Source organism: Grus americana, chromosome 2 (genome assembly GCF_028858705.1).
Source record: "Grus americana isolate bGruAme1 chromosome 2, bGruAme1.mat, whole genome shotgun sequence".
NCBI classification, from domain to species: domain Eukaryota; kingdom Metazoa; phylum Chordata; class Aves; order Gruiformes; family Gruidae; genus Grus; species Grus americana.
In genome coordinates this window covers 36,889,161-37,177,518 of record NC_072853.1, presented here as the reverse complement: position 1 = coordinate 37,177,518, position 288,358 = coordinate 36,889,161, and the positions used below count along the sequence as shown (strand labels likewise).

The 288,358-nt window shown below is 41.0% G+C and overlaps 2 protein-coding genes across 8 annotated transcripts; one reads left to right on the top strand and one right to left on the bottom strand.

Moving 5' to 3' along the window:
- Positions 1-62,530: 62,530 nt before the first annotated feature.
- On the top strand, positions 62,531-190,821 carry SULF1 (sulfatase 1). Of its 5 annotated transcripts, XM_054818108.1 has the most exons (24): positions 62,537-62,841; positions 64,060-64,152; positions 84,491-84,556; positions 86,834-86,931; positions 121,913-121,972; positions 122,293-122,527; positions 128,260-128,499; positions 140,325-140,476; positions 142,518-142,687; positions 153,374-153,524; positions 154,502-154,677; positions 155,241-155,369; positions 155,632-155,688; positions 156,691-156,820; positions 170,673-170,889; positions 173,770-174,016; positions 175,775-175,871; positions 175,966-176,060; positions 176,483-176,548; positions 177,033-177,205; positions 181,880-182,022; positions 182,126-182,249; positions 183,143-183,176; positions 188,430-188,600. In XM_054818108.1, the coding sequence occupies exons 6-24, from the start codon at positions 122,356-122,358 to the stop codon at positions 188,458-188,460; spliced, it is 2,604 nt and encodes an 867-aa protein (XP_054674083.1). In that variant the 5' UTR covers positions 62,537-62,841; positions 64,060-64,152; positions 84,491-84,556; positions 86,834-86,931; positions 121,913-121,972; positions 122,293-122,355; the 3' UTR covers positions 188,461-188,600. The 5 variants fall into 5 exon arrangements, with proteins under 5 accessions (XP_054674084.1, XP_054674080.1, XP_054674083.1 ...); XM_054818109.1 differs by lacking the exon at positions 183,143-183,176 and having other exon boundaries at positions 62,531-62,841; positions 188,430-190,821; XM_054818105.1 differs by lacking the exon at positions 188,430-188,600 and having other exon boundaries at positions 62,531-62,841; positions 183,143-183,478.
- A 4,439-nt stretch (positions 190,822-195,260) lies between these two features.
- On the bottom strand, positions 195,261-281,788 carry SLCO5A1 (solute carrier organic anion transporter family member 5A1). Of its 3 annotated transcripts, none has more exons than XM_054818112.1 (10): positions 281,697-281,788; positions 279,217-280,606; positions 244,195-244,327; positions 237,087-237,313; positions 228,895-229,059; positions 223,863-224,061; positions 210,829-210,988; positions 206,974-207,215; positions 203,995-204,059; positions 195,261-202,723 (listed from the first exon to the last, which is right to left on the bottom strand). In XM_054818112.1, exons 2-10 carry the CDS (start codon positions 280,175-280,177, stop codon positions 202,278-202,280), a joined length of 2,598 nt encoding a protein of 865 aa, XP_054674087.1. In that variant the 5' UTR covers positions 280,178-280,606; positions 281,697-281,788; the 3' UTR covers positions 195,261-202,277. The 3 variants fall into 3 exon arrangements, with proteins under 3 accessions (XP_054674087.1, XP_054674085.1, XP_054674086.1); XM_054818110.1 differs by lacking the exon at positions 281,697-281,788 and adding an exon at positions 281,370-281,678; XM_054818111.1 differs by lacking the exon at positions 281,697-281,788 and adding an exon at positions 281,132-281,291.
- Between the last annotated feature and the right edge of the window lie 6,570 nt (positions 281,789-288,358).

Genomic DNA, 288,358 nt, shown 5'->3' with positions numbered 1-288,358 from the left:
ACCAAAAAAACTCCCAAACCCAAAAAAGCAATTATGTTAGCTTGTCGTTATTAATTGCCCAACTGAAAATGAGCTTAAAATAACACATTATGGGGACAAGAGAGGGGATGGGAAGGAGAGGGAGCACTGAGGGAGTTTTAAAGAATTGGAGGAATTCATCTTCATTGCGGAGGAAATAAAATGTTTCTGGTTTTGTTGTTGTTGTTGTTTGTTCTTTTTCCAGTAAGTCACCAGCAGATATGTTATGAAGTTAGCCACAGCTCAACACTCTGTTGGAAAATATTTTTGTTTCAGAGTGGATAAAACATTAGGAGTGTAAACATTTTAAACTTAGAACTGCAACAGATACAGTAAATCACATGTTCTTTGCGTGTCAGAGCAGGAATCTCTGGAGCTGCAGGAAGTTCAATCCCCATAGCAAGTTCACCTTGGGACAGTTCCCCAGAGCATCTTCAGCTTTTGCAAGGCACCTTTCATGGTTCACCTTGATTCATTGTATTTTCCCAATGACACATAGATTGCAGTACTGGCTAACAGGTAAAGCTGGCCAGATTTTAGGCACCTGACTTGTGCCAAATGCAGGAGATGAGTAAAAGTAATGTGCCTGGCTGGGTTCCTCAATGGTTGATGGAAACAACAGACAAATCCAAGTGCGACTCTTTCCCTCCAGATCTAGTCCTGGAGGTGGCTCGCTCTCTCTGATGGTTATAGAAGGAACCTGCACCCTAACACAGGCACTGCAGTTTGATATCCTCACTCAGGTGACATCTAGCCCAGCTTTTGTGACTCAGTGTCCTTGTCTTCTGGGGACAGTGGTCATTGCTGGCGCACTGAGTACTTCCCAGTCTGACAGCTGTCAGCCAGAGGACACCAGTCAGCTGGAGAGAGCTGTAGCTGTCTCATTTCTAGATGGTAAATAGAACTAAAAGAAGTTCAAAACTCCCGTTCTGACTGTTTATGGTTTGGTTTGGGGTTTTTGCTATTTCTCAGCTGAGTTCATAAACTCAGTTACTGTAGCTATTACAGAAATATTAGCTGGTTACTGGTGGGATGGGAGGTGGCCCGCAGTCTGTATGGGAGGGATGTGGTCTCCTTTAAGATGTGGTTCACAAAATGGAAAAGTTTGTGTAAAGGGAGTTGTCTCTGTTCTGTTCATTTTTGAACAGGTGCCCACATTACAAACACCACCACAATTGGCAGTATTAGCAGAGAGGTTAACAAATTGGCTGATCCCAGCTATTCTTCCAAATATCCTTGTGCTCTGAAATGTAACAGTCCTGCTCAGTGAGAGCAGCTCAGTAAGACAGTGGCCTGCCTGCCCTGTCACCTCTTCTGTGTGTAAAAGAGTTTTGCTATTTGCTTCATTTTCGATATTAGAAGCCTTTATGCCGGTTAAACGATTTCTTCTTCCTTAAACTCCTTTCATATCTTTTTGTATTTTGGCTCATAATAATTAAGACATAGAGAGGCATCTCATCACCAAGTATTAAAGGACCTTTCCAAGTCTGTCCGTAAACTAAGGTTGTGTCACACCAAGGGGTAGGGGGAAGAGGGAACAGTTCTGTGACAAAGCCAATTTAATACAGCCATATCTGTGTAAAGCAGAGACTGGCAGCAGTAAGCGCCTTGGAGTCTAAGCTTGTTAATTAATTAAGTTATTAGCAAACTTTTAAAGTAAGCTGTACACTCAGGAAATGAAATGGCTGTAAAAGAATAGCAGAAAAGTGATCTTGTTTCTTTCCACAATTCGAAGAAATTACAGGCTCCTTTCACTGATGTTCACACAGTTTCTTCACAGTTTGCTTTCAGGGTGGGTTTTTTCTGCATTAATTCTAACCTAGAATTGCTGTCTTCATTAATTTAAGGATAATATTTGTATGGTTTCTTTTGAAATTAGCTACTATTTAAATGTGTATAAACATACTGGTTTAAGGGTGCTGTTCAGTAGATCCCTGAGTAGATTCCAGGCTGGAAAAGAAGTCTTATCTGATCACAAATATCATAGTATTTTCTGTTCATTCTGAATGCATCCACTGCTAGTGGAACATCTTTATACATGCTAATAGCTAGTGTTAATGACATATGTATCTAATGTAGTATTGCTTTTCTTGCTTGCTTGCCAGACAGACATGTCGGAACCATGAAGGCCATTTATCTTCACATTTTCCTTACTCCAACTAAATTCTGCTCCATTCGTTCTAATTCCACACCTGTTGGTATACACATTGCTGAGACACATGGGATTCAGTGATGCTTTGGGGTTGTGAGGTCCTCCTTTATTTTTCAACAAACACAGCCAGTGGTGTCAAACAGATGACACTGCAGCTAGCAAGAGATAAGCACGGGGAATGGAAAAGCTGCAAGCTCAAAGCTACTGGTATAATATTATCTAAAGAGGAATGAACTGTCAGGAATTTGCCAGGTGCTGGTTCTAGCTCCCATTGTACGTATCAGCTTTCCTGCTTTTAAGGTGGTGTCCAGATTCATGTTGGACTTTCAGTAATAATAGTAACAATGATAAATGTCTCTCCTGTTCTCCTAAAGGCCAGGCACCACTGCCATTTTCTAGATGGAGATGTACTTCTGTTCAGGTTGAATTATTGCAGCTCATTCTGTCACAGTTATGGAAGGTAGAGCCAAAACAACTAATTATGGAAGATAGAGCTAGCACAAATGAGCTTAGGGTGAACACTCCCAGGGCAGTACTTTGAAGGTTGTCCTTTCCCTTGCTTCCTTAAGCAATACTTCTATTGCTTGCATTGCATGGGGAAATATCTCACTGGATTTACTGCATTTTATTTTGCAATTTTTAGGACAATTCAAATAAAATATGTATCCACTCATTTAAAATAAACCCCACATTTAAGAAAATTTTATCTTTGATTTTCTTAGTATAGAGCACAACATATACATTTCATAAATGTCACCAAGTGTACATGATATTACAGCTCTGTGGTAAATGGAGACAGGATATTAGACATAAACACGGAGGTCACACAGCACCGGAAAGAACTGCCAGACACGGCTCTAGCCAGAGGAAGGAACCAGCTGATACTGAAAACAACTGCTGAAATCAGTATCTATCTATATACATTTCAGGCATGAGCAGCATTCAGAGTCATGTGAAAGCAGATGATGTGATATTTTGGAGAAAAGGGCATCAAGGACAAATTAAGGACATTTCAGAGAATTTACTGTAACTTTTTTTTCTTTTTTAATAAAAAGATTTGTCAGTTAAACTTAGATCACAATAAATCCAAAAATGTCTTTGATGGAGTCAGAAGAGAGTGGATGAGCTGTACTTCCAAAATACAGGTCTGGAGGCCAGTAGGTACCAAGCAGGGAAACAAGAAAACATAAAATTATATGACTGCAGCAAAGGTGCCAACACACCTAGGGAGGTCATAATTTAGCTGTCTGGTTTCCAAGAATACACCTTTGAGTAGCACACGGTTTCTTGTTTCAGGACAGGCATCAAAGTAGCAGTTCTGATCCATTAGCAGACATGCAGACTGAGGATGTCAATAAATGCAACAGCCTTTCATAAGATGCATTTCTCAAATACCGCATGTTGATTAATATGCTAATTAAAAGTGAATGTACGGAGCAACATTGATCGTGGTCTTGTCTACCCCACAGCTCCACCATCGCTGTAGCTGGCAGAGCACCCCGCAGTACATACTGTTCAAACTGACAGAAGGAGTTTTTCTGGCATAGTTACACCACCTCCCTAAGTGATGCAAGTTGAGCCAATATAAGCTCTCCCCGTCTGGCAAAGCTGTGGCTGCACCAGGAGCTCTGCAAACATAGCAATATCTGCTGGGGACGTGAATTTTTCACACCGGGAACTAACATAGCTATGTTGGCAAAACATTCTAATTTAGAACAGGCCTGGAAAAAAACACATTTATCACCCCATCCTCAGCCATTTGTAAAGCATGAGAGAGTCCTAAATCCTTAACTTTCTGATAACGGTTATACTTTACAGGCAGAAATTTTGATTTCAGTGAAAGGGATAGTGTGTTGCATTCATTAAAAATGCACTGCTTCCAAATTCTTAGCGTTTTCTGTCACTAAGGTGTCTAGTAGCTTTGCTGATAGCATCTAGAGTGCTTATAAAAGGTGTAAATAACCGAATATAGTTTGACTTCTCTACAGAAGCATAACACTTCAAGTGACTGACTGCCTCATCTGTTGGGCTGGAATCCAGTCCTCGCATCCTCAACTGGGCTAGGTTGGAAGGACGGCAGGTACAGCCACAGTTCCTGGGACCGCACAACCTAACTGTACCTGTGTCCTCCTTTTCAGAGTTACAGTCAGCGCCTGGCTGTAGTGAACCAAAAATGGGATTTTTTTCAAAAGGCAGCATTTTCACTTCAAGTAATCTCACCAAAGTAAGGGATGTAGCAGATCGGTTTTGCAACACAACCATGGTGACGTTTGTGCAAAGCTCAGGTAGGCCTGGTTTAATTGGGCACCTTCAGTCTGGAGAAAAGGTCAGCCTGTCTCCTTGCAATCTCTAGGTGTCTCTTATCACTGGTTGTTGCCAGAACTTCAGGAGCAGGCAGGCAAACATGAATGTTTGCATTTGCATTTCCCCGCCTGTTGCAGCTTGCTGGGGGTTACCCTCTGTCCCGTCAGCTTGACGAGATGTGGCTGGGAGGGTTGGCTAGCCCAGGTCAGCCAGAAAGAGATGGGTAAGCAATAATTCACTCTTTAAACAGCCTTTAACTAAGCTGGCTCATTTTAAGCAACAATTCTAGCAATAGCTCAGCCAGAAAATCAGGAGTGGGAGGGTGTGCATAACCTCTAGGAAGAGGGTGGTGACAAGTAGCTGGCTGAGGGCTACATATGGAAACCACTTCTAGTGGCACAGCAGCGGCCAGAGAAGAAAGTATGACTATACTGACAGCTAATACTGCTGGCGGCTTGCTACCGGCTTTATCTGCATGGAAATCCTCTAGATCCCTCACTTGAAAACTGCCTGCAAGCGTAACAACAGGGCAGGGCGTGGAATTTCTAGTATTTGTGGGGTGTCTCACAGATTTCACATGAAAAAGAGGAGACAAGAAACTTTCTTGATCAAAAGGAATAAAGTAAGGGCAAATGTAGGCAGGGCATCAGAAAGCATCTCTGCCAGTGAAATCCATTAGCCTTGAAGTAATCCCCTAAGGGAACTGAAGACATTCACATCACTCGGGATATTTAAAACTAGGTTAGACAAAACACTAGGAAGTGTACAATGTGGGACAACCCAGAATCAGCAGGGAGAAGGATTAAATAGTCTTAATAAGCCTTTAACATAGATTCTGTGATTTCAGTGCCAAGAATTCACATGTCCCCCTGCTCTCTCTCCTCCCTGCAGCTGGCATAATGGGAGATTATGAAATCACTGTAAATGTGGGCAATTAACTATTCTAATAGAATTTGATAATGTAATGGTGGTACATTATTCTTCCTCTTAGCCTCAACTAAGATTCCTCTACAGTGGATATATGTTCACTTTTAGCAGAACTATTACAGTCTTGCAGTACAGAGACTTAGTAAGATTACTTTGTGTTTTGAATAATTGGCTTGGGTTTCAGACAGTGATTTTGTTTTCAGCATAACCTATCTTTTTCCCCCCCTAAATTTCAAAATTCCTAAGTTGTTTATCTAAAACTTCTGACTTTTACTTCTGTGTTTAATCACTCATTATTATCCCATATCCTTCTAAATCTGTATTCTTTTGAGAGCATAGAAGAACAAAGGGGTTCATTTCAGTAAGATCAATAGGTAAAAGATGTACTTTGTGGTATGGAGATGAGTTAGTATTTATATCTATTCTATAAATGTTAGGTCACTGCTGAAGTATTCAGATCAACAATGTCTTGGCTATAAACATTGCCTAAGAAGAATTTATTGTTTCACAAATACCGCTGTTTGCTGTGGTCTCTGATAATTTCTCACATTTTCCTGGTGTGTCGATTTGACAGTATGTCCGTAGGTCCAGACGACCATTTAAATCATGTTCACACTGGAACAGAGGGTACTTTAGTTTCACTGGGGGAAAAGCCAGTGCGCTGTGGTTGAGAGAGGTCCTACCAGTGGAGATAGCTCAGTGCAACTGTGCTTCATGGTGGAAGTAAAAATGACTTACAAGGACTTGCAATTGACTCAACCTTTGAAATCCTTTCAATTTATGCTCTGATGGAATTCCTATGAATTGCTTTCTATATGCACCTCCAAAAAGCCAAAGTCACATTACAAAAGAAAGAGGTTTCAATAACATGCTTCATTCTGTGTTTTCTTTGTGTAATTTTGTGTGATAAATATTGTGCCTCTAAATCACTGTTAGTCAGTTTGGGTCTTTTGAATATTTAACAAACTCTTTAAGTCACACGTGACATTCAACTTGGTGTAAAACTGTCTTCAGATAGCTGGTAATTCATAGCTAAAGTAAGAATCTTATACAGAAAAATGTCATTGAAGTCAGGAAAACGACATTTTATAAATGGCTTTCTAACAGAGAGGTTTTTACCATTCTGTGCAGTTACAGCTGCTAATGTGAATGATAGATGTAGCAGTGGGGAAGAAATATAATGATTGAAAAGTGAAGTGGACTCCATTTTCTTTTTCACACCCAAAGGGTGCTTATAGAGACAGATTCTTTTCTGTACCATCATTTTCAGTGGGACTGAGCAGATGGTTACCTGCAAAACCTTTAAATGGTACACACATAAATCTAGAAGGAGCCCTCACCATAATTCCATGATCCAGATTGAATTTTCAGTATGTAACGTCGTTAGAAAGAAAGCTCTATGCTTGGTAATTGATTTTTTTAATGTCTTGAGAATTAATTTTCACCAGGAAAGTTTATGGTAGCATTTTTACAAATGAAGTAAACAAGTATATTATACTGTGGGAGCTGGATCCTGACATACCTATCCATCTTAAGAGGACTCATTCTTCCCAAACCTCTTTAATTTTAACCTAACTTTTTGGATGACAAAGCATTGCTGAAAGGTTGTGAGAAACTTAGATTACTTGCCAATATTTTATTATTATTGATCTGACATACAAATAAAGGTCAGTGAATTTAGAACGAGGATGAATTTAACCTTTAAACTGCATCTATAACAATATGATTACCAGCCTATTTTTCTCTTGCACCTTAAAAAGCAGTATAAGTTGATATATTGGCATGTATAGTTGTTTTTAACTTTCTACATCTTATTCTCTTGCAAAAGAGAAAAGAGAACACATGGCCTACAGTTATGCTAGTAAGTTTACAAGTGCCAAAGAGTGCTCTCTGGCACTGAGAAGGCTGGCACAGAGCATCCCACATCTACCCAATTACATTGTTTTCTGAACAGTGACCACCTGCAAACTGCCTGTCTCTGCACTGTGCCAGCTCCCAGACTCTGCCCGATAACTGCTGGGAGAATTCAAGCTGGCTCAGGCTGAAAGCACTGCAGGGACTGTTCTTACAATTTAACGGTATAAGTTTGTGCATACGGCTGTATGCCGGTTTTTTCCATGTTCAAAATGAGTTATGAGGTAGCACCATGTCTTTAGGATTTGCTTTGACACATTGGATGGGAGATCACAGATACATCTAAAGTTCTTTTCTTTGTTCTCTTGGTATTTCAAAAAAACTACTAAAGATAAAAAATTAAGCCAAAACACACAGGTGTTTCTTGGTAACGCGCTCGATGTATGAAAACAATTACACAGAGGCATGCAGTGATAACCCCTACCTTACTCCTGTTCAGGTAAGTGACAATACTGCAAATGAGTTGATAGAATGATAGTAATTTTTTAATGTAAATAGGCTATTCTGTTTCTCTTTAGGTTCTCAGCCATGGAGGCAGAGGATTTTCTACTTGTCTTAGTTAAATGGAAGCTGTCTTTCCCTTAATAAAGTAATTGCTAGAGATTATACATCAATGCTCAACACCAATTGGAGTTAGTTACCCAAATTCTCTCCTCTGAATTCAGTGAACTGAAAAAGATTGACACTTGAGAAATATTTTATGTCTCAGTGGTATTTGTTTGTCCTAAGACCCACTGTCACCCTTGGCATCACTGCAGTGATTCAAGGACTACAGGAAGATTTTGCGGTATCTAGGAATCCCTCCTCGCTGAGAGAGACGCTCCTGCCCGTAGCCCTTTCCCACACCCACAGCACACAGCTCTGGAAACAGCCCTCATGACTATTGCTGTTACTGTCATGACATTGCGATGGTGTAGTAATCTACTTAGAAGACAGATACTTTTGGGATGCAAATCGGAATCAGGCCTTTAGAAAACACCTCTTCGTGTCTAAAAATGTAGTGAAATGAACTTTAAGGGGTTTCCAAATAGCTTGCTGATTCCTTTTTAGAGTGAAATATAGTTTAGCATTTAGCTATTTGATACCGTTACTGTAGATGTGATAATAAAGTGTTTCTAGCTTAAAATGGTGCTGTCTACGCTAGAATTTTCCCTGAGTTTTAATATAAAAAAATAAGACAAGAGCAGACACAACTTGCGCGTCTTGTGGAGAAGAGCCCTAGTGTCGGCATAGTTGTGTGAATCCTTGGGAATTGCCATGAGTTCAGGTGGCCCCAGGGTACGATGAAGAACCTGTCCAGGCACACATTTATTTCAGTTGGATGGTTTTGCTTACAAAGCTGGGATCCCAAAATATCCATCTGGAAAGCACACTGAAAGCTTAAGGAAGCATAAACAGTGTTCCTGATGATTCTGGGAGAAACTGTCTAAGGAAATTTGGTAAGATTCCAACTCATGCTTGTATTTGTTTAACCCCTTTTGTTTAAAATGCTGGCTGGTTGACGAAGCCAGAGAAAAATCATCTGGGGTATCCTAAGAAATTTCCTAGATATTTAATCTGAGTCACTGACTCATATAGCAAACCAATGAACTCAGTCAAGGAAATGAGATAAAAGTGGGTTAAATAACAAAATGAAGAAATTGGGTTTTAATCATAAAAAGTTCACTGTAAACTTATGAAGCATGTGGACAGTAACTGGTGGATCATGTGCTATATTTGCACATGAAAAATCTTCTAACTGTATGTGCAGTTAGAAGTGAGGTGATATTATAGCGAGGTGATCAAAAATCACCCTCCACTGCAGGTAATCTTCACCTTGAAAAAGTCGTCTGCGGTGCCCAAGTGAGTAAGGCTGCTTTGGGTGTCAGGTCTTTCCTGTTAATATGACAGCCAGCGGCTCGTGTGTGGGGATTTTAGTATGATGGGACAGATTAGGTCTGCCTTGATAGGACTATGCAAAGAACCGACCCAGTCTGGGTTCGCTAGGCTGCTCCTATGCTTCTGTCCCTGACTGACCTCTGGTGCATGGCTGCTCCATTTAAACACAAAGGATATTTTGTCCTAGCAGTCCTGCAAGCCTTGCCTGGGACCTAAGAATCAACCCACCGCATCTCAAGGACTGTATTCTTATGAGTGACATTCTGCAGCCCACACTATAATCATACTTAATTTTCAGATCATTATGCTCTGCCACACTTGCACAACACGGTTATCCTCAATAGGATTTATACAGATGTCTGTAAAAAATGTGGCCTTCGGGTAGAGTCTTCTTCCAATGTCAGAGATGTGAGAAGATGCTAAACCTATTGTTTTATCTCAGCTGTGCTGACTCTAGAATATGTAACTGAAGTATTAAAAATGTTTTTTCCTCCTATTAAAAATATACAAATTTGAATACCTTAACAGAATGATAATGGAAAAAGCGTTATTTTTACATAATCCATTCTTGGACTAAGAGACCTTCAGGTAAGCTGATTATCAGTTTTGGTAAAAATTATATGCATACAAGATAGTTGAAGATGTAATATTATGCTTTTTATAGCTTTAACACAATCAGACATGGTAAAAAATTAATAGAAAAATAGTCTGATTATATCATCCATTTACTGAAATAATACAGGTGATGAAAATATTTCTTTCACTGAAATCAGTGGGGAAATTTCTATGACTTTTAAACTGAGCTGTGGCTTAGATACTTTTCCTTCTTTGAATGTTTTTCATATTGCAATACTAGGATTTACATTTAAGAAGGCCACTAATGTTTTACAGTTGAGCATATATATATATTTATACATGTGTGTGTGTCTGTACAGAAACAGGCCTGAAGAGAGTTATATCTGTTTGCATTTATGGAGAGAGCCATCAACATGTCAGTGTTTGCCAGTGTATGCCACAGAGTTACCTCTGATTTCAGCGACTGGAGACAGCTGCAGCATCATAACACCACTACCTGAGTAACTCCTGGCAAACAAATGCCAGGTTGATAAGGAATGCTCCCAGCTTAGGTACCATGCTATATTGCTAAATTATCTAACAATCCGTTTGTGCCACATGGAGAAAAGGCTTCAGGGTGAGGTTTTTGATAGCATCACACTGGTCTGCCTCCATGCCCACTGAAGCTGAGGACAGCATTACCCCTGACTTTGGAAGAGCAGCGCTCAGCAGTGCTGCTCACAGAAGTCACATCCCACGGTTCGCTCCTTCTAATTATTCCAAAAGGAAAAAGAAAAAAATGCCTTGACCTAAGCGTAACTTTCTTGTGCTTAATTTGCCAGCTGGTGAGTGTCACATGTTTAATTCGGGCAATGTAAATAAAAATCTCTTTAATAGTTAACATTTTCACCGCCAACACGGTCGCTGAGCTTAGACAGCTGACGGCTGCTGCTGTAAAGCTAAGTCCTTAAATATTATCAAACTAATACTCTTGTATGGTCACACTGGATACAGATTAGTGAAAGCCATAATCCTATTTAATTTAACACAGTCCTAGGGATTTTCCTCTACAAAGAATTTGGTCACATGCATACTGCATAATATTTTGCATAGTTCTTAAATATATGGCCCCTCTCTAGGAGCAGGGCTGTCTGCCAGTTTTAATGGTACTTATTAAATCCCATTGTACTCCGCACCACAGTCCAGATGCAGGTATCTGCTAGAAAAAGCTCCCTGGTTAGTAAGAATTTGTTGTGGCTCCGAGCTATGCCACAGCTCATTTTCTCAAGTCGTCTGTTTCACCCGAGGAGGAGGAGGTTATCCCTCAGCAAAGTTAAGATGACGCGGAACTACAATTAATTTTACCCACAGCGCAGCCCAGCCAAGTCCCTGTTGTCTAAGAACTCAGACGTATAAAAACTGACTGTGCTTGAACTGTCACGGATTCTGGGGTCTGTGGTTAAGGCAACTCACTTCTGAGTCATAGGAAAGGCCTGATTTTTATGTGCTGAGCACAGTTAAGCCCATTTGCCTTCAACACTATGTGATATCTTTGACACAGCAGCAGATTAGGGCTACCCCATGTCCAACCTTTTATTTTTTTTTCTTTTTCCCACATGTAGAAATATTGACTGAATGGAAAAAGGAGACTTTGGCCCCTCTGTCAAGGTCTTTTAGCTAACACCGTTGCTTATCACGGACCAGCTGTAGATTGCAAGGACCACATGCCTGGCATGTCTCAGGTACATTGCAGACCTTGCAGGGCAGGTGTGGGAACAGCTCTGTTGGGTGACCCTGGGCAGAGGTACAGGGGTCTAGAGGACAGCAGGCCTATCGAAAGCAGTAAGCTGTGTGGTCAGCTGTGCATTCAGACAACAAATACCAAATCCCAACAGGCTGAAACCACAGGATGTTCTGTCACCTACTCAGAAACTGGTTTTCCAAGCATAGGGTCAGTCCAGTTAATCTTTCAGGGCTCCCAGTTCAAGTTTATTCCTGTTACACAATGCTTGGAGCATTTTATAGGCTTTCAGTATTTATTGCAGAGAAATGATGACATTTAAACCAACAGATTGCTGGGTAGTGAAGCAGCTCCAGACAAGGAGCAATGTTCTACTTTCATTTTCCTGACAATTTCCAGGCATGTTGGGGCAAATACATGGCCTGGGTGATTTCCACATGAGAGTGGCCCTGCTCTCCTCAAGACAGCTTGGTAGATAAAAGCAGCTCAGGCCCAGAGACTTCTCTACCTTCTCTAGCACCATGCTGGCGGTAGGAGCCTTCCCCCACAGGAAGCAGAGAGAGTGGTTTGAGTTGATTAGGTTTCCAGGTTATTTTCAATAACTTAGGCACCACCTGAATGGCTGTTGGCTTAATGCACAGAGTAATTATTAGTATTATTACTACTATTACTATTAATAACAAAACAGTGCTTCTTCCAAAAGCGCCTAAGGAGCAAGCTAACGTAAGCTTCATCTTGCTAGGTGCTCTGCAACTTTGGGCTGTCATTCAAGAACACAATAAATCCTGCTTCAGGGCTCCCACTACTGGATCAAAAGCACCAAAGTCACATGAGCCAAAATGCTGACGCTGTATGAAATAATTCTGCAAATTCAACTGCATTTTAAAATGTTGGTAATTTAGCTTTATATTGGTTGGCTTTATGCCAGCTTTGGTATCATCTTCCCCCCAGCCATCCAACGTTGTACCAAACCAACTGCAGCCTGTTTTCTCAGCACTGGCGCAGAGTCAGCATAAACTGATCAGGTGCTCCTGAAGCACAGTTGTGTGACCTCTTCTGGGTCAAAGCTTTATTGCTTATAGACCTGGTGTCAGTTTTCATGGCAACACGGTCTCAGAAGATCTGGTGGTTTTCTCCTGAAGAGCTTGCTAACTACACAGGCAAGAGAGCTATCAGAGAAGAGGTTTAATGGAGAAGTGAAGGGGACAGAAAGATGACAGCAAAACTCATTGCTCATTTTTGGAGGGGCAGTGAAGAAGGAGTGAAAGATTGTAAGGAGAATACACACATGGAAAGGTGAGGGAGGGTGGAGGGCACAGAAAGGCAAGGAGAAATAAGAAAAGAGAGGTGGATGGGGAAGCTGTTAAAAGATTTGGCTGAGAAAGAAGAGAAGGAAGAAAGAGACAATCAGAAGGGAACTGGAAAGCTTGGTCATAACTGTGGAAAATTGCTGTATATCCCCTGCTTGGGCTGCTTTTGCTTCTCTCTGCATTTGGCTGCAGCTTTTTGGCTTCTCCTCTCTGGGTTTCCCCTGATACCTTCCTGGAAGAGGACCCAGGAGGCACTCCTCTTGCTCACGGGTAGCAGAAGTACCTCGCTGAGCCTCAGGAACCAGCCTCTGCCACATCCAGAGCTGTAGTCCCTCATTTGATTGACTCTTCTTGCTGGTCTTTGCTGGTTCTTACAAACTCTCCTCTAGTCTGGTGGAGATGAGGAAGGCGCAAAGGACAGCAGCTGCCTGAAGAGTTTGCTCCTCACAAAAGGATGAGCTACTTTGCCATCTAAAACTGACACCTTAACAGAAACGCAGAACTTGATGACATTTAGCTCTCGTTACCAATCTTTACACGTGCCGTTAAGACGTGTCAAATTTACTGAACTCAGTCATGCATAGCAGAGTTTGGCTTATTTACAGTATGTTTTCACATGTCATACATCTTTAATCAGACTGGAGTATGGGCTGGTTTAATTTTTTTTCCATTGATGGTTTCTGCATGTAGATTAGAAGAATTGTTAGTGCTTTGACTTATCTAGTGTCACACCATGAAGAAATTATTGGCAGTAATAATTATTATTATGCCCTCCAGCTCCTTCAATCTGATTATAAAAGTTTGGATTAGTGACATGTGTTTTGGCTGCTGTGTCAAGATCCAGCATGAGTCTTTTTTTTTTTCAGTATTTCATGTGAAAACTAGAAGGCGGTGATGTGTATACGTCTGTATACTGAAACCTATTATAATAAGTAAGGTCATATCACTATGTTGTCTGCAATACCCAGCTTCTGCCCTTTTCTGGGCTTCTCTTCCCTCACCTTCTTCCTCCACTTTCTGCCCCTGATGGGGGGGTCACGCTGCCCCCACAGCTGCAGCTCTCCCAAAGGAGTGGAGAGCAAGTCTGGAAACGGACCACGCTCTTCCCACAGCCTTCTCCTGGGTGCACTGTGGCAAACGAGAGCAGCCACAAATGCGAGGCGTGTGGGTTGCAGAAGCAATGTTTGAAGATCGCACTAACACCTTGTTTTCTTTAAAGGAAACCCCTTGTGCTGTTCCTTACAGGTGTTGTGATAGTACTCTCAATATCTGTGCTGGAAAAGATTCAAATATTACAGTCTGTATCTACTAGAGGCCACATTTTCCTGCCTACGTTTTTCCTCCTGCTGACCTGCTGATTTTTGTATAACTTGTAATGAGTTTAGGCCTGTTATTCCTGTTTCACAAAAAAAGCCTTCCAGTGGTGGCTCAGTATTTTTGCTTGGCATTTTTTAGTTTGCAAAATGTGTAGAACAACAAAATGCCGAGGTGATACACATTGCACAAGGAAAATGTGGCTCCTGAATTGTCCTGGCAAGCAAACTGAGGAATTGGCTTGTGGGGAAAGGGAAGGCAGGGAGACTGGATCTGGCAAATAAATCACTGTATGTCTACCCCAGTTGAAATAGCTCTGACTTACTAAAAAGAAGAGAAAGGTAGCAATCTCATTTAGAAAAGCTTCAAAATCTTTTTGAGTAATTCTAAAAATCTGAGGTAAGTAGATCCAAAAAGAAAAATCTTTTAATAGGTAAATAAGTGATTTATTATGTATGTTACAAAACACTGAATATTACACTGCAAATAGTATCTTCTGAGTCTGTGAACTAGTAGTAAGATCACTAGTCATATTCTTTGTTTCTTTTCTGCTTTTTGAAAATGCCTCATTACATAAATGTTTCTCTACATTATCAAAGGGATCTGTTTTACTGAAAGTAGTAATGAAGTATTAGTTGCTACTGGTGTGAGCTGAATGCTCCGTAATTTTATTTTTTCTGTAGACTGGAGTAAATTATAAAATTATATTCCTTGAAACATATGTGGAGTATTTTGCATTAGCTAAACATTAATTTTACAACCCTGCTTCGATCAGAAATGAAACAAAACTGCAAAAGGTTAACACCAAAGGGGATCTGCAAGCTAAGAATGAGCTCAGAAGAAACTACTGTGATCAGGTTATCTGTCATTGTGACATGTGTAGATATATACGTATATATATTCCTGTCCTCAAGATTTGCATGGCTTTAGGGAAATTCTTAGCCCTTGCTTCTTCTGGTTTTTGAGGAACTTGTTTTATGTGACAGCCCTTTACCTTCCGTGAGCTCCCATCAGAGTTTTCAGAGTGGTGCACCAGAATTTGTAATTCTGTGGGCTACCTCCCCTCACCTCCCTCCTTCCCCCCTGGGACTTTCATATTTTCTTCTAGAAAGCCTATTTTATTAAATAAATCAAGCTTAGATTCAAGCATGTATCAAAACGTGTTTGCAAAGCTGGGAGTGCTAATAAAGGAGCCTGCGGGTGCACGGGGCAGCGACGGTGCTCGCCGGGGGGAGGACAGGTAACCGGTCAGACTCACGTACTGCTGTGATGCTGAGGAAGAGCAGGGGGGGAGGAAGGTAAAGGGCTCCCTTCAACCTCTCCAGCTCGTGCTACAAATCCTGTAAAAACATCTGGTCTTTGCAAATTTGAAAAGAAAACCTTTTCTTTTACATAAGAATACAAATTGGGAAACATATTTCTTTACAAGCCCTTGAGAATGAGTGTCACCCACCACATATTTTATGTCCCTGAACTGAGCTAAATTAAAGCCAGACATATATTTCTCTTTGATGACTCCATCAATGTATGTTTTAAGTCCTCTCCCCAGTCCTTTAGCCTCTCAAAAGATACATGTGTAGATAAGGGAGCAGCCTCAAACCCAGGCAAAGTAACAGCAGCCAAACAAGTGGCTTTAAAAAGAAAAATCCAGCTTTGCAGCTGTCTCTTCCTGCAAACAGTTTCCTTTTCCAGTTATAAATTTCATCTCCTAAAAAAAAATTCCCTGGAAGAGGCAGAGAGAAAGGGAGATGAACAGAGTTTGGGTAACCCTAGGTATTGTGAAAATGGAGGAATTTAACTCAAATTTTCCAGGCATCTTTCAGGTGTACAGGTGATCATGTGAAGCATCTATAAGTTGCCTGCTTGCATGTCTGAGTTAGTAACTCAGACAGTTTTGGCATCTGCACGTTTGTCAGACATCCAGTGGTGTTCAACAGGCTCGCTCTGCAGAGAGTTTGAGTACTGTTCAATTGTTTGATAGCATGCTTAGTGTTAATGAGATATACTGTTACTTGAGAAATGCTTCTTATTTTCTTTTACCTCTTATTGAGTGTCAAATCCAGCCTACTAGCTTATCTATATTCGGCAAATACTGTCAGGTCTAAGAACCAAAACCAAATGCTGGACCTGGTGAAAATATACCAGATACGCTCATCTGAGGTCAAACTTAACCTTGCTTTTGCAATTGCTCCCAAAGATGTCACCATTTCTTCAGAGAGAGATAAATGGCTATAATGGCCCCTTATAAGATCAGGAAGACTGGATGAATCGGGAGAAAATGCACTTCCTCGCCAATTCCCATCTCCATAGAAACTCCGCGACTCTGCTCGTCTTCTGCCTATACAGATTAGGCAGCCCGGTTTTCCAATAACAGACAGCGAAGTCTGACGCCTGCATTGTCTTGCAGAGGGGTATCTTGAAGAGCAGAATTTAAGGATAAAAAGAGAACTTTGCCAAGTGCTTAGCATTGCCTCCCCCAACTTTCAAATTCTTCCTGTTGCTTTTCAGGTTCCTAAGAAAATTTCTCATGAGAATCATCGGTATTTGCTGCCAGGGTACCCACAAGTCTGATGATGCTTTTGTCAACTATTTTTGCTTCAAAGGATGCAGTGTCATTGAAAGACTAATGCACACTACCCAGTATCACAATTCATGTCACTTATGGGGAAGACAGGGAATCATCAGGAGCAGACTATGGGATGCTAATTTAAACATAAAGCTTTATTTTCAAATTCATTGAATAGTTTATGCATGAATGGATATGCTTTTTCAGCAGTTCAGATAAGCAGATAAAGATAGTATTTTTTTAATGAAGTGAAATATATGAAAGAACACATTCATTGATTATTGTTAGGGAAAGAAGATATTAAAGTGCAGTAGATAAACATCAGCATGCAAAGTTCTTTTGTTAATGAGAACAAATTGATAGATTTATAGACTTTAAGTTCTGGTGAGATCAGTTGATTGTTTCACCAGACCTGTAAATCAAAGCCATTAAATCTCACAGTATTACCTCTGAGCTGAATAGAGCTAGACAAAACATGTTGGTAAAGCAGTACATGAAACAAAAGATGCAATTCAGCTTGACAGAAGCTTTATAGCTTTGGGTCAAATCTACCTTCCTTAGGTTTTAAAAATAGAAAGAACAACTGAAATTGAAGTGCCATTTCCCCCAGGTTTTCAGCCTCGGCTAAGTGGACTGTATTTTGGTTTATCTGTGAAAATGACATGTCTGCTTTCTTTGTTCTAGATTTAGTCCATAACACACACACGGCAAAATCATATGTCTCAGAAAAATACCCAGTTTTGACATGAGGATTTCAAACAACAAAAGTTTCTAAAACTTCTCTTGTTTCAGAGGCTGATCACCCATTCTGTATGAAAACCCAAAGTGCATGATTTCTCATATAAATATGTCCAGCTTCATCATTCAAACTTTATCATACCTTCTTGACTGTTAAAGGGCCTCTATTTACTTCTCATAAATGTGCTTATGCACTATAGTCAAGTGACTCTCAATTTTCTTTTTAATGGACTAAATCTGTTGAAGTATTTAAGTCTTTCCTAGTGGAGTATTTTCTATGGCTCTTGAACAAGTCTGTGACTCTCTTTTTAAGAGCTCCAATTTTTCCAATATATCTACCTTTCTAATGAATTCATCTTTTCTATAGAGAAAAATGAAGTTGTCACCCATTTTCCTACATTTAAACATCCATGGATTATATTAGCCCTTTGGCCACAGCATCGTTGTGGAAACTTATGTTCCATTGCTTGCCTGATTTGACCCTAAATCATTTCAGAAAACTTGCTTTTCAAGATACTACTCTAAATATATTTCAAAATGCTATTCTAACCTATGCCCGAGGTTTATGAGTCTGCAACAGCCAAAACTCAGATCAATTTTGGCTTTTGAACAGATTGTTCCATACGGTGGTTGAGATCACTTTTTACATGTGCTTTGCCTTCATTAATATATGCTAACATTGGTGTTATGTGCAAGTTTTATCTGCAATACTTTGTATTTGCAAATTATTAATTGAAATAGAATTTGGATTTAGGCTCCATGCTAACGTGACCAGAAACATGCCCATTCAGTGAAGATTTTTTATCAGTAAGCATTTGACATTTCCACTTTAGGAACAAGAAAGTTACATACTTTTATTTCTTTACACAGGTATATTTAGTCCCAACACAACTTCTGCGGCTTCTGCATCCTTTTTCCCAACCCTTATTGTCCCTCCATGAGATGTGTCCTGTCCCATGCTCCCTGATTCATTGCTCATGTTATCCTCAAGTTCTTGTCTCCTCCACAAACTCTTCATCTCTGCTCCATTTTCAACACAAATTCTCTTACTTTTTTCTCTTGATGGTTTTTGAGATACCTTCCCTGACCTATAGCTGAAAGTACAATATATGAATAGTATTGCTGGGATGAAAGATTAAAAGTTGTGCACTGATCTCATGCTTCACCTATAAAGACTTTCCCCTCAGCCCAGAGCCCCGGTGTTGGGCAATTTATGCTGTATTGATTCCAAGAAGGAAGAATTACTGGCTGACAGCTATACCACATCCTTTATTAGCATCCAAAGTAGAGTTGGGATTTAGCTAATGAGGCTTAACTATCTCCTTTTGCAGCTGCTGGAAGAAGTAGTCGCTTTGGAGGTGCAATTAATAGCAGGGCTATGTCCTCTTGTCACACTTAAATACCTGAAGCACATTGTCCTCAGAGAATCCGGGCCTGTGCGTGAACACCACGTGGACACATTTGTAATGATTTCTCTGTCTCTGCTCTGTGATTATTTCAGCATAATAAAAATGTGGAGAGAGATGGGATTTTTACAGTTGAGAAGAAATTAATTGTTCTTTTTGTCTTTGCGTACGGGATATTTTTCCTACACTTTCTGTAATACTGAAATAACTAGGTAGCTATGCAGCGTTACACGTATTAAGGCACAAACTAAAGGATCCTGAGACATCCTGACCCTGACTTTTGATATGTCCAGTATCCCCAAACCAGAAGGCGTATGTAGGTAGTGGTTTCCAGCAGCAGCCATTGGGCTATCCTCTGTGCTCACACATCTGATAAGAGTTTCTCTCCAGTGATCACATACTACAGGACAATGCAACAAACTATTCCTTTGTGATTTATGAACAGCACATAATAGAAAGTATTACAAGGCTAATATGAATTATTATAATAGTCTGCTTGGCTCCCTTCTCCCTCCTCTTGACTACTTGGCCTTAGACCATTACAAAATGGCTCTGGCACGAGCTGTTGGAAAGTAGTGCACCACAGTCACTACTGCACGTGAGGCTGTCCGCACACAGTAATAAGGAATTTGCCACTACTGTTAGAAATCCTTGTTCTCATTCTTTTTTTTTTTTTTTTTTCCTGCTTAGGGTGCTCTGGGGTCACTAGATGTTATCATTTAAACCCACTCGTTCCTTGCACCATCCCTCTGCACGCTCAGGGAATTCATGTGAACACCAGCTTTGTTATTTCTCTTGCACAGCCGTGGGTCAGCTGTGCCACTCCTTGCAACCAGGAGCAAACATGGGACTCATCATGTCTACATAAAAATACTGAGCTACATACATAATTGTGAGCCTGCATTAGAAAGCAGTATTTTCTGAATCAGTCTCATCATAAACTGCAGCTTGGTACTTGCTCTTCTATTGCACTTTCTCTCTTCATTCCCTGTTTTGCTCCATCATGAAATATTGAGATTTATTTTTTTAAGTAGTGCTCACAGTAATTATGGTTCCTTTATCCCTACCATGCCCCTACATAGATATCATGTCAGATTATCCCTTAAATCACTGTTTTTTAAACAGCAGGGGACAAAACAAAGTCCAAAAGGGAGTTGGAAGGAGCCGTACTACTCACAGAGCTGGAACATACTCCTTCCTGGGGGAGGGGGGAGGAAATGGGAGGATATGGGAGGAGGATCTGGGAGTAAGGGGCAACCCTTCTGGCTCAGAGTAGTTGGGCAAAATGAACATGTAACCTGAAGTAGCTGTTCAAGTGTTAGTTTTATGGGTCTTTTTTTTTCCCTTGGTTCTCTTTTTCTCCCATTACCTAACAGCAAATAAATGCCAATCTTTCTTTCCTAGGACCACTTTCCCTTTACAAAAAGGGTAAGCCATGGAGGTGACATCACTGCTCGATTTTTCAATAAATGCAGCCAGATTTTCGATGGGAAGTTTTGAACTGCTGAGCCCAGACTTCTGTGGGAATGTATGTAATCATTGCCACAGGGATGGGCTGGGACAGAGGGAAGAGCTGGTGATATTCTTATCCAGGCCAAAGCACATACAAGTGCCTGGTATGAATCCAAGCTAGATTTAGGGAAGGTATTAGGAGCTTCCATTGGCAATCGAAAGTGATAGCTTACATCATTTCCACCCAAAATATCCTGATTTGAAGGGATCTTATTGTGAACTGCAGTGCAGCTGTATAAAAATTGCACTCCTGTCTTTTTTTTTTTCCAGCAACTTGTTCTTTTTTTCCACTTTACTACTGAAAATTCAAACTGTCTTGCGTTCCAATTTAAGATGCCTTCAAATGGTTTCTAGCCTCTAGAGAAGGCTCCAACAGCAACCGTATATTGGTCTTTCCTCGACCGATGCCTATCACTGCCCTTTCCTCATACTGCTAGTCCTGCGCTCGCCAGGCCAGCTTTTTTATTCGTACCTAGAGCAGGCAGTTACCAGGAGAGTTTCTCTAGGGGAACCTCATCTACAGTAGTTCAGCTACTTTGCTAAGAAAGCTTCTCTCAGGTACAATTTCACGATACTTAGAAGAAAAAATTGGTTTGAAATTGCATTTTCCATAATTTTTTTCTGTTTCTTTCAACTCCTGCTTTAGAGAAAATAGTCATTAAGAGGTCACAGATACATATATGATTATTTTTCCCAGAAAACATTTAGCACTGAGTCAGTTATGTCTTTTGAAGTATTTATCTTGAAAATGGTTGCAATGCACCACCAGAACTTGCTCTGAATATGTTACAAAAAGAGTTTCTTTTCTTTCCATGGACAATTGAAATGGAAATCCTCCTATTGACTGGTCAGGCATTTATACAATTTGTTAATGATTTTCTTAAGGGACACGTTGGTAGTATTGATTTACAGCTGAGGAGAGGAAAAGGTTCGTTACTCTGTTTGAATGTGAGTGCCAAAAAGATGACTGTTAAAGGTACTGAAGGTTGGCTAAACACAGCCTCTTCATGACAGGGTTTCTTGTATGTTACTTCTCCCAGAAAGCCAAACTAAATGCTATATGCCCAATTTCCCATGTGTTTTCATTCACCATGACAACTAGCTAAATGTGACCTTGACTTGTAAAACCATGTGTTGCCATCTGCAGTAAAAGAGAGCTTAAGATGAAAAACTCCTTAGCATTTTTTCTCCCAAAGGAAAGGTAGGGGTATTATGTGATTTCCTCTACCTTTGGACAATGTGGCAGGAAAAGTCTTTTTAATTAAAAATAAGACAGAAGAGTTTGTGTTTAAGGCATGAAAAGTCAAAGTCAATGTAAGGCATATTTTACTAGAGTAGTTATTAAGATTGTTCAAACACTTTCCACTGATAGTTTTTCCACGGAAAACAGGTTTTAACATATTATTTGTGCCTGAAGTATTGGCTTTTTATAAAATTCTCTCCACCCTTCTTTTTTTAAGGTTCTCAAGTATTGAGTTAGAACCCATTTTCCAAATCAGGGTCACTGGAACTGCTGTTCAAGTCTCTTGTGCCCCATATGAACCAGGTTTGCAGCCAGATGTCACCTCCTGTGAGCAATCATAGGGACCCTCAAGATTCAAATTGCCTGGGAAGAGGGGGAAAAAAGGAAAACCCTTTGGGTTTGGACTGAAGCTAACCCCAAAATACCCTTTTTTCTTTTTCCTTTTTTTTTTTTTCTAAGTATTTAATTGAGGAAAACTTGCGAGAACATGAAAGTCAACGAAGGAAGATTTTAAGAAAGTTGTAGGTTGGTAAATTCCCATTTTTTGCTGGAGACCCTACCAGCTAGGTCTTTCTTCCAGAACCAGAAAGCTGGAATCAATTTTCTGATCCTCCAGAGGATTTTAACATATATGTCCCATTTTCTAGAGCAATGTCCCAGCCATCTAACGTTAAAGATGGGATGTTCTTTAGCTGAAATTTCTATACCTTGCTAAAACAATTATATTTCTCATAGAGAGTATGCTGAGGTAAACACCCTTCAGTTGTCCTTATGAAACGATCCCATCCTGTATAATACCAAACCCGCACATTTCTGACACAAGGTGAGAGTGACTCAGGCTAGCCTTGTGTCAGCAAAGGTCTCTGCTATTCCATTACCCAAATCTGGCCAATTTTTAAGCCTTTTTAAATTGTAGTTTGAACACTCTCTGTTGAAACTTTGTAAGCTTTTGGCAACTCTGTTTCCAAAGATTATTTTTACATTTCAGTTGGATGTGTAATTGAAATAGACTGGTTTGGTCTGTTCGGGCTGTCATATCCATTTAACCATGTCCTTAAGGATTTCCTGCCAGGTTCTGGCAACATGAAAAAAGAAAGTGGTGTATTTGAATGAAAAAGAAACAAGACTTGTACAGCTGAGCAGCAATGGGAAAACTAGAAAGAGATGGCAATAGGAATTAAAGAGGGAAAGAGATTGGTTGGAAAATAATACTGCAAGATGCGTTGGACTGGGAGGGGGATTTGGACTTAAGGTAACTGGGCCTGACTGGGATGCAGGGTAGATAAGACGGTGGGGACTAGAGGTCTGTGCATGCCCCAGCACACCTTTCTCTAGAGTATGAGGTCTCAGTGCTTCTGAGTCTCACTTGTCTGCAGGCAGGGCACAGCTCTTCCACCCCGCAGCACGGCTGCCCGCACTGGATGTGCTCCAGCTTGTGCAGATCCCACGGCAGCAAGCAGTTTTCCACACACACAAGTATCAGAAGTTATTGCGATGGCACTAAACCTTCCAGCCCTGGGGATGTCCCTCACAGGTTTTGATATGAGAACAGACGGGAAGACTTATTTTCAATCAAGAGTTTTGTGAGTAAATTCCCGTGATATTTTCTTTTTTAAATAGCAGCTTGGAAGAATACAATGTTGCAAAGCTAAGCAAAGAAAGATGAAAAATGCCAGAAAGTAGTTTGCCTGTAAAACTTCTTTCTCTCATGCACCATACCCTGGCACTTTGCCTCTACAACCCCATCGTCCTCCAATTCGATGGGCTCATAGGGGCGTTCAGGGGGATCACACTGACTGACACTAGCCATCCACCCCACGGAGGTGTTCGGAATTGCTCTTTGGAGGCACTGACCTCTCTTCCTTGACTCTGCAGGAGTTGAGTACTACTGCCCAACTGTAAGGCAGATGCTAAAGTGTGAAGGCATTCAGATGATCTTGACTATGCTGTTATCCCAGAGGACATCACTTTCACCATACAGAAAAGCTAGACATTTTCTGAGAAATAATCAAAGCTATCTAACAAAGACACTGGTGACTGTGGGGCTCCTCTGTTTGCTAAGGGCAAATTGGGTAGGAATGGCAAGAAGGGAAAAATGAACTTTGTTGTTAAATTTTGGGTTGCTCTCTGATTTGTGGCCAGTCAATGAAGCCAAAATTTTTCAGATGGTCACTCATTTTTGGCATGTCTTTCTGGAGGGTTGTGGGCAGATTTGTAGAGAAAAAAAATATTCACTCTTGGAGCTGAAATAAACAAAGTTATTCATCTGTCAAATAGATGAAACTCTTAATATGAAGTAGTCTCAAAATATCAGGTTCTGGTTCTTTAAATTACATGCCCAAAATAATTTTGGTCTTTTTTACCTTAAGTTCGCCCTCTATCAAATGATGGTAATACTTGCCTCTTGCAATGTGTCCCTGTCCTCAGAAACATGCTGTAAAAATAAATTAATTTTGTCCACAAAGCCCTTAGATACAATATTGTGAGTAGAGCCATGAAAAAGTTCATGGGGAATTTAATAACTCTCTCTTCAGAGCAGGATATGAATTGTGTATAGTAAATAAGGCCTGCAGGCACAAATATTGCATAGCTGCTCATTATTTGAACTCTGCCCATCCTGTGCATTGAAGAAGAGAGGAATGGAGAAAAAAAGCTGATTTTACCTTTTATATTTGCTTTTACTTAGACGATTTTACTTTTGATACTTCTCAGCTTCTGAAAGCTCACCTTGCCAGCTCTCATGGACTTTTAAGATATATTTAACATGCAATTAAAAGAGTGTTCTTCAAATCAGCAGGAGGTTTGCTTTGCATGTGGCTCCCAAATTGCTCCTGGCTACATCCATGTTTTGATTCAGATCAGATTCTAGGCAGCTGAAAAGGGTCCATAAATATATCTGTTCCTCAGAGTGGGCCTTTTCACTGCTCCCCCGTCTTGATGTCAGGGAATCTCAGCTGCTGTCAGTAAGAAAAGCTGTGCTGATAAGAAAACCTTATTGTATTTTTTGGCACTGAAAGTAGATGCAATTCCTCATAGAACTGACTGCTTAAATTAACATAAAATAGATTTTTGAAGAACACTTTTTTGTTCCCCAGCATTTTTTATTTCAGTATTTAAAATTATTTTATTCGCTCCAAAGTTTAACTTAAAGGTTTTTGCTTGGAGCGTCCTCTTGCTTCTGAGTTATAGTGACCATTGTTCTGAAAACAGGACGCAGTATATCCTCTGATATGAAATAGAGGACTTATCATTCCTAAAACAGCAAAGAAATGAAACAAATACGCAGAATGAATTTTTCAAAAACATAATTATTACAAGGTAGATGTTATCTCATGTCATTCTTTTCTATGTTCTACTTAGATAGAAATCTTTGCATTCTCCGTATAGCTATAAAATAGATGATACTGATAAATGAGCTTGAGTATAGTTTGCTTTCACTGGCCTTGCTTATTTTCCATCTATTTTTAAGTAAGAGTCAGAGATATACTTCTCTTTGCTCCCTGAAAAGGCAGGGAGAAGCCCTCAGGAGAAATAACTAGCCGATGCGGTGAGGTGAATTGCCTGCCTGCCTGCCTGCCACAAGGGTAGCCAGAACGACGGGGGGAGAGCCCCGCCTGGGCTGGTGCAGAACCAGGAAAAAGTCAGTCAGGTTTTACCTGTTCAAATTTGGAAAGATAGCCTCCAGTACAAGTTCTTATCTGGGGTATTCAAGCCAATGATTGCAGCCCAGTTTTCTTGAAACAGCTGCATCATGTCATGCACCATCACACATGCACCTCTCTACTGAAGGCGGGGGAATTTCTGTTAAAACTAAACCCCCGCTTATTATATAGCAAGCCTACTAAAGCCAAAGAATATCTTCCTCCTGAAATCCCTTTTTCCCAGTTAGCCATTTCAGACATCTTCAGAAATAACCATCTGTAGTACAGATGCTACAAGTTAAAGATCAAGTGGTAGACTTAATGCTGAATTTCACTTTTATGTTTAGACTTGTATGACCAGGTCTCATTCTCTAGTGGATTTATATGATTCTATTTTCCTCTTAAAAATATACGAGAGAAATGCTCACAGACCCTTAAATGTAGCAGTATGAGTACACCGCTATAATTAATGCCCTGGTCTACTCCCTCTTTTTTTTTATTTTCAGTGTACAAGTCCCGTGGAGTTTGCAGATTGATTCAATTGCAAAGTTAGATTCCCACTGCGATGGCAGTTTTCAAACCACTGGGCCTTTCTGCCTGTCCTGCCAGCCAAGGAACAATGGGTGCTAATTAAAACCCTGCTTAAAAGGTTGCCCTTTACTTCAGCATTTGAGGCTTTGAGGGGGCAGACAGGGGAAGGATGCCTTGTTCTGTTTATGCATATGCAAGCACTTAGTGAGCCGGGCGGCTGACTGCGGGTCGAGAAAACACTACAAAAGCCTGGTGCTTATAGGAAAGGGCTGGATTTCAACCTGATGAGGTTAGTTAACAGACCAGACTGAAGAGGGCCCAGCTGTATTTTCTTTCCAAAATTTGAGGCACATTTCAAAATAGGACTTGCTTTTTTTATCACTTGCTTCTGCTGAAATGTTCAGGTCTCTCTCTTCTTGTATTAAAGCGAGCCATTTCCTTAAAGTGCAAGGATAAGAAGTAATAGAATTTCCTTCATTTTTACTAATAAGATTAGTATTTTAAACAACCACCTTTGTTAATCAACTGGGTTGCCTATGCCAAAATGTATATATGGAATAAAATTACTTTTCTACTTCAAGGGTGTTTCTTGACCCACTATCTTTTTTTTTTCTTTAATGGAAAAGATCACATCAGACATTTCTGTTGCCCAGTGGTATGACTGAATTCTACGAAGTACGCAGACTTCTGCTGGTTTTGAGGAGGAAAAATGAGAAATGAACTATACCTTAGTGCTTTACTTGTAAATGTATATAAAATTGCTCAGTGCCAGAATATAGCAGATAAAGAATCAGCTTCATTATGTCAAGCAAGTTCAATTTGGTTTGGTTTTCAGCAAGAGCAGAGAACAGAAAATGCAGCACTGCAAATAAACTCATCAATAAGCCGCACAGGTTTTTGTTTGATGTCATTTGTAACTGACAACTTGATCAATCTTACATTGAATAGTCCCTTAGAAATACGAGAGTAATAGGAGCAGAATCTGTCTCATGTCTTTTGTTGAATAGCTGTTCGCTTGGTGGCATTCACAAACCTGTCCTCGCCTTCTTCAGCTGTTTCTCTTGTATAAAACTATCTCACCCATAGAGATAGCAGAAAATATTTCATGGGACAAATTGCATGTCATTGATAGTGAGTGGTCAAAATGAACAATTCACAGATAACCTCATAGTTTGACAGGTATTATTCTAAACTTTTTTTTTCAGTCTCTATGAAGAATGAGTACTTGTGCAGAAATCAGGAATGCCTTGCAAATAACTCACCCACCAAAAAAGACTAATAATTTATCTTTTTTTTCCTGTCTACAAACATTGCCTAAGAGGTTAGCTGTATAGCTATTTTAATTAAAGGAACAGTTAAAAGTTTTTTTCACATTTTTAATTTTACAGCCATATGCTGTAAAAATTAATAATGCTTAATAGAGCTACTTGCATGCTGAAGACTGCTTAAAAGACTAAAGATGTCTAGGATCAAGGCATATGGCCTTTGTTGTGAGCCACATGCACCGAGGAATAAAGGCAGCTAAGCCCAACCTCCTACTCTTACTCTGTCACTCAGTGGCTGTTCACACTGTGAATCCTGCTGTGGGGAGAAGACAACTGCTTTTTTCTTCTTTTTTTTTTTTCCTCTTTTTTTTTAAATCATTTTAGTTCTTTGTACAAATGGGAAGAAGAGTGAGAACGTTTAGGAGAAACCTGCCTCTGCCCCTGCATTTTCGTTCCCCATTTACCCCGCTGGGCAGGCAGAAAGGGAAAGTTCCTACAGCAAAGGGGACAGGGCCTGATCCACCGTGCTCCCCCCAGCCACCCTTCTCGTGGGCACAGCTAAATGCTTATATGAACGCAAAAGCGAGGTGCTTCTGACAAAACAGCGATCCCAAGCCCAGACGCACACATCAGCTCATGGACTGGCAGGAGCTTTGCTGGTGCAACACGGCTATTCAGCTCGGAAGGGGTACGGCTGTCGTGCAGCTTCCAAGGTCCCGTTCCCGCACATACCGCTCTGCCTTGCCAGGACGATGAGGCAGGAACTGCCGGAGGAACCTTTCTCTTTAACAAACACCTACAACGGGTGCTAAGGTCCAGTTCTGCAGAGGTCTTTGAAGACCTCTTGAACAGGTGCTTCAGGGCGTGAAGATGATTATGGGAACACCACAACCAGGCCGGTACTTCCTTATTCACTGGAGCTTTTTCAGGAAGGACGGATTGCTCAACAATAGGAACTGAAATAATCGAATCATAAAGGCAGTTGCCAGACCTCTGTTAACAATGAGTGAACAGCATTTTGCCTGGTCACAGGAGAAAGCAGTGATTTCTCAGTTGCTGTGGCTACAGGCAAGAATCCAAAAAAGATTAACAAAACCCTGTTAGTGGATAATCCCTGGAAAGGTACTCTAACAGAAGACTTCTCCCTCTTCTATCAGCGTCACCCTGTCTTACCTAGCTTCCTGCTTTACAGCTAAACCTCGAGAAGGTGCTAATTTCAGCTTGACAGCTGGCCAGCATCATAGAAGCTTGCTGTAAAGATGTGCATCTCAGCACCAGGTGCCTTCTGATCTCATTGTCTCACCTGCTCATCCTCACATCTGCTGCCGCCGCTGCCACCTCAGGAAAAGGCGATGCCAGCTCAGAGCTTCATTTCTCATCAGATAAATAGATCTGAATGGTCTAATTTGCCTCAGCCCATCTATCTTCATTTTCCTAAAGGATTATACCATCTGTTCCTCAGCTTGATGCTAGCTAGCCAGCAACAGATAAGAAGATTTTCTCTGGAACATGCTACTGATTGATCCTGGGAAACTAACTCAGGGATTCCTGGGAGACTTCGACAAACTATGCTCCACTGCAGTGAAGTAAAACTAGATACTGCATCTCGTCTGTCCTGGGATCTTCGCAAGGATACCCTGTGAGATGGTAGCAAGAGAAGGATTTTCACCATTTTCACTGTTATTTCACACACAACAGTTGGGCTGTCTTACCTGGTGGGTCCCAATCGCCAGCGGCATGACTTTATGTGGTCTAAAGCTGAACTAACTCTGTGACATTATGCTCCTTCACTGCTTTCTGTGATGTATGGACGGGCCTGGAGTAAACCTGAGCCATCAGCTTCTGGAACAAACTTTCAGTTGGAGTAAGGTGGGGAGAGAGGGGTGGAGAGGAAAAATATTTCTGATTTTAGGGACAGTGTGTACATGAAGGAATTTCATGATCTGTGAGCAGATGACTAAGGGGATGACCCAGGAAGTTGCTTCCAGACAGCTGTAGTGCATAAATTTGTTTGGTGAAGGAAAATGAACCGTTAGCCTTGGGTAAATCCAGTCTGATCTAAAGAGGATGCTTGCACTTAGCTGTATGATTGGCAGTATATTTTATTAAGATGCTGCACATGGGCTTTAAAATATTGAATTCTCACCTTTTTATGACATTCTCCAACAAAAGATAGGGTGTCTCTGACAATAGATTCAATGTTGGTCACCAAACTCTTTTAAAACACCTAATTTATACTGCTGCTGAGCTTCAATCTTGAATGAAGTGCACGGGTGCCACAATTACCATAATGATATGCCAATCAATTTCTTCTTATCCTCTGTTCTACCCATTATGACTAAACTTTAATATCACCTGTGAGACTGGCAGGGAGGTGATGTCCACTTTTGCACAGGAGAACTTGTGCTGTGCAGAACTGAGCCGGTCAGGGATCCTGCGGGATCTTTCTCTCATCCCAATTACCTCTGGCTCTGCAAATCGGTGTGACTGCTTAGATTGCTTGAAGACAGAAAGGTCAAGAATGTATGGAGCCTTCTGGGAGTTAAGGCAGCCCTGCAACGTTTCCTAGCCCGGCTCTGACAATGCACGCGCTTTACTGCGTGCTCATGCATAAGCCTTGCCCTAAACTCTAATGAACTAGAAGCTTGTGATTACTGTAGTGCATGTTTTAACCTAGATCTGTCTAATACAAGCAGGTGGTTAGATAACCTACCATTTAACCCAGCCTTTGCCCTCTGATGGAGTCTAGCCAGGAGCTAGATACACTGGATGTTATTTGAAGCTGGCTTTGAAATGTCCTGAGTTAAATCAAGGGCAACTTCATCAGCCTTATTCTGGTAAGCGTAGTCCACAAGAGAGACAAGCTTCCCCTGGAGTTTCCGTCCTCTCTGTTCTCAGGGAAGGATCTGAAAAAAATTCCTAAGGGTCTATATACCAATGGGAAAGTATTTATCGCCACTTCACTCTCTGTTATTGATTTTTACCTGTTGCCATGGAAGTATTCATAAATCTCAGCAACCAATGTTTTGGTGGGTGATGGTGATGTGCTGTGAAGTGTGTTTATGTTTCTGATAGCCTATGGAAGCCTATGCCTGAGCATTTTTAAGAACCCAAGAGCAATTTTTATTTATTCTACAATTTGCTACAGTAGCGCAGAAGAGAAGAGCTTTTGCACTGGAGCAAAACATGACACCATTTTGTGGCTTTAAATGAGTATACGTGGATGAAACTTCCAGCAAAGAGTGACAGCATGTGGGTGGATGTTGATCAAATAGGTGAATAATTGTAATAAATTTACACTTACCACATTAATTATAAGCATCCTTTCAGTATGTTGTGAAGAAACATTTTCAGAAACTGTGCCACTTAAATTAAATGTGATTTGAATACAGTTAAGTAGATTCTACTGGTTTTGGTAATAAAATGCAGGTGATATGCACAAAAAAGATGTAGTGAAATTGTACAGCTTGCTGACAGTGGAGATTTCACATACATATGCCTTATCCTGAATTTTATTGTTTCCTGCTCTGGGAAGCCTCAGAAAATATATCAGAGACTATTTTGATAATCCCAGTGCATTTATACATAATGATGAGACAAATGCCCATACCTAAAATGTCTGTAGAGCTTTCCACAGTGGAAGTTTGTTCAAAACTGACATCAGCATAAGTTTTTACTAAAATATCAAAACCTGCTGTCTAAGACTGGTAGCAAGTGCTCAGTCTGGAAAAAGAAAAATCTAACCAAAAAATAACAAAAAGCTGCTTTCTGTTCCCTGTTAGTGCTGAGCACCTTAGCACTGCACACATAGGATATAAATAAACCACTGTGATCAACACCTGAGAGCTTATAAATGTCTGAAATGTATGGTGACAATTTGCAGAACTTCTACATTGCTCCCTCATGCCCACTTACAAACTATTTGGATAATCTGGAACCTGTTAGGCAATACCGTATACCATTATTTGCTGGTCTCCTCTAGGCTTGCACAGCGCGATAATAAACACTGCAAGGAATGCTTCAGTTTATATAGGGGAGCGGCAGAGACATGCAGCTCTCCTTCGCTTTTTGTGATGCAAGCGTGCCTGATAAAACAAGTCGCAACTGAACTGCCTTAGCCACCTGGTAAAACCGTGCCTGCTCTCAGCTACCAGTCTTACATCTTAGGAATTCACTGTTTTCACCCAGGTTTGCAGTACCCTTCATTCTGTGTGTCTGGGTGTTTGTATTACTGTAGTTTTATCACTCGGGGTCTGTTTGCTGCGGGAAACTAGGTCTAGAAAGCTGTATACATTGGGCTCAGTTCACCTCGACTATAACACTATGGATTCAAGAGTATTTGGCGGCCAAATTCCCCTGAAGCTGTTTGCGGCGAGCAGATGGAAATTCCGCAGAGGTCTCTGGACCTCGTTCAGAACTGACCTGAATGATTGTTACTCATCAGGTGTAACCGATCATTAAAAGGCTTTTAAGTGTTTCCAAGCTGTTCCCCAATTTATCGCACAGTTTGGATTTAAAAAAAAAAAAAATTCAATTTCTTCAGTTGAAGAAAAGGAACAGTAAAAAGAACAGAGAAGGTTCTGTTCACCTTTTATGCTCTTCTCTTCTTGCTTCTTTCCTGCTCTTTTCCCCTTCTCTGCTGTTCCCCATCCACACTCCATTCACATATCCCTCCCATCACTAATTCCTACACCGTCTAAAATGCTTTCGAGTCCTATTTCAGTTCTGATGTTCAATAGACGTGAGTCCCATTGATTTATGCCAGGGCTGAATTTTGTCCCCATAGCATACCAAATTGCTTCTGCACACACATGGAATGCCAAATCAGCGTGCAGGCGTACTACTTTGTAGCTACTTTATTACTCATTTACACTTGGCATGAAATTTATACCCTTGTTTATGTCACTGCTAAGTCTGGACTGTTATACAAATTTGATCCTGTACGAAGCTGGCTGGTTTAGAGGACCGGCAGTGGATACAGCACCTATCCCTTGTAAATTATCAGCTCAAATGCTAATCAAGTCATTAAACCAAACAACCCAAAACTTCCTTCTGTGCGATGCTCTTGTAAAAATGAGGCTGGTCTCCTCCCAGTTCCCAGTACATGTGTGTCAACACCACAGTTGACTTTAATTAGCACGCTTGCTGGCTACGAAAGCTCCGGAGCCAAGGATTTAAGCAGGCAGGGAGACTGAACTCTTTGTCTTGGCCTCAGGTCACAGCAGGTTGGTGAACAAGCAAGTCCTACTTCTGCCTCAGCTGCAGCTACCTTCTGCTTTCTGGGACTAGCAGCCCGGCACCATCCCCAAGCATGTTGTTTTCATAAACAACATTTAACTCTAGCCTCATTGTATAATTAGATAGTTTCTCTCTTTTTTAGGGAAGCTTTAGAGTTAACAGGACTTCGGTCTGAGTAGGCATTACAGGATTTTGACCCCTCTGGGATCTTTGTCCTAGATTTCAGCCTTGGCAGGTGGAGAGTTCTGTAACCAGTTGACATTTTAGTGGCTAGTTTGAGTCAAATATCTTGTTTTATGTTTTCCTTTTTGGTTTGGATGAGTTTATATGGGTTTCTGAAGTATTTGGGAAAGTTGCATGAGCTTTGTGGTGCCACTGCACCTTCCTTGAGCCAGAGAAGTTGCTTTCCTCATTGAGAAATCTCACTTCAAAAGAAGTTGTGATGTTTTTTAAATTACTGTTTCAGATGGCTTTTTTTCCAAATGTCTGCATCACTCAGAAAATCTGAGTTTATCCTGGTTTGTGGTACTTCTGATTTATTTTTCCTATTTAAAGGGCTCTTTTTTTCCTACATGTGTCCACTTTCTTCACACACAGACACACATACACACACAGAGACACACACAAAAAAAAAAAAAAAAGAAAAAAAAGAAAGAAAGGAGTAACCTCTGGTCTTCTAGTCTTATTTCAGTTTGAGGAAAGAAAATAAGAATGTAAAACGTTTCTGGATCTCAGCCATTACAATGAAAAACATCTGTTGAAGCCTTTGCAAGCATAAATTTATCTTACCATGGGCATGATTACTAATTAAAATTCAGATTCTTTTTTCTAATAAGTTACTTCAGCTTCATAATCTGAAAAAGGAAAAGTAGAAACCTGTTGCACTTTGGTGCTTCTGTAAAGCAGAGATGAACAAATTTTATTCCAGGCGCTACCCGATGGTGGTCCAGAGAGCCGGATGATCACATAATGCTGGCTCCTTTGCTCTCTTTCTCACTGCTGAATTACATAAAATCGTTTCCTACTGTTGTGTTTCCATGCAAGCAACCAAACAAAGTACTATTGTGGAGTCCCAAATCAGAGGAGTGGCTTCTATGACTGTGAATGTGAAAGGCAGTTTGAGGCAAATCTGTAAAACTACTAGACGTATTTCAACAAACCTATCATATCTGAGGAATGCAATGTCTCTGGAGCTGCAAGGACACCGAATTCCTATGGCCAAGGTTAGTTTTGGCAGTCTGGCTACGAATGCGCATTACACAGTCTTGCTGGGATACCAATCTGTTTCGGGATCTGTGTCGGAGTCGGGACTTGCCCTTGCCTGAGTCATAGCAGCGGATCTGAAGAGACAGCAGCGGCCAGAGCTGGAAGGGTGTCAGCCCCGCGCCTGGGCTGGGCAGGCAGCCCTCGGGAGAGCCTTGCCGCAGAGGTCTCCGTGCTTTTTCCCCCCGGAGAAATTTTGGTGAAGAAACCAGAAAACACTCTTTCCCACAATAGATCCCATCTTTCACACAGCTTTCTTCAACGTGGAATTTTAATATAATTGCACTGATGAAACTCCTCCCCGTGATTTATTTTCTGGGACTTCTGCAGGTTTAACAAAGAAAGTGAACTGTAGTGAATGAGTGCTCTGTACAGTTCTGTTCAAACTAAAAATATATCTTCTACAGAAAATCCCCTCTTCATGCCCCCATGTTGGTTTTTTTTTTTTTTAATCCTCCAAACCCACATCTAACCGAAAGGCATAAATCACTTTCCGAGATACAGTAAATTCAATGGGTGTGTTATGCTGCCTCAAACGGTTAGCTAACGAATCTGGTCATGGACTTACTTAGCAATGTTTGATAGAAATTGTAAATGATGCCTGTTTTTATTGGAGTGAAGTAACATTTAAGCATAGGTAATACAGATGACAAACTTGCAACACTAGCAAACTGAAAAACACATGGGACCCGTATGTGTGCCAATTCAAATACAGCTTTATGAAATGCACCTGATTTTAAGCTACCTTTTAGTATTCCATTTAGCAGTTTAATGAGAACCAGTTATAACATAGTTGAGGTTTTTTCTGAATTCAGCAAGCTACCCAGCTGACATGCATATCCATTTAGGCAGACGGCATCAGAAAAATCCAATGAAGGCCTTTACTGTAAGTAAATATAGGACATCTACGTGACCTTCTAAACCTACACATCATTTGCACAGTCTGCTGAGAACATCTGAAGCAGAAGCTATCAGTGTTTCCTTGAGACCTTTCAGCATAAAGGCCGTATCATGAATTAAAGAACTCGAACCGTCGACTACGAGGGCTGCGGCATTGCGACTAGAGAATGGTACCTAGCAGCGTCCATTCTTACATTAACATCTGCAGCCATTGAAATGGCCCCGTGCTCCCGAACGCAGGGGAGCAGCCTATTATGGACATGGTACAGAGTCCTCTTTCAGCTGCTGTTTCGCTGAAGTGCCAGGTGCAAAAGATGTGCTCAAAAAGAGACTATAGAAGAGGGTAATGGTCACATCGATTACAAACTGATAATTGCTCACTCACTATTTCCTCGGTATTCAGCTGACTAGCTGTTTCAGCAATTATTTTCCTGTTCTTTATTTCTATTAATGGTGCGCCCGATATTGGGGACCGTTTCCCTCTTTTATAGCTCTAACCCGCTATTGAAATCCTGGAAGTGTAATGTATAGCATTAGCTCAAGAGTGTATGATTAATGTAATCACAAGCTTAGCTCTGGAAGGAATCCACCCTGTAGTTTACATTAGCTGTTAGATGACCTAAAATTCTCCCCTCTTCCCCATCCCTGTGCAAAGAACTGGTTACATGTTTTTACTTTTCATTTATTCTTATGATTTTGCTAAGTCTGGTGAAAGAGCTGACTGCCTGCCATTTTCCACATTCTCAGTAACCTTATAGTTCTGAGTTCTGTTTGCAGATGCACAGGGATGATGAGGGTCACGGAGCACCATACGTCTTTGTTAGCTTAGCTACTGCATCTGTGGCTGCTGATTTATATAGGTTAGAATACAACCGTTCAGAAAGATATTCACAAAAGCCTGCAAGTATCTCTTTTTCTTTTTTTTTATTGACAATTCTTCTTTTTTTTTTTTTCCAGCTGAGATATTATGAGGAGTGACACCCTTTGTGTCAAGTAATCAAATCATTGCTTTTTAAAGATAGGCAAATTACGACCATTCAATTTCTTTAGTTATCATTTCTTTTCTCAAGTAAGAAATCTTGGCTTACATAAGGATTTCAAGATGAAATGCAAGTTGACTATATTTTATTTAGGCTCCAGAAATGTAGATTCTGCTTAAAAAAAAAAAAAAAAGTTACAGAGAATTAAATTCCATGGCAGCATATACCAGTTAGTAAAAAAGGCTAAAAGAAACAAAACCTGCAATTTCCCTTTCTCTGAGAAGAAGAAAGTGAACTATTTGAAGAGGCCAATTATGGAAGCTGAGATCAATATAGCATTAAAAATCAGTTAGGATGAAATGCCAGACGATGACAGATTATCATATGAATTAGATCTTTGCTGGAAGGAACAATTATCACAGCACCTGTTAGAAGCTTTCAGTTGTTATTTCAGTACACCAAATCTCCTCTTATCAATGAACAAAACCCTCAATAATATTGACTAAAAAAAAATGCTGGCAGATTCCCTACTGTGGTAAAGAAGTCGGGGAGTAGTGTAACAGATAAAGTGCCCACTAAAATGTGGCAGGTTGCAGGTGGGGAGCTGGAGATGAAAGTGACCAAATTATTTTTAACAGATTTCTCTAGAATATGAGGCTCCTCAGAGTTATCCACAAAGCTGATGATATTCATAAGCCCAGAGCACTTTTCCTGATAGCTGCAAGAAGGCTTTGAGTGGCAGTAGCTCCATACTACCATGCAAAGTTTTGAGAGAAGGATTAGATTCAGCCAGTGAATTAAGATATACAAAACCCCAAGAGCAACTGAATCAAAAATTATTCCCTCCCATGCAGATTAAGCAGAAATAAAAGACAGAGGTCTCTGGGGTTATTGTTTGTGCTGTTGGAAGTGGGAATGTTGAAACTCAGGAATACATGGAATCTGTGCTCTGGCCTCCTTCGCTGCCGATGTATGCTAATTGTTTTATTTCTAACCTCAGAAACACAACGCTAGCAAATCTGGGGCAAGCTAATTGCCTAAACCTATGTTTCAATGTCATTCGGCCACGAACAAAATTTGCTCCATGAATCAGTTGTCATTTTTGATGAGCGTTATTAAATCTACTCTGACCATATGAGAATAAAGGATGAGTCAACCCCAAACAAAGTAAAAGCGGATCCCTTTTCCACTACAGGCTGTCCCAGATCCCTGCTGGCTCTGCAGGCAGGCATCTCCCTGCCTCCCTGGGGCGGTCTGCTTGCTGTTGGCTGATGGGGTGTTACTTGCCCCTTCCATTTTGAAGTGCCGCTTTCTGATGGCAGCTCACAAGCCTGGGAGAAACCAGCAGTCCTTCCTCATCCTTTCAATACGGTGCTGTACGGAAATCCCGATCTGCACTTCCCTGTGACAAGGAGAGTGTATACAGAAAATAAATGTAAAATTTCTCATGGTTCTTGCACCCAAATACGGGGCAGGGAGCACAGTCCTTACCTTGGAGATGCCGTGCCGGCAGAGCGGGGCTGCGGGAGGGAGCCTGCGCCACGGAGCTGGGCTGCAGGGCAATGCCACGGCCTGGCCGCTGCATTGTGCGAGTGCCCTAATTGGGGATGCCAGGTCTCATCCATCCAGCAAAGCGTGCTGAAAGCACAGTCGCCTGCCCGGGCTCGGGACTGTCCTACCCCGCTCCTGGCTAAGAAATGAACTGTAATCACAGTCAGACGGTATAGGGGACTACTTGCGGTGAGTACTATATATGGCAAAATGTGGGAAGGATTTAAAGCCCCTTGTCGCAGTTACAGAGAGTGCATAGGATGTTTTTCTGTATTCTCTCTCTTTCCTGAACTTTTAACCTCATCCTACCTCTAGCCATGCTCAAAATGACAGCCACCAAAAAGGGGGGGTGGGGGAATGCTTTCCATTCCTTTCTCTGTCTAAATATGCAAATATACAAATATGCCGTAGGCTTTGGTACCGCTTTCTCTCCCCCTGAGTGACTCCATCCTCCCAGCCAATATGGTGGTCCCCAGGAGTAAAAGGGAGATGATTTTGAGGTAAGGTACTTTATTGTAGGACAGATGCCAAAAGAAAGCAAGAAAGCACTTAGGCAGTTTTAATAGATGATGGTTTTATCGATGCTCTCAACTTTGAGCTAACATATGGGGTACTGTGAGCTAAGTCGTCCAATTGTATATACTCACATTTCCAAAAAAGAAAACATTTTAAGGAGTATAGCCTCTTAATGTTACTGGAGAAGGCTATTCACTTTCCAGTTCACTTCTTGCCGATTTGTGGATATTAAAAATGAAAAGCCAAAAATAGTTCCTAACTTTGCCAGCTAGATCCACATCAACGCATATCTGTCAGTGCTACCCACTTAGCCTGTGGTTCCTCTGCGTAACTAGACAGAGGGTCAGAGCCGTTCTGACAGCTCCACAATGGGAGTAAGATGTGGTGACAGGCAGTGCTGAAGAGCTGGAGATGTCGACAGGATCTCCAAATATCCAATGGCCTTGGAAACCAGAACTCTGAGTTGCAGAAAGACAGTAAGTTTGTCTAAGGTAGGAAAGGCAATCTTGCATGAAATGGGTCCTTCATACAGAATCAGAACATACCTGGAGATACTGGGGTGCCTGAGCATTTATGCATCTTATTTATGAACTGCCAGGCTGCCCAAAAAGTACTGAAGTCACTTGGCAGCTGACTATCAAACTGATCATATTTTTACAACTAAGAGTTGTTAAGTAGCAATCTTTTTACACTCCTCTATCAAATCCCATTAGAAAAGATTTCTAAATTAATTTTTCTCTGTTTGGGATTTTCTCCTAGTAAGTATCTATGGCACTATATGGTGCATTTTAAGTGGAATAAAATTATTTCATTTAGTTCACTACTTTCCCAAAGTATCTCGTAGCTTGCAAGGAAGATAACAAAAAGGATAATCATTCTTGTTATAATTTGCAAGAGCAGGGATAACTATGTCTTAGGGTTAGGTTTGGAATTTATTAATATATGCCTTGTAGTCTGGTATCTACAATTCTGCTGTCTGCACTTGTGCGGTTAAATATATAATTAGAATTTTAGATGACCAAGGTTTAGATTCCCTGCTTTACCACAGACTTGGTTAACCACGTAAGTTAACTGTGCACTGGTTTCTCAAATCTTGTTCATCAATGATGGGGGTTATTTTGAATTTCCAGAGTTAAGAATGGGAGATAATGGTAAGTTCATCGCATGCCATGTGATGCCTATGATTCTGTTAGCTGCCTGTGATACTGGCAGCTAACAGAAATGCAAGTAGAAAGGCTTGGCATGTTGAGGAAACCTAGAAGAGAAGGTTGACATAATTGGTCTCAGGTCTCATCTATGATGTTTTGTCTAGATACTATTATTACTCCACTGAGCCACTGTGAAATACCTAATAACTCTAGAGGGAACACTGGAAAAAAGAGATGTTGTTGCTTCCTGGGCACTCAGAGAGTAGCTTTAGTTAGCAGCTCCTTGTTGAAACTGAGCTCTTGTCTTGGTTAATGAATTGGAGCATAAGGTATGTAAAATCCAGCAGGGACATGATTCCGTCGTGGTTGCTGCACCTGATGGAGACAAACCTGAAGGCATGGAGTTAGGTGCAACATTTCTCACCACTACCAAGGGGGAAGGTCCTCCTCCCCCTTCACAAATCTCCCTCCTTGCTCACTCCCCACCACGTTCTCCCACTGCTTCATTGTGGCACCACCCTCCATCAGCCGTCTCAACTCCCCAAGCTGACAGGAAAGGCAGTGAAAACGTGGGCAATTCTCTTCTGGTTTTGGTGAGTTAAATCTCTCAGCTAATGGGCTCTGCCACAAGGCAAGTGTGGGAGGAAGGCAAGAGATGAAGAAGGAAAGAGGCAGAGGGCCAGACAGTGGAAGGAGTGGGGTAAAGGAGAGCAAGCAGGAGGTGATGCCAGCTTAGCACGCGAAACCACAGCGGGAATGTGTGCTGGAGGCAGAGAAGTACCACCACACAATGCTCTGCCCAGCTTCGTTGACCTGAAAAAAGAGCCTCTTAGAAAACCTGCCACTTTGTTGGGAACGCTTATACTTTAATAATAGCATCTCTTTTTTCAAAAAGATGAGTAATTTGGATCTGGGACAAAGAAAAAGGAAATTTTGGTTCGTCCTGCAGACAGGATGTGGGCGTTTATTTGAATGAGGGATATTTCTGGTTTTACAGAATTGTATGATATGCTTCTTTTTGCTATGCTATGGACTAAGGCAGCCATTCCTAACTCTTTTTGAAGCTACCGTACTCTCCTTTTCACTTTCTGATTTAAAGATGGTCCCTGGAAGAGGTTGCAAGGGAAAACTTATGAACTGCATACAGAAAAGCGTAAGTGTCCAGCTGACACTCCACAAGTGTGATGCAGATGTTTCAAATCATATTTACATTCCATGAATGTGTATTGGACATGCAGCAACTGAAGTAGAAAGTCACAGATAGAGGGATTATATTGACATCCTTATGGCCTAGTTACCAAATCTTAAAAATACATATTGGTGTTTCAGTTGCTATTAAAAATGCTTTTCTTATGTTCTTATACCATCAGTTATGCACAAAGTAATTGTGTGGTGGTTCTTACCAGGCCCTGATTTTTAGCTATTAGCGACACTTACATGCAGAGGTAAAATACTGTGAGATATTAAGGGTTAAATTTGATAGTTTCAGGTAAATTAGGCTAAATATCTTTCTTCATAGATCTAGCGCTTGGAAAATCTGACTAGCTTTTACCATAATCTCCACAGAAAACTCATTGGTTCCCTTTTCCTACGGAGATGTTCAGAGAGTAGTAGACTAGGGCAAAACCACTCTCAGGTCCTGCCATTCACTTACTTTCCTCGCTGCAATCAGAGGTATGTACATATTTAGCTAGAGTTAATGTCAGGTCCTGATAACAGTGGAGCACTGCTGGCAGCAGCCAAATAGCCAAAGCCCTGGTGTCTCATTGCTGCGGTAAGCACCATCCCCCTCTCACCAGCGACTTTAAACTTATTTGGTATTCCGCAGTCTAACCTCCAGCTGTAGTGCAGATGTAGCCTCCGATGGGCCTGTTTAAAGTCCTCCTCCCACCGTCCTAGTAGCTTTTCCTCAGTGTAGTTTGCACTGCAGTGGTATCTTAAGGAAAAAATCATCCTCAGCGTTTGCCTGGATGCCTTTCAGATGGCATACCGTTGGGAAACCTGGGTGACACTTCAGAGTCTCTCTAAGAACTCTAAAAATGGGTGAAGAGCAGGTGCAGAGGCAGCCGTGAGAAGCCATGTGCCGCTCTCTGCAGAGGGAAGCAGGAAGGATACCCTGCGCCTTTTCCCATTCCCCTGAATTTGCCTTTGGTTTAGCCAAAGAAAACCTAGAGACAGAAGGAAAGAGGAAACTGAGTAGTTGTTACTGAGGCCATGGTGGCTAGCTGTTTTAATGAAGAAAAGAACAAGGTACATTTATTTAAATGCACAGTAGTAAAACACCATTATGGGACTCTTATGTAAGTTGTATCATCAATACGTCAAAAAAACACACAGCTGAGATGCAGCTTTTTGGGTTCGGAGCCAAAAGAAGCTTCTGCAACAGTGCTCCAGTATGGTTAGGGTGTCATGGTGGGAGGTGGTCCTAGCCATGCTTTCCTCATTATTCAACAGCCTCACCCAGACAGCTGCCACCCCTTTGGAGGGGGTGGGTGAATGGGGTGGGTTGCCCTCCTCATTCCACTCATGGACCTGTAAAGCAGAAGCTGGTTTATGGAGGTTTCCGGAGTCATAAATTTTGTGCGTTAGGGTAAACATAACTAAGTCCCTGGTACAACTTAAGAAATCTATACATTGCAAGTTGGGTACTTGCCAAGGCAGGAAAATTCAGCTTCAGGAAAGGGTTAAACTGCAGATCATCACAGACATCTATAGCTCCAGGCTTCATTTAGAAGTGTGCAGGGCTTCAGTGCTCTGTTCAAGCACATGTCCATCAGACAAACTACCAGAGGAGGGGAAACCAGCATTTGTAAAAAATATGACTGCCTGATTTTTCTGGGACATAGGATTCAGATGCTCCTCTGTGAGTTTTAAATTAGTTGGAATGTCCAACTGCTTCCTTTCATGAGAAATGTTTTCTGACAAGAGCTTTGCTGACCCATCCGTCTGCAGCTAGGAAAGCTTTGACTGGATACTGTTATGATGTACGGAATAGCTAATGACTCTTCTGCATGCAGTGGTCTTTTAATGAGCACTACGATCCTTGGAAGAATAAAATAGTTCCTCCAAAACAAGAACTTAACTCACTTTGAAATGAAATCAAAAATCTCAGATGAATGTACTGACTAATTGGTATGAATGATCTGCCTAGGATGGATGACCAGTTGGTCTAAGCATACTTCATTAAATGTATGACAGCAAAACCTACTATAGCTGGAGTACTTAAAATTTAAAGGGTCCAATATTTCCCAGACATTTTATTTTTTTCCCTGAGCCTAGGTCCTTACTAATTAAGGAAGTCCAGCTTTATAGGTGGAGCAATACCAAAAAAGTACCAATAAAATTTTTAAAGCTCTCTAAAATATTTTAAAACCTTATTTCATGTGGCATATACAGAGTTATGATGGTTTGTAAGGTATAAAGTTTTTTATTAGCACCCCATTGGGAAGACGGCATAACTCGATCATTGCTTTGCAACTCATTTAATGCATATCACCACAGCGTTTGACTAGCATACTTATCACAAATTGAAGTCAGTAAAATATTTGACTCAGCAGCCCATTACACACTTACACAAAGAGAGTTAACTACAAACTAATTTAGGGAATTAGTGGTCAGTTACAAAACACAGCATAAACACACGAACTTTTCTCCAGATTATGCTATATTATTCCCAAAAGCTTCTAGGTCTTGTAGTGTTTTCCCCAAAGAATGTGGGTACAAAAACTGTAAAATCAAGTGACTTGTGCTTTAACATCTTTTTATGAAACAAATGGCAAAACTGATATGGGAGGTATAACATTTTTTTCCTCCCTCTCCCTTCACCTCCTTCCTCCCTTCCCCAACATGCAGAGAGTTTCACTTCAAATAAGTTAAGCAGGACTAGAAGGTTCCCCTTGCAAATACCTGCTTCTTTCTGTGCTTGATGTCATCTGACAAACCCAGCAGTTGCAAGAGCTCAGTCAACCTTTCCCCCAAGTGCATGGTGATGGTGACACCATATATAGTGCAGTTATTTCTCAGGGGATCATTGCTCTTGATTTCCCTCTTACACAGGAGGCTAAATGCAGAGGGAAAAATGGGGCAACTAGCGGAGCATCCCAGATGGCATCTATATGTGTCCAAAGGAGAAGAGAGGCTGGTCATCCTCTGTTATTCTATATGTCATCAGCAGAGCATCAGGAGATTAATCATGTTTTCAGCTGAGAATTTCCTTTGAATTACAAAAGTCTTGGTTAAAAACCTCCTCCTGCTTATCATGGAAGAAACACAGATGGCTGTAGTATAGTGTTTTGTTGTCTTATGTTATAGCATACTGATCTTCTATAATGAATTTGAAGCTTGATGTGTGCAGCAGTGGAAAAAAGAAAAAAAAAAAAAAAAGAAATGCTTAATAGGAGCAGATTAAAGCCCCAGATACACAAGTGTTTGTGAAACAAGGATTTTAATTTAGATCTTCAGACATTTAAGGAGCAAAGACTGTTTGTTTCTTCTAGTAAGATGATAACAATTATTTCAAACTATTCCTACTAATATTAGTCTGTACCAGTGGTATTTATAGAAGGCACACTTTTCAAGGCTACATGTGGCCAAGAAATGAAAATTTGCTTGACATTAGAACAAACAAATGATCTCCTGGAATTGTTTTCATGGAAATGTGAGAAAAGCCTGCTGGTTACATCATTTACCTGAAATCTAGAACACCAGATTAAAAATTGCTCTGCTGTCCAATTTGAAACAGGGTATGAACCATAGACCAGAGAAATGCGATAACCATTGGGGCTATAAAACCAGTCTTGCTTTGGCTTGGATGTTTAATTATTTATACAAAATAGAATATTCCCAATAAGAGACTGAAAACTTGGCAATGGAGAATAAAAATGTATTATTCCTTGACATCCTTTTGAAAATCTATCTACAACTGGCTGAAGTATATATATTTGAAAATTGCAGAGTTGCAAAAAATTCCAGTGCACTGAATATGCTCCATCCTCATATAGCTCTGATATGTCAGCTGGGTCGATCGTGCACCTTCCCAGAGCTGCAAGAGAGGTACAGGCCTCCCCTGATATTACTTGATATTTACTAGACTGGAAAAAAGATTGTGTATGAATTTAACATATTGTTTGCCATAAAATGGGAGAAGGAGGATGAAACAGCCTAACTAATATAGAAAGCTGCAGATTTTGAAAGAGGCAGGAATAAACATGCAAAACAGGCATGTAGAGGATTGAGATTCATAGGAGTCGAAGGACACTGGGGTAGCTTAGAAATAGAAGAGTGATTTTTAAAATGAAATAGCTATGAACATTCCACCCCTGACTAGGAAATAAATAACCATCAAAGTATATTTCTCTTCTCCATCCCCTAGTAGCTGGTCTACAAAGGGCATGATATCCTACTTCATTTTATTTAGAAGTTGGGAACTCAAATCTGGTATAAACTTCTGCTGGGGAACATCAAGGCATTGTCACTTTCTCAATTTTCCTTTTTTTTTTTCAAAAAATGGGAAAAAACACAGGTAGATGTTACAAAACAGTTGAAACCACATAAAATCTCAGGCCAATGGCTTCAGCCAGAATGATGATAATCTGAGAAACTTCAGGATTCTCTTCTATATCCCAAACTATAGTTTTAAACTTGTATGTGACCCATGTCTTATTAAATGACACCTTAATTGGAGAACTTCTAAGTGCTTTGAATACTTGATCATTGAGCCTAAATGTTCTTTTAACTTCTTTTAACTTCCTTCTTAAAAAAACATCAAAGTACAAAACATATTTCAAAGAGCCAGTCCTTTATCAGCAGTTAATAGCTCAGTTCTGCTGTGCATACGCAGGCAAAATCTTCGTTGAAGTCAGTGTCTAAGTTCAGAGAGTTCCTTTTCACTGGATCACTTTAAAGAAGCATGGAATTGCTGCCTCAGAAAGTATATGGCTTAAATTAAATTGCTACAGCAGTTAGATTCAGGGGCTACAGCCCAGGGACTGGTGGGATTTATGGCTGGGTGGGTCCATCAAAGCCATATGGTCTGGGAAGCTTAAGAAAGCCAGGGTAGATGAGGAAAAAAACTGGCAGCAAGGGAGGAAACTTGGGTGACATTGTGGTGATTTAGAAGCAAAGCAAAGATGGTGCTGGCCTTAGACCTCCAGAAAACTTCACATTGTGCAGAAGCAACTACACGTAGTATATACTCTGTGTTGGGCTGAAGCATCACAGAAACGCTCAGTGAAAGGTTACTGCAACTCCAGCAAGGCAAAGAAAAGCTGAGCAAAGAACAATAAGGGACCTCATCCTCTGGCCAGCTTTTGGCCCTGAAGACTGACAGGTTGTCATCCCTCTAACTAAGGGTACCAAGAGGTGCCTGGAAAAGGGAGATGTGCATTGTGTTCTTCCCAACTGCACTCCACCATCATGAACGTCTTGCAGGGAAGCTGGATATAGCTAAAATTTGTAATGCCTTCAGCAGGGAGGATTTAGCTGCAGCATGCTAGGATGCTACCCTAGGACTGCCTGTAGCTACCTGCTCTCCATGTAGGCTGGAAGCGGCCTCTTCCCACATTTGCTATTTAGATATAACATTGTTGGAATAATGAACAGGGAATTAGTCCTAATCCAGCATATTATGCCAAGCACATGATGAAAGTGATTCGACATATTAGCCCAAGGTCATGACGAAAGTGAGTTTTCCCTCCTTCAGGGGACTGTGAGCTGGGCAGGCAAAGTGTGGACCCACTGTAGTTTCTCCCTGCAGGCTGCTGCCCAAGGCAGCTGCCTGTGCTGCCTGTTCTCTGCCTTCACCCTGGAAATTCCTGGATGGAGGAGGCAGTTTCATCTCTCCTTCAGGGCAGTAACTCCTAGACTGTTTCCTTTGCAGATCTTTGCTTAGACAGTAACTCTGGGTTTCAAGTGCATTTCACCCAGTAAATTATATTTAACACCATAACATGAACGCCGTGCTTACAACATGAGCACAGATACTCACCTCCATGGTAAGCAATGGCTCTTTGCTGTTTTACACCATGGAGAGCAATTTATAAAGAGAATCGATTCAATTAACAGATAAATAAAACCGGTGATATATGCAATCATCTAAACATTATAATCGTTATTAACCTCGTCTTCCTTCTGTAAATTGTGAAATTTTTTCTTAAAATAAATTTGCATGCAATCTTTTGTATTTACTAGAATGTGAGACTAATGCAAATATACATGTTATTTTTCATATATCATATATAATACATGTCTTTATTTTTGAAAACTTGTGCTTTTTGTATAACTCTTCCCAAATGCCTCCATTTGGAAGCTTTCATAAAGACCACATCTCAGTTTAGGTTCTTCTTTAATGCTCAAGTTAAAGGACTACTTGCAGAAGACAGTAAACACTTGCAGTCAGATGGATTAACAGGGATCTTAACTGTAAATCACCTTTGGAGCTGGCAACATCTTGTGCTCTACAGCAGAAAACTAAGGAAGCTTTTCCACAGTAGCAACAATATCAGCTGTGAATTAGTACAACAGGTACTTCCCAAGTCATATGATTATTTTGTGATATGTTCATCTTTTGGGCTAATGTTTTTTGTTTGTTTGCTTGAACTGACCATGGCAATGCTGTTGTTAAAATGAACTGTGGACTGAGGCTTGTGCTGCGCAACAGAGAACTGCTCCACTTTTTCCCTCTGAGAAAACGTATGACTCCCATCCCACTTCATGCATGGGTTCCTGAGTTTGAGCACGTGTTTTCAGGCCTTAGCAAGACATTGACGTGAACACCCCTGGAGGAGCAAGGAAAAGTTTAAACATAGAAATGAGGCTTGGGGCTGAAAGATCTTGTCTCATTCATTTATTTGCTGGTGGTGTGTGCGTGTGTGTGTGGTACAAGGGAGATTTAATGCATACTGCAAGTCAGAGACAGTATATTAATCTAGGTATTCACATACAGATAAATATTTATATAATTTTAGTATGAGTTTACTGTTGAATCAGAAGTTAGAGATGAACATTATTCATTGGTAGCAAAAGCTATTTACCTCTATTTAAGAAAACATAGGTATCTACTTATCTTGTTTGAAAGCTTGAAGAACTGAATTCTCTGTGTAGATACCAGGTCACCTTTGTGCCTGCTATGTTACTTCTGTATGTCCTCACATACCCTACCACAGGCCCTGTTCCGTCCTGAACCCTCACTGCTCACATTGCCATAAAACTGTTAAAGGAAAACTCTTCTTCACATTCCAATGACCTCTGGTTTTTTTAAAAAAAAAAAAAGAAAAAGAAAAAATTTCCCATGGTCTATCTAGATTCATACAATTCAAAGTGAACTACCATTCCTGTGTATCACATTGTTCCCAGCTTCGTCTGATCTGAATGCAGTAAAAAGCACAGAATAAAGCAGAATCGAAGACTGGCTAAAGCAAGTCTCCTAAAAGGGGCCACTCGTGTTCTTCATGACATGAGGAGATGGCATTTCCTTGGTAGTGAGTTCCAGTGGACTGTTACTTCAGCTCACAAAACACATATGTAGCACCTTGCCATTTCGCATCCAGCGTCAGTCTCCAGCACTGCTCCCAATTCTGCCAGGGAACTGAGGAGCTTTCTTCCTGGGGGACTCCTGGCGCAAAATTGGCCGGTTCCCTCTCAGTCTTCTCTTGTAATGAGCTAAGCAGACAGAGTTCTTTAAGTTTCTGCCTGCAAGCCATTTTCTCTGACCCTTGATATACTTGCTTAAATTTTTCTGTATGGAGATGTCCTTTCTAAAAAGGTCACCTTCCAGACACTTACCTGAATTTTACTATAATTAGTAATAATTGTGGGTGACTGTTTTAAACTCAGTGGGTTTGAGTGTTTCAGGCTCTGGGTGCTCAACTTGAGAGGCTAGAAGAGGCCTGCAGCTTATGGAAACATATGCTTCTCCTTTTGAAAGGTCTAAAACTTATTTACATACAGCATCACCGAAACACAGTTACCTCTGGTACTGACAACAGCCAACAAGAAGTTACATAAACAATGAAAGACTGGGGAAGAAGCCAAAGTTTTGGAGATATATATATATATATATATATATATGAGGGCAGGGAATAGCTCCTATTAAAAAGATCCCATGGTACTTTTCATATTCACTAAGACCTTATTTTTTTAAGTCTGAATCTGAATGACCCAAACACAGTAATCATGGATGCGTGTAATTTTTTTCCCCTCCTCCTGCTTGATCCCAAATTTAAATCATAATGCTGAACTCGTGACATCACTCTCAATCATTTCCACATGGCTTCACTTGTAGGATCAAAAAGAAGGTGAAGCTCTCTGGTGTCAGCAGAAAGCTGATTTGGGGGATGGCAAGATAATTCAATGAAATTTCTAGTAACGACAAGAAGACTTCAAAGAAGCCTGCAGGTAAAGTACTATTATTTTTCAGTAAATATTTGTTCTGCCTCAAATTTACCCCATTGGCAGAGGTTGAGTTTTAAAGGGGGCTGTGCTGATAAGGAGATCCCAACTCTTCAGATGCTTCGATTCCTTTAGAAAATCTTTCCTGAATTTAAAATCCACAGGTGAATTCTGGAAAATAAACCTCAGTGACAGACAGGCTAAGATAACAGTACACTGGGCTGCTCAGCTTCATATTTCCATTTTCTCTGGTACGTTAGTTTTCTAAAGGTGGCATTTTGGCTCCGACCGAATGGAAGGGCAAAGGTTACCGAATGTGAGGCTGTGGCTGTTGGAAAAGAGAACAACCACTACAATGGTGGGGAAAGGCAGGCCACCAGCGCTAAGCACGGAGAGATGTGGGAAATTGGCAAATAGGAAGAGGATGTCATTTTCTGAGAAACCAGGAAATGAGCTCCGCGTTCAAGCATTTCTATTTATGGTATAAGAATTGCAAATATCACAGGAGATATTTGATACCGAGATGAGGAAATATGTGACAGGCCCTTTAGTTTTAAGCCTTTGTCTTTGCATGGGCTGCTTTTGTTCAAGGAAGCAACAATGGAAAAGAAGGGATTTGGGAAAAAAAAAAAAAAAAGGCTTCTGCTACAGCATTTCCCAAACTAATTTTCCCGTGCCCCTCTCCCAAGTGAACTCTACCATTCGTGACCCTTCTCTCCCCCTTTCCTCCCCAACTCATCCAGCATCCAGCATTCAGGATTACAGCCACTCATCTCAGCTTGCAGCCCTGCCAGTATCTCTCGTACCCCCCTTCTTTCCCAGAGGGTGAGTCCTAGTTTGGGAACTGCTGTTTCCACTGGATTTCAGTTCCTGGCAACCTATCTGTAAAATACTTTGACCAGAAGGGAGCTGTTCCCCAGAGACTGTGATGCTAATTCTGCTGTGCGGCACTGGTGTGAATTCAGACGAAATCTCCTGGCCACACACCAGCGTTGTCCTGCTGGGCTTGTCCCTAAATGTGTAAAATGAGAAAACCTCTACAATGCATTTTTTAAGTGCAGCACCTTACTCTTCTGCCCCTGAGGTCAGCTGTACCGTTTGGTTAGCAAAATGTCTCTGTGCTCATTTCTATTCTGTTGCAGCCCCAAAATGTTCTCCCTTTTCTGCCAATAGCCTTTATTAATTCAGATGCTTTTCCTTCAAGTTGCATTAGTTCTATGTTTTAAAGAAGAAATCAAGCACTGGGGGGGGAACACAGTTTTCACTGCTCTTTCTGGAAATGTGCAGGCAAAAACTGCGTAACTCTTCTATACCGGGGTCTTTCCCAGAGCTAGTTCTCATCCCTGCTTTTCTTTTACACTGGTGGCTCACCAGAGCCGCTGACTCACTTGCCTGAGTGAGTGGCTGCACATCTCCTGGAAACCATTTGCTCATCCATTACAAGGTGGAGGCAACAGCAATGCTCCGCGCTATTTCTTTATCTATCCAGATATAGATTTTGAAGGTTCACTATAGTCATTTGACTTCGAAACATCTTGGCCCCGTAATATGAGGTAATTAAAACAAATAGATGATTTCATGGAATTTCTGCTCTTTTGCTCAAAGGTTTCTGAGTTATTCAGTCATCTCTCTAAACCAGCGTATCCTTCTCCCGGTGTCTATTACTTCGAGGCTAAAGCTTATGCATCTAAACCAAGGAAAACAGTAGTGAGGTGCTTTGGGGAGAGTATGGAAGTGAAGGGAAATGATTAGAAGTTGTGATCTTGGTGGTAACGCTAGACATAAGGCGCTTTCCTGGCCCACACTTATTGACCCTGATGGGGGAACACCAGCGTGACAGGCACCCCATTCCTCACACCACCCTACAACCAAGACTCATTTAGCTTCCCTGCCATTCACCAAAGTTAGGAGAACTTGCTAGGTGTCATCATGGCCCTTGTCATCTAGGGCACCTTGTGTGCTTCCCCTTTGTGACGGTAGGTGAATTAGGATTATACAGGGAGATTTTTTTTTTTACCTGAAACCCGAGAGCTGCTGCTAGTGGCCAGGGATAAGTCTATCATGAACAAAACATGTCATAGTTCCAACCCTATGCACGAGAGGTTTTTCTGCCTGTCTCTCCTGCAGTAACGCTTGGTGTGAGAGGTGGCTGAGCCCCCCGCACACACCGCGCTGGCTGTGCACGGGCTGCCGCCATGTGCCGGAGCCGCCGGCTCTGCCCGGCAGAGGATGTGAAGTGGCTCCACAGGGACCACGGAGAGGACGTCCATCAGAGATCCTGTCAGGCCAGCACTTGAGCTTGCATGAAATGTAGTTGATTGCTAAATTTGTTTCCACGACTGCTTGCAATATAAAAAAAGACAGTGACAGAACTGCACAGAAATATGATCTGATGTAAAACCACAGTGGCTTTCTACTTTTTAGAAAGGTTTTGTAATGTGTTTGAATTGACCACCTGGCTATCTTTGGCTGCGATTGCTAATCCTTCAATGTCCTTAACTGGTGTCCTTGATACTCTAAATTAGCTAATATTTTTAGAAGATTTTAATTTTTATTTTCGATTATGCAATGGCTGTATCACCGGATATTTTTCATGTCAGTATGATTAAAATGCTTAATCCCCTCAGAGAAATTTGCAATGATTTAAACCACTGTTAGAAATCAGCTTTAAGATTTAGGAGAGTAAAAAGTCAAATAAATTTAGAAGGCAGCAATTCTTCCAAAAGGTTTTTTCACTCTCCTAAAACACTGGGACAGATTCTTTGCAGAAGCAAACTCAATGCAAGTACTATATGGATACGGGGGGGGGATATCTTCTGCATTCATAAAATTGGGGTGCCCCAGGAGTGGGGTCCCAGGTCAGCAGAGAGTTTCTAAGCAGCTGAAGGAACTATGACAGCAAAGCAGTGGTGTGCCCTGAACTGGTGCTGGGGCAATTGAGAGACCACATGGATGTGTTTAGGAAGAGTCAAAGTGGTCCAGATCTCACCCTGTGGACAAGACTTGAGGCTTAATTCAGGACGGGAAGCAGTCTCAGCAGTGACTGCTGCTTTGGCAAAATGATCAGAATTAAACTCCAATTAAATAATCATTATGTTCATAAAGGAATTCTTTCTATCAGTCATTATATCAACTTTCTCCACATTTTTCAATATATTCCTGACTTTTCACCAGTCAATATGTAGCAGAACTTATATATGTTCATATCTTGATCTAATAACTATTGAGCTGTATTAATTAAACATTTTTAATTTGCCTAGATGAGATTCAGATTTAGGCCTATGCTTCTCAAAAATATTATTGATATCACTTGGTTTTAATATGTACTGTGTTGTACAATCTGTGTCAGAACACTTTCCAGGGAATTTCTATGGTCTAAACAGAGGTCTTTGTGATTATTAATATTCAAAATATAAAAAGATGCTCCATTCTTTTTGCATTTTTTTTTGTATTCTCTTGAGAGAGATATTGAAATTTCAGAGTCACAAATGGCTTTCAAGTATATGGGAGTCAGATTTCTCCTTGGAAATGTACAGGTAATTATTTTCAAATCCAAGGGGTCTGTGAAGAGTGTCTGGGTTGCTAGAATGAATTGCTAAGTTATACGGACAGGTGCTAAGAGTTATTACGTCAAAGTGTAAGTGCAGGAAATGAGATCACCCAAAGCTACCACAGGCACTGCAATATTAAAAACTGGGTACTGCAACCGTATTTATCTCCCGGTTTCAATTCTCCCCCTGTTAAAACCACTCATTAACTATTCTCTTGAATGCTGTGAAGGAGACCAGGCCGGGGTGGGGGGATACAATGAATTCGGACTGAGTTTTCAATTAAAATCCACATTCTGTTCTGTTTCTGATAATCTCTAAATTCTTTTGAAGGAACGATCATTATAACTGTGTTTAATCTGTTTTCAAAACAGACTGTGAAATAGCCATTGTGTACGCACCTTCTGTTTTTATAACTTCTGTGCTTTGATATTGTAATTGATGCAAGTGGGTGCAATTAAATCTTTATTTGGAAACTTGCACCAAAGCAAGTCATTCAGAAAAAAAGCCACCAATGTGCTTTGACTCTAGATTCTCACACATATTTGCACTTACAATCAAAGCTTTTGTTCTGTTAAACTTACAAGGGCTGTTTAGCATAAGAAAGAGTTAACACAAGCTGCCTTAGGTTGTGCTAATTTCAGGAATAACACTGGAATGGGAAAAAATCTGCAGGAAACGACACTGTCTCAATAAAAATGACCAATTTTTATTTTAATAAGTAACTCACTGCAAGTGGAAAGGTTTATTGTTAAAAATGACCAGTGATATGCCAATGATTACTGTCATTCAGTGATCATATACCCCTCTCTTGATTTTCTTAAGTGAAAGGAAGATCACAAGAGAGCAGATCAGATCTCTAGCTCACGCTACTTCTAAAATAATCAACAAACTCCACTGTTTTCACTTCTTGGGCTTTTACATCAGCGCATGAGACAGGCAGGGCTCAAGATCTGCAATTAGCTCTAACGCGTGGTTTGTTAGCATGTCTTTCTTATTAGTGCTGTGACACAGCTATTGATCAGCTGTCACTGATTCAGGTGATTCAGGTACTGCTGTCTTAAAATTTAGCTGTGGATTCATTTGCGTGAAAAGATATTCTGTAGCAGGGTAAGTGCGATTCGTTTCAGTGAAATGATCTGTCTGCTTGGTCCCACTGCAGGGCCAGGCTGTAAAAGCACAGAGCTTAGTTCAGGCTGTCAGCTGCTTCTGGAAAGACCACAGGTCAAAAGCTTTTTTCTTTTGCTGAGAGACTCTAAACTAAAAAGGAAAATCTTAAATGTAATAAAAGGTGGTGCATATATGTGTGTGTGTATATATATATATATAAATATAAAATATAACTTCTTTTTCTTCTCAGAAAGTTCAGGTAGATCATTTTACCACCTATGAAGCAAAGTCATGATAGCACATAGTGGGCGTAGTCAGGTTTAAAACCCCTTACAGTGGGTTTAAAAACCTCTATATTCATTTATCTGGAAAATACCATCTTGGCCATCTTGAGACCCAAAGAAGAAGACTTCAAAAGGGAACTCTTTGGCACAATAAATATCCAGCACAAGCCAAGGCTATTTATGGAGTTCCCATGCCAGGAACAGCCTCCGCGTGTCTCTCAAAGACTAAACTCAGACTGAGTCTATCACTATGGGGAAATCAAACTCGACTCCACTGAAAACTTCTTTATTGTCGATGAGGCTGGTTTAAATAGCACCTGGGCTAGTGTCTAAAAAAAGTGCTTGTTTTCTGATGATTACGTCCTGAGGTAACTCAGCATCTCAGGGACAGGTCTCATCTCCTGTAGTAGGACAATTGCCCGTTAGTAGAGCACTTTCTGTCCTTCGTGCCATCCTTCACCAGATGATGCTTGTGAAGCTTCTCCAGTCTGACCTGCCTGGAATTTGTGCGAGTTCCAAAATTTGTTTTTAAGATCAGCTTAAGCCCATTTAAGATGAAACTGTCTCTGAAGAGAGATGTATTTTCTTCCTTCACTCCCTTGGCTGCATGTTTCTGTGCCTTTTCTTGTGTCAGCACTTGCATTTTCATGGCTTTATGGTCTGAGTAAACCTGACTGAAATTTAGCCATTGGAAAGAAAAAAAAAAAAAAAAAGTGGTCAGCTAATGTTTATGTAAAGGAATCAGCAGGAACAAGAACCGGGAGGAGCAGAGCAAGGGAAAAGGATGGATTGTCGTTTCCGGTGTTTTTTGCTGGATGTGAACCTGCCCTCTGAAGCTGCATCGTCTGCAGTTGGAGTGCAGCTCCTAGCTGCCTCTGTGGAGCCAGGTGTTGGACTGCATGTCAGACCACAGTCTTTTGCAAATTCTAAATTTTCAGTGTAAAAGTGACTCTCTGATAGCATTCAGTTTGAAGAAAATGTTAGAAAGGCCTTGGATTTATTAAAGTGTGGAATGAAAACAAATTTCAAAACTAGTTGCAAAATGGCATTTCTGTCCTTTTTTTAGAACCATGTGTACAGACTTGGGAGGAGAATGACCCAACTATAAAAAATATTCTGAATTCCATAGGACCGTACAGAAGTAAGAATGGCTCTGCCTTCTATATTCGCCTAACTTACCAGGTTCCACCTTCCCACTGATTGATACCAGAATGAAGGAAGAGGAAAAATATTTTCCCTCCCTTCAACCAAATGTGGAATTCAAATAAAAACAAAATAAACCAGCCAAGCAAATATTACAACTTCCTGCTCCAGTCCTTTTAAAATTCAACTTCACTGACACAAGCTTGGAAAAGATTCAGTGCCCTAAATTACCACTGAGAGTAAATAATAATTATATTTGCCATAAGAGGAGGTTTTGGGTAAGTGTCAGCCTAAGGACAGCAGATGCGACTATCTGTTGGGAGTTTCCCTTTGCTGCCATAGTAGGTTTTGCTTGGACGAGGAGAGAAGGAGAGGAGAGAGGAGAGGGAGAGGAGGCTACTCAGGCCCACGGCAGCATCAGGAGCAGCAAACGCTTTTCCAACCATTTTGCCCCTTTCAGTCCTGCTCCTTTCCTCTCTCTGTGTCCCTTCCCCTTTAGCAGTCACAGTCTGGGAAGTGCCAAGGGATTGCCTAAGTGGAGACAGGGAGCGCGAGTGCTGTGTAAAGGGCAGTGGGGGAGAGCTGTGGGTACCAAGAGAGAAAGGGGGAAGCCGTGAGGATGAGGAACAAGATCCTCCTGTGCCACAAGAGTTGAAGAGAAAGTGCAGGGAGGGGCAGACTGTCAGAAGGGTCAGGAATCTCTTTTCTTATCCACAGCCTTTCAGAAATACCACAGCCAGCAGGCTCTGCAGCCCAATGTCTTTTTTCAGATTCTGCCCTTTGGGAAAACCTCCCAGAAAAGCATCAAACCTTGTTAAGCATCCCTTTCCTGCAACTATTGCCCTAAAACCTTTCATAGCCCCTCCAAAACCTTTCCCACTCTTTGAAGACCTTCCAACTCCTTGCTGCCCCGTTTGAATGCCCTCAACCTCTTCTGCTTTCCTGAAATTCAACTAATACCTTCTTGTTCTTCAAAGTACCATGACTTTTTCCATCCTTTCTCCCCCAAATCTTTCTGCCACTACTACAACACTGAATTTTGCCTATCTTTTCTCCATCCTTGGGACAACATAATTACATCTAGTCAATACAGCTGAACAATCTGCTGCTCAGTAGGCCCCTCAGATGGCATCACTCATGCCTGCCCAAACTAGCTCTGTTTGGAAAGAAATTACATCTCTTCTTTATCACTGAAGACCTCCATCAACATCGATACAGGACCCGCACCTGTTCTTGGGACTTTTTATACATCCAGAGGAGTTGTTCTGACCTGCAAAGTAATCATGATGTCTTCCAGCAACTCTCCACCCCACGTTAACAGTTCCCTCTTGGCCTTTTTCAATATTACATTTCAGTTTTTGCTCTGTCCTCACTTTTTCAGTTTTCTCTACAATGAGTTTTTTATACTGACACAAGATGCAAGCCATAGATATTTTCAGGAGGTGAACTAGAGGTTTTGGCTGTAGAATGAGGACATTCTGGGCTTTTGGCAGCTAGAAAGGGAATGACAAGTGGTTTGGGTCAGTGGGATAAGCATATTAGCTTTCCTTTTTCTTTTTTTTTCTTTCTCTTAAAGTAGCTGGCTACATTTGAGTTGTTATCTAAAGGTCATATTTATAAACATACTGGTTTATGGTGCTTGTATTTGTTTTCAATCTATGATATCGTTAATTTAGTCCCAGAAACAATAATTTAGATGTAGAATTATATACATATAATCCTATACATACATATATTTCATATATGCATATATCTCTTTAATTCTATATATCAATATTATTCATAGATGTCTACACATACTTTTTTAGGGATGGATATTGACATTTAAGTCATTCCCATGTGTAGGAGAAGGTACTAGTGCCACCCAAGCCAACACTAGGAAAACTTGGCTCCAGCAAATGCATTCTCCCATGCAATGAATACCGCCTTATCAATCTTTTGGTAACTTGGGCTTGTATTATGTCTTTAGCATGTGCTTACCTTAGGTGTCATGACCACATCAAGATTTATGGTCAAGAGGGCCGTGAGTGAGTCTACTAGCTATTACAGCTGTATTAGCCTACCTGTTTACTTGTAGGTGCTTATGTTAGGTGCCAATTTCCTTGAGGTTAATTGTCTTAGCAGGTGCAACTCTGGAGTTAATTATACATAAAAGGCAACCTAAGTATATTGGCCAGCTTTCTCAATGAGAACAGAAGTGAGACCAAAAAGTCCCTGCTACCATATAAAAATTGCTATATGGAGGTATAGCTGGTCCTGCAATGCTTCTGGTCTTTCTGCTCCCAGATATTCTCGGCATTATGTCTGAGATGAGATCACAAAGGGGTTAAATGAAATATTTTCCTAAAGTGTTATGGGATTTGCTGATGCTTTGTTGTTATAAAAATAAAAGTGCTACAGAGGCTGTTGCTTCCTTGACTCGCTAGGAAAAAATGAATCTGTATGTTAAACTATGTGTATTCCCACGCTCTGTCCAGAACGACATCATGAACATAGTTGTTTTTTTAGGCAAGTGGTACCTTGACTATGTGCAACATTAAAGGCAGACTCAAAGAGGGAAGTGGTTAGACTGAACCTTCATAATTAAATTTTTACTGATTTTGGTGACTTTAACCTAGGTGTCAGTCAAGTCCTTCATTCTTTGTCATTACAATTTTTTCAGGGTGGAAGTTCTGAGTAAGGACAAAGATGAGAACTGTGTAAGAAGGAGGGACTTGGAGATGACCGTTGGTCATCAGTTTACTAATAATTAACATTAAAAGCTATGAGACATTCTGGCTTCTAAATTGTTGGCATTTTTTCAATTTTCGTTAAGTATCGGATGGTTTACCTCGAATTTTTTCAGTAATGAAATTGAACTCTGTCCAAAAATGTGAAGTCAGCACAAGTTCTGAGAGCACATTGCTTGCTGAGTTCTCACACTTTAAAGCCTTATAGACTCCATATATACCCTCCCCTTAGCACTTTCGCTACTGCTGAACATGGGATCACCTACCTTGTGCTGACTGGTTAAGTCTGTTGATTTTTCCTGCCTTTATTTGCCTCTATTTTCCAACTGTCTGGTGTTTTGAGCTCTTCCCAGACTCACTGATCACTTGTTTACTGTGCTGAAGTTGGAATTCTTGGCCAACTGGCAGCTGAGAAGGGAAGAACCACAGCTTCTCAGTGCATTAAATCGTCATATTAGGCTCTAGCTTGGAAAAACTTTTGCTGGCTTTGTTTTCTTTTTCCCTAAGCATGACATGACAAATATGTGAGGTTTTCATTTGTTGGGTTTTTTTCTTCTTTTTTATTTTGGGATATTTTAAAAAAAAAAAAAAGTTTAGCTATGACAAATCTAACCAGCTCTCCTGCTAGGGTAAGAAACGTCTTTTTTTCATTACTGCAGTGGCCTTGCTTGGTACTGAATTACTATGCAACCACTAATAAGGGAGCTACCTTAGAAGAAACATTAACTGAGGAGAATGAGTATTTTGGGAGACGATGTAAATGACGTAACACAAATTTGGGACTGATGATCATTGCAATCATTAATCTTCTTCTGGGGGCAAGTGATAGTGATGACAACGATCTGACAAATTGTAAAGCCCTGTGATGAAATCAGTCTATTATGAACTTTTGTTTGTCTCACCTGCACTCTATCCTCTGTTCTAGTTAACCCTCAGGGGAACTATTTTTAGCATTGCAGACCTGAGATAAACTGTAGTTGGGTATAACTTCCATACCATCCAATTCCATTGCAGGCAAGTTGGAGGAGGGCAGGAGAGCTTCCTTTAAAAAACTGAAGAAGGCTAGACACTTCCATCCCACAACAGCTATGCGCAGGCAGGTAATCGTGAGTCTGGAACTGCACCCTTAATGCATTTCTAAAGCTGTCCTTTTGTACCTAGCATATGTATGGATTCATACTGAGAGAGTACATGTATATGCCTGTATACATTACCACAGAAACTATGGAAATTGTTCTGGGACACCTGAAATAGCATCCGTACTCCTAGGATAGAGAATCCTGCCTTTTCCTGTACTTGCACTGTATGTAATTCACTGAATCTTTCAGTATTTTATGCACATTAAACTTATTGTATTTTTACACAGAATAATCATTGCTGGAATATTATGTTCAAATGACTGGGTTTGAACAGGCATAGTGAGAAGAAAGCTACCCCAGTGGGTATTTGGTTGCATGTCCTGCAAGTTACCTATTTCTTCTTCCTCTGGCCAGGTTTTAGAAGAAAGAGTTGATGTTTAACTATGCCACTCAAAGCTCTCCAAGTTTGGTAGGTGCACTCTGAGACCCCACTGAAGCAATTCAGAGGACTAAAGTGAGGGAATGTCTGACTCCTGAATCTTGCTTGGCCTTGGGCATGGGCTTTCAGCATGGGGGGAATGCACAGAGGTGCCAGGGGAATGCTTTTAAAAGACCATGTGTCTATGGAATTTAGGTGACTGCAGGTTAGGAAACAGCTGAGCAGAGTTTTGCACAGAATATAGTTTGGGATTTAGCACCTAAAGTTTACATGAGCCCATGTCTGACTTTGGAATGCCTATACATGGAGAAAAATAAAATTAACTGCTGACTTCAGTAGCAGCTACTGTGTACTCAATACTTTTGATTAGACCATTTTTACTTAGGTTCCTGAATATGGATTTATGAGCTAACCATTAACAATCTTGGCTGAAGTTCTTAAAAGGAATTCATCTCTTTTATACTACTTATGATGAGGCCCAAAACCTACCAGTGGCTAAATTCTTTATGAAAGAAAGAAAGCTGTTCTTTACCACACTAAATCGTGGGTATACTAGGCTTGGCAGCCTCCAATAGTAGAAAATAGTAGATGCTTGGGGTAAAGAGTAAAAATAGGACAAGGAGAGAAGTATACTTGTCCAGGATCCTCTCCAGGCAGTTCAGGGATTCCCTGTACCAGAAGTTCTGTATTTGTATTTAATTGCTGTGAGTAGATTTATTTTTTCCCATGAACTTGCCTAAACAGTGGAATACATGTAATTATTTTTCCTCCACCACATCCTACAGCAAGTAGTTCCAAGTCTTCACGGTGCTCTATATGAAGAAGGGTACCTTTCTGTACTTCTTTGAACCTGCTATTTGCCAGGATCTTTTGAGAGAATCATTTGTTGGTAATTCCTTATTTACCTTTCCTTTGCCACTCAGGATTTTAAAGGCCTTTTTATTATCTCATCACCATATCACCCAAGCTCAACATGAGCCTCTGCATGTGTACATTTTAGGCTAGAATTTGACTGTGGACTGGTCTGTGGATTTATAGTCATGTTCTAGAACCTCTCCTGTTCCTATGTAAACTCTTCAAAACTAATTTAATCCAGGGCAGACTTATAATGATTCAAGGAAATAAAAAAGCAGATTCTATTCATATTGGCAGTGGAGATAGACTGAGGCTGCTGCAGGAACCACGAAAAATCCCCTTTAATTACTTTTGAGAGCTGAAAATGACAGAGTTGAGAATTACGTGAGGTTCTTGAGTAGAAGTGTGCGTGTGTGAATGTGTACGTATGTCCGCACAGACACACAAAACTGCCAAGACCATTTGTGCTGGAGGCAAGGTGGTGAGTTTAGTCTAGGCGCTCAGTGCCCTGGCTTAAAGATGCTGCTGGCTACCATGGAAACTAATTGTATCACAATTACCTACAATTAATCTTGCATATTAGGATTGTCTTGAGTTACTTGTGTAAAACATTCACCTTGTTACAAGTCTTATCTGAATGGGGTCCGTCTGAACTTAACAGGTCACAGGTTGAAGTCAACTTGAGAAACTGTTTTATGATGCATTATTTTAACAGTATTTCAGGTACAGCTCTTCCAGTGCAGCTTTCATTTCAGCCTTTAAAACATAAACTCTTTGCAGATGGCAGTCTGGATAGAGGAGAAGCGGCGGAAAAGTCTGTTATAAACTGTCACAGCAAACTAAATCTGGCTGCAGTCACAAGAGTAGTGGTTAAATTATTCTGGAACATCAGCAGTAGCTTTTATGTGAAAACATGATCGTGTGCAATGTTTGAGGGCTATTGCTAACATTGGTTTTGGAGATGAAAGCTTGTATTTCAAGTTGTTGAAGAGTCTTTGAAGATAAGTGTGTGCATGCATGTGTCTCTGTGCACAAAACACGCAATTAGGAGTCCTTTTAACCATGTCAGTTTTACACTATTGTGACTTGATAGGCATCAGCAGAGGCAACCCTGACTTACGCAGGCATAAAAAGTAACAGAACTGGGCCTGTACATCATATGAATGCTCAGTATCTTGTTTATGTATATTTATACACAGATAGAATACACAATATTGTGTAAGCATACACACAACACAAAATAATGCACTGAACATAACTGTTGTTCATGTTGGTTAGAAGTATCTAGAGGTTAAACCCTGTTGAGTTTTCATCTCATCTCACCAGTTTGAACTAGAACAGTCATGAGCTGAGCTGCGTTTTAGACAATGAGTCAGTACACAGGATGATACAGCACAATTTTGGGGGCTTTTTGATATTCCACATCTCTGATCACCATACATTTTTAATGCAGAGTTACTAATACAATACTGATAAGAAGTACAGCTAAAGAGTTTAATAATGTCTTCAGGGCTTTCCGAGTGTGTAAGGTTATTCAGCCTGTTTACAGACCACAGTCTGCTAGAATAAAACAAAATCAAACCAAACCCTTGCCCTGAAGACATAATTGGCAATGTTAAGAGTCTTACAATACCCCAGGGACAGTAGTTGCATCCCTACTTCACCACGTATTGTTGTCGAAAATATTGTTTAGTTGTTTATTTATCTGGAATTAGCAGATTAGGGAGTAGTGTTTTAGGGAATACCAACATCTGTGAAAGCAGTTTCAGTCTAATAGGCTGAAAGAGACACTGTATAATCACTTTTGGGAAGAATTTGAGCAAATGCAATTGTGACTACAGTTTCTTCTTTTTTTTCCTTTCTACTCCAGGTCAGCTCTGATAACAGCTAACTGGGCACAAACCATAGCCCTTTAATCTCACTTTTTATTAAGTATTCATTTTGCCACTAGTGATTCAGAACTAGCCTTGTGTAAGGTATTAAAGATCAAGTAAGCCAAGTCAACATTTCAAGACTCTCATATGGCTTTCATATAGCTGGGTAGAATGTGTCTTTTCACTATTGCAAACCTTTCTTCAAGTTGGATGTTAACACTTTCAGAGTAACTTTTAATGCCAAAACGACGTTCCTCCCTTTCAGTTCAAAGAAAACACAACATCTGTCATAATGTGAAATGTAGATTTAATGCAAGTGTCAAGTCAGGCACTTGGTAATGAGGTAAAAACCCTTGAGATTTTAAGTCTGTCTTCCACGCTATCCTATTACAGGGAGGGGAAAGGAAAGAACTGTTTCTTTGGCACTTAGCAGCTTTTCTGTGTCCCTTATCTATCCTTCCCGGACATCTTCTGTAAATTAGTGTATTTTTCCTGGCAGTGTCCCTGAGATGGGAGGAAGGTGTAATAATGCGTGCTTTGTGGCCGAGGGAAGCCGAGGTACAGACCAGACACAGTCCAGACCTGCCGAGGCACCGCCCGGAGCCCCCAGCCCCGGCTTGGGGTGGCGGTGGATGCCGGGTCCCGAGTGGAAGGGCATCGAGACTTAAACTCGCGGTCCGCATCCCTCAAGAAAGTCCGAGTGGGCGCGGCGATGGCGGAAGCGGCGGGGGGAAAGCAACAGGCTGGTGGCACCGTTCCCCGGTGCCGAGCCCGGAGCTGAGCCCGGCGCGGGGCCGGGGCGCGGCGCGGCGGCCGGAGCTGTCACAGCAACGCTGCGGGCGCGGAGCGGCTGGAGCAGCCCCGGCGCGGGCGGCGGGTGTGCAGCTTGGCACGCCGGGGAGCCCCGGCGTTTACAGCGGGTCCGGGGAAGCGCGGGCTCGTGGGAAGGGCTTGCGGATATCTGCGGAGAAGTAGAAATATTTGCTCCTTGGATGTCCCCGCCTCGCCGCCCGGTTTTGGTTTTTTGGGGTTTTTTTTTTTCTGCCTCTCTCCGCCGTTCCCCCCAGGAAGGCTCGAGGCAGCCACGGGGTGATCACGGCACGGTAAGGAGTTGGGATTTCGGGATGCAAATGTCACACGGCAGTGCAAACGACTCCCACATTAGCACTTTATCAGGATCTCAAACTGCATCTTTTATCTCTTTTAGAAAAGCGTCTCTCAGAGGAGATTGCCCTCAATAGACCCGCCATAAAAAGATTTTAGTGTTGCTCTTGTGCTTCTGTGCATCCCACTGTGAGGGGGTCCCAGTGGTCCCTTGGGAATACAAGGAGTTGTGAGAAGTAACACAACTGGCCACCAGACTAATCCACTCCCTCTACCTTCCCGCTAGTACCTCCCCCTTCTGCTCTTTTTTTCAATAGCAGCCCTTTCTCAAAATCTCAGGTTACTTTGCTAAAGAGTGCTCAGCCCTATAGTTTCTGCCCTTGTCTCTGCCTCCAGCTCCTTAAGAGCCACCCAGCCCCAGCGATTGGATTGGGCAGTCCGTCTTGACACACCACTGTGCCGAGTGCTTGAGGACGTGTTTCAACAGATGGTTGGGGTTAGTGTGTGTCATCACACTCGAGTGGGGATTAGGGGAGAGAGGCAGCCTTGCTGGAGCTGTGTGGTCTTCCCCAAGTGTGAGCTGCAAGCAGAAGAAGAACTACCTAGCTTTGGGGGAGAAGAGGGAGGAATCGTTTCCAGCAGCTCAGAGGGAAAAATAAAACCCCACACTTTGTTCAGGTAAAGTAAAAGGCACCTCATGCCTCTCTCTTTTTTTTTTTTTTCCTTCCTTTTTCCTTCACGGTTTTCAGAGGAATGCTAGCACAGCACACTTGTCAAAGCCAGTTGCTGCTGCCTTATCAATGCTGCTATTGTACGGCTGACAGATAACAGCGAGCACAGCCTGATGCTCGGCTGTCTTCATAGAGCTAACACTCTTAACGCAGCTCAGGTCACGCTTTTGAAGGTGTAGATTAGAAAATCTCTTCTGGAGCGGTGTATCTTACCAGGGCGGGTGTCTCCTCTCCCCCTCTCCCGCAGGCTCTGCTCTCCTCTCCCGCACACACGTGTTGTGCCGAGACCTCCAGCACAGGGGAAGCGGCAGCCGGATAATTGTTCGTGGCTGTTTCTGCGGGTATAAATGCCTCCGTGTTTCGCTAGATCCGTGGAAACTGCGTGGTCGGGCGGGGGAAGGAATCGCGGCAGAGTATTTCCTAGGTTTTGAGGAGGATGCTTGAGCAGTGTGTAGCCTGTCTGGGGCTCAGCTGGGAGGCAAACCAGAGTGTTTTGAAAGTGCATTTGAGATGTCTGTAAAGTTTGAAGACTCCTTTATAGAGACCTGGCTGGGCTTCTGATGATCGGTATCGACATGGTTTGGTTTACACATGGGCTTAAAGTTAAGAGAAAATCAGGAAAGAAGGGAAAGGCAGGGTACAATGTAATGCTGCTCTTGCAGCTGCAGCAGAGCAGATGGATGTAATTCATTTGCAGATCTGTTTGTGAAAGTTTTACAAGTCATTGAAAACTAAGTAGCATCACTATAATGGATCATTAAAGTCTCGCTATATTTATAGATTCTAAACTAGCGATCTGAAGTGTTAATTAAAAGTAAGCAAAAATGCATGTTTAGGAAGGAAGAGAGGCAGAGATGTAATTAGAAATTAGTTATGGAAGTACTCTGCTATCATTTCCATTTAATTCCGCTATTAAGTTCATTGATGTCTGGAGCGTGGGAAGCCCAGCAAATTAACTAAGGAGTCAGAAATGTTATCACTAATTACAGTATGTTAGCTTATCAGAGAATTAAGATGTTCTCATTGTTTTACTCTAAATGATCTAGATGGAGAAACTAGAGGATGGGTTATTTTACTTTTTTTTTTAATAAAGGATTTACTGTATATATATACTGTCTTCCTGTGCAGAGTAACAAAATTATTTGTTTCTTTCGCACTATAACAGATCTTCACACTAACTCTCACATACCTGTGGTGCTTACGAATTATTGGCCTCCTACTTGTGAAAGAAATCTAACACTGTCCTCACCATTTACAGGTGAGATATTCTATAAATAATTCTGTATATAATGTGTTCTGAAATAAGACCTGTTTAGTAGGCTGAGCAAGGGGATTTATAGCTGGTGCTTTGTGATCTTGGCATTCAACTGTGTAACGATGCCCATAAACCCATGTTTCAGGTTGCACATATATTTTTGCCTCAAACCAACCTTTTTTGTTAACTTTTTTTTTTTTTTTTGAGCAGGCTATTTGGCCCCTTTACAGGTTGTTCTCAGCTTGTATTTTCAAACACACTCTTCAGAAATAATGTGTCCTCAGAAGTGACCCAGAGAAATTTGAAACAGAGAATTAGTTAAATCCCTAATATGACTGCATGACCAGACCAGGACATGTGTGAATAAATTTGACTGGTTTGATTTTTCTCACAGTCCACTCTTTCTGATTGTAAAAAGTGATGGAAACTTTTACGAGCTTAAAAAATAAAAATAAAACCAAAGGAAACCTCCACTATGACTCTATGTTGAAGCCTTACATATTGGATTTCTCCTTTTGCCTCTTCCCAGTGTGTCCTGTGAGAAGCTTCGGTGCACAGAGGTTTAGTCTTCCAGCAAAGTTAAGGTGCAGCACTGATTTGCACAGCCTGCTGCTGTCACAGCCTAACTGAAGCACATCCCTCTCTGTGGGTAGCATCAGATCACAGATCGGATGATCTATAAGAAAACATATTTTGCAAGAAGGTGCATAGCTAACTATACATGCCCAGCTTGTTATTGTTTTACTAGGAAAAAAAAAACAAACCAAAAACCTAGTTTCTCTAGCACTGCCAGAAAATCTTGCTGAGAAACTAGGAACAGCAAATCATGTTTTTCCTTCCTTTATAATGATGGGGCTGTTTAAAAGACAATGCCCACGGGGCAGTCCAGCTTCTTGTCAAAATGTAATCTACTGTTCCAGATGGTAAACATTCAAAGACATATTTATGGTGACTTCTACATACCTTCCTTTGACATTGGCTTTTTTTTCTCTGAGAGCACTTGTACTGGGTACACACATGAAGTTCCCATTAGCATCCTAGCAGCTGTAAAAGTGTTCAGAACTCACAAAGATGTTCCTCACAGTGAGATAAAAATAATCTGAGGAAAAGATCTGAGACCAGTACAACCTCAGTAGATCCACGATACGCTCAAGGTAAAAAATTCCAAAGGTACAAAAAGATCCATAAACTGCTGCATGAAAGCTGTAACACATTTTTGTTGCGGCTAATTCATCTTTGCTTGATATGGAATGCTGAACATACCAGGCATGTCTGTACTATCAACTGTGTTTGTGATGTGAGGGAATCTGCACTGCACAAAAGCTGGTGGGTTTCTTTTTCCCCCAGCTAGTGAAGAGTAGGTGGGATACTGATTTTCTTCACAGAGTTGTTTTCAAAGTGTCACTTTTTTTTTTTTTTCTCGCTGCTCCCAGCAGTGAGGCAGAGCTTAAGAAAATGTTTTCCAGCCAGAATGTGTTCTGCCCTGAATTGTCTTAATTATGTGTCAGTTTATTGCTTGTCAGGGGCTTCCTCTTCTTAGCACTTTATAATCGAGGTGGGTGAGCTTGTTCCATCATAATATGCAACTTCAGTTTCTGCTGGTTGGCATGTCTCCTTGGCCTTTCATTGATTTTTGTCTCTGTTACAGAGGGGAAAAAAAATTAATTATGATTGGTGTAATTTCACATTGAAAAAAACCCCTTGGTGAATTTCCAAATGGCGTGTAAATACATCTTCAAAAAGTAGGCTAAATGAGAGGTCATTAGGGGAAAAAAATGCATGTAGGAATCCAGAAGTATCCTAGAGATGGCAAGTATCAGTGTGAAAATTATTGTAACAGCTCTCATTCCAGTCAGGAACTGATAAAACCAGTTTATTAAAAATGTTGTGATCCTGGGGACAGTGTTTCCAAATGTGGAAGCCATTATAAAACCCACACTCAGTGGAAGTCAGACAGCTATGGAAAAAATATTTTGAAAGACTGGCAAATTCTGTTCTGACTCGATCACTTTATTGCAGACTATTTTGACAGTTTGCAGTTTATTATCTAGCTTTGTTTAACTTACATACTGCACTTGATGCTATACGTTTGTTCATGCAGGATCAGGAGTTCGAGCCTCGTGTAATGGCAGGACTCGTTCTTACCCAGGTGAGGCTGGACACTTGTCGCAGATGTCATGAGAGTCATGGGTTCCATGATTTCCTTAGCTTTAGAAAAGGCTTTGGGGGATTTGTGTTTGAGTGGGAAGGCAGACTGATGTGATAACAATTGAGAAAGCTCCTTTCTGAGTGCCCTGAGAGCTGCAGTGTTCAACAGAGAACGAGGGTCCCGTGACAACTCGGCAGTGACACAGAAAGAATCCAATTAGTGGCCACTCCTGCTGTTGATACTAGATCTCTCCTAAAAAATTTCCACCATTACCACGCTCATTGTAATCCCATCCACGACACTGATAATGGGATCAAGAGTGTGGTTTCAGAATGCCTGTTTAAATTTTAACTGCTGTCTTAGGAGATTTTAAGGATATTAAATTAGAAGGCACTGAGTAGCACAGCTCACAAGAGAGCCACGTGACACGTCACCCAGTAGTTGTCTTTCTCATACTGGATTTACCTAACACCTCCATCACAGGTAGAGCTGCTGTAAGGCAGCTACAGATGGAGTAAGGGGGCTGTATGTACATAGTGAATAATCCATTTAATTGTGGCTGCCCCTGCACTGCAATTACCTATAGACCTTCTCCCTGTGCACTTACACGTGTGGAAAGCAGCGGGAGAAGGGAGTGGAGGTGATACAATCCCCTTTGCTGTGCCCTGGTAGTGACGGCAAGTCAGTCTGCTTCTCCCTTTAACAAGTCCTAAATCTGCCTTCCCAGCTGGACCAGCAACATAATATTCCCCCTCGCCCCCCTCTTTTTTTTTTGTCTTTCACTTTTCTTGCTCCAACACTAATTCGCCATTTCCATATGATCAGCGTGCAGTAACTCTACTGTTGTTCTTACCAAGTAGGGCACATTCAACACTGTCACGTGCTTGTAGAGGACACTCTAAAGCGGAAAAACTCAAGGCCTTCACCAGTGTCCCCTCAGAACACAACACGGTAATAGATGAATTGCCAAACCAGACAATTTTTAGCAGAATTACTTTAGCATATTTCAGTTATGTCAGTAGACTCCTGAGAGCCCCTGCAAGATCTTTGCTTTAGTATTGCTTGTTCATGCTCAAAAGTTATTGTTAACTGATGAGGGTAATTCCTTTTCAATTTTTGGTGTCTTAAGACTTTTATTTTCTGAGAAAACAAATACTTGCTTCATTTTCTGGTATATACATTGCACAGAGCAGATTTGGTATCAATGATTTCCCAGAACTTTAATTCCCACTTTCAGAATCTGCTTAAAAGGTTTGGTAAGCCTTTGTTACTGTGGGTACTCTGTTAATCCTGGAGCTCTGAGCCTTCCCAGCCTTAACCATCACCGGTGATTTGGTTACAGTGAAACATTTGTGTAATAGTTGACCTTTTCACCCAAGAGTTTATCATGGCTTTCTTAAAATTTTGTTTCGATTTATTTTATAGCAAAAATTAATTTACAATTGACTATAATTCTACATTGTCATTTTTACAGCTCCCTGCGAAGTTGATAATATTGCTGGAACTCCAAACAAAAAAATACTCCTTTTCACCAATTTTATCACAGGCTAGTGCGACGACACCATTGTTATATTCTGGAAGATTTCTAAATGCGGTACGATGGAAATCCACACTGTTTTGTAGATCAGTGCTAGATTATCCACAGAATATTTCATGGAGTTTCTAAATTGAAGCAAACCACTGAAAGTCAATAATTTTGTGTTCTAAAAAAAAAAAAATCTCTCCTAATGCTGTCTGAGTATAATTATGGCACTGTGTGTTGCCATTTCTCTATGATGTGACTCTAACCCATCTTAGCAAGGAGAGGAGCTGCTCCACAGCAGCTGTATTTTTGTGGTGCTTCACAGGAGGTGAACTCTGTTTGGAAAGCCCACAGAGAAGATGGGGAAGCCTTTGGCAGTGGAGTTCTGGAGAATAAATGTAACAGGGAGCTGAACATAGGGATTGTTTTTCTCAAAAGCATCCATAAAACCAGAATAGTGGTCTGTTCCAGTATTGTAATTGCAATGTGCCAAGATGTTCATTATTCTAGCATGTGCACTGTTTTGTCTGTTTTCACTTAAAAACAGAAAAATGTGTTACCAAGCCCATAAATGTCTGCAGAAGTGCCAACTCTCCTGACTTTTATCAGTGGTCTTATGATATTTAGCCTTCTTTGCAAAGCTTCAAGTGTTAGAGGCAAGATAAACCGTGAGCAGTTCAGATCTCTCCTTTCTGGTTTTTTTTAAACCTAATCCTCTTGGTTGCTGAGGAAGCTGGCTTGCATGCAGCTCCAGAAACATGAAAGAAATTAATGGAAATCCCAAATCCCACTATGTAAATGCACGCACTTTGCAAACAAGGTGGGTTTGTGTATGTTACGCCTGGCAATTAAAAAGAAAAACAAAACTTTCTTTCCTGAGGTTTACCGTAACCAGCTCCCCCCACAATTTCTGATCATTTGTCCGATAACTCCCATTTTGTTACAGAGGTTTTATTGCAAGGGTGAGGCTCCTTGAGTCCACCCAGCCAGTGGAATAGCTTGCTGCCCTGGAAAAACCCATCCTTGGTCCTCCTATCCTCTGCCTCCAGCTGTGCGTTCCCATCTCCTCCCTCGTGCCAGTTTTGGCTCTTCGCGCACCTCCTGGCATGCTGAATGAGCTCACCAGAGCAGCGGGAAGCTGCGTTGGCTGCCCGCCTAGTGAGTTGGTTCAGCTCAGCATGTGGGCAGAAACTCCACATGGTGCAAGGGAAGTGGTCAGAGCTGGTGGCTTGGGGTGAGGGGGGAAAATGTGGCCACCCCTTTAGGGGGTTGTGAGCTGTGAGATCACTCAGCTACCTGGTGACATCTCAGCCTGTGAACCAGGGTGTTGTGTGTGTCTACAGGAGAAGGTGTGATAATAGACTTGTGCGACTCTGCCAGTGCTGCCATGAGCAGAAGGCTGAATGTACGCACTTTTAACGAAAGTGTATCCGTTTTTATTGGGAGGATTGCTGCAGTGTCACTCAGAATACAGAAAGGCCCCACTTACTGTTTCTGACTTTTTAAATCAACAAATAAGCTTTGAGAGAAGCTAATGAGAAATGTGGGTAGAAAAGAGGAAAGAAACGCAGGTGTCTGCTGTGCTGCTGCTTTACAAAGGAGAATGAGATTCTGAGGGTGGGATCCAGTCTGCATAGCCAAGCCACTTGAGGTGCCCCTGAGTCTTAAATACTTATACAGCAGCTACCTAAAGGCATGTTCTCTCTCCGACCAATGAAAAGAGTCCCTCTGAAGGCCTCCACGCATTGCGGTTAGGCAGGCAGGATTTCCTCTTGGAAACCTGCAAAGGTACCTGCCTCTTTCAGTTGCACGCGTAGGGATGGAGCTTACCCACTTGCTTTACAAGGATTGCTACGGAGCTTAAGCTGGAGGGACTTGATATCACCTTGAGTTTCTTGGTTGGCCCACAGACAAGCAATGCCATGGATAAACACTGTCTGTATTTGAACAGCTGTGATGTAATTCCTACACAGCTCTTTAAGGTGTCTCCTGTACTTTCCACAGAAGAAAGCATGAAGCAGTTCTTTTATTTGAACAGCAGGAGCTGTGATTCACTTGAAGCGACTAGGATGCTCATTTTAGACTAAATGTAATTGAGGTACTGACTGTAAAAATGGAACACTGTACTCATCCAAAGTGTCATCTGTTTCAGTGCTGACAAGAGAAATGCATGGCCTTTTCTTTCTAAATTATATCAGTTACAGGAAAATGTTTTTAAAATCACCCACTGTTGCTACTTGAAGAAATGTCTCGAAGGCCTGTGAGGCAGATATAGCTTAGGGGGATCAGAGATGTTGTTGGTGCCTGCAAGCACTAAAGGTGTAGCGAGGAATAATGGATGATCTTACAGGGTTATGATGTTGGACAAAGAATGAAAGAAAGACAGAATTGTAAAAGATTCAGTACTCACGTTTCTGGATTTAGCTATGCTAAATCTTTTGAGGATTATCCCCTACTGACTTGGCTGCCTCAGGGCATGCCCATCATAAATTAGGGAGCATCAGTGTAATAATAAACAGAACGTGCTGTAAATAATCAGCACAGGATACCTTTTAACTATCACTTTTTCCAAGGACTGCAAAGATGCTAAAAATAGTAGATTTTAGAATATTTGGGGTTTGGTAACTTGTTAGCAATAAAGAAGTATGCATTAAGCCAAACTCTGTAGTAATTTTTAGCAAAGATTCCCTTGGTGTCATTTTATTGAAGAGAATAGCTGTAATACCTGAATTCCTGAATGTGTCCCTAGTAAAGCACATGTGAATTTATCTTGTTGTAATCTATTTTACATCTAGAGCCAATTTATGAACTGAGACTGTAACACTATCTGCTTGGCCACCATTGTGTAGGATTTAGGGAGACCATTACCATAGTTAGACCAATTAAAATGTTCTGAAGTTAACCCACGTTTATCTGCCAGGCATTCCAATAGTTTCTTTTATCTCTATATCAGTAAAGGGTTGGCATTTATTATCCCACTGGAAACTTCAGTCCGTTGCTGGTATATAGGCTCACAGAGGAAGGCTTCCTGTGCTCCACTGCTCTGCAACTCAGCTCCTAAATGCAAACGGCCCCTGAGTTAGTTTTTTTGGTTTCCTTCTGCTTGGTATGGATAATTCCTCTAAAGCATGGATCCTCTGAAGTGAGGAATGGTAAAATGAAGAGCCTTTGAGGGATGCATGGTCAGGGATCACCAGGCTTCTAAAAAAATAACAAATAGTTCAAGTAGAAAGATGAGCAGCCACGAAGATGTGTTGAAACAGGTATGTCCCTCTTTTAGGGCTTTTCCATCTTATTCAGCTCACATCCAACTTTCCCTTTCACTGAATTGCTCTGCAAACTTTTCGTCTCCACAAGTTTTGCACCTTTTTGCACCTCAGTAACTTGTGAAAGGTTTAAGATGCAGTATAACCATATCTCAAGACATAGGTCTCTTTTACAGCTACTTGTTTTGATCTTGAGTACCGTGGGTACCTTTATCATAAAAAAGTCTATCAAATCCTGTGAATCCTTTAGAGTGGAGAATAGTTGCCAGCATGGCCTGGAAAAGCCAAGTAGAAGAAGGGCATGGCTAGCTAGGACTGAGGTCCATGCTGTCTTAGACAAGTGACATTGTGCAAACGTATCCTGACTTTGTTCATTTTAAGGAATCCTGTCTACCTTGTATGTAAGCCTGGAGAATTCACTGCTCCTTCTGGCAACTGGACAGCATGAGCAGTATGAGAAGACTATGCATGCTTTGTTTATTGATCCTTTTGTGTGCTGTGTAAAAATCCTTGATCGTTGTCAGAAACCTGTGAGGTCATTGGAGAGAATCAGGTGCTGAGGAGCTTTAATGCATCCCTGTGTGGTGAGCGAGCTCTGTGGTCACGCTCAGGAGTATACCTACCACACTGCTGACCTTCTGTTCTCCCTTTGGGTACTGGTTCAAAGTTGTTTTGAATAAATCTGTTTGTTACATATTGTGCACTGTTTATTGAGGTCATTGACTTGAGCATCAGCAGCTCCAGTTGGGATGAGTGATGCTACTGCCGTGACCTGTCTGCTTCACTCCTCTTCTGTAGATTGTTAATGGAGTGCATGCACACACCTCAGGAGCTCCAGTACAAAATCCAATACAGTGCAACTTTTTAATTTGACATAAGAATATTTGCCCTTCAGTCAGAGACCGTTCAGGTAATGAGCAACAGTGATCCAGCCATTCTACATTTGCTGCACTAATACAGCTGTATACTGAACTGTGACAGCCATGTTACCAGGACAGTGGAAAAGGGACACAGACATGTGGAGCATCAGTATATTGAATCTGGTAGCTATTTGAACTATTCACTCTTTTTTTAGTATCCAAATACCTATAGCTGCCAGAACTTCCACTTTTCCCCTGCCTACAATAGAAGAGTATGCTGGGCTTTTCAGTTTGGAATTGATTTCAGTAATGCATGTATTTATGGGTTTTTTTTGAAGTCTTACCTTACTGTCAAACAACTCATCTTTAGAAAAAGTGTTGCAGGTGCTTTGGATGAGAGCCTAACACAGGGCAGAGCAGGTCTCCAAGAATGCTTCACCCCTCTCTTCCAGACACCTTGCTGAGTCACATCTGGTATGAAATGAGGAGTCCATGTCTCAGCCCTTATCTTCAAAGCTCTGCGTGGGCCACTCTCATTGTTTGAAGAAGTTCTTTGCCCTGTTCCATCATGAATCATCGACATCTACACTTAATAGGAACAATGTAACTGAGCAATGGAGGATGAAAATTTAGGTGGGCAATGAACTGCCATTCTGAACAGTATAGATACAGCCATCACCAATGAGTCTGAGGGAACAGGCAACTTCTAAAACAGACAGAGTAGGAGTCTGAATCATGGCTGGTAGATCTCCCAAAGGAATGTAGACCAGATTTGACGAGTGGAAGATGGAAAGAAAATACATTCTCTCCCTCTCTCAGTGGCATTTCAGGGTCCTTCTTGCACATATCTATTGATCCATCCACATATCAGTCTGCTCAAAGGTATGCTTATATTTTCTTACAGCAGAAATCCTGAGCGCGGTATTGCACAATCAAGCATTTCTAGGGCATTTACCACATATCATGTTCTGTTGTCCAATACCTACAGTTGCTGTAATGGACATGGCGAGGTGGTGGTGTCAAAGAGGAGCTAATCTGTTTTCTCAGCAGTTTGGAAATGACAGACCCGGAGACCTTATTTTCAGTCTTACTCCTTTGTAGTGCTGAAAGAAAATTCTTTCTTCCTTAGAAGCCTCATGTAAAACAAAAATCTTCTACTTTGGTAAAGACACATACGCCCAGGGAACTGTTCAGCTTAAAGTGCAGGTACATGGAAGTACACAGGATGGAAGATTGCCTTGAGCACCATGTATATAATTTGCAAAGGCTAAAGGTATTATTCGTCTTTTGCTGTTTCTTATGTGTCCTTCATATTTTTCCGCATTTTGTATACAGTACATGAACTGTTTTCCATTTATGCTTTTATCTTTTGATTTTCCTCCTTTAAGATCTTGTATTCAATGCTGTCAGGAAATTGCTTTAAATGAAAGTGTAAGTGATGTGGAATAGTTTTAATGAAAGCCAAAAGAATGTGAACTTAATCTTTTTCATAGGAAGTTTTACTCTGGTCTATCCTGTACCCTGCTTAAACACATTGGCCTTTTTTGACCTTTTTCTTGATGAAGGTTAAGTGAGAAATATCTTGGCTGCAGCCTTTCCAGCTTAACCAGAAAGACTTTCCGTAGTTCATGTTTACTTTTCCTGCTATGGACATTCGCTTTTCCCTAATCAAAATTGTTGAACTGGATTTTCAGAGAGAAATTAATAGCTTGTGGCAATGATGAAGTCTCAAGCCTTCATCTCTCATGTCTCCAGCTCTATTTTGCCAGTGATGATTTTGCCAGTCCTCTTGCTAAAGATTAACCAATCTCAGGAGCAAATCTCAGTTTGGTTAACGGGTTCCTCCCAAACATCCTTATTGGCATTAAGAACAAATGTAAAGAATTCCTATATTTGCAATTTATGAACATTGATTGCATTGCTTCTGCAAAAACCTAGAAATGTTGTCCTGTTTTCCATCTCTGGGGATCTTTTGCACCTACTGTAACACAGACAGAGTGAGACAGAATGCTCTCAGCTAGTAAGGGGGCTATTGCCTGTCCTTGGTGTCCTGGCTTCAAAATACTTTGACAGTTTCCCTGTAAAAATTTTCGAAGAGAGCAGGATCTATGTCCTCAGGACACTGCTGCTTTTAATGGAAAGGCTGTCATGTTCTTCAGTTGTCATACTCTTGAGAGAAGAGCTAGGTCTGAACCTCACTCTTGCCTTCAGTCACAGCAGTACCCATTGCAGAATTTTGCAGGCTGGTATGTCTCCATTTGTTATGCCACAGCAAATTGTGCTCCATGGAGCTTTGTCGTGATACCACGATGTGCAGAGGCAGCGTGAGAGCTGATTGTGTAGCGCAGGGAAAGAACCAGCCACTCTTTAACCTCAAATTTTATTTTGGTTTAGTTCTCAATTTAATCAAGCCACTTCTTCCCCCACAAAATGCAATCACACGATTAGCATGATGTTCTTCCATAAATAATCTGAATAGGGATGTTCAAGTCAATTCTTTATCCTTCTGTCAAGGATAAGGAAAGTTACCTTTTTCTGTGAAGAGAAGACACTCTCAACCAGGCTCCTCACAAACATATTAAACATTTCTCATAGAATGATCACAGGAAAATTCATGTTGGAAGGGACCTCAGGAGGTCTCAGGTCCTGCTCAAACTAGGCTCAGCTATGAGATTAGATCCAGTTGCTCAGGGCTTTATCCAGTTGGGTCTTGAAAACTGCAGAAGATGGAGAGTGCACAATGTATTGGGCAACTTGTTCTGCTGCTTGACTTTGTCACAGGAAAGAAACTTGCTTTTATCTATATGCAGTTTAACTCGTTTGTTCGGTTTATGCCCATTATCTCTTGCACTCCTGCCATGTACTGCTGTCTCCTGACAGCCTGGACCTTTATAAACTCTTTACAGATACTGGACAGTTGCCGTAAACTGCCCCCAAAGCCAGCTCATCTCCAGACTGAACAAGCCCAATTACCACAGGTTTCTGCTGCAGGGCAAGTGCTCCACTCCTTGACTGTCTTGATGGTCCTCCACTGAACTTGTTCCAGTTTATCATTGCTGTTCTTGTACTGTGGGCCCCCAAAGTGGGCACAGTACTCTAGGTGCTATCTAATGAGCTCTGAGCAAAGGGAGATGATCAGTTCTCTCAATCTACTTGCTATGGGGCTGTTAATACAGCCCAGGGTGCTGATGTCCTTCTGTGCTCCCTGGGCACACTGGTTCAGCTTGCTGTCTAATGTGATCCCTAGGTCTTTGTCAGCAGAACTGCTTCCCAGCCAATCCATCCCCAGCCGGTGTCATTGCAAGGGGCTCTTCCTTCCCAGGTGCAGGAATTAGCATCAGTCCTTGCTGAATTCCATAAGGTGGCCCATTGCTCCAGCCCACCTAGGTCCCTCTGAATGGTAGCCCTGTCTCAAGGAGATCCACTTGTCCTCCCAATTTGTTGTCATTTTCAAGTTTGATGACAGTTTCTTATTTTGTTCAAAATGCCCTCAAGCTGTTGTTTTCATTATTTTACTTTAAATTACATTTTATTTTTGATTTTTGTCCTGAGTTCTCAGTGGCTCTGAGTAAACTGGATATTTATAAAAAGCAGTATACTAAAGCAACCTTCTGTTGCAGCTTGTAATTTTTCCTGATACATGCAATTGTTCTTAACTCACCTTTAAACAGCTCTTCCAGTCACAGGGAGCTGCAGGACAAATAGTTCTCCAAAATATATTCACATGGGATGGTCCTCTTCCAGATTTTGGCCAGGTCTGTCACAACAGACATCTTTAAGAAGATCTCCTTCACAGAATCTATTTCAAATTCAATGGGTTCTGTGCAGCCCAACTAATCAGAGCACTGAAGACTACTATTTAAAACATATAAGCTAAAACTGTGCAAGAATTTATTTCAAGTGTAGGCTTTATTTTCAGTTACAGAGTTTTATTACCTGTTTCAGAAGTTTGAGGGGACTTTAACTGAACTTTGTGAGTCCTGAAATACATCCATTTCAAACAACTGCAGCCCACAGTCTGGAGACCTGAAAACAACTTTTAAAATTTTGCATCTCTTATCATCAGTGATATTATTTCTAGTTCCTTACTGCTCTTTAGCAGCGCTGGCAATGCTGCCTTCCCGCATCATCATGTCGCATGAAGTTCCTCCTATAATTTCATTGTCAATTCTCAGTAGTGGTGTTTCTTATATGTCTCTGAAACTTTAGAACTGCTAATTAAAACAATCTAATTTTAGTCCAACATGCATATCTTACTGATGTGTGTATTGTCCTTATAAAATTATTTTGAAATTCTATTTGTTGCCAGATAAGGAGTTAACCAACAGAGCTGAAATTTATGAACTTAAAACATACAAAGTCCAAAGCCACCCTAGTTTAGTGATTATTCTGGGTAATTTCATTTCCCAGTCACCCTGTATGATTTCTACCTGAGTTTGCTCATACCCGCCCTCTTAAAAAGCTCCCGGCTGTCTGAGCTTAAGAACTTTGTGAATGGCACTGAACATTCAATTCATTCAATGCCCAGCACTTAATCAGGAACACATCACTTCTACCGACCTCTGGCAGTATTCTAGGAAGCATAATTTTAATTTCTCCCGTCATAGTTTTGGGGCAAAATATCTGAATCACTTTTTTAGTGAGAAGGTGGTTTGGCATGTAGGAGAGGAGATCAACTGCTGACTCATACATTATGCAAGTGATGTGACCACCTGCACCATTCAGCCAATCCTTGAATATTTAGAGTGGAATACATATTTCCAGCTCAGTCCACATCTGAGCTATCTTTGTCAAGAGTTTCACAGTGTGAGGAAATAAAGAGAAAGGAAATTTCATGGATTTTTGTAGGGTTGCAGTACAGGGGAAAACTTGTTTCTGATACTTGTTTATAAGGTTTAGCATTGAAAATCCTCAAAATAACCTAAACTTCAGTAACATTTACTTCTTAAAACCTGGTTACTATACTGCTATTTTTGACCTTTTCACTGAATTGAGTTGCTAGCAGCCATGGTCTGATTCAGTTTTTATCCATCCGTCATCTTGCAGCTTCTCATAGGTAACCAATATGCGATAGCAGTCGTCACCACAAGCCCGTAAATGTCTCTGAAACTAATGGCTTATCTACAGTGGCATTTATTGACTTTTTAAATCAGTGCAAACTCGCTTGTATAGATACATTGAAACTGACTCAGCATTCCTCAAACAAATGTAACATGGGACCCACACCAGCTTTGCAGGTACTCCTGTAGAATAGACATGTGTGTGACCACTCTCATCTGGAGCATGTTTCTAATTTCTTTGGCAGTGCTCTTTCAACCATAAGAGCTTTGACCATATAATGGTTGAGCAACTCCTAAAACTTCCTCAAGAGAATGAGTTGTCTATTCCTGAGCAGGATAATTTAGGCACCCAAGCTCTGAGAAGGCAGAGGTTTCCTTCTTGCTAGCTAGTTAGGTCTGCTCTTGCAGGGCAATATGGATCTGAAACGCAGTTTTAGACTTTTCACTTGCAGCTTGGAGCCTCAACAACAATCTTTATTCTGCACTGATCCGTGATCTCTGATGCCTCGGAGCAATTTCAGAATCACTCCTCCCAGCTGTTGCTCCATTAATCTCCTGAAGATTAGAGGTCCCATTGCAAATAAAGCTGAATGTGCTCCGTAGCATCTCCTCAACTACTCCAATCCATAGCTCTGCATGTTGATGTAAACCAAAGTTACCATTTTTAAACGGTAGTTAATACGCCGGGCTATAAACAAGAAGCACCAGGGAGCTCTCCCATCGGGACAGACCTCCCATTCTGCTGTGTCTCTTAGAAGGTCAGTTACCTTGGGCAGAGTTGTGGGTATAGAAAATGGAACAGCTGGAAGAACTAACTTCTTAATTTAACTGAATGCAAATATCCAAAATCATGCATCGGGGCCTTGAGTTTTACTGCTGTCTTGATACTGTGCTACTTTGTATACTGTGATATTAAGGGAAGATTGCTGATACCAATTTTACGGCTTTTACACTTCAGGAAAAGTTAACAATGTACAATACAAAAGCTGAATGAAAGAAAGTAGACCCAAGTTTTTTAAGATCTAAAATAGCTTTTGTAACTTAGAGCTTTCACAGTCCTTCATATTGCTGGAGAAACTCAAAAGATACATGTTTTAAAAAAATCTCGTTGGAAGACGAGACTTAATGTAGCTGAAGCATGACTCTAATCTAATTTAGATTTTGTGAGTAGGACATGGAAAAAAATTGTGTTAGCAAGAACTAGTTCCACCATCATGTTTTAATAAAGGAAGTGAATGTTTGTTCTGTGTGTGTGTGTGTGCGCGTGGGAGGTAGAACAACAGAAGTAAATCCCTGTATCCTTAGCATCAGAATTTTTAATTTAGTTTTCACTCTTTTGGATATGTTTTACTTCAGGAATTTCCCATTTTTCTGTTCATGGTAAGGACTTCCATTAGTATAACAAGTTACACAGCTATGAGAGAAGCAGTGCAAATTATGGCTCCCAGCCAATCCACGAGTTCTTTTGCCTCCATCTTTAATCTAGCTAATGGTAAGGTAAGATTTCATTAAAAGAGGATTTTTTTTTTTTCCTGAGAAACAAAATTTACTAGAATTCTGTATTCTCTAATATACTGAGGATGCAAAATGTCTCTGGTTAGACTGACAAGTCACCTTTTTGACTGATAAAAATATATTCCAACTGATTACTAAAGCAGTGTTGCTTAAGGATAATGGTGTAATAGATACAAATTCATCCCATAATTCCTTTAACCTCAGTAAATATATTGCAAATGTTTAGTGTCTATTGTGGTAACATAAAGCAGAAGTCTTAATTAGTCTAAACAAAACAAATACATAGGAGAGTTTTTAAGTGTGTTTCCAATTTCAGAAAAAATTCTCATAGATTTGCCTTATTTTTATTTTTTTTTCACATCTTGAATCAGACATGAGCAAATGTGTTTGTATGTGTGTGTTTTCCCCAAAGCACTGAGAAGAATGTCGTGTGAGAATTATCTTTTCCATTCACAGTCATGCTGTTATTTGGTCACATTTCAATCCACTGGAAAGAAAAAAGAAGGTAGGGGGAATTGAAAGCACAACAGAACTGCTTAAATGAGTTCAAACTTCAATGGTGCTGCAACTCTTAACAGAAGGCAGAGCTCTGTTGTGTCTATGGAATGGTTCCACATTTCTAAAAAAAAAAAAAAAAAAAATTAAAAAAATTTAAAAAGCAATGACATTACCAAGATAACACAAAAGATGTATTATGTATAATTTTTTTTCTGTGTTTTTCAAGTTAACTTGTGCATTCTCCAAATCAGAGAGGCAAAGTTTCCAGCAAGTAGTCTTCCTTCCCTCCTTCCTTGCCTTCACATGTTTCACTTTCCTAAATTGCTCCTTAAATATTTAAATTAAGGTCATTTTGCTTTTTGATTCATTCATTGTAGTGACATTGTTCTTTATGTTCAGAAGGCAATAAGGAGTAGTCGGGTTTCAAGTCAGAGTGACTTTGCTATTTTAAGTGCTGAAATATAGGAAAAGCCTGCTTTATCAAACTCCTGAGTTGTTTTTCTGTCTGAAGCAACCTTGTCTGTAGTTTGTGTTTCTCACTAAACAAAAGGCTGTATTTGGCTGCTGAAAAAACAAATCTGCCAGAACAGTAAGGCAAAGGGAGATGCTGATATTTTATCAACTAAGAAAGTACACACATAACTGGGGGCTCATTAACCCTCATCAAGTCACATCTAAGAAATTTCCTGCTCCACCTCCCCCTTCAAGTATTTTGAGTATCAGTTAACATTTTAAGTCTATTTTGGGGCTGCTAGAGTCTCCCAAATACCCAAACTGAGATAGACATCCTTTTAAATGCAAATTATTTGTTTTCTTCTCCCACAATTGCATAGCAGAAACACAGGAATACCTTACACCCTGAGGAGTTATAACAGTTTGCATGTAAGTAATTTTTGAGGAATAGGTGCCTGTCAGGTTCAGTCTATTTCAAGAAGACTCTGCCACCTTTTTGCTGTTTCTAAGATCAGTCATATTTGCTTCCACTTTCCTCAGTGATTAATTCTGCTGGAATAATGATAATGGGACTATTCCCCAAGCCTATACATCTATTCAGTATTGGTGCACTGGCCAAATCAAACCTTTTGGTTACATAAAAGTAGGAGTAATTGCAAGCTAAATGTAAAGTGACTTGCTATGTCAGAGCTGAATTGAATCTTTTCTCTCATTTTAGAATATTTATTATATTTTTATTGCTTACTACTTTGGCTTTATTGTATTTTTACCTCACTTCACTTCACTTACTGGTCAAATTTTTAGTTTGGCTTTCTACTTGTAATTTAGAAAGCAGAATTCGCCCTTTGCTCTTTTGAAGTGTAAGAGTTGTGTCCAGTTTTGTCATTAGCTAGCTAACTGAGCACTTGGAAGCAGAGTTGAATCCTATAGCCAGAGCATTTTTACAATGTAGCAAAATAGATTAATGAGTCAGGCTAACACATTTTTCCAAATGGAAGATCAAACACTATGACAATTTTTTGGTCATATCCACCAAAATCATGATGAATAATTAAATGAGCAGAGTCCGTTGTCTCAGGAGAAAAAGATGTACAGAGATTAGTTTTATTTAAAGTAAGAGGTTTGCTCATGACTGTTAAAGCAGTATTCCACACTTTGAAAAGGTGACACCAAGAAGTTTTCTCCTGCACTGTTTCACCCAGAATTGGGAGGCAGGGGCCATTTTATGCCTGGTGCTGAATTGCCCCTTGCATGTCCAGTAAATGGATGATGGAAGTTCTTTCAGCAAGGAATCTTTAGCAGTAAGTGATAGAAGCCCTTCAGAAATTAGACTACTGAGATAATCCCATTGAGTTATGAATATCTAGAAGCGTATGAGATCAGTTTTAGCTGTTACTGTTTTGCAAATAGAAATAGATGTTGTATTGATCTGCTTAGGCTGATCCATTGTTTTTTTAAACAATAGATGTTTCCATTGTTATGGCAATACTGCTGCAAGAGTGGTGAAGTCAGTAATGTTCAGATGTTGCTGGCATTTGGTGCCTTTTCACTACTCTGTCTTCTGCATCTATTATGAGCAAGGCTAGGCGGCAAGAGAACAGTGCCAGGCAGTGGGAGAGCTCTGTGTATGCTGGAGCTCTGAGAAATACTAGGGTATATCCTTATTCAGAAATACTTCTTACAGTGCCTACTGAAGGCAATGAGAAACACAAGGCCAGGGGAGAATCGAACACTTACATAAATTGTGGTTGCCCAGACTGCTCTGCAATCATTCCTATAGATGGTCCAGCAAAAAGTATCGGATAACTGGAACTGGATTCTCTTGTCCATTTATTGGCATTTGTAAAGTCAGCCACCAAAATGTTTTCCGGGTCATTCTGTTTTCAGTGAGTTACAGCTCACCTTGCACTTGTAACTTGTGTATAGAATATTTAAACCCTGGAAATGCAAAAACATTTTACGCACACAGAAATCACCGAGTTCACTGGAATAAAGTTGTTTCTGGGTGAAATGGGAAGCTGCTGTATAAGGACATTCTTTATACGGCGTTGCTCTGAGGAAGTAATGAACATGTCTCTGGCTGAGTCTGTAGAAAGATGTGGGTCCAGTATTTTCCTGTTTTCTGAAACACTTCCTTGCTGGCATGAAACTGAGTACATAAATTCAGGACTGACTCAGAGATGGAGTGAATCACACACAACACTCCCTGTAGTCCCTCCAGTCTTTAGAGGCTTTGTGACTGTTTCTTTTGTGAGCTTAAATAAGATCATTGCAGCCCCAGGACATGGTAGCAGTCATTTATTACCACTTCTGAAATGATTTGGGAAACTCTTTATCACCAGAATGTCCCAGGTATGGAAAAAGTCCTGCACATAGTAAACCCTCGCATGTTTTATTGGTTGTCTGTGTTATACAGGAAGGATTTCTCTCACTGTCACACGTACACCTACACTCCCCCAAATTCACAAACAATATGCTGTGCAACAGTATCTAAACACCTGCTGTTCAAAGGCAGAGCAGTAACTACTAATCTTGCATTACAGCATGCTGTAAGCCTTTCTCATCGTGGGACGCTGTTAAGTCTCCATCTGTACCACAGGTTGGAAATGTGTTGTGGCTAGGTTCCCGACTAAGGCTGTATTCAGAATTTAGATAGTAAATGGTGCACGGAAACCTGAGGAAGACAAATGAAAGAAAGAAGAAAAATTAAAGTGCTCCTCCAATTTCTTTAAACGCAGCAGCATTTAAAGAAAACAATGGGTCCTTTTTCCATAAAATAAAATTATGGTGTAACATCCTCTCCGATGTTGTCATAATTAACACATTTGTGCACCTACTAGAAAGTATTGTATTTTCACATGCTCATGAATGTGGAAAACAGGGATCTGGAAACTTTGACGGTGGTAGCTACCATCTCCATGTGTCTTTTTCTGCTCTGTAATGGACTAGTTCAATGCCCACTAAAGTGAATGGAATGATTCCTGTTGATTCCAGCGCTATTGGATTCATTCCTCCAACAGCTTATTTCATTGTCACTCTGCTTCATCACCTGATATTTTTACCCTTTTGTATGTATAGATAAAGAGGTTCCTAAAGCCAATGTTTCACTTCAGTTGGTGTCATTTAGGTAATTCTTGATTTCACCTTATCACATGTACTTGAAACTAGTGTCTTAAGTGCAGTGGTGAGCAAGAAAGAAGAGGTAAAAAAATCATAGATCTCTCACAATGAAAGAAGGAGATATTTTAAACAGGGAAAAAAAGAGGTTTTATTGTACACATGAAGCCAGCTTATTGACTGTGAACAGGGATGATTTGAGGATTGTTTTTTAAGCATCTTCCCTCTGTTTGATTTGTTGTTCTAACCATTGTTTTCATTAGATTATTTTCATCTTGATAATGTGTTTTCTTTATTTGCTTTACTATTATTACATTCTTGGCCATTAGAAAACACTTTCCTTCCAAAAGTTCTTTGCCCAATTTGTTTCCCATAACGACAACAATAATAGGAAAAAATTACTCTTTTTTATAGCAAGTTAAGGGCCAGAATCCATCCTTTGGTACTTACATGCAGTCACCCTTTCAGCAGGATTTGCACCCTGTAACTGAGGCTAAAAAAGTCAGCCTCTGCATCACAGCCCACCCCTCCACACAACTACAAGTAACTGTAACAAAACGTAGTAAGACTTCATTTACATTTCTAAATTGAGGGAATAATTTGATTAATCATGTTCTAGTGTTTGCATACCTATCCCGTCTTCGCATCCTCTCATACTGTATCTGATAGCTAATCTTTCGTTGCATCATGTGCTTGAAACTTGGTCTAGTTAATACAGTAAGTGGAAAAAACGTGTTAGTTGTGGCTTCTTGGCCTTTCATTATATCACAGATTTTGCTGGGGGAAAAAAAGTGCTGTAACACTACAGTGCATTCAGTCAGCTCCTGCGGGAAGGGGCCTAGTGCCCTCAGCCATCCCTAGAGCTGGTCGCCTAGGAGTTATTGCACTCAGAAGGTCAGCAGGACGTTACTGGCTCCTACGATGTGGTCAAAGGAGGGTTACGTGGCCGTTGGGACAGATAAGTTGCGTTGAGTGTGATTGACTGTGAGAGTGCTTTTTTTCATTCCTAGCCTCTTGGCCCAAGCCATATACATGCCCAAGAGTGCTGAGGGTATCCAGAGAGAAAGGCAAGTCTTCATTAGTTGCCCATAACTTTATGTGACATTAATGGTGAGCAAAAAGGTTCGATGGTAGCTAGTGAGAATCACAAAGAAACCCTTCAGTCTGATTATCCTAGCTATTACAGCATTGCTAAAAAATTGGAATCTGATCAACAAAAAATAAATAATTAAAAGCTGGAGAGACCAATCTCTCAAAGAAAGAGAGCCAAAAATGCATATTAGGTAATACAATAGCAACAACGTTATTTTTCACATCTCCAATTATTTCATATCTATGTATTTTTGTTGTACACTAAGCGTGTTCAATCTAGATTTTGGGCTTAAATTTTCAAGGTGAAATCCCAGAAGACCTATTGGTTTTCACAGCCACTACCAACTTGAAAATCTTAACAGCACATTGGTTTGGTTTTTTTGATTTATTAGGAAGCAGGCTTAACTGAACTTACTGGCTGGAATCTAAGTAAGTCTTGACAGATTTCTGCTTTGCACCTGCAGAAGTAGCTCTAGAGAGCTACTGCCCTCTGTAGATACTGTACCCTAGTGGTATAACCATCTCAAGAAAAGAATTAAAGAAAGACAATTGCTGATAAATGAAGAAAACTGCAGCAGCAAGGTACTTTGCTGTAACCCTTTCTCGCTGAAACTAGAGACAGTGGTCTCAGTGAGGCTTATGGGACCGATCAAAAAAACGTCACTCTATGCAATGATTTTCTTCTGGTGCTGGGATATATTCCTAGAGACAATGCATAGATAAATGCAAGTCATTTTTTTTCTTTAAAAATATTATTAAATTTATTTCTTAGAAATTGTTATAACTTTCTATTGGTTTATTTATTACAGAAAAAAAAGTGAACTGAGGAAGAGTGGAAAAATAATGACAATATTTCTTTCTTGCATAAGAAAAAGGTAAGATTCAGAGGACTGTAATATTGCAAGAACTTATTTATAGCATAATAATAATAATTATGAGGTAATTTGTTAAGTTCCCAAATAGTGGCAGCTTCTTATTTAAAATTATCTAGACTTTTACAGTCTTGGCCACCTAAAAGCTGGTGATTTAAAATTCACAATCCTTTCTGATTAACTGAGACGACGAGTCCACTGTCAGGCACTGTATATGCCACTATATTGACATGTTCCACCTTAGAAAAGCAAAGGTTACATTTCATTCTGTAGCAGAATATTAGGGGTGTATGTATATCAGGTCCCTTGATCTACACTGTCTCCATTTTGGGTTTGTTGAAGGGAGGGTTCATTCTTTCTTTCTTTCTTTTTTTTTTTTTTTTTTTTTCCCCTTCCACTCCATTCCCTGGAAGCTATAAATGCCCCAATTTTTCCTGGGATTTCTTTTTTTTTTATTTTTGGTCCCAGGTGCCCAGCTGTGCATGAAATAATGCTCCCCATATGTGTTCATTGTTCCCGTTGCTGATGTCTGTGCAAGTCACCAGAGTTTTCCTAATAAGGTTGGGTTTGACCTTTCAGAAGTTTTCAAATGAAGAACCTAACAGCATTCATTATCCTCAGAACAGATAGACTTCCTTGCCACTGCCCTTATAAAACAGCTGTAAGAAACAGTAAAGCATGCGTGTTCCAAAACCGAAGTCAAACCCCAGAGCTGTTCAAGAGTGCGTAAGCATTAGGCAGCCAGGCTTTGGCTGGCCCTTCCAGAAGGGTGGTGCACCAGATGCAGAGAGATCCCGAAGAAAGGGAGCAGGCAGACTGACAGAGAAAGAGACTTCACAACAGAGCAAACTAAAGCCTGGAGAGGCTTTTTCGACTGACAGGCTGGCTTAGGCAGGAAAAACCTTTCTGGTGGTTTTAGCATCCCCATATCCAGGGTGAGGGTGTACGTGCTGACTGCTGGGGTGGCGGCCCCCAGTTCTGCTCCTTTCTTGTGACAGCGCTGGCAGTGGTGTGACAACATAGGGAGCCAGATGACAGAGCCGACCCATCTGAAAACTAACCTGCTTGCTGGTATGCTTTTGACTGGCAGGGCTAATACTTGGTCAGATTAGTTCCTTCACCTGTCTCCCCTCAACCCCAGGAGCGTGCCTGCTGGAACACGCTGGAGAGACACGTCGCCAGGATGGGAGGGGAAGATGATGTCTCTTCAGTCGGAAGCTTGTGACTAGTTGAGGTTAAGGGAATGCGAAACTACAGCTCATGCCAACAAAATATTTCCTGTGTTCATGAAAATAAATGAAACAGAGCTGCTCTTCTGTCAGTGAAACTTTCTCCTGACTGGAGTCACCTACGAGATCTTGCTGCTTAATAGTAGCTCAGGTCAGAAGAGGAGAAAGTAGTTATGAAACAATTGGTTCTTATCAAAGGAGGAAGATGAGTGAGGAATTTAGATTAATATAGTAGATACTGGTAGTTACATTTCAGTTGCCTAAAGACAAAATAGACTCATTTATGCTAATTTATACTTGATTTTAATATTACCTCATTTTAGAAAAGAACAAATAAATGAAAGAACAATTATGAAAGCCAAGACAAGTATCTCCAAAACTGAAAATTCTATTAAAATATTACAAATATTCTCAGAAAATACCCTGAAAAGTTACAGGTCTTAGTGATGGACATCTAGCTATTTGAACCATCCATTAGAATCTGAGGCTGGAGATATAAAAATTTTGTTAGTCAAACAGTAAGACTACGCTTAACTTGAAGATATAAATTTATGTTAAATTTGATAAAGCTTTCCCACAGAGAATACAAAGCAAAGCACTTTCATTTGGTTTTGACAGCTAAATAAAATATAACATCATTTCTGTACAGTTATTTTACAATAGTATAAATTCTTCTTTGTTGTTGTTGTTGTTGTTGTTGCTCATGTAGAAGAACATCTGCCATAAGTTTTCTTGTCTGTATTATGGCACTAAAAAAGCAGGTACACATTGATCAGTATGAATAAAACACAAGGAAGTCAGGATCTTTAAAAATTAATGTATGCTCTCTAATGTTTCAATTATTTTAACTATGGCAGCTTGCTGATTTGTAAGCAAGGTAATTAGACATGGATAAACTTGGATCTGCAGGGTGATTCAGCAAAGTAAATAGGAATGAATAAGTCTAGTTTTGCAAACAAATTCTAAATCCAGTATGAACAGAGCTTGTGTTATAACTAAAATGTGTGATTCCTAGCAGCTATAAGTATTAATGTGTTTTCCTCTTTTGCAGGTTTTGCCTGTAATAAATCCACTGAGCAAGACATACAGACTTCTGTCCAGTGCTATGAAAATTAACCAAGGCACATTAACTGCAGGAAATCTTCAAAGGTACAAAAATAAAATGCTTATTCAGTAATTAATTAAACCAAACAAGCCATCAGCATGTGCTACATAACCTAAGTATTATGTCAGGTCAATAATTAAGCTGTAGTAAATCTTCTGGGGGTTCTACCCTGCCAAACTTTAAAGGCTCAAGACTAACCCAAGGACCCTTAACATTTTAGTGAGCCAGTAAATGATTACACAGATAGCTTCTCAATCCAAAGTTTGCTACTATTAACTTTCCATTTTTTAAGACATCCAGAAATTGTATGTTTTGTGGTTGTTGAATAATATCCTGTGAAAAAAATGTATGCCTTTCTTGAGCCTAGGAGAAGGAATATTTTTTAGGCTTGAGCTATGTCAAGATAAAAGTGTACTTTTCCCGCAAGGAAAGATATACATTAAGCAAAAAGTAATGGTTTGGAATTTTCCCTTGTTTATGTGAACATGATGATTATGAAAACTTGAAGCTAATCGCACTGTATGCAGCTGGTCATGGTAAAGAAAAGCACTATGCAAGCTGTCTTATGTGACTCTGCCAAAGCAATTCCAAAAGTTCTACACTAGTTAAGTGCTTTCAAGGCCTGGCTGACTTTTAGGTGGAATTAGGAGGTCACAGTAAGTTGTGTGGTGACCTTATGACGTGGGAATTATGGCACTAGGCTGAGTATCAAATCATATGTGTCAACTTAACAAATAAAAATATAAAGCCACATGACAGAGCACAGAGCAGGAAGCTTGAAATGCTCTGAGACTCATTTTTTCCCTTACCTATATAATATTCTGTCACCTCATTTACATAAAATATTTCTGGTTAAACAATTTGCAAATGCATGTGATTTAATAGCAGATATATATATATGGCAGAGGTAAATTTGGATTTAAAATTAAGACATTACTAGCAACGAAAGACAGCTGGTATACATCAAGTTTATTTCATGTGCGAGTCTTTGTGTGGAATTTTGTTTGGAACCAGTTACTATTTATTTGCCATGTTTATTTTAATTACAGAATATTTAAATTATGAGATCTTCAGATAACCTTTTGTAACAATTAGAATGAATATAAGATTATTCAATTTGTTTTATTTTCTGTCCAGATGTGTGGCTGTATATTGGTCCCATATAAAGCACATATTGTTTGTTTGCATACAGCATATCAGGATATCCAGGCTGTCCTATACCATCAATCTAGTCATTATCTCCAGTTCCAGATTAATGTTCTCCCCCAAGTTTATCTAAATTTTTCTTAGGTTTATCTATATTTTTCCTAGGTTGCTCTTAAAGAGGTTAACTAGAGCAGGGCCAAGAAAATGCATGCTTTAGATTTCCACAGAAGTGGAAGTTAGGAAACAACATGATTTAGAAGGGTGATCTTGCTTTTGTTGAAGAGAATGAATTGGATTATTATTTGCAGTGCCTTCCAGTTTTATTCAATGAAATAACAAGTGATCATTTTGGTGATGTTCCCAGTCTACCAAAGGCAGGAAGCAAAAATAATCTTATGAAAAACTTTATATTGGAAGATTTCCAAGCAATTTTCGCACATCTAAAGGTTAAGTAATTAATTAATTAATTTTTAGAAAAAGCTTGGACATTTTTTATCTAACCTGAAACTTTAGAGATTCACTGTTCATCGACTACATCATGTGCCATTGTAGAGACATTTCTCAAGAAAAATTCATAAACATATTTTCTCTCTATAGATTTAGAGTCATGGTATCTCATACAATGAAACTGTAACTGTGACATATGCATAAATATAATTCATATTTGTCAGTATTAGGAATGCCTTCAGAATATTTATTGTGAAATAAAGTCTTATCACTTGCACAATGGATAAAATAGTTGGAAAGTTCCAAGAAAAATGAAAAGGCGTCTTTTTGACCTGAAGCTTAAAAATCATGTCTCTTATGTATATAATCAATTAATGACACTCGCAGTGCAAAGCCTTTCCTGGCACATTATCCGCTGGCATTCCAAAAGCCAACTTCAGTTAATTAAGTTGAATACAACTTAACCCTTGGGGTTAGGTGTTTTAGAAACGTAGTTTGATTAATGCACACGCTCGTATCCCAGTCCCAGTTCCAAACAGGCTTTTGGATCCCAGTTTATTTCTGGGAAGTGTAAGAGCTTGAAAAACCCATTTCATTTCATCTGAAATGAGCATAATCTTGAAACAAGAACCAGAAAGGCATTTCACTACAGGTTACAGGGCTTAGGAGAGAGGGGTTGATAGTCAAGAGTACTGGGCTGACCAGTGATGTCTCCAAGCAAGAAGCCCGGATAGATGATCAGATGGGTCTCACAGAATAACTCGGAAAAATCCCAACAGGCAGTAGATTGTTAGGAGAGGCTGGGAAGCTGAGGAACAGAGACACAGAGCAAGTGTAAGTAACATTTTTTTACAGTTCACTACATCACCCTCCATTTTACTGAGGGAACAATCACTGCTCTATCAGCAGAAGGTATTGCTGAGCATCTTTCGAGAAGGCGTGCAGCAGAACTATGATCTTTTGGTAGGGTTCCTTTTTCTGTGCTGTGGTATTTCATTGTTATCATTTGTCTACACAGGATGCAGCTACATTATGCTGAATCTGTAATCAGGCAGCCTTTCTCTAGCTGGGATCTTGTCAAGCGTTTTCATCTCCTTGTCTAGAGGCTTTTTCTTTCTCTCCTGCTAAAAGGTCACAAGGAAATACCTATCAAAATAGGCAAGTCCCATGGGAAAAAATCCTCTTAACACAGAGGTGCATCTCTGTGTTGCATACATATACACGTTCAGACATGCACCTACACAATAATTATCTGCAAAGAAGCATGTGCTGAACTATTTGCTTCTGCATCCCTCCCAAGTGATCTCTGTCATCAGTGACCTTAGTTCCATCTCATTAGTATATTCCACTTTTGGAAGCAAAACTGATTCATTCTCAGCTCTTTATTTCCTCTCATGCTGTCAAGTTTATCGGTTTGGAAAAGAGGATTACGTAGAAGGGGATTATTAGCTGAAAGATAAGGGGTTTTCCCCAAAAATGCATTAGGGTAAATGGCTTTTAACTACAATAGATATAGCTGATAAAATGAGATATTGCAAGGAGACACAACTTTGCCCCTTCATTTCCTCTTTATTTTGTGACTTTCTTGCCCACAGCACGTTTCTGATCTGACCTGGTAAACGAGTGCCCTTTCCAATTGTTTTTCTTTTCCATCACCCTCTCACACATAAATCTTTTCTATGTTTTTCTATATACACCGTTGATTAAGATCCAGAGGGAATTTTTTACAACCTGTCAATACAGTAGAAAGTCTGTGATCTTGGAGTTTTCCCTTTAGAAGCTGTGAAAGTGAAGATTCTGGGATTCACTCTTAGTATATCCATAACCTAACCACATGTCACTTATACAAAGCAACAGGCACTTGTTTGACTTTGTGGCTGCTCATCCCTATTAAATTAGTTCACACCAGTAGAGCTCCAAAGAGGAAGTATGAGGTTTTTTCTCCTTCGTTTCCTCCTGCCACTTAGTGGAAGGAGTTCTCAGCTGCTGATTATGTTGCTTCATTGGTTTTCTTACCGGCGTGTTTCTCTGCACTGCATGCCTTAATGAGGAACAGGCGGTTGGCAGTTTGGTGGGCAGCGTGCTGAGGGTATGCTCAGGAAAAGAGAGATGGGCAAGAGAAAAACAGATCCAAAAGCTTCCTTCCCAGGAACTGAAGGCTGGAACTTTTGTATAAGTGTACTCTTAAGATTTCAAGATCAAGCTTTCAAAATGCCAGTCTCTGGAAGTATTTAGGAACCTTTTCCCACATTTAGGTGGTGGTTTGTTCCTGTAAGAGCCAAGTCCCTTCCTTCCTATCCAGCATCAGTCATATTACCATGCCTTAGTGGAGAACTGGTGCCATGCAAGGACGTCAAAATAAGCCACGCATAGTCTGATAAAAATACTTCTAATATTTCATGTAAAGAATGTTTTTAAAGTAGATTTTGTAAAAGAATTGTATGTGTCATTATTTCCTCTACATCTTCCAAATATTTCCATTCAGATGTTTAAGAAGAATGAAGATTTTTTCAGCCACACACTTCTACTGCCAGTTACTTGATCCAGAAGTATCTCACTATTTTTCTTGCACAAATGCAAAATGTCTTTATCAAGAAGTAGATCTATAGCATCATTAAGATTGTAATGATATAGTCAGGGAATGGAAAAAAAGAATATTAGAAAGAAAACTCTTTTCTGGCTTTATGGATTAAGACCAGAATGACAAAAGAAAAGAGCAAAAGCAAAACCATACAAACAAATAGAACTGCCTAATGTGACATCAGTGGTGAGATACAGTAAAATATTAAAACTCTAAATGCTTTTTGAGTGAAGTATGTGGATAATATTAACATTTCTTCACAGAGGACTTTTTTGGTCATCTAGAAAAAACCCGACATATCTGCAACTGCTTAAATCTACTTGCAGTGAGAAAAGTACTTGGACATGTGTTTATGTATGTATATGTGCTATTGACACAGCAATGAAGCAGCTTACTGACTCAGGGCCAAGAAACACTAATGGGAAAACTTTCCAGCATTTGTTGTTGCCTTGCAGATTTACAGATCTAAGACAATGTTTCTTTGCTCATTGTTGCCTCAAGTTGTAATCATTTCCCCTACCACCTCCTCAATCTGTTCCCAGAAGGAAGAAGAAAATGGCCAATTTTCTGTGTCACATGGTCTGGTAGGTTTTGGTCTTGACAAGCAACCAGATTATGTACTAGTGAAGTGCAGGCTCTCACTTAAAGAAATGTTGAGAGTGAGGATATTACTTCTGGGGAAGAATTCAACCCTGTTTTACACTTTATTCCTCATCTGGAAGAAAAATGCACGGGTTTCCAGCCAGTTTTGCTGTTCTTAATATCTATATGTACAGATGAAAGATGACGTGTACATGAGATATTCTCACGTAAGTCATCACCCCCTTCTCAAGTCCTTTGGTGCTATACTGCAGTGAGAAAGCTGGAGCACTAGTTAGTTGATTAACCTGGTATTTAGAGGAATTTAGTCTCACCTCCTTGCTCCAGTCAAGACTTTCCTGTAGAACAGTGCTGTAGTCAGTGCCACAGGGAAAACATTGCTTCACCATCTCACAGGAGAGCTGCGGAAATAGATACATTTAAGATTACGGAGTGCTTGGATAATGCAGTAATGGGATGCTCATAAATGCCATAGAGAAATCCCAGGCTTCACGGCTCAGCAGCTGTGTATTGCACAGTGGGCATGTTTATCTCTAGGAACAGATCCTGGAAGCTGCAGACCACGCTGGTTCCCACTGAAGGCGTTCTCAGACCCCTCGGTGATTGGGTCCAGAGCTTCTATGGGATTTTGAAATCCTGTGAGATGTAAATTAAGATGACTAAGGCAATAAAATATAACCACTGATTAACAAAGCAGGTCTTTATAGCCATTAATTCTATATTTATAAATAGCCGGAGACATGACTGAGTGACAATGTTCAACCATGCAACTAATTGAAAGCAAATAAAGATATGATGACACAGTAATTGTAACTGAAATGAAAACATTCTTCACCAGCATTTTTAGATTCTTATACACACATTAACTTTTTCTTTTAGGTAGGAGGCCTTCCCCACAACTTTTCATAGTTTAAATAGTACCAAATTAAACCATCACATACACCGTGTGTTCCTGAATATTTAAAACTATGCATAACTATTGAGGTCATCCAGAATACCAGAAGACAACAAAAGAAAACAGTTTTTCTATGGAAACTTGGACTTTGAATTTAGGTTGTGATTTAGGCAAATTTGTAAATATCCCAACTAGTGGCCATGATGCCATCGAAGTGGTGAAATGTGTTTGCAGGGCCTCAAGCTTAATATTCTAGAAGGATTATATCCTGTGATGCTCAGAACAAACATAGGGGATGGCCTTTACACCTCAAGGTACTCAGCTGGATCATGATGAATTTTTAACCTTATGAAAGAAGAATTTTGAGAATTTTTTGGGGTGGTGCTGATGGTTTTTATCTTTTCCCCATGATTTCCCTTCTAGTCATTACCAAGTGCTGTTGTACCACCTTCTGAATGCATGGTCTAATTCCAGGGTCCACCACATTTTCTGCTGGGTCTCTGCTGTGAGACTTTTCTCCCAGTCTGAATATTGTATCATACGCACAGCCCAGGCTGGGATAAAAATAGAGAGGTGAAGGTGAAGCATGATGCTGAAATACAACAGCAGCAAAGATTTAACTATCAACTCAAAGGATAACAACTGGAATAGATGGCATAGGGATGCTTATAGGCATTTGCTAGGAAAAAAAAGGCGATGAGAGCGAGCTGAGGGGGATCTGTCTCATTCCAGGAACATTTCCAAGGTAGAGCTGTTCTATTCAGTCTTTCAGACTTCTGAAAAATTTGTGATGATTTTTATTGAAGTGCAGCTTTATCGTAAGACCAATATCATGCGGTTCCCATGTCTTCTGTTATTCGTCATGGTTACAGTGAATAAATTAAAGTTATACAGTTTGTGCTGTTGAGCAAGGAATTTTACAAACATAACTTCTATCTTATAAATCACTAGTACTAAAGGTATACAGGCTACATTAGACAATTTCCTTTAGCAAAGATTTGCTGGCTACAGACTTTAGATGCCCTATATACAGTTACTCATTAGATTATCACCATTATAACACCTGAACAAGTCATTCACCTCTGGAGGACTTGCTCCACTGTATCTCACAGGAATGTAATTAGCTATTGAGTTAATATACAAGGTGACATAAAATCTTGTTTAAATTTTTAACCTTATTGGCCAGAAAGAGAAAAAGGGGGCGGGGAGGAGAGGCTAAAACTGTTGTCAGGTTTTTGGGGGGTTTTTTGGTGTTGAAGTAGTTCCGAAGTTTGTTACTCACTAAGCAAAGATTGCTGAATAGGAAGATGTCACTTTGCAAGCTGACTTTTCAGTGCAGGACATTTCTATGTGCATTCTTGATGAGTATATTGAATAGCAATAAAATACTTCCATAGATCAGTGTTTTAAAATACAAATTTGAAATGTGTGTGTCTTCTATCTAAATAACAATATAAGAGATTTCTGTCTCTTATGTTTCATTGCCTTTTTTTTTTTCAGACTTATGTCTTTTTTATAAGGTATAATAATGAAGAACTAGATTTTCGTAGCACTACTACTTCACTATATGAAGAAAATAAGAGGGATCATTTCACCCATCAGCTATTTCAAGGATATGGAACTTTATTGGTTCTAGCCAACTAAACAAGAGTTTAGTGAGGAGTAGAATATTATGTTCTGCTAAAACTGCAGAGAAAAAGTAAGCAGGATAGAATGCAGCTACTTAATTAAAATATTCTGTGTATGTCTTAGAGATGTTTATTTTAAATAATGGGTATTTTCTTTACCTGTGTGAGCTCAAATGCTGTTTCTATAAAGGAAGATGTTTCACCTGCTTCAAGCTATAAAAGAAGATTTGTGATTCTCCTAAGTACACATGCCCTAGATTAATGTTAGTGTCAAACTGATTCTGCGTTAAGCTCATTTAATGTACCTCTGGGCTATAAGATGTTACTTTGCCAGCAGCAAAGGTCACATGTTTTCAGGTATTGACAGTGCAAGTAATGACAAGTTTTTTCTGTGTTTGAGTGGATCAGGGTCCTTTTAGCATTCATTCAATGAATTTGGCAAACGGTAGCCTCTGCCCAAGAGAGCTCTGTGCCTTTGAGCATACAGAGGAGGGAATTACTAAACCTCCAGCTCTGAAATCTATAGCTTCATTTAGTTCAGACCTCCCGAAGGAATTTTTATGCCTTTAGCTAAATAGCAAACAATTTTGAAGCTGACTTTACCTAGGTAGCATAATTCTTCTAGATCATATAAAGAAACTGAAAGAATAATTTAGATATTTATTGGTTTTTAAAGCACAATTTTGTTTAAATATATTTATGTACAGTAGCTCAAACTAGCCTTACAACTACCTTTAGAAAAAACAACAGCCTCTGGGAAACTTTGCGAGCATCAGTCCTAAGGAAAGAAGCCTGATCAAACAGCTGAAACTCGGGAGCAGAGCTGAAGTGCTGCTTTCCTGGCTCCTTCCTGGGTTGTTGAGTGATGAAGCAAGTCGTGTAACAATACCAAGATTTACACAATGATGTTGTGAGTCATCCTTAACAGGTAATCAGAAAGTGCATTAAGCCACTCAGATGGGAGCCTGACATTTCCCAAACAGTCACAGACTACACAGGGCTTCTCCTGTACATTTTAGTGGGGAAGTTTTATTCGGAGAAAGGGTTTGTTCTCTAAGGCAAAAGGCAACAAGGGGAGTTGAGGTTGTGAAGCTCTGGGTATAGAATTGGCTAAGTATTATCAGATGCCTACTATCTGTGTGGCAGATTTTTTTTTTTCTGCTAGTCTGGGATCTAAGCAAGGGGAAATGGAAACAGCTTATAGGGGATGTCAAAGGGATGGATACCCTAGATATCTGTCTCTTGCACAAACACAGAAACCTAGGTCAGGGCTACAGTCAGACTTCTCTGGGAAGCAGATACTTGGATCCTGAAGTCATGTCCTCAGTCTCAGTGCTTGCCTCTAGACCGTTTATACATTATCCCAAAATTGTCATTTGATAAAGAGCAGAAAGGTCTCAAGAATGCCAGCACTCCATCTTCACATCAAGTGATCTAACCTGCAGAACCGAGCCCCCCTCCTCCTCCCCAGAATATGAATCTTGCTTGGAGCAGATTTCCCAGGAAAGGTAGACCGAACCTTTTGCCACCATTGCCTGGTGACTGAGGAACTCTCCTGGGACTGGAGCTGGAGCTCTAGACATAATCGGGAGGAGGAGGGCTTGAATCTCAGACTTCCAGTTTCCTGGTGGATCCCCAGCATCCCATGAATTTCCCATGGCCAATGTGTGCCTCACAAATTGGGCTCCTCTGGAGACTTATGCCTGTTTCACATCTCCCAAACAGCTTTAGCTAAAAGGCAGGATCTTAGGCAATTAGCGCAACAAAGACAGGGTGACAACTGAGCAGACCCAGAAGCCTAGCATTAGGTCTCCAAGGAACTTTAGGTATCTTAAGCTGTGCAGCACGATAGGTATGGATTATTTTAATTGCTCTTCTGAAGTTAAGCTCCCAAGTTTCTCTGAAAGGGCACTGATGTGATTTGTTGCATGCTTGCTGAAAAGCACATTGGTGCATGCTATAGTGACCCAAGTATTATTAGAGATTGTTCATTTGTTCGCATACGTGTCACACAGTTCCCAGAGGTGTCCATGCAGGGGTTTAACTGAACCTGATTAGCTTAATCAGCTCAGACTTGTGCATGGACATGCCTTTCTCACATCTGTGCCATTTGTTTCACTGCCTCCCTTCTCCCTTTCCTCTTGTCACATTTTTCCTTATCAAAGTTTCCCTAACTTTAAACACTTCCCTGAACCTTTTCCTTTTTATTCTCTTTCCAGTTGCCTTTTTATCTTTGTAGAAAGCTGTGGAAGATGTAAAAATGGCAGATCGAAGGTGAGACTAAATATGATCTCATAATGCAATACAGTTTGCCCCCAAGCTCTTTGCAGCAAAGTTTGGGATCTGGACAGCTTCCTTAGCTTGCTTAGCACAGCTGAGCAGAGGAAGGATAACAGGACAATCTCAACTACGACGGCCTATTAGGCTTCAGGAGTAAAAAAAAGTTAAAAAAGCATTAGAGGGCAAAATTGTACCAGGCTTTCCCTCACACTAGCACTGGGTACTCGGGCACAGCTTCCCTAAAGCCTAAGGCAAAGCAGTAAGCAAATATTTTTAGTATTGCAAGTGGAAGTGTTATGTCAGTGTTACTCTTCCAAAGGCAACAGTATTACATTGGCTTATATTGTTAAAATTAAGGATTACGATTCATGCTTCTGAACTATTTTTTCTTCCCAACTGCAAATTATAGGACAGTAATATGCTTTCTCTACCCTTATGAGGAAATAAGGATACTGAGTTTTAAGTGTGTGCATAAGAAAGGAAAATAATGTATATATACATATGTGTGCATGTGCCTGTGGGTAGATATCAAGACATAGATATACTATCTAGCCTTGTTTTGTTGTGGTGATCATTGAATCCCCAGACACAAGCTGTGAAATCATGAAAATTTAAGAGACCCTCCCCAGTGTGATTCTTTCATCCTCTTCCTCTATACCTTTTGTAGTTGTACAATAGTTGTACCTTTAAGTACCGCTCAAAGGAGCATCTCCAGGGAGATTTTAGTTCATGTATGAATTAGTCTGACAAGCAGACTGGAGTAGTAACTATTGTGCAGTGTGTGTGAATATACTAAACTGTCACATCGGCTCACAACCTCTATGTTCCAATGGAGTCCTTTGCTTTTGGACAATTTTGACAAAAATAAAAGAAAGAGATTTATTATTACATGTATTTGAAGAAAAAAATTCTACAGAAGGTTGACTAAAACTCTTTCAAATTTGTGCTTTTCAATATATTTTCAGTAAAAGGGGTTAGGCAATAGCTCAGAAATGACACCACTTACCTGATCTAGTGGGTGGGATTCAGACACCGAGATGTAGGTGTTAGTGTGCGAATATCTGGTCTCCCATTACAGGCAATAGCATTTGAGTCGTTCAGCCAGTGGGGCTTGGAGAGCTGCACCTGGACAACCAAAGAGTTTCCAAGTTCCCCTAACTGTACAGACCGTACTCCCCTCTGACTGTCATGGGGACTTAGACACCTACCTTGTGGAATGACATTGACATTTTGAGAATTAAATCTAGGTGTCTACAACGTGGAGGTGAATCCCACCCAGTGTAATTATTTAAGTAGGTGCAGTTGTATGTGTGAAGTAAAGACGGTGATTGGATTAAAATGGTTGTGATTTTAACTTGGATAAATTCCAACCTATTCTGTTATGTGGCCCTCAGGGGTAATTAAAATCCAGTGTTCGGCTAACTTACTTTTAGGTGCATCTACCTAACACAAAAGGGATATATATGCCTGTATTCATGAGGCAAATAATTCTAGAGTTCTTTCTCATGATTAAGATATTCAGGGTGCTCAGTAAGCATTTAGTAATGCTAACTCCTGTTAAGCATTACATAAGCCAATTACACTTATTCATTTCCAATGAAAATATTAAAACCAGAAGTTAGAGAGCTAGTCCTGTAGAGTCTGAATGATTCTAAATAATGATTAGCACCGTAAAGTAAGAGCACTCATCACCTCCCAAAGTTGTTTAGCACTAAGTAGGGTGGAGTTCTCAGGGGCATGTTCATACCTTGAGAGAGGCTCAGCCTAAAACTTAAGAAGCACTGACAAGTCGTCAAAATAGACCTGAAGTGATTTATAGATTTTTGTGCTTGCTCCTGTGCATGAAGGTGAATCTGACTATAAGTAATAAAATTCCTTCCTTTAAATAATAAGATTCAGTCTTGTTTTTCTGTGCAAAACAAGTTGCTGACAGCCCAGAAATAAAGAAGGGTTTGAATTTCTTTTAGACTCAGAGCTCTTAAATTCTTCTGTCTCAGCGCTGCCTCACTAGATATGTTGGTTGTGCACCCATTCAGAAGCAGGATACAGTCAGCACTTGATTATCCATGTGTTGCAGATTATTCATGCCACAGATATTAGCTGAAGCTCAGAGCCACATGAATGTGGCTACATTGCTTCCAGGAGCATCTCAGCTCCATAATCCAGCTGCTTTTGCATTACACAGAGCTGGAGTTAATAAGACCATATGAATCTTATCTGGCTCCATGGTAAGCCAGTTCCCTGGGAAACACGGAGGCTCTTGATGGCGTCAACCTGTATCCAGCTGGGCTTTATTAATGTGGATTCAATGCTGCTCTGCCAAGCCCATAGTGGAGCTGGCATTGGTGGCAACCCTGAGGCTGGCAGGTGACAAAGGGTGGAGGGAGTGAAACAGTTGCGACTGCACCATGGTCCATTTTTCTAGAAGAGGAGTTAGCAGTTTATTAGTGGAGGCACAGTGCCACAAGATTTCAGACCGTTTGTTCAGGTTTTTTTCATTTTAACTAACGTGTCTTTCTGAAGTACCGGGAGAAGTTGCACAGACCTGTGTTCAGTCAGAGCAGTCCATGTGTTCCAAAACCCACTCTGGACATCTATAGATTGAGGGGGGTTTAGTGCTTACTTAGGTTTAGTAGGATAGACATTTTCAGTTGTCAATAAGAGATTGATTTTAAGGATGTGTATTCATCTCTAAACTGTACTTCACATCAGGAGACTCTAATGCATCAATCCTAGACTCACAGTGGCACTATGACCTGGGCAGCTCTTGAAAGCCTGTGGCATGAAATAGCATTCCAGCACTGACTCTTTCAGTTTCTCCAAACTTTTAACATTCATCATATGTACTTTTTCATATGACAGTGAGACACATATGTTCTAGAGTAATCTCGAAAGCCTAGTCTCATATTTATTAAAATCTTAGTGGTTTACGATGGCTGTGAAAGTTGCTGCAGTTGAAGCATGCTGCTTCCATACCTGATGGAGGCACTTTCAAATGAAGTTGTTCTTAGCTGCCCGTGATTTTGTCTTGCCAAAAGCAGAGAATTCTGCACAATAAACTTTTGAGATACTCCCCCAGCTTCTTCATGATTGTATATTCATTTCTTTATTTTTACTTTTCTTTTCAAAAGTCCTATTTCAAGTAGTGGAGGTTCTGAAACTATAGTGTTAGCTTGTGTGTAAATGAAATCCAGAAACCTCAAACACGCTGTTAGACAATGGAAAACTAAGATCCACAGACAAGACTGAAACATAATAGAGAAAATGTAACAAGAAAAACATCTTAATTGTGCTAAACCAAAGGTTTCTATGGCTGCAAATATTTTTAATTTCTATAGCAACTTATTATCAAGAACTTTCTAAAAAATATGAATCAATTAAGCCTCACAATTTGAAAGTTAAATAAGAGTTATATTGGGATGGTTCTGTTTATCATTACAATACAGTCTGATCCATTTGTGGTTGATGTTTGACAGCATATAGCCCTGTTGACCCAGATGGTAGCAATCACATACAGCAAGTTCTTCTAGATTGGAACCGTAGACGAGATTCTGACCAAAACTTCCTACACATTTAATATAAAGAGTGGCAAAATTAAGACACTGCCTAAACTGAGAAAGATACAAGTGTTAGTATTGTCTGTTAAATGCATTGGAAACTCTCATAAATACAGGTAGTTCCAACTATGTCTTGGTATTTGCCTGGGCAAGTCCATTAATCTTTTCTTATCAAAATGAGGACCAAAGACATGCCACGTGGAACAGATCCTGAAAGCTCTGTGGAGTCAATAAAATCCGTTGCCTGTGACCCCAGAGAAAACTTCTTTAAGGACATTCGGTAAAACTTCAGTGTGCTTGTATTTCTTTGAGCCTTTCTGCTAGAAGTGTTGAATTATGCGAACTATGTCAATAATTGCCTGAGTTTGACTACATGAGCTAAGTAATTTAAGAAATCACTTATGAAAGGAGTGAATTTGATGAGAATATATGTTAAGCTAATTAATCATCAGTTAGTCACGGCCTTGTATCTAGACAAGCAGCAATATGCAGTGCCTGGGGGCAATAAGTAAGAATACTGTATCTCACATGAAGCTTTGGGGGCATTTCTTTTTTATCTCACTGTGATTGTGCTAGCCTATAGACGTATCATAAATTCATTAAAATGCAAATCCCAATATATTTTGTACAACGTCTGCCCTTCCAGTGGTGTAATCCAGATGCTGTGTTCTTCAACTGAATTTCCTAGCCTGTTGGAAAGAGAAAGCCTAGACCACAGAAGTCCCTGTGCCACAAGCACACTGTCTATTCTGTTTCATAAACTTGCACCTTTCCCTAAAGCTTCAGAAACTTTAACTGTATCCAGCAGGTAAACTAATCTATCTTCCAGATGTCCCCATTGCAGAACTGTAATTAAGGAAAAGAGGTGATCTGGTGGGTACAATGCTCAGAATCATTTCTTTGTAGATGAAAATCAGTGCTTTTCCAGAAACAGCTAACCAGAGCAGCTTTTGTTAGTGCATCATTTCTGTCGTGTAAGGCTCCTAGAGTCGAATGTTCTGCAGGAGTCTGACAACCTCAGTGCTGTTGTACTGTAGCTGAGTGTTAATGGGACAAAGGTTTTGATAGCAATAGTGGGGTTTTATCCAAGAGGAATGGTGTCACTGTTTTTATAACAGAAAACTTAAAAAAAGCCTTCGTGGTCTCTGCTGTTATTTTCACCTAGGACCTAATTTATGGGCAGTTCAGCGTACTTGGCTTTTCACATGGCAGACCTGTGACACGTCCTTTGCTACCAATGCTTCCCAACCCAGGGAGCTCCTTTCAGCTCACCTGAGTGGACTTTCAGTGCACCTGAGTGAAACTCTTTCAGCTGCTTCTGTGGCTGGTTTCTGCTGTGCTTGTCAAACCTAACTGAACTGTAACAAAATTAACAGGGCTAAAAACAGAGCAGTAACTAGGAATTAAGAAGCTGATAATATCAGTGTGGCCAAATGTACTAATCATAAAACAAAACAGTAAAATTTCACTGCTCATATGGCAGCTTGTTTGCTATATTACACCAGTTCCTGTATTTTACATGCTCAGTTGAAGATCGAAGAGATGTCTCTTTTTCAGGGGAAGATTCAGTTCATTCATACCATAGCTATAGGCAAAATTCTTTAGCGCACTGTATTTTGCTGTGAGAATATTCATGTTCTGAAGTCAAGCTCAAATGTTCAGTCACTGCAGCTATTTGAACAAACCGATTGTTTAACATTTCAAGTCACTTTTTAACAAAGTCCATTTCACGCAAAAATGCTCCTAGTTAATTCTCAAGTTTACTTTGCTAGGCCAACCACACTGAACTCTTGAACACCAAGGAATAGGTGCAGTACAGTAAAAACCCATTACTATATCGTTGCTCATGGCTTGGACAGGCGTACTCTTTGCTGGGTAAAAAACTGGCTGGATGGCCAGGCCCAAAGAGTTGTGGTGAATGGAGTTAATTCCAGTTGGCAGCCAGTCACAAGCAGTGTTCCCCAGAGCTCAGTACTGGGGCCAGTTGTCTTTAATGTCTTCATCAACGATCTGGATGAGGGGATCAAGTGCCTCTCTCAGTAAGTTTGCAGACAACACCAAGTTGTGCGGGAGTGTTGATCTGTTTGATGGTAGGAAGGCTCTACAGAGGGATCTGGACAGGCTGGATCGACGGATTGAGGCCAGCTGTATGAGGTTCAACAAGGCTGAGTGCCAAGTCCTGCACCTGGGTCACAACAACCCCAGGCAACGCTACAGGCTTGGGGAAGAGTGGCTGGAAAGCTGCCCGGTGGAAAAGGACCTGGGGGTGTTGGTTGACCGGTTGAATATGAGCCAGCAGTGTGCCCATGTGGCCAAGGCAGCCAGCAGCATCCTGGCTTGTATCAGAAACAGTGTGGCCAGCAGGACTAGGGAAGTGATTGTGTCCCTGTACTCGGCACTGGTGAGGCCGCACCTTGAGTGCTGTGTGCCGTTTTGGGCCCCTCACTACAAGAAAGACATTGAGGTGCTGGAGCGTGTCCAAAGAAGGGCAACGAAGCTGGTGAAGGGTCTAGAGCACAAGTCTTATGAGGAGCAGCTGAGGGAACTGGGGTTGTTTAGCCTGGAGAAAAGGAGGCTGAGAGGAGACCTTATCACTTTCTGCAACCACCCGAAAGGAGGCTGTAGCCAGGTGGGTGTTGGTCTCTTCTCCCAAGTAGCAAGTGAAGGGACAAGAGGGAACGGCTTCAAGTTGCACCAGGGGAGGTTTAGATTAGATATTAGGAAAAATTTCTTCACCAAAAGCATTGGAACAGGCTGCCCAGGGAAGTGGTTGAGTCACCATCCCTGGAGGTATTTAAAAGACATGTAGATGTGGTGCTTAGGGACATGGTTTAGTGGTGGACTTGGCAGTGCTAGGTTAATGGTTGGACTCTATGATCTTAAAGGTCTTTTCCAACCAAAACAATTCTATGATTCTATGATTTACCTTGAACAAATTAACTGGAGGCCCTGCATTAGCAGGGTGTCCAAGGAACTTAATGCAATTATGTGATGTAAAGCTGTAGTAGCAATACCAATGTTCCTAACCTTGCCAGTACACTTGCTAGTAAGAAGACAGCAGGTCTTTCTGTTGTCTGGGAGAAGAAACAACTCTTCTGCCTGTCTCTCTCTTCTCCCCTTCTACCCTATCAAGAACAGGATCCTCATCAAAACCATTACATGATGTAGTGCATGGTGAGGGAAGTCTCTCATGCAGGAGGGGTGTAACAGCTCATGTTTTGGTAAGGAGGGCTGCAGTGCTGGGAAGGGATGAAATTTCAGCTTCGTATGGCTCTGTGGCTTCTAAGTTGGGTCCCCACCCTTACAAACTTGAGATTAGTTTATTGTAAAGAAAAGAAACATAGAATTACAAACTTGTAATTCTATTAAAATTAAAACCATGCTTCAGAAACATATAGATGGCTTGGCTCAGTACACATGAGTGTTCCCTCCTACTCTCTATCTTTAAAGGAGGCACTGGGGAGCGTGGATTAAATGATTAAATCAAATCAACTAACTAATTACATTAAAGCAGTAAGTTGGATTAAATTTTTTGGTTTTGCTTTACAATATTGTGAAGGCAAACTCCTTGCACAGATTCACACATAAAGTAGGAAATACTCTTATTTAATGGGACTTGGCCACAGGCGTTGTGCAACGGATCAGAGCCAGAAATAGCAGTCAGAAAGAAATGATACTTCAGACAAAGTGGAGCAGTATTCCCTGACAGTTCTGCCAAATTTGTTAATTTATTTTAATGATTTTTTAAAGCACTGAATGATACTTTGTTTTAGTGGAGGTAACCTGCCCAAGCTAGCAGGCTACATGACACTGAAGTCATGTTTTGATTAGCATCAAGATTCCTACATGCCTAAATCAATTCATTGTGCAAAGGTACATGAGCCAAAAAAAGTAATACTCAGAATTAATGATGTTTGGTCATCTATTCTCCAGTGAGACTGGAGTGTGGTGCCCTTCCTATTGCATGTCATCAGAACTGTCGTCTTCAGCTCTGAAGAAAACACATTTTTTAGTATTGGCAACTCTCTCTGCTTTATCAGACATCTCATTTTTGGCATCACATGATTCTAGGAAAACTTATCTCTTATTTGGAAGAAAAAAGAAATGTTCTTTAGGACTTAGTATTGCCAAAAAACCTTTCAAAATGTACAACCATAAAGGCTATGAAGCCAAAAGATAAGTAACACGAACACAGCATTTATTATTTTTTAAAATATCGTTATTTTGAAACCAGTTTCCTGATTTATCTTGGAGATTTGACTCATATCTTTTTTATTTAATGCTTGCTATTGGCAGGAGTAGAGTCCCTTCATTTTTTTCAGTGGTTCTCCTGATTTCTGCTGTTCAGTAATTTGAACATCTCTGTCATTCTCATCTGCACTGATCACCTTCGCTCTTTAATGCTACTGTTACTATTGAAGTGAGTGAGTGTGTTGCAAACAACTTCAGAATGGAGCTTAACAAAACCATCTTTTAGGAAATTTAAGCGGAGTCCTTCAGACTGTTTCAGACTGGATCTATTGTGTAGCACGGATAAATCACTGTTATTCTTTTATTCCTTCTGTATAAATATAATGGCAGTATAAAAATCTTTTTGATGTCTAAGATAGTGTATGGCATCACAGGAAAACTAAGGAGGTCTTCTAAGCTGATTAAATAAAACCAACAAGAGTCACAGGAGGGAAGGGAGGAGGGAAAACACTTGCTCGCCTGATCGAGATGTTTGCAAAAGCTGCAGCAATTCTCCATCAGTTAAGGATTGAAGTTTCCCTGGTGGACTGATGACCTTTGATGTGATAATTGCTGGTTTTCCTGAAACTCCGAAAGAGAACATGTATAGTAGGGTTAGAAGAAAAAGGGATAAATATTAATGAAGCAGTGGATTTTCATTCAAGAACAGCAGGAGCCAAGCAGTTAAACGCTCCTTTTCATCCCGTGAAGCAGGATAGAAACTAAGATCCCTATAATATTTGCCACATAGCTTACATACCTCAATCTCTGAGCAGTTTTACAGTGTTGTGTATCTCTATGGGTAAGAGCTTATTCTGTTGTTGAAAAGAGTATTCATCCTGCTAGCTTTTCCTTCTTTTGAAACCCTCATATAAAATTTCATTGAAAATGTTATTTTAAGTATTAAGTTTTTACTTCCAATGTAACATATACATAGTGTAAGGATATTAATTTTCCATTATGGTGACCTTAGAAGTTTTATTCTTCAGGTCAGGCTGGGTAAGGTACCACAGGACAGGAAAATGGTGAAAGTATTATCCACCTTGTGTTGTGATCCATGTGAAAGTTACTACCCTTCACATGAATCCAGGTGGATCCTAAGTTACTACTTTTCAGGATCCTCTTGCACACAGTTCACCACCCTCTGCTTGATCATAGAAAATAACCAGTAAATGTGTTATAGTTGGCATGCAGTTCGCTTGCTCTTTCACAAGTTGGGTGAAAATAAAAATGTTTGCAGAGCAAAACAGGGACAACACAGCCCATTGCTTACTGCAAAGACTTTTTCTTCTTTTTTTTTTTTTTTAATTTTTTTATTTTTATTTTTAACAGAGATGCATGTGTCTTATTTACCTGGTAAAGTTACTTTCTTCTGGAGTTAGTTGTTGCTTTGCTTTAGTTAGTAGGTGAAAAGATACCTGTAGTTTGCCAAAAGGCTTACCATCTCCAGTCAGATGTTAATTTGCATGTCTGTCATGGCTTGGAAAAGATTAAGTATTAGCCTTTCTTCTAGCATGTCAGCTGTATTGTGCTGTTATCTTGAAGTATTTTAAAGCCAAATAAAATTGAGATTTTTCAGACTGATTAGCTGGTGTGACTGCAAAGGCATTTTTGTATTCAAGAAATGTCTTTGTTATAGCAGCCATCATATCTGACCTGCTCCCTAGGTCAATAAAGATGAAGGGCTCTTGGTCTGTTGCAGAAGGATCTCATTGTGGCCCACAACTGGGCCTGCTTTCATATGCATACACTTACTGCCAACCTAGCAACATACGTGTTCTCTTCAAATGATTAATATAGCATCAAATGAGACATACTGTTTCTCTGGAAAACATCCTTGTAAAGCTAACTGAAATGGGAGGTTAAATATCAAAGGGCTAACACAAAGAAAGGGAATGATCAAACAACTAGAGTATTTTGTGATTTACATGGGTTATTTTGCTGATGATTAAGTAAAGAAAAACCTGCTGAGATGAAGAGTAAGAAATTACACATTGAGGAAACTCTCATACTTATTGCCTTATTAGTAGTATTCATAGACTGAGAGACCCTCCACAGGGTGATCACTTGCTAATTCCTTATAGCCAACAGCTTTGATGTGCTTACATTATGTGATTTTCTTGAAGGAAGGGAAAAGGCAGAAAATATTCGCTGAATGCATAACCACTGAGCATCAGAGAAAAATCGCAGAATTCAGGAAACAGTTGTAAATAAAGAAGGCTGCATGCTTATTCAACTGTCAACGTCCTTTCCTAGAATGCTGGTTAATAAGAACAATATGTTAATCATAACCACTGGTTATTGCAAGATACAGAATAATTCCCAAAAGTGACAGGGAGATACTTCATTGTCAGCACAGCTGACAGTAGCAGTAATAGTTGGCTGTGGAAATAGAGAAAATTTTGATTACTAGAACTTTTACTGAAGTTTCAGTGTGTTACATATATAAGAAAAGACTTGGGAAAATGACACTTAACAAACATTTTCACTAGAATAGTAAATTCCTGGTTCCTCCCATCTGTAATAAGGCTTCCTTTCTGGTAAGGAACCTTTCCTCTGTGCTGACAGTCATTTTAAGCTCCTTTTCTGCTGCTAGGGCAGGGGAAAGGTGCTTGAGGAAAAATTAGGTTCAGATGTCAGTTGATATTGTTAGATTCAAAAACAATTCCAGTAATGGTGCATAGAAGAGAACATCTTACCTGTGTCTGTGCCAGTAATGAACCAAAACAGATGGTGTCTACTGTTCAAATGCCAGCAAGTGCTGTTCCTTGAGGCACATGCATGTTGTGAGGACTTTTTTTCTGTGAGAGCACATAGTCTAGGGACCTGTGAACAAAGCAGCAGGATAATAACAATAGCCTGACCATGGGATCAGCAAGTTCATCTACCAGCACAACTGTCCTAACTTACAGTTGTTCAAGACGTGCTGCGCTTGCTGCAATGGATGACATGCCCAGTTAACAGATGAGGCATCTGCCATGATAGTCCACAACACAGCAGCAGGTAATATGTCATATTTTAGTCTCCACTGCTATTGTCATTACCAAAGTCTGAATGCCCTGCAGATTACGCAATTTAAACGCCCTCTCTCTTCAAAGAGAGAAAATGCATGGTATTGTAGAGCATTTAAATGCAGAATGTCTGATGGTTGCATATTTATGTATGGCAAAGAACCATAACACAGATTAATAGTTTATCATGAACCAATCTGAAAAAAATTGTGCTAGTAAATAAGTAAATATCAGTAAATCTTTGCCAGTTCCCTTACTTAGCTCCTAAGGTAACACACACCATACATTACTGAAGAAATGCAGTCTGCCTTATATTCCTACAGTATAAAGCAGTAAGTTAAACCATGGTTTTACTTTGAACATTGACCCAAATATGGTACTGTCGGCTTGTCATTTCCCTTAATAATATCTGAATAATGTGTGATCAGTTTACAAGTAAAGAGATGAATTAGCATATGACAGTCATAGCTCAAATGCAAGGCTGATGAATGGAAACAAGTCGGGAATGCATCTTTCAGGAGGCTTACCTGCATGATCATTAAGGATCCAAGCTCATGGTCCAGTCTAGCTTAACATATAATCATTCATAATAAATTGCAGAATGGCGCTAGTTTTGGAAGTCCTTCTGGCATAACATCCTCAGTAGTAATATCATCAGGTTTTAAGGGAGGCCTTGTACTTACAACTGTTGTCATTTAATAGCATAGGGACGTATGATCTGCACTATGTCTTTCTTTAAAGGTAGAGCTGGCCAGAGGATGACAGTTCAGCTTTCAAGGATTCAGATTTTCTCATTTCACACTGCAATGGAAACAAAACCTTTCCAGTGTTTTTTTGTTTTTCTTTCCACAACATGAAATTGTACTGAAATGTATTTTCAGATTGAAAAGTTAAGGTTTTCCATCTGAGCCTCAAGTCTGCAAGTAAGCAGAAAGCTTAGCCTGGACTCAGAGTAGTGGAGTTGATCCTTCTCTGTTTCAGTTTCAATGTTATTTTGTTGATACCAGTGATATTCTATTAGCTAATGGTTTGCACAGTGAATCAAGGAACTTGGATGAAAGATGTTATGTAAGAAAACATGCAAAAATGTACTGAAAGTGTTATATCCAACATATAGTTTGCAAACAGAGAACAACACATTAAAAATTTGTCCAAAAGTCCTATTCAACAGGATATTTCCATAACATATGGCATAAGGAGTAGTTTTTTTCAGCAATAAGCCTTAGGCAGGTATTAGATGCTAACTTGTGACATTCATCACACTGTCTAGGAGATAGATGCATATGATTCACACCAGTCAATCAGCAGCTTTGGTTTTAAGCAATTTCACGCTAAAAAGAAAATGTATTAGCAAAAGATTTTTGCTATTTGGTTACGGTTATTTGCTTCCTAAAATTGCCTTCCCACTGTGTCCTCACCTGTAAGCTAAAACCTGTATCATTGGACTGTTAACAGTTGATACATATTTTGTATAAGCTGCTGAACTAAATGTTAAACCATAGAAGATAGGATAATTTACAATAAATAGACCTATCTTTATCATGCTAGTAAAGGTGATGATTTATGACACCCTCCATTCTACTGTATGGCAATTTTTGTTTCGTTGTTGTTGTTTACATCCTTCCCCACAGAACAGCTGATTCTGTGGATTTATCCATAACAATTTCCCAGTGAAATGTACTTACCCATTGCGACTTTTAGGGCAACTTTTCTGCAGTTACAGATAATGGAGTTTGTTTGTCATTCAGCTGGACACACACTTTTTCACTTATTTACAACTGATGCTGTTGCTGCCACTGCATGTCATGGCCATGAGGCATCACCGGCCCTGCCTGTCCCTGCGCAACCAATGGGGCCTTCACCTCCCTGCCTACAGCCCAGGACCCATTCCAGCCCATGGCGCTCCCCCCCACCTGCCCAGGGCCCAGGACCCTTTCCAGCCCCCCAGGGCTCCCCCTGGCCCTGCCAGGCCATGGGTCCAGCTGAGGCCTGCCCTGCTGCTCCCAGCCATGGCCTGCAGGCCTCATGCTGTGCCCTGAAAATGTGGTTATAGGTGTTGCTCGAAACACAGGAGGATTTCATTTGCAGATACATAAAAATTACATTAGTGAACATAGGAAACACATGCCAACACTCAGACATTTTGCTTTATCTCTTTCCCAGCTCTATTCCATGAAAAGCTGAATATGTAATTCAATATTGTAATAAAGGCCTACTTTTGGGAGAGAAAACCATGCAAAGAAACGTGGAAGAGTCTTACAAATAGTTGCAATGTTAAGATAAATGCCTCTGACCAGGGGTCAACAGAGTTTTAAATGTAGGAGATAATGGAAACATAATCTGGTGCCATATGATACTTCAGCATAATGCATTTTTCATTTCAGATCCTTTCTCTCTCTTTACACCCTGAAATGTTTGGTATACTTTTGTCCAAATTTTAACGTGTCTATAATGTAAAGATACTTTACTAGCTAGGGAAGAGGTAAGATTCTAGGAGCTTTCAGTAAAACAGAAAAACACAAAGGTGGGGTAACACAAGCAGGCGACCAAGTGGTGGATGATGCTATATGGGTGCTACATGGGTGCTGCCATCCCCATCCTGTGGCTCTGGGGAGGGGATTTAGGGGATGTCATCTGCTCAGAACCACTCTGCTTTTAAAGGAGATGCTAAGGAGAGCTAGGAATTTTATAAAAGCGCATTACAGAATTGAATAAAAGAGCAGAGACGGGAAAATGTCTTTTCAGGATATCCTCTTTTCTGTAGCTTGGAAGTCTTTTGCACTCTTTCTAACACCACCACCACAGTAAGTGGTTTTTCCAAACAGTGTTCATGCTTTTCTTTAGGTGTAAGTTAAGTTTCCAGATATGCAGCAGGACACTAAACACAAATAACAGCATTTTCAGTCTGGAAGTTTTTCTATGCTAACGTTCAGTGTTGAATTCTTCTCCCGCAAAGGAAAATGTATGGGCAGAAAACAGGGGGGATTATGCCACGACCTCCTTGTAGAGTTTTTCCAAATCTTCTGTCCAAGAGGCATTGTTTGCTCTTCACCATAAGCCATGGAAAGTACCTCTGATTTTGGAGGGAAGTTATGTGGAGGCTGCGTTAGTCTACGAAACCTGTGACCCTCAGTCTCAGAGTATCTATTACTAAGAGCTTATGATCAGAGCTGCCTACACAAGTAACCCTTACAATGGGAAGATTCTGCGGGAACAAATGCAGGCTAATAGCTTCATTCCTACTATAGTACTCTGGGAAATACATTAATCATTGTGATGTTAATAGATCATAATGATATCTTCAAGAATAATGTTTTGGATAGATTTTAAGGTATTAAGAAATAAAAAGGATTTGTAAAATTTAATACATGTAGAGCTGGTTATGATTAGCCTTTTTTTTCCAGGAAGCTTTTCCTGTAAAACTGCTTTATTGTGGCTATAAACCTTCTGTCAAAATTTCTTAAATTAAACGTAGAACTACACACATTTTTCAAATGCAATACCATTGTAAATAGAGGCTTTGGAAAATTATCATTATTCACTGTCTGCAGCCCTGTGTTTAGAGTTTTGTAGTCTTCTAAGAAACTAATAAGCAGCCTGAATGATATTTTCAGGAACAATTGGAACTTGTTGACAGTGCTAAAAATTTGAAATTCCTTATTTTAAAGCAATAACTGTTTCACATAGTGAGGCAGAGGATGTAGCATTTAAGATGCCTGTGTTTAGACTTTAAAATCAGCCATATGGGACAGAAGAGGTCCCTCTGGAAAAATATTCGTTTAACTCCTGATAAATTACTCACTTTTGCTTGTTTATTTTAAAGAACAACATACACAGGAATGTATTCATGGCAGATGAATTAGCTCCTATATTATGAGTGTGCAGTGTGGTTAGTGTGAAACATTTACACCACCCAGCTCATCAGAAACCAGTCAGATCATTTGTTTCATTCCAGCTGTGCTCTTTACATTTACATGGGGCCTGGGACAGAGGGGATTTCAAATCTCTCTTTTCTCATAAATAAAGTTGCACTTCTTTTCCCAATCCTGACTGTTTTAATCTGTTTCATTAACAAAACAAAAACAAAACCACAAAATGATGTCTAAATCAGTTTTTATTTCTGCTGAAGCAATGAACACTGAAATAATTGGAAGACTTCTCCCCAGTTCAAAGGTCAACCTGTAACTAGCAAAACCAGCTCTTTTTAATGCCGCTATTCATTTCTGGTCCTGAACATAACACAAAAAGTTCAGAAATAACCAGAAATAGAAAAATCATGTTTTCTGTCAATCCAACTATTTGAAAATCTTCACCAGTTCATTCATTTTACAAGTGAAACGCTCTGTGATATTTTGGTTTCATTTAGTTTGGCTCATTTCTCCCTCTTTAAACAATAGCTGTACCTCTTTTAAACAAATATTAAAATGTATTTGACACAGCACTTGTTAGCATCTAACATTTCTGGGTCCCGAATATGGGAAAGACATCAATAAACTGGAGTGATTTGAGCAGAGGGACATCAAGACGGTTGGGCTCGGAGCCCTTGCCCTGTGTGAAAAGGCTGTGGGAGCTGGGTTGTTCAGTGTGGACCAGAGACAGCTTTGATCTAACAGCAGCCCCCCAGCGCTTACAGGAAGGTCACTGAGAAGATGGAGCCCCATTCCATGCGTGGCAGGAGGACAAGAGACAATGGACATAAATGGAAACAAAAGATGTTCAGACTGGATATGAGGAAAAACAAATTTCACCCTCAGAACAGTCAAGCAGTGGAACAAGGCCCCAGAGCATTTGGGCAGTGTCCATCCTTGGGGGTTTTCAAGGCTTGACTTGGTAAAGCTCTGAGCAGCCTGGTCTGACCTCACAGCTGAGCCTGCTAAGGACAAAGAAGTGAATTCTCTATATGTTGGTCTAAGCATTCCTGAATCGGGTCATTGACACAGTTTATGAGACACCTTTCATATAAGAACATCTCATCTACATTTAGGAAAAAAACATCCAGTAAAGCAAGCATTGATGGTTTCCCCACAATAATCACTGTAAACTGCCTCCCAAATTCCTTCCTTCACAAAATGAAGAAAAGCAGTACAGTTCTGTCCTTTGCCTTTCTATCTCCTTTCCGTTATCTGGAAGTGATTTCTGATACATTCTGGTTCTTTCCATTCCTGATCCATTCTGTATTATTCAGAAGTTTCTATCTATCTTTCCATTCCTGTCTTCCCTCTCTGTGCATAATGTACAGTCAGGTGCTGGGACATAAGGTTGACTGCCTGCTCCATCTCACTGCTAGAGAAAATAATTCAGTATGCACCCTGTCAGGCATCTTAGTACCATCTTGGCTCATGAGCAGGCTTACAATTAACTATCTATAAAGATAGAAGATATCTATATCATTTATAAAGATGATATAAAATTCTGTCTCTTCATTGCTAAATAGGAACTTTGCTTAATAAGAAGTGCATTGGAAATAACAATATCTGTGCTTGAATGTATTCAGCCTCCGCTTCCGTGCCTTAAAACTGATCTCTCATCTACAGAAGCCAGGACTGTGAAATTGAAGTACCTGTATGTGCACTTGAAAGATGAAGAAAGTCTTTCCGCAGGCATTTTCACTTGGAAAATCAAGGCGCATTTATATGTCCTACCCTTTCAAAATGTTTTCTGAGATAAAGTTATTCACAGAATAATTTCAACAAGTTATTCTCGAGTCTCTTAGATCTCAGACTGAAGATTATTTTCAAACAGTTCTTTGAGAACAGATTTCCAGAACTCAGGCTGAGAGAGTCGGTATTCCTTGGACAGATAAGCTGTATATGGTATATTCTGTCCTTGAACAGGGAAGTGTGGGTCTAATTTCAGGGGTTTTTGATAGGAATATTAATTTTCAGATGAAATTCAGTATCAAGATGCTTTGTACATTTTGGCTTTTCCTCATGTGCCAGTGATGGTTTGCTTATTTTGAAATATTCAGCAAAGATCTTAAAGTGTTCTTGCACCAGGGATTCATTGAAGAGCCTGTTGGAGGTTGTTTTAAGGAGGTGAGAAGTCCTGCTGAATCCAGCAGACATATTTATTTTGCACAGCAGAACACGTGTATCAGGGTCAAAGTAAGGACTTGGACACCTGATTTGGCAGTAAACTCCATCAGTTGTATTCCTTGTTCATATTTACTGCTATTCCTGTGCAAAACTATTTTCACCTAGTAGGACGTGGCTCCCATAACACTCCTGCCATGGGACTGAGGCCACGTGAAGATAACTTTCAGAGCTTTCCCATGGTGGGTCGGTGGCATGTCACCCCAGGAATCCTCTCCCAAGCGCAGGCAGGTGTGTGCTTGAGTGGGGACTGTGGGACAGTGACGTGACGGGAGGCGAAGGCACTGGAAGGATTCCTGTGAAAGCAGACACAAGTCCCCCACCTTCCTGGGCTGGGGCTGTACCTTGTGCCCCCCAGGTAACGCAGCTGGGGGAACACCAGGGGCCTCCGGATTACAAAGTAAGATGGAAAGCAGGGGTGAGGTGCTTCTCGGCAGTACCTTGAGTCAGCGCAACTTCCTCACTGACTAGCCTTTATGGAAAAGGATATGAAGCATCTGGTTTTTGTAACAGATTGTTTTGTTTGGTCTGACTGTCTGTTTACTATTATTAGTAGGCTGGTTTCTCTATAGTACAGGTTTGTCAGGGAGGAACTTATTTAAAAACACATTTCTGGGTCTGTCAAGGAGCTTTTACATGTATATCAGTGAAGGTAAAATTTTTACTATGCCAGCACTGGAAAAGCTGCTTGACAAAGAGAAGCAACCTAGTAAGGAAGATCTTGCTTAAAAAGTGGTACTCAGGACCTGATCCATGGAGTCTATCTTAGTAGCCCTATTAAATTCAGTTTGAACTTACTGAGAGTAAAACTCATTTGAATATAATGGTACTACTGGGGAAAAAAAAAAAAATTATTAAGCTTGGTCTCCAGACCCGGAAGTGAAGGAGAAAGTCAGCAGATACCATGTGCAGTCCACAGTGGATCTACGTGCACACTCACTGTGCATGTAAGCACACAAAGTACTGATGCTGGCAATAAGTTCACTTTCTGCTCTTAATAATTGAGTAAGTTTTTCAAAAGCACTTACAGGAACTGCCCAACTCTCCTGGTTAGCCAGGGGATGGCACCTACCTTAATTCCTGTGGTGTTTGTGAGAAGTCCATCCTTCTGTGTTCTAGCTAAACTACATCTGAGATCCTCTCCTAGGAGTACAGGTGCTCTGTTTACATACATACACTTATGTAGATTCATACTGCCCATTCCTCACACTTCAGTCCTTACATAGACTCCTCTGGTCCTCGTGAGCTCCTGCTGCTTGCCCTGTGCAGTCAGCAAGGAGAGCGGCCAGAGCAGCCGTACATTAGGCTCAGCTTCCACCCAAGACCACCCACCCATATGACCGCACAAGCTACCTTAACCTCTCCGTCTGATAACGGAGGTGTGTACATTACCATGAGGAAATGGGCATGTTCTCTCTCTTCTTCTATATACGTAGATCCATATATATTCTGTGCTAAAGATGCTGTATTCATATTCAAGCTAATCATGTCCATTTATTTAGGAAAACAAACTGTTTACCAAATAAAAAAAAAATCAAAAATCTATCTTTCAAAGAGAGTCGCAGACCTTTGAGGTGAAGTAAACATATCTAAGATGGAAGCTTTTTAAAGTGAAAGAGTTCTTTATCTAAGAGACGTGAAAAGCTATGCTCTTGCACAGTTTCTAAAGCCAATGGATTTAAATAGGAACTTAAAGAAATGCGCAAACTGTGTCGCTGTTGTTCACCTCTGTGATATGATCTCCCAACTCAAGACTACTTACTGGATCACTGAATCGTCAGTGTGTTATTGTACGGTATGTTTTCATAATGCCCCACACTGTTGAAGTGAGCAGGGATATAGCAAAGATATGTGGTTTTAAAATGGAATTTTGAAATTACCTGAAATTCCTTCATACACAGAGTTTACTCTTTATATTTGAAAAAATACTTGGAGTCTTTTAGCAATTATATTACCTGCTAGCTGGAAAGCCACTTTCTTTAAAGACAAAAAAAAATCTGATATCAGAAGCCTGTTTGGAGCCTAGTGCACATCTAATTATCTTTCTCAGTCTTAATTATTTAGCAAGTGCTAATAAACTACACGTATCATGACACTCATGTTTAATAAGCATATAAATTTAATTGATTTTTTTCCCTCTCTTTGAAGACTAACAGACACGGAATTCAATCACAAGGCAATGGCATTATAACTTCCAATATAACATCAGGTTTTAATAAGCCTCCTGTTTGCTGCACACATGTGCTTAAGACTGCCTGGAAACCAAATCAGTAGAGAAAAGGGATTACTTTAGATTACTTTGAAATGTGCATTGTTTGAAATGGCCTCTGGTGACCAGCTTTCATGAATGGCTGATTTTACTTGTGGGGCACGTCATCTGGCTCAATTATACCAGGCTCTTTTGTATGACAAGTGCACTTCTCGGCTGTGTTGAAATATGAAATTCTAAAACAAAGTAAATCAGATGGTGAGAAATAAATTTAAGTAGCTGTATATTATTAGAAGTTTGTCACTTTGCAGTAGGCACTCCTCTTAGTGAAAAATACGCGGGAATTTTCTTTTAAAACTTTCTCAGATTGGAAGTTAATATTAAAATATTATTTTTCAGTTTCTTTCATGTTTTGTTCAACTATATTAACAGCATTAAAATCAAAGACATATTTTCTTTTTCTCAAAGACAGATCATTTCTTCTACAGTTTTGTATTTTTAAAATGTTATTGGAGTATGTTGTTTTACTCTGACATACGAAGTGTTGGAAACTTTTACCTACTAAGAATATCCCTTAACCTCCACAAAGTTATAAAAGTGGGTTAGCAAGTGTGCGTTATACTTTCAAGTCACTACAGGCTTTTTCCTTTCCTGTCTGTAACTGTTTGCAAAATTACAATGTAAAAACGTAATACAAGGTTATGATTCTCCCTGCCTGCAATTACTTTAAATTATAGTTACTTTAAATTAATCTACCCGGAGGCACTGATGATACATCATTATAATACACAGATTACATTTGGAAGGTGAGCAGATAACCGATTGATTAGTAAAGTGTGTTGGAAATCCAATAGATAGTGATTAGATTAGACCCAGATAGGAACACATTCTTTGTGTTCACTGTAAATCCTGTACTTTACAACTAAGATTAGGGGATTAACCTTTAAGAAGTGATGGTAGGTCTTGCTTTTTCCTGACTTCTTCTGTACTGTAAATGTGTTTCCCATGGCTGCAGGCTCGATATTCCCACAGGAAACTGACCCACAGATTTACGCAGTCGTGCCTGGTAGTCTGAGATTGCAGTGTTTGCCTTTTAAATAGGAGACAGAAGTGTAAGATGTGAGAAGAGCATTAACGTTACTAAACTTGAACCAGTCATCTGTCAACAGCTTTTTCCACTTAAGTGCTTCACTGTATTAGTGAAATTGAGAGTTGTTATTGTTGTTGTAGGGTGTTACAACCCTCTAGTCGTCAAGGCAATATGATTTAAGGAGAGATTTGAGGCTTCTGAACCACTTGGTTGCTTTGATGCAGATGAACATCTCGCCTCCCTGACCTTTTATTATGTAATTTCAATCTGTCTGCAAAGTCTTTATGAAATTAATAATCTCAGGAAATTACTAATTTTGTTGGGTCTTTAACTGCACACCTGCTATGATTCAGACTATGTGCGACTTTGAGATGTCCATCCACCCTTTGACATGAACATCAAAGATCCACAAAAGCTGTATGTGTGTGGCTGAGAAAACCTCTTTCACTCCCTTTCACCTTGGAGTTTCCATGTATGCAAAACGTTCGTGACTACAGCAGCATTGCTAAATGGACACATTTCACTTTAAAGCAAAGAACTGAAAATGGTAGGCGTAAACCACTGAATCTGACTTTCATAGGGGTACTGGTGGGTGAAGCCACCTCCGGTTAACATGATGCCAATGACAGCGATTTCTGGCACTGCAGGCAGACTGGCAGGTTTTTGAAATTATGCTGACTAGGTGCCCACCAATGTGACCAACCTGTAAGGTCATACTGGAAATTACAAAAAGCTGTCAATAGCAGAATCCCTAGTCTGCTTTTTATGAATGATGAGAATTCTTCTTGTTGTCCTTTGCCTTTCTACTTTTCTTTTGGAGAATCTGATTTTAAGGAAACAGAGAACACCGGGGTCATATTTCCTGTGAAAAACATTAATCAAAGCTAAAACTGCCAGCAGGTCATAGGTAAAATACATAGGAAGATAATGCTTCACTGCTTGGGATGAGGAAGGAAATCTCATTTTTTTGTGGTGATTGATATCTGAGGTTTTGGTTGTTTGAGACGCTTTATCCATTTATTTATCAGAGAAACCTATAAGAAGAAATTATCCAAAATGGTCTTTTACAGAAAAGAAATGAGGCAACTTATCACTTGCAATGACAAGGTCTTCTGCTTCTTTTCCATGCTTTTGATATATTTTTGTGCAAGTTCCTAGCACTTGTCAGCAAATCTCAAAAATGTCCTAAGTAGCAAAACGTTCGTTTGTGGACTATATCTTAATTATATACAACTATGTTAATTTTTGGAGGCAGGGAAACCTAAGTACAGAGAAATAATCAGTAGGATACTGGATAGTAATGAGGAACAAAACACTTAACCACCAAATTGCTGCTACATTAGGAGTTTCTTGATTTAGGATCCCTGTTGTTCCTTACATTCTCAATTCACTGGGCATATTTATTGCTAATATCAGGGGAAAAGAGACCAGAATTCTTATTCTCAAGCTCCACAATCACAGTCCACGTTATTACTGGTATTATTATTATTATTATTATTATTATTATTACTATTGCTGTTTCCTTTATTGGCCAGAGTTGATCCATTTTTGTTTCTAAGGAAAGGCCACTAGAACAGCAGGCCTTAACCTATAACTTTGGATGATGTGCTGTCCTTGTTGCTCATGCTCAAAAGAAAACACCAACACTTTGGTGTAGAGAAGACAAAGTTGTTTGCTTTTTGTTACCACTTGATCATGAATTACTGATGTGGGGCATTGCGTAGCCCATGGTATTGGGGACGGACATATGTCCAGTGTCCTTACTCATTACCCCCACATTTGATATCAGATTTACAAACAAGAAAGAAATCTATTCATGTAAGCCAGATTCCCTGTGCAAGGATGTGTGGAAGCCACATTTGCTGAATATTAAATATGAAGAAGTCAATACATCTTTAAAGCTTATAATGGAGTATATTTATGGATACTCAGTGCCCTGTTTCATAAAGTATATGATTCTGGACAGATTTTTATTGGCCAGACACAAAATGGCACTTTAAGTGAACATAGTAAAAAATGTGGACATGAAAACAAAGTGGATTTTCAAAGGGAAAATGCTTCTTTTTGAAAACTGGCTGGTTTTTGTTGTGTTCCAAATTAAGCACTTTCAGCCAATGCACTGAAAAATCTTAAACACTTCTTGGCCAAAATGAATATAAAATCTACGGATCATTTCAAAAGATACTATTCTACCTTTTGCTTTTCTTCTTGGTCACTGAAAGATATTCTCTTAAGAGACCTAGAAATAAAGTCCTTCTAGTTTTTATTCCACATCACAAGAAGTGGCACTGTAGCCCTTCTTTGCAGTTCCCTGCCAATGTAATTCAAGTTTCACGGGTAATTAATTCTCCATGCCAACGGGTCCTTGAACTGCCTGTTATAATACTAGCAGCATAGAACCAACTAAAGAGCCAAGTTTTCAGATTTTATCCCATGAAAGGTGAGTACAAACTATGAATTTGTGCTCCTATGAAAAAAAAGAATGCCTGAAAGAAAAAATTACATTCAGATGAAGAAAAATAGATTTCTATGGCTTCATTTATTTACTATGTTTCAGTTGTCATAGGTATGTTCTATAGGAAAAATATAATTTAAATTTTCCAAATAGCATATATAGAAGCTATGATCAGCACTTGTTTAGTTGGCTAGAGAAAAGCATTTTATAGTACCATCTTGATTTCTGAACATTGCACAAAAAACTTTATTTCCCCATGTGAATTTGAAAATGTTCCTTTTGGAATTTCTCCTATTTTTGTCTGTTTCTGAAGACAAATTACAGTGTCTGTAGGGGCACTTGTAGACTACTAGCCAGTAACCAACACAAAAATTGCAGCCTTGTCTTCCCTATCAAGCCCGTATTTTGACAGTTTTCTTTACTTCATTTCCTTCTAGAACTGGAAAACAGGCTGTAAAAGGACAAGTTGTGAAAGATCACCTTTTAATAAAGATTTGTCCTATGCAAAACTGCAATAGTTATGAGCAACAAAAGGTGGCATTACTGTGCTCTTGTGCAAGAACTATTCAATGAAACTTGGATCAATAATTTTATAAGCATTGATCAGTCCTGATTTTGTCCTTTATTCATCAAGGGGAAAAAGTTAGAGCTGGAAAAGAAACCCTTCATGGTCTTTTTCCTAGAAAAGACTTGCCTAACTTGCTAAAACAAAAGGATTTTTTAAAAACTAACCAATATAGCCCAAAGAGGGTAAAATGAAGAATACTTGTTAATGTTCGTTTGGATTAGCGTAAATTTTATTAGCACTGAGGTGTAATTGTCAGGAACTTGCAGTTTCGTACTGTGGGGGATTATTCAAACACGTTGGTGCCAATGTTTGCTCAGTGCAGTCAGGATGACTGCGCTTTCTGGGTCAACATTGTCTGAAAAAGTTTGCTGTACGGTACAACTGAGGTAAGAAACTAAACATTGAGTCTCACTTCACGTAGCCTTTCGTGCTTTGTGAGGTCAGTCAAAGTTTTGCTATTTAAAGATCAGGCATTTAGAGAAAATGTATTTCTGCTTTTGCACCAAGAGCATGTGGTGTCTGGTGTCTGTCAGAAGAAGGCTGACTTCTCCGGTAACCCTGGTCTTCGGGGCTTTGTCAGCTTTTATGTGACTTAGAACAAATACATGGAAATTGAAATATTTTTAAAAGTCAGTCCAGACTAATTACAGACTTCCAGTCTACTTATCTGAATGTTGTATAATCACCGAAATGGCGTTTAACATTAAATGCCGATCCTCTGTATTGGCTTTGCAGTGTTCTAATGTTAGTCGGAGGCTGGACTGTTTGCTGGTGCAGAGACAATGAAAGACAGGATTTCTCTGCAACAGACACTTGGATTTTCCTTTTAAAGACATTCACACTCTTCTGGTGTAATTACAGCCTGCCAGAGTGAGGAGCATGAAACTGTTTAGCTTGCGAAGCTTAAAATAAAAGGTGTATGTGAAAACAAGAACACGATATTTTTTCTAGCAGTCCAGCACCAAGTCCCATCCGCTCCCTCTCCTATGGCTTCTTCCCCTGAAATTTAGAGCACCTTCCTACTAACGCATTTTTAGGTGAGTGATGGGGCCCTTTTTGTCTGCTGTGTTGCTCTCATTAAATTATTTCTGCTTATTAATCTGTTTGCAGTTAATGTTGCATGTCTGAATACAAAGTCTCAGGTGTGGGTGCACAGATCTTCTCGTGAATTATGCTCCAGTCTAATTATATAATGTGCACCCCGGTTCCCATGTGTGCCTCCTCTTGGGCACGCCTCTTGAATCTTCTTGGACTTGGGTGGTTTTTGTAGGGTTTTTTATTGACCAATGTCACCGGGCTTTATCCACGGTCCCAAAATAAAGCCCGAAGGAACGTATGTGGCAGGTCAGTACCCTGGAGGGAGCAGGCATGACTCCGCGGTTTCTTTCCCACCCCCTTCCTTTTTGCCCCCAGATATCCCCTCCCTTCCCTTGTGTAACAGGAGGGTTTTGCAGAGCTTCAGTCGGTAATGCCAAAAATGTTAAAGTGTAAGTGGCTACCCATTCCTCCCCGGGCCAATCAGTCATTTTCAGTCGCGGGTTTAAATCTGCTGCAGCAAAGCCAAGCCTCTGTGCTTGCATCAGGTCTTACAAAAGCAAGGCTGTTTGACTGACAGGCACGGAGAGGGGGTTCTGATAACGTACTGAGCCGAGTCTGGAAGCGGAGTATCAAGGACAAGGCTGTGCCAGAGGTACTGTGCATTATGGATGAGGCACTCAGGTCCGTCGTTGATTGATTGAGGGACAGTTACGCTCTTTCACAATGCTGGGTAAGATCATCTGGACTGTCACTTAATATGAGCTTTCTTGTCAGTGGGAAGACGACTTTTCACATAGTGATCCAATGCAGATTGCAAATGACAGCCACGCTCTCCCCTCTGCTTTGTAAGGGTTTAGTCGCTCGTGCAGGTGAGTTAACCTAAAATAGCTTTATCTCTTGCCAGGTGCCGTACGCTGGAATTACTCTTATTCTCAGAATCTCAGGCTGACTATAACTGTTGGAAAAGCACCTGCGTTTGATGACATAATATATATGTCCTTTAGCAGTCAAGGTGCCATCTAACTGCTGCATAGGTGTGGTACTAAATTCAGGAGGTGAGCTGAGGGGAATGCAAATTTTTTCTACTCTTTTCTTTCAGGACAGAGAAAGAAGCTGTAACGAACAGTTCTGGAGACTTTGAAGCACAGCCACAGTGCTGAGGTCTTTGACTGACAAGCCTTCTGCTTTCTCCTTACAGGGCTCCTCCTACAGATGTTCTGAACACGTCTGCATCTCAGCAATTTTTTACTGCGCCCAGGTACTGAATATAAGGAACATGCTGCACAAAAAGAAGCGTGGGGTGTAGAAGGAGCGTTGTGAGGAATATACCAGAAGTCATGCCTATACAACATGCAGGCAGTGGTATGACTTCAAGCAAAAATTGTTTGAGAAAGCGTAGTTGCAGAATGACCGAGTTTATTCTTAGAAAATGACAGAATAAAGCTCTTATTCAACAATATGGCTTATAATCATGTTAAATGGTATGTGTCAGGCTTGACTTCCCTAAGTGTCATCCTTTCACTGTGTGACTGGGAGTTTATTTATTCCTTGAACAGAATTTCTTTTCCTCCCTTACAGGTCTTGAAAACTAGAGCTCAGGCACTTCTGGATCAGTCTTTTCATTGAAATACTGGAACTACTATGAAGTCTTCTTGGTTTGCACTCATGTTGGCAGTGCTCAGTATTGAATTGCTAACAAGTCACTGTTCCACCATTAAGTCCCCGAGGTTCAGAGGACGTGTGCAGCAGGAGCGAAAAAATATCAGACCAAATATCATCCTTGTGCTCACAGATGATCAAGATGTGGAGCTAGGTGAGAAACAATTGTTATTTGCTACTTCATTTTGTCACGTGTCTTTCAGTAATTTCTGCCAAGCAGAAAGTACTTTAAATTGAAAGTGCTTTAAATTTGAAAGATGGTGAGGGACTGTTTATCAGGGAGTGTAGTGACAGGACAAGGGGTAATGGCTTTAAACTAAAAGAGGGTTGATTTAGATTAGATATTAGGAAGAAATTCTTTACTGTGAGGGTGGTGAGGCACTGGAACAGGTTGCCCAGAGAGGTTGCGGATGCCCTGGAAGTGTTCAAGACCAGGTTGGATGGGGTTTTGGGCAACCTGGTCTAGTGGAGGGTGTCCCTGCCCGCAGCAGGGGGGTTGGAACTAGATGGTCTTTAAGGTCCCTTCCAAGCCAAACCATTCTATGATTCTATGAAATTCAGAGGAGTTAACTGGTCCTGGAACAATATCAGAGTGTGAGACAAGTATGGAAAATGAGTTAGCAAATATTATTTAATATCATTCATCACATTTAATTACAGACTTTAGGAAATATATGCTTATCAAAATCTGCCATGGAAGGCTTTAATCACCACCATAAAAGAATTTAATAATACATGCAAGGACATATAGGTAAAAAACTTGCATCAAAAGCCCTTTTTCACTTTGTGACTTTCTGCAGTATTTAAAAATTTGAGCCTTATGAGGTTAACCTTTCCCTCAGTGCTGTATACAGGAGTATCTATATTCTCCACATATTTGTGACATGCATGTATGCCATCTGACATGTTTATGCACACAGACAAACTGGTCTGGTTTCAGGACATAAGCTTAGTACTTCTACAAATTATTCAAGTGTTTAAAATTCATCTGCTTTAAAGCTATGCTATATGCATAAAAATAGGATAGTTTTGCTTTCACAAGTATACTAAATATCTGAGCACAACCTGGACATACCAGCCAGAAGTGTTTTTCACATATTTTTCTTAGGATGGAAAAAGTTAAAACACTTGGATGATGTTCCAGGAGGCCTTTGAATGTTTTCCATTAAGTAAGTTAGAAAGATATTAATGGTAGTTATGCATATAACTGATTTTTTGGTTCACTGCCCAAAGTGAAAAATCAAGGAGAGAAAGAGGATCATTTTAGGTTACCCCCAAGCAAATATTTTAGTTTTGGGGGTGGGAGGTGAGATCAAAAAGGTGAAAAAATGGCAAATCAATTTGAAATGAAATTTTGCATTCTTAGTGTTTTTTAATGAAAGACATGTTTTTAATAAAAGTATAGTGAATTTCTAAACAAAATGCCATATGACATTGAAAAGTCAAAATGCTTCATTCCAGAAAACTTATAACAAAATAGTTCATTTGTTCTAAAATCACATACTTTCAGCCAGAAAGCTGTAGACAAAAAGTGGTCTAGATCTAAAAGCAATTCTTTAGTTGCTAGCAGTTTTGTATTTGTCATGATGCAATTATAATTTAGACAGTCTTTCAGGGTTGTGAGAATATAATTAATAAACTATATTTCATGACTGAGAGTTAGTGCTTTTATGCAGCAGATCTCCAAGACCAGGCCCTTAAATCTGAGCACATCTTATCTTTTTTATTTCTCACTCCTTCAAATGTCTGCTCTGTTTAGCCATGCTGCATAATGAATGGCTGTTCCCAGCTCTATTTTTGGCCTAAAATACAGCTATTACAATAGGAATGCATTTCTTCTTCATAGAGTCGTTCTGAAAATTTCGTTAAAAGGGTCAAGTCATGTCTTCCTTTTTGTGGTCTGAAAGAGCCTACTTTCTCCAGGGCAGCGGGGAAGGTAGGTCAGCAGACACACGTCTCTGAACAACGTTACCGACTTGCTGTCTTCAGTCTTGTGAGGGGGTTTGCAAGTGGTGAAAGAGGGGGAAGGATGTGGCAAGCCACTTTGTTCATACTGTGGAGCTCCTCTCTTTGAAAACTGCTCTGGATGTTTGCAGGACGCTCTGGCTCCTATTAGCAAGCAGTTGAGCAACAGCCTGGATGTGTATGCATTCCCACTGCATTGAACGAAGACACAGGTTTCCCCTTTTCATAGATCATTTCACAGGAAACAGGATTCAGCCCCAAGACTTACTGTACTGCTATATTCGCACTTCTACTAATAAATCATTCTGCTTATTTGCAAAGTAAAGCCATACTGTTTTCCATGTGTGAATTATCCCCTTGCCTTTCAGTGATTCCTGAGAAAAATCTTAAGTTTCCCAAAGGTCAATGGGAAATAACGCTTTCTGCCACAAACAGAATAAAGCTTAGGCATTGGTATCCAAAAATCACAAGACTGAAAGTCTCTCAGTATGGATTATTTGCTATTGTATTCCCAGCACGAACATTTCTAAAAGCTGTTCTAAATGAATGCTTGAACATAAAAGTGTATAAGGTACGTTATAGACTTCAATCAGGAAGGATTTGTCTCCAGAGCATGTATAAGCATTGAACCAAAATAATCAGCTGGCTGAGTGCAAATGATATACAGGGGAGTTATCCAAAGTAAAATTTGCAAGAGGCAGGGAGCTTGCATTTAGTTAATGCTCAAAGCATAGGAGTATGCACATCTTCCTATCAATCTGCACCATCCTGAATTTTGCATTCTGAATGCGAAGAAGTTCAGCAGAGCTGCTGTCTCATTCAACTTATCAGATAAACCCCACAAATTGCTCCACAACTCCAGTCAGTTCCTATCTATGTTGGGAGGAATGTGTCATAGAGGAAGGATATTACAGATCAGCTGGTGGATGGCAACTTAAGCAGTGTGAAGCAGCCTGGCCCACAGCTCTTGAAGAAACTTGGCGAATACTTGGGTCTGGAAGCTGGGAAATGACTGGTTAAATTGTGCTTCTGTGCACTTTCTTTGCCCCACCAAGATCCTGAGGGTAGAGAAATAACTGCCCAACACTGAGGCAAATGAGCATCTTGCTCAAGGCAACGCACCAGCTGCCAGAACTGCCCAGAACTGCTGCCCCCATGGAGACAACGTACTGCTGCTCTTCAGGGCTGCCCCTGGGGTCAGGTCTGTACTCTGTTCAGGCACGAGTACAGGTATTTCCAACTTTTTGCTCACTCTTTAGTCTCTTCCCCTGACCTCCAGATTCTCTATCACTTGCACTCATCAGTACCTCAAACCATGATCCCCTCAATCACTTTTATAATCCTCACTGTAAATAATATCTTGCATAATGTTAGAAAGGAGTCAGAACTAATGAACACTTTGGTAGTTCCAGTGTTTCTAACCCAGAGGTCTTTGAGATGTCAGAGAAGTAGGAAAAGTTAAAAAAAAAAAAAAAGTACAGCACCGGGTGAAGGGCTCACAGAATCATCTGAATACATTGCATCAGGCATAATTTGCCTGGTTTGCTTTCCATCTTCACTAGAACTAAAGTACTTAACAACACAGGCTGAAAAAAATGGGGTATGTGCTGAGATCTGAGAAAGTCCATCACCTTCCTGGGGCCTTGTGTACAACCCATACAAAGACAAGGTGGCTGTAGCCATCCCTTTGTGGAGATGCCCACACCTGAATGAAAATCCATAGCAACTTTGAGACTTGTTATGAAACCTTGGTTACCAAACATATTTCTTGATAAATGAGAATAGACTGAGGTGACACTGAATTTCTTGCCTGACAAAACTTACTAACTTCTGTGTCCAAAGTGGCTGTTCCTGGTTATCTGGTTCCCCTCATGTACTCCCCAATGGGTCATGTAGAGCGTGAGTGTCCTGCTGTCAGACAGCGCCTGAGTACATGTGCCCCAAAGACTGTGGGCCAGATGGTAAAGAGCACAAGCTGTGAGGAGAGCAACAGACAGCAAAGGATTATAACTTATATCAGCAAGTTTTATCTCCCACTTATGTTTTGTTTTCCAAATGAGGAAGTCTCACCTGCTTTGAAGTGCCTATTCCAGAATTTCCAGAGGGGCTAAATCTATTATCAGTGTCAGTAAGTGCATACCTGGAGGAAAAACGTACTCATAAACAGCAGGTTTGCAAGAGCAGAGGGCTGACCAAGCAGAGGAATGAGGAAGCGCTCTAGCAGCTACTCATTTATAATGCAGAGAGGCATGAAGGTGCACATCAGCTCTGCTGCTCTTACCGTGCATTAGTGTACCTGAATGGAGCGCTTTCCATCTAAGGACCTACAAGCACTTTACAGCTGAGCTCTCAGTAATAAACTGTGATATTTCAAAAATGGGAGAGCTATGCCAAAAAGCAAAACAAAACAAAATAAAAACTAAAAAGAAAAAGCCAGCTTGGGGTCCAAGATAAAGACGTGTAGAGTGAGGATGATCTCTCTTTTGACTTTTACTCAACAACTCAGTGAAATGCTCCCACTCATAGAAAAGGAGACTTTTTGTGTTCAGGGTCCTCTCAGTTACTCTCCTACTTCTCTATATCATTTATCTATAGCTAAACATATGGATTTTGTCTGTATTGAGTTCAGAAAAGCATGAATGCAGATGCTCTGCATTTAGAAAAGAAGGGCATAATTTTGATGCAAATGATTTCATATTCAGCACTGACTCTGTAGCCCAAAAGCAAAACAGAGCATGTTCAACTTTAACTAGTAAGATAATTTGTAAGATTTTACTGCTTACACCTAAAGTTGAGCCTCCTTGGCAGTTTTGTGCTTTTACAGACATGTCTTCCATTCTTTAAAAACCTTTTTTTTTTTTAAATTTGATTTTCAACAAAACCACCAAGAATCAGTGGAATCAATGAATTTAAATTTAAACCCATGACTGTCAGCTATTTTAAATTAATTGTAAAACCAAATTTAAAAAAAAAAGAAAGTAGAATTCCAGAAACCTCTTTTTACCACCAAAATTGTGCAAGTATTACAATTCACAAATGTGTTTCCTGGGCACATACTGACATATCCACAGTTCACCCTCACCTTTCAGTCTCTGCTGTGTTGGATAACAGACAGAGCAAGGTTTGACAGCTGTCAGCAAATACTGACAGACCCTATCAGGACTTGCTCAGTCCTTCTGCAATCAGAAATCTGCAAGCCCTGCCTGTCTCACCTTGTTGTTCAAGAACGTGTTTTTAAGGATGCAGAAAATGTCTTTGTTCCTTAAATTTGATCAATGCAGTTTCTTGAGAAAGGTGCTGAATTTTGCCAATACTCTTTGCATACAGATTCATCCCCAAAGCTTATTTTGAGGACAGTGCTTTAGTATCGGAGCCAGACATGCTGATCCTATATCCAGAGAACTTTCCGCTAGAAAAAATTTTACCGAATTCTCTCTCCTCCCCCCATCTCTCACTCCCTCCCTTACTTCCTGTCTTCCTCTCTGTCTGATTATCTGATAAAATGGAAAGAATTGTAACAGATTCATTGATAATCTCAGCATTTTACGTATTTTATTGGCACACTGACTAATGATGCGGTCCATTTAACATACTGTTTTCCTTCAGCTGTTTTTGAAGAACTATTGACCTATAAATTTGATACAGCTCTGAAGCTTTAACATTGTATTTCTAGGTTAGTCTGTACTTTAACTTTGTTTTGAAGCCTGAGAAGAAAGAACTCAATATTTCTGGAATCCTGAAAAATATTTTTGCTGATATAATAAAGATCTTAACTTTCCTCCTAAAATTACCTATGCTATTGAGTAGTACAGACTGATGTCCAAAGGCAAGCTAATCACTGGTACTTTAATGATATAATAGCAGCCAATATGTTTTAACTAGTTTTTGCAGCACAGTGATGATCAGTACCTCTTATTGCAGGGTCCTTGCAAGTGATGAATAAGACCAGACGGATTATGGAGAATGGAGGGGCTTCTTTTATCAATGCATTTGTAACCACCCCGATGTGCTGCCCATCACGTTCCTCCATGCTGACTGGGAAGTATGTGCACAACCACAACATATACACCAATAATGAAAACTGCTCTTCTCCCTCATGGCAGGCTACTCATGAGCCACGCACCTTCGCCGTGTATCTCAATAACACTGGGTATAGAACAGGTAAGACACAAATCAACAGTAGTTCTTTGTTTAAAGTGAAGGTGACAGATATTCAGCAACGGGTCTCGAATCACTGCCTAAAATGAAGTGACCATTATCCCAAATTGGGTTTACTGAGCAGAGGTTTAGTGTTATGGTCCAGATCCGCAGCTAACGGCCATGTAAAGAAACTCACTTGTAATGGAGCAGAATATTTTCACGTTTGGATGTCCCAGGTGGGAAATAAGCTGTTGGGCAGTTACACCTCGTGCGAAAGAGGTGCATTTCAGTGGCATTGTGGGTCTGAACTGGCAATTCCAGCCGTGATTATGGTCAGTATTATGGCCTGCTTGTGGACAGCTGCTAACAGTTATGGGAGAAGATGTCAGGGCCAGGCTGGGGACTGGTGCCAAAGACCTCACAGGAGCGAAGTGCCTGTCATGGGAGTGAAACAAGGTGAATGGTAGAATTTAAACTTTGCCACAGGGCAATATTTCATTTGCATTTTCTGAAAAGGAACAGAAACATGCCTTTAAGAAGGATTGTTCTGCTGTGCACCAGTAAGATTCGATAGTTTTCTTGTAAATTCCTGGTGGTTTTCCGTAGTCAGGAGATCCCTTTCCTGTCTACAAAGAACTCTTCTTATTCCTCTCGTCTGCACTTCAGCTTTATGTAAAACCTGATTCATTTCTGCATCACCTATCCCCTAAGATTCAATCTGTAGACACATTAGGCTCCAGCCTGACTTCCCCTTTGCAAGGTACAGGAGTTGTGCGAGGTCATCAGGGTGCAATTTGTCCAGAAGCGTCATTCGACTACAAAGAGTCCCCTTTACAGGACCAGTGAGGCACAGATCTCGGTGCCAACTGCGTTCCTTACAATGTAATTGGCAGCAGAAAAATTTGTCTCTATCAGCGGCTTAGGCACAAGAACGGATCACTTTCAAAACATATAGCAGGCGAGTGTCTCCATGCTGTCTGCTTGTCCTAATTCTCTTAATGCTGCTGTATCCAATGGCTCAAATTTATCTGCCTGTTTGCCATCTTTTCTTCACCACACAGACAGCTCGTTCTTTTTTCTTCTGTCTCTCTGCATCTGTAGTGCTGGAGAGCTTCTGCATCCTGTGTAAAAAGCAAAAACAGACAAATATTTAACTTCTTTGGACCTGGTGTTGGCTCTGATACATGTGCTGAATAGTACTTCAGTCTGTATTAGGGTGCTTTCAGTAAAGTTGCCATCTGAGTAGAGCACTGAGTAAGGGTCAGCATCAAGGCTTCAGAGGAGAAAAAGATGAGGAGAGAGAACTGACAATCACTGCTAGAAAAGGTGCTGAATTCACCGTAAAATATAAGCTTTGTCTCATGGCTTATGTCTCAGAAATCCTTTCTGCTTGATATATGGCTGCTTCATGTGGAACCTGGCTTTCCTGCTCTTAAAAAAATCAGTATCGTATTGATTTTTAATCTAATACTTGCACAACTAAATGCCTTATGCATAAACTGGATAGCTCTGTCACTAGGCCTCTCTGCCCTTCTGGGGGTAAACACTCTGGTTTGGGTATGTCTTCTGGACTGCCTTGTATTACGAAGGCATGTGGAGATGTCTACTAAATACAGACTTGGCCCTATTAAATGGAAAGGAAAAAGGGGTCAGAAGACAAGGAAAAGGAAAAAAAATCCCTTTCCAAAGGCAGGAAGAGACAACATCAATCCTACAACTGTCAGGGTAGGTGAGTTTTAACGAGAGCCAGGAAAGAGAAAAAAAGAAATGGAAACAAATGAAAATATTTGTATGAAACTCCGATTCTGACCAAGGTACATTGTCTGACCCTATAATAATATGGCCCCATAGAATTTATCCATTTACTCCTTGTAAGATGAGCCTACCTTCTAATTACCCCACAATTATTTTCTGAAGTGGCAGCTTAATTAATAGCAGGTCTTAGAATACATTTTTCAAGGACAGTGTTGCCTCATTAAAAAGTCATCAAAAGTCCACTAACCAGCTAATAATCTACACTTCACAGCTAGAAAGTTTAGTAAAACTGTAATGACTCAAGAATACCTGGGAGCCAAGAATAATTGGGAGTGAAAATGAGGGAACACACCACATCATAGGCTAGTCATCACTCTGTGTTGATATTGCAGATGCTATGAGTATTTACTCTGTGTATTTCTCCGTGTTTTGAGAGGAAATCAGCATCCTCCTCAATGGGAAACCGAGGCAGAGAAAGAGAAATGAGTGACCCAAGGCCACTCACAGTTTGATGACAGCCCTGGTAAGGCACTGATCCAGAAAGCTCCAGTGCAGATAAGACGATGTGCAATACCTCCAACCTGGTTCTTTTTGAAATGACGAGTGTTTAATTGTCACTTTTACATAGGCTATATAAGTCGGTGGAAATAAAGGGGTGGGGGAGTGTTTATATAATGTCCGTCCTTCTGTTAACTCCAAATAGTTTCCAACATCCATAAAGTATCTGCTGTCTAAACCTGCCACAGCCTTGACTAAACCCTCAATACTGCAACTGCTTGCATGTGGGCAAACTGCTTATGAGGGGAGTGCTGCTGAAGCCACAAGGACTCCACACAAGCACAGCACCACATGTAAAGAGAGGTCTGTAATGTACCCTAATAAACTGTGGTCATAATTAGCGCCCAATGGGAAAACCTGGCAAAGAACAGAATGTTTTTTCCTCCCTTTTTCTATTTTACTCTTCTACTCCTGTTCTACTCTGATGTGACCTAATGGAGACATTGCATTTCATGGAAACATCTCTTTTCGAAGATTATACTTCAGTGCTAAATCATAGGCAGGAACTGTGCTGGGTGCTAAAGGGCAGACAATATTCAGGAACAACACTGCCCAACCAAAATCACTTTTGCTTCTATTTATCATTTAAAAAATCCCACAACAGTTAAGGATGTTTCAATGTTTATGGTTTCCCTTACTCACAAGCTGTATGCTAATGCATGATGAGTCAATTGCACAGCTTCCTGATTGTTACACAATTGGTAATATTAAACTAGAATTTGTAGCAAATAGGAGGGAAGACACAGGAAATAGGTAGAAAGAGAAAACAAAGCAACTCTGGGGAGCTTCCGATAGGTGAGACATTTGTTTTAATTACATAGGCTCCATCTGCTCATATTGGGGAGGAAAAAGGGTCACTCTGTAATCACTTTCGAATTTTGTGGAAATTGTGAGAAAAGCCTGAGAAGCTTTCTTTCATCTCATAGTTTTTAATGTCAGTAGACATCACTTCAGCTGTTTAGATTCAGAAATTTTAGTCATAAGATTAGCAGATCCAGGAGTTAGAGATTTTGCTTTAATTTTCCAAAGTACTGGCTGGTGATTTGCTGTTCTCTCAGTCCTCCCTATGGTACTGTCAAAGTCTCTTAGTTTCTTTACCTTCTACTGTTCTGTCCCAGCCCTACAGCACATCGCCTTGCCTCTCCGATGTGCCCTTTGCTGTTGTCAGTTCACACTGTCATTCACCTACACAAACACAAAAACTCCAGGAGTGCTCTACCTCAACCTTGGCTTCCTCCAGTAAGGAAGGAGGATTGTGCTACACCTTAATAACCGAGCAGTAGCTGCGCATTAGCTCAGTATTTTAGAAGACAGACCCATGACAGCAGCACAGCGCCAATATCCGGGAGACATAAATATAATAATCATTTTATTGTTAAATAGTGCGTCACACTTAGTATACTGCAGGATTTTAACCAGCTGAAGTTTCATCACTTTGCAAATATGAAAAGCAATGTAAGTTTAAGATTCCCACCCTGACTTTACATGTGTATGTATTCAGAGCCCTCTCTGCTTAGTGTTACTTTGTAGAATTACTACCTTCTAATCCTCGCTCTTCTTAGCCCTTCACAGCCAGCATAACTGTGCAGCAGAGGCAGGAGTCTGCCCTGGCTCAGCGACCGCTGACAGCCTCACAGCAACACGCCAAACTCAGGACTGGGCTCTCCCCTTATGGAATCCCATCTGAAAGAACAGAGATCACCAAATTAGGCAATTATGTGGTTACATTTTTTAGAATTGTCTTTGGGAAGATGTATTTCCCAGTAATTTATTTCTTACTCAGAAGTATCAACCCATCAGAATAGCACTCAGGATTCAAGCGTGCAAGTGTCCTGATGGCATTCTCAGCCTTTCACGGGACAAAAATGGTAACTTAGCAAAGTTAAGCAACTCGAACGTTAATTTCTACATCTTTGCTTTTGTAAAACTCAGGAAGTGAATGGACATCAAGATGTCACTATCTGGCATGTTTTGACATTAGTCACAGACTTCTGTGTAGTGATGAACAGAAATGGTCACTTGCTTGACATCTAGTTAATATGTTCAACAGAACATGTCAGCTTCTGATGCGTGTCAGTTGACATCTGTCACTTAGGGGTACCTTTCTTACTGTAGTGACCAAAGAACTAATAAAATGCTGAGATGACAAGAGACTGCAAGCTGAGGAGTATTTAAACTGTGCACCATTCCCTTCTGACACACAGGGACAAGTTAATCTTTCACAAAGGGAGGAAAAACTATGGCTCCTGAAGTGTGGGCAGACAATACGTTTCCTCTGGAGGCAAAGCCAGTGAGTTTCCTGTTCACAGCTTTGCAGTACAATTCACTGCCAGCACATGCTATTTTTAATCTGTATCGTTTCAGTGACCTAATTTGTATCCTGTCTCATGCACCCTTTCAAAACAGAGAGGGTGGCAAAGTATGAAACAGGGGTGGGAATAAGTGTGCAGGGAATGGGTCCTGGTTTTCAGAGTACTTCTAAAGAGAAAATAAAGAAAGATAGAGAGAGAACTCCAAGCTTTCAGGTTCTTTCTTAACTGGTAGAAAAGAGGCTGGGGAGCATAAAACATCATGTAACTTGGAAATATTTTAAATAATTAAAAATATGCCTCACTTTTCAGAATAAAATTGCTCTTTCAGTCAAACTAAGAAAAGTATAAATAAAAGTGAAATATACTGAATATATTCAAATAGTCCACAAAAAGTGAAATGCAGAAGAAGGAAAAGACCGAAAAGGATAACATGGCAGGATTTTCTAGTTCTATGGTATTATGCGAAGTGAAACTTTTTTTGGTTTCTGTCCAGGACCTCATCAAAAACCACAGTATATCTGCCTACTTATGCTTAAAAACAGAATCCTGTGCTATTAAATGTTGCACAGAAAAACGTGCACTAAAAGATTTTTAGTGAGTTTATGCATTCAAGTCCTTCATTTAGGAAAATCTGGGTAGAACATTGTGCAACTATTTCATCTCTCTTGTTCATGTGGCCGAATGATAGTCTCTAACTACATAATAACATACGGCTTTCTGGAGAGTGAAATTTCTTTGGATTAAAAAGATAGACCGGTTTTATCAAGAGGCACGATGCCAGCATCTGCATCAGCAAGGATGGGGCTCTCAGATCCCTTCTGCAAAACTCTACTGCTTTCCTACTGAGTTGCTAAGCAGAGTGGATTTTTATCACATATGGGGGGGAGCAACTATAGGTTTTCAGATGTCAGCTGAAAGGAAGGTACTGGTGAGACTCAGGGGTCCTTTCAGGCATTGTTGTGTCCTCCCCTCTGTCCAAAAGCAGTTCTGGCTCCCTTCATCCTATCCCGTTAGGTGGAGCAGTCTCCACGCTTCAGTTTTCTGGCCCTGCAAGACCTCCCCTCGGCCTCTCCTCTGAGCCTTGTCCCCCTGCTTGTCTGTCCTCAAGGCGTTCCCACCCACCCTCCCCTCATCGGTCCAGTCAGTCCTTGACAGACACGTCCTGTTCCCACCGCTTACCGTTAGCGATCTCCTTTCCCAGCCTGATCAGCAAATCTGCTTCTCTCACCCCCCCTTGCCTTGTCAGTCAGCTTCTTTCTCCTTTCTGCACTCACTGTCCAGTTTCTTAGTTGACACTGCCAGACCTGGACCCCCAAGCCCCCACTGCGTCCCCCACCCCACCTCTCTAAGCTCCTTTGCTGGATCTCCAGCCGTTCCCCAAACTGCTTGTCCTTGTCTGGTCACCTCCTGCCCTCTGCATTTCAATCAACTTTCTCCCACCTACTGACACCACTCACGGGTGGACAGGGAATAAACTCCCAAGGTGCACATGCAAACTGCAGGGTTTGGTTTTTTTTTTCAAAACTAAGCAAACTTTGGAGATATTTTCACCAGGATGATAAAAGATGCCTCCTTGACAGAGAGTCCATCATGTCTTTGACAGAGTTCATGCTCTCAGTGCAGAGCATAAAAGTGCTATCAAATGAAAGCTCGCGTAATTTTTTTCAGATGTTAAATGTAATTCCTTTTCCATTACTGTGGTTCTCAAAGATGGCTACTGTTCGGGCTAAGAAGTTTAAAAAAATTCAGCCTGAGGCAGACATCCAGTGTGGAAAATTTTGGTCCAAGTATGAGAAAGTTATAGGCAACTGAAAACAGGGTCTTTATAATGAGAAGTGTCAGACATCATCAATACTGGAAAGTGCTACCAGCTTGGCCCATAATACAGGCTTTGTTAAAGACATCACCCAGGCTAACGATTGCTATATCAAGTTATAGGCTAATGCCTTTTGCAACTGCTGAGTTATAAAATCTTTAGTGCTCTTTTTGGTTACAATGGTAAACCTGGCAGCAACTGGGAAAGACCCACAAAGCTGGAGAAAAAGTAGAAAACCTGAGGTTTTCTACCGCGGTTAAGTTACAAGACTGGGAACTGCAAAATCTGAATAATATTCTTGGCAATGCCACAGGCTTCCTGCGTGACTTAGGTCTAGCTGAAGGTTAACCTCTTGGTGCCTCAGTTTCCTCACCGCATTTTTGGGACAGTGCTTATTTAATTTCCTAGGCAGTGCTGGCATACTGACCTGGCTTTCTGCACTTTAATGACGTGATACACTAATCCTCTGTAATTTTTCAGCAGAAGGAAAAAATCAAACTTCTCGGGTTTGAATCTATCGCTTTCATAATGGGAAGAAAGCAAGGAGGAATTTACTGGAATAATCCGGAAGTTGCAGTTTTGTTGGGCTCTGTCCCCAGAAGCACAGAATCACTGTGTGTCAGCCCTGAAATGTCATATAAACAGTGCTTCGCAACTCCTGTAAACGGTTTCCTGACTTTGTTAAAGGAAGTGGGCTGTCTACTTAAAGCTCTTGTCTGGGTCACGGTGACTAAACCTTGCTGCAGCATGCCTTTTTAAAGGTTTGGGTTTGTTTTAAATCGGAAACATTCCCATAAGCCTCAACAAATAACAAGGGCGTAGAACATAATATAGGTCCTTTGATCCATGGAAGTGCAGAGATGTCTCGCCAGTAGTTGGAGCCCAGTTCACCTGTACGCTAATCCACTGATGCTGACAGGAGTTAGGGGACTAATTCTATTGTGTAATACTGTAAACGTTAGTCATAAATGCTTGTAGAAAATACTGGGGAAAAAAGTACTGGGAATTATGAGAATCTGAATCACATTCAGCTATAAATATCCTGGCTTCAAACTCCAGAGATCTCCTGGGTCAAATTCTTCTTGTCTTGCACCCATGGTAACACCGTGGATCTCTCAGTCCAGTTCAGGACTCATTAGCTAATTCCTGAAGGGAAAACAAAAACCTGTATTAAGGCACCTGTTCATGTTAGGTACCAAACATGTATATTCTGCAGCCACTCCTGAGACGCATAGATGTCTGTATAACTGTTCAGCATGCCATGTGTTGTTGTTTGCATAAACTTAATTGAACATACACAGAATACAATTATTCTGATATACTAAGCTACTCTACATGTGATTAAAAAATAACAATGTGTCCTGGGAACAGTTAGCAAAACTGCCAGAATGCAGATAAAAACTGTCTTCTTAAAATGCAAAAATCAGCATTTATCTTTCCTGTTATCCCTGTGGGGGCCATTACATGCAATAATGAAAAGATGTCCCTTGAAATGGCATTACTTTTTAATGAGGTTTTTACCCATTGAGTCATAGTATCAGTTTTATTAATTACAGGCAGAAACGGCTTCCTAAACCTTGTAACTGCTGAGCATAAGTGGCTTCTAAAGCTGAGCATTCCCAGTCAGTACTCAGACTTGGGCAATTCAGCAAGCGTCAGGCTACAGCTAAGTTAAGGATGTGGGTTGACTCTACAAGCCAAGCATGTGAAGATCCAGCAAGGACATTTGCACATCACTGTGTCAGCTCCTGGGCAGTTTCGTGACATGTTCCATAGCGCTTTAATTGTTTACAATCCTCTGAGTAAGGAAAAACAACTGGGACTCCCGTCATGATTACTTGCTGATTATTATTTGGCCCCATGGACACTACTGTCCTTTCCTTTGACTCTGGCACTTGTCTTCATTCAGAGCGTGAAGAGCCAGACACCAACGCTGGCGCTGGGCTCCAGCTCTGACTCACTCACCCTATCCTATACTCAGTGGTACTCAGAAAACCCCACAGCGAAGGGACTGAACTCTTGTGTTTCAGTAAAAGCCTGGCTTTTCCCTTCATCTGTCTCATTACTCATATCCTCCTGAGCTTTTGACCAACAAACCACTCTTGGTTAAAGCAATTTGGCAAATGTGATCCATTATCACGGCTACCGCTGCTTCTACTAGTATTTAGGGCTTTGCTATACCTTTGACATGGGAACTGCTTTATTCTACAACAGGGGGAAACATCTATTTCTGCAAACTGTCACTCAAGGAGCTGCTTAAAACTTGACAGCTCTGAGATTATTTTTATGATAAAATACTAAATCATTGCCAACACAAAGGTGAATGGTTCAGGCTGTCAATCCAAAGTCTTATAACATGCACCAAAATACGGGGTTCAGGGGGCCAAAGGGGAGCTAACAAAACATTATTAAAGTTGGAAAATTAAGTAATCTAAAGCAAGGAAATTCCAAGATGAATTGGCCCCCACCAGTTCCAAGCCTCCCTTTCCGTTTCTAAATTCGGTTTATCTTTTCTCGTCCTTATGCCCCAGGTCATTTCATCTCTGCATTTTATACTGGTGGCTTTCTCTCAGGTAATGCTTGAATATCAAAAGAGAGAGGAGAGAAGGAGAGAAAGAAGCTGACTGTTCTTTGGTTTAGTGCCAAAACTGAAACTGTGGGGACTTTCTGAGGTCCATAAAGGAACACTATGGTGACGTTAAACTGAGAAGCTGTAGTCTTTCCTGATCATCTACCTACATGCTACAGTTTTTCAGAGCTTGGCCATTTTGAGGCAGATTTTCACAGCCACCACTGTTATTTACAAAGGCACTCCATCAAAACCTAGACACTAAAACTTCTTAGGGAAAAGCTTGGCAATAATTTTCAAATGGGCAAACCCATTTATTTTTCCCTAGCCTTTTTCTTGGAAATTGCTGAACTGTTTGGCTAAAATGTTCCGCAGCACAAAATGCAGCCTGAGTCAGATAGCATGGAAACTATCATCACTAATGATTGAAGTTTGGCAAGACTGTAAATAGCAGAGTTCAGGTCTCAGTATTAGTCAATCTTAATTATAGGTGGGGCTATCAAACCATCCTACATGATAAATTGCCATAACTTCCATTTCACAGCTTGAAAGCCTCTGATCTGTGTGGGAGGCAGGTTGGCAGTGGAGTCCTTTACAGATGAGCATAGCATGCAGAGGTTCCCCAAGGTCATGCAGTAGCTGCTGATGGATCTGGGATGGCATTCAGGAGGGCTGACCTCAGATCTCCCCTGTAACCACAGACTGTCCTTGATTTTACTTGGCTTGATAATGCTTCCTCTCTCTCAGTCATATCATTCTCTCATACTTTTCTTCACTGTTGTCCCTCTCTAACTTCTCCTTCTTCTCTTTCCTTGGCTTCCCTTCCCACAGTATTTCAGCCTTCACCCTTACATTTTCCCTGGACATCTGACTCTCTGAGAGTTTAACCCAGTTTGGCTGCTTTAGAGGAGAGGTATGGTTTCCATTCCGGGAGGCAGCGGTGCTGGGCACATATTCCCTCCCCACGGTCACCCTCTTCACCTCAAGCTTCTTGACTTCTGGTTGGCCTCAGAAGAAAAAAGGAGAGCGGCTGGGTTTCTTTCTGAGTGGCTGTGGGAGGAAGAGCTGCAAGCCTGGTCTAGTGTCTGTAGGACTTGTTTATATGACACATTCCACGTGGTATAGGAAAGTAACATTATATATGACTGTAACCTCTGGTTAGTGACAGTTGGCAGTTATATGATTTGATTGCACCATATCCATGGTGCAAGTTTTAATTATGAACATTTTGCTTTTTCCACCAGTTTTCCCAGGAAGTTCACCATGCCCACATCAATCAGATCTGAATTATTTAAGCGCTTCCACAAATGCGCTTTTTTGGTTAGGTTGAATGTGTTTAGGTTGAATGTGCGGTTCTCCAAAGTGACTTCATTTCCTAGTAGGAAACAAGTATGTGGCTCTGACGTGTGTCCTGAAGCCCAGCTGAAGCAGAGACGCTGGGCAGCAGCTCTCCACGGGCAGGCCTGGCCGGCAGAGCTGTGGCTGGCAGCGAGGGCAGGGGTTGCGCAGCACGAAGGGGTGCAGTGAGGTGGGCAGCCATCTCCCAGAGGAGCCCTGTCCCTGGACAGGGAGAGGTCTCTGTTGCTCCCTCCTCTTCAGGGGTGTCTTCTTTTGTGAACACCAGGAGTACCTTTTGTGCTGACTGCTGGGGACACGAGTGACAGAACTGCTGGCACAGGTGACCCTCCAAGGGCTTGTAAACCTCAAGAAGGTTAAAAATGCAAACAGTTAAGTTACTCAGACACCCCAGCAACTGGGTGGGGCTGAGCCGGAGCTAACAAATCCCTAATAACCAAAGTTGCGGGCCAAGTGAGGTGTTTTGTCACCACACTCCCCAGGCAGTGGAAAAGCAGGGCAGAGCCATCCAAATGGACTCTTTTATCCAGGCCAAAGACCGTCCACAAGCAGCAAAGAGCTTCCATACCCGTCTGTCCCTAGAAGCAGCAGGGCTGCATGTGCCAGGGTGCCATGCCAGCGTTAATCCACCCTCTCAAAGCCAGTTTGCCAGCTTTTGGTGTCTGCGTATCTTTGGCACAAGCCATTCACAACTCCCAGATAGCTGGGAGCTCGCTGCATTGTGAGATTATTTTTCTTTTTACTTCCTTCCAGAGGAATTGGCAGGAGCACCTGCAAACCCTCCTGGGCCCAACAGCAAAGGCTGAAAGTTTCAGTCTGAGTGGGTTTTGACTTGTCACCTGGAACTAATGGAAAAAAATACACTTAGTTTGGCAGGCCAGGTAGGGGTAGTTGACCTCCGTGTCTTTGTCTCTTCATTAGTTTTGCCCTAGAGAAGCTGTGGTAGCAAAGCAGGGTGGGGATTCCCTCTTGCTTTACCCAAACGTGGCCCAGAGGGATGGAGATCCGAACTTACCAGACCTTTTATCAAACCAGCAAATGTTGCCAGGTTGCCAAGCCCAGACTTTCAGAAGTCAGAAGCCAAGCTCCAAAACATCACAGGACTTGCTTAAAACCACAAGGTGTTTCTCAGATGTTTCCTCTGGGGACTGAGTTTTTATTCCATTTTCAAGTGGAAACCAAGAGAAACATACTTATTCTAAAAAAAACCAAAAACTGAAAATATTTCACATGAGCACTAGATTCCAAAAGATTAAGAAGAAAACCCAAAGTCACAAAGGCTTTCAACTCTCATAAAAACTCTAGAAATAACTTATTTTAATTTCAAAACCCTTTAAGGTATAAAAGGAACATTTTTGATAAAGCAACTCTGACTCATTCTAACACTTTTATCTTCATTCATGCATGCTTGTGACTCAGACTAAGAAACTTGGATTGCAAAGCCTCATGTGTGTGTGTGCTTTTTTTTTTACCTTCACAGCTTTTTTTGGGAAATACCTCAATGAATACAATGGCAGCTACATCCCTCCTGGGTGGAGAGAGTGGGTTGGATTAGTGAAGAACTCTCGCTTCTATAATTACACCATTTCTCGCAATGGTAACAAAGAGAAGCATGGATTTGATTATGCAAAGGTATTTTCCAGATACATAAATGCTGCATCACTAATCCACATAAAAATCACTTTGGATAATTAATTAACCAGATAATTAATTAATTAACCAACTACAACCAAGAAATTGAGATGTCGTTTTCTCTCCAGGGCATTTCAGATCGATTTCCATGTAAGAATATTAATTGTGTAATGGAAGAAAGTTTCCAAGGGCAGCCTGGTGATTCCTCCCTTCCTTCCTCCCTCCCTCCCTCCCTCTCTCTGCTAGAAAGGAATGGTTCAGTGGCAGAAGCAAGTAGTAAACAAAGGCCTTTCCCCAAAATAATTGTGCCCCTTGTGCTACTGAACTTTAAAGCTAGCTGAGTGTTGTCAGTTGTTACCCACATAAGAAACCTTAGTTAATGCTGTTTCCCATTATACAGTGCACACCAAAAAAAGGCTGTGCGCCTGTGGTGTCAGACTCCGGATATGACTATGAGAATAGATAAGCACGAGAACACGGCCATTGGAAAACTTCAGAGCTTGTTTGTGCTCTTGACAAAGTTTGGAAAGTATGCCAAGGTGACCTGCCCACTGCCGTGAAGTTTCTCGGAAAGGCTTAGGAGCGCAGATCGCAGACTTTCCAGTGTGCAGAAAGCAATCTGGAATTTCCTCAGACTGCAGCTCACGGAAGATGATACAGATGTTGCAGCTGTGGTTTCTGACCCATGTAATGAGATTTTATTGGAAGCTCGCAATGCCTGTTTCTGATTTCCCCACCCGTAGAAATTACATGATACTAATTATATATTTATATGGAGTGAAAAAAAAGAAAATAAAGAATATTGGTTAGCTATACATTCCTTACACGCCCTGTGTATGTAGCAAGAATAAATAGGCCCATAGGAGGGGAGTGGATGCTTTGGGAGAGCAATCACGCAGGCATTTCACTTGAACAGGCCACAAACCCAGAAGTTATCACACCACCGGTGCCTCGCGCTCCTTACCCATTTTGTACACCAAAAGGTCGCTCGCTGTCTCCTCCATATCGCTGCAAGGATTGCAGCAGCCAGGGCCACTGTGTGTGCTCCCAGCGTGCTACAGGAGAGGGGAAGGGCAGGGGGGACAGGGAGCGGGCAAGCGAGGAGGTCACAGCTGGTTGGCTTGTCCTAGCACTGACATGCGACGCAGACCTTGTCCCTCAGGCTCTGCTTTTGCAGCTGTTCGGGGCCTCGAATCCACAACATATGATTAGTCATGCCTGGAAGTGCTTGAAATTACAAACATTGTCTCAGCACTTTCTCAATGAAGCTCGCACTAGACCTCCAGGCCAACAGTGAATGCTCCAAGGTGGCAGGTGGTTTAATTTAAGTTTTCATCTTTTTTTCTTAGTTCCATTTCCTCCCTTCCCCTTGTAGGCTTCCATTTGCCACCTTGGCTGTGGGTTAAGTCAGTTTATTAGCGAGTCACAACCTTAATCTCAGCAGCTGCACTGCTTAAACTTGCACAATTAAACGAACAGAGCCTGCAGGAATTCAACTGCTCCCTGCATTCGCATTTGCAATTTCTTTGATAAAGATTTTTGCAATCTGTTCCCTGTTGTAGCTTTCCTCCACTTTGTATGTATTTAAAAGTATATTCTGCACAAAGAGCATGCAAGAAATTTTTAAGTAAACAGAAAACCAAGTAAGAGTCAATGATTTCTTGCAGTTAGGAGCCATTAACTTGTGAAAGTGTTTTATCAGTGAAATGCAAGAAACATATCTTTGTCAGTATAGTCAGTCATTTTAAATGTTACCTAGCATGATATTACAAAATCTGGTAATCATATTTACTTAATGCCTTCTGGTGTATCTGATTTGCAAAATACTGTCTCGTTTTATGTGGCCTCGGCTGCTTAAGAAAGTAATTACTGCTCAGTCTCCCCTATGGTCCCTTGAATCATACATCTCTTTGATGATATGTTTTTACTTCCTGATCTGAGCTTTAATGAGGACTTGAAAATAACATAATAACATGATAGTATGTGATCTAATTAATCATGCACTTTGTAACTTTTGCTTTGTGTTAATCGTATGTTCCAGGACTACTTCACAGACCTAATCACTAATGAGAGCATTAATTACTTCAGAATGTCTAAGAGGATATATCCCCATAGGCCCATAATGATGGTCATCAGCCACGCTGCGCCCCATGGCCCCGAGGATTCGGCACCGCAGTTCTCAGAGCTCTACCCCAACGCTTCACAGCATATGTAAGTCAAAATCACACCCTGCCAGACCCACTCCTTGAACCTGCTTCTTCTGAGGTATTTGATTATGGAGACGTTGTAGGGACAGAGAATTCAAATATAAGCAAGCCATAGTAAGCGGTGAATGTTTGCTTGTTTCTTTTGCCATGCTTGTTCCTTTTGGGGAGGAGAGTGACAGCTCTGACCATTATTAAAACAGAGAGAAGCTCTTTTCCTCCTGGGAAGTTGTGGGAGATTAAAAGGTCAGTATTTGGCTTTGTAAGGGCAGCTTCTTACAATACCCTGAAAATATGTAGGCACAGGTCAGGATCTGTCGAAAAGATATTACTTCCTTCGTCTTCCTCTAAGATATGTGCTTCCTGGGCTCTAACTAACTGAATGCAATGAGAGTAAAAACACACTTTAGTAGCTTTTGAGTGCACCAGATTTGTTTATAGACTAGATACTGGCAGATTCCCAAAATAGCCTATTAGACTTCATTTTTAAATAACATGCTTAATCTTTTCTGGTGATTACACTATGAAAAAAAAACCCTCTACATCTTGTTTCTAGAACTGAAGCCAACTCTAGTTAAAAATCTGAAGACAGTCTACATCTTGCTTTATACCTTGAATATTCTGGGTCCTTTTCCTCATAGTGAGGTGTTAGGGAAGCTTTCCATTGCTCTTCTGTCTACTGTGGACATGTGGACTGCACTTTCCATTTGTGCTTAAACAACGTCTTTACACCTCTTTCCACACAGAAGAAACTTAATAAAATATTTTAGCTGGATTGTACATTGATTTGGCCTCGGAAAATGAGGAGGAATCAGCTTCATCACACAGTGGAAAAACTCCTTGGTCTAAAAAGTGCATTTTTGACACGCTGCAGTAGCTCACACTCAGGGATGTTTTTTGTAGTTGCATTAACTAGTTTAAAATTGCAAGGAGTAGCAGTTACTGCATAAACTGCATGCATAAACTGATCATCAGTTGGGGCCAGAAAGAGATATGCTGTTCACGGCACATGATTAAATATTTGTCAGTTTGTATATTTTGTCCTCTTATTGGGTGCTACTTTCTACATATGCCACTTTCCCTGACTTTACATTCTTAACTATATTTTTCTTATCCTATATTCTCAACAATCTCACATTCCTGAGACTAGACTTTGCAAATAATGCAAACCAGTCAGCAATATTTCATAGTTATTTAGATATTCAGGCTAATTCCCACCTGTATACAGAATTGATGAGATTGATACATTAGTTTGTAAATATTCGCTTGAAATTGGTTCTCAAGTAATAATCCTGAAGAATTATTATCACCTTTTTATGTCCCAAAGATAAAATAAGATAGACATGAACACATAGAGCCTGTCATATTGGTCTAACTCAGTGTCTGGAATTATATGCTCCAGCAGAAAGCAGCAGGGAATGCTGAGGGGAAAAAAATCCAAGAGATATTCCTTTTCCTTGTTTTTCCAGCTTCTGAAAATCACCAGTTTAGGTGAAACATCCAGGCCACTGTGCCCCATTCTCTTCGCATCCATCTGATCTCTTTTTGAACTGCGGTGGCAGCCCCACCATCCTGTGGCATCAAGTTCCAGAGTGCCACTGCATGCGTCAGGGACAAAAGACTGCCTTTTCTTTCCTTCCAAACCTGGAGCTTGTCCATGCCACTGGTGTTCTGTAAGGAATAATGAATAGTCGCTACATCAAATTTAATGGACCTCTCCCATGTCTTCTTTCAATCACCCCTTTTCATAGCAAGAGAGCTATATCTATTTATTCTCGCTCTGTTCAACAGATTGCATCCCGTTTAGTGGCACAGATTGCCTGGCCTCAGGCAAGCCATCCTGTTTTCTGGGGGACTATCCATCATACGGGAGGGTAGGATTCAAACTGTTTCCGCTTAGCTGTGGGGACTGTGTCTGGAAGAAAAGCACTGAATCATTGTATCTCAACCTACCTCTCCCCAGGCCAAAGCAACTCATTTTGCTTGTGTTCACTGTCTTCTGATAAAAGAGTGCTTGTAGGAACTTGCACTGGTTTATCATGATCCTGACACTTTCTACTGCTTGGTGTTTTCAGCCTACTTGTTTTCTAGCTTGTGCTACTGGAGCCAGTGGGTTTAGTCAGTCTCCAAAATTTTAACTGCCTCTCCACCTTATACAGGTTGCATGTCACCTGCAAACATCAAGCGGAGATCCTAGTTATCGATTTGCAGGCTTAGTTGCATTTGAGTACTTGCGTAAATTAATTTTTATTTGTGTGAATTCCTGGGGTTTAAATACCTTGCTCTGCTAGGCTACTTGTGAAATAGCCCAGAATATGAGACTCAGCTGTGCTGCTTCTTGTCTTCTGGTGTTGTTGATTTCTTGGCAACCTTCTTGCAAAGAGTTTTTTCTCTAGTGACCTCAAGAGATCCTTGCTGGGTTGTTTTGTGTTTCTTATTGCACTGACTGACTGCATGTGTTAGAGTTCATTCTGCAGACTAAGAAATGAGACAAAGTGAAGATAAACTGCCAATTTGGGTGGCTGAAGCCTCCAAATAGCTGATTTCTCTAGCAAAAATATTAACAACATGCTCTAAAAGATATAAGAAGCTTAGTTCTCACAGAAATATTCAGTGCTCCCTGTGAAAACAGCACAAGAACAATAAAATCCCTCCTGCCAAGGTTTGTGTAATTTGAACGTTTAACCCTTAGGTTTTCTTCCTTGGTGGTCAAGCACCATTTGAATCTCTTTCTTTCTGACCTTGGGTGACAGCCATCTGACCTTGGATTTTGTTTTTAAAAATGTAGTTGCTATATCATGTTACTGTAACGCCTACCTCCAACAAAGAAGGGAAACCAGGTCAAAAGCTGCTTGCTGGCTCTACAAACTGAGATGGAAGGTTATACCTACAAACCAAGGATTAAGATAGCCTGTCAACCACATGTGAGGGGAAGTTTTGCTTAAACGGACAGTAGCTGAAGCAAGCCCTTAAATTATGTGACATTTCTTTGCTGGGAAAGTACCTATCATTTGATTGAAATACTGCCTTTATACATTAAAAAAAAAAAAAATCCCAAAACACAAACCAGAACTTTGTTTAGAAGTTTTCCACTTGCACATATACAGAGGGGAATGGCTACGGCAGGAAACACTCCAGTTCGGGGAGAGTTCTAACCTCAAATGTGGGCATCCATTGGTCTCATTTCCCCACTTAACAACATGGAAAGAAGAAAATCGAATGAATGCAGCAGCAAAGTCCATAAGATTTATGAAAAACCCATCAAAGCCAAAAAGAAAAGGAAGAATTACATACCATCGTTATCTTACAGTCCTGTCCTCCTCAGCACAGCCTGCTGGAGTGGTATGAGAAGCCTTACAAGGACAAGAAAGGTAATGAGGTGTACACTGTTTAATCATTGATTTTAAGTGATCCCTGTTAATTCTCATTAGCTCCAGTTTAACAGACTATATCATAAAGGAAGCAGCAGACACTCTATTGTTTTTAAGCGTCCATTCTCCCTCCCACTCTCCCACCTCTCCTCTCCTTAAAACATGTCCTATTTCTGACACCTAAAAATATTTCTGAAAGTCTATGCTGGCTGCTGTCACCATAATGAGTGACATATTTTCTGAAAATAAATCATACTAATGCACATACTCTATCTATGCCCAGAAGTTATTTCTGTGGAAGAAAATGGGACTGGAGAAGAGGTACTAGATGAAAGCAATACATAGATTTTTGCTGTGATAATGAACATCATCTGTTGGGGAGCAGAGTTGCTAGACCTTTGGAAATGCTGTTGTTAAATATGAAGTTATGACATAAGAGGTGGCTCTCTAGGTGTCCCTGGCATCTGTTACAGGGGAATCTTGTTCCGTCAGACAGCTGAGCAGGAAACCTCTGACTCAAAGGATGCTCTAATGAAAGCCTGAATTCTCAGTTATGCTTAGGGCCTCTGGCACTTTAACTTCCCTTTACCTTCCAGTGTGAACCAGTCTTAGGGGAACTGTGAATCAGACCTGAGCTGTTTATAAGCTGTGAAGTAAACAAACATTAGAAGCAAAAATCTGCGGGAGGCAGGTTTACTGAAGAATGTAAAAAATGGAAATCTGAAACACTGCTGGCTGTGCTGAGTTAAAGATCCTCAGGCTGGCAGGAGGACTGACAACCAGATTTTATGGTTACCTGGAAGCAATACTATTGCCAGGCTAAATATCTTGGGAGGAGCTGCTAGAAATGGTATCTGGGAAGAGATCGGAAAGCTTCCCAAGATAATGTGAGAAAAGATAGATGATAGGAAAAGCAGAGCTTTAAATGTCCATTTAAAGATAGTATGAAAGGTGCTGAACGACCAGGTCTGGTGGTAGCAGTGTGAAGCGTGGAGAGCAATGCTGTTGCACCTCTGAATCCCCAGAGCAGTCTTAACTGCGAATTTGGGGTGTGAGATGGCTGCATTCAGGGTGCCTTCTAGTCACTGAGGCCGAGTCTCAAACATCTGCCAGTTACGACAGTATTTCTTGTAATGTGGACAACAAATCCATTCGAGTAGGATTTGCATCAGTAATAAATCTTGACATGTCAGTGTGTCTTGTCACAGCTGGCCTGAGGCCCACTTGGACTCCTGACTTAGAGATAAATGATCAAAATCATCACACACATCATTGCGAGTGTGACTTTAAACAGGACTAGAAGAAACAGTGTGATACAGAAATGTGGTAAGATTCTAGTTACCCAATTAACTGCTGCAGCAACAACAAATAATTTCCGAAAATAAAAAGGTGTTATATTTAACAGGTAACAACTTATTTTTCTCCTTTATTCCAAAATATAGCAGTTGTGTTACACTTCAGAAGTGAAGCTTTCATACCTTACATCCTTAGATATATAAATATCCCTAGATTTAAAAGATTTCTGTTTTAAAAGGCAGCAAAAGTAGACCCAGAATGGTGAAATTCAACTTCACATTAATACTGACAATGCCAGTGGTCATGGGGTTCTTTTAATTTTCCTCAGAATCTAGGCTTCCTGCTTTCCAAGAACAGTGTCTAAACCTGGAAGTCTACTTTCCCTGGAAAAAAAGGATTTGCTTCCTATGTTTATTTACTCTTTTTCTGAAGAAACATGACCACTTATGCAATGTTTGCTAATCACATTTCAAAGAATAATATAGGTGTTAATTTTGTACAGAAACTATTCATTTTTCACAATGAATTTCACCATAGGTATTATTTTAAAATGTTGTTGACTTTTGTTTTTATGAAACAAAAATGTTCCTGGGCCATATAAGTACTGTATTATTTTCACTAACTGGAGGACTCCCAATCCAAACAGAAGATTAGCCAAACACTTTGGGGATGAAAACCCCTGAGACCTCTATGGAATTATTCACAGTCAACTTTTTTAGGCAGTATTTTTGTGAACATAATTTTCTTTTGTTGGATAAAAACAGGAGGGAATTAGGAGATTGTAAATAGAGGCAAACACAGATTTTTAGTATGAGCAATTGAACAAATGTTTGTAAATGTGCTTGTTTCTTTCCATGTTAACCCATCTGAAATGGAAAGGTATATATTTAGATCAAACTTTTAGAAAACAAATGTTAATTTAAAGTTGCACTGAATTCTGGGAGCTCTTAAAACGTGCTATACTCTGCTTTATTTCTTTTCCACCCAGATACCACAACTGTGTAAACAGCATTAACCAAGCTGAATCTCCCATTCTTTTCTTAACCTGTAAAGTATCTTTTTGTAATAATGATTCGCAGAAGGGCTTTGCTCCATTTGTTTCATTGAGTATCACACAAGAAGCAGTTCAGTTACTAGTAAAAGATAGTGTCATTCATTTCTGAATGATTTGCTATTTGAGGACCCCATTTCAATAGGTGCTCCAGCACAAGCATCAGTTGTTTTGGGTTGCTGGGTTTTTTTATTTCTTACCTAACTTAAAGTTATTGTGGTACCTTAGCAGCCAAATAAGATGCATTCTCTATTTTAACCTCCAAATTTAAATATACAAATATAGTAAATATGTTGTCAGTAAGAGTAGTTAAAATGTGTGATATGACATGCTGATTGTTCATGTAACTGAAGGTTATTGAGACCTTTTGGATTCAGGCCACAAAGCTGAATGCTAGTATAATTCCTTTCCTGTCAACTTTAAGTATGTATTTGAACTAATGCTTGCAGATAAATAAATGATAGATTTCATGGTGAATCTTTCCTTAAAGAGAAAAGTGTACTAGGGCTTATAGATACTTAGTCCTTCCACAACCTATAGAATACTGTTATCACCACAGTGGGCTTCCCTGCTGCAGTTTAACAGGTAGTAAATAGACAGGGAACGCAATTTCCATGACGTGGCATGAACAAAACAATGCACATTGATGCAGAGATGTTAAGTGCTAACAGAACTCAAACCACACAAGTCATCCCTTTTCTGAGGAGGCTGTAATCTAAGGCTAGAGAAGGCTAATACTAATTTACTTTTTTAGGCTTTTTTGCAAATGTGAACACTAAATGGAATGGTTTCTCTGTATATTTATTCAAATAGGTGAATGATTGTGAAATCTCAGGGTGAATTATTTTTCTCATTCTGAGAATTGTTTAAGGGAAAGTGCCTGACTGGGTTCAGCATTTCTTCTTGTTAAGTATTTGGGGTTTTGTTTGTTTGGTTGGTTGGTTGGTTGGTTGGGTTTTTTTGTTAGTTAAGCTGAAATTGAAATTTTATGAACCTGCATCTTCCAGTGTCCTGCCCAGTGCCAGAACGTGTCTTGGCACTGTCATGGAGTGCCAAGAAGCGATCTAGATTTGCCCAAGCTAGTATAGCCTACAAGAATGACAAATACGATACCTTTTTAGTAGAGTAATCATTTGCTTTCTCAATCTTTACCCTCTCTACAGATTTAATATTCATGTAGTATGTTGCTGGTCCTTTTAGAACTGACCTACATGAAGGGGAGCACTTTTTCATGTTTTCTACTTTTGTAACATGTAAAATGAACTCTCAGTCAGTCTCCGGGCACACATTCAGAAGTTTAAGTGCTTTACTATTTGCTCATCAACTAGCAAGAATGACCTTGAAATCAGAAACTGCTCCTTACTGCATTCTGGGGCAGCATCTGAGCTGTTCAAGGGGAACCCAGCAAAAACTGACAGGCAGGTGAGCAGTAGCCTCTTGCCAGACTTAGAGGCCATGGACAACCTGAAAATAATGAGGTACCTGGCACTGTCTGCTGATCATGGATCAACAAACGTGCTCAAGACAAGATAGCCTCTATGGCTGAGGAGAGGCAATAGAAGACATGGTACATTTCTTCAACCTTATATTCCCAGTGCTAAGAGGAATCAAGGAAAAGTAGATGGCTGTGTTACTTTACAGCAGTACTTCTCAATACAGAGAAAAGCCGTTCCCAAAAATGGCAGAATAGAAACAGTGACAGACTGTGCCATGATGACTTTCAGGAGCTTATAACAGCTGAACATTTAGTTGATATCTCCTACTGCTTCAAGAAAAAAATGTTGTGATAAACAGTTATCACTGACAGGGAAGAGGTCTGTCTACTTGGAAAGGTTTTCAGAAATCAGCAATATTCTCCCCAGAATTCACCTCTGTTGCATTTGGTTTCGGATTTTTTTACCCCCCCCCCCAAAAGGTAGACAGATCTCAAGGCAATGTCAGGTCTTGTGCCTGGCAAGCAGTGCTGTTGTGGTGGATTTCTGCAAGGCAAAACAAGAGGTATGCAGCACAGACAAGCTGTGGGGTTTTTGGATTCCTTTCTGTCTCTTCCTTAGTACTCTTTCCCCTCCACTTTGGACCCCTGTTTCACATTTCTTCATCAGCCACTGGCATTGGATATTTCACAGAAGGTCCTGTTCCTTGAATTGTCTGGGAGGAAAATTCTGCTTGCTCTCTGCCTACTGCATTTCTCACCCAGAAAATTCAAAATGCATTTGGAAAGTGTCTGTGAAAGGTTTTAACTGCCCTGCTAAATCCTTGAGTGCTGCTTTTAAAGACTATCCATTACATGGAGGAGGCTTCTGACAATGGCCTGGGAACATGAGACCTGAGCCTGCTTCAGCAGCTGGCTCTCCTTCCTGGCACAGCGGCAGGCTGTCACGGCACTGCCGGCTGAGCACGGCTCACAGCCACCTCATCCCTCCGTGGCGGGGGCACTCAGCAGTCCGCTGAAAAAAAAAAAAACCAACCAACAGTTTTGCTGGAAAATGCTGATTAATCAAAACTGAGTTCTTTCATGGGAAAACATCTTGTCTGACAAACTTCCAAAGAAACAGAGGAAAGTTTGCACTGGAAGTATCCTTCTTTTCTGTCAATGTCCCTAATGCCTGATAGGTGACTAAAACTCCTAAGACTTGCTTCTTCAAGGTCTAGGGTTCCATCAGTCCATCCACTGGGGCTGCTGGCTAGCCAACCGCTTAGAGGACTCTGCTCCTGGGCTCAGTGTCATTAATTTTGTGGTAGTATAAATATTCATTTGAAAAATCAGACTTCTACCATGGGAAATGTCAAAATTTTTACTTTTCAACCTGAAATAAAAGAATTTCCAGCAGAAAAGGAATTTCACTTTATGTTTGTCTTTGCTAACCTTTCCATACCTCTTAGGAAGGAAGTACTTGAGGAAATGTTCACAAATCCTGTGATACCATTATCTCACTTCTGTTTTCCCTTGAGGCTAATGGTTAAGTAGGTTAGTCAAAACTAGCTGTATGTACTAGAGATATTCATACTTCTCGAATTCTACGTAAATGCTTAAAAATGGTGTCCAATTAAAATGTGGACTCCATTAATTTATTGCAGTTGACTATCAGTCTATTATGTTATCCATTCAGCCAATTTTTATCCTCAGAATATATAATTATACGCTATACGTATAATAGCTGATACAGTAAAATCAGCTGCTTCAGTAAAATCAACTGCTTCCACCATTCCGTGATCATCTACAACCATGTCAAGAAAAATGAAAGCTGAATGAAGGACTAGTCAAAGGTGTGACTTTAAGTTATCAGTTTACAATGTTCTGATATTATTCAGTGCTATCTCTTACGAAAGGACAACTGTACATAAACATTTCTGTGGGGAAAATGTACCTTTGGGTAATGCACATATTAAAATTATCAGCATCTAAACAGTCAATTAATATTGAATTGCATTTTTGTTATAAACTGAAGAGAGAACCATAGGAATCAAATTAATCCAATCACACAACAGCAATTTTTCATTTTCTATTTACGTTTCTTTTTCAAAGGTAATACTGCAATACGTGTATCATGTACTGCAGCGTATTAGAAATGGGGAAAAAAATAAAACCCAAAGAACTTCATCAAAACAGCAAAGCCTAGATTCTCAAAGCCTAGATTCTGCAAGTGTTAGAGAAGGAAAGTGGTCATACATAGGTGAAAGCATTACAGGACATGGATTTTGTTTGGTTTCTCTTCACCTTTTAGTTGTCATATATGCTAGGTATAAAAACAAGATTGATGGATTTGGACCATGCATAACTGTACAGCAAATTTACTTGACATATTTTTTGCAGTACCTTTTATTTAGAGATATCTGTGAACCTATCCTTGTTTCTTAGACGACATCCTTCGAAAATTCATTGTCTATGGATAGAACACCTCTCTTGAATCTTTCCTTTGATGTTTTTGCAAACTCCTAAAGCATCATTCTTTGCTTCAGTAGGACTCTGTGCCCTACTTCTTAGTACTAGTATCAATAGCAGTATTAGTTCAGTATTATTGGCATAGTTCATGTTATGCTGGTAATGCGCTGTGCTTTGTATTCACATTGGAAAAATAACACCTCAACCGGATTTAGTGTATAAATAAACATTATTTTGGTATGGGTGGAATTTGCACATCTACCACATCACTGGGAATCACTGGGGCATAGCTCAGGTGAGGGCCAAGGGCAAGTGATGGAGACTGAACATGAGTCTGGAGTCAACGGCGCAGGTTGCAGCAGTTTCTCAGCTTTATCCTTCAAGGCCACAGCGTGGCTTTGTATGAGAGCTGACCCTGCACCGGGGCAGCCAGCCCCAGGGGGGTGGCACTCAGGGTCCTGGCAATGCCCGTGCTCGCACTCGCCTTTGGTGATGGGAAGGGGAAAAAAGCCAGTGCTTTCACCCTTTGGGACATCTTGAAAACTGATAACTACAGTGTTGCCATTCTTAGTACTGACTACTAAATTTCTCTGTTCCACAGGGAAATATCTTTCTTGTGAGTTTCATTTAACTTGTGCTAATATAAAGATAACTTCCCCACTGGAAACGTCAGGGCAATTTACATTAATACTAAGGAGAAGTAGTCATCTTTGATCTCTGACTTCCTTCATTTTTCTGCTTATCTTTCTGGGATGCACCATTCAGATGAGCATTTTTAATGATTACAGATTCTTTTGAGAAATATGTTTTGGCGTATCCCAAATATTAGCATGGATCTGGTAGTGGTCTTTGAACTTCAAAGAAAGCTTGGAAAGCAAGTGGTTAAAAAATTTTGATGAAGTGATGTATGAACCAATGAAGCTTGGAAGCCATGGAAGTGATGTTTGTTGATATTTGACATTAGAAATACCAGATACAACATCAAATTTGTGATTTAATTGTTTGTTGGCTAGTCCAGTATTAGAGGAGTTCCACCTTGCTCTGATGCCTGTGATGCTGCACAACTTTTCAGACTCTTTCTTCTCGTCCCAGCACTCCCAGCTATAACTATGCACCAAACATGGATAAGCACTGGATCATGCAGTACACGGGGCCCATGCTGCCTATCCACATGGAGTTTACAAACGTCTTGCAGCGCAAAAGACTTCAGACCCTGATGTCAGTTGACGACTCTATGGAAAGAGTGAGTTCAAGACACTACTGTGAATACAATGTTATTTGTCACCTTCACCAACCGCAGCCTGGGGAGAGCCCTTGGGCTGCAAAGAATTACTCCACATATCCCCAGTATAAATTAATTCTGGTTCTCTACAACATAGTGCCAAGCTCCTTGCTTGGTTCTTTTAATTGCTGGGTGAATAAACTGATGAGTTTTTTTAAAGGGAAAAGTGACTGGGCCTAATATAAAGCCTGGTATTAACAGAAGATGCATCACCTGCATGTACACATGGATAGACACAGGTGTGCACATGACAACTTCTATTCATTTCACACTCCCTTCACAGTTCGTCCTTCAGCTGAAATCTGGGAATTGGCAAATCACAGCAACTCAGGTGTCAGTCTGCTAGTGTTTGCAGAAGTTAGGCAATGCAGTGTACAGCTAATTATAGGTAACATGATACATGAACTATTAGGTGTACTTTGTATGACTTTTTGTTCCAAAATCAAGCACCATGACCAAAGATCTTCCCCCAGAGAGATTTCTTTAAACTTTAATAAAAATTTACAGCCTTTTCCCAAGCCCACAACTGTAAGGAATGAAAAAGTTGTAGACTAACACAGTAAATCAAATCTGAGTACCATTTACCCTAAAGCTGTAGCAGACTTTTTTCCCAAGCTGTGTTTGAGTACACAATGGCTTTTGGACATACTAATGCAACTGCACTAGTATTATCATATTTTGCTAGTCTGATTTTGTGGACCTGTTTCATTTTCCCCTCTGTCAAATGTGAAATTGAACTTGTAAGTTGATTTTTTTAACAACACAGTAAAGACGAGATGTAAAAATGTCCATCCCCAGAATGTCTGTTTCAACAACCTCATTAATGCCATGTTTGGTTCTGTGAATTTAAGGGACTAAAATGATGATTATACATGATGGTTATGCACAAAAGATGTTTTGCACATTTAATTCGGAGTTTTTCCTATGCTGTGTTGCAGTTATACCAAATGCTTGCAGAGATGGGAGAACTGGAGAATACCTACATTATTTACACTGCTGACCATGGTTACCATATCGGGCAGTTTGGACTGGTCAAGGGGAAGTCAATGCCATACGACTTTGATATTCGAGTTCCTTTCTTTATTCGTGGTCCAAGTGTAGAGCCGGGATCAGTGTACGTTCTCTTATGTCTCTGGCACAGCTGTTGAACCTAATATAAATGTTTCTGAGAGCATGTAATTATCACTCTTTCTAGTTTCATTTCATAAAGGTTGCCCTATTATTGCAGAGCAATGCGTCTTGTAAAGAGGCATATCTTTCATTCTGCATATTATTAAGTTATAATGCAGATGAGAAAATTGTGTAATGTGTAGTCCTGTAAGGTTAGGCTTTGGGTTTTGCTTTTAAAAAGTAGGTGCTCATCTTTACTGCTCACTTTCTGGTTTAGCAGAATGGATGGCATCACGCCCTCATTGTCAGTGAGGTAAGAGTAGTGTGACTACCGCACCTCCTTGTCGTATTGTGCTTAGCTTTTTCTTTGCGATGACAGTCTGCAGTACTGGCCTGTCGTTCTCAGAGTTGTAGCCTTCAAAGGGGATTTTCTGAACTTAGCACTTCTGTAGAGCTTTACTCTCTTCAAAGGCCTGATAAGCATTAATTACCATTCTATTTCCAAGAGAATGTGAAGACTTACATATTGAACACATGACAACTATGACCTTTTCTGTTGATTTGTAGAGTACCTCAGATAGTTCTGAATATTGATCTCGCTCCAACAATTCTGGATATAGCAGGACTTGACACACCTCCAGATATGGATGGCAAATCTGTCCTAAAGCTTCTGGACTTGGAGAGACCAGGAAACAGGTGGGTCCCAACATATTTTTTTAACCAGTTCAGAAGCAAACGCCTGAGTAAATCAACAACTGAGTGGAAAAAGATTCTGTGAAAATGAGCTGTGTCATGCCATTGACCACAGCTTTCACATTTGAAGAGTCTCTTAAATAGCACATCTATAAAATTGCAAGTATATATAGAAGTGGAGAGGTGTTTTTTTCAAAAATAAATTGTTAACACTAGCAGTGCTATACATAGGTGCCAGCAGTAAATATTATTATTTTGCTTTCAGGTTTCGAACAAACAAGAAGACCAAAATTTGGCGTGACACATTTCTGGTGGAAAGAGGGTAATTATTAGGGGTGAGAGAGTTTTGGGAGAGCCTCCCTGCTGGGAACACTCTTGTACATGCTTTCCTTTCTGCTCACTCTTCCTTTTTATGGTCAGTGAAGTAGTAAATTTTGCAAGCCAACTTACAGGCCTGACTTGTTTCCTAGTTTCCCACCACTGGCTTTGCAAGCTGCTGTGCTCCCAAATCCCTAACTCTGAAGAAATTTGAAAGCATGCTTTTCTGGCGACACTCCTAGCCTGTACCTCCTCTTTCTCTAACATTGTACTTGTGACCACTTATGTCATCATCTGACTCATTTTCTTTCCAAATCTCGGTTTCAAATCCAGCTGTGCAGAATCCTCTTATCAACTGATTTTGTATTTTCTATCACATATTGAAAGCATTCTTCATTTTTGTTCTAGCTAAGGAAAGACTTATGTGTAAATGAGACTTGTGACTATAAGTGCTCCTCTTTTCACTGATACCTCTTTACACCCTCTCACCTTGCCAATTACTGCTGTGAAAATTTTCTCTGGGTAAAAATTGTACAGCAATTTCCTTGTGGCACTTTATGGCTTTACAGATTATGGAAATCTTGTGTGATGTAGTACAAAACAGTGCATATAAGACACATTGCAATATATAAGATATAGCCAAGCTAGTGCTGAATGGGTATGGAAGCCCTGTAGTCTCTTCAGCTGGACTTTTCAGCCAGGCAGGTACTGCTTCAGCATGTTTTGCTTTGTGAAAGAACATACAGTTATTTATGAATGGTGCTGAACTGTATCAGTTAGACATATTTCAGCAACCCTTATTTCTCTTTGCGTAATTTCCAGCAAATCACCTGAGCCTTTTTTTCACTGCATGACCTACACTGAAGGTCAGTAACAGAAATGTGGAATTTTTTTTTTCCCTGAGAAGACTTTAAATCTTCAAGCAGCTTTGTTTTTCTAGTTAAATTAATCATTCCCAGATTTTAGAAGAATGTGTCTAAAATATTCAACTTTATTTTTTTTAAAGCAAATTTCTACGCAAGAAGGAGGAACCCAACAAAACCACTCAGCAGTCTAATCAACTACCAAAATATGAGAGAGTAAAAGAATTATGCCAACAAGCAAGATACCAGACAGCCTGTGAACAACCAGGACAGGTAAGCCACAAGCAACTGCAGTCTTCCATGTGCCACAGGGAAATACCTATTCTTCCTGATGGGTCAAAAGAATTTGAAGAATATGGCATTTGGAATAGACCATTATTCTGAATATCTCCAGAGCAAAGAAAACCAGATGTAAATTCCTCTAAGCAATGGTCCAGTTTAAGGTGTTGGAGGGTTTGCCGTCTCAGTACAGGGCTTATGGTAAAACCCCCACGCTTAAACGTAACACTAGACGACTACTTTTTCTTTAATTCATTGTATTGCTAAATATGCAAGATAATTCAATGATAATTATGAATAAGGGAGAGATCTTTTAGAACAGTGAAAGCTTGTACTCACTGGACTAATTCAGAATTGCTGAAGCAAGCTCATTAGTCCTGTGGTTACACATGATTTCATTTGCTGGGATGACAACAGCACAACATACTTGGTAATCATCATACTTTATTATTTATTGAAACATCTTTAATAGAAGAGTCCCCTTGCTCAGAAACGTTTGCTGCTTAGGGTCACTGTAAGGATTCAGACAGTGATACCCATACCCAAGCGTTACTTTTTCTTCACATAGCCTTAATGATTTCAGTATAACGTCTGAGTGATACAAAGGTGTAATTGCCTGCTCACAAAACCAGAAGTTACTGCACCCCTGACTAGGATGCTTACACTTGCAGCTCCGTAGTGCATATAGAGGGAGGGAGCTATATTAAGAAAAAATGAGTCTGACTCCAAATCCTTTTCAATCCATTCTGATTTAATGCTATACCTATGGTAACATATGAAGATTAATTTACTAGGGAGATGTGGAAGGAAGCTGTATGCCTTCCCACTGACACCCCCTCCAACCAGGCACACACTGGGGGCCCCAGGCAGCGGCTTGCCCCCACCGTGCCGTCCTCCCCCTCCATCCCCGTCCCCACACACCTCTCCAGAGGAGTGTGAGGCGATTTCTCCCAGGCAGGCGTTTGTGCCTTTCCCTCAGAAGTTTGCTCAGACTGCTGCAGCCGGCCGTAGGCCTGGCACTGAAGTATCGGTAAGCTATTTTGAACGGGGGCATAAAGCCTCACTGTGCTCCACTTCCATCTGCAGCGACCCATGGTGCTTTGCCCAGGTAGGGCTCTGCACGGCAAACTGGAGGGCGCTGGGGGTGAGCTTGCTCACTTAGAGAAAGGCTCCGTCGCTACCTTTCCCCTTCTCGTTCATTAGAGCGTAGTGTTACAGTAAATGTTGGTTAATCCCTGATTGGACTGGTATATGTTTTGGCTGGCACATCGTCGATCAGGTCCTCTGCCACAGCTCTCACCTCACACATGCTCCTTAAACGCAGCCACTTTTGAAGGGATATACACAATATCGCGGTCTCACCCAAGGGCAAAGTTTTCAGGAGTTCAAACACTGCCATTGTAAACAGAGATTAAATTTGAAAAACTGAACATTTTTATAAAAACTAAAGGAGATCAATGGAGTCATTTAGACTGTTAGACGCTAAAATGTTTAGTTTTAAAATACCAAAATATTTTCTTTGCAATTATTTCTTATATTTATTACCTCGTATGCCAAAATCCCGATTTGGAATTTTTTTTACTTTTCCACATGTGAATAGAAAAGATCAAGTGTCCTGACCAGATATCACACCTGGATCAGTAGGAAACCGTATTCCCAGCTCTGTTCCCAGCCTACTGTGGTAGACATGTCTTTCCACCCCATATCGGTGAATCCTGTTTGATCAAAGGGCGGAGGGAGAAGGCCTTGAGCCAGCAAGGACCTTATGAGAGCAGTGATGTCTGATAGTGACCCTCCCACCTACAAACTCCCATCGAGGTCCTTTAAATGCTGAAGATACATCAGCTCCACAGAGCCCAGCAGCCATCCTTCATGGCTGAAAGAAGGACAGGGCTGAACTGACCTTTTTAAGAGCAATTTTCATACCTAGCCATCAGTGTATATAAATTCTTATCTTAAACAAAGAGACCAAAATCGTCGCTGATACTTCTAACATCCTGAAGGCTTCCTGCAGGGATGCCAAAGTTCAGTGTGCCTACAGAAGCCTCCCGTCAGACAAAGCAAGGGCAGTTTCTCTGTCAGGGACAGGCTGGATGCAGTGCTTACAGGAAAGTCAATGTAGAATAGGAACGGTGTGAATTTAAAGAGTGATATTGGAAATAACATGAACATCAGCAAGGCATTGCAATGTTGACTAATTGTCCACAGGATTTTTTCCATGTAGAAGAATTCTTAAAGAAAATTAAAAGCTAATAAGCCAAATAATTTTACTTCAGCCCAGATTGTTTCTGATGTGCAATATGAGGCATCATAATTTAATATGAGGTTCCTCAAGCAGATTTCCCCTAGCCATTTTGCACCTCTTGGAAGAAAGAAAAAGGAGATATTGTTATGTGGGTCTTAACTTTGTGTTATATTTTGAGATTAGTATCTTTAAGTTACATAGATGCATATATAGAAAAAAAATCTTCATTTTAATTATGATGGTTTATAATACTTCCTAGATTTACTCTAACTGGTTGCAGTTAACATCACTTAAATTAAAATCGCCTTCACAGAATGAGTGATTGCTGACATATTTTTAAATAATGACATTAGTGGTCTGTGGGAAGTTGCTGCTAAATGTCTGGAACTAAGAATAAACATTTGGTGAATTAATATACCAATGGACTGTCTAGTACATTTAGAGCTTGTTCTTCATTTTAATTTACTTTAGTCAATATCTAGTTCATTTGAAATGGAGAACACAATTGGGAGTTGAAAAAGAAGAAAATTTGTTTTTCCTGTATTAAAATGAGGTGTGATCCTGAGACCTGCTAGTTCCAAAATCTCCAAGGATATAGTACTCAGGAAAATAATTGCTTCAGCTTATTTTCTATTTAATAGGTAAAGTCTAAATAAAATTTAAAAAAATTAAAAAAGAAGAAAGAAAATTAAAAGAACCTGGCATAGTAAAGACACTTATTTTAATTAAGTTTCAAAATTTCAATTTTTTCTATGCCCAATGTCCACCCAGAAGTAAGTATACATAAAAAAGGAAAAATAGAAAATATTAAACATCTGTATAATTGCTATAATTATTCCTTAATTTTTTAAATTCTAAATGACTGCCAAAAAGAGATAGGAAATTTAGATTATAGATTACAGTTAGCTGCAAATCAGTAAAGCTTATGGGTTACCAAAAAAAAAAAGTTTTGTTTCATTAAGAAAAAATAGTTATACAAAGCATATGCAAAATTAAGTTACGCTACTTTCACAAAGATTTTTTTTTTTTTTATTTTAATAGTTTAGCACCATTGACAGATTGCATCACTTTCATTGTAGAGCACCCCTCCTCTTGCTATTGTTTCATAATCCCCTTCATGGAAGGACAGTTCCTAAAAGTTCACTCACTTCCTTGAGAGCAAGCAGAAGTGGGATGTGCCCAACTGCATGGATGTGTTCACTTTTGAGTTATGGTCAGCCAGTCCTTAACTCAGGTCAACAGTGGGCCCTTGCAGAGGAGAGGAGCGCGCATTAGCAAGAGCAGAGCTGACGGGTCATGGGAAGCAATCACTCGCCTCTTGGTGCTTGCGGGCTGCAGCTGGAGTGCTGCATTCGGGTTGGGACCTCCATTAGCAGAAGGACTTTGCTACGCTGGAGCAAGTCCAGTGGAGGACCCCAGAGATGGTCAGGAAGTACTGAAGAAGTGCAGAGGTTTGTTTAGCCAGGAGAACAGAAGGTAAATGGGGAATGTAATTGCTTCCTTCAACTAACTTATGGCTAATTAGAGAGAAAACAGACCCAGGCGCTTCTTGGAAGTGCACAGCAAAAGAGCTATCAGCAACAAACAAGTTGCAGCAAGGGAAAGTCTGACTAGGTGTGTGGAAAAAGGTGTTACTGTAAGAATGATGAAGCACTGAAGCCCAAAGAGGCTGTGGAAGGTCCATCCAGGGATAATTTGAAAACCTAATAATGTTGTTCCTACTTTGAGGAGAAGGTTGGACTAAATGACCTCCAGATGTTCCTTCCAGCAATGGCACATGCTCTTAATTTTTTGCTTGCTTAATACCTGGACTTGAGGATTTCATGTTTCCTTCCTCCTCCTCAGCTTCATAACTTGGGAAGTGCTGTTAATTTTGTCCATCTTGTGAGTGAATTATGGGTCACCTACCCATATCGTATTTAGATACAGACTAGATTTTGGCTCCTGCCTTGACCCAGCTGTTGACCTGCGCTTATCCGCAGCACAGCCAGTACCGCCACACTCAGGGCACGTTCATTCTCCCTGCAAAGGGAGCAGCAGCGGGGTGGGCTCTCTGCTCAGTTTTGGGGCTCGGGGTGGGGTAGAAGTTTACTTTGCAGTCCCTCCTTCACATCCCAGAGAGCACTCAAGAAATTGTGATGGGAACCGGAGGTTTATATGCCAAATTTGTCACCGTTTTATGTGGTGTAACTTACTGAGCTCACCTGATTGAGACCAGTTGGTTTAGTAGTGACTATTAATGTCTTTGAGCACTTAAATGGCTTGCAGGGTTTGGGGTTTTTTGAATTTCATTAATACATATTTCCTCTCTCATCTTTACTGTAATAAGGTACACAGTATAGAAATATTTATTCATCTGCAGCATTGCTACCCCTGCTGTTGTTTCAAAATGGGAAACAATCAGTGTGAACTTTTAACTAAAACTTTCTTAATTTTCCAGTAGAGCAGAAATAATAGCATGTGAAGAAATGTTTCTCTGGATTAATACACCCTTATCATGACACAAATCTCCTCTCAGATTTCCACTGAAATAACCTGAGATGAGAATATATGTTAGTTCAGAGGCAAGCTGCTCTTAAATCCTCTGGCAGGTTATTTTTGTTGAACTCACTCCATCTTCTCACCCATGAAATTCTTCTGGATACTTAGCAAATATCAAATAAAAGCATGTTAACTGTGTTTTCATTTATACTTTTTCTTTTGCTCTTCCCTTACCTAAATGTGTAATTAATGAGTTGAGTTAATTCATAAGTATTTATTCTTTTTCTCTCCACCAGTCTGAGTCATAGGAATTTTCCTGAGGCATAATTTTGACTTCTGGGACTTAACACTGTTTCCCAGATAGCAGTTACCTTTCAAGGTCTCGTGACTAATAGGCTGGGTGTCTCCAGTGTACCGTTCAATCCATTATTTATAATCAGTATCAAATCCATAGCCAAACATGCATTTTTATCCTCTTACAAAAATTACATAAACTACAACCTTATTTTAAAATTTTCCCAACCTAGGGAAAAAAAAAAAAAGCGCCACCCTACCAAAATGAGGACTGTGAAACTTTGTGTTTAAAATTTCAGCTCTTAGGTTGGATGGCTCGGCAGCCAAACCCAGACACAGGTCTGTTTATTTTATGGGCATACATCTCCTACCATCTGCTCGGCACTACCTGCCAGTTTGTGAACAGCAAAGGTCTGAAACTTGTAAAGATCTGTGGTCTGCTGCCAGCTCCAACGAGCACTGACAGTGGACAGAACGGAAAAATGCATCGAGCTGCCCGTCTTTCTATGACACACATGCCCATAAACTCAAACCGAGCTAGACGGGTGTAATGCCGTAGCCGCCAACCTTCCTTGTGCTCTTTTTTCTTGCACCTCAGCTTTAGAGATGCAGAATATTATGTTTCCTCCTGAGGAAGTGTGTCCCAAAACTGCCCTAAAGAAATAATGTTGCATTTGGAGAATACGCCTGAAGACTGTACGGTGAGATTTTAGTTAGATTAGGTCTCAATGTATTTTACAGTGATTTAAAGCTTTACCGGTAGTCACTGGAGACATGCTGTTGAATCCAAGCATCAGCTCTGCAGTAAATGTGCAAGATTCTTCTGGCTCTGACCCAAAGAGCATGTTATGTAGTTTGTGCATACCTCTTATTTCTCATGTATCCTTCGCCATTTAAAAATAGAGCATAAGAATTTAATTTTATTGTTCATATTCATATTTATCATGTTATCATATCAGCATTCAGTCAAAAACATGTCTGTTTGTAATGCTAAAATAACACTTGCCATCAATCAGCTTACAGATAATATTGTAAAGGAAATTAGAATGGGGCTTATTAGGTGTAGTCTGGTTTGGCTCAAGTATCTATGTTCTCATAAAATAAATATCACAGACTATATACATTTGTAAAGGTCAGCTTTATGACCAGCTGCGAAATATGAACAAAAACACATAAGCTGGTAAGAGCTAGCCAGAAGTGTCAGATGGCTGGCCAGCCACTGACAGCCAGACCCCGAGCACCCACTAAAACCCAGCTAAAATTATGATATGGCATGTAAACATCACTCATGGATCCTCCCGGTTTCTGAAGAACCTCCTGATGCTTGCAGAGTCGAAAGGCACCGGTGATCAACCTGTTTTACCAGAACATCAGTTCAAAGTGGGCTCTTCTTTGCCATCTGCCCATTGATACCACCTTTTCTCAGTCATAATTCAGCAGAGCATCTATACGTAGGCTTAACTGGAAGCATATGTGTTTGGGACCAGTCATGTGCTTAAAACTAAGTACAGCATTCAGTGCTTTCGTGAAACAGCTATTGCTCACTTTATACCCTGCAGAGTCATCCCTCATAGTTGACAGAAATATGCCTGCAACTTAGTTGCTCAAGAATTCATAGGAATTGCCAGAAATTATGATATCCCTTGTTAAAATACCACTCTGTTTATGAGTTAAAACCAAATATGAAGATAAGTTCCTTTATCTCTAAAAATAATCCTTCAAAGCCTGGTATTTCATATTTCAGCCTAAATATTTCACATTTCAGCCTAAATATTTAAGTTTCCTACTAAACAGAGGGCAGGTCTTGACAATTTTTCAAATTTAAGCAATTCTTAATCTGAAGTACCAGCTCTATTCTGGATAAAATCCAGCAATATTCCAGTCTGGAAAGATCACTGGTTTCACTGGTTTCATCTCTTTCGATGCACGACTGTGTTCAGCATTTTTACGACCATCTTATCTGTGTTATCTAACAGAAAGACTTTTTGGTAGAATGACACCTTAAAAAGCAATTTTATGTACCAAAAAAGTTTAGACAGAAAACACAGATTGTGCAAGAATAATTTTTAGCACTTTCTGTAGTACTTCTTTGAGATTCTCTTTTTGCAGAGTTTTCATCTTAAAGTATCCAGTGAAATATAGTATAAACTAAGTACTCCGCAAATTAAATGTATATTACCCAATAGTAATGGGTTATTGTTATTGGTACTGCTATTTGTAACTGAAAGACTAAATTTATCCTTTTCATTGGCTCCTATTTGTTTACACCTGAGAGTGGACATTTATTGGATAATAACAGAAGTCTGTGGATGTTGAGTTGTAACTACAGACAAGCTAATAGATTTGGTAGAGAATGCTATGGAGGTGAAATAAATATTTGATGTCTCGACCTAAGTACCTACACTTCTAGATTTGACAATGCAGTCCATGCATTTTTTATAAAGAACTGCTATAACTGTGACACTTAAAATCAATCTTGTCTATATGTCAAGAATCTGAAATTGTGTAGTCTGGAAACTTCCTAGGCTATTTTCTCTTTCTTCCATTTCTTAAACGCTGTGAAGTAGCTCAAAATTGGCAACTTTCATATAGTTATTTCTGTTATACAGTGATTAATTTCTTCATTCTTTTTTTTCCTCCAGTTCTGTCCCTGTGCATTTAACTGAATGTATTTGTAAAGTCTGTCATACATTTCTCCCTATATTACGTCAGTTCTTATAGGACAAATTGCTTCCCCGTCTGTTGAACCACTGACCATTGCACTTTTCAGGAGCACTTTCTCAGGGGGTAAGGCTGTATATAAATAACCATCTTTGAATATATTCACATCAGTAGACTCTGGAGCTGTGCATGATTCAATAGAAGGTGGTCCAGTTAGGAGGGAGTGGTGCAAAAACTGGGATCTGCCCTTATGGGCAGTTCTAAAATGAAGGAGGGGATTTTTGTTCCACAAAAATGCAGCAATTTCAAATTCCCTGAGTGAACCTGGCACACGATCCCTGTTAAACAGCTGCACTCGCGTGCAATGTTCAAATACTGCTGAGATCTAACAACACAGATTAATATTTCCAGGAGCATTTAGCCGCCTCGGTCAGGACCAGGGTTCATGACTGCTCTGTGGGAATGCGTAGAGGGCCTTAGCCCATAAACATTTCTCACTATTCAGGTCCAGTTCAGCAGAAATAAACTGCTGCTGCTCTGTACTATTTGCTATAACCAACTAATTACAGGGCATTTTTCAATATGCTGTGTGACATGGCCTCTTTGAATGGCACAGAGAAAGCAAAACCAGGACTCAGTTACTGCGGTAGCACAGCCCTAAACCAGACTCCCTTACCAGTATTGTCACGCCAGGTCCCCTGACACTCACCCGCATCTGGTTACTGCTAATAGAGGAAAATGGTACACACATACACAGCCCATGATGGTATTTTTCTCTAAACTGTTTTCAAATTTACATCATACCTTTTCAAACAGGAAAAAAGGGAAATGAGACCTTGAGGGCATGTTTAAATTCATGAAGTCTTCCTTTTCATGCCTTATCTTAGCAGTCCCTAGGCTGAGCAATAATACTCAGTCAGTCATACATTACCAAAGTGAAAAGCACCTGTAAAAATATTGTCACCATGTTATATTTCCGGTTGCATGTTTTTCAGGGTTTCACAGCTTTGTGATAAAATCTGACAAGATATTTAACACTGAGGTGTACTGCAAATACCGGGTAATTACATTTCATAGAAACCCTTAGCTTGCCTACTGTTAAGACACCTTTCATGAATTGTCTAATAAATTTCCCCTCTATATAAGGGGGCAGCAACTCTCTCAAAGCTTTCACAGTCTAATAACTAAACAATGATTTGAAATCCTGCTTAAGTAAATATATACAGCGCAGCACATCACAATGATTCATGCTGAATATATAATTTTTATGCCTTAATTATATTCAGTAATAGAATAGAATTATTTATTTTTAAGGCTGTGGTACAAACTGATTAATATCAGGAAATTGAGACCCAAGGTAGTTATGAAGTCATTTGCTGTTGTCTTGCTCATGTAGCTCTAAGTCACAACTGGAGCTGTGCCAGTAGCAGCACAAAGCAAAGCCACTAAGTACAAACAATACACTTCACCCAGCCCATTTGCTCCCCTTTGCTTTTGAAATGACTTTATAAGGGCAAACTTCTGCCCCCAGAAGAAAATGCATCATGCCAAGGTCGTCATCTGAGGAAAAGCTCCTGCTGCAGTTGCAGTCCTGTGTTTGCCTCCCCACCAAGGAGCAGGCATGTGTACTTATCATAGAATCATAGACTGGGTTGGGTTGGAAGGGACATTAAAGGTCATCTAGTTCCAACCCTTCTGCCATGGGCAGGGACACCCTCCACTAGACCACGTTGCCCAAAGCCCCATCCTTCCAGGGAAGGGCATCCACAACTTCTCTGGGCAACCTGTTCCAGTGCCTCACCACTCTCACAGGGAAGAATTTTTTCCTAATATCTAATCTAAATCTACCCTCCTTCAGCTTAAACCCATTCCCCCTTGTCCTGTCACTACATGCCCTTATAAACAGACCCTCTCCAGCTTTTCTATAGGCTCCTTCAGGTACTGGAAGGCCACAATAAGGTCTCCCTGGAGCCTTCTCTTCTCCAGGCTGAACAACCCCAACTCTCTCAGCCTGTCTTCACAGCAGAGGTGCTCCAGCCTTCTGCTCATTTTCATGGCCCTCCTCTGAACTCACTCCAACAGCTCCATGTCTCTCTTGTACTGGGGACCCCAGAGCTGGATGCAGTACTCCAGGTGGGGTCTCACAAGAACAGAGTAGAGGGGAGAATCACCTCCCTTGACCTGTTGGTCACGTTTCGTGTTTACTTATCATTTTACTTACATGTTTAACCTTTAGGTCTGGCAGAGATTAAAGCAACTCAAGCTTCTGAAGGATAGGATAGGACAGGACAGGACAGGACAGGATAGGATAGGATAGGATAGGATAGGATAGGATAGGATAGGATAGTTGGAAGGGACCTACAATGATCATTGAGTCCAACTGCCTGACCACATCAGGGCTGACCAGAAGTTAATGCCTGTTGTTAAGGGCATTGTCCAAATGCCTCTCAAACACTGACAGCCTTGGGGCATCAACCACCCCTCTAGGAAGCCTGTTCCAGGGTTTCACCACCCTCTCGGTAAAGAAACGCTTCCTAATGTCCAATTTAAACCTCCCTTGGCACAGCTTGGAACCATTCCCACACGTCCTATCACTGACTGGATGCCAGGGAGAAGAGCCCAGCACCTCCCTCTCCACTTCCCCTCCTCAGGAAGCTGCAGAGAGCAATGAGGTCGCCCCTCAGCCTCCTTTTCTCTAACTAGACAAACCCAAAGTCCTCAGCAACTCCACACAGGGTGCTCAGTTCTTTTACGCCTTTACCACTCCTAAGCTGCCTCTGCAATTTGCTGCCAGGGGCAGGGAGGACTCTGGGAAGAGCTGGCAGCCAGCACACGCGGAGCCAGCCAGGGCCCCAAGTGCATGTGCAGAACAGATCCTGCTTCGATTCGGGGTGACCGTAAACCAGCAAAGCCCCTCACAGCAGGATAGTTCCACCAGGTTTCAGGTGGCGAGTTCAGGACTGTTTTGGTGTGTGGGTATTGAGGATCCTCTTCCACATTTGCTTCCTCTCTGAAGTTGAATTGAAGTGGAAGGAAAACTGGAGGTGGGGAGCTGAGGTGAGAGGGAAATAATTGCTGGAGGGTAGGTGATGAAATGAGATGAAAGAAGGAAAAGATGAGTCAATGACAGGAAAAAAGGCTGACACAGCTTAAGTTTCACAACATATCTGAAATGATATACCAGCTTGTTGCAGCCAAATGCTTTTCCTCTCCCATTATTTTTTTTTTTCTTCTACTTCTGAGTTAGTCCTCTTTTCTCCAGCTGAGGAGGGAATAAATCAGTGCAGGGGTCCCTAAGTCAGCATGCAGTCAGAAGCAAGGACTATCCCTTTTTCCTATGGCAACAGCAAATTGTTAGATCAGCTTAGGTGTCTTACGAAACATCACTGTGAGAAGGAAGATAAACATGGGGAAAACAAGAAAACATATACAAATTAAAATTTAATGAAGACATATTTAGTTGGTGTATGTGCCAATATTTTTATTTATTGATGGAGAAATGGGGACCCAGAAGCCAAACCTAATAGTCCTGGACTTCAAAGAACAGTTTGGTATTCATAACGGGAAGGAAGGTAGAAAACAGGGGAGGGGAAGGGGCAGTGCATCAGTCAGGATCCTCTTTTATGTGCATTAATGCATTTTATAGATCTAAAGATGAGCAGAAGGACCATTATGACTTCCTGCATAATGCCTGCTCAGTGCCCAATTCCGCTGGCATGGGCAGGGATTCAGGAAAGTTAGTCTAAAAATTCCATCTTAGAACTCTAAAGCATTTTTATAATGACACTTTTAAAAGTAAAATTAAAAAAAAAAAAAAGAGGCACTGAATCACATTTATTCCATTTTAAATAGAAAACTATTATCGGCTTGTACTAGACACAGAGGGTCTTGTTTCGATGTTAGTCATAATACTGTTAAAAGTGATCTAAATGGCTATTGAAGCCACTCCTCGAATCTCTTACTATAATTAATGTTAGACAAAGAGAATACTTATTTTACTTTAAAATGGTGCTTTTGAGACTCATTAAAAACTAGCGCCATATGTTTGTAAATGTAACGTCTACCCACCAAACACAGGAAATACAGTGGTGCAGTCGGTTCTTATCCTGTAACAATCTTCTCTTGCTGCAGTAGGAAGAGTGCCCATGCTATTGCAGAATAAAACCCTGCAAAGTGTTATAGATCTCAGACACCTTTACTTGTAGAAAGTCACGTTGTCACTTGTAGGTGTATGTTTAGACTGAAAGTCTGGGCATGAGTGTAATTTCTTAGGCAGCCATCAGACGTGTGCAAGTCTATGGCCTTTTACACACAGCTTACTGTTCTGGGATCAAAGTCATGCCAATCCACAGGCAAGGTCTCTGAGCGTGGGATCCATCTTTAAGCTCAGCCCACACGTTAGGCCAGAGAGTGCCTCCACGATGCTGCGGTTCAGAACCACATCAGCTCGCTCCTCAGGTTACCAGGTCAGCAAATCTACCTGAGGATTAGTTTTCTTTCTTCACTCCACAGTCAACCTGACAGCACCCCCAAAACAGTCCAAAGCAGCCACTACTTAATGGAAGAGACTTACCAAAATGTATGTGCTCTGATATTAGTGTCCATTCCAAAAATTGTTAGGACTCCATTAGGACCAGCATCTAGCTGTCTTCCTATTATTAATGAGGCAAGAGAAAGCTATGCTATTCAGTTATGGGACACATTATAGGGAAACTTAGCTGAAACTGCAACTAAAAGGCTCCAGTTATCAATAGCATTATTGAGTTTTGTTCAGCCAAACTTAATTGCTTTGTATGCAAAGTCTGGTCATTGTGGCTTAAGATGCACAAGTGAACACGACTCATTGGGTAATAGTCATTTATAGTTGCATTCAAGTTATAAATAAACATAACTATATCTAGTTGTCCCTATTGTTATTTGGACTACAACTGACTTAAAATCTTCACAGGCTTCTTACCTTGTGCAGGGTGTTATGAATGCCAGCTCTAACCCAGCAGCCATATACGGCAAGCTTTGGGCATGGGCAAAGGAGCCGTGATCTGTCAGCCCTTACCCATGTTTTAAAAAAAAAAAAAGTCATTTAGCTTTTTTAAGACAGTTCAGTGTGGAAAGGAAATTAAAGTCCCAGTTGCTTTCTCATTTGAAATGTGAAGACAGTGGGATCCACTCGAAAAATCCACCTAGGATCTTCCAGCTGGTTCAGTGACGTTGATAATCAAGTCAGGCAGATGTTGTGCAGACAAGCCAGAAAAAACTGTTTCCTCTCATTCTCCAGCACTTGCTCTGATATTCAGCACTCGTACGATGCCTTTTACAGGTAGTTCTTCCAGACTACACCTTTTTCTCCCAAGTCTGATACAAATCTCAAGACTTAGGTATCCACAGCAGTTTACCCAAGCTAATTTATTTGTTTACTATGCCTAAGGTTCTTCCCCTGCTCGCACCTGCTGGGTGTAGGGAGGCTGGCTGGGGGTGTCGTGCTTTCAGGCTTCTCTCTTCTCACATAAAATATAAAGAGCCCGCAATGTTTGCAGGTTGAGTGGCATGGTTTGCAGGGGCATGCCGTAGGGTGCAGGTCCTAAGTCTGGCTGCTGGTAAGGAAATGAATTGCATGTTCTTAGTGGTTTATGTATTTTGCTATAAATAGCATCCACAATTTGTCCTTCTCTTTTCCAAGGAACCCTACAACTGAACCAGTTCTTCTTCATGCAGGGGAATTTTTTTTTTTATTTTCCCCTCAATCATGTTAGAAATAACTCACAGAAGAAAGAAAGAAAGTTTGTTTTTTCAAAGGAAGAAAAAGTTGCTGAAAACAGCCCTGACAGCTGTACTCTGTGGCTCAGTAAATTAAGACTTTTTACTTCCTCCTTTCAGGGATGTGTTTAGTCTAGATACTCTTGATTTATATATCTTTTTTGGCTGGGTTGTATTTTTTTATGCAGATTTGCAGTGATTTCATTTAAGCTTATGTTTGCCTAGCATGAGAGATACGTTGAGAAAAATGTGAGTGAATTTAGTCCCTTAAAATGTTTCCCTTCTCAGTTTGTTAATTAAGGGACTGCTTAATTTTTAAAGAAATTTGCCTATCTTTTCTTACAATCCACCTGAAAGTAGCAGGGGTTTGGAAGGCAGCTGGGAAATCATCTTCATTTCTCTCTCTCACAGAAGTGGCAGTGCACAGAGGATGCTTCTGGCAAACTTCGAATTCACAAGTGTAAGGTATCTAGCGACATACTTGCCATCAGAAAAAGGACCCGCAGCGTACACTCCCGGGGATACAGCGGTAAAGACAAAGACTGCAACTGTGGAGACACTGATTACCGAAACAGCAGGACCCAAAGAAAAAATCAAAGACAGTTCTTGAGAAACCCTAATGCGCAAAGTAAGTGTTATCTGATCTCTTGGACTCTGAGGCAAAGAGCAGGAGGAAACGATGAGCAGAGTGTTGGTTTATCAGTATACTCTTGTTTTCACCTCCATGTCTAATGAATACATCCGTAATTGGCAGTAAGGTTCTACATAATTGCCTCTGTAATAACAATAATGACAACAGCAATATTGATCCTTTGGAATAGCCTGTGGGCTGGCGGAGGTGGCAGCAATGCTCTGGGGCCACCTATCGCACTGCTCAGACGCGACAATCCGGCGGCACCTGCGGATCAATCAGTGCCGCTGTTTGCTAAGATGGTCAGAGCAAGTGTTCACATGCTTTTCGGTGATATTCCAAATTCCAAAGACGTCTTTTACACGAGGCAGTGCAGCGCTGTGACCGCTGTCGGACTGAAATTCTGCTCGGCTGTAACTTTCCGGCAAGTCAGTACCGGGATCCCCGCAGGGACACGAGTGAGATTGCAGTGTCCTCTAGTGGAGCGTGGGCTGAAGGGAATGTACAAGCAAGTTTTAGGACAGCAGTACTTGGATTTGTCTCTGCTAATGATTTCTATAAAAGAAGCCATTATTTTAAATGGAAAAAGTATTTTCTTCTATCTGCTGAGCAGTGAAAGTGAAGTTCTGTAGCTGTAGACAAGCAGACCCGGATTTCAGACTTTGTTTAAGAGCAGGCTGTATTCTCCTGCTCTCATCTAGAATATTAAACTGTGGAAGGAAATAAAGATGAGTCTTTAAAACAGGAAGATAGTGAAGTTGCATGAGAAATGCAAAAGTTAGAAGATGCTGCACAGATGTCTATGAAATAAGAAAATAATGTTAGTATAATTCAAAATATTTCCTGATTTAAAGCTTCCCCCACTCTGGATATGAACAAGAATCCCCGGTATTCTTTGTACATTCAACCACAATCTTGTCTGTCTTGAGCTGTCTCATTGTTCAGACTAAATGCTGCCTTGATATAATTTCTTCCATTTGTTTAGTATGATCTAAGGAACTTCACAGTGAGTACAGGCAGCCCTCTGCTGAAAAGTCTACATGTCACAGACTGACAGGGTGATTCTCAAACTGGGGAATGTTCCCCTAAGCGATATTTTCAAGGGGAGATACCTATTGTGTACCTTGGAAATAGAAGGTGTTGCCAGCATACCAGCAAGGGCTGAATGGGGATTGCAACTAGGGTCCAAGTGACTTAAGGAGAGAAAGAGGGGAAGTATGGAAAGCATCTGAGGGGGGGCACCAGAAAAACACTTGTTATGCCTTTCTCGTTTACAACATTCTTATTCCTCTTCCCTCCTCCTCCAAATTTACCTTAGCACTCATTTGAGTAGAGCACAGAAAGACTTGTGATGATGAAATGTCGTTAAGGGAATGACTAGTTCAGGCCTCAGTTTTTAGATGACACATGGATAAGATGCTTATATATTCCAGACTCTTTCAGTGACTTGATTAATAAGTGCTATCATCAGAGAGTGCTACAGTGCCAGAAATTGTCCCATCTGACCCTATGAATCTTTCTGCATTATTTTATTAAAGTGTAATATGGTTATAAATCAGAAAGATGCTTTGAAAATAGGGTTTTTTCTCTTCAGGAAGATGAATGTTTTCATTGACTTGACTGGGAAGCCTTTTTTCACCTGACAGCAGGCAACCACTGAAACAGTTTAGAAGGATAGGGTGGTTTGAATGAAGAGTTCAGTGAGGCTCACTGCCTGCACTTCTAGAAGATTCTTGCGGGAAAGGTTCAGTGTAAGTCTCTCAAAGACACTAACATAAAAACTGCAGTAGAACAGACACTGCCTGCCAAAGGCAGTACTTTCTTACAGCTCCCATTTTATTCTGCTGCATGAATTATTATTAACTATTAGGTGACAAAGATGTGCTCAGCATCAATGTAACAAACAGAAATGCCCTAGAAGTGATTTTTACAAGCTGAAATGCTTATTTCTAGGGTTCTCTGTCTGTGGTTTTGCTAGCAGAATATGCTTTGGTATGGTATTGACTGTGGATTTTATCAGCTTGATTGGGGACAAGTGCATTTAGCAAAAGAAGTAAAAAGTGTAAGGTCTTCCAGATGGAGCCCAAACACAGGTATTCTTGTACATAGCATTAAAAAACCCTCAGAGAGTTAATTGTTTTAGTTAATCTGACTCATATACACTGCTGTACATGCAGAACTCCAGCACAGTAACTACAAGAGCTGTAATACCCTACTAAGCACAGAGCTTAGTAGTGGGTAAAAGTGACACAATAAATCTCACCTTAGCTCTACAATGCAGCAGGTTTTTGGTGGGCAATGACTTGTATACATAGATACGGATAATGTGTGTGTCAAAGTATATATCTATATAGATACATATACACTGATATATGATGGATTCTTGCCCTTTTAATGCCTACCTTTAAAAAGGAAAAGATGTTATCCTTTTAAAAAGTAATTTGTATTCTAAAGTGTAAGTCAAACTTATGTCAAATGCCTATTTACAGGTGGTGATTTGTTTCACAGTACCGAATGGTTTAATTTTCTGAAGTAGTTTCTAATCCTGTGGTCTCTGATATTTTGAGTGTCTCTTTCTAGATATCTGATTTTTAAGATACTGATTTTATTTGTGGATATGATATAGATGCTATATGTGGCATAAGATCAGACTAGCATGAAATGCAAGCCTTGAAGCAATCGAAATTTCATGCTACATATGAAAGCATGGGCCGCAACATATCGAAAAATCATTAAATAAGTTTCTGTAAAGCCACAGAAAAAATAAGCTGGTTTTACTGAACAGCATTCTTCTTATTTGGAGTGTGCTGTGTGTTCATGGCACAGGTCATGTAGATATGTATATGCAACTGGGAATGTTTCTTTCTTCTGCTTCAGAATACAAACCCAGATTTGTTCACACTCGCCAAACCCGGTCCTTGTCTGTGGAATTTGAAGGTGAAATATATGACATAAATCTGGAAGAGGAAGAACTGCAAGTGTTAAAGACCAAAAGTATCACCAAGCGTCACAATGCTGAAAATGAGGAAGACGCAGAGGAAACCGATGGCACTCCTGGTGATGCAATGATCGCTGATGGCACTGATGCCATAGCTCAACCCAACTCTGTCAGAGTGACACACAAGTACAATTGCTTTTTCTGTGGTTTTCTTAAAATGAAATTTTTGTTTTTAAATTGTATTCTCTTTCCATTTTTTTATGATTTTATGGTTACAATATTTAAGAACTTAAAACTACCATTGTAGATTTTAGATAAACCTGAGTTGTATTTGTGTGTATATTTTAAAGGGAGGCATCTAGTTTAGGTTTTATTTCTGAGGAGATGTAGGCATCTCCAAAGGGAGATTCATCCTTCATATTGAAATGTGCATCTTATGATGCATTAATCACCCTGTGAAGCTGACACTCCTGCTATTCTTTATAAAGTCTAAGATACTGGCTTAGCATAGAGGCCTAAATTTGAGACAACTGAAATCCCAGTCTAAATGAGGACAGATTAGATAAATTACATAATCTTTCTTAATGCTTAGTTCTTTGCAGCCACTAACTTTAGCTAATATACATTAGACTTCTTATGAGAGGCCTGAACAGACTTGCAATCATTTTTCCATTCTGGAAGATGCCTAGATTTCAAATTTTAGCCCTACCCTAAATCTGACTGAAAACGCAAAAATCTCAAAATATTTTTTAGTTTAAAAAAGCTAATATGATTGATGTGAAAAGCCAGGCAGATGCAGGCAACAAAAATCTTCTATTTGAGCCTTTTTATTGTGTTTAAAATATAAATAGCATTTCTCTCTTTTCTTTTCATCTTTTTTATTTTCCAATAACATTAAGAAAAACATAAAAATTAATTTTGAATAAAAAAAATTTATCCTTTTCTTACATTGATAATTTCCAACCATGGCATTAATAAATCCTTAGATGGATTTCTGGAGAAGTTATTATTTCTTCATAAAGTGTTTTGACTTTTTATTGAATACAGTATAGCTTTCAGAATTCTTTGAGTGAGGAAAAAAACATAGTAAGAGAACATGGGAAGAAATAAGCATCTAAATCTTCCTTTCTGCTATTCTTCTCAAAAATTAAAAGAAGGGTTCTGATGAAGCAGGACCCAAGAAAGGTCATGTCTATAAAATTGGAATATTTCCTTAATTAAGGAATTTCTATTTGTCGTCATGGAGACTTTCAAAGCCCAGCCTGTAGTCTGCTGGATTTTCTCTCTCAGTCCACCTCCTTGGCCTTCCATGTTTGGTTTTTTTTCTTTTGGTAGAGCTGTTTTTTCAAACACTGGTATGACTATTTTTGTCATGGCACCACTTTTTGAGTGTTCTATTGGGGGTTTTTTAACCACTTATTTGAACTCTTTGCTCTAAATTTATTTTTTATTGATCTTTATTGATTATATTGATCTTTAGCCCATTGACTGTATATTCTGTTCTTGACTGTTTTGCATACTTGGAAGATGAGTCACATTCATGTGACAAGAGGAACATATTTCTCAGCAGCCTGGTGATTAAATAAGAAATGGCACATTTGGTTAACAAGAGGCTTTCAATTCTGAACAGATTTTTGTTTCGGTTTCAACTTCATTTCTGATTGGATTAAGAATCTCCAAGATAGCACTGCCATTGCATTTTTGCTTAGCAGGCCCAGAGAATCTGTCATGGATAGGATTTTTTCTCTATTTTGCAGAGAAAACAGATTGAAGCAATTATTAACGTTCTTAAGTCAGCATGAGAAGACCTCGTAGACTTTATTTATTTCTTAACAGAGTATAGCAAAGAATCGATTAGGAATGTTAGAAGAAAGAGAAGAAATGGGTAGGCAATTGGGAAACCACTGACCTTCTTTTTCCTATTTGTTAAACTCTTGTCTACAGATGTTTTATTCTTCCAAATGACACTATTCACTGTGAAAGGGAGCTGTACCAATCCGCCAGAGCCTGGAAGGACCACAAGGCTTACATTGATAAGGAGGTAAGAGGTATTAGAGGTATCTTAAAATCTGACTGAAGTCTTTGCACTGCTACCTTTTCAAAGAATAATTTTGACTTGGAAATATTCTGTGCAGATTGAAGCTCTCCAAGACAAAATTAAGAATTTGAGGGAAGTGAGAGGACACCTAAAAAGAAGAAAACCAGATGAATGTGACTGCAGTAAACAGAGGTAAGAGAGGTGGCATTCAACACTGAAAGCTACACTGATTGCTAATGCTTACACATTTTCCAAGTTTTTTGAGATGGAAAAGAAAGAACATAAGCTTTATTGATATTTATAACCACTGTAGGTACGCATTTTAGTTAGATCCCTTTTAAGATTAGAAGCTACTGTGAATCAAAAGAAGATAAATGTTAACATTTTAAGATTAAATATGTTTGTTTTCTACTAACGTTTTTGAACCCAGCTGTAGTTTTGCTATAATCTAGCATAAGATTACTCACACAGATAAAACTTCTTCAAATTAAGTGATAATGATAAGTCATTCTGTGTAGTTCCTTAGGAAAATGTCAAAGATGGTATGTTTCTGGTTTGGTTTTGTGTTGAAAATGGTTTCATGACTGGAAAATTCCTATTAATTCTCCCTGTAGCTATTACAACAAAGAGAAAGGGGTAAAGGTCCAAGAGAAACTCAAGAGCCATCTTCATCCCTTCAAGTAAGATTGTTATTATCCTCTCACTCTCTCAGCTGGCTTTATGGTGACTAGAGAGATATAATTTTTTGGGTTTGGGTTGTGGGTTTTTTTGTCGAGAGGGAAAGGGAGGAGGCAAGGGAAAGAAAAGGTCACGTATAGCAAGCTCTCACAAAAAACCTTCAGTAGTTTTGGACAGACTTGTGAAAATGTATGGATAATTTTAAAACCTATTGATAGAAAATGGATTAAGTTAATAATTTCAGAAACTGAGTGACCTCACAATTATTGAAAAGATCCAGTTAAATGCAACAATGCATCATTTCTCATGCTTACTGAAGAGAACACCTTGTCATAACAACTGGGGTGGAAGCTGAGCCAGAAGAAGGGCATATTCTCAATCCTCTCATCTTTAAAAAAGCCATAAAGATGTAAAAAATGCTAGTGCTGTTGTTAACCAAGTAGAAACTGTTCTCTGTCAGCCGTGCCCAACTTTCTCTCTGAACAGAGAAGCAGCACAGGAAGTGGATGGCAAACTACAGCTCTTCAAAGAGAACCGCAGAAGGAAGAAGGAAAGGAAGGGGAAAAAGCGCCAGAAGAAAGGAGACGAGTGTAGCCTTCCTGGACTGACGTGTTTTACCCATGACAACAACCACTGGCAAACAGCACCATTCTGGAACTGTAAGTCTTATGTTCATCTGCAGATGTGACCTAGGTTATCCTCTGCTGTGTTACAGAGTTGCCACTTGCAATCAGAGCATTAGTTTGAAGAACTGGCACCTGGTAATGCTGCTTCTGCCGTTATTCTGAAGTATGAAGGAAGAATGTCACTTCAGTATGCTTGTAATTGTTACATTACTTATTTATATGAAATTATTACAAAAGGCTCGATGCTAAACACTGCAGAAGCAAAAAGGAGAGTTGGCCTCTAAAACATAGACTTTTGTAACCAGCCATTGAGATTTGTGTCATCTCTTGAAGATCAAGATGACCAAATGTTTCACAGGAATTTTAATGGGTTTTCCACTGATTAATAAAAACCTTATTCTTCCAATTGTCATAAATCCTTTTTGGGACTTGACTTTTAATTTTGTCACAAACTTCAGCACGAACTTCAGGACATAAGAGGTCTACTTTCATTTTACCATTTTGGTTTCAAATTGTATCGAACAACTTCACCTTACTGTGAAGAAAATACAGATGCTATCCCTTTTGAATTCTTTTCATTACTGACATTTTTTATATTCTAAAGGAATTTAAAAATCACAACTGTGGAACACTCACCTGGTGTATTTTAAGTTCCTTTAAACTTTAGGGTATATAGATAACCATCCTACTGAGGCATGCTTCAACATTTCTTGGTATTCATAGAATCATAGAATCATAGAATGGTTTGGGTTGGAAGGGACCTTAAAGATCATCTAGTTCCAACCCCCCTGCTGTGGGCAGGGACACCCTCCACTAGACCACGCTGCCCAAAGCCTCATCCAACCTGGTCTTAAACACTTCCAGGGATGGGGCATCCACAACCTCTCTGGGCAACCTGTTCCAGTACCTCACCACCCTCACAGTAAAGAATTTCTTTCTAACATCTAATCTAAATCGACCCTCCTTCAGCTTAAACCCATTACCCCTTGTCCTGTCACTACACTCCCTGATAAAACAGTCCCTCTCCATCTTTCCTGTAGACCCCCTTCAGGTACTGGTAAGCCACAATTAGATCTCCCCGGAGCCTTCTTTTCTCCAGGCTGAACAATCCCAACTTTCTCAGCCTGTCTTCATAGGAGAGGTGCTCCAGCCCTCCAGTCAGCTTTGCGGCCCTCCTCTGGACTCATTCCAACAGCTTCATGTCTCTCCTGTACTGGGGCCCCCAGAGCTGGATGCAGTACTCCAGGTGGGGTCTCACCAGAGCGGAGCAGAGGGGCGGGATCACCTCCCTTGACCTGCTGGTCACACCTCTTTTGATGCAGCCCAGGACACGGTTGGCTTTCTAGGCTGCAAGCGCACACTGCTGGCTCATGTCAAGCTTCTCATCAATCAATACCCCCAAGTCCTTCTCCTCAGGGCTGCTTTCAATCCATTCCTCGCCCAGCCTATAGTCATGCTTGGGATTGCGCCGACCCACATGCAGGACCTTGCACTTGGCCTTGTTGAACTTCATGCGGTTCGCACAGGCCCACCTCTCCAGCCTGTCAAGGTCCCTCTGGATGGCATCCCTTCCCTCCAGCATGTCAACCACACCACACAGCTTGGTGTCATCGGCAAACTTGCTGAGGGTGCACTTGATCCCATTGTCCATGTTGCTGAAGAAGATGTTGAACAGTGCCGGTCCCAGTACCGACCCCTGAGGAACGCCACTCGTCACTGTTCTCCACTTGGACATTGAGCCGTTGACCACAACTCTTTGAGTGCAACCATCCATCCAATTCCTTATCCACCGAGTGGTCCATCCATCGAATCCATGTTTCTCCAATTTAGAGAAAAGGATGTCGTGCGGGACAGTGTCAAATGCCTTGCACAAGTCCAGGTAGATGATGTCAGTTGCCCTTCCCTTATCCACCAACGCTGTAATCCCATCATAGAAGGCCACCAAATTTGTCAGGCACGATTTGCCCTTAGTGAAGCCGTGTTGGCTGTCACCAATCACCTCCTTATTTTCCATGTGCCTGAGCATAGTCTCCAGGAGGGTCTGCTCCATGATCTTGCCAGGCATGGAGGTGAGACTGACCGGCCTGTAGTTCCCTGGGTCTTCCTTTTTACCCTTCTTAAAAATGGGGGTTATATTCCCCCTCTTCCAGTCGACGGGAACTTCGCCGGACTGCCAGGACTTCTCAAATATGATGGCAAGTGGCCTGGCCATTTCATCCGCCAGTTCCCTCAAGACCTGCAGATGCAACTCATCAGGTCCCATGGACTTGTGCACCTTCAGATTCCTTAGATGTTCTCGAACCTGATCTTCTCCTACAGTGGGCGGTTCTGCATCCTCCCAGTCCCTGCCTTCTGTGACCTGGGCAGTGTGGCTCAAGCATTTGCCAGTGAAGACTGAGGCAAAGAAGTCGTTGAGTACCTCAGCCTTCTCCATATCCTGGGTAACCAGGTCACCTGTTTCATTCCGGAGGGGACCCACATTTTCCCTCGTCCTCCTTTTCTCACTGACGCACCTATAGAAGCTTTTCTTGTTGTCCTTGACATCCCTGGCCAGATTAATTTCTATCAGGGCTTTGGCTTTCCTAACCTGATCCCTGGCTGCTCGGACAGTTTCTCTGTATTCTTCCCAGGCTACCTGCCCTTGCTTCCACCCTCTGTAGGCTTCCTGGTTTTGTTTGACTTTGCTCAGGAGCTCCTTGTGCATCCACGGGGGCCTCTTGGTGTTTTTGCTTGACTTCCTCTTTGTTGGGATGCATCGCTCCTGAGCTTGGAGGAGGTGACCCTTGAATATTAGCCAGCTGTCTTGGGCCCGTCTTCCTTCCAGGGCTTTGTCCCATGGTATTCTACCAAGCAGATCCCTGAAGAGGCCAAAGTCTGCTCTCCTGAAGTCCAGGGTAGTGAGCTTGCTGCGCACCCTCCTCGCTGCCCTGAGGATCCTGAATTCCACCATTTCGTGGTCATTGCAGCCAAGGCTGCCCTTGAGCTTGACATCCCCTACCAGGCCCTCCTTATTGGTGAGAGTAAGGTCCAGCATGGCACCTCTCATTCAGCATATCACCTCATATTCAGCATTAACAAAAAAACCACCTTTCTCATCTTTGGTGGCGGAGGAAGAAAAGTGATTAAAAACTTTACTTTCAAAAACTTCAAGATCAAATGATGATTAAGTTGCAACATATTTGACTCCAAGCAGAAAATTTGCTAAGAGCAATTTTTCATTTGGAGAAAGATGTTGTCTCCTAGTGGTAATCTGTTCCGATTGCACTACAACTTCTGCTAATACACTTTTTACATTTTAAGATGTTACTAAAGTAGTCATAGGCATGATTTGTGTTTTAAAGACAACAATTAAATTGGCTTATTACTTTTTAACTGTGGAGTAAAAAACAGTTATGAAAAGCATTCTCATATTGCTGTGCATTCTGGTAATGCTCCAGCAACAGTCATGGGGTTAAAAAAATGTCCCTTTGACACAGTCACTTAAAAAAGAGCTAATGTATTGATTCACATTACACAGATAAAAAGGTCCAATACCATTACTATTTTTATGAAGTTTGTTCAAAACATTGATACTGTTACAGCTAATCACAGTACTACTAAAATATCTAAATAAATCTAAATACAAATCTAAGGAAATATTAATATTTTATTATTGGAATTAAAGAGACATTCCTCTACAGCAAAACTTTCTCAGCAGTTTGTTTGAAAATTAAGAGAGCTACCTGTCTTAGAGCCTTTTCCACTGGCAGAACAAGATTATAAACAAGATATAACCAGGATGCCTCTATGGCTGCTGTGACACCTGGATCCAGGTATCTTCAGTTTGGAGTGGAATCCCACTCTAGGTTTCCCCAGGTTGAAAAGTGAGAACAAGATGTAATCCAGTTACGCTGCTTGGGATTGTCCTACAAAGGTCTGACTGAATGATTCGATGTCCTTCTTATTTGTGTATCAAATAAATGAAATCAGGGATTGCAGTTCAAAATAATAGTTCAGTGGAAATCTCAAGCCAGTAAGGCAGAGCTGCTTAAAATGAGGCATAGGATTATCCATTGGTCTTCCTTCCCACCTTGCTGCTTCCATCTTCCCAACATTCAAGGTGCCAGGCAAGCTCCCTGCTTGCAAACTCACCTCTTCATTGCCTAATACCTCTCACGTGCCTCATCCCATGCACTGCCTCGCACTGTCTTGACTGCTGTGTCATTTCCATCTCGCTTTTATATCAACTAGCAATCTGACCTTCCTCTGTAGTGCTTACAGTTCTGTCATTTTCTGTTGTACTTGCATCTCAGAGGCTCTACTACATTAACGTTACGTACTGTTGGAGGGAATAGTATCCTTATATATAGTAAGCAATTCCAATGAATCTATATATAAATCTTAAGGATCGGGATTTGTGTTTGGTTTTTTTCTGAAGTCTGAATTCTGCTTAATCCCAATAAACCATATATAACTCAGATCAGAATATGTCTCCTTAACTGTAGGATTCACTATCTTCTGCTTTCGTTAGCTGTATGTTTGTGAAAATTATGTATTAGCAACATTTATTCTGTTTTAGATTTGAATCTAACATTATTCAAATAGAAGATTTTTTTTTTAAATTGATCTAGAATTTAAGTACGTGAAAAGCTATAGAAGTTTCACTAGTAGAAGAAAAAAGCATATTATTTTTCACTGAAATCTAATAACTTGTTTCTTTAATTACAGTGGGCTCTTTCTGTGCTTGCACAAGCTCAAATAACAACACTTACTGGTGTTTGCGAACAGTTAATGACACCCACAATTTTCTCTTTTGTGAGTTTGCGACTGGCTTCTTGGAATATTTTGATATGAACACTGATCCCTATCAGGTAAACCCCTTTCCCTGTTACAAAATGTTGTTCACCAAACTCGTCTGGTTTGGTTTTATTTCTGTTAACAAATATTTTTCCCCTCCATTCCTCTTTTTCTCAGCTGACAAATACAGTACATACAGTGGAAAGAGGCATTTTGAATCAGTTACACATACAGCTAATGGAACTGCGAAGCTGTCAAGGTTATAAGCAATGCAATCCGAGGCCAAAGGGACTTGAAACAGGTACAAGAAAAATAGAAGTGTATATTTCCATTTTATTCCCTTTTTTTTTTTTTAAATCTGCTTAAATACTAATTGTATCCATGACTCTCCTGAATAGTTTGGAATGATCCACATACACCATCCTGCGCAACTGCCTGACCAGGAAGCTTTTTTGCAAGTTTGCACAGGTTATGCTAGACAGATATTGATGGCAAACAACCACATTTGACAGAAATGCTGCAGGAAGGTTATCATGTAATTTGAGCTAATCGATAACAAGCATAAGCAGATCTTCATAGTTATAACTCTTTTCTCTGTTGCAGGGTTTATTTGGTTAGTTTTTGCCTCCCAGTAGCAGGTGAGGTGTTAAATCCTGTGTTTATTTCCAATTGCTGTCTGCCTATATGAACAACCTCAGGCTCTACACCACAACTGAGACTTAACATTGCAAACTTCTAATCAGCAGTAGTGTCCTCCATTTTTGAGGAAAGCAGTATTTCTTTAGAAGAGTCTTTGAGTACAAAAATAGCTGGTATTTACACTTCATAACTCTGGAATTCATTGCACTTAAATTTGATTGATTGAATACTGTGATTAATTTTTTTTCAACAGGAATATTCCCTTCTACGTAATTTGTGGTGTTGCATCTTTGTATCTCTTTCTTCAGCTACAAATATTTCTCTTTTTTACAATATCTAATTGTTTGGGTCTTTTATTATTTTTGAAAAGCTGTGGGTTTTCAGTTCTTTTATACAAAACTTCCAGGAAATCTTTGTTGGACTGCAGCTCTGTCTTTATTTAACACAGTACATTTCTTTTTAGGAATTAGATGCTGTGCATGGAAAACTACATTGTGAATGGTTTTACAAGTTCTAAACACTAACAAAAGTTACTCTTGTATTTTCCTATATCAGGAAATAAAGATGGAGGAAGCTATGATCCACACAGGTATCCACACTTTTTTATTCTCCTCAGCAGCTTCTTTCCAAATAATTGCATGACCCCAGTCCATTTCGACTAATGTCTGTATCCTGCCATGTTGCACACAGCATAGCTTTTGATGCATGCATTTTCTAACTATTCTACACTGAACTTGGCCATTGTTTTTTAGATCTACCATTCTGCATTTAACCTAGCTCATTGTCGTAGCGAGACTTCATACAGTTCATATTTCATGCCTGTATTTCTTAGATGTTTACACAGGGAAAATGACACAAAAAGAATCACCTTTTTTTTGGGTTGTTTTCCTGTTGTCGGGTTCATTTTGGATGGGTTGGAGTTTTTTCCTGGTTTTACTTAGGAAGTCCATACATCTGCTTTTTAAACGTGAAACAAATGTGCTTAAAAATTTTCTGAGGTATATGTATCCAAAGAGCCTAATCAAACCTAGGGAAGGAAAGTAAAATCTTCTCACTGGCTTCAGGAAATGTTGACAGATGCTGCCTTAAGCAAAAGCAGTGCTCAATGTGAGCTCAGAAGCCAGAAGGAGACAGTTCAATAAGTGTGACAGAAAGATGAGGCTCCTTTGGGCCGGGGGATGATGCTTTCAGACCAGATCACACACGCGTGAAACAAAATTTCTTAAAAAGGTTGTAATATCTGAGCTGAGGAAGGGCACTAGGTGAGGGGTTTTTATACCTAATGCTTGAACCTGAGGAATGCATGAAAGACTGCTGTTTGCAAGTATATTCATCTGTTTGCAAGTGTATTTATCATACCTATACGTTTATCATGCAGAGCCCAGTTCCTCCTGGTGGAGGAACCTGTTGAACACAAAGCAAAAGCCTGAAGAGACTGAAAAAACTCAGGTCTTAACAGTACTGCATTTGCTGTTCAGTTAGCAATACTTGTACTCAGGGGAAAAAACAGATTAGAAGAAGCCTGTCAAGTGTCGTATTTAGACTTCATATCTTCTCATGGTATATCAGTTTTATACGTTTTCAACTCCATGCACTTTGATGGAGCAGCTCCTGATATACATTATTTGCCTGAGATGTAAATTGGGTCGAAGGAGCATACAAGTCTATATAAAACTTGTTTTCACAGGGTCTTCTGAAAAGAACTTTGCCATTAGCTCCCAGCAGCCAGGGAACAATTAAGATAATGTATTTCAATGTTTTATAGATCTCCAATTTAAGCAGCTAATTTTTCCTTGCAGCCAATTTTGTTTTTTCTCACTTGAGTAGTTTTGGGATCTAGGAAAATGATAAGCTTTTGTTTGGTTATATCCCAGTTGTTTGCATTGCTCGTTACAGTCTGGTGGGAACTGGTTACTACAATGATAGAAAGTAATCCCTGTAATTATGCTTTTAAGTCTTTCATTAGAAAACATCCTTCGAAGCATTCCTCATTTTAACTACAGATCTAACAGAAATGGCATTTTTGAATTGTAGGATTGCATGAAATAGTAGAGCACACAGGATTAATCTTTCAATTATATCTTGCTACATTGTTTAGTAATCAAAACATTCTAACTTCTGGTACCAAGTCAGTAAACATTCTGCTCCTGGGATAAAGAGCAGGTATAGTATAAAGTGACATCACTCTGTGCCATTATATTCCAGCCACCCAGTTTCTCAGTATACACAGATGCTCAAGTTCAACATTTTGGTTCAAGCCCCATCCTGGTGGAAATTGCTGGGTTTTTTCTAAAACAAATTTTTTTTAAATGAACAGAAAACATTTCTCAGGAATCATTAAAAGGTTCTCTTAAAGTATCCTTTTCTTGATGCCTGCAGAGGAACCAACAGAATACGAAAGGAAAAGCCCCATGCTGCTAAACCACCCCTTAGGCTTCCTTCAGACCATGTAGTTTCTCCAGTCAGATCTGTTCCCAGCTGAAAACATCCCGAGTTAGTACATCACTACCTGTGTTGCAAGTACAATATTGGGACGAGTCTGTATGGAAAAGGTTAGGATAGTGCTGTTTGCTTAACACACAGGGAGAGAGCTCCAGCAGGAAAGAACGGGTGTCACCTGTGTCCTTTGATGGACAGAACATCACTCTGCAGACGTGGATGATAACAGTATGTGGGATATTGCACTCTCCCTTCTCCTGCTTGTCTGAGGTTTTGCAAAGCCACCGAGGAGATGACTGTACCTACTTGTCTTTAGTCTCAGCGGAGATATATCTAAATGTCTTATTAGTTTTGAGACAATGCAGCCACAGATGACATCGTGGGACTCTGGGTTATGATAATTAGAGACTGAAGATTAGCTAATGCTTGATTTTAAAAAATTGGAAGATGTATTACTATGAACAGTTAGCAAGACTTTTCTCTTTTCTGGGTTTATGAGAAGAAGCTGAGAGATTCCAAAATGTTGATCAAGGAAACCACCGCCATGCTGTTACTCAAATGCAACTCATCTGCACTTTGTCATTTCACACCTATTTGTAATGAGATTTCTTACAGGGGAAAACCTTTTCTTTCCTCTCTCCTTCCCCTTGTATACTTCAGTTTCAGTGGGAAACTTTTCATGCTTACTGCTAGGTTGTGGCATTAAGGTGTGAGGTGACTTGCTCGGTCAACCAACATACAGTCATTTCTAGGACCTTAGGACTTTGCTTTCCTATTTTTTCAATGTGTATGAATGCAACTTTAAACAAGTTTTTTTTTCTGCTTGATGTGAAGATCATGGAACAATTCCCAGTGCCTTTCCAGCTGTGAAACTCCTCTGAGACTGCAGAAACAGTGCCACATTTAAAGGGGAAAAAAATAGATCCACGTAGCTCTGACTCAGCCTTTGAGCTGTTCTGTAGGAATACAGCAAACTCCTTGTTGATTTTACTTCTGTGCAGCACAGCCCCATTGCCCTGCTGCTGAACCTGATGGAAAGCCTGCTTCTCCCTGCCAGCCCCCAGACCTGCTGCCCACCCTGCCACCCCAGCTTGCCCAGCTCAACCCCTTGTCCTGCTGCCTGGGACAGGCAAGAGAGGCTCCTTGGGACCCAAAGCTACCTGTATGGCCCCTGCTTTGCCCCCCACTGCCCTGGTCCATCCCCAAACCTGTTACTGATCAAACAGCAGCACTCTGGTTTCAGTTTCTGCCATCACATACTAAACCACTTTGGCCACTGTCTGTTCGTACAGCAGGTTTTTTTCCTATACAGGCTCTGATTTGGCAAAGAAAAGGAAAAAAAAAAAAAAAAGAAACTTCCAATACAAATAATAACAGAGCAAAATTTAAATATTGTTGCATTTGCAGTGTGGCTAATATCTTAGAGAGTTTGGTGACTAAATTCCTCAAAAATGCATCCCTTCCTATCATGTTTTCTAGGGCTCTTTATGCCTCTACGCACTGGAATAAGACTTCTTTCTTGAAACCTCTGCAGTATTTAATTATTTTTTGTTTCAGGAAACAAATTATCCATAATTTGACTTATGAAGATGGCGCTCATGTGGTCATACCATGATTTCATTTCTCTTGTCTACTTCAGGAAAAGAAAGAGGGAAGACACTCTGTCATAGCTGTCCTACCAAATCCAAAAAGCTTGTGGCGCTTCCTGTAACAGGCAGTTTGCCAAGTGTTTGCAAAAAAAATATTTCTAGAACTTGCTTTAAAAAAAATAAGATGTTTAAATTCTATGTTGTAAAATATTTACAGCTGTTGTATTAAGTGAAGAAATATCAAGTAAGATCAAAGACTGAGGTGTTTACAAGTAAGGAAGAAGGTCTCCCTTTGGTGGGAACAGAATAAGGCAACTCATCATAAGAAAATCTCAAGGTTTTTTCTGACCATAATGGTATTTTTCTGAGTTTCCATATGATGGACTAAATATTGGAGAAATTCTTGCCACTGTGAAATCCCAAGCGAGTAAAGAAGCAAAGAACGTAAGATATGATAGATATAAGTTATATATTCTGTTTTACTTGAACAACAAGAAAGGTCAAGTTAAAATGCAAAGAAATTAGTGGAGATGCCAAGAACCCACTGTAGGATGAAGGGCTCAGTACAGATAAATATTCGTGCTCAGTTCACACTGTTGGACTATAGCCACTTGAACTTCCAAGGTAATTACTACTGGCCTACCTGCCTGTATAATTTTCTGAAAAATAATAAGTCATCTCAGTGAACTAATTACTAAATATTGCCTACAACATCATTTGTAAGGACAAATTTGCCGCTTTCCCTGACAGGTTTTTGCATTACCTGATTAGTTTTTCCTTGTCGTCCACTTTGTTGCTAAAATCTTTGAACTGAAGACAGTCTGCACAGTGAATTAAATGAATTAGTGATGTTCAGCGCTACTTGTCAATATAAAAATTTCACACTACATTTGATAATCTGGGTCACTATAGTCATGGTAGTGACTTTTAGAAATCTTTTGGAAATGGGTTTCCTTCATGTCTTTGCTTTTTCTGGCTGTGATCAATATAAAATGCAGCCCCGTTGCTACTTATAGACTCATAGGTATGCCCTTTATTCAAACTTATTATTTGATAAAGCTGTTGGACATTTTCTTTGAAAGCTTTGGTTTTTAATAAAAACAATTAAAACCTGTAGGAGGTTCTATATCTATGTATATTTTAACAGTATTTTACAGAGTGCTGCAGTCCTATAAATTAATTCACACCAAGTTTTTACAGCTTTTCTTTCTCATAATTGCTTGATGTAAATTAAAATTAATGTTTACAAAGTAAATAAAATACTACCCATGGCTATCATTTATTAAATAAAATGTAGCTGGTTGGTTTGTCGACCGTATGTCTGAAGCTACCCAAACACCAAATTCCTGTGGGCGTTGTTGAAGTTCAGGTCACTAATGGCTTTCAGAGTCAGTCCCATCTTCTATACTTAACCATGGTTCATTTTTTCCATATTTTGGTTGAGCGTTCAGGAAAGGCAAATAGATTTTTCATGTATTGAAACAACTTTCCTGCCTTGAAATATTAGGGGAAAGACTTATCTCTGACTGTCATCACCAAACTCCGTTAGACCAGATTTTGCTCTTTTTCCCTCAGTCCAAGGATGTAGCAGAAGACAGGGAACTTCTTGCTGTGTGTTCAACGGGAGCTGTGAACACATCTGAGGCCAGAATCATTAATATCATGACAGAAGATGTGGAGTGTCTTACATTTTGAGCCACATACGTTATGAATAGCGGTGCTTTCAAGCAAATTGGAGTAGAAACACACGTGGAGGTTGTGCTTGCACTTTTAAGCTGGTGTTCACCATTAGGCTTTATTCTTTCTTTCAACAGAGGACAGTTATGGGATGGATGGGAAGGCTAACCTGCCCAGTTTCACTGGCGACATCGACTGGCAAGGACTGGAAGACTTGTACAGTGTGAATGAAAGTGTATATGAATACAGATACAACTATAGACTTAGTCTGGCTGACTGGACTAATTACTTGAAGGATGTAGATAGAATGTTTGCACTGCTGAACAGTTACTACCAGCAAAATAAAACGGACAAGGCTAACACTGCTCGAAGCAACAGGGACGGGGACGAATCATCCACGCCGTTTACCTTGGTGGAAATGACTTCTGCTGAAGAATCGAGCGGCTTGCCTGCAGAAGAGTTGCAGCTTATTGTGCCAACGGACTTTGCAGCCCTCGCTTTGAGCACGGTGAATTTAAGTCAGGAGAGGAAACTTGAATTAAACAACGATATTCCTGAGAACAGTAGTTTGAATGACGCACACTGGAGAAATAATCATCAAGCTGAAAAATGGATGGAGGATAAAGAATCGGACCATTTTGATATGGATTTCAGTGGAAATGGTCTGATAGAGTTAGAGTCCCGGCATAGCTTCATGCTACAATCCATCAGCATTCCTCAAAAGGACACTCATCAGGACAGTGATGCTGTGGAAGAAATATTTGAAGATCAAATCTATCTTCCCATGAGGTCCGATGAACCCCTTGTTCATCAGGCTGTAAATGTATCCATTAGGGATTCATCTATCGGTATCCACAAAACAGGAACTTTCTTAGAAAAAACGGAACAGAGTCTTGCAGGGGAAACTTCACAAATCCTAAATGTAGAAGGCAGTGCCTCAGCTCCACTCTCCTTGGATTAGATCAAGTTGTAAACCATTAAATAAGTTCCCCTTTTTCTTATTAGCAAACTAATAAAGGTAATCATAACAACTGACATTCCATGTTTATTGTAGATACATTTTGCAGCTAAATTGAGCCCAGTTCAGTATTTGTCTGTGTGCATTTTTTTTTTATTCACACGCACATATTTTCACAGTAATTCTCCCCACTGGGCAGCAAGATTTCCGGTTTTTTAATGAAAAGAAACAGTGTTAACTTTCAAATGCAGTAGCACATTCTCCAAAAGTTAAAAATTATTTCTTTGAAGAGGATGTTTGAGTTACTTTCTGTAGTTCCAAATGACCCCACCATGAATGAATGTTTCAGTCCACCCAATCTGTCTGCATAATGTCTTTTTCATAAATTATTTTAACCACTGGAAGTTCCTAATGTCATGCTTTTAAGTAAAATGCACTTTGAATATCTGTATGCCATACCATTTACGAATCCAATACCTTACATGTTCTTGGTTTGCTCATTGTCTCACGTAATTGTGAAACCAATAAATAGATTGACAGGAAAGAGGTAAACAGCATGGACTGTGGAAACAGACTCCTTGAATATTATTTTAGCAAAAATATTGCATGTTTTTGTTACTTTGATTTAATTAAGTTTACTCTCAGAAAGGTATGGCTAATGATTGTTAACTGTAGGAGGATTTGTTTATATTGCATTGTTTCCCTATATGTTGATATTGTCAGTATTAAAAATCCATGAGGTTTTTTGACTTTTTTTTTTTTCTGATACTGGTAGAAAGGTTTACATCAATACGTATATGCTTTTGTCACCACATCTGATTTTTATTATCCTGAGCAATATCTTGAAAGCATTATTATCATTTTGAGACAAATTCTTTTTGTTGTGAACAGGCATTAAAGGGAATGATAAAATCATGTTAGATTTACATTATTTTAGCTACAAAAGGCACATGAGGTAAAAAATAGTAGTTTAGATAATGTTGTATTCTAAATTTTTCTTGAACTTTACCAAACATTAAATTTTATAAAGCATAATACAAAAATGACTTTGAAAATCTGTATTACTCGAAACTTAATATCTTCCCTTGCTTTTTTATAAATTTCTAAATAATTAGCACAACAACAACAAAAGAGAATTACCTCAAACAGATGTAATTCCAGTGTCCAGTTCACAGGTGTGTTTCCTATCTGTTACATGTTATTTAGTGTAGTGAGTATTTTTTGGCTATTGCAAGCACTGCAGGTTAAACTTACATTCATTGCATTGTATTTTAAGTTGAAACTTTTTTAAAAGGAAATTCTTTTAGTTGGATTTTAATAATTTTAAGAAGCAGTCTTTCTGATGGACTTTGTACATATGTTAAAATTACTAGCTCCTTATCTGATGTATGTGTCATGGGCTGATTGATAGAAAAACGTATTTATGGTCATGAATGATGCTCTTTGTACATAGGTTTTAAGTTACTAGGATACAGACTGTGTTTTTAAATCTTGTATAATATTTCTGTGATACTTTTATAGAACAATTCTGGCTTCGGGAAAGTCTAGAAGCAATATTTCTTGAAATAAAAAGTGTTTTACTTTACCTGCTTCAGAGAAGTCCAGATGATCCAGTTTTTCTCCTAATTAAGATTTATTTTAAAAATATGTTAACAGTTTCAGTTTTAAGAATCCATCCACATTTAAAGCAATGGGTAACAAAATAACACACTACATTCTGTTAGTTATAAATTATTCTTGGACATTGTGAATAATATATATTTTTTGGTTAAGACATGCTGTGATTTTTTTTTAGGTTTTTTTTTAATCCCCAATTCATCTGATCCTTTCTTCTTTGAAGTTGGTGCACCGAGCTGCACAACGAGTGGTTCCCAGAAGTAAAGCACTGTTACTGCTTTGCCGCTCAACACCAGAGCTCTCCCTGTGACAGCAAAGCGCAGCAGTCCGGACACGCAGGGCTTAACCAGAGTGGACTACAGATCTCTAGTCAGGAGGAGTGTCTTCTCACACAAATCTTCACAAAAGGGAATGTAGGTTTTGAGGTAAACTCTCTCTTACTTGTACTCTGTCTTCTTTCTTCTACACAGTCCCTGGACACTCATGCTCCTGCAGACATGAAGTTTCATGTGATTGTGAGAATCAGGAAAGGGGATCAATGGTTAGCCTAAAGGTTCAAAACTCAGTCGTTGTAATGCTAGATAGACCCCTGAGAGATGTCTACCCCTGGAAGGCACACTGGCAAACGCAGGATGTATTTCAAAACAGGTGCTGAGCAGGCTGAGCCAGCAAGTTTGGGAGAACTTTAAGGACAAAGGCAAGTTGAAGCAAGGTCCCATACAACTACCTCACTCATATCATTGTGCAGTACCAACCACGTGCCCTCCATTGTTTGAAAGTGCATTTCTTTGAAAGAAACAAGCAAGCTGCTTTCTTTGCTCTTAATGCATGGCCAGAGATAGAGAAGGGAATGGTGCAATAGCGTGGTCCACCCAGTCACCCCACTTGGTCCTTCTTACATGACGGCTTAAAGTATGCACTCAGGAAAGGGAAGACATCACATCTTCTTCAGCTTGAAAGTGGTCAACCTTCCTCTTGCAGGACTGTGCCCTGTCTTCTAAACTATCAGAAGGTTAGATAGTGCCCTATCTTCTAAACTATGTGGGAGCCTTTTTTATAGCTCTTTTAGAGGAGTCTGGAGGGGAAAAAAAAATACAAAGAGATTCACTCTGTAGCTAAGAGGTACAGGGATCAATGAGCTCTGATCCTTGCTCTCTGCAAACATGCATCAAATATAAAACCAGACCAAAAGAAAGAGGCCAAAAGCTGCAATATCCACCTAAGTAGGTGTCCTAAGCAGTGTGTTGCTATCCCCATACATTTTGCATTTCTTTCCGTACAGTACTTCTTGTCCCATAGCTGAGGCAGTTGAGTCTATGAGCAGTGCATGGTGTGACTGTCAGGAATCTCTTACGGGCATCAGGCAGTTGCAAGCTCAGGAGGAAAACAAATGCCTAAATCTGACTTGATGGGCAAGCGCTCCTGACAGCAGGCAAGGGGAGGGCTGAAAGGAGGACCTTCTTGGCTTTTTCTGATCAGCAAAATAACGGCAGATGTGACTTTTTTGAAAGGCTGTACATAATTATCTACTTTCTGAAGAGGGCCTGGAGGTGGGCAGGAATATCTTGAAGACTTGCACATCTTTGGGAGGTGTCAAGATTATGTGAAATTCTTCAGTCTCATAATCTGAAGGTCCTGAGTACAAAAATAACCAGAGGGATCGAACATCTCTCCTATAAGGAAAGGCTGAGAGAGTTGGGGTTATTTAGCCTGGAGAAGAGAAGGAGATGGAGTACTGTGGCCTTTCAATACATAAAGAGGGTTTGTAAGAATGATGGGGACAGATGTTTTAGTAGGGCCTGCAGCAACAGGAAAAGGGGTAATGGTTTTGAAGTAAAACAGGGTAGATTCAGACTAGGCATAAGGAAGAAATTTTTTATGGCGAGGTGATGAAGCACTGGAACAGGTTGCCCAGAGAGGTGGTAGATGCCCCATCCCTAGCAACATTTAAGGTCAGGTTGAACAGGGCTCTGAGCAACCTGATCTAGTTGATGTCGTCCATGCTCATTGCAGGGGAGGTTAGACTAGATGACCTTTAAAGGTCCCTTCCAACTCAAACTATTCTGTGGTTCTAAGATTCCTCTGGGATTCATAAGAAGACAGCCAATATCGCCCTCACACTCTTGGACTCCATGAGACACTTTCTGAGACCTCCTACCAACTTAAAGCTGTCAAGAAAAGCAAAGATGGGTAATGCTTCATTTCCAGAACTTCAGGCACTTGTTAGTTGCTGTTAGGGATAGGTAAATCTTGTTGTTCCTGAAGTGTTAATGCATACAAACAGCTATAAAAAAATGGTAAAGCTCTTGGGTAACATTTGGATCATAGCATCATTCTGGAGTTCAGCCACCCCTGGGTTTATGTGACAGCCGTGTGAAGGGATTTTCAGAGTGCAGGTCTGGGCACAGAAACCCCCACTCTCCCCACCAAAATCCCTGTAGATGCCTGCAACTGTCTACATTGGCAGCCACTGAAGCGCAATGGGAGGACATCTGTGTGGTGAAACAGTTGGGGCCAAGAAGCCAGGAGCTGCAGCAGCCCTGGTCAGGGAGGATCTGCTCAGGACTGGGCTCGAGGCTTGCGCACCTGTGGGTGGCTGGTGCCCACTAGGTGTGATGCTGTAAAAAAGCTTCCTCCTTTAGTTTCAGCAAATAAACAGTCCAATTGTGCGCTCTGACACCATTTTGCAGTGAGAACCGATGTGCAGTAAGTGGGGTACAAGCTGGAGAGTCATTTAAAAAAAACACACGACCCATCTGAAGGGACACAGTCCCAGCCTGAGCCACCTCGGAGCTGCCTGGGGTAATTTTACCCCTCGGGCAGCAGAGGTCAGTGCAGAGCCGCACAGCACTGCTCCTCCTTGGCCCCTGCACCGCCCCGCTGTGCTTCCACCCCGGCCCAGGTAACTCAGTTATTCTGTTTTCGACTAGAAACAATGTGCTAGAAATCTTGTGATGGTAATTTCATCCACAGCACGTTCCTTGATTTAGCATTTCTAGTCTTGGGCACAGGTGACTTTCAGGGGAATCTGCAAGATGGTTTTTTGTGTGGTTACATGTATTGGAAATGAAAACTGAGACGTCTTACTTGGAACTTGGAAGGTTGACAGGATCTGGACCCCATAGATTTCTCTGCCATCCGTGAAAACAGTAGCTCCTCTCTGGTTGCACACATCGGCTGGCTGAGGACTCGAATCTGCTAGATGCTGCGCACAACACCACAGTTCCTGACTGTGGTCTGAAACCAAATGCATTTAGATACCTCAGAGAGACAAGCCGTGTCCTGAATCAATGCAAATTCAACTGCTCCGTGGCAGCAAAGTTTTGTTCAGTCCTTGCTGGGGTGCGGGGGCTCGTAGTATTCACACTACACCAAGCCGTGAGGAAGTTTCATAGAAACAAGCCACAGCTCATCCAGTTATAAAAGATGCACTACAGGTCAAAAGGCTTTCAGTATAAAGGGTCAATAAGGAAATGTCTAGAAAAATATATTCAACTTCAACCTTCTGTTCTTTTCATCCTGAAAGACCAGGCTGCCTTGGGACAGAATTTCCATCCTTGGATATACCTTTACTTTTAAATAAAAGTGAGCAGAAAATCTAGCTCCAAAACCAAATTGCATGAACAAAGTCACATCCACACTGCTGGGTCAGGTTTGCCCCATCCACAGTTCGTAGCACTTAGCCCTGGATCTCCCCTTGCCTCCGTGCTGATGTTCCTGTGGACCCAAAATATAATTTGCATTTCTTTGCATTTTTAAATGCCTGTGGTAACACAAGACTTGCGTTGCAACCACTTATGGCGTGGTACTGTGGTGTGTGCTGCAGCCCCTGTGGTGGTGCACGAGGACGTGGGGGTCCCTGACGGACACAGCCTGTGGTTTTCGGTGGCTGCAGGAATAGAGGGGAACCAAACCTGGCTCAGCCACTTCGGACATGCGGGAGCTCTCTGTGGCATAGCTGTTCCCCACAAACCACACGGAAGTACTTTGTTGGCATGGTCCAAATCAGAGCCAAGGAGTGAGCTAAATACTAAGCAGTGTGGGCATCAGGAGTTCAGTCCCTGGGTTCATGCTCCGGCCCTCTTTTACTGAGCAGCATAAATGCACATCGACTCGTACTCTACTGCCAATATCTATTTCAAACAAATTTGTATTTTTTAGCATGTAACTCATATTAATCAAATTCAATGCTAGAGGAAACTGTAGAATTTTACAGTTTATGATCAATACTTAGTTGTGATTCAGTGGTCACTGAATTCAGTGGAAAGATTTGGTTTTGCCTGGCTATGCACTGAAAGACCAAATACTTCATCACCTGATCCAGAATGATTGCACAGCGACCCACGTACCTTTTTCAGCACTTTCTCTTTTTTTGTCAGAAATAAAACACACATGATATGCTATTTTTTATTTCCAAATATCAAGTATTCAAGAGTTTGTTTTGTAAACACGTGTTTACAACAGATGCTGACAATAGATTTCATTAAATGATGTGTTACACAGCTTTAAAATTATTCTAAGCTCTGCTGAGAAATAAATATCAATTAAAAAACCCCATACAGGAGCCTAAAGTATGCAAAACAAACTGCATAAACCAATTAGTCTCTTTTTACCACAGCACAGCACCCACACACTCATACGGTCAGACATACTCTACAAATTTCCTTAATACTCTACACATTTGCTTAATAATGAGTTTTTAAAAAACTAAACAGTTACAGGCAGTGTGCCCACTCCATGCTCCTAACATACTACCCAGACTGTTGCTGTTCTGCTTAACTCTTAAATCATTTTGTAGAGGTATGCACTGCAGCCAAGGACAAAACTCCTCTTTGCTCAACTGGGGAAAAGACAAGGTCGTCTTTGAGGAAAGCCTTTACTCAACCATCAGTCTCTCTGACTCCAAATTCTTTTTTTTTTTTTTGGTACAGAAACTCAGTTCTGCATGATTTTGTATGTGGGTTTTTTTTAAATTATTATTTTGAAATTTCCCTCCATGTTTTCAAATACGGAATTGGTTAAAGAGGTAAAATTTCTGACCTATCAGTCGGAGGTGTACCTCAGTGCTATTTAGGATACGGATGCCTCCTCTGCATGAGCAGTCCAGGCACAATAACACAAAACAATTACCTTTCAGAATTCAAAATGGAAGGTAAAAAGTTTATCTTCAAGATTTTAAGACCAGACCCTCTGTTTTAAATCGTAGCTCACTGTAAGATTTGGCCTTTTTCCACTGCTAGAGCTAGAGCCTGCTCTTATGTTCTATTCCTCTCTTTCTGGTATTCCATGGAAGAACATTAATATTTCAGATCTGAATCCTCAATTTAATTCAAATGCTTACTTATGTTGCTTGGTTAAGGCGTCCCAGAATTTAGCCTAGTGGTTCTTGTCATTACGACAGAATTTATTTTCAGCCTCTGCTTAAGCAAAGCCACTAAAGTAACACGTTACAGCAGGATGAATACGTCCTACCTGAGATTTCTGTGGTCTGTATCGCCTTCACCTTAGCTGTTAGCGCTGGGCCAAATCCTATACTGCCTCCCAAAATTACCTTCCCACAGAAGAGCTAGGTAGGAATTGGCCCACCAGGAATTACAAACACTGTCTTTGCTGGAGCAGTCCAGACTTTTAGAACAAAAACACATGCAGTTGCATCATTGACATGCCTTGAATATGTCGTTTAAGTCATAGTGAATACATCATAAAACATTTCAGTACCTAGTAGCACCACAGTGTTGTTTAGTCATTTGTTCAAAGATTATCAAGCTGGCTCACCCTTCCTCGAGGTGAACAATGTTTTGGATTTTTTTGTAGCCCTTCACGAATTCCACAGCTTTTCACCTATTCTATATCGTGAACAAAATGTTGTTACAGGATAACATTGTGACAACTGGTTTGAGAGAGAGAAAATAAGAAAATACAGTACACACAACGGATAATGTAACAAGTAGAAGAGTAAAATGGAACCTGAATAAATAAGCATCTACTTCGTAACACTTGAAACCAAGAAAAGTTTGGAGCTACTTTGAACTTGCAGAGCTAAGCCTGTGTTTAAAAGGCTGTATTATGCTACAAGAAAATAGCTTATCTGAAGGATTGGAGGGGGGGGTGCCAAAAACTATAGCTATTAACTGTAGTTAATATAATGGGTATGGCTATGGGATATGGATAGTGTTAGCTGTCCTCCCTAATTTATGTCATTTATTCTGTGGAAAGGATGGGGAAATTCCCTTCCTGAAGACCAGGTAGGCTTTGAAACCTTTGGCCACATAATAACATCTATTAGTGATACTCAGTGTAAAGAAGAAGGATGATGTGAACCCCGACCATACCTAGTGCCTACGCTGAAGGCTTCACATCTCTGCTCTGCGACTGTTTACATGTAACCTTTCTGAATTGTTATTTGTAAAATAAGATGTTTTAAGAAAAAAAGAAAGCCCTAGTCAATGCCAAAGACTGAATCTACCACCCTAATGGCAACTGCTCATTTTCTAAGCACTCTAAAGGATAAAATTGTCTATAAAATCGAGTCCAATATGTGAAGAACCTGACATGTGTTGATACAGGTTTAATCTACAAGGGGCAAACACTGTCCAAAGCAACACCGACTCAGACTGCAGTCCAGGTAAATCTCTATTACCAGGTGTTTTAAGCCCCTGGAAAGCAATTGCAGCTGAGTGCCTTCAGCTGTGGGAACCAGACACCGCAGCATGGCATCCCCTATACTGTTATAAAAGACACATTACTGAGAAAACAGAAAAAGATAAACTTCTTTAAGAAATATTTTGTCTTTGATCTCTGAAAACAGTAGTGGTAACCAGTGAACAGAGTACGAAAGCTAAACAAGCACTTGATATCATCACTTAAGTTCACACACACTTGCTAAAGCGCCAGCTCGTTAATGTCCAAGGTACTGGCCCAGTTCTTCAACCTCATCACCGGACTGATGAAGCTGAGAATCTGGCTCCAAAATAGCAGTAAGACACTTTGGACCTATTTATCTTCAGTTATGTCAATATAACACCACAAAGAGCTGTGGTATTACACACAGAGAAAGTGTAGTAAGGCAGTATTAATTCAGGCATTTGGGGGAAAAACCCGCAAGAACAGTACAGAAGGTTCTGACCCCTCTCCCAGCCACACTGTCTGGAGTTACAGAGCAGGCAGTGCTCTGCTCCGTTTGTGCGGGATACTGAAAATTTGCCATCTGAACTTCTAGGTCCAAATATTGTGAAAGGGCGCAATCCGAACCTACGCCATTACTTGAGCAATTTCACTGGCTTTAAGGTCAGAAGGATGCCTTTATTTAATCTATCTCCCCACAGAACGAACAGATTTTCAGCCAGAAATTAATAAAATGAGTGAATGGCAGGAAGAGCTAGAATGTATCTTTGAGCTTGTCCACAAGATATTTTGAATTTTAATTATATTTGAAAATGAAAGCTTTCCTCCATTGCTAGATATCTAAGTAGCCACATGTGAATGCCAGAGCAGAGTACTTGAGTGCTACTTTGTGCTGTTCTAGTTACAATGATCCCTGAATCCATGGGGGAAAAAACTCTGCATGGAAATTACTCTTTGGGTAAACGAACTCCTTTTTGAATGCAGATGGGATTCAGTCCAATACTTACACACATGTATTATTTTTAAGTGCATTACTTAAGTATATAAACTTACACACATATTTAAGTGTTCTGCTGGATCACAGCCATAATGAATGGTTAATGCTACAAAGTAATAAGCTATATTTTTTTAAAAAAGAAACAAACTCAAGTGTTTGTAACTAATTTAGGGCCTTTCAAACTTACATTTCTAATAACGATGAGGAGATTTGTGCCCCTACTTCACTTTGTGGACTTGTAGTTAGTCGCTGGGTGTCGTTGCTCCATATTATCCCTGGCTGGTTAACTGCAGGTAGATGACGTAGGTTTACTACCGATAGCAGCCTGTGGGTGAGCTTTACCTTTTCTTTGTACTCACTACTATCTAACCTTTCGTGTTTGGGGGCAGAGAGCGAAGGTGTCAGAAATTACAAGGCAATGGATTTTATATTCTGTGGTCAGAGGATTTCACAGCAGGAAGACAGCATGGCCACCTTCACTGGGTGATAGATAAAGCTCCTTTATTCTTCTTGTGAGTCGGTTTAGCACCACACGTCGATCCTGACTCCTGCTAGGGATGACACAATTGTCATTTCTTCCTTCAGCAGTGACAAACTCAGAAAGTAGTGTTTGTTCAGCAGGCCTCAGTCCGTATTTCAGTCAATGTTGACAATGTTGGAATTGACTTCTCTAGGAAGTTAATGTGTTTCCCCTGCGTGCCTTTATTGGTTTAGTTTAGACTGTTATAGCTTACTCACAATAAAGCCTTCTTCAGGAATCAAGCCAAAACTGGCCGGAGTTTGGGTTTTCTTTCTTTCAGATAATGCTGATTTAATTAAGTGATTTTTTAGAAATATATTCATATTGTCAAAATAATCTATATCCAAAAATGCTAATGGGTTTGCTTGAGAAGTAATGAATTACTTTTTGGTTTGCATATAATTTGGAAAATTGAAAGCTATTGAAAGTATGTAAACAAGACTTTTTCAGTATTTCCAAAGTGAACATCTTTCCTTCTACATTCCAGTTTCTCAAACATTAAAAAAAAAATTAATGTTTTTAGAAGTTGAAATGCCAGGATTTCCTAAAAAACAGGTGGCCTCCTTTCCAACAAGCTCTGAATTCCCTTGAAACCAGCCCAGAAGCGGCAGCAGTTGCAGATGTGTCACCTCTATCCCTCTCATTCTTTGCCATGAGTGTCAGCTCCCGACAGTCCTACAAGCCTAATCTGCTCTCCCTTGTTACTCGCGTGGAATGGAAGCACACACACAAGGCATGAAATAGAATAGATCAGGATAGATGATTCATCTCCAGCCTATTACAATTCTCTAAATGTTCTGTTTATGAGGTATTTGAAAAGATTGTCACTCTTCGCCTCACCCCATGATCATTAAAATGGGCAAGTGATTAAAACGGATGGGTGGTGGGCTGCAATTACAGTTTGTCCTACTACTTTGCCTCAATTTTTTCCATGGCAGGAAATTTCTGGTGCAAAAAGCATTTGAGACTGGAGCAAAAGGAAACATTTTTATCATCTATTGTGATCTCCTACGGTAAAAAATATACCAAATACCTTTGAGCCAAGGAAATTTATTTATTGGGATGAGAAGTGTAGAAACTAACATCTCAGGTGGCACATGCTGACTGAGGATGTATTGTATCTGGTGGCTCCACAAGAGGAAAAAAAATTCTCAGGCTTGACCCCAAAAGGCTATTAATATCTACAGAATAGCAGAAGGTGTTGAAAATTGTTGCAGTTTGGGGCAGAAGCATCTGAATTTGCAGAGAGAGAGAGAGTGGGAATCATTACAAGCCACATAAATGGACCGAGACATTCTGAAATAAGCACCCACCATTTCAAGCAGAGGAACCAGCGCTGCGGGTAGTTCCATGTGCCGGTTAAGAAGAGCCAGGAGACGAGGAAAGGCAGCCAGCAAAGGAGGAGAGGGAAATCTACTCTTCCCAGGACAACTCAATGAATGACAAGGAGAGTACTGCCTTTAATTTCAAGGACTTGGTTCCATACAATGTTTGATTAACTTATAATATTATAAATTAAAAATTAAACCAGGAATAACTCTGTTCAAAAATACATAGAAGTTTTGTTCTTTCCTATTTGTTTTCATGCATGGCAAAATCCAAACCTGACTAAGTCCTCTTAGAAAGTGCTTTTAATTTCCTAAACTTCTAAGACTTTCCCTGCAGGGCAAAATACAGCTTTGACTTCCTAGTGTCCACCTGAAATCATTCTCTGCCCTTTGAGACATCATTAGTACATCATAAGCATAGCACTACAAAGCCTCCAGAGCAAGAAATGAAATGCCAAGTACACTTGATTAGAAAACCTCAGCATCTCCTGGGGAGAAAACACACTAGAGTAATTTGGAAAGCAAAGGCCACATCACGTCCTGTGGGTCCACGCTTGCAGACAATTTCTATTCTTAGCTCTTTGCCTTCACAGAAGCTTTCAATGAAGCTGGGAAAAGGAAAGGCAGCCACGCGTGGGACAAACTGTACAACTAGAACCTCCAGACCTGTCCACCAGCCTGCCCTGCACCAGGTAGTGGGAGAGATAGAAGTGGGGCAGAAATGAGAGGGACCCGGGGTCTGAGGGGGCACCCCCTCCCCAGGGTGAAAGCCTCGCACCGGGCACGGCGGCGGGCAGGCTGCTGCAGCCCACCCGGGGGGGTCTCTGCTCCCTCCTGCAGCAGGCAGCGAGCGCTGCCAGCCCAGACCCCGTGCCGTCGCTGGCTGCCTGACGGGTCCGAGGCAGCCACTCGGACACGAAATGAGGCCACCAGCTCTCCCTTGAGATTTTGTCATGGAAGCTGAACTACACTGGCACTGGTTTCTGAAGGACAGCTAAGCTCTTCCTACCAAGCTATAACTGGTTATTTTCTTCTTCAGGAAAAGTATGCATTTGGTACTAGTAACAACCACCCGACTAACTGCCTGTATCGTTACAGAAATATGCACCTATCTGCTCTGGTATGTGTGTTTGATTTCTACATCTTAATGTTATTACAAATTAATACTGAAGTTTTTAACTCCAAGCGTTATACTTTCTTAGCCTGTGTATTTTGTGAAGAATGACTACTCTCATCAAATGAAAATTAATGCACATTTTGACAGGATAAAGATATTATGACTCAACATTTGCAAACATTACCTGATGCATAACTTTTGTATGGCTTAACATGTTATTAACAGTACTTTAAACCTTATGTTCCTTTTTAATTTAACGCTTATGTCTGAAAATAGCCCCTTTCAAATTCAATTGCAGTAATGTCTTTAAAAGCAAACTTTAAACTTAATTTGCTGCACATACAATTATCCAAATAAGTTGCATAGTTTGAACAAGTTCAGTTGTGCTTTGTAGCAGAACTCACAGTAATTACTCATCTCTTAAAAATATGATTTGCAGATGTGAAGTTGACGATACATTTAAGCATTTTTGTGACGTCTAGACATCAACAATATGAGTTTTTGTCACTCTTCCACTGACTTCTGCTGTTCATAATACCTCACCTTTACATTGACATTAGATCAGAGCATGGACATTTAATGGACACATCTGAAATAATTACAAACACAATTTTTAAAACTCCATTGTTGGGAGGGGAGAAATAAGAACTTGGGTTGGTTTGAGGTATCCAGCCCTCAGGAACAAACTATGTTTGTTTGCATTAAGCTTTGTTGGTTTTATCACATGTTACATTTAGATTAAAAATAGAAGGCACAGGTGTTTTACAAGGCGCCGTAATTAAGTCAACCAACAAAACTAAATATTACATTACCAAGCCAGGGGTCTATATCTCAGCAGTGACTTCTTCCAACGCATTTTCATTTGAGGAATTTATTGCTTCTGAAAAAGGGCCGGGGTACGTCTGTGCTACACAGTTCATTCCTTGTGCCACACTGATGTCTCCTCGAGAGCTGAAGGTAGGGCAGGATCTAGTCCGTGCATAGTTTTGTTGGGGTCCAGCTTGGCCAACCATCTCACTCACAGTGTTCACCGGTGAAGCCCTCCATCTCCGTCTCTGCAGTTGCTCTTCTTTACACTTAATGGAATACCAGGCCAGGAAAATAAAAAAGAATCCCACAAACTTGAGAGCAGCTGCCAACCCAAAGTAGACAAAACGAAACGAGGTGACATCGTATTCCCAACAAGATCCTTGTACGCCGCAATCCTGTTGCCAAAGCATGCACGTGGTGTCAATAACAGCCCCAAAATAAATTGGAGTGGGAATGTACGCTGCAAGAAAAATAGCAACAGAAATAATATGTGTTAGCATATTGTGGAAAACTTCTAAAGAAACTATATGCCTTAGCCAAACAGTGCAGGTCGAGAAGTTTTGAGATTTCTACACCGCTGTTCTCACATGAAATGTAAAACATGGATAACTGGTCAGTCGGTCTTCCCACCAACACTACTTATCCCACACATGAAAAGTACCACAAATGGGAAAGAATTCAAGCAAAGACGACAACGCAGCAGCACCTTACAACAGATAATTCTTCAATCTGCTGGCCCCAGACAGCTCTTCTTGAACTACGTGTCCCCCAAAAGAAAATCCAATGTTGGTCTCAGGAAATAAAATACAGGAGAGGAACAAAATATGTTATCTCCAGAGTATTGCTTCCTGAACATCCATTCCCCATGAGCTGGGAAAGGGCGGGGGTTGCTATGTTAGATTAAGGAGAAAAAGCACCAAGGACCACAAGATGTTTCTCTTACTGAAGATGCATGGAAGCGATGGGACCACTAAAATTTTAAATTTTCTTTTGAAGACTTCTTCCTCAGAAACAGACTTTAACTTCTAAGGCTGCCAAAAATGCAGCCAGTCCATCGAATGATCCTTCTTTCCCTGGAAGTAAGACACCCTTAGGACAAGTCAGAAACTCCCTTTGTCAAAGAAAACTTCCTTATTGGCCAGATGCAGCTACATGGGCTTCTCCTCTTGTTCTCAGTTAGAATAGTCCTTGTTTGTTCTATTCACATGTTTTGGGTTGCTGAATACCTGGAGTGTTCTTTATAGTTAGGATTTTGGACGTTCAAGAGCTTGAAAGAAACTACTTTGTGGAATAAAGACTTAACATGCACCCTTTTTGCTTTGAAACATTCGATATGAGACGTTAAGTAACAATTGCTTCTTATTTTTAAAAAGCAAAGAGCTATCACTGAAAGCAATAAAAATCTGCTTCTAAAAAAGAAAAAAATCCTTGTAAAATAATATTTATTAACTCTATTAATTTTTAAGTAAAATTTGAAACTGTAAAAATGTCTCTTTCTGGGACAAAAATGTTACTCTAGAAAGTCAGTAACCAAAAAAAAAGCAAATTAAATACATTATCAGCTACAGCGTTTTCAGAAGCTATTAATTTTAGGTTCCTAATACAATTAGTCAGGCAATTAGTTGGAGATTTATAGAATTTTAGTACTTTTATGGTACATTTAAGCCGAACATGGAAAGCCTTTTGGAAACACTGTGGTTTATGGGAATGCTGAGTAACTGTAAGACTTACCAAGAGTACGTAATAACACAAACTGCATTCCTAGTGCAAAGGGTCGTTCTCCATCTTCCACAGACCTAGCAGGCGAGAAGAAAACTCCTTTGAAGAAACAGTCATAACAGATAATCACTGTGGTATGTTCTGGCTTTACCTCCTGGCTATTTTTTCTGAGCTATAATAAATCTTTGTCTAAATTTCTTCCATTTAGCTTCTAATATTGTTAAGTCTTATGGCTAGGAAAAAATATAGCTGGTTCCTCCTGTCCCTGTGTAATCAAAATCTCAGTCCTGCCTTTGAACTTTTCTTTACCTATGTAAGGCCTGAAGAATTTGATTCAAACCCATTAACAAAATTAGAGAATCCACTCAGAATGTTCATGGCTTCTCATGATAGTTTCCTATTATTTTGTATAGAATCACACAATGGTTTGGGTTGGAAGGGACCTTAAAGGTTATCTAGTTCCAAGCCCCCTGCCGCAGGCAGGGACACCCTCCACTAGACCACGTTGCCCAAAACCCCATCCAACCTGGCCTTGAACACTTGAACACTTGTGGAGTCATCCACAACCTCTCTGGGCAACCTGTTCCAGTGCCTCACCACCCTCGTTGTAAAAAATTTCTTCCTTACATCTAATCTAAATCGACCCTCCTTCAGCTTAAAGCCATTTCCCCCTGTCCTATCACGACATGCCCTTGTAAACAGGCCCTCTCCAGCTTTCCTATAGGCTCCTTCAGGTACTGGAAGGCTGCAATTAGATCTCCCTGGAGCCTTCTCTTCTCCAGGCTGAACAACCCCAACTCTCTCAGCCTGTCCTCATAGGAGAGGTGCTCCAGCCCTCTGATCATCTCCATGGCCCTCCTCTGGACTTGCTAAAACAGGTCCATGTTCTTCTTATGTTGGGGGCCCCAGAGGTGAACACAGTACTCCAGGTGAGGTCTCATGGGAGCAGAGTACAGGGGCAGAATCACCTCCCTTGACCTGCTGGTCACGCTTCTTTTGATGCGGCCCAGGATACAGTTGGCTGTGCACACAGTAGTTGAGCTAAGGATGCATGAGCAACTGGAAGTCTGACTGATATGCCTGCTCCTGAGCACTTGGCTTCACAGTCCTAACGGTGATCCTTGTACCCATTTTGTAGATTTTTTTACAAGTAAACTGGAAGACAAATTCCACCACATGACATGGCACAGTCCTCCATGTGTCAGCAGCAGGCTCCTGCATAAACCTCAGCCACTTGGGCTGAGAAAATGACAGCAAGAGAGTGCTTGGCCTTGCTGGGGATGAGATACAGATGCCTGCCACAGGGTTTCAGAGCTGCACTCACAGCTGAGCCTACGAAGACCACAGTCAAGTCCTGACCTGCCTCATGTTTTCTAAGGTTCATTTACAAAGGTTTGCCATTATTATTTTCAGAGGGGACTAATTATGAGCAGCAGCAGAACATCAGTAGTCTCACAATATCAGTGAAGATATAAAGACACTACCAGGAGAAAATCCCACTTGGTTGGGAGGACCATTCTCACAGGGAGAAAAGGCCCGAGATTGGTTTAAAAAAGCTTAATTTGGAGAGAGATTTTACACAAAACCAGGTCAAAAGTGTCTCTATGTCAGCAATTAATGTGGCTCAAGAGGAGATTTATACAGCTAAACAGTTTGTGCTGAGGACCTGACATCTACAACACAAGCATTTCAGGTTTTGTAGGGTTTTTACTTCATACCAGCTCTAACCTGTTCCTGGGAGTGAACGCCCATTTACATCTGGATCGTTTTGGGTGTGCTTCTGAAGAGCATCTCAAACCCTGGAACAGGCTTCCTAGAGAGGCGGTCAATGCCCCAAGCCTGTCAGTGTTTGAGAGGCATTTGGACAATGCCCTTAACAACAGGCTTTAACTTCTGGTCAGCCCTGAAGTGGTCAGGCAGTTGGATTAGATGATCGTGGTAGGTCCCTTCCAACTAAACTATTCTAGTCTAGTTTAGTCATAGTCATAGTCTAGTCTAGTCTAGTCTATGCTATTTTTTTCTATCTTCCAACTCATCTCCATCTGATAGGAACTCAGTTCTTGAACTCTGAGAGCTCTCCAGCTTGAGATTCCAAACCTAATCGACCTCTTTAAACCATTTTTGTCTTTCTGTTACCAGCAGAAACACCTATGGGTGTGCATTGTAAATCCTGGTAAATAACTGAGTTATCTCATTTTCCGCTAATTCTTTCTCCTCCTCTTTTAACAACAGCAACATATATTATACAAATATGAATTTATTTTAGCAGTAGACCATATTCTGCTTTTTCAGCTCACTTTTCTTTAAAAATCAGACTGAAATTCATTTACAGAGGTTGTATTTTAAATGGACAAAGATGTCATAGGGAATGATAAAGTTTATCAGACCAGATGGCAGAGATAGGAAGAGCCAATCCAAAAAACTGAACACTTTTTTTCTGAATGGACAAATAAATTCCACTACCTTTCTCTACAAAGACTACATTGTTCTCTAGCCAGAAATGACCATGGTGACAACAACACAAATACAGTGTAGTGATTAAAAGTTCAAAATTCTTGTGAAGAAAATGGGCATGTGGCAGAAATGAACAATTTCAAGAAAGAGAAAAGGGTAATTTTAAAAAGTCCTCTCATTTTTGAACTAGGAATTAGTCAAATATTAACTTTTCTTCATTTGCATTTGAAAATCCAAACCATTGCTCTGAGAAGGCTGAAAATTTCTTCAGGAGTAATCATTTTCTTACATGATGCTTTTACTTGTTCCCTCTTTATATCTCTTGGAAATCGCTGGGCACTTCACATTTCCGAAAGTGCATTATCATGTAACATATTCTAAATACAAGCAAGTTTCACCCAATCCACATCAGCCATACTCTACTCACTTTTTAAGGATATAGAAGCTCAACGTTTGGCTGCATTGCTCCAGCCTCTTCTGACACAGACACTGGTGATAGCGGCCAAAATACTTAAAAAGCCATAACTAAGTTCTCACCTGAGTGTCACTATGATTGCTGACGGCTGCGCGCACGCTGTTATAAGGGTAACGATGAAGAGAAATATCAGGAACGGGATAAGCGTGTTGCAGGTTCGATCACACTTCCCAGAAACAGCATAGCCATTCTCATTCAGGTAGGTTTTGACAATAACCAGCCGGAGCTGACTGCGCTGGCCCACCGTCGGTGGAGTGATCACCTGGCGACTCTGAACACAGGCACATTCTGTGTAATTTCTTACCTGGGGAGCGCGAAAAAGAACATTTCCACATCAAATACTTGTGCGAGGAAGACATTGAGCAGAGATATGGTACAACAGTCCCATGGTACTTCCAAATCAGGAATCTTTTGCCTCTAGCATCATTACCCCAAGCACAAGTGAGGTTACCACTCCCAGTATTTTTAAAGCTGGACAGGACTCTGCATGATGAGATTGCCTTTCCATTGCTTTATTCAGGCTGAGTTTAAAAAAAATTATTGGAAAATTCTGCCAAAACAATTCAATCACTTCCGACAGGGAGGCTGGAGAAGAAGATTGTTCCTACTGTATTACAAAACCTGTGAGGAAACAGTCTTTAAGCAGCACTGATCATGCCATATTCTGGAATTTGGCAGTCTGTTGACTTTCATATTCAGGAGGTGTCTTCTGCCATCTCAGTGGAAGTCTACCCAGATTCGGCTAAAGAGCAACAAGCTGCACTTCACGCTTGCAGCCCAGGACCTTCCAGCTGGATGTGGGTGTGGATGTGGATGGGATGTGGATGGGAACAAAACCAGAGAATAAGGGGAAAGCAGAGACTTAAACAGTGAGACTGGAGGACATGAGGGATTCCTGAATGGACAAAGAGGCTGAAATTAGGATGAAGAGACTGAATAAAGAAGGGGCATTTCATAGGCAAAGGAGACGGTGGTCTGAGCAAGGTGAGGAAGAGCTAGATCAGAAATAGCCTCCTGTCACATTTATTCTACTACTGTTTTCAACTAATCTAATGGCAAAGGGGTGTGCAGCAGATCAGAATACACTGGCTCTGGAGAAGAGACAGGTCAGGACCCATGTGATGTTGCAGGAAGGAGTTTTGGGTTTCAGTGTTTGCATTCATAAAACCTTGGATCACACATGCAAAGAAGCAACATTACAAGACCATCTTAAGGTTGCAATTTAAGCACTTGGACATCGGGAAATATCCAAATTATGGTTGCTTGTCAATTTTAATGTATACCTTTGTATGTGTTCATGTTATGACACAGCCTCACTTTTTTTTCCCATGGGACTTAGCTGAACATCTTAATAATATATTCACTTATCCAGTATTTTACCTCCCATTTTCAAAATTTGGCTCCAGGTATTTTTTTTCCTCACACTAAACATATTCCACTACAAAGACAGAATGACTCATGTTTCATACGGATTTTTCTATCAAACTCATCATTATAGCTGAACTCTTTCAAAAAGGAGTAATTTATCTTCAAAACAGTTACAAGATGAGGCACTGATGTTGTTCTCTATTTTGTAGCTAAGTAACTGAAAGAGATCAAAAGTCTCATAAATGTGGGTGGCTAATTTGAGACAATCGGGATCCTTTTTTTCAGAACATTTGCAATTATATACAACTTAATATATTCTAAATGTAACTCTTCATGCCTTCAAATACAGATTTAGGCACTCAGTGCTTCTACAAATGGCACTTCTGATTATTGCTCATGTCCATCATCCAGAATACGAAGAATATGAGATTAATGACCAACTGGGAGTTTTAAATGACTTGCCCATCATTACTTAGGAACAGAGGCAAGGACAGAACCCAGTTTCCCAAGGCAGCACCCCACTCTCTAGTATCACATGAGCATCTGCTTTCTTCCTACGGTCCCTCACCTTATCTCCTTATTGCTTCCAAATGCAAACGCCAAATAGGGATCCTACAGAAAATAATTTTACTGAACAATCTTGGTTCATCACCACAGAAACCAAGTCTGTGTCCTAAATGAGATAGATATGACGTAACAGAAACGCTAGAGTATAGGAATATACATATAAAACAGGTACGAACTGTACACTGGCATCCTTTTCTCCTACTTCCAATTTTCAAGTGGTTAATTTTGTGAACACTCTATGTTATAAACTTAAATCTGAATGTTATAGGTTAGCAATATTTTGTGTGTTATACAGTGGTACAAGCTTTTGTTGTTTTTAAAAGTAGCCTACATAAAGCATTATTTAATGAAGAAATGCATTTTCCCACCAATGTGAGCCCTATTCTATTGACCATTAGCTACCAAGTTAAAACTTCAGGCCATGAGGGATCTTTTCTTAAATTCTAAGAGGAAATAGTATGTTTCAAAATCTGTAGTGAAGAGTACATATTCCCAAAGTACCTCCCAACTAAACAAATCGATAGTGCCAGTTTGATATCAGGTGAAATGTAGCGAAGATCAAACCTATGTCTCAGTCCAGCAAAGCACAAGTAAGATTTATATAGACACTGAAAGTTAACCGCAGGCTCACATCACAGGCTTTTCCAATTGGACCAAAGCAATTTTCAACTAAAAACCAGCAAGATACTCTAAAAATAAAAACAATAAAGGAAACTAATGTGTTCTCAGTGGCATCTATGTATGAAACTACATTTTCAGACCATTATCCAGTCAACCTGAAAAAGCACAGTGCTGGACTTAACGTCCTCCTGCTTCACAGGCTGGCTCAGGACTGCAAATCAGGAGACTGATATATTATAAATAAGCTTTCTGGAAAGCACAATCAAGTCCTGAGAAAAATCAATGTTTATATTACTTCCTGTCTGTCTTAATTATCCTTTTTTAAAAAGACAGTTCTGTAACAGAAGAATTTAAGAGTTTGGTTTTTGTACAAAATCAGCACGACCATAATGCTCTGTCGATATTTAGGTCAGATTTTTCTTTTCAGTTGTTTTCTTGTGCCCAGTCCTGGAAACTACCAAATTTCCATGGCAGGATTTTACCAGCAGGATGCCCTTCCCCAGTCCAGCATAACTGGAAGGTTGGGCTGTAACAGGCAATGTATTTCCAAGAAAGAAAGTGGATTATTAACATCCTTTAAGTTCTGGTTACTTGAGTTTAATGACAGTCCCATCATTTAGCCTGGAAGAGGTTCGGAGAAGGGCTATGAGAATGGCCAAACTGTTTTACAAGAGCAGAATAAACCGTCAGTCTTTATCTAGCCATGCAAACAAAAGACCTATCAATACAAGCAGGTGCAACAGTTACTTATGCAAAATGATGAGGCTGATATGAACACCAAAGGCTTTAAATAGGCCATAACTAAATTGAAACAGGAGTTTGAAACACTTCCAACTACCTGAAAAGTTAAGTTCTTCCTTCCGTTTGAAAAGGGAGAAGAAAAAAAAAAAATACTGCTCTTAAGAGTAACATTGATGAGCTTGTGGAAAGACAGTATGATGTGGCTGCCCATGTTAGCAGAAAGCTGAATTAGATGACACTGACTCCAGGTCCCCTCTCTGAGCCATGCAGGAGCAGCAGACAGGCAGGCCACTGCCATCGGGGACTTCAGACTCTGTACTGGAAACACCAGCCCTCTCCACCCCATGGTACTTTGCGCTCACTCGGTTGGAGGATTCACTTGGTACAAATGAGGTTGTGCCTCAAATTTGTACATAACTGAAAAGAAGGGGGGCGGAACTGTGCATCACCAGCCTCTCAAAACATGGAAAGACTCATGCACGAGTCACCGGTAGAGCAACTTCTCCGGAGCTTAAGAGGGGGGATGCTTGCACTAGAAACAGAGCAGCCCTTGATCTGCATCAGTCCTGAGGGGCTACTCGTGGGTTGTACATGGGTGGGTGGGTGGGTGAAGCACTTACCCCTGTGCTATGGTTTCCACCATTGATGCAGCCAGCTAGGCAAGGATTAAAATATGTTATTCCATCTGATCCACAGACAGGCTCGTACTCATGAATCTTACATCCACAGTTAACATTACAGCTCCCAGTCAGATTCCTGTGGGCCATGGCAAGAGTGGGACTGAAGAAAGGAAAAAGAACATGCTAGTAGAGCAAGTACAGATATCCTGCTGTTCAGAGGGAGAAAACATCCTACTCGTTAACTCTGGAACTGAGAGTTGATTATCAGAGAAAGACTGCATTAACTCTAGGTTATGCACATGATTTAAACAATATAGAACACCCAAGGCATCCCTGTCATCAACTAAAAACGCAATACAAAAATAATACCAAAGTTTAAAACTTGTATCTTATTTGTCCAGGTTATAGTTGTATTTTTCCCATTTTCTTTTCCTTTAAGAGTTAAGACACCACTATTTTATGTCTATTCTAAGCTGCAGCAATTTGTTGTTGATTACTAGTGAAAGGCTCAGTGATGAGATGTAAGCATTATGTGAACGAATAGGCATCTCTTCCCACATACCAACAGCTGTTCAGAATGCTTGTATTATTTATATGTATATGTGAAATCTACAGGAATCTCTTTGGATCTGGAGGATTGCTGTGCTGGTGCTAAATGTCCGTAAAAGAACCACTACTCCGCCTCCCTGGACCATTCCCCAAAGCCCAACTTTCTAGTTCCTCCCCAGAAGGGTTTGGTGGTATGCTCAGAAGGAACTAAAGGGAATTTCAGAGCTGAAGGACAGGCACACACCAAAAAGCAGGCTCTTCACTATCGATCACTGCTGCTCCAAACAGGTGGTTGAACAGACCTCAACTGCCACAGCAGGGAATTGCATCCACTCTTCAGTAGCAAGCACCAGGCCAGCCTGAGTACGTCCTCACCACGGGATGAATGCGCAAGGGGACCCCAACCACGGCAGCAGCTCATGGCACTCATCTGAGCTCAGTGGCTCAGGTAGCACTGCACTGAGGCAGACACAGGTCTCTCCCGACGCACTCTCTCCTCCAGCTAACACCTCCGTACGGCACATCTGGAGAGAGCAGGTCGTTCAGAAGCAGTTTTGGTCTCCCCAAATGGCACTGCCCTGGGTGCTGGGAGCCCCAAAGCAAGACAAACTCCTAAGACAGAACCAATACCTGATATCCTGACATGCAAGGGGCAGCTGGTACAAACCACTGAGTGCCAGTGTGCAACACATGGCTGGAATCGAGATTTTATAAATATACCATTCCCCTGTGGCTCTGCTTTACCGTATCAGCTGTACCATTGCAGATTAATCCAGAAGTGACAAAAGCCTTAGTAACAGCAGAGTCCATATCTGTAAGATCACAGACTCTTCATCAGAAGATGATGGGGAAAAAAAAAAAACCAAAACACTGATCAAATGGTTCTTTTTGCTACAAGCAGAAAGAAATCAACTCTGGTTACAACTGACTGCCGGCAGTCACCATCACTGGTTTTGACTCAGGTTGACTAAGTCACACAGTCACCAAATTAACCAGCTCCTGTCTTACGTACCATGTCACATCAGCCCTGCACAAAACAACTCTCAGGCCACTTAAAAATGCCCACTCGTTGCTCAGATGAGTTTTATAGCACTGGTTTTTTGCCTTGGCTGGCTAAAGACTAATTGAAAACTTATTTTTGTATGTGTATATTTTCTGTGAAAACCTTAGAAACATGAAAATGGCTGTTGAGATCACAGTTGTCTCTTCACCAGTATCCTGTCTCTAACAGTAGCCATAAGAAGATGACTAGGGAAGAGCAAGAACAGGGCAATTAACTTCCCCCAAAAAGTATTCTCTTGGCCTCTAATTTAGAGTCTCAGCCCAAAATATTTTCTGAGTCTAATGTAGTTTTTTAGTTAATAACCCCCATTTTTTTCCCTGCATTTCTCCTATTGAGATTAAAATTTTTGCATCTACGTTATCCCACAGCAAGGATTTTTTGATGGTCCATGGCCTGTTAAATGAGCTGTTGTTTGGTTTGAATCTGGCTCTTACCAGATTTATCTGACAGTACCCACTTCTACTACTTTGCTTATAAAGTCTGAACACATGAAGACTCCTGAAAAAATAAACTTAAGCGGTTCCTATGGTCAATATGAAAATATTTGCAAGCTCTAGTGAAATCTTGTAGTTGCAATTAAATAAACCACATCTAATATTAACTAATCTAATCTCATCTAATCAAATCACATCTAGTATTACCTGAAGGCATTATGCCAGGAGGTACCTGAGGGTACAGACGTAAAAGTATTACCTTCTGTCTATGCTATTACTGAACATGCTAGCTCAGGTACCAAAAAGAAACTAACTGTTCCGCTTAGATATATATGCAGACACACCTTGAAATGTAAGTTATGTACTGCTCTCCTTATGCAGCCAAATTATAACAAGCATGAACTTTTAAACAGCCCGTATTATATTTATAGCTATTTTCACTACACTTACCATGCTCTCTGTCTTGTTTCAGGTTGCTAAATTCATTTCATAAGTGCAAAAGCCAGAGTCTGCACTGTGGTTTATTGCTGGTTCAATTTTGTGCATTTCATTTGGAATTTCATCTGGGTTTAAAATACTGCTAGCAACATGAACACATTAAGCCAATGGAAAAATTACCTGAATGACCTTATTCATACCAATCTATTTCCAAGTGATAGGGTTGGCTGAGGCTAGGGACCTTAGCACTTATTTCCTAAATACCTTTCTGGCTAAAGAAATCATGATTCTTGAATTCTGCACCCACACTCCCTCTTCACTGCATAAGGCGATACCAAGCCACTGAAAACTGAAAAGCAGCTGCTACCCACGTTTTCACCTGAAGCTCCTCCCGTTACTTAGGAAAGCCCCCATTTTATTATGTTTCCAGGAACTGCAATCTATACTTTCCTGTGATGCTTAAATAGCTTTCTTTTTCTGACGTTTACTCTTAAATGTATGTCTCACATTCTGTTAGAGCTGCACTCTAGGTTTGTAAATGCTATTTTGTGTCTCAAAGTATCCAAATGTTAGGCGCTGCAATATTCCATATTGTGATACACAAGTTTTTCTGAAGATACAGGGCCAGTTTCAAACCACATCCTTTATGGGTTGTAATATCTAAACTTTTTTAGTCCTTCCAGGTGCCCAAGTCAGAAAGGCAGGTTCTGTAAGGAATAAAAACAGTTGGCACTTGTAAGATCTCCAAAAATTCAGAACATCGAAGTGAGGGCCTGACCTCCCTCCAATGACGTTTTGACTGGCACCCTGGCCCGGAAAGGTGAGACAGGAGCCGAGAGTGATGGCAAGACCAGATCAGAATTTGGGTCCAAAGCCAATGATCACAGTGATTACTCCAGTGATCACACAGCAAGTCCAAGAGAAAGAAGGGGCAGGCCCACACCTCCAGCTTTCTTCACAACAGCTCTTATCAGTGATAGAGCTGACCCTGGACTCAGCCAGCTGAACTCCTTAACTCAGGGGACCAAGCTCCTAGAAGCAGGGGGGACACGCTCTGCACCCTGACACTGCACAGGAATACCAGTGCCCACTGTAGATGGCTCAGTGAGTTCCTATGCACAGAGCAAAAACCTGCCTCCCTCCTGATAGCCTTCTCCAGAAACACTATACTTCATGGACTTAGATCTCTTCTGAAGTGGAAAAGGAAGTTCTCTTTTCTTCACCAGTTCTGCCGTTGCCTGAGGTGGGAACACTAGGGTTCCAGGTCCCCCTCAACCTGATGGCGTTCATATCTACATCTCCTTGATGGTGTATGTTCTTATCAGCAAGCTCCAGAAGGGCACCTTCCATCCTTCCTGCTGAAGCTGAACGTGATCCCAATCCTGTTCATATCTCCTCGTCAATGACTCTTTACTGCCGTATCTATAAGCAAAACCTGGAGCAGGAACCAGGACCAAAGCCATTTCTTCCCAAGGAAATCTCTTTTCAGAAGGTTTTTAAGTTAGGTTCCTCTCTTGTTTATTCTTTTTTCTTCTGTATCTCTACTCATTCCTCATTTTTTCTCTTTTCTCTTCCCTTGTATCCACCATCCATTTGTGCAGTGGTTATGGTGCTCTTGGGGACATTGGGAGTTCAGGGTCAGATTGTCTCTGTCTACATTGCTGGGTAGAGACCACCACACATAAGGTGAGCAACTCACCTCCTTTTGTAGCAACCAATTTCCTGACTTCCTAGCAAAACCACGCTATTGGGCAGTTCTCTTCTCCACAGTAACTGTTAAACATAGTGGCCAGTGCTAATAAAGTGGGTACCAGTGAGAAACACGCATACATCATCCCCTGTGGATTTGGACACATTTCAAATGCTTCCTTCCTATCTTTGAGTCGCAGCAGCTTAAACACCTGCACCTACCTGGCTCCCTAAAACCACACAAGAGTCTGTGTTTGGACACTTGGAGAACTTTGGCCAAAATACAAGCAATAGCTTATTTAACTTCAGTAGTCCTTGAAAACAGGTGTCTCAGACTGAAAAGTCCAAAATATGCTTAATCTGGGTTTTGGAAATAATTCACATATTTAAACACATCCCAAAATCATTCTTCAGTCAATGCACTCCTCCACCTTCTCCACGGTGGTCACAATGGAGAGAACTAAACTAGGACACCTAGTTTAGCTCAGTAGACAGGCCTATGCAGTCCATCATCTGCATGGTTTTGTGACTCTTCATAGCTGGAGTGCATGGTAGCAGAACAGTGAAGAAAGGTGGCGCTTTGAGAACACAGTTTTGGATAAATTCTTTTCTCATGGGTTTTATTACAGTGGTACCAGAACCCTTTGGTGTGTCATTAGCTTAGTTTGAAAGGTTACTTTGAATACTCCACGTGCCACCTTTCACCAGTGTTTCACAGATTACTGTCACTCTAGCCTCAATCCACAGAGGGGAACAGCTTCTGGATCCTCTCCCAAGAGGCTGGATCTGCCTAGCTCCATGACACAAGGCTGTCCCTCCTTCCTCTTCCTGGCTAATATTTTTAAACTAGCTGACATTTTTTCCACCAATGGAAGTGAAAAGTGTCCTCCATTGCATCATTTATCCAGTAGTCCACGGATTAGATATGAAAACCCAGCTTCCAAAGAATACTGGGAAGAATAAGCAATCCACACAAGGTTGAATGTGATAAAGAGGAGAGGTTGCAGGAGCAAAATTCAGAGGCCTTTTCCAGAGACTAGAATGTATGCATGACAATCTCCAACTCCAGGAGTAGAATGTGCTCTTTGCCTTTTCAGGCCTGAGTGGTAAGCGGAGCTGCAGGCACCATCCTATCACTGCCTGAGGTCTGTGTGCAGTCCAGTCCAGAAGACCTGAATTCTGAAAACAAATGCCAGTTTGACCCCTGCAGATTCTGCAAAACCAGATAGATTTTAAACGTGAACTAAGCACTGAGCTCTGTTGGGCCATGAGTATTTGCACATGCGCCATAAACAAAAATCTTGCCTTGGGAATTATGTTGGTATGCACAACCTCTCCGCACCGGGCTCTGCAGTGTAATATTGAATTAACTAACTGTGCTGCCTTGTTTGCCCTGCTCTCGGTATTGCTCAATGGTGCCACAGAGAAGCCACTGCTGTTTAAAACTAGCTCAAGTATCTCTGCTCTAAGCAGATCAGTAGATATCCAGGGAATTTTAGCACCTCCTCAGCCAGGCAGGAGCTGAACAGGAATCTGGATTGGGCTTGTGGCTGCATCCCTGAAATCCTGTACACATGCTCACGGACTGCCAGGGTTGCAGAGCCTCACAAGGGCTGCTGTTTGCTTGCCTTCACATCTGTAACATGTGGGCAGGACCGCTGTAAAGGTAAACAGCTAACATCAGACTTACTGCGTCCCAGCTACCCCACGGACCAAAAGGGATGTTCTTCTGCTCCCATCTTTGTCACCCGAACAGATCAGGGACTTGGTTTGGGAGCTACTCTACACACAGTGACTGTCACCCGTGTCACCTGTCACCTCACCTCCCGTCATTAGTGACACTAAGCCGTACGACTGCTGCTTATGGCTTCCACTTGACTAATTTTTAATGTATTTATACACTGCTATTTGCTTTTGTTGAATGTGCTTGTCTTTCCAGCTGGGCACTTTTGCAGCCGATCAAATGTTACTAAGTAGCTTTTAAATATTTATTGACTGTCTACTGATCACAGGAATCAGGTTCACATATTTAGCTCTTGGAGCTACTTTACACTCTGTGGTCTAGTTGGATGTTAACCAAAGCCTTTCTGAGTGTTTTCTTTCTTGCGCCATAAACAAACAAGGCACAGTTTTAGAAACAAGTTGCAGCTTGAGCAGGAAATTAAATATCCAGGACTGATATTGGTTCTGTCACCTTCTCAGCTATCAGCTGAAACTTGTCTTATTTGTCATGCTGGATTCCAGAAAGCTATATGCAGCAACACGTCATACAGCAACAGGCAGACTTTTCCAGTAATCTCTCAACAGAACTTTTTCTCCGATGGAAAACACCAAATCATCAAAACATTCCTCAGGAGCATACTGATGTCAGCAGCACAGTGACAGAAGTTTTTCACACCAACAGGACAGGCAGCGTTTTCAGAGTTTTACAAGCTCCTCGGCAGCCTGCTAAGCTGGATGTCCCAGATGCCTGAATATTTGGGGTAAGCAGGGGCTCCCCAGCCTGCCTGGGAGACAGACGGACCCTCGCACCCACGTCCCAGCTGCCAGCAGGGCTCCGCCACCCTGCACACAGGTCTGGGGACAGCTCAGCTCGGGTTCCCCTCTCCAACCTCTCCCACCCTGTGAAACGCATTTTTCTGACCTCTTATCCCTCCATCACGTAAAACCCTTCCCAGCAGCAGATGGGTCATGTTGTTCCACAGGCAGGAGAGCCCGCTCCCAGGCTCGCTCCACTTACGTAGCTAACTCGCTTCAGCTGCATTGCTGAACATTACCATGACACAGAGGTTAGGAAATCAGCTTAAAAATAAAGGTGAATAAAATCAGGCATGCAAGAAATGAGAAGCATGAAACTGGAAACTGAACTGAGGCCACTGTGAAAATTTAATCTCAGGGGCATTTTTTTGTCTTCCCTGGAAGAAGCCTTAAGTTTACAGATACACAAAGCAAATATGCTCAAGTTAATAACAAGCTACTGCAAGCTGTGTCTCTCCAGCTTTCATCACATTTCGTATCTCAGCAAATCACTGTAAGGTTTATTTGGGGGATTTTTTTGCTGTTGTTTACAGCAAATGCCTTGCACGCAAAGAGATTTTTTTTTCCATCCTTTCAAGCACATGTGATACACAGAATCATCTATTAACTCTGTTTCCAAAAGCTCATTACCAGACATTTGTAAGAGGTTCATGCTTTCATCTTTATTACCTTTGGTAATACTTGTGGTTCACTTCTCTTTCAATGATGAGAAACTAATGAAGGATGAAGGAATTCAGATGCTGGGGACATGAAATCCCTACTGGCATATATCTATGTAACCCCATTTTCATCACATGTGTTCTACCATGTAGCACGTAACAGATTTCTATGAACACTGCCCCCAGGAGGGGATCACTTTTTCTTGAAGGTATGTATTTTTCCAGCAATAAGCTGAACCAAAGTACTCTACTAATCCTGCCTTCTGACACTGGGAGGCTGCCTACTCCCCACAAAGGAAAACAGAGCATTGATCCCTGAATTACTGCACAGCATATCGCAGATTTACCTGCATCAGTCAGAAAGAGCAGGCTCTTAGGGAAATTGCACCGAAGCCAGTAAGTCCTGCTCGTGAGCTGGCCTGTGGGAAAAGCAGCTTAGTTCCAATGCACCCACTGCCGTAGACACACAGGATGTCTGAGAAACAGCTGCCTGGCTTGTTTCAGTGGGCGCAGATGCTGTCGACTTGCAGCACTGCTTCACCTGAGCTGCCAAGGACACCCGTCATACACGAGCACGCTAACAGAAACCAGCCCCAAACAACAGCATTTCCTGAACTATTCTTTCAATTACAAACAATGACGCTGCTCCTTTCATTAATAAGATTCAACTGCAAGTTTGCTAAACATGTGTGCTGGGACAAAACCCAGAATCCCATCTGACAAATTGCGTTTGTTCACTTCCCAGGGAGACTGTTCTATGTCTCCATGACACAATGCTGGTAAAGCTAATAAAGAGGAGACCTTTATTAGACGTGACTAACAATAAAAGGGACTCTAGTTCCTAACTTTATTTTTCCTGAATTCTGTTCTCCTCTCCAACTGTTACTCTGCGGAAGGCTTGTGGTATAGGAGTAAAGTAAAAAAAGGGAAAATATAAGGCAGGAAATATTGCCTGGAGTTTCTAGAGCTGTGACCTGTTATTTCAGATACCCAGGCTTGGACTGGAACCTCATTGTGCTGGCAGTCTATGCACACATATTGGAAAAAAAAGGTGGACCCTCTTCCCATGAAGCTACAATCTAAGTGAAATGAAGTTTAAATTAAACAAACAATGTCTGACTATACTTTTGTAACATCTAAACAAATAATTTGTTTGCACATGCTTTTATCTATATTTATTCAGATCACTGTAGTAACCTATAGGACCAAGGAAATATGAAGGAAAGGAGATAACCCCTCACCATGCAATTTCTATAATCTTAATATTGGGCTATATGATAAAAAGGATTATTTGATGGCAATATTTTTGGTTTGCTATTGAAGGACATTCTGGATGGCAGAGATCTGCAGGCTCCTTGTTGGCAAGCAGCTGGAATCACAGCAATGACGCAATTTTTGTGTAGCTGTCAAACAAGGGACCCTCTCACTGTGTTAGCTGGATTCCTTCTTTGTTGTTATTGTTCAGATCCAATTAGTCACTGCTTTCAACTTAAGGGATCCAACTGGCTGATTGGACTGAAAGAGACATAAGAACAACAGAAACCCAAACTGGTGGTACAAGAGGAAGAATAGGATATATTTTTTATAATGTGAAGTGCCTCAGTAAGTCAATTGCATGATTTAACTAAACCTTAATTGTACAAAAACAACAGAAACCAATCAGAAAGGGTCTGTTATGATTCATTACATGCCAGAAATATGAGAGATGGAAATGAACTAATCCAGAAATCTCTTACTATGAGTGAGCTCCCCATGGAGCCTGTTTTAATTGTCTTATACCACAAAACATGGAAGAGACAGGTCTATAGACAACCAAAGCAGCTGTTCTCTGCTATTTCCCTTTTATTCAGCACTGGTGAGGCCACACCTGGAGTACTGCGTCCAGGGCCGGGCTCCCCAATACAAGAGAAACATGGACATACTGGAGAGAGTCCAGTGAAGGGCCACAAAGACGATGAAGGGACTGGAGCACCTCTCCTGTGAAGAAAGGCTGAGAGAGCTGGGACTGTTCAGCCTGGAGAAGAGAAGGCTCAGGGGGATCTCATCAATGTGTATAAATGCTGAATGGGAGGGAATGAAGAAGATGGAGCCAGGCTCTTTTCAGTGGTGCCCATGACAGGACGAGAGGCAATGGGCCCAACCTGAAGCACAGGAGGTTCCCTCTGAACATCAGGAAACACTTTTTCACTGTGCGGGTGACCAAGCACTTGTACAGGTAGCCCAGAGAGACAGTGGAGTCTCCACCCTTCGAGATCTTCAAAAGTCATCTGGACAAGGAGACTGATTCACTGATTCAGGACTTCCCATTCGGATGCTGGTTATGGTGCAAAAGAAGGGATGCCGTAACACAGTTTGACATAAGGCTCCTTACACTATGTTCAAATATCAAACATGCCTTCCGAGACAAGGCAGAGGCATGGAACAACAGATTCTAAAATGCTGAGATGTATACTACAGAGGTGTCCTTGACCTTCCTGATAACAGAACTGCTGATGACACACCAGCAACAGAAAAACTGCTTGTGCCCAACATAAAACAGCAGAAAATCCTTGCAAATGTATTCTAATCTGTGCATGCTTCCAGGTCCCATCCACTTCCTCACAGCTGGTACAGTTAGAAAAATACTGAGTTATGAAACATACCACATTAGGACATATCTTGCCTACTTTGCTGAGTACTGGTACGGACATACTTCTATGTTAACTAAACCCCAGCTCATTCTTCCCCTCTGTACTGGTCCATGGCTCAGCTGAAAGAAGAACTACTTTTTAAATGTAAAAGAAAAGCAGAACTAAACATGTTTGTCCAGAGAAGATTCAGAAAGGGGAATCTCCTGCAGAGCCTGTCTCCACAGCCCAATGCAGCTGAGATCTCTGGGCTGCTGCCAGTGCAGGTAGCTCAGACATCAGACCCAGCACAGCCATGTAAAGGGAGAGCATTGTGCAAGACAATCTACTCTGAACGCAATAGCTGTAGTGCTTCTCCTATCCGATCAGCTTTGATGTCCATACAGTGCACTGCATTGGAACCAGAGAATGAAGTACGTGTTTTATTAAACCTCAAAATGAAAGCATGCTTTTCTGTTACATGAACAATAACATTCTTTGATGTCTCAGTAAGAGTCGCCTACCAAGTAAATGGTTTGAAGCGATCAAATGATTGACCATGAGGATTAAGAGAAGGTTTATCATGTCAGATATTCAAGATTCATTTCTGTGTAGTGCTGCTTCTTTATTATCATTTTGATAATAAATTTTGATTTGATCTTTGCATTTAAAAAGTCATATAGGGCTGAGGCTGAAAACTCCTGAACTCTGCTTTATAACATGCTGGTAATTCTCAAATTCTGAAGACATTACAGTCTAAGCATACTGATTTTTATACTGATTTCAAAGAGTTGATATAACTCGATACTTTCCAGAATTTTGCCATTACTATCTCTCACCTCGTCTCAATAAGAACAATTAGACGAAGGTGGTAAAGAAGTGATGCTACTGCAGACTTTCAGAACAGCTGTGAATAGACTCCTATTTCAATTCATGCTATGTATTCACTGCAGATGTTATTATTTACTGCAAAAAGGAAATGCGATACTCTTACAATTCCGGCGTAAATGTTACATGCCACGTTAACAGTAGTTCAACTTGTCTTCCATTTAGAAATAGATTTCAATTAAATAACACTTTTTCACAGACAGAAAACTACAGCCTTCTCATTAGTCAGCCAGGGATATTCTGACTTGCCACACAGTTAAGTTAATTGCCATCTGAAATTTATGTTTTAATTCCTGTTAATTTTCATTTCTTCATCTACTCCCACAGGCTGTCACAAATATCAATAGAAGGTGGAGAATCACAGCATTCCACCCCCTTCCCATCCCTGTTTTCTCCTTCTTCAGCCCACTACACCTAGACCCGGATTACATCGCCATGCTATTCCCCTCTACAGTCAGCCCCTCAGCACAAAGCTTTAACTCTAGGTATTAAGAATGCAAAGGAGTATACCAGCTTTCCATCAGCTCATGACTTTCAATTGCTGGTTTTCCTTGCTCTACGATTAGTTTGACAGCAATTTAGTAACACGCAATGCAAAATACTCTCTGTGTAAACAGTGCCTATTCTCTTCCTCCCTTGCTTCCCATTTTATCTTTTTTCACTTGCCTTGCTCACTGCCCCACTGTAGTTCTTTTTTTCCCCATTTGATCATCTCTTTTCCTGCTCCACACTTATTCTACACTCTCTTCCAAAGCTCAAAATATTAAGAGTTCAAAGCTGAGCCTTAAAAGCAAGATATTCAAATGGATCTGATACCCAGCATCTAACCATAAATAAAAGGTAGATATTGTCTCAGATGTAAAAGCAAAGGGAAAAACATTGTTTCAGATAAGTTTGCACTCTTCAAATGCTCACTCTGTTCTTGTGTTTAAGCTACTCGAAGAAAGCAACTTTGGGGAAAAGCTAATGCACAAAACAAGAAAGAAAAGAAAAGCTCATGATCAAGCTTCTGAGGAACTACCTTCCAGTGAAACACCTTCTGACTTCTTTTACCGTACTGCCTTCCTTCCAAATATCCCTCATTTTTTAAAAATGCCTGTCTATGCATTTCTTAATGTCACAGCTGAAATCCCTCACTCCTAATACCTTCCCACCTCCACATCCTCTTTTTCATAGAATCATAGAAAGGTTTGGGTTGGAAGGGACCTTAAAGATCATCTAGTTCCAACCCCCCTGCTGCAGGCAGGGACACCCTCCACTAGACCAGGTTGCCCAAAGCCCCATCCAACCTGGTCTTAAACACTTCCAGGGATGGGGCATCCACAACCTCTCTGGGCAACCTGTTCCAGTGCCTCACCACCCTCACAGGGAAGAATTTCTTCCTAACATCTAATCTAAATCTACCCTCTTTTAGTTTAAACCCATTGCCCCTCATCCTATCACTACACTCCCTGATAAACAGTCTCTCTCCAGCTTTCCTGTAGGCCCCTTCAGGTACTGGAAGGCTGCCATAAGGTCGTCCCGGCACCTTCTCTTCTCCAGGCTGAACAACCCCAACTCTCTCAGCCTGTTTCAAGACAGCCTTCTTCATTCTCAATATATCCTTAAGGGTTATGATCAACCTGTCTTGATGATGCTCCAGCAAGCACTGGAGGGCATTCATGCAATTATAGTAAGGGGTTCAGAAGCAGCACACCCCACTAATGTTGACAGCAGATGCTTAAGTGATTCCTCTCAAATAGGGACCGTAGTCCCAAGACGCTATTATGATGATAATAAGCAAATCTATTCAGAAATTATCCTTTTAATCCCTTTAGTATTTTCACAATTTTCTTGAACAGAATACATTTTGAAACACTAACTAAACTCTGAGCAATCTACACAAGATACTATTCTTATTTTCCTGTAAATCACTTTTTGGCATAAAAGTCCATTTTAATGCATTTTGCCATCCCTCAAAAAGGTGAGTTATCACACAGGCTTCACTACCAAGCAGATGTAAAATAGAAGGGCTACATAGTAACAGCATGTGTTTATATTACAATACTCACTGAATTCTCATTTGAACATGTGACTTCTTCAGTACATCAACCATCAGCATTTTTTACATCTCTTTACCAGGCTTATTGGAAAAAGCTGGTCTTGCCACAGATGATTCCAAGATACTTACCCAGTCGTGTAAGGTATATTTATTCCCCCTAGATTAATGCTTTCACATCCAACAATGAAGAGAGTTGAAAAGCACAACAGAGATACACCACTGCAGATCATAGCCAACTTTGCAGACTCTCTCGCACCGAGTTTCAGTTTTTTTATAATGTAGCCACCTAGGACGATACCAACACCAGCACTTGGGACAATAATCACACCTGCCAGGAAGAAAATTGAGCAACGTTAAAACAGGACCTATAGAAAGGGTATAAAACATAAATATTGGTTTCATTCCGTAATCGGATGACTACAAACGCTGCACTAAGATCTCCATTGTCTGGTTCTCTGCTAGCAAACTGAGTCAGACTTTTCAAACCTTTGGAGTGTTGTCAAAGAATTAATAAAAGCCTCCTTATGATATTACCAGCAGCCAAAGCACTATAAGAGAACTATTGTACTTACAAGCAGAAACATTGCTTTGTATTTATTTTAGAATGGGGAGAAGGGATACACATTGCTCCAGCTTAATTACTGCAAATTTGAAGAAATCCAGATTTGGAGACGAACCTTCCTCTTCCTACTCTCATGATTAATTCCAGCGAAGCACAAGTGTTAATCCCAGGCAGGACCCAGAAGCTTCCCACCTGGGAGTGCAGGCGTGAGCCCGGCTGCACGTGCTGCCTCCTGGGTGTTTTAGTCAAGTTGAATGGCACGTTCTGACATCAGCAGCCCCATTCATCTCAGCACAGCCACGTGGAGTGTGAACTGATCGAACATGATTAAAGAAATTAAGATACTAGAATTGGTATCAGGGTAAGTTTAAGACCCAAAAGACGTGCCTATGAAATTTCTGTCCCTCCATTGCTGTTTTAAGGTGGCAGTTCAGCAACACATCACAGGGCTGTCCTCACTCGTCAGGGCCTGAGGTGCTGTTAAGTCAGCGAATGTCTTGCACTTCTTCACTTCCCTTGGCTTTTGCTTCTCACTGACATGAGAGAAGGTCTTTAAATTAGGTCTTTGCTAATAAAGATGTGTTCCACATAAATACGGAATTTGAATAACTTTTGGCAGCTGCATCTAGGGAGAAGGAGCTAAACTTTATAATCCAAATTCTTAAAGATGTTGGTCTTCTTTTTAAAGAAGCCACTAAGACTATCATTTGCATATATCTTTAATACTACTGCAAAGCATTCTCATTCTCCACTAATATGTCTAAAGGTGAAGGGGATATTATATTTATCAAAATATCATGAAAGTAAAAGTGAGAGGTAAAAACAGTTGCCACCTTAATTATACTGCCATCACCAACGGCATTATAAAATGTCATTTCATGAGGATGATTCTTAATAATAACAACCCTTCACAGAATCAAAACCACTCTTTATCATAAGACCAGAAATTAAATGTATAAATCCTTCTAGGATAATTAAATTATTTTCACAACGTTCAAAGCTGTTATCTCGAGCTGTTAGATCTCTCACTTTCAATGACTGAATATGAACGAGGGAAAGAAATAATGCAAATCCTTTCACTTGCACTGAAAATGTTCTCTCCGGGTAAAAATGGTAACTCAGCCATCTGAGTGTACCAGGCATGCCCTGCTCCATGAAATCTGTGTCAGAGAAGCCAACATCCATGCCAAAGGCAGACTGGGAACACCTGCAGTGCCTTCTAAAACACCCCCCTCAGGTGAACCAAAGTCCACGGGCCAAATCCATGGCTGCATCCGTTATATGAACTAAGGATCTAGCCCAAAGTAAGGGCTTACTGACAATAAATTTTATTCTTCTTCCTTCCACCATATAGCTTAGCTTTGAGTTCTTATCCTCTTTTGGACCGCAATTTGCTTTTTCTTTCTTACTCTCTTGAGAGCACGAATACTGGAGAAGCCTTTCACTAGAACTGAGACTCTGTGTGTCTATGTGTAGTACCTTGTCAAAACTGAGCATGTAAATATTTTGTGAGGCACTAGGTTAGTGGTTCTTCCATTAGTGAGTTAAACCGCGCTGCTGTTTTTATCCATCCTCTGCCACACCATGAAGACCAGAACATTAAAAATGAGGAGAAGAACATGAGCAAATTGTCTGCTGAGGCTTGCTCTCATTCAGGAGGATGGAAAGGTAAAGGAAAGCTTACACAGAAGAAGTACAAAGACCAATTCCTCCATGCAAAGCGGAGCTGGGGATAGAAAAACTCTCTCTCTAGGAGAAACTGGAAGGGCAGAAGCAGATTTCGCTGTTTGTGGTGAAGGTGGCAGAGAGAAGCACTCATTCCCTCATACGTGTCGGGAAGCCTGACAGGTTCTTTTGCCCTAAGTACAAACTCTTCATCCTTATGCCCCTCTCTTTCCGCAGGGGATGTGAAATCAGAAGTGATGTACTGTCAAAGAAACGCAGCTACTACAGAGCACTTCTAGACAAGCTCCAAGGCAAAGCAAAGTATGTACATCTAACCATGACATACATTCTTCTGTTTCAAAGGCATTTAGAGGAATAAAGCTTAAGATCTGATACTAAGCTGTTGCACTGCACTCTCCTTCATTTTATAATGACAGTTTGGCTTACAGGAATTGTATATTTGCCAAATATACTCCTGGGTACAGTGCTCCGAGGCAGTATCGGCTTTCAGTCAGCAATTTTCAAGCTTTGTCCTTTTTACTGTTGTCAGGATGCTGCGGCACTTGAGGCCTTCCACAGTGGCAAAAGATGATCTTAACAGCTACAAATAGTCTGGGAACAGAAAACTGCAATATCTGCTAAGCGGGCTACACTTCCAAAGGGAACACCGTGGAGATCTTCAAACCAATTCTGAGATATATGTTGTGTCTTTTCGAGAACTAAAGGCAGATGCGATGCACTTATCACCATTTTAGCAGAAGTTACCAGAGTGGTACTTTATTATATATAGCGTGCAGTTCTTACAAATTATTTGAATTGTAACTCTCTTTTTCACAAGTAAATCCAATAGTAAAGCTCTTGAAATTTTAACCTGAATTTGTCTAAGATCTACCTGTGGCCAAATATCAATGTTCATTTTTTTTTTTGGACTTGAGAAAGCCTGGAGGCTGAATGCCACCTGCTCTACACACGGAAAACAAAACTCCAAACAAGACAAGACTGCAGCACAAGCTGCACAAGTTCCGGACATGCAGTTTGGCACATGGCATTTTTGCTGATGATTAATGCCAGGTTTGTTTAAAAATAGCAACAAATTGAGACTTAATTAAAGAATTCCTGCTTACGAATTGAGATGCAAAATGACAAATAAAAATTTTACATCAGTAACATAAAGAGATTCAGCAAGCACATGTACTCAGCTGACAATGCACATATGAAGTAATATAGATAACATGTAAGTCCTCCTTTTGTTAATCAGAAGTTTGTAAACTGGACAAGTTTTTTACTAGATTACCCCATAGCAACCCAATACAGAATCTCCAAGTCTCCTTTTCCTATTTTTCCTACAAAAAGAATTTATAAAATTAATAACAACTGCTGACTTTAACGCTAAGTTTAGGAGTTGGGGTTGTGGAAGCAGTGTTCACTTGTCCATGTTGCACATCCAGCTTGAGCTATTCCATCTTCTTCTTCTAGTTCGTTACAATAGTCTTTCTCAAGCAATTTATAACAGGGAAAACAACAGATGTTAATAGCTTGACACCCTGGATAAGGTCATGTCATTTTTTCCTCTTTTAATGTACTGGCTGTTGAATATTTTGTCTGGCGAGAATGTTTCTGGTTTATCCTGAGAACGAAGTGAGTTATGGAGCAGCAATTCCATCAAGACTCATTACAACAAAACTACTATGTGTGTGTAAGCCTCAGATAGAATCACAGTCCCATCAATCAATGTTTTCCCCATATATACAGAACACAGGGATTTCATGCCCTGAAGAAAATCTCATCCCAGCAAGCTCTCAAGCAGAAGTCACCACATGGTGCACCACATGGCGCTTCTCCGATGTTTCCCGCTCCGCACTCTAGCAAGACTCCTCGCTTTTCTTCCAGCCACTGCAGGTGACAAATGATTCCCATGTGAGATGTCTGCGTCTGTCTCTCTTCTACTACTTTTTGTCTTTTCCTTGACTGATGCCCCGGGGCAGCTTCACCCCATACTTTACCCCTGTTCCCACAACTATCTCTCCACTCCATCACTCCTTCTCACGTGCAATATCTGAAAGTATGGGGGAGCAAAGAACTAACCTGCCTAGCAATTAGCAGCTATTCTATATGGGAAGCCCTACAGAGAAGTCAAAAAGATGTATACAAAACCAAGTATTGTTGATGCAGCTAGGAGAGAAGGAAGATGATCTGCATAACGTGGGTCCCAATTCTGCACAACATTTTGGCCCCTTTCCCTAGGGAAGTTCCCATCTCTCCCTCCCGCAGAGCAGGGCAAAGCTTAAAATTTTGTGGTTTGTAGCTCTGTTAGAAGTTGGACTTGGCCGTACGTTGCTGCAGCAGCAGGGGAAGTGCCACACCTGCAAAAGAGGGGTCTCAGACCTGAAATGACAGGCGGGAGAGGATTTGGGGAGCTCTCCTGACCAGACTAGATCATTGTGCACTCAATGTTAAAAAGGAGAAAACCACCAGCCTGGAGGGGAGAAATAAATGAAGGATGGGAGAGAAAAACAACTTGTCACTGGGGAAAAAGAAAGATTAGGATATTTTAAAGATCAAAGGCAAAATTCACATAAAATAAGAACAGCTTTAAAAGATCTTTTAAGGCACACAAACTGCAGTAATGCCTGTGGGCTTTCTAGCTTGCTTTTGTTGCGTTTTTCCTCCCTGAAGACCATTAACGCATTAGAAAATGTCTGTCTAGGCTTATGTAAAAACACCCCAGCCCTTTAACAATATAAATGGATTCATGTTTTACTAAACACATATAGCAAACACCAAAGAACAGCCTGAATATCTAACCAAATACATAAAGCTGGATCCAATCACCTGTTCTAACAAGCATGGGTTTGGTTCATTCCTACATTGATTCATTTCATTAGTCAAAGAACGCCAACCTTTTCACCGTTACATTATGTGGCAATGCCTTACCAGTGTAGATGCTGGCATTTGAAGCTGGGATGCCAAACTGTGACTCGATGAACTTGGGAATGAAGGTAATAAAAGCTGTAACAATGGCACTCTCAGCTGTGTATGACAAACTCACAAAAAGGAATGTCATGTTGCTTAAGATCCTGACAGCTGCTCTTGGAAGCTCTATAAAATGACAAAAATGACAAACGAACATTATAAATAATGAGCGAGAAACAAACGCAAACTGAAACAAAACAAATTGATTTTCTTTGAGATGGACTGGCAATAATGGCTTGCTAGCATCTGGTTACATTTGCTAAGCGGAAGGGAGAGTGCATATTTGGGATTGCAATCTTTGCTGTCTGCTCTTACCCTATCTCACTGCATCGCCCTGGGGCTGCAGTGCTGCTTTTCCCAAACACAACTGAGGTCTGTTTTAGCAAAACTGTCTGAAGAAGCAGGGCCTACACAATAACACTACAAAGGATAGCAAATCAGCAAGAAAATATAGCAAATCTGGAATTATTCTGATGTCTTATTTTGAAATTTTCTAAGAGATAACACATACCACACTGCTGAACCGGGACTACTGAGTTTTGCACTCCACAGGAGGAAAACAGATCACATACTCCCTCTGTAACTCTCTGCTTTAAGGACCACACTTGGAAAGCTGGGATAATACTATTATAATTTGTAAAGGGAATCAAATGATTTTTAAGTAAACATTTTTCTACATGATTTAAAAGTATTTACAATAGATGTAAATTTGTAAATACAAAGCATAGTGAAAAATTATGTCAATGATATCAATGAATCTCAACATACCTCACACAAAACTCATTTTATATTCTCAGAAGGTATAAAACAATCAATTAAAAATGAAAACACATCATTAACTTAAATTGGAAAAGTATTCATAGGTGTTGCAATTATCCTCAAGCCAAATATCAAAACCCCAAGAAATTCAGCACTGTAGTTAAAAGAAAGACTTAAATACTTTTAATTCAGTCCTATAGCGATGTCAAATTATCATCACGAGATGATGATGGCTCTATTCAAGACTTAATTTTTTTCAGATTAGATGGTATAATTTTTAAGCTTTTTTTTTTTTTTTCCTTCCCTTGGGGCTTCTACCGACATCAGATTTTCTGTTCAAGTATTATATCCAGCCTACTGTGGTGTGGGTTTTTTCATCTGTTTTTCACTTTGCATGGAAATTGAACACTGCTTGAACTAAAGCCCATTGAATTCAATGACAAGAGCGCCCATTAGAAATACATGTTGAGCAAGAACTCCTGAGTGAGAATGTTATTGATGTTAAAAGTTGTCAAGTCAAAAATCTGTGTCTCTTCCTCTATTGACTCCAGTACGTTATCTGTATAAAAGCAAACAGAATTTAGACTCTTGTCATGTCAAAACTTGTCAGGCTGCAAATTAGCACCTAAGTTGTCTGACTGCATCCAGTCTTAGCGTATGCCACTCATCAAAATTTATACTGAATTCATTATGAGTGCAGGGTTTATAATTTTAATGTAGTCAAATGCTCTCTTGCTGCCTCAAAGAAGAGAAATATTAAATGTTAAATACAAAATTTGATGGAAATAAGTAATGAATAAATCATACTAAGAAGCACTCATCTATTTGAATCTTAATGTTTTTACCACCCACAGCTTTTTTTTAAAAAAATGTGGCACTGCTTGCAACAGAAGAACAGAAAGAAACAAGGTAACAAGAGTATGAGACAATATAATACCAGCATGAATATATGGAAACTGTAATGAAACCATACACCTTCAGAAAGTACAATACAGTAGCAAGTACACAGATAAAACAGTATCAGTATTTATCAGCAAATATGTTGCACGTTCAAAATACAGCTGATCAAAACTTATTGTTCAAAAGGAAATGAAGTATCTACAATACCATCAGATGTCAGCCCTCAAACCTCATCAGCTTTGGCTTTGGCTTTGTGTCTGTTTTTGGGCTGGGCTGGGTTGGGTTGGAGTGGGGTAGCTGATGGGGGCTTAGATGCAAAAAGAAATCAAAGGGCAAGAGCCAAGATGCTCTGGCTCAGCTTTTGCAAAGCCTCTCACAGGCTAGGTGACGCAGTTTAAGACAAATGGCTGCCGCAGGACTGCACCTGTAGCAGATCTCCCCCAGGGACAAGGTGCAGGATCGAGTGCTTCTCCTCCCACACCAGCAGCAAGCAGTTACAGCCGTGCTGCTGCCCCTCGGAGAAAAGAGCCAGGAAAAAGAAAGAGGGGGTGCCAGGATCAGTCCTGCTGGAGACCAAGCTATTTGGTGGCAGCTGCTCACCTGTGCTGAAAAACGTGAAAGAAAATAGTAAGACAGTAACTTTCAGAAGACTGGACGTCACAGAAATGTAATTTTATTAGGAGGATGCACCAAGTGCTCTTTGTAGAAATGAACTGGAAGGCCAAGGACTGCGTCCAAGATCTTTGCTAAACCCATTAAAGAGTCTGGTCCAAATATTATAATGCCTACTAAAGTTTAGCTCTTCCTCGTAAAACTGAACTTCAGGAAAATGTATGATTCAGAATTTTCAATCTAGAGATACTGAAGAACTAATTAGGTAAAAAACTGCAGAGCTAATGAACATTTTGCTCTGGTGTTCGGATGTAGAGCTGTATTTTCTGTTGACTCCTACTTGCATCTCATTTGAGCACTCAGTCTAAAGGTCATTATTAATTTCAAAACTAATTAGTACTTTCAAATTGTATTTCTAGTGATAAATAGATAAAAAAAGTGTCTTGGAATAAACACAAGTTCTCTTACACCCGCATGAAGGATTCTTCAGGGAACAGCTCTGCTGATTACTGTATTTTTTGGCATGAAATAAAACAGAGATTATTCCTGCGTGCTGCACTAATACATACCACCTGGAGCAGTTGAGGGTTGAAGCTTTTTGTGATTTATAAAGGGCAACTGCCTGGCATACAAGGAAAAGTTGCTATAAAGAAAGAAATTTGCAAATAAAAATACATATTCAGAATTAGGTTTTCCTTGATTTCCTCCTATGATTATAGTCAAATCCTGTGTGACAGAATCTGTATTACACTTCTGAATTTAAAAACCTCTGAAAGAAAGGCACTATAAGTATCTCATATTTTTCAATCATACTAATTCTAGTAAAAAGCAAGAATGCTAAAAACTTTAAGGATCCTTTGTACTACATAATCAATCGTGCATTTAAAACATTTCAATGTCATATTAGTTTTGTGCGATTAGCCATAGGCCTGGGCTTTGATTTCAAGGCCACTATTAAACCTGTCAGGTTCTGCTTTTTAGGAGGTCTTCAAAAATATCTCGTTTTTGCAAGTATGCATCAGAAACAAACCTATGAGAACCTGCAGTTTCCCTCATTCTGTCATTTGAACAAGTAAATCTCTATCAATTACATTCCAGAAACTGAAATGATCTGTTAGCATGGCTGCAAACATGTTTACACTTCTGTGCAGTAATTTAAATCTTAAACATCCTCATATTTTTGGGTTTTTTTCTTTTCTTTTTTTTTTTTAAATAACCTAACATGCAACTAAGTAAATTGAAAACTGTCTTGCTGGACTGGTTTGCTAGTCTACTGGTAATTTTTTCCCCTTCATGGTCTTTGATGATATTTTTTCTCCATTCAGTATTAATTTTCTTTCACTAATGTGCTGGACCACTGCTTGATTCATGCTAAGGGAAACGCATTAGAAAAATCTGCAAGCAGTACAAATATTCATAAATACTGCTGTAAGCAAAACTCTTAAAGCACTGTAAACAGAATTTCAATAAAAACTCAAATAATTCTGACTTCCCCTCCTTCTTCATAATTTAATATATTTTCTTTTATCCCTGTTCCTGTGCATGTAGCCCAAGGCAGTGCAACAAATACAACCAGGGGAATAAACCATCCCAGTCTACAGCACGGTCCTCTTGTAGCCCATCAGCGAAGCCACTCATAAGGGTGACGCGGATATTAGCCAAAGGACCTCCTTTCTGCTGGTGCTCCAAGCCCGGACAGCACTGTCCAAGTCTGCAGCTTTGAAGGAGGCTGCCTCCACACCGAGGTCTCAGGGGCAGCTTCTGCTCCCAGGCAGTACAAGGCAGAGCCAAGATTTGAGACAGAATTTCTGGTTTATCAGAATAGAAATGAGCATTTTCAGTTACACGTGGCTACTTGAAATATATTCTGCATGGAGCTAATCACTAAATTCTAGAATAATATTTTGCCATGTGTTGCATTTCATTATCTACTCACATACCATTTAAACAACCTCATTCGACTTGATTCCTCAAGCATTTTCAGGACATGTCTTAAGTACCTGGGTGGTGGCCAGACTGTTGAACAGCTCTTAATATCCCATCAAGAGTATGGAGATCTGGAGCGAGTCTGATCTGATTATTACTTTTGTTAACTTGATTTAGAGCAGCTCCTTGAGGCTCCAGCTAACGCCGCTCATCACTGCACGGGGCCATGCCAACCCTTTCTATTTTGAGCTCTTCAAGATGGCCCAAGAAAGGGCGAGGGGGGAGCGACTTGCTCAAGGTCAGTGGCACAGCAGGATCTCCAGCCCACGGTCTGCTGAACTCTCTGACATTTCCAGTGCTCCCCAAGCGCTCCCACACACAGACCTCTCCCTCCTCCTCCTCCTCCGATCCCTGCCAACTAATCTTCGGGTACTGCAGAAACTCCGGATCCTGTGATGGGGGAGCACTTTGGCGGACTTACCCTACAGCCACGAGCCCCTCAGGAGTTTCTTTTACCTTCGCTGATGCCCTGACAAGCATTATTATTCTGTCTCCATTCCTGGCAGGGGCTGACTGGGAAGGGCGTATGACAGCTGGTAGATGTGAAAAGGCAGACAGGTATATTCCACATTTAGGAAAGGGCTGTACATAGGGACAAAACTCAAAATGTTAAAAAGAAAACCAAAGGCTACAAGATATGTGTAATTAATTAACACCCTTCAGATTAGATCAGTACATTTGAAGTAATATATACACTGATTTTCTTTATACTGCTCCTTTATCCAATTGCACAGGAAGTTTCATTGTAGTGGTAAGTAAAAGGGACTGCAGATGATACAATTTCCATGGCACAAAACCCTAAGGGTATCCATGTAATATATGAAAACAGTGGTTATGTCTGCTCAGGTTCATGATTTATCTGCATGTGGGACTGAACCGTGGCTTCTTTCATTATAAAACTCCTCTAGCTCATGTTATCTACACTACCTCTATTTCTACCAATAAACTACATCCAATTTTCTTCCTCCTGTGACCTATTTAACGTCTTATTTAATACTTTTGATACCTGCATCAGAAGGAATCTCTCTCACATTATTTACTTTCAACATAAATAGGAAAAGACTGAATTCCAAGCCCTTGCATCTCAAAAGATGAGAAAAAACAAAGACGTATCTGTATTTTTATCTGATCCCAGCTCTACTATGGTTCAAAATACAGCTCAGGTCACTGAAGTTGGAAGTTTGCAGCCAGATCCAGTTTTGGTTTAATTCTTCAGCCTATACTGGCAGGCATTGCAGGAAAAAGGACGTCGGCCCTCTCCCGTCATGCCTTTTCAATTCCTTTTCGTTCACCTAGAGAACTAACTTACATGAAATTAGGACAACTTACAGCAGGACAAGAATAATTTTGCCAGGCTTCCCAGGTAAGATAACATCATATCAAAAGATCAAAAAACCAGCTTCTTCCCTGAGACTCTTCTTACCAAAGCTGCACGGATTTTATAGATTTAATGGCACTGACCTCTGTCATGGCAGAATACGACATCGCTGATATTTATTAGTGCAGAACAGAAGACGTGACCTACTAAATCATCAGTCTCCCGACTACTGCCTAAGTGGAGTTTCTGCCCATCGTGCTATAAAAAGATGAAGCCCTGAAATTCAATGGGAAGTATAAAATGTGCATTGCACCTAAGAAGCAGCGATGCTAAATGACTTAGACACATGCAATCCTTTTTACCTTCCCATTATAAACAAAATTACCTCAACTGAGAAGCTTGAGGCATGATCTCATTCCATAAAGCCCACTTAAACTTGAAAAATAATTAAATGATAGTGCATTCCTGCTGCAGGCCCTCTTTGCTAGGGTAAATGACACCTAATGGGAAAGCTATTATCAGCTTATAGCAAAATACTTTTCTCTGCGTTATCTCGACTCGCTTGGTATCTTTCTGGCATGTAGAATACAATGCTGCTTTTCACTGTTCCATGTGGTGAAGTTTCTCCTCTAGAGAAAATGAAAAGTTTTGTAAATGAGAAGCTCTAATTTGGTGGCTCCACTCATATATTAATACAAGATTTTGTAGAAGGTATGGTACACATTCAGGCAGAAATATATATATTAAAAAAAAATACACACTATCATGAGATATACAGTAGTTTTCATTTCTGTGATAAAAAGTACCAGGAAACATTCTCCTAAGAGTATAGTTGTTTTCTGTGTATCTGCTGTGCTTGTAGTGGCCCAACATCACCTGGAAGGTGAAATTATGTACAGAAACAGAGAACCAGCATCAGCAAACTCACCCGGATGCAGAGTTTGTCTGAACACCTGCATCTTTTCCAGGCACACCTATAGGATGGAGCAGTTCCTCTGCTGTCAGGTGGCCTGCCATGACTAGGAAGGAGCCCAGCAAAGACTGAACTCCCCTTTCCCACTTCCCCAAGTCAGTGAGAAAACCCTACCAGGAGCAGCCCTGAGCTACTTTTGCTAATCAGAGGCCATAGGTTTGAAGGCCAAAAAAACCCCACAACTAGCTTTATGGATTTAGGAGAAAACATTATGTACTGGGACTCACAAACATGGGGAATGGAGAGTCTTCAAAGAAGGAAGAGGATAACATATTTTTCTTGCTTCTCCACCACTTTTTTAGCTACTTTGCAAACAAAGGGAGAACATGGTTCTGAAATATCTGATATTGCAGGTTTACCTTGCTTTCTCCATGCCTTGATTAAGAAGCTGTTTTGTAAGCTAATAAAATCACCTCAAGCAAGTTCTGGTCTCCTATTTTTTCTTTACTTCCATAGAAATTAACAGGAACTTTAGGTACCCTAAGAGTACAGATGTAATGTAGAACAAATCAATATGCATGTGGGCAAACATTACTTAGAATTACACCGGTTTTAGTCTAAATCCAGCACGTTGGTTTTGCTAAGCCTTGCCTATTCAATATGAAGAGTGATCACATACGTGTCATTAAAAAATCTGCCAATCTTTATATCCAATCTGGACTGATATCCAATGAAAAAGTAACAGTAATGTTCATGTCAACAAACGAACGCTTAAAGTTTTGAGTTCAAATTACATCTAATGGTACAAACAACATTTCATGGCTTCTCCTAGTCCCATTGCATTCATCAGGCTACCACAAAATGGCACAACCAGCATTCACATCATGGAATCCAAGGGGGACACAACAGCATTGACAGCACAATGGCATTAAGGCACATTCATTCTTGTCCTATACTATTCAATATTACAACACTGTTAAGCCTATATTGTCAAGTCCAAATATATATGCTTCGCATTAATTAATTTTTCACAAAACTGCCCTTCTTCCCACAGCATTTTGTCAATGATTACTACTTACTGTTAGATTTCACATTAATGGTTTACTTCTTGAATAAATAAAAATCTCTATTACTTGTCAATCTTTTGATCTCTTCTTGTTTCAAAATTAGCACAGGTTTCATTCGTCCTGGCCTTCTGAAAATAAACACCTTGCAGTACAAAATACCCAAGAAAGGCATATGAAACAAATAATCTTTTTCAATTAATTTACCTAAATGCATGAATGTAATTGAACTTGCACACTAGAATTATTGACTTGTTTCACTTGTATTTTAGAAGAGCACTTTATTCTATGAAGGACAGCTTAAAGCAAGTCTGACAGTTACAAACTGTAAGGTGCACAAATATGTCTGGTAATAGAGGTCCTAGAACTATGGGAAACAGGCTACCTGTTTGTTACAGGTGCACATTAAACACTTCAATAATTTAAGTAAATTGATGTCTCACACTCATCACTGCATTTTGTAATTTTAGAGGATGACCATCTATTAAAATCTCAATAGCAAAACATAATATAAAATACAGGATACCAATTACACTCATACAATCCTAGATGACCCTGTATTCAAAATTTAAAGCATGTAAAAATTAAAATCAAGCTTCACCTTTAACATTCTTTCCAAATCCCATAGAGGCAGGAACTGCACTGTCTGCTTGTATTTTGCTGTTTGTTTTCTCTTTCATGACTTCGTCATCACTTGAAACATCATCAGAGTTCATCTTCTTTTTCTTTTTCTTTTTTTTGTGTCGAGGAGGGAGCTTTTTCGGAAACGTAAACATGGGAAATATCACAAGGAGCATTGCAATAGCACAAAGGAGAAATCCACTCCACCTAATGCCAGGAGACAGGAACAGAAATGAAAGCCAACACATTACATGAAATTAAAAAAAAAAAAACCAAAACCAAAAAAACCAACAAAGTAATTATTACAGGCTGTACTGGCTGGAAAGACATATTTGCAAAATATGGAACATTAACATTAAGAGTAAAGGACTAGAGTGGGGGAGAGGCTTCACTGCACTAAAACCCTTAATTAGGAGATACTTCTGTTGGCTTGTCTACTGATAAATGTATTTATCCAGAATCCACCAAACATTATGGAATAGTGTCAGTTTTGAGTTCCTATAAATTTTCACTTTTGGTAATTATTCAGTACCAAGTACTGAGAAGTAGATACTCACTTTTACTTTGCCTTTCCTGGATAATTCCCAGTAAAGCAACACAGTACTCCTCTGCGGATCATGAAAAAAGTTATCCATGGTACGAGAAGATAAAATGTCCAGATGGATACATCAGGGCTGAATCTGTTCTGCTTTCCAGTGCCTGCCTCTCACTGCCCTGACTGTCCAATTCTCTCCCTCCCCAATGAAGAGCTCCCAAAGCCTGCCTGTAAACAACTGGTGTCCTGCAGTTCACGCCAGGGTTTACGCCTAAAATTTTGCAGCTCTGTTCTGTGACCACAACCTAAAATAGCCCTTCACAAAGATTTCCCTCTTCTCTCCCTCTGTCTTGTAAGAACGAGATATAAACAACCCTGCAATGATCCCTTGGCTCCCACGGAATGACTGAGGGCATACTACAGAAGGGGCGACGTATGGGATGCCAGAAAAGTGCCCGTCAGACTGCAGGCATACAGTTATCCTCCCTGAGGCCAAGAACCTTAATGAACTTTACCACAGCAACACAGATGGGCAAAAGGGCCTTACTAGAAAGTACTCCAGAGTTAACCTTCCGCAGTCAGAAGGCTGATAGTAGAGTATCAGATAACACAATTTCTTCTCAAAGTTCATCTTGCAACGAAAGACTACAAGGAAGCATGGTTAAACTCACATATATGCTTCCATAAAGAAGGACAACCTCAGAATTCACCCACAGAGTTCTTCCCATGTATCGAAAGTGCAATTCTCACTATATACTAATCCAATTGTACTGGGTTTACACGGCACAGCTTCAGTAGCGGGGTGGGGGCTGCAGGGGTGCTTCTTTGAGAAGACACTATGAGCTGCCCCCGTGTTGGACAGAGCCAGCTCCAGCCAGCTCCAAAATAGTTTCACCACTGCTCAAAGCTGAGCCCATCAGCGATGCTGGTGGTACCTCTGTGGTAACTTATTTAAGAAAGGGTAAAAAATGCTACACAGCAGCTGTGTGAGGGAAGTGAAAAAATGTGAGAGAAACAGCCCTGCAGATACCAAGGTGAGAGAAGAAGGATGGGGAGCAGGTGCTCCAGGTGCCAGAGCAGAGATTCCCCTGCAGGCCTAGGATAAGATCATGGTAACACAGGTTGTTCTGCAACCCACAGAGGACCACGGTGGAGCAGGCTCCTGGAAGAACTGCAGCCTGTGGAGAGGAGCCCATGCTGGAGCAGGTTTGCTGGCAGGACTTGTGACCCACGGGCGACCCATACTGGAGCAGTCTGTTCCTGAAGGTCTGCACCCCATGGGAAAGACCCACGCTGGAGCAGTTAATGAAAGAGCCTCCCATGGGAGGGACCCCACACTGAAGCAGGGGAAGAGTGTGAGGAGGAAGGAGCAACAGAGACAAAGCGGTATGAACTGACCGCAACCCCCATTCCCCGTCCCCCTGCAGCACTTGGGGTGGAGGAGGTAGAAGAGTCAGGAGTGAAGCTGAGTCTTGGAAGAAGGGAGGGGTGGGCGGAAATTGTTTGTAGTTTTAATTCTTACTCTCCTACTCTGTTATTAATTGGCAATAAATTAAATTCATTTCCCTAAATCAAGTCTGTTTTGCCCATGATGGGTGAGTGTTCTCCCTGTCCTTATCTCGACCCATGAGCTTTTCATCATATTTTCTCCCCCTCTCTGGCTGAGGAGGGAGAGCGAGAGAGCAGCTTGGTCGGCACCCAGCAGCCAGCCAAGGTCAACTCACCACATCAATCTACACTAGTGTTTGGAAGTTTCAGTGAAGTCAATCACATTACTGCAGTATCAAACCATGACAACGAAAGACTGAAGCTCTTTGCTTTCAAATCAGTTTACAGAACTGTGGTGGGATTCCTCTCACAGGAAACAGTTCTCCATGAACTTGTCCAACATGAATCCTTCCCACTGACTGCAGTTCTTCACAAACTGCTTTTAACTCTGTTATCCCAGAGGCACTACCACCTCCGCTGATGGGCTCGGCCTTGGCCAGCAGCAGGTCTGTTCTGGAGCCGGCTGGCATTGGCTCTGTCAGACATGGGGGAAGCTTCCAGCAGCTTCTCACAGATGCCACCCCTCTAGCTCCCCCACTACCAAAACCTTGCCACACAAACCCAATACAAGAACATTTCTCACATTTTTTGTACATCCTTCATACCTAAAAAAGGAAGCTAGAACAGGAAGCTACTAATTATACATTTGTTCAAACTTTAAACATTTAGAAGTGTTGAGTACACAGGATTACTTGCACAAGAAACAAAAACATTTGGCTTCATATTTGTAATGAAAGGATTTTGCGAACTGTATTTTTAAATGAAGGCAAATTCATATGCATGTGTAATGGCTTGTGTCGTAAATGGTTATGCAAAGGCAAACACCAAACAATCAACCATGTGTAAAAAACAATTTTGTTAGAAAGATTGCAGGGGAGGCTTCTGTGAGGCAAATCTAAGTAACTCAAAGTTTTGACTAGTTTTGATATTATGTAAACAGAAAATCCTCTATTCATTCATTTTAGCTGATAACATACGTGGATTAGAAAGCAGACTTTTAGGAGGATTAGTCAGCACTATCAGACAGGGAATAAATTGGTAGACTATAAAAATGTAATAACATCCCTTTCAGGATCTCAAAGGCAGAAGCTGCAAAGGCACTGATCAAAGAAACAATCTGTGGCAATAATACGCAGAACTCTGAAACCACGCACTCAGCAGGAAACAGCAAAGGAGGCAGGGGCCTGTCATGTAGCACGCGATGAAATTCAAATCCAAAGGGACAATTATGGCAGCATACCGAGTGCTGGAGATATCACAAATGCAGCACTGGATGCAATTATCTGCACTGTCTACACTTCACATCTTCCTGGAGAAATATCAAAGAATTGGAAAACAGACAAAAGAAGATATCAAAAATAATAATGACACCTATGATGGGAAATGAGAGGTCAGAACAGGATCTGTATTAATTCAAAAGCCCTTGATTTTCTGTCTTCTAAAGTCAGAGAAAAAATATGTGGGAGAATACCTTAAAGGCATCTCCATAAGTTCTAGGACCTCAAATAAAAGCAATTAAAGCTAAGGAAGGACCAGACAGTGCTGGAGGAATTCCTTTAAACTTCTTGTGTGGAATGTCGATGAAAGACTATACAGGAAGATCCAAGTATTAAACAGATTCAGAACTAGGCAAACACTCAGAAAAGTGTCAGCAAAAGAAAATTTGATTCAAAGCACCTGACAGACCGCCAAGGGCTACTCCGCAACTAATGAGATTCCTGTATAGCACATTAACAGTTCTCAAAGACAACAACATGATGGATGATTTCTAACAGCTATCCCTACAGTTACTACATTTGAATAAAAAGCAATTTTAAACATTTGATGGGCTAGCATAGACACCTGGCCTGTAATGTAGCCCAGACCACCTACAGAAAGCCCAGATGTGCAAAACCCAGCAGTGCAAACCCAAGTTCTGTCAAACTCAAGGAACAATCAGATCACAAATAACCCTGAGAAATAACCACTTACTTTGTTTATCAGGTTTCACAAGAGACAAACCAAGTTACCTGTCCTGCATATAAACAATATACCTCTTAGAAAGGAACAGCTTAAGTAAAAAATAGGCTTTACTGTAACTTTTGTTGCCATATATCACAGTTGCTATACTTACTATTTTGCCTGTAATCATTACCTCCTTCAATAATGGAATTTTTCCACTGGGTCCCTGCAATAAGTTACATTAGAAACCTTACAGCTGTAGTAAGGGAAAGATGAGAATTAAAGACATTAATTCACTTCAAAGGAGACAACGCTGAGAAATCTCAAATATGACTGCCCATTAACTTATCTCAACTGCACCCTACTTTTAAAAAGCGTGTCAGCTGAAGTAAGTGCTAGACTACACTTATATTCCAAATCGTTAGATTACATACATAAAAATAAACTTGGCTACGTGGCACTTCACTCCAAGGAGAAAATGTCACGGTCCCAGAAAATAGATTTCAGTGGAATGAAAGTCTATACTTCCAGAGCTCTCTGCAACCATACAGTCAGTGAGCAGCAAGGGACAAAGGACCAGTCCTCACACCATCAGAGTCTTCATTTTGATGGGTAGACAAAGTTTCAGAAAGACAAGAGAGAATGAGGCACAGATGCTATGAACACCACTGAACTTTTATGAGAGGCTACCACAGACTGTGAAACAAATTACCAGAGATCTGATAGCAGGGGATACTTTTTAGAAATTAAAGAGAGAAAAAACTGAGAGCACCAAAAATGAAAAAAACTAACACAAGGACCTGGAACACCCTTCAGAGAAAGCCAGTCTCTACAGATTTAATCAACATGATGGAAAATGGAAACTGTATGGCTTTTGCTTTTCTATGTTGGCTAAAATATGACTCCCCCACTGAGATCCTATGACAACCAGTTTCCTGACCTTGCTTCTGTCATATTTGCATCACTTCCGCTGGCACCCTTGTGCAAAATTGAAATCACCAAGATACTTTGTTCAGGTGACATTAAACACTGAAGATACATAAAATGCATTTAGCAATTTGACATAAAATCTTCCAAATGCCCAAACTAGGCTCTTTTCCCTATTTTGCTTGCAAGGCCTGGTACAGTAGATGTTCGCAAAGCCTGCCCACAGAAATAACTGTAAGAGGTGACTTCTCACAACTGTTGCCATGGCGCAGAGTGGTTACAGCATTCCTGTAGGATGCTGGGGATCCATCCCTGGCACTGGGCATCCATCCCTGCCATTCACTCTTTTGAGGGAGGATAGTTAAACTTGTAATTCATGAGCAAGGACAGGCATTTTTTTGCCTGATCTCTCTGATGCATTTGGCTATAACAACATTGCACGTATACCCAAGCCAGCTTTAAACGTGTAGTAGTGGCCATCCATCTGCTGCGGCACAGAGCTTCGTGCAAATGGCCTGAGAAGTGACAAACTTATGTGTCTGTGCCACTCTGGTTATTTTACCTTCACCTGAGCTGTTTAAGTTAAACTCACACAGATATGCCCACACTACAAGGCAGCTACATCAGTGGTTGCATTATAGTAAAAAGTAAAAGCTTACCCCACACTCGTATAGCCCCACTTATTTCATTATTAAATATTCCCTGGAAGTGTTCAAGGCCAGGTTGGATGAGGCTTTGGGCAACCTGGTCTAGTGAAGGGTGCCCCTGCCCATTGTAGGGGGGTTGGAACTAGATGATCTTTGAGGTCCCTTCCAACTCAAACCATTCTATGGTTCTGTGATTCTATATTTATGGTCCAGTTCATGATTTCTGTTGAAAAGTACTGAGCAGATGCTGACTGCTAGTTCTGACATGTCTTCAAAAGCACATGAAACATAAGAGTTTTACAATGAATGTATAATAGTTTGATTTCTAATCTTTCATTCAAGAATAGTCAAAAGCATGTTTTTCACACTGCAGCACATTCACATGACAAATCTTTTCTGTGAGAGAAGTCAGTATATACATGAGAGCACAGAGTCGTTAACCCCAAGGTCATAGGTTAACTGAGCACTCAGGTTTGCCTTTCTCTCGCTGAAAATTCAGCTAGATTGTCCTCTGCAGCAATGCTCTTGGACTAAGTAAGACAAATAAAGCAGCAATAAATCTTCAACGGCTTAAGAACACTCCAAAGAGAGAATTTTTCACATCAAACTGTCAGGAGAGATCACTGCAGGATAAATAGAAACAGATACAATCTGACTGCGATAGTGGAGTGACAAACACTAATCCAGTGCACGAGAGCTGACACTGCACCCTACACCTAGAAAGTAGAGGTATCTTCTGGGGATAATGAACTTAAGTCTTTTCTGGGCTTGCACAAAAATTTCAAGGCAGATTTATGAAAGATCTGAGAAAAGCCAGTTAGAGCCTCCTCAAGACCTGCTTCCTCAAACAGACATTTCCAAGGAACCCACATATCAAAGGCTGCCCAAAGACATCAGCTAACGACTATGACTGTTACATCTCATCACTGCTGGAAGCCTACTATTTACTAGAGAATAACGTGACGGTTTACATCATCTGCTGCCTAAACACGAGTCATCATGCTGAGAAACAAGACTGGAAAGGCCATGTTCTGACCCCATCCTACCTCCTCCTCCTAGACCAGGGTAAACAAAGTCTACCATTTCTCATCTGGGCAGCAGAGCTCAGCGGTTCATGCTGCCTGCTCTGGAAAACTAAAGAAGGGATTAATCCACCTTCCAGCAGGAAGGGCTCAAGCAGTGATCCTCGATGGCCTCTTGTAACATGCAGGTTTTGTCCTGTCATCCCCATGCTGAGTGCTGTCAGTCAGTGCCCACAGTGGTCAGAGACAGTCCTGGAGTAGCCGAAAGCAGGAGGTTTTCCATGCAATGTGCCCGTGTGCTTCTGTGGCAAATGCTCCCTCTCTGTCAGAGGCTAGTGTGTAGTAGACAGAAACCTCCTCTTCCTTGGCCTTCTGCTACAACCTTAAACAAGCCCTCCAGGGATACAATTTCCCGACCTGTCTCAATTCCATACCAGAGAGTAGTTTTGAAAAATGCTTGATTCTTACCAGTTTCCAATGAATCGGGGATCACTCTGGTCAATATAAACAGTTGTCCTAGGATCAACATAGAAACCAATAAGAAGTCCTCCTAGCAAGTATCCAGCTGCAGGACCCAGTGCTCCCATTACGTACATGATGGCTGAGGAAATAAAAGGTCAGAGTCGTACATCAATAAAAGGAATGTTTCATTAGTTATTTATGTGTAAAATCCAAAAGTAAATGACACTTCTTAAAGCAGGGGGTTTTGTACCTTAAAACCTTCAGAGCCCTTTTTTTGCAACCTTCAAAGGCAGCAACTTCTGCATAAGTAACATAATGATAAGAAAATTACTGCTTTCTGTACATTTTCAGTCAAATTATGGATAGAAGTACACACTACTTTGGTATTTTGGATGGAAAGCATACTTGACTTTGACAATATTTTTCATATTTGGTAACATTTCCTTTGAATCAAAACAAAATTTAATAGATAAATAGAAAAAATATAACTAATGGTAAGAAAACAGAAAAGCAAAGCATAAAAATTGTGTAAGACACCAAGGAACAAAGTACAACATTCCAACTTAATTACCATCAGACTAATATTGAATTTAAAAGAACGATCAAAGTTAAGAAATCAAATATTCCTATTTCAGAGGTTGACAGAAATGTGTTTTCATCTGTGTAGCCACAGACTTGCACCTGCTTCACATACTGATACCAGCAGACCACATATACCATACTTCCTGTGAGACTTCTGCCTTATTCGGAACATTTGATCTTTTACATTTAAAATCTTAATGCTATTTTAAAAGAGATTTCCTAATTTAAAAAAGCAAATAAAATGAAAATAAGTTTCTCATGTGCAACCATGCAGACACACATTTTAAAACATCACCACGGTCTGAACATTGGACGACAGCAAAATCCTTATAACTTGGAATAATAGAGTAGGAGATACCAATAGAAGGCCCCTATCTCCTGTGTCTTCTACAAGATACTCTTCAGAGTGCAATCTCCAGTCCTGGTCCTTCAGCCATCCACACCAGGGCATGTGTGAGAAAACATCACAGCTCCCCTTTGGCTTGCATGCCAGTGCAACAGAGAGACCGAGGCAAGGAAAGTCTACATCTTAGCATGGGGCCAAGACACAACTGGACCTAGGACCCAGGAAACCCTTCTGCATCTCCCACTGGAGGCATACTTGTAAGACACCAGCAGGAGCAGACAAAAACATCTGATCTGCTGACAAGAACTGAGTGCTGAGATTTAGGAATCCTGCTCTCATTTCCAGGTTTTGAAAGGTGCAGAATTTAAAGGCTGTCATTTGCCTTGCCCTTAAGTCTTGCCAATTCCACTTCTTTCCTTTTCTACTTCTGCAAATCCCAAATCAATGTTTGACCTAAGCCAATGTCAGTTATCACCACCTTAAATTCAGACACCTTCTACAAGATCCATATGATCTTGACCACAACACCAAGACCACAGACATCTTCCAAAGATTGTTCTCTTGTAAGGGACCAGCTGTATCAGCTGAACGTTCAAAAGTCCATGGGGCCTGATGGGATTCATCCCAGAGTACCGAAGGAGCTAGCAGATGTTATGGCAGGACCTCTCTTGATCATCTACTAAAGGTCTTGGGAGTCTGGGGAGGTCCCTGCTGACTGGAAGCTAGCCAATGTTACTCCGATCTACAAAAAGGGCGTGAGGGAAGACCCAGGGAACTAAACACCTGTTAGTCTAATCTCAGTTTCTGGAAAAATTATGGAGAAGATTATACTGGGTACTATTGAAAGGCATTTAAAAAATAATGCAGTCATCAGGCACAGTCAACATGGGTTCACAAAAGGAAAGTCCTGTTTAACTAATTTGATATCCTTCTACAATAAGGTCACCCGCCTCGTAGATAAAGGGAAGGCAGTGGATGTAATTTTTCTGGATTTTAGTAAGGCTTTTGATAATGTCCCCCACAGCACCCTTCTGGACAAGCTGTCGAACTGTGGGATGAGCAGGTTCATAGTGTGCTGGGTGAAGAACTGGCTGAAGGGCAGAGCTCAAAGGGTTGTAGTGAATGGGGCTGCATCTGGCTGGCGACTGACTGGTCACCAGCGGTGTTCCTCAGGGTTCAGTTCTAGGGCCAGTTATGTTCAATATATTTATCAACAATCTGGATGCAGGAGTTGAATGAACCATTAGCAAGTTTGCTGATGATACCAAAGTGGGAAGTGCTGTTCACTGTGTTGAGGGGACAAGAGGCCTTGCAGAGGGATCTAGATAGATTGGAGCATTGGGCTATGTTTAATGGCAGGAAATTTAACAAGTCCAAATGCCAGATTCTGCACCTGGGACAGAGTAATGCCAGGCACAAGTACAAATTGGGAGACGAGTGGCTGTGGAGCAGCCCTGCAGAAAGGGATCTGGGGGTGCTGCTCAACAGCAGTTCAATATGAGCCAGCAGTGTGCCCTGGCAGCCAGGAGGGCAACCCGCATCCTGGGGTGCATCAAACACAGCGTAACCAGCCGGTCAAAAGAGGTGATTGTCCACTGGGTTCAGCGTTGGTGCGGTCTCACCTTCAGTACAGTGTGCAGTTCTGGGGCCCACAATTTCAGAAGGATGTGAAGGTCCTTGAATGTGTCCAGGACTTGAAGGCATGTCCTGTGAGGAGCAGTTAAGGACTTTGGGCTTGTCTAGTTTGGAGAAAAGGAGGCTGAGGGGCGACCTCATTGCTCTCTGCAGCTTCCTGAGGAGGGGAGTGGGGAGGGAGGTGCTGGGCTCTTCTCCCTGGCATCCAGTGATAGGACGTGTGGGAATGGTTCAAAGCTGCGCCAGGGGAGGTTCAGAGTGGACATTAGGAAGCATTTCTTTATCAAGAGTTGTCAAACCCTGGAACAGGCTTCCTAGAGAGGTGGTCAATGCCCCAAGCCTGTCAGTGTTTAAGTGGTATTTGGACAATGCCCTTAACAACAGGCTTTAACTTTTGGTCAGCCCTGAAGTGGTCAAACAGTTGGACTAGATGATCATTGTAGGTTCCTTCCAACTTAAATAGTCTAGTCTAGTCTAGTCTATTCTATTCCCCTACACCATCTCTTTCCTTCCTTAATGCATTCTGCAGTACTCCTCCCTTTTAAGATGCTTCTGTCCTGCTTCCCGTACTGTCTGGAAGCACGAAAATCAAGAAGTAAGGGATGGTCTCTGCTGGCCCCTCATACATCTGGTATCACCCAAACCCAAGCTCCAGCAGCACACCACCACTTGCTTAGCTGCTGCAGATCCACCATGTAGCACATGAAAAAACAACTGATTATCTGATTCTCTGACAACATCACCTTCACCACAAAATCTCTGTTTCCACATGGTTTCTGTGGACCAGTCACTCTCCATGGCAGTATGCAGACTCCATCTTTTTTGGTCCTATTCTCAATCAGACATGCTGCGTCCTAGACGGCAGCAGCTGAGGAAGCATAACTGAGTTGTTAGAGCTTGGGTTTCTGCGTTACCAGTTATAGTAAATTATATCTCACAGACAAAATAAGCAAAAAGAAATCACTAAATCTGCCTGATTAAACCAAAGTAACTTGTACATTTTCATCTCATGTTTTGAAATAAGAGAAAGAAGAGAAAGAACATTCTCATGAGTAAAAAGAGGCTGCTGAGAGTGATATTGCAGGGAAAAAAATCAGAAAAGGTAAACTGCCTATAGTAAAAAATGCTTCCAGACTACAAATTGATTAAACAGATTTATCACTTTTAAGTTACTCTTTCTCAAACACATTTTCAGTCTTTATGAAACTGCAATTTCAAATAATTAGATTTTGCTGAAGTCTTTTTTGCATAATGGTTTCCAGAACAGTGTTCACTATTTAAATTTATTCCAGCCATGTTCCCTTCTGGACTGATTGTAAACAATTCTCTGTATGCCTAAAATGCTCCATCAGACATTGTAGCACTGCTCCTTAGCAGTAAGTGGTTAGATAAACCCCACAGTAACTGTTATTTGCAAAATCCACATCATGAGGAGGGGGGAAAAAACACAACCTCCACCCACTATAATAAATTTCATTCTACAAATGTTTGCTTGGAGAACTGATTCAAACACCTACAGCAAACTCAGATCTCTAAAAAGTTTACAGAGGAAACACAAAGAGAGTAAAAGAGTGACTTAATCCATTCATTCAAGTATTCAGAAAAAAATACTTACGGTGCATTTATTCAGATTCAGTTCCACCACTGAAACAGGCAAAATGCAGCAACTGCTTCGGCTTAGAAGCACTACGCAGAGAGTGTATTTTGTATACCTGGTAACTTCAGAGGGTTCTCTTCATAAGCAGCAATACAGTAAAGATAAAAATAACTGTACACTGTGCTCCATTAGAGGACAGAATGCTGTCCACCATTTCAAAAGTATTTTAAAATTACTGTATGCTGTTCAGGCTTCAAGGGGTTTTTTTAATATAACTTACAGACAACATGTAACTTTCAGGATCTTTTAGCGAACAGAGAGCCTCCACGTGCCTGGTCCAGGGCAGGAGGAAACCTGTGCGCAGACAAGTTCCACAACTGCCATTTTAAGACACTTTGCAGCACCTTCCTCAGCACCTAGTAATGGCCACTATCAGAAACCAGACACCAAGTGCAATAAACTGACTTGGACTTCTAAATAGGACTACAGATGGCAAGTAAAATATTTTGGTATTTCAAAATGAGGTACTTGGAAAAATCTGCCCCAAACCTCCAAATCTTGCTGTGGAAGTGAAGGGAAAGCCAGATCCAAGAGTCGCCCTTGTAGGCTGCTCCGGAGTCCTGGACCCTTGAAATGCTGGCCACAGCCCTCACAGCTATGCACCCCAATGTCCAGCAGTGAAGAGGTTCCTGATTCCCAAACAGGCCACCAAGATTACTGGATGATATGGAAAGGAAACTAAATTGGAAACAGATTCAGTCAGGGCATCATCAAAACTGAACCCACTTCACAAATAAAAAATTATATGGAGAACTGTTCTGTAATTTTTTCCACTCAGGTCACCAGAAGGTCTCCAGCTTTTGGATGAAAAAGGTTCTGAAACATGTAGATGATGTAGGAGCACCGCTCTTTCAGCCCCTGCCTGGCATTTCAGCTAGCTCTTTTTGGTCCTCCCTCTTCGGGCCATGATCTGGGATCTTGATCTAGGGAGTTGCACTGATTCAACAGCCGAGAAGTTTCAACAACGGAAGTAACAAATATTTTTATCAGGGGGCATGCTGGAGTACTGTGATGCAGGGGCAGGCTGATTTTTTAAATTGCCCTTAAGGAAAACCAGGATTTGTCTTTTAACCTCCTAGCCATAACCTTGACTGGTGCTGAGATTTGCAAGTTCCCTTTGAATTTTGTAAGTCATAAAAAACTATGCTATGAAATAGCAGTAGTATCTCCTTTCCCATGATAAAATAGAGATGAAGTACATTCTGCAAGCTGTATCTTTACTCCGAACAATAAATCATCTTCAAAAGATAAAACGAGGAACTATTGTCAATATAGACATATTGGCTACAACATTCATCTGATTCTCTTCTAATTGTTTTCTATTGAAATGAAAAATTGTACCCCTCAGAGTTACTGCATTAGCCATGCATGTTCAATGCTGGCAAGTCACTGAGTACACTTCTCTGGAAATGTGCGTCTCCACAGGAAAGAGTATCTGCGGGTCACCCACTCCTAGCTGAACTAGAGCCATCTGAGAACTACTCATGACATTCAACACAACCAGCTCAGACTGGATTTTGCAGAAGTTTTTCCCCAGAAGCCTGTCCTAGCTTGCTGCTGCCGTGATGTAGGATCTTAAGTCTTCAAAACAAAGCACAGGTTAGTCTACAATTACATGGTATTTAAGAAGACAATTTCAAAGACCAAAGACCTTGCAGACTCTCTCAAGTTTCTCTTTTCTCTGAAGAACTCGGCGTTGTGGGGAGGAGTTTGCATTAGCAAGCATACCTCTTCCTCCGGGTGCAGCTTCTCCTCAGTGACGAGGGACAGCCTTTCCCAGCCCTCCCCAAACCTGGGCTTTCAGATCATAGTTCTACCTCTGACACAGACTGTGGATAAGTAACAATATCCTGGTTCAGACACAGTTAGTTAAGTGTCCATTTGCTGCCATGATATCCAGCCATGGTTACTTTAATTTCTTTGAAGCTTTGTACCTGAGGACCTTCTCTGCCTCACTGAGAATGCCCTCAGCATGGTATATTGTCTCAGGCACGACACCATACCCGCAAGGCTGTCTAGTTTTGAAACTGCAGCTGGCTATGGCTAGCCAGGCGCAGCCACAAATGTCCATCACAGCTAAGATGTTGGAGGGGAGACAGAAAGGGAGTGAAAGCAACAGTAATTGAATTACACATGGAATTTACCTACTAAAGCGAAGTAAGATTAAGCAATGTCATTCTCCACTGAAAAGTTTATCCTGGGACATGCTGCAATCAATGTTGCCATTTAGACAACATTTGACAAGTTATAATATTGTCTATTACTTCTGTTCATAGGAGATTCTTCTTCAACAGAAGAAAGCTTTACATAGAGCCTATTGCAGCAAAGTCTCAATGACTAGAATAAGACGGACCGAATCCTCTACAGGTCCAAAAATCCCTGTGTTCAGATCACATGCATGAAATAACTTTGCTGCCAAAGATTTCATTTTTTTTTAATCTACCCACAGTATAAAAATATACTGAGACAGAGGTCATAAAAATACTTTGAATGCCATTTTCCTCCTCTAATCACACCAAATGACAATTTCAATGTGTGTTGCATATGGGAATATATAACATGTCCCTATGGCATCCTCAAATGCATACAATGTTAACCTTCCAACTGTGCCTGTTTACATTAGTAATGTTAGCACCAATTAAAGTCGCAAGCATCATATTGTGCCTAGATGAACAGAAACTACACAACAAAAAGTGAAAAGAAAGACTTATCTTGCCCAGTTGCTCTCATCTCCTCTGTGTGCACACGCATGTCACCACACAGAGTTTATCACTGGATGAGGAGGAACATTTCTGAAAGGCCCCGTTGTTCAAATCTTGGCAGACCGTCACCATAGTACAACTGTTCATGTCATGCATGTGTAAGGCAAGCAGAATTTGACCTTTATTCTATTTTCAATGAAAGTTTAGAATTTGCAAAATCCTGCAAAAGCTACAGTGTGCATTCTGGAGGGTTTTTTTAATATATATATATATATTTATATATATATATATATATATATATATATATGCATTTTTTTCCTGTCAGAGACATATGGCAATTTTAGTAGATTTTGCAGGACACTTTTTAGTGACATAGAAGTATAATCCTTTTATATCTGTAGATTTCAAATTTTTACTCCAAAAACTTAACTGTCATTAGTATGAGAGTATTGATTGGGAAACAGAGATACAAAAGATAGAATGAATCCCCCATAGTCGTGGAGTAGCGTGGAAAGTCCAGGAGTATAATTTGTATAACGAAAGCAATAACCCAGTGTCCTACCTACCTGCTGAACAACACTCATCCTGAAAGAACAGCACAAGGGAGAATAAAAACAACAACCAAAAAAACCACTCATGAATTTGCAATAAAAGTTTTGTGCTTATAGGTTACCTGTCTACAACCTGAGGAGTGAGCTCTAACAGACATGGCAAGATGAACTTCATATAATCCTGACTGTGTCTCTATGCGTCAGGAGATTTAGGGGGCTACAGGAGAAAAAAGAAAAGAAAAAAAAAAGACAGTCACAAGGATTACTGTCTGGGATTTTGTAAGCAGAAGCAGCATCACCATGCTATGGCAGCATAGCATCCTCTCTAGCCCTACTGCAGCACGTTTCCTTGGAAAGCTGAGTGATGCTGTCACTGAAGAATAAGCAGCGGGATATTTCTGCAGGGTACAGAGCAGGTTTTAATTTCCACACAGAACAAAGCTGACAGGCAGAGGTTTCAATGAGGAACAATGTCTCATCTCTCCCCTATTCCTCTCATGTCCCAGCACCGTGGTGGGGTAGCAAAGGACAAGCAAGCATAAAGCAGCTTCCAAAGAAGCACTGCTCCCATTCATGAAGGCATATTTACTTCACCCTGGCCAAATTCACCCACACAGAAGCTACCCAAAAAAACATAAGGTTTAACCACTCTTTTGAGCCTGAGGACACAAAACCGAGAGGAGCTGCAAGCAGAAGCCAGGCAGACTTCGCAGAAGCTTTTAAGTCAGGAAATCAGTTCACTTCCTTCTTTTCTTCATGAACACACAATGAAGCCTATCTATATATGCTTTAGGATTTTTTCTTTAATGTGGTTACTTGCTCAGGAAAAAAACATGCTTTGAGCATTACTGCAGTTCAGATAACAATGGACAGATCAAATCTTTAAATCATTTCCTTTCAAAATGTATTAGCATTACCATGACTTTAAAAGTCTCTTAGATCCAGTGCTCCACTCAAAACAATAAACAGAGCAACAAAACTACTCCAGTAGCCTCCCTTGATCTTTGTATAGAATATATATGTCACTATTTTCACAGGCAGATTCTACAGATCTAGGAGACAAATTTAGAGAAGCACAACCAAAGCATAATTTTACATGCCTACAATGCAAACTAAAATGAATGGTCCAGCTTACCGCTCCAATAAAAATGCTGAAAGTTAAACTGAAAAAAACAGTTTGTCCAGAAACTTGTCAATGCCAGATGAAAAGCACAACATTTTCACTTTTCTCTTGCAGATTTATTACTAAGATATCGCTTCTATCAAAACAGATATCATTCCCTGGCTAAACAGCTAAGCTGCATTATACTTTGTATTCTCCATTTGTGGTCATATTCTAAAACATTACAATCATTTTCACAGGATCCAATTCTAACATCACAAAAAGACAAGAAAATAAGCCCAAATAAGACAAATTAAAATAGGCTGCCTATCCCAAAGTGTACCTCTCGTATACACTGTGACTACAATGCTCCTCCAAGTCACTCGCTATGCTGTGGAGCCACAGTGCCTACCAAGAAATTCATCATAAATCAAAATTTCACAGACTCAGCACTTGTCTTTAGGTTGCACTATCAACAGGTGTGTGCATCCAATCCAACATCTGCAAACACTGAAAATATCAAAGAAGAAAGGTTTACACTTGTACCATGTTATTTCAGCCTTAGAGATACTCAGCTTAAGAAAAGATTGCCCCAAGAAAAACTACTCCAGTGCTCAAAATGGAGTCTTTATTTCTTTATTCCTAAAACCTGAGAACTGCGGAAGTAGAAACCCAAGGGGCAACTGGAGACTGTCCCATTCTTTAGAGACCACTATTTCATTTGGAAACACAAATATTACTTCTTTTTTTTCTTCAAAAATCTGTCTTTTCTCTCTTTATATTCACCTATAAATAAACATTTGCTGATAATATCACCAAGTATGGCTTGTGGTTAGTAAGTAAATATGAAAAAGACACATGTGCTCTAAGAGTTTAGTGAAAACAGTTGCAATTTCCGAGTGCAGTTTCCCTATCAGTGTGGTTAAATGAATTTAGACACCACGTACGAGGAAGTTCGTAGATTGGACAATTAAGCAAGTCAGGTCAGCTTTATCTGTTCTTAAACCAATTTGAAGGCAAGAACCTTCTGCTGATGGTATTCCAAAAGCACATACAGATATCTCTGACTTGAAGCATACGGAAAGTCCCCGCTGACATGAATCGTTCGCATGCCCAAAGATAAGCTTGTCAATACTCGCATGATTAGAATCTAAACTGAAAACAAAGATGCTCTGACATTCTTTCCATGGACTAAGAAGCACTAGTCCCCTAAAGATATGGGTTTTTTTAAAAAATAGAAGTGTCAACAACTCCTTAAATGCATGAATAAGAGAACAATCAAACTGTCTTTCCTAAACCTCCGAGGTGTTTTTCCCCACATAGGGAATTTTGATTTGGAAATGCACTGTTACTGCAATTTAGCTCGCAGACAGATGCACCCACTACTAGTGCTGAACGCACTGAGAATGTCCAAAGATGAACCAGAAGGCAAAACTTTGCTCTTGGCTGTTATTTTCTGGAAATCAGTTCTCAAAAAAGCTCCACATCTCACCTTCGAGTTTTTCAAGTCTCTGTCAGTACACTGCACTATACATTTAAGACAACTTAACGTATCCCAAGAAGGTCTGTGAGATTCCAGGCTCTAACTTTTCAAAAGAGCATGTTTCTTAAAGATGTCTTCTCCTCTGAATACCCTTAAATAATGGTCCTAGGCAGAGACATTGACCCTTCATGTAAACATCTAATGAGTGACTCCTCAGTCCCTTCTGAATTCTTGATCTCTCACCATCCCAAAGTTACCTTCAATGAAACATCATAAATTAAATGTTCATTTCCATACAGAAAATTATCTGCTGTATATAATCACTAACCTTAATCCTAAGCAAACTACTATTCCAAATTATTTTAAAAGCCTTAACATCCAAAATCCAAGAAATAACTTGTTAGAGAGTTTCATTGTCTTATTTCCCATTCAAACACTGAAAGCTAAATCCACAGTAGTGAACTCACCACTCACACTAATAGGATCCCTTAAGTTAGTGGGACTACTCTCACAAGGCAGGCAGGATTTGGCACTTCTGTCCTTTTACTCAGTGATGCTCCTAATAAGAGGACACTGAAGCTCTTGGCTGTCTTTAAGGGATACTGGAGCAGCCTTTTGACTCATAGTCATTCTTTCCGTTAAGTCATGTCAAATGGGAATATCTCATCTCTGCCTGTTAATTGCTTGGCTTTGTTGTTGGGTTTTTTTAATGGTTTGGCAGTTGAGGCTACACATACACATTTAATTTTCATTAGGGACTATCCCCAGGCACGTGCTTATGGACTCTGTTGATCTCAACTTCTTAAAACTAATTTTCATTTCTTTAGTATTACTTGTAACTAAACTGGAGTAAGACTGAGTTGTTCATTCGCATTTCATCCCCTTTTCTTTACATTATCATAACTGAAAAATATCAAACTGTGAAAGCTGAAATTTGGCCTGCAAGCAGACCTTACCAGCTAGATCACTAATAAACAAACGTAAGAAAGAGACTGAAGGATTTTTCAATTCTGTGATTTTAAAATTGCAGTGAGAAAGCCCAGGTCCATAGCTACAAGACCAGCAGAACCCAGCCCAGAACAGTATTTCAGAATACTTCTATCTGTCATAGCTTTATATCATGTTCAGGCAGTGTAACAGCATAACCAGACAGGAATATATCATTCAGGTCCTCTCGTTTCTTTTTGCTGGGAGAATGCACCCACTCCTGGAAGAAAAGCAGGGCAAAGCCTGGTGAGATATTTCAGGCACTGGACCAGATTTTAGAGTATGCCATCATGCACCATGGAAGAACCAGGAATAAGTACCAGTTCCTTAGCAAAGTCTATGTACATTAAATACCTAATGTCACTGGTTATTGTGCACAAACCAGGTAACGGCACACACAGATATCTGATTTTCACAGGGTCATTTGACACACATTTTGTATACTTCATCATTATCCAAAACCATAGCTTTGTGCCTAGGAAAGAAACCGTGAGAAAGAAAAAGATATAGACCAAATATCCACTGAAAGGGAAGTTTAGGTGCTGATAGTCAGAGAGTTTCTATATATATTCACTTCTCCTTTGTCCCACCAGCAAGACAACGGAACAAAGAAGTAAAGGGGGAAATTATTTCAATCATGTCCTCTCAGAATTAATTTCCTTTCAAAAATTGGTTTCTGCCTAGGAGGCACAGGTTAATTACTGAAAATGTTGGTGATCGTTTTTCCCTTGACTACCTCTCGCTAATAGATTGCAAAGAAGGGCAAGCCAAATAGCATTTCTTCTTGTTTTCTTTGTAAATTGCACTTACATTTTCATCTTTCAACTGAAACAACAGGAATTACAGTTCATTACTCATATCTGGCTGAAAATCTGCCTGTAAGCAAAAGCACATTATTCCAGTAATTTGCAGATGACCCTGTTAGTTTTATTAACATTTATTGTGCTGCTAAAGAAGTTATTTTTCTACATTCAAAAAGGCTGAAAGCTGCAATAGCCTGAATAAAAAACAATATTAAATAACAATTGGTAAAGTGAAAGGCAGAGCCATATACCCATATTTGAAACCATATTGAAAATATTATTACAGGTCAAAGAGTCTGAAAAACATTTCCATCCACGTGTAACAGTTATAAATAGCGGAGGCTATTTATTTTGGCTATAGGACAACATCATTTTATGAAAGCCTCCAAAGTTTCAAAATTTGCTCTTTATTCTCCTAAGAACAAAAATTGTTTGGGCATTTTCAGAAAATTGGAATTATGCTGAAATATTTGGTTTTGGAAAAAAAAAAAAACCAAACTTGAGCTCTGGGTGCTGGACAGGAGTTTTTCCTTCTCTGTGTCTCCATAGAGGGATCATTAGATGTGAGAGTTCATTCAAATCCACGTTCTGCTAGGAGACAGCAGAGTTTTTCGCTGTAGCACCAAAATTGATTTCTTCACCATCCAAGCACGGTCTCCTTATCAACAAGAGATGCATGGTGAAAACAACAGGCTTCCCCTGTCGTCTTCACCACTGCCCACAACAAAAAGCTTTTGGTTTCAGTGCAAGAGCAGAATGTTCTTAATGGCTCTACTCACAGCTTCTAATAGAATTAGGGCAGAAGAAGTAAAACCACCTACACGGAAACGACGCTTAGTCAGGTAGCCAGATCTCGATAGCCAGGTCTTAGAATTTAGATCAATATTATCTAAAAAACAGGTCTTGCAAGGAACCCAGGCTATGGCAAGCCTGACCATGGACCATATGGCCTTAGTAAGAGCAAAGCAGAAGAAACTTCTGTATACACCTGAGCTTCTCAGGCCCTGACTTGGATTCACTGAATAGAAGTAAAAGAGTCCTGGGATTTAGTATCTTGAATTAAAGAAGAATCGCTGCAACTGGACTTGTGACACAAACATGAGCAGTTCTGTCCCAGTTAACTAGTAATATCGGAGACCTATGTCAAAAGCCTGCACAGGAGCTTTGGGCAGTGAGAAAACACCATTCTCACACCTCTACTTACTGAACAAGCTCAGGAAATAACCCTTAGATAGGAAAGGGTTATCTTCACCCTTGTGTAGACATCCCAGCCTATGGGGCAATGCCAGCAAGAAATGGCCCAGCACCTCCTTCCTTCCATAGCTAAGGAGCTAATGGGTGCTCCACGGAGAAACAAACTGTTCCCAAACTACCCTGGCACTCTTGACACAGTCCTATGAAATAGGACACAAAAGCACAGAGCTGCTGCTGTTGATCTCTGAAAAGACCCCGCTAAACCCGAAAGATCAAGGGATGTGAATTGTCGGAGATAAACAAGACATTTAGAGAAAAAGAAATGGGAAATATCAGAGACTCATAGAGAAAAGAGGGTAAGACAGTTCTGTAAGAAACCAAAAGGAAGGAAATTCATTCATATTTTTGCTTTGGACAGAAAACCACCACGAAAACCATTTGTTAGTAACAAACTGATTCTATAAATCCCAATGATTTGCTTAGCCAGTTTTAGTTAGGGTCCTGAAAGAAATGAACATTCGTCTCACAGGAAAAAATAGATATCGACATGCAAAGTCAATAAGCAAATTAAAAACCATGAAAATATTTTAGTTTGACATTATTAAGTAATGTGGCTTATATGTTTTGGTTTGGTTGTCTATGTGTCAAGTAAGAATAACCTGATTTTTTTAAATGCTAACCTGTATTCCTACATAAACATCAAAATAACGCAATGTAAGTTAAATATTTCAACCTTATCAAAAGGAAATAATTTTTATACATGCAAAAATTATTAAATCAATATATTCCAAAAATCAGATTTAATTGAGCAAAACCATCAGAATATCTTTATCAGTGCTATTAAATGGCATAGTTTAAACACCAAGCATTACACTGAAAAATTACTCTTACGAAAGGCTTTCTTCCTTTTTAAGATACAAACTGCCACTGTGATTTAAGGCTCCATTTGCAGCTCATTCCTAGTCACAGTAAGATATGTTAATGTTAATAAAATACAGAAGTATTACTAACTTGCAATGTTAGTATTTCCAACAGAAAATTATTTCTGTTACAGGGATCCTTCCAAGATATTTCAAGATACTATATATGGTTGATTTACAAAACCTGAAAAATTTAAAATCGGCTATAATTACTTTCACTAATTAGGTAATTTAACTATTCAGATGACATGTTTTGGGGAAGATTGGCCAATATCCTTTTATTTAGTTTTTTTTTTTTTAAATAAAGACTGTTTATTCTGTTTCTTTCTCTCTCATGTGAGTAGAATCTGACATGACAGCTTTGTTTCTCAACTACTTAGATTACCAGATTATTAAACATATTGTTATTCCCCAATAGTAAAAATGCTTTCACTTGTAGCAGACAGACGTGAAAAAGGTGGTGGCTAGATGCTACAAACAAATGAGTTTCAGCCAACTTTAGGCAGACTTTTGTAACAGTAACTTTTTTAACAGAGTAATTAACTGTTGGAACAATATTCCTAAGGATGCAGCAGACTCTTTAACTGCAAGTGGTTCATTTTAAGCTAAATGGTTTTATATAAATAGAGCTTTGCACAGGGATAACGCTGTAATGAAATCTGATTCAACACAGATGTCAGAGTAAATGAACATAATAGTCCCTTCTGGCCCAATAAAGCATGAAGTTATACCACAAATTCTCTTTTTGACTCAGTAGACCTTACAGACACAGTCAGCATCCTTTGCAAACAAGGATGCCAAGAGACAAGAAACCTCTTCACCTTTCCTTCCTGGCCATGCTGCCTCGAGACATCTCTGAAGTCCTTACCCAGGTAAGGGAAGGACCAGAGCTGGCCCCGCGCCCTTTACATATTTCACCGGTGTATCAGTTGAGCATTTAGCAGGGGTGGCCGCAGAATGGGCGGCGTTGGGAACCTCCAGCCTGTCCTGAGCCACCCTGGGGCATCCCTCTCTGCCAGGCTGACTCTGAGAGCACCAAGGAACAAGAACGTCCCAAAAAAATGGGAGCTGATATGGATGCCTGAACACAGAAACTGCTCAGCCAGGCTTAGGAAATAAGATACTAAGTACCAATGAAAATAAAATATATTTCATGACTTAAATTTTGCTTAATCAAGCAATTCAGTGACCTTTTCTTCCTAGTATCTCTGTCCATTCTCATCCCTTCTCATAGGGAACACGGTTTTGGTTATTTACATTAGGAAGATTCAACTGGAAGTTTACACTTAACATACAAAAGCGGCAAACTATCACAACTTTCAATAAGTTTACCACAAGCAAGTTATTTGTTGAAACTTTAGGCTTATGTTTGCAAAGAAAATTAAATTTGAGCCCTAAATCCCACTGAAATTCATTGAAAGTCATGTCCTTGCCTTCCTTAAGCTCCTTGGGAAATCTTAACCTCAGTTATTAAATTACTCTGACAGAGAGACAGACTGACAGGGAGGTCCTCAAAGGATGATACTGGAGTTGCTTGGAATAACCATGATTGCGGGCGTTACCAGTGGTCTCTGCTGCTGTCAGAGCTTATCCAAGCCTAATGAAAATCGATCTGGCATCTTTCCACTCTATGGGAGTTTTTTTACAACATGTGACAAAAGAGAGATGTCTTCACACACTGCTGGACCCTTAACTACATTTTCAGATTCATACTGATAGATTTGCTACCAAAACCGATGAAAGCACACACCTCATAGGTAGAGAAAAAGAGTGAAAATGTTAATCACCAAAACCCATAAACATCTAGTACGCCTTCAAAGAGCCAGTATAAAGCATGCAACACGTTTCTATATTGCATGTTATATTTAACTGCAATTGTAATCCATTGTACTCATTATTTTAACAAACTATACTGTCATGAGATTCATTTATGACAATATAAATTATAAACTCAGCACAGCACTCAGCACTATTTATTAAACACATATACTTGAAGATGCAGTGCAAGTCTTAGTTTTGTCTCCTGTGAAACAACTAAAGGTATAATGTGAAAGTTAAAATAATCAAATGTGAGAACACTGGCAATAAAATCCTCTTAAATTTTCAATCACTGTTTAAATCATACTTACTTCTAATATACTCCATACATAAAAATGCAATCTACAATAAAATATTTGCCTTCAGAACAAAAATATCTCTGGTTATCACATTCCTTTGAACTAAAAATATTATGTAAATTATTTATATTATAACATGCATAGATCCATATTTTTATACCATTACATAGATAATTATATTTGATACATTCCTATCCCTAATTTAAATTGCATGTCTATAGTAAATTTTTAAAAACATCCAAAGACTACAAGTCTACTTCTGCTGTGAGTGCTGACACTACACTCGGACCACAAACGGCTCAGACAAACCAGAACAAGTTAAGAAAGAGTCTTTGCAGAACTTCTGAGAAATGCAGACCTCTTCTACAGGAGAAGTTCTTCAGCTATTTCATGAAGTATTTCATGGTAATGCTCATACGCAGAATACAGGAATCAAACATCGCACAGTAAATTCAACTTTGAGATATCTCTTGCCATAATTTCCTCCTCTCCTCAATCAAGCAGCTCACCCGTTGCATCCCTGAGGTCACCGTATGTCACACTGCAGTGACACATCCTTGTCTAGAGGCCATTTCTAACCCCCAAAACTGTGTTAACCCTTGTCAAACACGTCACAGCTGCTCCATTTGTGCTCCCAAACAGCACAGCTCCCACTACGCTGCTCACTGATTTAGAAGTGCTTTGCAGAGATTTTCTGAGCTGGAGGCATACTTTCAGAACCAAGAATCTTGTTGGATCAAGCACAGTTTGCCATCTGCTAACTGATATAATAAACCACTCAGACAAATGATAGTAACACAGCATTCTGCTATTCAAACACTGAAACTGTTGGGAAAAACTTAGCAACTAAAAGATCAAAACACTGCAGTGAAACACTAACAGAGATATGACAGCAGAATCAGACATTTGTTCTTAGCAAATATAGCTGAATAACCAAACTAAAATGTTACTTCCCAGTTTCACATATGTGAAACAATGTGTAGAAAACTCTAACAGCATGCATCTCCTTTTTCACAGGACAAACAATTCTGAGATACCCCCTCAGGCTCTTATCTTTGGGATATTAGCACACAGCTGATGGACACTGCCTTCCCTTGATGTTTTTATGAACCCAGCCCTTCATTTCAGTTGTACCGCTGAAAGTGCCCAGGAAGAAAATCCTGTTTAACAGAGTATTTTATTATTTTTTGTCTTTTTTAGTTTTCATATAATCACAGAAAATATGCAGCCTTTCAATTATAGAAGAACTGGCTCAGGACATGAACTAAAAAATAAACTATTTGCATAGCCCTAAAAAAAAGAAACAAAAAGTGGAAAGCTTAGATCATACTATGTTCTCCTTTACATTGATGTAATACAGAAAAAAAATCCACAGAATTCAATGAAATGTCTTCAGATTGTCACAGGAGGAAACAAAATTAGAAAATGGCTTTCTCTCCTTATTGCCCAGTTCTGGGAATATCCTGAAGACTCTCGGGTGGAAAATGGGAGCGCTGATTTGGGGACAATTATTTACAAATTAGTTATTCAGTAGGCTCACCTGAGTCACAAATTTTATGTGCCATCTTTACTTTTGATAGTTTATTCCACTCGAAAGAAATGAAAACTAGAAGGCTTTCATTTCTGTAGAGATTTTGTTCTAGGAAACAAAAATTTGTAACAATTCTAAAATACTGTAGTTATTGCTATTAATTGGTCTGTTTAATTTCCTCTCCAAAGTCCTCTGCTACTATGGAGCCACCGCACAGCCTTCCCAGAGGTCCTCCTGCCAGTCACCCACACAACGGTTCTCCCATGCCTCAGGCTGCAGCTACCATCACATAATTAATACAACTCCAGATATCTGCATTAGGAAAGACATAAATGAAGGCCAAACAATCAAGTTTGAACCTTAAAGAATGGAAGCTATTCCCCCCTCCAGCAATTCAATTAAAAAAAACCAAACAAAACCAAACCCAAAAGCAGATGCTTAAATATTCACAGCTAGCCCGGTGACACCAGAGATACTAATCTCTGCAGAGATGCGTCAACTTTGTTTATGAGTGGAAAGAGAAAAGCCAAGCCTGAAGAAGAGCTGCTCCCCACTACAGAGTAGATGGGATTCGACAGAGCTTCGACTTCATTCAACTTTACCAGCTAACATTTCTGCAGGACCACTTACTTCCACTTCACACCATTTCTAAAAAATATAATGCATTACTGTATTTTCTCTACCTATTTTATTAATTTTTAATTGAAAATTCTTTGAGCTCCCATTGTAAGAATAATATATTCCAAATCAAAATAAATACCTTATTAGACTGTAACTTCCATCTCCCTATGTGCTACCCAGTGAAAGGACAGCACTTAATCTCAAAGGTTATTCTACACTATTTTATTATTTTTTTTAGCTCAGATTCATCATTGCAGTATCTGAAAGCAGATTACAGCACGGACACTTCAGCACCGATTTAATTTCTCCTGGTTCTCAGAAACAAAAATGAGATGTTTGAGGTAAGGCAGAACAAGGTGAGTTTGGCAGCAAACTACTGCAGAGGAAAGACAAGGAGTACGCCTGTTTTGGGGGATGATCAAGTCCCTATCGTCTTTGTTTCATTTCTCATTTTATCATTCATTTTCAATATCCAGTATTGTATAAAATCAAATGGGTTTTATATTTAGCTGGTATTCTACACAAGCACCACATTAATCCATCATGTATTACTATTAATTACAATATTAACTTGCAAATTTTTATTTACGAGTGTGTCAGAAGCAGATCAATGGATAAGGCAGTTACCTGTAGTGTGGGAGCTTCAAACATTCACAGTAATAGAGGAAAAAGGCCCGCACAGAAAACACTCCACTGAAAGATGTGCAATGAAGATGTTATCATTCCAAACATGATGCTAAAAAAATCCTCTCTTCCAAAATACTAAAAATATATGATCTAATTAGCTATACACTCCTGGTTTCAAGAAAAAATGACTAAAGGAGCAAAAGTTTCAGGCAGTTGCTAAAAAATCCGATGTTTGTTGCAGCTGCCTCTCTTCAGGCCTCCAGAGCAACCACCGCAGGCAGCCTGCGGCTCAGCCGCCGCCTGTGCCTTCACGCCGGTACCGTGCCGGGAAGCGTGTCTGCAGGCTGTTGACCCAGGTGGTCCTGTAGAAGACCTCCCTCCAGGTGGCACGCTATGCTGATGTGGAAACACACCTGCTGGCTGACAAAAACTAAGGGACAGCCTTCAGGGAAAATGGCCTCCAGATCAAATTCAAGTTAACACTAACTTTTTTTCTTCTTTTTTTAATGGATTATTTTAACAGCATATTGATGCTATTAAGGGTATTCAGAAGCCTGTAATTCAGAATTCAACTCCTTATGTTCATTTTCCAGACCTGTAAGCTATTACAGCAGTGCTAACAACGTTCAGCTGGAGAGTCCCAGATGACTAAGGAAACAAACTGCTATACACTGAAAAATCCATCAGAATAGGAAAATCCAAATGCTTTTGTTCAGCTTTTTTCTTGTGACATAAATAATCATTAAACGTTGTGACTCTAATCCAGTACTTTTTTTTTTTCTTTTATTCCTTGGAGAAAGTATAGACTAATTACCTTGATATGTAACTCTTGGACCATATAGTATTGTGCAAATAAGAACACTTTAATCACACAATACCTGCAAAATCTGAATATATGTATTAACAGACAATCAGTGCAATGCAAGAATATATTAAATGCAATGTGATACGGAGGCTTGCTCCCAAAATGGAACAATAAAGCTGTTTGTACAGACAACCATCAGTAGAAGACGTGACACAGGGTTACCTAAACACAGGCAATCTCTAAATAAAACTGAAAAGTCTGTGAATGGCCCCTTACAGTTATCCAAATTGTCTGTGATTACAAGTACACCTCAAACTGGATTATATTAGTGCTCCTGCACAAAGAGTAAATCATCACAGAGATCATCCTTTTATTAATGTGCACTGCTGAAACCCATCAGGGAAACATTTACAAAATGTCAAAACAGCTAAGCTTGAAGCCACAGAACTGGTACCTTCAGTGGGAGCAAATGGAAAAATTCATACTCTCCAGCCTGCTGGAGTCTAAATATGTCTTGAACGACACATTGGATGACAACACGAGGAAGAGGAGTTACACAGAGAGTGGTCTTCAAACCAAATACTTGTGTTTCCCATCCAAGAATGAATGGAAGTTGAAATGAATAGTAAACATTGAGAATTAAAAAGCAAAAATGCATCTCAAAATGTCAAGCTATGCAAATAAGTATACACTGATGGCTAAACATTTTTCCATCAAAAGTACTTTTGCCATCAAACTCAGATTAATAAAAATTATACCTGATCCCAAACCGTTTTCACAATGGAAAAGAAACCCTGTTTTATTGTCGTGGTTTAGGCCCAGCCGGTAGCTGGGTGCCACGCGGCCGCTCACTCACCCCTTCCCCAGCGGGATGGGAGAGGAGAAGTATAACAAAAGGCTTGGGTCGAGATAAGGACAGGGAGAGATCACTCGCTAATTACTGTCACGAGCAAAACAGACTGAATGTAGAGAGGAGATTCATCTAATTTATTACTAGGCAAAACAGAGTAGAGCAATGAGAAAAATACAATCAAGTCTTAAAACACCTCCCCCCACCCCTCCCATCTTCTCGGGCTCAACTTCACTCCCGGCTTCAACCTCCTCCCCCCTCAGCGGCACAAGGGGGCAGGGAATGGGGGTTGCGGTCAGTTCAGCACACATTGTCTCTGCCGCTTCTTTGTCCTAAGGGGGAGGACTCCTCTCAACATTCCCCTGCTCCAACATGGAGTCTCTCCCACGGGCTACAGTCCTTCACGAACCGCTCCAGCGTAGTCTCTCCCACAGGGTGCAGACCTTCAGGAGCAGACTGCTCCAGCGTGGGGTCTCTCCCACAGGGTGCAGACCTTCAGGAGCAGACTGCTCCAGCGTGGGGTCCCCCACGGGGTCACAAGTCCTGCCAGCAAACCTGCCCTGGCGTGGGCCCCCCTCTTCACGGGTCTACCAGTCCGGCCAGGAACTTGCTCCAGCGTGGGCTTCCCACGGGCCACAGCCTCCTTCAGGTGCCTCCACCTGCTCCAGCGTGGAGTCCTCCATGGGCTGCAGGTGGAATCTCTACACCCCCTCATCCTTCCTCCATGGGCTGCAGGGGGACAGCCTGCTTCACCATGGCCTTCACCACAGGCTGCAGGGGGATCTTTGCTCTGGTGTCTGGAGCGCCTCCTCCCCCTCCTTCCTCACTGACCTTGGTGTCTGCAGAGCTTCTTACATCTTCTCACTCCTCTCTCCGGTTGCAAAAGTTTCCTTTAACTCCTTTGTTTTCCTTCTTAAATATGTTATCACAGAGGTGCTGATTGGCTTGGCCTAGGCCAGCGGTGGGCCCATCTTAGAGCCGGCTGGCATTGGCTCTATCAGACACAGGGGAAGCTTCTAGCAACTTCTCACAGAAGCCACCCCTGTAGCCCCCCCCCGCTACCAAAACCTTGCCACACAAAACCCAACACATTTATTTTTCCCTAATCGGTTTGGTGACTTGAGAAATGTTTAATAAACAACATGCGTTTTCATTATTTCAGATTACTTAAATAAATTTGGTAAAAAAGTCCCAAGAGGACTTGTTATCTGTTTAAAAATGAAAAAGCTTTACAGATCGGATCCCGCTCCCATTCAGTATCAGGTATACCTCATTATCTTCAGGGGGAATATGAATGTGCCAACGTTAGTTGTGATTTATTAACTTTTTCCGGAAAGCTTTTCTGAATCTAATGTTCATTAGATGCCACACTTGAGAACCACAAGACCAAGGCAGCAGTAACCTATCATGACTCTGGCTGCCATTAAGCACAAAAGCATTAGTATTAATTAAACGCCTCCAGACCTTCCTTTCTGCTCTGACTGTGCTTGCTGTAGAGCTAATTGCTTGTCTTCTCCTCCAGCACACGCTTATCATGCCTACCCTGCTGCATAGCAGCCAACTTCATGTTTTCTAAATGGGATGAACAGCCTGCAGATAGTAACTCTGATCGCTTCAGATCTTTTCAGGGTGCCTCGTAAGACAGTTGAAACGTTTTATGCAGACTAAGTGATCTTAGAGTTTTTCTTCATCTAAATTTTTCATATTAGGAAATGAGTTGAATTATAAAACTTAAAATCTCTGTGGCCTTTTTAAAGCAAATGCATCAATTAGAAGGATGAATAGAAAGGTCTTGATTGCAGCTGACATTACAATTGTGAAACATTAACATTTGCAGCTGGAGAGAAGGGCTTAGTTAATATAAAGACTAAGAAGTACTAAAGAATGTAGGAGATACAAATGACAACTATGTTTATCAAAAAAAACCAGCTCTGAACTGATGACACTGACTTGTGCTCTATTATTACTTGCTTCACAATCCCACGTAAGAGGATTACTGTCTATTTTGGCACTATGCATAACAAGAGCATACAGCACATCACCAAGGGGTTGTACAAAGAGGCTGCCTCATATCATCACACCCACACATATATTCCTCAAGTCAAATCTCCTGCATCAGAAAACCACCAGCTGTCAGTTCCCCAAGCTCCACACTATTTTGTTACTCAAGAAAATAGGGGGGGGAAGCAAAAAACTCAACACATTTTTTGCTTTTAATTTAACAGGAATGCAATACAGCCTAAATTAAGGGCACAATTGTTGTAATATTTTTCAGTCCTCTGCATACAAAAATAACCGCACTGCTCCTCACACTCTGTATCCTGATTCAGTAGAAAAGCAGCAGACAGCAGTCCTAAGAGCATCCAGGGACTCTCTGACACAGTCACAAGGGTTACGCTACCGTCTCTTCTAATGCTATGCTACTAATTCTTCTAATATCTCCAGACAGGCCACACAAACTGGGATTAATCCAGCACTAGAAGAGTTGCTTAGCCCAGCAGTTGTACTTTGGAGAAATCCTAATGCTCAGACTACAAAATAACTGATATGAGCATCTTATTAAACTAGACAAGGGAAATTCACCACATTCCTAATACACAACACCATTCTTTTTCCTGTCAGGCATAATTCAAACAAAATGCATCTGACGCATTGTGTAGGATACCTATCTGCTAATATAAACCTCATGGCTCTCAAACTCTTCTACCACAACCATTCAGCAGTCTTCTCACTGGCTGAACCAGTTACATCTTCTTCTCTTACAGGAAAGTGGTCAACACTGACCCAACAGTTAGCAAAAGATTTCAGTATGCCTACTTGGGTAAACAATGAGATGTCATTTCTCACATACCCTAAAACTGTGACATATGATAGATCCCTTTTTCAGTCTCTGTAATCCTCAAGATATGCATAAATATACAGTACAACTCTGAGAATTAAAACAAGGGGGTTTCTTGAAAGCATTACATTGCATCACACCCACGGTAAGCTCTTCTTTTTGTAGGATTAAAATTTGGAGTGTGGGGATGCAGGGGAGGATGAAAGGGAGAATAAGGATGAAGGGAAGTTAATTACAGATCTATCTGATCATAAACAGCTCATTTTTACCTTATGCGAATACTTAAAATATTACTACTTACCCAAAGGAGTAATAGCTGCTCTAACAACATCAGTGTAGGAACTCTTAAAATTATTTTAGTTTGTATATTCCTCTATTTTTCTCCAGTAAATTGCATCTCTTATCCTTACTGTAGGCTGAGAAGGCACACAGGTACCCAAGGTTTCTGACTCACCAGATTTAAAAGCTCTTTTCACCTCCTTCACCATTAGCTGACCTGGCAAATACTAGTCAATCAGTTTTACCTCATTTCTTATAGAAGGCTGATCTTATCATAGAATCATAGAATGGTTTGGGTTGGAAGGGACCTCAAAGATCATCTAGTTCCAACCCCCCTGCCGCAGGCAGGGACACCCTCCACTAGACCAGGTTGCCCAAAGCCCCATCCAACCTGGCCTTGAACACTTCCAGGGATGGGGCCTCCACAACCTCTCTGGGCAACCTGTTCCAGTGCCTCACCACTCTCACAGGGAAGAATTTCTTTCTAACATCTAATCTAAATCGACCCTCCTTCAGCTTAAACCCATTACCCCTTGTCCTGTCACTACATGCCCTTATAAACAGTCCCTCACCGTCTTTCCTGTAGGCCCCTTCAGGTACTGGAAGGCCGCAATTAGATCTCCCCAGAGCCTTCTCTTCTCCCACCTGAACAATCCCAACTCTCTCAGCCTGTCCTCATAGGAAAGGTGCTCCAGCCCTCTGATCAGCTTCGTGGCCCTCCTCTGGACTTCTTTTAATTACCACAAATGCACAGGCGCAGCAGCCTTACCCAGTCTTTTTATTTTGCCTTTCAAGGTGAAATGCCTCTCTATCTGCTGTCTGTGTCCTACTTGCTTCTGAGCGTCCAAAGATGGAGCTTATTGAGCTATGGGTTATAAGCTGGAGTTCCAGCTTTGGAGACTTATAACCCATAAACTCAGTAAGCACAAAAAATGTCCTAATCAAACCAAAAATCAATTGCTAGCAAATATCAAGTAAGGCAAGGATCAAAAGCTAATGAAGAAAGGTCTTTTTTATACTTATCCATAGGCTCAGGCACAGAGGTACTCTAAATGCAGAGAGTACTCTCTCCCAAATGAAATGCTCATCTTCTTTCTCCCAGAGCTTTTGGAGAAGCCATGGGAGTAAACATACAGATATCATTGCCTACTTTGCATCTGCAGCCAATGGAATTCACACCGGCCAGCTATATCTTTGCCATTACCATTACTGTCCCATTAAAATATTCAGTCACTGAGGCCAATGAATATACAGAGCTTCCACCTAACAAGAGACTGCAATTGCTACTTAGGAACTATAATTTAGAGTACAGCTCTTCCTTCAAGCATCCGTTCACACCACAGCGCTGCCTTTGAAAAATTATTTACGGTATGGCATTACGTGACCGTAATGAAGTGCTGAGTTCAGAGCCTTTTTACTCTCTTTATATAATAGGACTAATATTCCTCCAGTTACACAGTACAGGTGTGGTAACAAATTAACACCTACTTGTTTCTGACAACCCCAAAATCCCACTTCCTACCCTCAGTCATGCTATCAGCAGAAGAAATTTAATTTTCTGAAATTCCTATTTTAGGTCAATTATGTAACTTACCAGACAAATGTGTGAATTTGTGTGCATCAGCACTACCATATTGCAGACTCAAAAGCTCATGTTTTATCTATATTCCCCCATGACTATAAAATTTCCCTAGGGATCCCCTCACTATTTTTGTCATGAGAGAGCTGTATTAAATCGAGTTGATATAAATCACCCATTTACAAAAATTACAGACAAATATTACGTAGTGGTCATCTGCAAATTTGTTACTTTTTAAAATGAGAGGGTTATTACTGAAGATATTTGCACTCCAAAAGGTTACACTCTCTATTAAACCTCGTCTTCACTCACTGGGATGAAGCAACAAACAGAAACGTAAATTCAGATTCACAAAGTGGCAAACTATTTTGTTATTATTTTTTAAACTCCAGCTACTGAAACAGCAGGGACAGATGGATGGTGTGGAGAGGCATGTTGGGAAATGCTGGGCTGGGGGAAAGAAGTGTGGGCAGAAGAAAAGCTTCTCTGTTGTCTCTATCTCCAAAACTCCCTTGCCTTGCCAGGGGCTTTCCCGGACTGCACAGACACTTACAGAAGCATCTTCAGCCCTCCCCATAGACTCCACCTGGAAGTGGCCCCAGCAGGTGCCGCCTGGCCCACAGCCCCTTCTGGCTCTGCCCTCCACCACCTGGGACCACACCAGAGAAGAGCACTGCTGGTCCCACGCCGCTGGCACTGAACCTTCCCTTCTCCTTCACCTTTCCTGGTTTTGCTTCAGCTGAAAAATGCCACCTAACCAGCATCCTGAGGGTATCCTGCTCGTGAATTTCACGTGGTCTTGACTTCTGAGTGTACGAGCTGATTCCTTTGGGACCTTTCATAGAAAAGGTAGTGTTTTCAGTCGTCTTACACCTAGCAAAATCTACTGGGTCAACAGCTCAGTTGAATACAGCAATTTCTCTTTAAGTACAGTGAAAGCTTAACACACAGCAACATCAGATAATATCTTACAGAGTATTTCCTTTAGATATTTTTAGACACAAATGAGGCTGGCTTAACACATTCTGTTTGAGTAATTACAGGTTAGCAGCCACCACAGTGTGCTCACAACTATTTCACTATCTGGTTTATCTACAAAAACACATTTCTTAAAATATGTCTGGGGAGGTTGGGTATTTAGATTTTAATCTAACCAAGGACTGATAAAAAGAAGAAGTGAGAACTAAGGTGTCATTGGGAGCACTTGACATCAGGAGCCCACTGGCACCTTTGAGTGCCTACACGACACCTGAAGTAAAGCACCGTGAACAAATCTGTGACAAACACTGCGGTAAACTACAACCTGAGCATGAAACAGCAAATACCATGCCCTGGGTAGCAATGCATCTATCAGAAGATACGCTCGGCTAATACATGGATTATCTGAAATATTCTGGCTCTAGAGGATAGCTTAATTAATCTAGAAAGGAAAGGATACAACCACAGGAGAATCCATCCAGGATCTACTTATTATCACTTAGAAGCAGCTGATTGAAAACAGACAGATAAATATGGAAAGTAGTTGCTAATTTGCAAAAGCTTACTGAATTCAAGCAACTTAAGAGCTGGTAGGTGGTTTCAGAGCAGCACTGGATTTTAAGAAAATCAATTTTGAGACACTCTTGAGGCTTTCATTCTAATCCTGTAAGCACCAAAAATAAAAGGTGCAGAGGGTAATGGTCAGACTGAGGTCCTGCTGTGCATGGTGCAAGGCAAAGAAAGTGTTGATATATGTAAGGGAAAAAATGGGAGCAACCAAAAATATTCCAGCAAGCTAATGAAAAGAAAGCAGGCTGCTGAAAAACCCATACTCAAAATGGAATAGAAAATCAAAGAGAAGCAGCACAGGAGCATATGATTAGTAAACATGCAGTACTGTTTTGCAAGTACTTCACATGACACAGTTCATGTTTATTTTCTTTGAATAATTTTGTATCCACTTGTTCAAATTACAAGTAAAAATATACATTATTTTTCCAACTGCATCTCCTCCAAACTCACCATAAAATGTAATTAATACTCGAGTACGATGTTTTTAACTGGTGTAATTTGTCTTTGCTGCCAAGCAAGCTGTTTACCTACATGAGAATTAGTGCTTTCAGATTAGACTATCGGGTCTAACGGCAGCATAAAATAGCACTCCAGTTTCTGTGTCCGCACTTCCCGATTTCTCAGGTAAGAACAAATTCACCATGGCAGAAGAGAAGGATGGAGGAAAGGGAAGACGAAAGTCCTGGGTTCGTTAGCTCTCCCGTTAACGCCATGCAGTGTCTGAATTTCTGGCCTGGTGACAGCACGACAGATGCCCAAATTCCCAACTGTTCAGCAGCAAAGCAGGACACAGCCCATACTTCTCCGTGCTGCCGGACACTGACATATTCTTTCCCATCGTGGGAAACGTCCTATTTTTTTCTGGGTACTTGGAAGGACTTGGGGTACGGATCTGGCTGACTCAAGTGGAATTAGTTTGCACTGAACCGCAGAGTTGTCTGCTGCCATAGACTTTGCTAGCTCCGGCCCACGTGCCCGAATAGTCCAACTGAGCCGTGCTGCTTGAATAAAAGCATGGACACCAGGACCCAGAAGGCCAACAGAGTTGTTTGCTCCTTGTGCAGAGCCCTCACTTCTAGAGGTTCCCCGGGGAAAATATTTCCCTCTTCCAACTGTGCCACTTCAGCACCTTCAGATTACAGCCCTAATAACTCACAGCAACCCCCCAGCTACTAAGGGGGGTTGCAAAGGCACCCTTGGACTTGGAGCTGAAATTCTGACAGCTCTGGAAATGATTCACAGGAAGGCAGGCGATCGGCTTGCCCTGCCCTCAGAGTCCACGTGGCACCGTCCAATCCATCAGCAGCATGACACAGAGCTAACACTTACTTGACTAGAGTCAACAGAGGCAGCAACTGCCAGAGGGGACCAGTTGAAGTATGTGCCATTTTTGCATGGTAACGTCTCAGCTGTTTCCAAAAGAAATGGGAAAGGCATGTAAAACCAACAAAAAAGGAAAACTGAGTTCATGTTTCCCAAGTAACAAGGGTTTTAAAAGTGCTATCAGGGTGAAAAAGACTTAAAATAGGATTAAAAAGAGAGCGTGAGACTAAATAGTCTAATGACTGAGTTACTTTTCTGCTCTTTTAAAATCCATGGATGAAATCCATTCGCCTACTTTAAAAATCAGAATTTTTAGGTGCTGACCTTCAGGATGAAACAGCAAGTCGAGCCTCATTTATTTAGTTGCCCACGTTCCCTGCACAGCCAAGACAGAAACCTGCGTATCTTTGAATGATGGTAGGGAGAAATTCTTTGAACGATGGTAGGGAGAAATCCAGTCTCCTCTCTTTTGACTGCATAAGCACTTTCACAGCAATTAAGTCCTCCCAGGTGAGGTGGCCACTGAACAAAGGTTAAGGGAAAATGCATGAAACGCAAAGCATCTCTAATCCACCTGCAACAGGAGTAGTTACAGGGACCCTTTACAAAATAGTCAGGGTATCCAGCAGACAGCTCAAGTTTCCAGCCCCGGGGTAATCGGACACTAGATCCCAAGCCTTCAGTTCCTGGGAGAAGGTACAAACAAGCTGTTACTTAAAGGCCACTTTGACATCTAAGTTTCCAAGCTTCTCCGGGGACCACGGCAGGTTCAGATGCTTGTCTGCCCAAAGAAGCAGAGAAGAGAGGAGCTGCTCTCCAAGAAAACACCATTCCCAAACTCGAGCAGGTGAAAAGGGCACTCTCAGCCTCAGAAACAAAATGCTAAACATTTTGACAAATGCTAAGAAAGGAAAACAACTGGGCCTGCGACTTCAGTGTGTTTCAGATCCCTGGATCCCACCCAGTTTTTCTCCTTTAATACAAAAGGATAGAGACAATCAGGGAAATATGTGCATAAGTCTCCTCTTGCTCCTAAGAAGGGCAAAACACATTTTGCCAATTACTTCAAGCGATGCTTTGTCAATACAGCTGTGAACAATGACATAGCTCATGGCAAGGACACCACGGGAGAGATGCAGAAAGCATCCCCAAGGGACACGACACTGGCAGAGCAAGGGAAGGTATATCACTCACAACATTAAATCCCCCAGGCAGAAAACTTCAGAGGAAAGGCTGCCCCGACCTTTCATCGAACTCATTGCATGCACACACTGCTTACATGGACACAGAACCCCACCTTCTCTAAATGCCTAAGAAAATTATATTTAAGATTATACTATGAGAAAAAAAAAAAGGTATCGGTCCACCTATGGAGCAGGAGACTAAATTGGAGAAGAAAAGTATAATTTATCTGTTTCCTCTGCTATAGCAAAGGGCAATAGAACTGCATAGTACTACTTTAAATAATTATTAGGAATCATGCCTGCTGCCTGATCAGCATTTTAATAAAAAAGGTGTTACAGAAATGCCAGAGAAGCACAATACTGAACCCTCTGAGTGCTAAATCATGTGTTGGAAAACAATATAATCCATATGCATAAACACACCCACCATCACTTCACCTGTATCCCAAAATGCTCTCTACACCCAGCCGAGAGCACAGCACACTCAGCCTGCAGCTAGCTCTGCCCAGCCAAGTGTGCAAACAAAGCAAGCACGTTTGCACAAAAAAGACTGCCAATGGGCCAAGTCTCAGTGTTAGCCTACGTTAGCCTATAAACCAAGACGTGACTTTCACTAAGATGAACTAAAACCCTGTATTTGACAACTAAGCTCAGCATGCTCTTCTTTTACAAGGGAAATACAGCAAGCAATAAAAAATGCTGGTGAACATGGCCTTTTGCTTCAATTTTTGATTCATAAAATCCTGCCTCCTCACGGACATGCTGTAAAAATAAATGTACTATGCCTGTAGGGTTTACCAACTGTAGGGATCAATGCTGAGAAAACCCTGTAGGAAACTAGTCTTTTCTGATATCGGGTAGCAGGAAGCATATTCAATGTAAACCACAACTGGTCATAGGCTAAATGGTGAGAATAAAATGAAATGCTGGTCAGCTGCTTCACTGCTTCCAGACAGTCCTTCCTGTTCAGCTAGAAAGTTGATCCTGCCTTGGAAAACCTCAGTGATCTTGCAGCATCCACCCAGAGGACCTGATGCCCCTGACAGACTCCAGCCCCTGTCCTCCAGTGGCATCCGTAACTCCAGAAGTGGCCAGACCGAAACAAATCAATCACAGCGGCACAAAAATGCAGGGCTTCTCGTGCCAACATCCAGGCAACGGCATGTTATGGAGGCCCAGCTCGTTCGGCAGCTGGACTCTGCCCCAGGACCCAGCAGGCAGAGGTGGTGGGTTTCTGAGGGAGTACATGAAGCTGCTCCTTCTGCCCCCTCCTTCCAGGCAGGACATCAATATAAGGGTACATTTAACTAGAAATACAATAAATTCAATCAACATATATACATGTTGATATGCTCTGGGGAAGTCTGTAAAAGACATGAGGGGTACACAGAGCATCCGGCTGTAAAACACCGGTAGGAAGGTGATTTCCAAGTCGAATACACTCACAGTGAAATGGTTTACCTAATGCTAGAAACAGCAACCCACAAATGATCCTCATGATAACAAAGCTAGAGTCCAAGATATTTTTGAAACTAGTCTAAATATTTGTTCTTTTTCCAGGTTAAGAAAGGTTTTGACTTTCCTGGCTCTCAAGCCATTATCTGCACCAGCCCCATTTACATGGGTTTATCCAATTTTTCAGCTCTTAGCTCATAAAACCTTTACCTTCGCATTTTGTAATTATGGTTTGTTCCCAAAACTATGGAGAGTCTGCATGAAATTAAACTGACTTAGACCCTTTTGTCATATCATATCCTAACCAGCCGATAGCATTCTGGAAACTGAAATAAAACATCCTTAGCACAATGACTAATTCATCCACTAGTCATTTTTGGGGGTACTAGTGAAAGCCATTCCTGAATGCTCAAATATTTTCATTAATGTAACATTTCTGTAAAACCTAACATTGACTTTCTATGCACAAATTTTCAAAGTAAATTCCCTTTTTATCACAATATCCACTTGCAAAAGAAGCAAAATATTTAAAAATTATTCAGGCACTATAATACCACTAAAAAAACTTCCCTTTCCAAGTGCCACAGTTCATTTTAAGGAACTGCTTTTAAAATTCATGATACATTCATGATACAATCACAAGATAAATTCACATTCAAGACAAACTATTGGATCCTTACAAAAAAATCCACAGTATTTAGGAAAAAACTGTGTTTAAGTGTTAGAATTTGACAAGTAGCAGAAACAACATGGAGAGCACAAAACAAGACTCATGAAGTCCAATCTGACTCCAAATTAAATTGCAATTAATTTAATTAATTAATAAATTAGAAGGAGAACTGACACACATCAGGCAGCTGACGACAGACATGCTACAGCATGGCTAAACACAGAAGGGAGAGACTTTAGGAGCGGGCGGAGACAACTTAGTGATTGCTCAGTTTTTACAGAAAGTGTGTAACTTCCATTTTGGATTATCTGTGATTAAGAGAGCCGGTTCTTATATTTCCTAGGCACCTGTTACAATCACCACTTGCTCCCAAGCCTGATGTCATACATTTTCTCAAAGTTAGCATCAGGGCATCAAAGCACCGCCAGGTTTAAGGGGCAGGAGGACCCGGAGGTGGCACTGCCTTAACAAGGAAGAAACATCCTGCAGAAGAGTGAGCTTGCACATTGCTATGCAGGCAGCCCAAATACACATCCTTGCTTGGCACCTTTGTCCTACTGCAAACCACATACCACCTTGCAAACTGGCGCCTTGCCACCCTGACAGATGGACTTAAGTGTAGGCAGCCAAGAGACTATGTATAAGCATCGAATATGTTTTTTGAGAGCAGGACTTCCAGCCAGGAATGTTAAAACAGCTGTCCACACTGAGCTTGCATGCCTACACTTAAGAGGATATGCTATTGCCACTTGAGCCCTGAGCTGGATTAACTTGGAAAATAAATAAAATAGCTTCCACAGCCACATAAGGTGAGTTTTTGCAGAATCAGGATTAGTGATACTCAGGGGGGCTTTACTGACCTACGATTAGTGGGCACACTCGCAGGGTAGAAGAGCTCTTCGGCTCTGCAGCTCGGTGGAACTTTTATCGTGTGCATGCTTGTAAAGAAAGTTTCTCACCTGAACACATCTTTATATATGTTACATTTCTTTGGAAAAAAGAATAGAATGCATTACCAGCATGATTACAAATAAACACGTTAGTGACCTTCCACTTTATGTCAGAGGATACCTTTTTTTTTCAACTGTCCTCACTCAGACACATGTATCCGTACAACTCACATCTGTCTCACCAGGCTTTCTTCTCTTTTCAAAACCTCTCGGCTCCCATGGCCCACTCCAAGACTTTTTGTTAGCTCATGTCTACATGCAGACATACATTTTACATTATGACATCATTTGCATAGCTTGCCCCAGTAATATAATCACACTGCCTTGAGAAACAGGCATTGCGTAACGCAAGATGTGCAGTGGCTGGCCTGCAGAGCCATGCCCCGGCCACCTCTATCCCATCCCCGTGCCTGGCTGGGCTGCCTGCCACCCGCAAATCCCTCTCCTCGAGGACATTAAACATTCCAAACCTCTGAGAAGCTCCAAAAACCATGTTTGCTCACATCAACGTGCCAAACAATGATCTTTTTTTCCACTGAACTCAGATTGTACTCCTGCCCCTCAAAAAGTCATTGGCCTAAGTCTAAAGCGAGGTAAATATTCAAACCTGAGGGAGTTAAAAGTTTCCTCAGAATTTCACACTGTTTAAAAAAGATAATACCAAGATTTCTAATGGCAGGCAACATTGCTTCTAGCCCTGAGTAGCTTAAAGACTGAAAGGAGGTGATGGTACATTTTATTCTATGTTTAAACATGCTTTCTGTTCATTTTACTTCTTCTCCCTGTGGACACAATCAGATCACAGGCATAAATTTTTCATTTACACTTCAGCTGGGTACCTCATCTTTGCTTTTCTGTATCACTGCGTATGAACTTCAACTTATTCCCAGTATAGATCAAAGCTGCCTTCAGTGCCTGGTGACAGGGTCACACAGAGTCTTCCAACAGCTGCTGGTGTCTTTTACCTTTGTTAACTTTAAGGCTGATCTTTGCCGCAATTAAAAGTTACCTGAGTCACTTTATTACGATTTCCTGTGCTAGAAGCACTTCAGCGGTAGGCATCCTTTTTCCTGCACAGTGAGGATTTCCGACCACTGACCTTACTCCCCCTTTGGTGAAGACTTCTTCCTCCTTTTACACCCTTCATCTCTTTTACCCTTCGTTCCTCACCTACAGCCTTTCCATTTCCTTTTTTTTCCATGTTTTTGAGAACTGTATGAAATCGTCTGTTTGCAAAAGTTTCAGTCCCCTCTCTGCTGCTCCGAACTACAGTAACTAACCTCAGCAACAAGATGCTTTGCTTTTTCATACTGCCAATAAAGCTGATTACAGGTTAATCAAAATTTCCATACCACTGAACCTTTCTGAGAGGGGAGGAAGAGAGGGAAAATTCTTTGTCAAATATTTCATTAGGCAGATTAGCAATGCTGTGAAAACAACAGAAAAAACACGGTAACCCCTCTTCCGTCTCCCGAAAACCAACAGTGCCTCAGGCTTTCTCAAGACACCGCACATAGACTGTGCATGGCTTTAAAACGGTTCAGGGAACAGTCAAACTGCTGAAGAACAGGTCAAAAGGAATAAAAATACTTATTTTGCTTATTAAAGTAATTGCACACACACGCCGAGTGTATTCCTTTCATGCGTGTCTATTTTGCACAGAATTATTATCTCCACAGTTATCGTAAAGCCAAAGTAAATTGAACTGCAAATGGTAATGCTGAGCATCCAAAACCCCTTGGCAGCTCTCTCAGCCTCCTAAGTGCCTCTCCTTATTTGAAAAGAATTTGAAGGAGTACGTGAGGCTCATTTCTTACAGAATCATGTGAGATACTAATGCAAATTCAGAAAACAGTCGGTCGTCTTACACGTTACACAAACTATCGAAAATATATGGTGTTCGTTATCATGTTCAAACTCAAAAGAAGTTTAGTACACAGTTATCTGAGAAACCCCTTTCTCCCACCATAACAAGGACTATGAGGAAGACCGGTCCGTACCTCACGGAAGCAAGGTGCCAGATCGGACTCTGATTTTGTTGCGTCCCTTGAGCTCCCATAACTGGGCTCTTAACCCTGAAGGTTTTACTTGCTGTTTTTTATCAACAGGTTTTTTAACCCATTCTGAGTTGCCAGATGATTTACCGATGCCAGTCAAAATTCATTGCTGATTAAAGATAAATGAATGCTGGAAAAGTAAAACGAAGCATGCCAAAATCTCTGAAAGTTCTTATAAAGGCTTAACACCATAGATTGAGACTCTAGGCTAAAGGCATGCTGACCAAAATTTAGACCAAAATTCTGTATTAGCAAAAAGAAACTTGAAGGGACATGGCAAACTTTAACATTGCTTTCTGAAAAAGTCACTGGCTAATGCCAAGTGCCAAAAAGCATTAGAGAAGCCGACCTGTGCTGTCCTGTTTCCCGTGCGGGAGGGCATGAGCACAGCCACTTTTACGCATACTATGTTAGCTCCACCTGTTACTGCTGTTCACCACTCCACAAAAAGAGGAAAAAAACAGTTTAAAATAGGAAAGCATGGCAATTTTACTTCAAAAGTTCACTTCAGAAGGAAAGCTTAGCACAGATGTTGTTCAGAAGGAACAGGGCAGAAGTACCTATAACCGGTCCCTCAGAGAGATCTGGGGTTCAGCCTTCAAAGCACCCTGGTACTTAGATGCCTTACCTAGGTAAAGCGAGGCATTTTCTTTCTTGACATTGTCATCTAAGTAGGTTGGTCCCAAGGTATAGATGGGTGTCGAGCCCATGCCAATGAGGATTTGGGCACAGATGAATAAAGCTACATAGAGAGAGTGGTCGTTTCCGCCGGAGTCCTTGACACAGGCCGGCGAGTCCCACTGCTCTTTGGCGGTGCCATTGCCAGTCACGCACAAGCCCTCGTTACTGACAGAGGAGTTCAATTCCTGGATCTGGTACGGCGGAGAGATGAAATGAGGTAAGGAGAAGAGCGCAGCCCCCAGGGCGATGAAAAACCCCCCTACAGCCAGCCAGAGCGGCCTCCGTCCACGCCCCCCGAAGTAGCTGATGAAGACCACCACCACCAGGCTCCCGATGTCGAAGCAGCTGACCAGCAGCCCCGACTCCGAGCTCTTGAGGCTGTATCTCCGCTCAATGGTGGTGATGACGCTGCTCAGGTAGCCGGAGACCATGAGGGACTGGATGAAGGTCAGGAAGCACATGCACACCAAGAAGAAGCGGGAGTCCGCCAGCACGGCCCGCAGGCACACTCTGCCCGGGGGCCCTGCCAGCAGCACCGGTGGCGGCGGCAGCGGGGGGCCCGGGGACACCCCTCGGCCGGGCGCCGCCGGCTGGCCGCGCTCCGTCCTCCGGGGGAAGCTCCCGGTGCCGCCGCCGCCAGCGGGGGCCCGGGCAGTCCCGGCGGCGGCGGCGGGGCCCCCGCCCCGTCCGTCCTGGGGAGCCGGTCCGGCCGCTGGGCTCAGCGGGGCGCCGCCGCCGCCGCTCCCCCCGGCCGCCAGGGGGGAGCCGAGCGCGGCCCCGCAGCCCCGCGGCGCCGCCCCGCCGAGCGCGGGCAGGCTGCGGCACCGCGGCGCCTCCGCCCGGCCCCCCGCCGCCGCCGGCTGCTCCGCCCCGGGGCGCCGCTGCGCCGGGGTCTCCGCCGAGGCCATGCTGGGTCCGGCCGCGGCCTCAGAGGAGCCCGGCCGGCTCCATCGCCGCCGTGCGTCGAGCGCGCTGAGGGGCCCGGCGGGAGCGCAGTATAGCGGGGAGGGGAGGAGGGAGGGGAGGGGGGTGGCCCTAGCCGCGGCCGCCGGCCCCGCCGCACGTGTCAGCCAAAGTCCTTTGTGGCTCCATCCTCCCTCAGTCTCGCTCAAGGGGCCGCCCGCCCGCCGGGGCGCCCCCGCTGCCCGCGGCTTCTGCTCCCCGCGGCCACATGCCCGCGGCGCCGCGCTCAGCAGCCGCCCGCCGGAGCCCCGCGGCCAGCCCGGCCCCCGCAGGGGAGCGCCGCTCGCCGCCGCTGCTGCTGCTCCGCCGCCCGCATCCTCCTTTCTCCGCGCCGCCGACGCCGGTGACAGACCTCCGGGGGAAGTGCTGCCGATCTGCGGGGCGGAGAGCAAGCACGGGAGGTCAGCGGCGCCAGCCCCAGCGCCCCCCTCCCCGCCGCCCCGGCCTCTGCCCGCCCGACCCCGGAGTCCGCGTTTTGCTCCGGGGAGTGCTCGCCGCCCCCACGGGGGGCAGGGCCGCGGGAGCGCTCCGGGGACCGCGTCCTTGGGGACAGCATATGGATTTACATAAGAGCAGGGCCGGACGTATGCGTCCGTGGCCCTCGGCCAGAGCGCGACCCTTTTATTTGGCGCCGGATGCAACAGCCAAAGGTGGCCGTGCCAAGACTTTTATTTTCCAGCCTAAAAATAAACACGCTGAAATAAATACTCCGCTACAACTCGGCGGCCCGGGGAGCGGCAGCGGGCGGAGGAGAGGGGAACAAAGCCGATGCCCGGCAGCAAGCACCCCGGGAGCCGGCACCCCGGGGCCGATCTCGCCGCCCTAGCTCGCCCGGGTGCCCCCCGTGCCCGCCGACACGCGGGACCGCCGTGCGACAAGTGATGCCCAGCCCTGCCTACCCCGGCAGCGAAACACGCGTTTTGCCTCCTTTGTCCGCTTTTGTCTCCCCGCCGCCGCCTGCTCGGTGCGGAGGGGCGGGCGGGGGAGGTAGCGGCAGCCCGGGCAACCGCGCCCCGGCGGCGGCTCTCCCCCCACCCCCGGAGGGTGTGCAGCGGTCAGGGCGGGGGGAGCCGGCGGGGCGCTCCTCCGGGCTCTCTCCTCCCGGCCGCCGCGGAGAAGAAAGACGGGGCTACTCACCGTGCTTGCGGCGCGGGGGGCTGGCCGGCGAACGAGCCGGGGAGCCAGCCGGGCCCTGCGCCCCCACCCCGCCTGTCACCCAACGCCAGGTCCCCCTCGGCCGCCTCCGCCTCCCCGAGCGGCGCGGCGGAGCGCAGGCGCGCCCGCCGCCGCCCGCCGCCGCCGCCTGCGGGCCGGGGCGCCGGCGGGTCGGGCTGGGGCGGGCGATGCCGCCTGGCACTCGCGTCCTCTCCGACCTCCCCTCGCCGCCGAGCAGGGAGCGGGTCCCGGGGCCCCCGCGACCTGCACCGACGGGGCAGAGCGGCAGCCCGCCATAAACCAACTTACATCCCCTCGCAAGACTCTACGGAGCCCCTGCGGGAGGGTGAGCCCGGCGGCGGGGCAGGCTTTGCGAGGGGCTGGCCGGTGCCTTCGCTCGCCTGTGGAGGTGCCGAGTGCTGCAACTTGGCGCCCGTCGCTGAGAAAGTCAGCGGAGAGGAGCGGAGCGCCCCGCGAAATGTAGGCGCGGTTGTCAGCCCCAGCCGGCATTTAGGATGCTCCGTGGTGTGGCATCGCGTTGTGTAAAAAATAATGAAATACTCGGAAGACAAGACCGCAATTACAGCGTCTGCTGAAAAGTGAGAAGAAAGAACGGGAGTGGGGGTGTGTGTGTATTTTTTTATTTTTAGGAAAATATAAAGCCAGGCCACCTGATGATCCATTTTGTCCAGGGTCTTGTCTCCAATGTAAACTATCTCCAAAAGTGGAAAACACGCACAAAACCTGGGAAAAGTGGTTTGGAGTTTACTTCTCATAGAGTTCCTTCCTAATGCCCCTCTCTCAGTTTGTGTCGTGCCTTGAATTGCACTGGTTTGTTTTCCTCTCAAGTCTCTGTTTTCACAGCCCTAGTACTAAATAGTCCTGCAAATTATTACATGTGTTGCGGTTTGATAGAGGGTGGACTGATGAAATATTCCTCTTTTTGCCCTAAGTTTTACCATAAAATAATGCCAAGGAATACACCAAAGAAGTATAATAGCCTACACATTTCTGAATAGCTAGTGCTTTTCTGGCAGGATAGAGGATTTACCTTTGATTTCTTTTCCCTCGTTTAAAAAAAAAAAAAAAAGGTGTTTAAGACTGACTCACCATATTTGTTTACTTATTTATAATCTTGATCGATAAGATAGTTTCATAGGATACCATTTTCAGTTTTTATCAAGCTTGTGCTTGATACCTCTTTGTGCTTGCTTAGCATTCAAACAGCTCAAGCTCAACACAGCCAAAACAATTTTTTTTTCCCTAGGTTTTCACCATATTTCCCATGTCAATGAGGTACCCCAAGTCCAGTGGTTGTCTTGGCCTGCAGTTTTAGCATTCTCTTCGATTCAGACAGATTTTCAAGGATTCTTGAAAAACTCCTTGCACTTATTTTTTCCTTTTAGATAAGGTCTCTAACACGGTTTCTTCTATTTCATCATCCCAGAGCTTGTTTTTACTGCAGCTCCTCTCTTCTTGTTCCTCTTCCACGGTCAGCCCCTCGTGTCCACAGCTTTGTTCACGCCAGCTCTGGCCCTCAGCTCAGCCCTCAGTAAGCTGATTCAGCTAGCTGAGGCGGCAGGAAACCAATCCAAGGGAAAGAAACTTTTTTTTCTGGTTTTATGAGCTGGATCACTTCACCAATGATGGAAGCACAAGAGCTTGCAAAAAAAAAAAAACCAAAAAACAAAAAAACCAAAGAGATGAGGTCGTGCGGAAAGAGGAAGAGAGGATAGTCCATTTCAACAAGGACAAGCTCTTAATTCAACTCAGTCATCTCATTGAGCCATCCCTGAGAACATACATATAATTCAGCTGGTAGGCAGTAACCCATTAAGCTTCAGTAACTCCATTGCACTTGAACTAGTATACGATGAGCTGATAATGCAGTTTGTAAGCTTTACAGATCATGTCTTTATATATCAGGTTTGGGATCTTGTTCTATGACCAGGATTGCTAGCCATTGTTTTATAAAACCAACAATAATTTTCATGAGATTACAGAATAACCATAAATATCACCAAAGCATTCTCCAATCCCATGGGAAAATATAAGGGTGCAGCATTCCCAGCCTTCACAGCAGTTGCAAACAGTACAGCCTGCAAACAAGTACAATTGCAATTCTTTCTGCAGTGGCAAACAAACTAAGAGATAAAATTGTCCTTAGGACTAGGTGAAGATGTTTATTTTAGGAGGTTGCTCCAGCTGACTACAGCTGCCAAAACGCCTGACTTCCCTGCTTACTTTTGGCTCTGAATACTTAAATAACAGGTTAGCTGAGCAAAGAGAGTATTTGTAGTCTGCAGTGGGTATGAGCATCCAGTGCCAAGGGGTGAATGGGAAATCAATATTACTCTCTTCACTTGACAGGTTGATTGCAGAAGGTGCAATGATGGTACCCAAGTTCACGATAAACTGTATAAGACTTATTATGCAAACTTTCTGCTTTTAAAGTTTCACCCTAGTGAATTTAAAATATACAGTATCCCTCAAGCACAAAGCAATCAATTGGTGTTGCAAAATGCTCTGTTTATGGCTACAGCTGCAAAAGAACATAGTTCCCATTTTACTAGATTAAGGACAAGGGCTGACATCTTACTTTTGATTTATCTGTGTTAGTGAAAGACATTAAGTCAGGACAAGTGGGAGACAGGCCCTTCTCCTTAACAGTACTTACCTAAGTTCCCAGCTGACAACCTCCTTCCATCGTGGGGTGCCCCTGTGTGGTGGTGAGTGGGACATGACCTCTTGGCAGAGACCTGGGAACCATCAGCAGAGGGGGAGAGCAGTACCTTAATTCAGACTGGCTTAGTCTCATCACCTGTATCAGTTTCAGAAGAGAAGGTGAAAGAGCTACAAAGGTGCCATCTTTTTAAGGTCACACTTTAGTTGTGACAGATTTAGGGCTTTACATGTACTTGCTAGTCTAAGGACCTGCTGATGCCCAATGCGGTGCCTCAGCCTGGTCTGTTCCACGCCACGAAGAGAGGGAAGAAGTCGGCTGAAGGGTGGCATGAGTTGGCGACTCTGCTTTTTCTTCAGTATTTCACATTTCCTGCCAGGTTTTCCACTCGATGCTATGCCACAAACACAATAGATCAACACACTTGTCTCCCTTCCCCTTTTCCCTAACACTGCTGCCATTTTTGGGCAACATCTGCTCCTCATTCCCAGCCTAATATTAATAAAGCAATAAGCAAAACAGGATGTGCATTAGGAGGCTAATGGGCTTTAGGTCCTCCTGGAGTGTGAGCACTGGGGAGCATAAAGCGAAAGGACAAGTAACTTCACTCCTCGGGGACCTGCACCAAGCTGGTGTCCTAATGAACTCCCAAGGGCAGCTCACTGCTGGAAGAGAGCAGCTCATTATTTTTATTTGGGATGTCAGAGAGAGCACTTATAACAGTAGATCCTAAACTAAAGAGCTCATTTAGTACAAGAAATGAGCTTAACCACACTCAGACACTGTTCAGATAAATTCACCTTAACATTTGTCAGTCTCTGGAGAAGAGCTAGCTACAGTTTTGTGAATGAAATAAAGAAACCATGAATGGGAGGAAGGTGCAAAGCGATAGGGAAAAGCAAGAAAAGAGAAATATAGTCTCAGAAATAACGGTTAAGCTTAGGGGTGACAGCTATCAGCATTAAAACTGTACATATCAGAGAAGTAAGGGCTCCCTTTTCTCACTGAGGTCATTCTTCTACATTACGGTCTGCCCTGTGCCATGCCCTCCCATGCAGGCAGCTGCCCCACGATCCACAGTGGGGCCAGGGCGGTGGGAGCGATGGGTTCAGTTGGCCATCTAGTGATCATCGGGCACGGAGAGGTGGTGAGCCGGGCTTGCATCAGTGCAAGGGGCCCAGTCAGAAGCAGCAGGTGATAAGGCAACCTGCAAAGGGTAGCGCAGGGAAGGCTCTGGCATGCCTTGCCCATCGCAGAGCTGAATCTGGCACCCTGCCTATAAACACAGGCTCCCCTTCGAGTGCCTAGTTGCAGGATAGAGCCCATGACGCCTATGTTACCCATAGCGATGGTTCTGTAGGGCTTCCTGTTTTATTTTAGAAGGTGCCAAGTCTCGGAAGGTAAGTTATACTGAATCTACATGTGATAATTTTAACAGTTCTTTCAAAATTAGACTTTCCTTCTCAAGCAAAAGCCCAGTGTTTAAGTGTGTTTATCTGAAAAAAGCTAGTCAAGCATCTTAAAAATGGGACTGACTCTCATTTATTTATGTCTATCTCCTATGCAAGTACACACAGAAAAACTCTTATTTTGAAAAATAAATTTAAGTGTAAAAAGTCTCAGTTGTTTTTTATACATAAGGAGTATAAGGAATAAAATATTTTTTAAAAAAAACTAGAAGAGAAAGTATAGAAGAAACAAGGAGAAACTGAAGCATATTTTCTTTTTCTACATACCGTTAACCTCTGGAGATCATATTGATAAATGCTATGTGACAAACTAGGAGGCAGGGACTCTAATTCCCAACCCTGCAACATGTCAGACTGTGCTAGGAATTTGTCTAGTGGGGCAGAGGGAAGGGGGAGGATGCGGGAAGCTTTCAGAGTCGGCACAGGACCTCTATATGGGCAGTCTCTCAGGTCTGAGGAGAGCCGTGAGGGCTTCCTCCATCCCTGTGCTGAGGAGAGGAGCAGGCCCCTTCCTCCACTCTGGAGCCCGGCGGGAGCCTCTCACTTGGGCACCGCAGGATGCCGGGGATCTGGGCAGCTTTGAGCCACAGCTCATCCTGCAGCGCAGTGCTGTAAGTGCTGCACTCTAGCCCCGAGCAAGGAATATCTAAAGGCAGATAATCCACCAGATAATCATCAAAGATACCTTTTTTCCAAGTTATTTACGCGTAAGATATACCAGATTATTAAACATGAGGATACTTTGGTAGGAATGTATACAGGGCTGTGGTAGCCTAGCAGCGATAAGATGAGATATGGTATATGTCTTGAATGCAAAGGCACATTTAGTGCCTCTGATTGTTTCCTAAGATCTATACCTCTGGTTTTAAGCCTTTCTTTTTTCTTACTGTCACAGCAGTATTGGGCAATAAGGAGACATGAGACACTCACACAGTCTACATGGGAGAAGAAGAAGGGAGTTGGACTGTGCCTTTCTGTGCCGTTTCATTTTCATGTTCACATTTTTCCCCAAAAAGTCCCAGTTCCTCTACTACATCCTGCTTTTTAAATGATGTAAGCATTCATCTGAAATGGTGGAAGCATTGTTTGAACCCAGGATCAAAGCCATGAACAAACACTAAACCAGATTTCCCTCTCACTCTCATTCACAGAGATCTCATTTCTCAGCATCTGCCGCTTTATTTCAATGTCACCTTTCAGCAGCCTTTTGGCAAGAATTCTGTATTCATGTATAAGCTAATGCATTTATATTTGGTTAATATATGCATTATGACCTTAACCATCCTTAAACATTATTCTCCTCTCTACATTTATATGCCTTTAAGTTTGCTAGTTTTACATGTTAAGTGACAAAGTCAAAATACTTTGAAATAACAGTTTGAATCTGTTTGAATGCTTTGCCCATACCCAAATTCAAAATTCTGTATTAAAATAGAACATTTGCTCATTGTTTTTTTTTCCTTCCACCTGATCATTAGTTTCTCTCAGGGGAAACACACTGGCAAAATCACAAAATATCAGCACCACAATAGAAGAAACATGGAAGAATGCCACCGGGTAAAAATATCTTCTCCGAAAGTCAGTACACAGGAACATAAAAACGTCTGGGAACTCCTGGGTCATCATCCCCCGATCCCAGTTACCACAACACAATAGGCTTTTAGTCTACTGTGGGCCACGGTGTGGCTTGACCACAAACATCGCTAACTGCAAAACATAGGGGTGTTAGTACAAAACACCAAAAAACCCACAAAATCTATAATGCGCCATTAAACAGAGAGCAAGAAAAAAAAAATCAATTTCATTGCCAGCTTCTAAGTAAATCTACTGTGTGTCTAGAGGTAGACACATCAAATCCATCTTTCAGGACCACACCTGTGCCTGAGCTGGTGCTCCGCGGTATCACCCCAGCCAGTCACCTCAGGTGGGAGTCAGCAGTGTGCCACCTGGAATCGGCACGTGTGCCTTCGCACAAAGGGAGAAAGCATTTGTCCAGGGAAAGTGCGTGTCATTCAGAACCGATAACTTGAAATAAAACCATGAGCAAGTTTAATTAGTGAGTAGCAATAAAATAACTGAGCATTGATGAATATAGAGAAATGGAGCGCAAAATAAGGATAGCACAAGAAGGAGAGATGAGAATAGACTCTCATGAAGCACATTGCCATCTAAAATGTGATTTGATATAATCAGTTCAGCAAATCTGAGAATATTAAAAACGTTCTTCAGTTGCCAGTATGATGAAGCTAGCTTCATCCTGTTTCAGTAGACCTGAAAAGGGAGAAAACTGCTGAAATGAGAGTTATACTCTGAGATAAGTCCGTAAGACTTCTACTTCCTACCTCTGGAGTGGTAAAGCCCTGGGGCTTTCAAAGCCCTGGGGCTACTGTACATCTCCAGCACTTAAACCAAATTCTCTACCTAGAATATGAAAACCAGAAAGGAATGTAGTGAGCAATTTACAATTATCTAGTCTGAAGCAATACAGTGTAAAAAGGAGAGTTACAAAAAAGTAGCCAGGAAAGCAACTGGTAAATATGTACCAATGTTCAAAATAGATTTAGGCCAGATATGAGAGCAGACTTTTGTGGTTTTTTAGGAATAATATTTTGCCCAGCAAGGCATATTTTACAGCCTTAGGGTCCCTATGCAAATAAAACTTGCAGATCTCTTAGAAGAATGCATGCAAAGTTATCCTGAAGTTATGTTTTTATTATTATAAGGCTGAAAAAAGAACCAAAGGAAATGCTCTAAGAGGAACCATATGCTGAGGCATTATTCACCTTTTATCCTTGAAAACGTGTTTTTAATGTGGGCAC

Bases quoted from the DNA above. Each gene is read 5' to 3' on its own strand.
- SLCO5A1 (XM_054818112.1), bottom strand. From the start codon at position 280,177: ATGGCCTCGGCGGAGACCCCGGCGCAGCGGCGCCCCGGGGCGGAGCAG. The intron at 229,060-237,086 runs GTGAAGCTTGAT...GTCATTTTATAG, and splicing joins ATTTGGAAAGAATGTTAAAG to AGCTTCCAAGAGCAGCTGTC. The intron at 210,989-223,862 runs GTAAGTATCTTG...TCCTTTCTTCAG, and splicing joins AATATACCTTACACGACTGG to TCCCACTCTTGCCATGGCCC.
- SULF1 (XM_054818109.1), top strand. From the start codon at position 122,356: ATGAAGTCTTCTTGGTTTGCACTCATGTTGGCAGTGCTCAGTATTGAA. The intron at 122,528-128,259 runs GTGAGAAACAAT...CTCTTATTGCAG, and splicing joins TGATCAAGATGTGGAGCTAG to GGTCCTTGCAAGTGATGAAT. The intron at 128,500-140,324 runs GTAAGACACAAA...TTACCTTCACAG, and splicing joins TAACACTGGGTATAGAACAG to CTTTTTTTGGGAAATACCTC.